The sequence below is a fragment of the Podarcis tiliguerta genome (genome assembly GCF_965153285.1).
Source record: "Podarcis tiliguerta genome assembly, chromosome: 10".
Lineage (NCBI taxonomy): Eukaryota > Metazoa > Chordata > Lepidosauria > Squamata > Lacertidae > Podarcis > Podarcis tiliguerta.
Window position 1 is genome coordinate 15,074,602 of NC_139543.1, and position 285,101 is coordinate 15,359,702.

Here is a 285,101-nt window from a genome sequence, read left to right on the forward strand (position 1 = left end):
CATGATACTGATAACACCAAGGTTACAAGTTTGATCCTTACATGGGACAGCTATGTATTCTTGCATCACAGGTACAGTGGTACCTCGGGTTACATATGCTTCAGGTTACATACGCTTCAGGTGACAGACTCCGCTAACCCAGAAATAGTGCTTCACGTTAAGAACTTTGCTTCAGGATGAGAGCAGAAATTGTGCTCCGGTGGCGCGGCAGCAGCAGGAGGCCCCATTAGCTAAAGTGGTGCTTCAGGTTAAGAACAGTTTCAGATTAAGTATGGACCTCCGGAACGAATTACAGTGGTGCCTCGCAAGACGAAAAGAATCCGTTCCGCGAGTCTCTTCGTCTAGCGGTTTTTTCGTCTTGCGAAGCAACCCTATTAGCGGATTAGCGCTATTAGCGGTTTAGTGGCTATTAGCGGCTATTAAAGGCTTAAGGGATTAGCGGATTAGCTGCTAAAAGGCTATTAGCAGCTTAGTGCCTTAGAAAAAGGGGGTGGGGAGCGGGGAAAAACCTCAAGAATCGCAAGACATTTTCGTCTTGCGAAGCAAGCTCATAGAGAAATTCGTCCTGCGAAGCACCTCTGAAAACAGGAAACCCTTTCGTCTAGCGGGTTTTCCGTCTTGCGAGGCATTCGTCTTGCGGGGCACCACTGTACCAGTAAGTACTTAACCCGAGGTACCACTGTAGTTCACTAGATGATCATCAGGTTCCCTTCCAACTTATGATTCTATGATACTGTTTTTCACAACATTCCCACCCCCTTAGAAAGAGTTGTTTTTATAGCATTTGAGCATGCTGTGTAGTGAAACTGCTGTCAAACCGGATTTTCACCAGGCCAGAGGCACCCTGGGGAAACAAATGGCAGGTACAACTGGAACTGTACTGGGAAAAGGTAAAATATACTGAACTGTGCTCTGAACCCTCTGCAGAAAGGCTGTTTTTAAGAGAAAGCACTTACTTGCTTTTAGAGAAAGGTGAAATTCAAGATGCACGTCTGTGTTTTACTTGAACTGTATTTACTTGATCCAACTAGCAAATTAACACTTCCTTCTGCCATCTGTACTATACAGCTCACTGGTAATGTACAGATCTTTAGCAGCAATACTCTAAAGTTCAGTCTGGACAAATAATGAGGCCTGGATGGTGATGGGGGGAAATCAAATAACACTAAAGCAATAAGTCTGGGTGACATACATAAATTATTCAGGAGGATGAGTCATTGCAAGTATTAATGACTCAGTCTAGGCTGTGTATTTGCAATCAGATTTAATTCAGTCATTAGCTTTAGCAGAATCAGAAATGTTCTGTCGCTCTAGAACAGAGATGGCGGCCTATTGCCAACCAGCGTGACAAATAGGGATGATGAGAGTTGTAGTACAGCAATATCTGGAAAACTAAAGAATTCCCATCCTTTCTCTATAATATAACAAGAAGCTCAATTGTCTTGAGTTTTGCATAGTTCTTACCGTACGTTTCTGTGCCTTTTGCATTTGCTTACAAGTGTACTGTGTTCTTTTATATTTGCTTACATAATATTCCACACAGGCAGGTGGAGTCCGGGGTGAAGTAGCAAAGGCTATATATTGATACTACCATGTGAGACATACCATGGCATACAGACCATGGCCACCAACAAGCTTATGGTTTCTTTGGAGTGAGACAAAGCATGAGATCAAGGACTCAGCTATACTGGCAAAGAAAAAGTGCTTTATATGTGTTGTACTGTATATGCATTATAACCCTGTGACACCAGATGGCGCTGTGGGGTTCCATTTTTGCCAACCTGATTTCTCATACAAAGTTTACAACGCGTTTAGCTGAAACACTTCTTTGAGTCTAGATCCAGACCAGGTTTGGAAGTAATGCTAAGCCAACTGTTGCTTTGTTTTGGATAGCATGGCAGCAAGACAACTAGAGGGAGGAGTGAAGCAGCTGCCATTTTTTTCGAGGTCCCACCTGCGCTATGCTAGGGTTGTTGAGCTTTTTTTAACAAAGTTGTTGAGCTTTTTCAGTTTTGTCCAAAGTTGTATAGTTAGGAAGTCCTCACTGAGATACAATTCCAGAGTTCCCAAGGAAGAGGGGTGGATTGTTAAACCACTCCGGGAATTGTAGCTCTGAGAGTACACTCAGTTGTTCACACTTAGCTGTCGTTTGACTTACCATGTGAGCCCAAACCATTGTGTTGGGCTTGGCCCAGGATAATTGTTCAAATCCTGCTCAGCCATGATATTAGTCACTCTCTGCCTAAGCTTCCTCATGGAATTGAAATCAGGATGCACAGATAAACTTCCTCGTGGAATATGAATACAATAAAGATAGGAGCAGTAACCCGACACAGAATATTAAAGGCTGTATACTGTACTTAAAAAACAACAAATTCTGAAACAAGAATTCATTGTGCAAATCTAATTGTTTGCATAAATATATTCAGTCTGTTTATTTAGTGCAGAGTGTGATAGACTGCTTCTTGGGAGAAAGGCGATGACAAACCTAGACAACATCTTAAAAAGCAGAAGCATCACCTTGCCAACAAAGGTCCATATAGTTAAAGCCATGGTTTTCCCAGTAGTGATGTATGGAAGTGAGAGCTGGACCATAAAGAAGGCTGATCGCCAAAGAATTGATGCTTTTGAATTATGGTGCTGGAGGAGACTCTTGAGAGTCCCATGGACTGCAAGAAGATCAAACCTATCCATTCTGAAGGAAATCAGCCCCGAGTGCTCACTGGAAGGGCAGATTGTGAAGCTGAGGCTCCAGTACTTTGGCCACCTCATGAGAAGAGAAGACTCCCTGGAAAAGACCCTGATGTTGGGAAAGATGGAGGGCACAAGGAGAAGGGGACGACAGAGGATGAGATGGTTGGATAGTGTCTTCGAAGCTACAAACATGAGTCTGACCAAACTGCGGGAGGCAGTGGAAGACAGAAGTGCCTGGCGTGCTCTGGTCCATGGGGTCACGAAGAGTGGGACACGACTAAACGACTAAACAACAACAACAACTTATAACAACAACCACCCAGGGCTGCAGTCCCTATGCGCTCTCGCGTGTCACGGGAGTGCAAACACCTACTGAACTCCGCAGGATTTTTTTGTGGGTAAACATGCAGAGGACGTGGCTGCACTAATGCCATTGCAGAAGAAGAGCTAGGTGTCGAGAGGGGGGGGGGAGAGGATGGGGCGACTAGCAAGCGAAATAAATCCCCTTCTGCATTTGCATTTGCGGCGCTTCAGCGCTCGCCGCCGGGTTCCTTTGGTTGCCTCCGCAATGAGGCCCAGAGGCGGCTTTCCTGGCCACCCTTTTCTCCTCCGTCGCTTCTAACCAGGCTGCCAGTCTCAAAAGCAGCCGGAGATGCCGCCGAGCCATTCCCAGGCAGCGGCAGGAGAAGCTGTCTGTCGCCACTTCGAGGCGCAACGTGTTGCACTGGGTGACTCGGCAGCTACTGAGCCGATAATGCCTGCAGCCTATGCCTCCTCGCGGCCACCCTTCTCTCCTGGAGCAAAGCCCCCGCTCCTGCCGCTGCTGGCAGCTCCACCAATTCCAGATGTTTAAACGGAGACCTTAAACGACCTCTGGGCGGCGTTCAACCCATTGCATTCCGCTGGGGGGCTTCCTTCGCCGCTGCAAAGCGCCTTCTCCAACAGCTCGTTGCGGCGGCTACCGCGGAGGACGCTTCCTTTCGCGCAACTGCCCTTTGCAAATCGCCCCTCTCTTCTTCGGAGAGCGGGTGGGTGAGATCCTGCACTAGACTTGGAGACCAAGAGGAAGTACTATGTGAAGGCCGGAGTCTTGCCAGCCTGCCGCAGCCGGATTTTTATTTTTTTTCCCTTTAGCATCTCTGATTTTGCCGAGTCACCCTTGCGCTCCTCTCTCGGCTTTGGAGCAGGAGAGGCGCGGGGATTTAAAAAAAAAAAGGACTTCCATCAAGGTAACCGGAAAAGGACCATTCTAGTTCTGCAACAAGCTTTCTGGTACATACATCTCTCTGTGTGTGTCTTTGTGTGTGTGTATAATATGTTCTAGATAGAAATTATATATAACCAGCTTCTAATGGGCTTTTATTGCGCAGCAGAGCCCCAATAAACCTGTGGTGGTTTTTATTATTCTTACCCACGCCGGGGTTGTTTTTTTACTCCCGCGGCGCTTTCCCTGCCCGCTGGTTTTTGCGCGCTGGCTGCAACCACCCAGCTTGGCGCAATCCGGGTCGCGCCTTTCCAGGGCTGCCCGCCGGCACCTCGTCCTCGGCGGTATTGCATGGCGCTTAATCTCCGCCGCCGCCGCCTGAGGAAGGGAGGCCTGGGGAGAGGGGGATGGCGGGCACGGAGATCCGCGGCTGCGGGAGCCAAGGGCACCCCCCGATCGCCGTTGCCGCAGTCTCGCTAGGGACGCGGCCGTTGCGCAAAAAGGGAGATGGTGCCTCGTCGCCTTCCTTGGTCTCCACGTGCGCCCTCTCTTTTTCTCATCGCTCTCCGGTGTCGCTCCTCCTCCCCGCAGGCCGGGACCACCTTCCTCGGCTCGGGATCCGCTGGATCTTCTCCTGGATTTCGTGGATCTCCCCCGGCCAGGCGGCGACGGCGACGCTTCCCCTGCTGCAGGCAGGAGCGCCCGGGTGAGGAGCGCCGCTTATGCAACACATCATCGAGAACCACCCGGACATGGCCACGGCGCTGCTGGCGGGCGAGAAACTCAAGGAGCTGATCCTGCCCGGTGCGCAGGACGACAAGGCGGGCTCGCTGGCGGCGCTGCTGCTGCAGCTCAAACTTGAGCTGCCCTTCGACCGCGTCGTCACCATCGGCACCGTCCTCATCCCCATCGTCCTCGTCACGCTGGTTTTCACCAAGAACTTTGCCGGTAAGGTGGGCCTTCAGGGCAGCAGCGTGGAAAGCATGGAATGGGATAACTGGGAGGGGAGCCTAAGGCTCAATCCAGTCCAACCGATTTGCTATACAGCAGGGGTGGCCAACTCCCAAGAGACTGCCATCTACTCACAGAGTTAAAAACTGGCAATGATCTACCCCTTTGGGGGTTCTGGTCAAAGTTGTTGAGTTTTTTTCAGGGAGGAGGTAAAATGTTGAAGAAGAGGAGTTTGGATTTGATATCCCGCTTTATCACTCCCTGAAGGAGTCTCAAAGCGGCTAACATTCTCCTTTCCCTTCCTCCCCCACAACAAACACTCTGTGAGGTGAGTGAGGCTGAGAGACTTCAGAGAAGTGTGACTGGCCCAAGGTCACCCAGCAGCTGCATGTGGAGGAGCGGAGACGCGAACCCGGTTCACCAGATTACGAGTCCACCGCTCTTAACCGCTACACCACACTGGCTCTCTTGACCTGTTGAGCTTTCTTTAGGGGAGCCACATTTGTTCAGCTTCTTTGGGGGGAGCCAGTGATCTACCACAGACATCCAGTGATCTACCGGTAGATCACGATCTACCTGTTGGACATGCCTGCAATACAGGGATCTCAAGGCATCCAGTTTGAAATCATGCCTAAGCTTTGCAAATGTGCTGGCAGTTTTGCTGCTGCGCTGCTAGGAGGAACCGGACACCCAGCCGGTGAAGCCTTTCCTCACTCCTATTGCTGCACCTTGGAAATGGGGGACAGCTTCCCCTGTTGAAAGTCCACCTGTCTGGCAGCCGTAGAAGAAGCTTTGCTGAGGAGGGGAGAGGTGGGGAGGTAGCAGTGGTTGCGACACACACACACATAACTCCCTTCCATTCTCAAGTAGTTAGACGAATGAGGGGAGGCGCAGGGCTGTAACTAGGGGGAGCGCTAGTTGGGTTATTGCCCCGATGAAGCCTCCAGAGGGGTGCCATTGAGGCTCCCAGCCTGTGGGTGGATGTATGCAATTGTTCATGGGGGCGCCAAACTGGGTCTTTGACCTGTGTGAAATACAGCCTACTTTCGCTCCAGGGGAGTCATCCTCCTGGCAAATAATCATTATAGTTCAGTTGGTAGGGCATGAGATTCTTAATCTCAGGGTTGTGGGTTTGAGTCCCATGTTGGGCGAAAGATTCTTGCATTGCAGAGGGTTGAATTAGATGACCCTCACGGTCCCTTCCGGTTATATTTATTTATTTGCTGAGTTTATACAGTGGAACCTCGGCTTGCGAATGTGATCCGTGTGAGAGGCACATTCGCAACGCACAGCACCGTGTCTGCGCGCGGGTCGCGATTCCGCACTTCTGCATATGCACAAAGCACGATTTAGCGCTTCTGCACATGAGCGAGCGCCGAAACCTGGAAGTACAGTGGTACCTCTGGTTAAGTACTTAATTCATTCCGGAGGTCCGTTCTTAACCTGAAACTGTTCTTAACCTGAAGCACCACTTTAGCTAATGGGGCTTCCCGCTGCTGCCACGCAATTTCTGTTCTCATCCTGAAGCAAAGTTCTTAACCCGAGGTACTATTTCTGGGTTAGCGGAGTCTGTAACCTGAAGCGTATGTAACCTGAAGCATATGTAACCTGAGGTACCACTGTAACCCATTCCGGTACTTCCGAGTTTGGCGCGGTGCGCAACCCGAAATCGCGTAACCTGAAGTGTCTGTAACCCGAGGTACCGCTGTATACCGCCCTATACTTGGAGGTCTCAGGGCGGTTCACAGAAAAGATCACAACATATATAATCAGAATGAAAAGAACAACCCAATCATACTCCCCCAGAAAAGAGCCACATTTTAAAAGGGTACAGGATGTCAAACAGATCAACCAAAGACCTGGTTAAAAAGGAACATTTTTGCCTGGCGCCTAAAGGTGTGTGATGAAGGCGCCAGACAAACAGTTCTATGATTCTATGAAAGCAGGCATTTATTAGGATTCTGATAAAAGCAATCCTGCATGACAGGGAAGGGGTGCCATGTGATGGAAACCCCCCAGAGAAGAGAAACTTGGCAATGTGCAATGGGAAAGGCCAAGGGCTTAGTAGTGGGGCTAGACTTGACGCACTGTGGAGGCTCAGCTTCGAATCAGAAAAACACACAAGCCTGATTGAATCTCATCTCTGCCATGAACTCTGGGTGCCCTTAGACCAGGAGTGGGGAACCTCTGGCCCTCCAGATGTTGCCAGACTTGAACCCCCCACCTTTGGGGAGCTGGAGACCATCAACATCTGGAGGACCTCGGGTTTCGGTATCCCTGCCTTAGATGAACCATGCCATACACTTAGACCACATTTTCTCCACTCTCCCAAAGTGTAGGTAGATCTCTTCTAAAGTTTTGGTGCATTGTGCAGCAACAGTCTTGATCCTGTGCGATCGCACCGCTCTACTTTACCGGGTTCTTGTTGCAAGGATGACAACAAAATGTAGTATTTTAGCATGAGGCGTTCTTTGAAGACTCTCAATTACTGTATCAGTTATTGCTTATTTATTATAATCTGCAAGCGTCTGCATAGCACCAGGATGTGATTGGGGTGGGTAGGGGAGGAGTGGCCAGAAACACTGTGGAAGGCGGAATGGTAAACTGGAAAAGTTTGAGAGGAAAATGTACTATCCAACTTAATCCTCCGTGAAAAATTCATTGAAAGTGGAGTCCGTGGCCTCAGTGGATCCACCACCCAGAGGGTTTTGGAGTGGGGGGGCATAATGAACAGAAAGCGGCTAGGATTTTGCTCCCCAGAACTACAATTACAAACATGCTCGAAATTTTATTTCGAGATCTCTTCCCCTCAAAAAACAACAGGACGCACAATGTCCAGCTGCTTCCAGAGACTTTGCCTCCTCCATTCTGGAAGCGCATGGTTGTATTTTCTCTGCAGCTGCCCAGGGTGTGCAACAGGGCAAGAGACTCCCATTTTCCCTAGAGATGCTGCGCTGCCTTTGCAAATAAGCTGCCCTTGCCTTTTGTTCTTCACGGAGCACTGCTTGCTTGCGATCCCTCCTGTTCCTCTGTGTGTCGTTTACCCTCCTAAAAGTGTGACATCATACCGGGTTCATATGGAAAGGGTTAGATAATTGTAAAATGACTAACCAATGGGAACCCAAGGGGCAGAGTTAACTGTGTATAAGGTTTAAGCACAGAGGGGGCTTTTTTTGGAGGAGTTAGAGTTAGGGTGGTTGAGAAGACAGTCTGGAGTTAGAAGAGACAGAGAAGATAAGTCTGTGGGTTGGGCTAGTCTGGTGTGAGAGAATTTGTTAAGAGGAGTCAGTCAAACAGTTGAGATAATCAGTCAGAAGGTATTAGGAAGGTATAGGCCGGTAAAGAAACTAAAGTTAAGATACTGACAGGAATATTATCTGAGAAACCATAAACTTGTTAATGTTTGTAAAATAAACTTGGGGGTTTTTTGGTTCACTTTTAACAACTGTCTGGACTCAGTGTTTTACCAGAGAGTAACGGGACGCGGGTGGCGCTGTGGGTAAAAGCCTCAGCACCTAGGGCTTGCCGATCGAAAGGTCGGCGGTTCGAATCCCCGCGGCGGGGTGCGCTCCCGTTGTTCGGTCCCAGCACCTGCCAACCTAGCAGTTCAAAAGCACTCCTGGGTGCAAGTAGATAAATAGGGACCGCTTACTAGCGGGAAGGTAAACGGCATTTCTGTGTGCGGCTCTGGCTCGCCAGAGCAGCAATGTCACGCTGGCCACGTGACCTGGAAGTGTCTCCGGACAGCGCTGGCCCCCGGCCTCTTGAGTGAGATGGGCGCACAACCCTAGAGTCTGTCAAGACTGGCCCGTACGGGCAGGGATACCTTTACCTTTACCTAAAGGGTTGGTGGCAGCGAGAAAGCGAGCACAGAGGTGGCACAGGGATCAATAGACCGTTAAACGTCCGGGGACCATGTGTGATCGCCATACTAGGTATCTCGGTTTTGCCTTCTGGGTTCCTAGCGCCGCCTTGCTCCCTTGACACCTACTTTTCTTAGCAGAGGGCGCTTTGGTACAGAGGAGCTTTCGGTCACACAGAGTCCAGCTCAGACACAGATTGATTGATTTACTTGTTGAATTTATATACTGCCCTATACCTGGAGGTTTCAGGGCAGTTCACAGAAAAGATCACAATATATAAAATTAAAATTAAAACAATAACCCAATAACACCCCCCCCCCAAAGAGCCACATTTTTAAAAAGTACAGGATGTCAATCAGGTCAACCAAAGGCCTGGTTAAAAAGGAACATTTTTGCCTGGTGCCTAAAGGTGTATAATGAAGGAGCCAGGTGAACTTCGCTGGGGAGAGCATTCCACAGACGGGGAGCCACTGCAGAGAAGGACCCGTTCTCATGTTGCCACCCTCCAGACCTCTCGAGGAGGGGCCACACGAAGGAGGGCCTCAGAAGATGATCTCAGGGTCAGGGTTGGTTCATACGGAAAGAGGCGGTCCTTGAGGTCTTGCGACCCTGAGCCGTTTAAGGCTTTATAGGTCAGAACCAGCACTTTGAATTGGGCTCGGAAACTAATTGGTAGCCAGTGGAGTCAGACCAGGATCAGTGTAATATGCTCAAACCATCTTGCTCCGGTGAGCAACCTAGCTGCTGAATTCTGCACCAGCTGAAGTTTCTGAACCATCTTCAGAGGCAGCCCTACATATGACGCATTGCAGTAATCTAACCTTGAGGTTACCGGAACATAGACAACAGTAGTTAGGCTATCCCTGTCCAGATAGGGGCGTAGCTGGGCCACCAGTCGAAGCTGATGCAAGGCACTTCGGCCCACTGAGGCCACCTGAGCCTTGAGCAACAGCAAATAATAGTAATAATAATAATAATAGCTGTTGTTGTTGTTGTTAATACCACAGCCACTCTGGGCGGCTTCCAACAAAATATTAAAATACAGTAATGCACCAAACATTAAAAGCTTCCCTAAACAGGGTTGCCTTCAGATGTCTTCTAAAAGTCTGGTAGTTGTTGTTCTCTTTGACATCTGGTGGGAGGGCATTCCACAGGGCGGGTGCCCCTACCGAGAAGGCCCTCTGCCTGCTTCCCTGTAACTTGGCTTCTCGCAGTGAGGGAACCGCCAGAAGGCCCTCGGCGCTGGACCTCAGTGTCCGGGCAGAACAATGGGGGTGGAGACGCTCCTTCAGATATACTGGACCGAGGCCGTTTAGGGCTTTAAAGGTCAGCACCAACACTTCAAATTGTGCTCAGAAACGTACTGGGAGCCAATGTAGGTCTTTCAAGATCCAGGAGTACCCCCAAGCCACAAACCTGCTCCTTTAGGGGAAGTGAAACCCCATCAAGAGCAGGCGACCTCCCACCCTTCCGGTCTAGGGAACCACCCACTAACAGTGCCTCAGTGTTATCTGGATTGAGCTTCAGTTTGTTGCCTCTCATCCAGTCCATTACCAGGCAAGGCAGTGGTCCAGCACTTCCACTGCCTCACCTACAAAGGAGAAGCAGAGCTGTGTGTCATCAGCATACTGCTGACAACGTACTCCGAACCTCCAGATTTCCTACCTCTGTGAAAACCAAGTCTTTGGGTGTTGGCCTTCTTTTGCCCTTTCTCTGCCCTGTTACTGGCACGCAGTCTCCTTGTGGTTTGGTGCCGTGGCCCTGAGTTCTTACAAGTGGTCCCCTTCGTCATGACTCTTTAAAATTAACATGTCCTTGCTTTTTATGCATCAGTCTCCGAAGTCCACCTGAAGGCTCTGGGGTTGGTTTTAGCTCGAAGGATATCATGGCAGGTGGATAAAGCACAGTAATCACTTGTCATCACTGGAACATAAGAAACTGGATTAAAACGAATCAGACCATTGGTTTATTTAGCTCAGTGCTGCCTACACTGATTGGCAGAGGTTGTCCAGGGTTCCAGACTGCAATCCAATGATTTTTTAAAAGAAAATCAAAAAACAGATTTTTGTTATTTAAATCGGATTTATAAAATAAAATGCTTTTGGAGGAAAAATCTTTCTAAAGATAGTTTTCTATTTAAGTTACATCTTCATAAATAGGGAAATAAGGATTTGTTTTAAGTTTTTCATATGTGCTAGAACTCAAAGTTTTTTTCTAATTGTTTAACCACATCAGTTAACAAACATGGATATGTATGCTATAATGTTATTGTTTTGGTTACATAGATTGTTTAAATTGTTGTTAAGGAAATTATTATTTTTCTCTTTCCAATAAAGCACAGCAGAAAAGTTGTCCAAATATAAACAGTTAACTTCATGAACCTCACAATAATTTCATAATTATCTGTAAATGTATTTCTAATAGTATAACCAAATTAGTAATTTTTGATATAACTTTAAAAACTACTCTGAAACCTTCATCTGGTTGTAAATATTAAGATTATACCAGTAGGAATGAGTCTTTCCATAAAAAAATGATTTGAATCAAGTCTTACTGACTAGTGATTTAAATCAATTTGATTTAAATCAAATCCACCCTTCCTGGAAATGTCAGGGATTGAACCTAGGACCTTCTGAGTTCAAGACAGATGCTCCACCACCAAGCTATAGCCCTGCCCTTATTGATTTCCTCCATATCTGTGTAGACCTTCAGGAATTCTGAAGGATTCCAGGTTCCCCCTTCCCACCTTTTGCTGGAGGATATAGAAATGCAACAGGCTGCAAACTATAAAAGGGTCTCTTTTCTCTTCTCTCTTTTTAAGTGGCAATTTCCAGAGGGATAACTGTGCAGCTAAAGCAACCCAAAGTCTTGTGGTAACCTTGAAGATTTAACACATGTATTGCGTGTCGAGACCCTGAGACCACCCCCTCACTGATGAATAAGACACAAGGACATAGATATTAGGTTAATGTTATTAGGCAAATTTAGGCCACAACTTTATTGGTTACAGAATGTGAGCGGTATTGGCTTAGGCACTGGAATTGACCCGACTATATCTGACTCCTGCCTGCCATGCAGGGAGTCCTGTAAGGGTCAACCACCAATAGGGGGAGCCCCATCGATGCGAACCAACTTGAGCTCCCTCTGGGTTCCCGACGAGGTCGTGGATGTTAGTTTCTGTGTGTTGCCACTGTGCAGTGCTCTTGGAGTCACAGGACTCTGTTTACATTCCTGGGATTCCAGACCGTTGGAAGTCTCACGGAAGACAGGAGACGGATGTGATGTCACTGGTTTCCTGTTCCTTTGTTTTTCGGTTGCTCTCTGCTCTCACAGAGAGAGGGTGTATTTCTTTTCTGTCTAAGGGAGCTGGGCATGTTTAGCCTGGAGAAGAGGAGGTTAAGGGGTGATATGATAGCCATGTTCAAATATATAAAAGGATGTCACATAGAGGAGGGAGAAAGGTTGTTTTCTCCTGCTCCAGAGAAGCGGACACGGAGCAATGGATCCAAACTACAAGAAAGAAGATTCCACCTAAACATTAGGAAGAACTTCCTGACAGTAAGAGCTGTTTGACAGTGGAATTTGCTGCCAAGGAGTGTGGTGGAGTCTCCTTCTTTGGAGGTCTTTAAGCAGAGGCTTGACAACCATATGTCAGGAGTGCTCTGATGGTGTTTCCTGCTTGGCAGGGGGTTGGACTCGATGGCCCTTGTGGTCTCTTCCAGCTCTATGATTCTATGATTCTATGCATAGCTTAGTAATAAAACCGTTTAGCCATGTAGCTCAAACTTCTCATCCTTCCCTGTGCTGGATACTCTGAGTAATGGGGAATGTGCCTGGAGCCTTTTCAGAGGCTCAGGTCGTTAATCACGTCAGAGGCAATTCCAGAAGAGTTGTTCGGTCGAGTGCAGCTTCGACAGTGTCATGGCCCTAGCCCAACCCCAGACTTCAGACAAGATCCACACCCCAGATTCCTTTAACGGAATACCCTTAAGCTTGGAGGGGCAGGTGATGGCCACACCTCCCCTCCCCCATCACAAGATCAACCAATGCCTAACCGCCAAACCTTACAAAGTTGTGACGATTGCTAGGAGGTAGGTGAAAACCAAATGGCCCTTGCCAATTTGCCAAGTGGAAAAATTCCTACCAGGCCCCTCAATGGCGACCAACCGAGGTCTATAGCAAGGCCAAATTCGAAACCTGAAAATAGGGAGGGAAGGCGGGAGATTGAGGAAGTGAGCCAAGAGGAAGCACTCCGGCTCACACCTCAGTTTAAATGGGGCCCGGCCACGCCCCCCAGCCAGCGGATTGGCTGGCAGGCGAATGACATGGCTGGGAACCTCCGGGGGATGCGGGACTTCATCCCCCGCCCCCAGAGGGGAGTGGGTGGCCACATGGTCCACCGCAACTCCTCCCCACTGGGAAGTAGAGCGGATTTGAGGTGTAAGTGGGGTTTCATTTTTGTCTCAACGCCGCTTTGAAACTTGTTTTGCTGTGCACTCGCTAGGTCACCAATGTAGGAATAGTCATCCTGGTCTCCTTTCAAGGCTGTTGTAGGGATTACAAGATAATGTACAGAAAATGCAAAGTGTCCTTATATCCCTCTAACTTTCTGAAGCTATTGTATCCATTGCAAACAAGGTAGTAGCATTTTGAACATGCAATATTAAATTGCTATCAGAGTAACTTCTTATTTCTAAAAAAAAAATCATATGAACATGAAATACAAATGTATTTGCGGATATAAGTCTATATTTAGAAGAGCTAAGTTTCCATGTGACCGTTTAGTACCGTGGAATAGGGTTGGCTGGAAACAGCAATGGGATATGATACGGAAATTATTGTCTCTTTGTGAATAGCTATTAATGTTGTGTGAATCTGCATTGAGGCATTTAAAAGCAATACGTTTTCAGCTTGAATGACCATAGCACACACACCCCAGAGCTTTTAGAAAGTGAATCATACAGCCCACTGAAAATTACACATCCAACAAATTGTTTGGGCTTGTAGTGAAACGTTTTAGGTGCTCACATTAAGCCCTTGGTTGGTTTTTGTGGGGCAGCGGCGAAGATGGCAAAAAAGTAGCAAGAGTTAAGTTGTGGGGCCTTCCGTTAAACCATTTTCCGTCGATGTAAGAACATGCGAGCTTCTGAACTGAAGAAAAAAAGGAATCACTAAAAGATACACAGCTTTCTGGCAGCAGACTGAGTTCTGTTTTTATTTAGGATGTGCTCACATTACCGCCTTTGAGCGCAATGTGCTTGTTTTATTCATGGGGAATTTCACAGCTCTTTCCTTCCGGCTGCTCACATCAGCACGGCTTCATTTGGGTCAGATTTGTTTCTGCTTGTACACACACTAAGGGGGCATTGGTGGGGCAAGGATGTCTTTACCCCCCACCCCAGGCATGTCCAAAGTCTGTTTCGGGGGCCTAATCTGGCCTGCCCATCGGTTTAATCCAGCCCCTGTGGCAGTTTATTTCCTGGGGTAAAATCCTAAAAAAAACCACCTCAACAACTTCAATCCTAAAAAAAGGTTAACAACTTCACGGTCCTTCACTTCATCAAATCTGGTGTCAAAAGTTTGGACACCACTGCTGGCCTAGGCAAAGGTGTTTGCACCTTGGCTAGAGATGAATTAGGAATGGCTCGCTGTGGAAGCTGCTTTGAGAAACGTCTCAAACTGTAGCATACAGTCGTACCTTGGATCCCGAACACCCTGCGAGTCGAACGTTTTGGCTCCTGAATGCCGCAAACCCGGAAGTGAGTGTTCCGATTTGCGAACGTTCTTGGAACCCAAACATCCGACGCGGCTTCCGATTGGCTGCAGGAGCTTCCTGCAGCCAGTCGGAAGCCACACTTTGGTTTTCGAACATTTTGGAAGTCGAAAGACTTCCAGAACGGATTCCATTCGACTTCTGAGGTACGACTGTATAGTATAACCCCAAGACTTATCCATTGTGATACTGAAAGACTGAAAGACTCCAGCTGGTACAAAATGCTGTAACTATCGCCAGTATATAAGTTTCTTCAAAACTTTTCAAAAGCTGCACTAAGATGTCCCAACTCATTGTTTTCCCCTGGAAATATTAAAAGGGACTCTTTAAAAAAAGAGTGTAAAATAGCTGTAGATTACAGTACAGTGGTACCTCTGGTTAAGAACTTAATTCGTTCCGGAGGTCCGTTCTTAACCTGAAACTGTTCTTAACCTGAGGTACCACTTCAGCTAATGGGGCCTCCTGCTGCCGCCACGCAATTTCTGTTCTCATCCTGAAGCAAAGTTCTTAACCCGAAGTACTATTTCTGGGTTAGCGAAGTCTGTAACCTGAAGCGCCTGTAACCCGAGGTATCACTGTATTGGGTTATGAAGCAACTTTCAATAGCTGGAATGCTTGGCCTTCAAAATTAGTAGAGGAATTAGAAGCTCCAAGCAGAAAATTATTGCCTCTAGCTTTTTGTTTCTTTGTTGAGTGTTGGAAGGTCCTGCAGAGACTATTGAGTGTGGCATCCTTCAGGTAGCCCATCAAAATGTGTGACTCTGGCATGGTCGCCGGAACAAATTGACTGACCATTTTCAGTTCCCGGGGACAAAGTGTTACAAGCAAATAAATAATATTCCGGGCACAGAGCAGCTTCAGAATAGGAGCAGCTGGCGCAAACATTCCCAAAGGTAAAGATGAAGTGAACATTTTGTTTTCCTGTGTGCCAGGACAAGCAATTGAATTTGAGAGGGCAAAGGTTTGAAAACAATTAATTGCCTAAGTGGGCATGGTCCAGTTTTCATGCACAATTAATGCCGGCAAATTGTTGGGCTTGGCTCTGAACTGTAGCAACATTTTAGATTTGGTGTAGAGACATTAAGAGGGAAGTGAGCTTATTTCAGGAGCAACATCATGCTTTTAAAAAGATACTGCTTAATTATCCAGGGGCTATCTTCTGTACTGTCTTCAGTACAGTGGTACCTCGGGTTAAGTACTTAATTCGTTCCGGAGGTCCGTTCTTAACCTGAAACTGTTCTTAACCTGAAGCACCACTTTAGCTAATGGGGCCTCCTGCTGCCGCCAGGCTGCCGGAGCACAATTTCTGTTCTCATCCTGAAGCAAAGTTCTTAACCCGAGGTAATATTTCTGGGTTAGCGGAGTCTGTAACCTGAAGCGTATGTAACCTGAAGCATATGTAACCCGAGGTACCACTGTATTTTTATCCAGCTCCTTATTGCATCTCCATTGTTAATCACCCTTCTATATCTATGGCGCCATTGAGGAATATGACTACTATCTGTGAACTGCCCTGTGATTTTCGGATGGAGGGTGGTGTCATCATCATCATCATCAAATTATATGCCGCCCTATACCGGGAGGTCTCAGTTGGTTCACAGAAAAGATCACAATATATAAAAATAAAAACAATAACCCAATAACCCCCCCCCCCAAAAAAGAGCCACATTTTAAAAGGGTATAGCACAGGCTTCCTCAACCTTGGCCCTCCAGATGTTTTTGGCCTACAACTCCCATGATCCCTAGCTAGCAGGACTAGTGGTCAGGGATGATGTGAATTGTAGTCTCAAAACATCTGGAGGGCCGAGGTTGAGGAAGCCTGGTATAGTATGTCAATCAGGTCAACCAAAGGCCAGGAAAGGTTTTGCCTGGCATCTAAAGATGTATAATGAAGGCGCCAGGCGAACTTCCCTGGGGAGAGCATTCCATAGATGGGGAGCCACTGCAGAAAAGGCCCCGTTCTCGTGTTGCTACCCTCCGGACCTCTCGAGGAGGAGGCACACGAAGGAGGGCCTCAGAAGATGATCTCAGGGTCCGGCTAGGTTCATATGGAAAGAGGCAGTCCTTGAGGTATTGTGGTCCTGAGCCATTTAAGGCTTTATAGGTCAAAACTGGCACTTTGAATTGGGCCCGGAAACTAATTGGTAACCAGTGCAGTCGGACCAGGATTGGTGTAATATGCTCAAAGCGTCTTGCTCCGGTGAGCAACCTGGCCGCTGAATTCTGCACTTGCTGAAGTTTCTGAACTGTCTTCAGAGGCAGCCCTACATATAACGTATCATAATAATAATAATAATAATAATAATAATAATAATAGTTAGACATTTCACTGCCAGGAAAGCCTGACTTTGTGATTGCCCATATAGCTGGAATATGCCAGGAATAGCTGCCAGGAATAGCTGACTTTGTGATTGCCCATATTCCCCAGTTTTCCAAATTCACTGGGTTGCCCCTCACATAAATCCCTGTGGGTGCTATCCAGTGCTATCCAGACTTACATTCTGACCCTGCAGATTTGTGATGGGTAGCAGTAGAGTGGGAAATTCAGGTGTACCTTCATAATAGTCACAGCCACACACTCCTTCTAAGATTATACAATAAACTTCCAATTATACATTGTAATTAGGTAATCATTGCAATGACCAATGTATATCTCCATGTGTGTCGCCTTTCCGTTAGCTCTGTTCTATGTGCGTACATGAGTAAATGGTTTGGGGTATTTCAGTATCTTCTTTTGGAATGACTTCAGTTGTATTTTCCTTGAAGTACTGTTGTACATTACAAAAAAATTGCACACCATTCTCTTGAAATCTAATTCCACGCAGGTCCTGCTATCTGCACTCTCACTATCCAAAAATTCACTTACCCACACGGAAATAATGATGGCCAAAACTTGCTATGCACTCCGCAGATTCACTTATCCAAACAACCAGTTTCCTTACTTCCTTGTTCGTTGTGCTTTGCTGGTCGGCGACAGTCATTTTGGGGCAGAAGCCATGGAGAGACAGTGGGGAGTGACACTGGACAAATCAGTTTTCTACTTTTTCTGGTTGGCTGCAGCCATTTCAGGAAGAAAACACGGAGGGGGTAGAAGGAAAGCAAACAAATCCCGCATTAGAAATATTTCCATAGGAAATAATGGAAATCGTGGACTCGTTATATGAACACTTGCCTAATGAAAGGTTTCCACGGAATGCATTGTGTTTGGTAAACCGGACCTGTGTGTGCTTGTGTTTTCATTGTTCCTAAATGGTTAGCTCTGGAGCATACAGAAAAACTGTGTGCTTTCTCCAGAGTAACCCTAAGAGCCAATCCTGAGTGCCTGGTACTTTTTAGGATGCTGGAGGCAGGAACCATGCTGGGACCAGGCTACAGAAATAGTAATGGATCTTGGACCCCCTGCAACCCAGGACCACTACACTTCTGTTGACATCTGTGTTTTAGGACACACTTTCAAGTTGCACAGTGCAACAGTGAGGGCCAGTTACCTGCCGTATACTTTCCACGCACTGTAGAGCAACGGTCTTCCAACTTGGTGGGTTGGAAGCCTCTGTTGGGTCACAGTTTGGTCTGAGGTGGGTCACAACTGCAGCACTATTAACATGCAAGTATACGATGATAAATTAAGAAGTGGCTCCCAGATGGGCACTTGGTTCTTGGGTTTGAAAAGGAAGAAGACTACCGCTATAAAGCTTCCTAAAACTTGCCCCAGAATTGTATACAACGCACGGGGGGCGGAGGGCTTAAAGCAGACCAGTCATGGTGGGAAGGATTCCCTCCAACGTTGAAAGTTTGAAAAACAGGACTTTCAAGCCAATAGTTTCAATATCCAGGATTAGAGGATCTCTTGTTTCCAAATAATGGGACGCGGGTGGCGCTGTGGGTTAAACCACAGAGCCTAGGACTTGCCGATCAGAAGGTCGGCGGTTCAAATCCCCGCGACAGGGTGAGCTCCCATTGCTCGGTCCCAGCTCCTGCCAACCTAGCAGTTCAAAAGCACGTCAAAGTGCAAGTAATAGGTACCGCTACAGCGGGAAGGTAAACGGCGTTTCCGTGTGCTGCTCTGGTTCACCAGAAGCGGCTTAGTCATGCTGGCCACATGACCCGGAAGCTGTACGACGGCTCCCTCGGCCTATAAAGTGAGATGAGTGCCGCAACCCCAGAGTTGGTTATGACTGGACCTAATAGTCAGGGTCCCTTACGTTTCCAAATAGTGTTGAGATTTGACTTGCTTCCAGATCTCCTCATCACCTGATACACATTTGCTGTCTTGCTTTCCCCCCATGGCAAAAGCAGCAAGGAAATAGCTAGGAACAGTTTAATGGTGCAATCCCGTGCATGTCTACTTGGAATAAATTCAGTGGGATTTCCTCTCAGGTAAGGGTACATGGGATTGTAATCTAAGAATTCCCATAGCCTAGTATGAAGACTCAGTGCATCATGGAATATATTGCCAGTTAGGGATTGGAATGGGTTCTTTGATTGTTTATGGCCAAACTTGGCCCTCCAGCTGTTTTGGGACTACAACTCCCATCATCCCTAGCTAACAGGACCAGTGGTCTGGGATGATGGGAATTGTAGTCCCAAAACAACTGGAGGGCCAAGTTTGACCATGCCTGGCTTATGGGGTTCTTGCTCCAGTTTTTTCAATCTGTTGCATCTTTCTGTGGACTGCTGTGACTGTGGTTTCTGAATGTGGAAGTTGCTCGCTTGTGTCTGGGTTCACGGGGCTTGCAAAAGGAATGATTCATCATCGGATCATGGGACGGTTTCATTTCGCAGCAGCCCTGGCATCTGAATGAAAGGAGGAGGGGTTGTTAACCTCCACCGCTGGTTACTCATCTGGAATTACAGCATCTCTCAGATGCCCTTTAAGAAGCTTAAGGATAGATCCTTTTCAAAGGGCAGCTTATATAATATTGAGTTGTATATTTCAAAAGTGATAACAGTATCTGACTTCCAGCAAAGATTGCACTTTTCTTCTTCTTCTATAGATCCTCTTCTCTTCCCCAAATATTCCAGTTGGGGTTTTTTTATTTTTAAGGCAGCAGAAAAGCCAGGTGGCAGTGTACAGATTAATCCCTAGCCCTCTCTTTGGCTTTCTCATGACATCCGCTCAAAATGGCTTGATTACACCCAAATAAGCTCATGAATACTGTATTTTTCTGTCTCTTAGCAGTTCCCCACTGCAGCCCTCCACCACTCTCCTGCTAAAGAAGTAATGGAGGAGACAGTAAGTTATATGACTGATGAGTCATTTTCGGTCTTTTGTTTAATCCCCAATATGTAATCTCTCCTGCTTAACTTCTACTTTTCAATGTGTTAAGTTTAGTACATCTGTTTGAATGGGGCACCTTGACCAACCCTTGGGTGGGAGGGTCACATATTGGCAGTGGACATCCCATAGTCTCACATGTACACACACACACAGGAAAACAGCCTGCCCCTCCTCATCTGAACTGTGTTTCAAAATTGTAGACTCAACCCCCAAGCTGGGGGTTAGCCCCCCCGGAATTAAAATATAGTATTAAGGATTTCATTGATGCTGTAGTATATCTGAACCTCAGACATTCCTATTCACTCTCGTTCAGACTGTTCCTATGCATATTTTATCAGCAGTCATTCACGACTGTCTCAATGGGGCCGGCCTACTCCTAAGTAAGTGTTTGATATAGAACGGCTCCTTCAGTGGGCTGATCTTTTAGAAGACAATTGATGAGAAAAGCTCAAGATCTTTCCAAAACAATTTCAGTGTGGCTCTGGTTACCTTTCTGGTTGCCACACTACTGCTCTTGAATCCCAGAGATCTGCAGTTAGACATTGGGTTAGTGTTTGACTTAATCACACTCAGAATAGATGCATTGAATTCAGCGGACTTAGGTCAGAATACAACCCAATGTGTTACTGCTTATACACATCCAAGGCAGCCCCAACAACAACAACATCATAGTAGTAGTAGTAGTAGTAATAATAATAATAATAATAATAATAATAATTATTATTATTATTATTATTATTATTATTATTATTATTATTATTTACTACTTATACCCTGCCCATCTGACCGGGCCTCCCCAGCCACTCTGGGCAGCTACCAATAGAATACAGTCGTACCTTTGTTCTCGAATGGTATCTGTTCCAGAAGTCTGTTTGACTTCCAAAAACGTTCAAAAACCAAGGCACGGCTTCCGATTGGCTGCAGGAGCTTCCTGCACTCAGTTGGAAGCCCCGTCAGATGTTTGGCTTCCCAAAAAGGTTCGCAAACTGGAACACTCACTTCCGGGTTTGCGGCTTTTGGGAGCCAAAACGTTCGACTCACAAGGCGTTCGAAAACCAAACACCAAACATTAAAAACTTCCCTAAACAGGGCTGCCTTCAGATGTCTTCTAAAAGTCAGCTAGTTGTTTATTTCCTTGACATCTGATGGGAGGGCGTTCCACAGGGTGGGCGCCACTACCGAGAAGGCCCTCTGCCTGGTTCCCTGTAACTCCACTTCTTGTAGTGAGGAAACTGCAGAAGGCCCTCGGAACTGGACCTCAGTAAACATCACTAAAACGTGTTAAGATGTCATGCAACCTTCTCCATCAAACCTACACAAAAGAAAATTGGCTAAGTGAGATGAAGATTTTGATTTGTGGCGCAAAATATCCACAGATTTTGAAATAATGATTTCCAGATCTGTGAAAGGACTGTGATGTAATCAAACAAGTTAGAGTTGGGGCTCCGCCATACCCAAATGATAGCTGTAGCTTTGATGTGTGCTAAAATTAGACTTTGGATCTCTACAACTGCTGATTTTCGTTAAAGAGCAGGAAGTGAGCCCTATCCAGTCTCCCTTTCCCCATAAAGAAAAGGTCAGGAAGAATCTCAGATAATTTGAATGTACCATGGGGGTTTTTAATTCCTGTGTTCCTTCATCTCTCTCCTTTTTCTTTAATGCTGCAGTGACATTGAGAAAATGAGATCAAAAGAGTTTTCAGACTTTTATGTTTGACGTGTTCCATAAGGTCAGCAAGAGAATAAAGCCACATTGGTTTATATACAAAGTCGGTACGACCACTTCGCAGAAGTAGCACGTGTACAGTTTTATTCTCTTTATGTAAGCCAGGATGTAGAGAACCACACAGATATTGCTGCACACCTGTTTAGGAACTTGAACACTTCCAGAATTTTGAAGGACCAGGTTGGCTTTAGACGTATTGGTCCTTTTCATCACCAAAGGGCTGGCCATTCTCAATGTGTCTAGGAGATTGACTTATTTCGTTCCATTTATGAATTGCTGCCTTGTAAAACACGTGGAAGCGATTTAGCAATAAAGCATTGAAAACGATTTCATATACACCACCACAATAATTTCAAATCAGATACGGGGTAGAATAAAGACGTGCGTAATCTGTTCTTTCAACAGAGGGCACTTGGAAGCCTAGTTAAGATTTGTTGCGTTCGCAAAGTAAAGGAAGGATTGAACTCTGATTAATAAGAATACACATAGAGGCTTGAACCAGCATGACTCTGGGAAGGGTGCATATAATCGCGTCTCTCTGTGCTTGTCCGTGTCTGCAGCCCCCTGGCCCAGGCCGTTTTTTATTCACAAAAGAACTTTTTACAGAGTGTTCATAAGGACCAATCAGATTTCTTCTGAGCATTTCCACAAACCCGCGTGGGGAGAAAGTTAAACCACTAAAACTAATTAAGCACAAATATTTCTGGGGTAAATAAGTTGAGAACTACAAAGAAGAGTATCTGGCAATCCAGGAGGTAATAAACAAGCAATACACATATGATAAGGAGGATGGCCAGGAGGACAGCGACCGTTATCACCTTAATGTGAGATCTGCTTCCTGGCCCTAAGATTAAGATCCTACATCAAATAAACTTGCCCACTGTCTTTGATGACCCAGGATGCCTGCCTGTCTAAGTGTGTACGTGATTCGTGAAGAGCAGGGAGAAATGGGCAGCAGAGGCAAAAGGGCATGAATGTAGAATCTTACGGGATTTAATCAGAAACTATCGTCAATATATCAAACCCAGTCAACACAATGTCTTCATCGTGGACACGATGGCTTGATGTATATTCTATAATTCCTCATGGTAATCCCATCTCACCCCTACAAGATTGAAGGGGTAGCAAAGAGCATATAGTGCCTTTGTGCACCTTCCTCAAACCCCACCCCAGGGTCTCGCGTTGTCTTCAGGGCTCTGGCAACTGCCCCACCTCGAGGCCCTCCAAAGAAAGTTACATTGAAACAGTAACAACAGGGTCGGCTCTTTTGATATTTGAATGAGTTTCACTTGCCCCCAACTAAACTGGAAAAGTCTGAACCTGTAAACCCGGTCATTTATTTCAGAGGAACTCTCGCCCGTGAGCTGTGTTCTGAATCATGGCCTAGAGAGAGGTCTGTTTTTAACTGTGCATGTTGTGGGAGAATGTTTTCTCAAGAAAGCTGTATTTGCCGCTGAGATACTTCTCTTAACAAGAGGTACTATAATTATATTTCTATTAAATGGGGGGAATACTTAGAATGAATATCACCACCACTTCGTAGTTGAGATTTCATCCCAAACTGTTTTTATGATGTATTTTGTATATATATGTATGTATGTATATATATATGTGTATATATATGTGCGTGTGTGTGTACATTTTATGTTGTAAGCCACCCTGAGATCGCCGGACGAAGAGTGGTATACAAATCTAATTAATAATAATAATAACACAGTGGTACCTTGGTTCCTGAACGGCTTAGTTATCGAACAAATCGCCTCCCAAACGCTGCAAACCCGGAAGTGAGTGTTCCGGTTTGCAAACATTTTTCGAAAGCCAAATGTCCGATGCAGCTTCCACTTGACTGGAGGAAGCTCCTGCAGCCAATCGTAAGCCGTGCCTTGGTTTTCAAACGGCTTCAAGAATCGAACGGACTTCCAGAATGGATTAAGTTTGAGAGCCAAGGTACCACTGTGCATGAAAAAACATAAAGTTGGCGCACAGTTGTAGTAAATAAAACAATTGCGCACCCCCTTTATGTTTTTTTCACCTATAATATTTTACGTTATTTTAACTTAAGTTCATTAATTAATTGAATTTGTATACCGCCCTTCGTCCGTAGATCTCGGAGCAGTTCACAACATAAAATTACAATATAAGAAACACAAATTATGTAACAAAAACAAACCGATAATCACCTCTCCTAGAACACATTTAAAAGGACATTGGGTGTCAGTCATAGCTGTCAACTGTTCCCTTTTCTTGCGAGGAATCCTATTCGGAATAAACAAATTTCCCTTAAAAAATGGGAAACGTTGACAGCTATGGTGTCAGCTAGCCAAAGGAACTTTTTTGCCTGGCACCAAAAGGTGTATAATGTAAGCACTTGTGACGCGAGCAACCAAATCGCCTGATTATTTGAATCAGCGTTGGTCTATCTTGGAGACCATTGGTCATAGGCAGCATTGGGATCAGACCTCAGTGGTGATTGAGCCCAGACAAATGTCTTGGAGAAACTGGTCAGCAGAGATGCATCAGTACCGTAGGATAGCAGCTCAGAGGTTTAAACCAGAGGTGATCACAGTTCAGATCAGAATCAATAGCTATGAGATGCATCCAGAATGTTGGAAGATTGATCTGGATCTGTGGCAGCCTTGAGTTTTAGCAGTTCACCTGGTATTCATAGACAACAAGGAAATCCATGCCTATGAGGAAACAGGATAGTGGCTTCCTTGCTGGCGACAGAGAAAAGGAAGCCCACTTCTTAGCTCTCCCTTCTCCACCAACCCTCTCGGTAGAAGACAATTTTTCAATTAGCTTTCTAAGTAGAACACGTTTCTGTGCTGGCTGTTGGGGGAGAGGGTTCCCTCCATGACTGGCATGGAAACAGAGGATATGAGCCTCTGGGCAGATTCCACAAGAGTATTGAGGGGTTAGGCCAAGGATAAGAAAGTCATGGCCCCTCCGCTGCTTTTGGACTCCAACTCCCACCAATGGTCAATGGTGAGGGACAGGAGTTATAGTCTAACAACACCTTGAGGAGCAGAGGTTCTTCACTTCTGGATTAGGCTAGAAGGGCTATCGGGACGCGGGTGGCGCTGTGGTTTAAACCACAGAGCCTAGGACTTGCCGATTGGAAGGTTGGCAGTTCGAATCCCCATGATGGGGTGAGCTCCCGTTGCTCGGTCCCTGCTCCTGCCCACCTAGCAGTTCGAAAGCACATCAAGTGCAAGTAGATAAGTAGGTACCGCTCCAGCGGGAAGGTAAACGGCCTTTCCGCGCGCTGCTCTGGTTCGCCAGAAGCGGCTTAGTCGTGCTGGCCACATGACCCGGAAGCTGTCTGTGGACAAACGCCGGCTCCCTCGGCCTATAGAGCGGGATGAACGCGCAACCCCAGAGTTGTCCGCGACTGGACCTAATGGTCAGGGGTACCTTTACCTTTACCTAGAAGGGATATCGGGCAATGGAAGGGAGCTCACCCAGACGACTCTCAGGAACCAATCACCTGCTTTGGCCCCGGCCATCTTCTCAGAAAGCACAGCCTGCAGAAACCACGACTCTTGCCTATGAGTGGCTTAGAAAGGAGTGGTTGCCAAACATGGCGCCAGAGTCCTCGATTCACCACTTCATGGTGCATTTCATTTGATGATACATTCAGTGGCAGCCGTTGTTTTTGTAACAATTTGTGGATTTGCATTTTTAAAAATCACCTGGCCCAAGTGAGAAAAGCTGACACGTTTACTTGCAGGCAAACAAAATATAACAAGTTTCATTTAAACTATTTTAACCGATTTATCATTTCTTTTCCAGAAAGAAGAGGTTCCGGGGACATGGTTGTTCTTTTAAGCTGATTCACAGGAACGATGCTATGCCTGCTTTTCACTCAATTAAAGAAATCAAGGAATTCACATGTTGTGTTGTATTTTTGTTCAGCTTAGAAGAGCGCTAGGAGATTTCCTTTCTGGGCAAATTTGCATAACATTATGGTACAATATGGGCACGGTCTAACAGGTGTGTGCTCTTGTGCAGCTCTCATTTCAGCCGAGTTTGCACATGCAAAGCTTTGGGTGGATTGGAAACGATGTGCATCATTACATTCTTTTGTCCTATGTGGAGCCTGTTATTCGTGCACAATAGCTCTCTCCATTAGCTGAACCCGCTGTGCTTTCTCTCTTTGTTTTTCACACTGAGGTCTGTTGTTGCAAAGGTCAAAGAGCCCGACTTTCAGTATTACCTAATGCCAGAGAATACGCTCAAATCCAAACGATGAATGCCTGCTTATTAGGAAGCTGCATTTATCGGAAAACAAGCACTTTCAGGTAGCATGATCTCAGCTGTGTGTCAAGGGCCAAACTATGTAATGGTTTCTGAGGACTGATTTTGCTGCTGCTGCTGTTGTTTTCAAAAGATGTTATCACTTATTCTGGCCTCCTTGTTTAGCTGTTTCCAGAGGGCCAGCCGTGTCAGTCTGCTGCACAAAAAAAACAGTGTCTTGTTTCTTCACATTTATTAATGCATAATATTTATTACGACATCTAAAGGCAACCCTATTTTGGGAATTTTTTCATGTCTAATGTTTTACAATTTTTGATGTGTTTTGAGCCACCCAGTATGGTTGGGGAAACACAGCCAGATGGGCATGGTATAAATAATAATAAAAATATTATTATTATTATTTATAAGTTTTTGAGATCTAGAATCGCTACATCAAGTGTGCTGAATATTATCCTCAGCAGGAATATGGAGGGGGGGGGTGTATGTGTAAAAAGTGCGGTCAGGAGGAAATTAAAATGCAGAGTTTTCAGTCTGTGACAATTAAAGCTTACATGTATGCAAAATAAGCAGCCTAGTGGCCAGAAGCAATTGATGAGATCACAAGCTTTCCAGCCTTGCTAAGGCACTTAGCTTGCCATATATTTTCTTGCTTGATCTTATTGATTTGAATGAAATCCTGAACAAGGTGGATTAGCAGTACAGTGGTGCCTCGCAAGACGAAAAGAATCCGTTCCGTGAGTCTCTTCGTCTTGCGGTTTTTTTCGTCTTGCGAAGCAAGCCCATTAGCGGATTAGCGCTATTAGCGGTTTAGCGGCTATTAGCGGCTATTAAAGGCTTAAGGGATTAGCGGATTAGCTGCTAAAAGGCTATTAGCGGCTATTAAAGGCTTAAGGGATTAACGGATTAGCTGCTAAAAGGCTATTAGCGGCTTAGATCAGCTGATAAGCGGCTTAGATCAGCTGTTAAGCGGCTTAGCGATCAGCTGTTAAGCGGCTTAGCGATCAGCTGTTAAGCGGCTTAGCGAACAGCTGTTAAGTGGCTTAGGGGCTTGGGGAAAAGGGGGGGGGGAACCCCAGGAATCGCAAGACATTTTCGTCTTGCGAAGCAAGCCCATAGCAAATTCGTTTTGCGAAGCACCTCCAAAACGGAAAACCCTTTCGTCTAGCGGGTTTTCCGTCTTGCGAGGCATTCGTCTTGCGGGGCACCACTGTACTATAGACATGGTTCATACCTACATGTTCAAAACAGGGTACCGGGTGTTTAGGATTAGAGATTCCCTTCTCCTAAATCAGGGGTCAGCAAACTTTTTCAGCAGGGGGCTGGTCCACTGTCCCTCAGACCTAGTGGGGGACTGGATTATATTTTGAAGGGGGGGGGAAATGAACGAATTCCTATGCTCCACAAATAACCCAGAGATGCATTTTAAATAAAAGCACACATTCTACTTATGTAGAAACATGCTGATTCCCGGACCATCCGCCAGCCGGATTAAGAAGGCGATTGGGCCGGATCCAGCCCCCGGGCCTTAGTTTGCCTACCCATGTCCTAGATGGGCAACATTCCCAGTTGATGAGCCCTATCTGCCCCTACAGCACCTTCTTGACTGTTGGGCCCATTATTGGTCTCATCAACTCAATCCTCCAGAGCCTGTTTTGTACAGAGAATTAAAAGAATTCTGCTTAACAACCTGCTTCATGGCCATAGTCACTGAATCAGATTTCCATGCAGATGAGTGAGTGGGATCTGCAAGTCTCCTTGGTTTCCATGCTGACTGCAGAGAGGAAGAGAAACCAATTCTTTGTCTCTCCTGCACCAGCCCATTGGGTCACCCATCCACAGAGGCATACCAGCCCATGCCAACCCACTGCTCTCAGCTTGCCCCTTTCTAATCAGGAGGTGAACTTGGAACAGCAGCTCACGCAGAAACACATTAGGAATGGGCTCACCTTCTTACTCTTCCATTCTATAAAATATTTATTTTCTATAAAATGCCTTGTCGGTGTTAGTTGGGAGATTATTTTCATTCAGGGGAGAAAGACAGGTAACCAGCTTCGTGTGAAAAGGATAGATAGCCATGCAGGTCCAATACAGTGGTACCTCTGGATGCGAACGGGATCCGTTCCAGAGCCCCGTTCGCAGCCTGAAGCGAACGCAACCCGCGTCTGCCCGGGTCGCGATTCGCCGCTTCCGCGCATGCACGTGACGTCATTTTGTGCGTCTGCGCATGTGCGAGTGGCAAAACCTGGAAGCAACGCGTTCCGTTACTTCTGGGTTGCCGCGGAGCGTAACCTGAAAACGCTCAACCGGAAGCATATTTAACTGGAGGTATGACTGTAATCCAAAATTGGCAGCGAGATAATAACTCCATTTTAAACACGTGACTATGCACAGTGAGAAGTTGTACTGGGATTGTGTGGTTTAAGCAGGCGAGGTGTAACGCTACAAATGAGTTGTTTATTTCTTTATACTAGCAGGGTTCTCCATACGTTGGTCTCCAGCTGCTTTTGGACTACAATTCCTATCATCCCTGACCACAGATCCTGCTAGCTAGGGATGATGGGAGTTGTAGTCCCTTTCTTTCTTTCTTCCTTTACTTTTTTGCAAGTGATTGCCTTCACTTGATGTTGAATGATGTTGAATAGCTTGTGCTATGATGAGACCTACTACCAAGGTATTTCAGGAACTGCTTGCCGTAATATTGCCAGGAAGTGTATGGGATGTGGCGGTCATTCACACAACACATCTCTTCACGTGCCCCATGACGGGAGTCACTCTGTTTCCAGAAATCATACAATATGAATCAGCTTGAGGCAGCTTCTTACAGAAGGCTAGCCTTGATATGACTTTGTCCTATATGGTAGCCTGAGTCACGGTTGTGTGATCACAATCCACTGAAATGTGACAGTCTTTGTACTTTCAGTATACATCTTCCAAAGCTAGATGTTAATTGCATTATTTTAAGAGCTCCTTGCCAGGGCACTGTGAATAATTTAGCCCATTTCCTGCATTTAGTAAAGGAGCATCTGTGAGCTGTTACGAGTACTGAATATGGTGTTCGAATCCAGCATGCTTTGAGGGGGCTTCCATACTGCTAAATTCACAATGGGCTGCCCACTGCTTTGGAATATGATGCGTTGGGGTATGGATTCTGTACCCTTTCCCAATGGGCTGTGATTTCAAGACAGGCCAGATTAACTGTCGTAGAAATATATCATGGGATAGTCTGGCATTTCTGGTAGTATCGTTGTCTGAGAACATTGCTGTATAGAGATTGGGCCTCTCCTTCTGGACTTATTTTTACAAGCTCCAAAATTTAGAACACAGCAGCTGTTCCTTTAGCACATGAGAGGTAAACAACCGCCATGGTCCTAGACGCCTTGATCATTTTAAACTACCTTTCTCTGTCTGAGTACATGCAGAGAATGAATTATACAGATCTCACGGAGAAGAATCTGGACACAGCAAAGAGAATGTAGGACTTACAAATGTTGCTCAGCATTTGAGCAGCCAAGTTCTTTGAATATATTGTTGCTGTATAGTCAAAGCTTCTGTGCCATTAAGTCAGGAGTGTGGAACCTCCAGTCTGCAGGTCAAACTAGGGTTCATTTTTGGCCCATGAGGCCATTTCCCCCCCAAACCACTCCTACCTGCCCTACAGCTTTTGTCATATATGACATCAGGTGTGGCACAGGTAGAGATGTGGCTTCCAATGCACAATTGGCAACCTTAAAGTGCACACCTGCTGGGGCAATAGCAAGGAGAAGCTGACTTCAGCTCCGCTTGCTCATCAGTTGGTGAGTGGCAGAGCCAAAGTCTGTTAGATTCGCTGTGCAAGCCATGCCTGCAGCAAGCCTTGCATGGGTCTTTGAAGTCCTGGCTTTGGAACATCAAAGCACCCGGTCACCTGATAACATGCGAGGTCAGGTGGTTGACAGGCACGGAGTCCCTCCCGCCTGCCAAGTTTGGCTTGTGACGCTAGAAAAATGCAACCTGTGCTGTAGTTCGACTCATGCAACACGTTGGCGACTAATATACACACAAGAATTACCAAAATAATTATACATTCTTTATCAATCTTCTGAGAGAAGTATGCAAAACCTTATGCAAAGCCACAGAGACTCGCGAACTACCCAACCTAAGGTGAACTTATAATGTCTGGTTTTTTCAAATGCTTAACTCAGACTTTTGTTTTCTTTATCTTTTTAGGTAAGTTCATGAAGATACCAACATATCTTAACATTCATTAACATCCACCTACAACTTCACTAGCATTTCTCGGTATTGTGAACAACACTGAACTTACCTTTTGTTGGTATCTTCATGAACTTACCTAAAAAGATAAAGAAAACAAAAGACAGAGTTAATCCATTGAAACCAGACATTATAAGTTCATCTTAGGTTGGAAATTAGGCTTGTGAGGCTAGGATTTGATAAGGAACTGACCTTCAGGACCAGAAGGTTCCACCAAACCTGCTTTCAGGATTTCAAGGAGGTGGGAATGTTCTCTGGCTTTTTACTTGCTGCACCTCCTGGATTTTGAGCTGCTTCAAATGGGTTTTTAAAGAAATAATAATAATATAGTAAACCTGCTTAGTCACGAGTTCTTAAAGAAATGTATCTAGTCTTTGAAATAGTAAGACTGTACCTGTTCAAGAAGAAACGCAGGTGGCGCTGTGGGTTAAACCACAGAGCCTAGGACTTGCCGATCAGAAGGTCGGCGGTTCGAATCCCCGCGACGGGGTGAACTCCCGTTGTTCGGTCCCAGCTCCTGCCAACCTAGCAGTTTGAAAGCCCGTCAAAGTGCAAGTAGATAAATAGGTACCGCTCTTGCGGGAAGGTAAATGGCATTTCCGTGCGCTGCTCTGGTTTGCCAGAAGCGGCTTAGTCATGCAGGCCACATGACCCGGAAGCTGTACGCCGGCTCCCTCGGCCAATAAAGCAAGATGAGCGCCGCAACCCCAGAGTTGGTCACGACTGGACCAAATGGTCAGGGGTCCCTTTACCTTACCCTCGCTAATTGTATTGCTGTGGCATCCTGTTCATTTGCTTTCCAGAGCACATTATGGTTTACATTGGAAATCCCCCCCAAGACAACTGCTGCAAGTGTTAAGTGATATTCCTAGCTCCAGTTCATCCTAGAGTTTTCAGGTTTACAGATTCCTCTGTAAACTGCCTAAGTTTAAGAGCTATGATCTCTATGCAGATCTATGGAACGTAAAGATTTCTCTCATGACTAGGAAGACCGAGTTGGCCATGGCAATTAGAATGGTGCCGTTTTATGCACATTGATGCTATTTTAAATATGCAGTAGACGAAAATTGATATAGTTTATGAAATATTTATTTTGCAGAGCTTCTTTTTGTAGGTTAAATGCACAGCAGTGACTTTTCTCTCTGTTATACAGAGGAACCCATATACTGTTACACACCACACAACTTCACCCGTGACCAAGCCTTGTATGCCAGAGGATACTGTTGGACAGAACTAAGGGATGCCTTGCCAGGAGTAAATGCCAGCCGCTGGCCCTCCTTGTTTGAGCATAAGTTCCTTCCATATGCCCTGCTGGCTTTTGCTGGCATTATGTACATTCCAGCACTTGGCTGGGAATTTCTGGCCTCCACCAGGCTGACTTCTGAACTTAACTTTTTGCTCCAGGAGATAGATAACTGCTACCACCGAGCAGCCGAAGGCCGTGCGCCAAAAATCGAAAAGCAAATCCAGTCCAAAGGCCCTGGGATTACAGAGCGAGAGAAAAGAGAAATAATTGAGAACGCGGAGAAGGAAAAGAGCCCGGAGCAAAACTTATTTGAGAAATACCTGGAGCGGAGGGGACGCAGCAATTTCTTAGCCAAACTTTACCTTGCGCGGCACCTGTTCATCATATTTTTAAGTATCATCCCGATCACGTACTTGTCCACCTATTACGCCACGCAGAAGCAAAACGAGTTTACGTGCGCTCTGGGGGAGCCTCCCGACAAAACGAGCAGTTCAAAGTTGCTCATCCGGGTGAACTGCAAACTGCCGTCAGTTCAGCTCCAGCGCATCATTGCCGCGGTAGACATTGTCCTCCTCTGTTTCATGAACCTGATTATCCTCATCAATTTGATCCACCTCTTTATAGTCCGCAAATCCAACTTCATCTTCGACAAGCTGAACAAGGTCGGCATCAAGACGAAAAAGCAGTGGCAGAAGTCCCAGTTCTGCGACATCAATATCTTGGCTTTGTTTTGCAACGAGAACCGGGACCACATCAAGTCGCTGAATCGCTTGGATTTCATCACCAACGAGAGCGATCTGATGTACGACAACGTGGTGCGCCAACTGCTTGCGGCGCTCGCTCAGTCTAATCACGATGTCACCCCAACCGTGCGCGATTCCGGGATACAAACCATCGACCCCAGCATTGATCCTGCGGACATCGACCCCAGCGAACCTCTGGTCATTAAGCGACCCCGGAAGAAAATGAAGTGGATCCCAAGTTCCAATCCTCTTCCTCAGCCCTTCAAAGAGCAGTTGGCCATTATGAAGGTTGAAAACAACAAGCCTGAGAAGCCCAAGCCCGTGCGTCGGAAAACGGCCACGGACAGTTTGGTTGCCCCTTTGCTGGAGGCCAACTCGAAAAACTCTCAGCCGTCTTCAACCCACAAAAATGAATCTGCTGCCCTCTCTGGCGCAGGCAATGAGAAGAAACATACACGACACTTCTCCTTAGACGTTCATCCGTATCTACTGAGCAGTAAGAAACCCAAGCCAGAGATTCAACCTATTACCTCCATGGCAACATCCAAAAGCCAAGGGAGTGGATTTTTAAGCCAAGAAGAGAAAGTCATCGTGCATGTCGCTTCCTCTCTCAAAGGTACAGTGAATGTTGTGGCTAATTGTCCCATGGGGTCCAAGTCAGATGCAAAAGCTGCTTGCAAATTTGCTTCCGATCTTGGGCGTTTCGCTCCACAATTTCTTTGAAGTTCCCCGACAGGGTTGCTGCTTTCCACATGGTTGGAATCTCACACCACACCAATACAGTAGCTTCTGTATTGGAATCTATATGTGTCAGATGGGAGGAGGTAGGATGGGAAGGTGCGACTGCAGAGTCATGGGATTCTGAGCATGCAGATACAGAAACCAGACCCCAGGGATGTAAGCTAAACCTGAGACTTGCCGATAGGAATTTCCCCCTTCTTGCATATTCTCTTGTTAACCCAGAGGCTGGCCGCCCACATCTGCAGCTTATTTTAAAATGTTAACTCACTAATGTAACAGTTAAAAGAAAATAGTCTTGTTGTCCGTTCAGATGCTCTGGTAGTTCAGTCTTCTAAACTCTTGCAAAATCATGCTTTTTATTACTCTTGCGCTTGTTCACTTTGAATGACTTGAGCCTCAGAATTGGAGCAGAGGCAGAACAAATGCAGAATGCGGGTCGTATTAGTCATGTAAATTGCACCCCAGTTTCCCAAGTGGTGGGGTTTCGAGAGTTCCAGTGTTTACCTTGGGTTTTGGTATCCTTTGCATGAGGTCATTAGGGACGTTTTCATGTTTTGTTCCATCTAGCTTCTTTACACAGCTGTATAGCTTGGACACCCCAGCAGGTGTCCCAGAGCTCTTCTTGAGGGAGCCAAACTCTGCTCTGAGTCTCTTCCCGCTTGGCCTGCCTCAAACACAACTGCAAAGTTGCAGACCGATTGTTCTCCTTAATATAGGTACCTGCTTTTCCCCATCCCTGACTGTTGGAGAGGGAGGGGGATAATAATAGTCACCTCCGCCATCTTGGGCCTTTCTAGAGACAGGTCAGCTGAATGTCCCTGGCTGTCCATCATATTTTTTTTTGTTAGACCTTAGGATGTCTCGCCTCAGAGGGATGCACACAAATAGCTCTGCTTGCAGAAAACACACACAGCTGAAGGGAATCCAGACCAGTGTTTCCCAAAGTTGGGTCCCAAAGCTGGTTTTAGACTACAACTCCCATCATCCCTAGCTAGCAGGACTAGTGCTCAGGGATGATGGGAGTTGTAGTCCAAAACCAGCTGGAGACCCAACTTTGGGAAACACTAATCTAGACCAATGATCAAAAATCACACTAGGGACTTAAAGAGCGGGTCGTTCTGGAAAACGTTCTGGAATAACTCAGGTTTTCCATTCTCTTGGTGCAAATGCTGGAATATTTGGAGTTAAATTGTTTTGTAGAATTTGCTTTTCCGGGGGGGGGGATTAAGTGTGCAAATTACTGCTCTTTCTATGTCACTCAGGAGTATTTCTAGACTAGGAAAATTTATATGAGTTTTGTACTAATCGGTCATGGCTTCCTTCAAAGGAATTCTGGGAGTTATAGTTGAGGATACTGAGAATTCTTAACTTCCCAGCCACCCCCTCGCAGTACTACAGTTAACTGAAGAAAATAACTCTTAAACCTATTTAAGTGTAGCATTAATATGCTCTGAAAGCTTTCCTAGACCGTTTATACCCATCATCAATTTACTTAGTCCTGAGCAATCCCATTAGTTTTAATACAGCTACTTTGATATAAGCTGTTGAGGTTTGTTTGCTTTTTTACTTAATATATATTCTGGCTACAGCTCTTCTATGAATAATGCTACATCATATTTTTATTGCTTTGGCCTTTACGTGTTTACGTCAGCTGCTTAAAATATCCTGCTTTCCTGTGTGTTGAAATATTTAAGGTGTTTATTTTTAAGAATTTATCCTCCAGCTTCCATATTCCAGCTTCCGCACTTCAAGAAAGCTATTTAAAAGAAGAAGGCAGAAACAATAAAACCATGCAGCAGTTAATAAAAACAATAGGAATAATGAACCGATAAATAAAATTTAAAGCAATCACCCAATTAAAAAGAAGGCCGGATATTCTAAAATGACATGAAAACGCTGAGAGAATAATGTAGACTTTGGCATCTAAAAAATATCTAGGGAGATATTCACAATTCAAGGGTCACTGCAGAAAAGACTCTCTTCAGTAGATGCCCACTTTGGAAGATAGGGCTGTATAAAAAACAGCCTCTGATGAACATCCTAATTGAATATTCTGGTTTTCATGTGGGAGAAGACAGCCAGTGAATATCTTCGCATATCCCCTCTGGATCCCTCCTCAAAGAATTCTGTGTATGTTTCTCTGAGAGACCTTTTGCGTTAAGAATTATTTAGAATCTGGAGCAATGTTCTCACCACCAGAGTCTAAAATAGCTTTCTAGGCAGCTAGGCTTTCTGCACTTGCTGATGGTCTCTCAGGATCTGTTCACGCATTAGCCTCTTAAGGAAGCATCCTGTGCATCTGTATGCTTCTGGCGGCCTCTCCAGGTGCCCAAGGCATCACCATGCGCTCACTACAGTAGCATCCTTGCCTTTTCTGACTGCGGAGAAAGAGAGTCACCGCCCCTGTTGTTGTTCTTCTTCCTTGTTCTCTCAGATGCCAGCTGGTTTTCCTTGCTCTGTCTCCTCCCAGCTGAAATCAAGAGCAGCAAATAGTAGAAAGAACAAGGAAGGAAAACAGGTAACTTCCTTTTTACCTTCAGGAAGTAAAAAAAAAAAAGTGAGTTAGGTGAGGATGAGTGAGTATTGCTTGCTGTCCTTCTGAGGGTTGGAAGAAGGCTCTCCAGATCAGGTACCTGTAGTGGCTGTTGAAACCAGTGGCCACTACAGGGACAAAGAGGCTTTGGTAGGCGAATGTGTCAACTAGCACAGAGAAGCCTAAGATGATACAGGATCCAAGTATAGATACTCTGTCCAACTGTAGATCCATGGAGAATGTAGCCTTTGCCAATTGCTTGTTTTCATGGAGACGAACCCACAAAACATGAATGCCAGAACTGATACTGTTGGGTGTATGAAAAGCGAGCAATGATTAAAAAATGTGTTTTGTTTCTCTTTTAGGATCTTCCGTTCCGGGGAAAGATACCCTTTACTGTCACAACACATGCAGGACTGTGCCTGCCGCCGGGACTTTTCTCACCTGCAATCGCAACCACATAGCAACTTCCGGTCCTGCGAAAAAGGTCACTTTGCCCCACATAAGCCCAGCAGAGCCAGTGCCTGCCTTAAACTGTAACACCGCTCACCCTCTTCTGCATATCAATACATTGTATGAAAACCATGAAGAAGAAGTAGTGTCAAACCTTATAGACGAGTCTTTAGACAATAGTATTCACTCGCCCACGGAGGCAGGAGACATCATCTCCAGACCTTCCACGAAGCAAGTCATGTTGGCAACGTTTGATGAGCCCCTGGCAATGGTGAACTCTGTAGAGTATTGACGGTCCAGAGCTGACGCTGATCACAGCTGGATGGCCCACCTCCCAGTGCCACTTTCACGTGAACCATGCTGCCCTGCCAATGCCATCCACTGCATGAGCATGGAGTGCTGAAATGCAGACCATTGGTTTCACCAATACTCCAAATCGGTCGTTCAGGGTAGTGTCGTCGTGTCTTATCGATAGCTTGCAAAATGTAATAACAATAACCACCGTAATAACGACAACCAAATTATATACTATGCTTGGAACACCGAGAAACAAAGCACAAAGACGTTAGCTGTAGCTTCATGAGTTCTGTGTGGATTACTACAACTATCCAAATATTTAAAGTGCTTGAGCGCATGCCACACAGTGTTTCTTAAACAAAGCACTTATAGCCTTGGTACTTGAGCTCACTCTCTGTAAAGCGGGGGTGGGGGGAGACCTGGAGCCCCTCAGATGATGCTGGACCACAACTCCCATAATCCCTCACTGTTGGCCACCTGGGCCAGGACTGATGGAGTCTTAACAGCATTTTGAGAGTCACAGGGCCCCCGTCTCCTGCGGTAAAGTAATGAAGCACATAACATGTATTATATTTATTCTTCCATTTTAAAAGGCAGGAGTAACAACGTGTTTTGTCTCTTAAGGTACAAAGAAACAAACAAACAAAAAAAACAACACAGCCAGGTGTGTGTGTTCTTAATGACATGGTTGTAAGCAAGCTGTATTTTGGTCCACGGGTATTGGGCAACCAGGGCTGGCCCTAAAAAATTTGCCGACTGAGGCAGAGGAGGAGAGTGCTCGCCACACACATGCATTCCGCATACTGCAACAACAGGCCAGTATCCTCCACCATATTGTGAGGGCAGCAGGCTAGTTTAGCAGGTGCAAGCCGGGCTACATGGCATACAGAGCTGCATCCGTCCCACTCTACCAAATAGTTGGGCCGGCCCTGCCAGCGACTTAAGTGGCAACTGGTCTTCCACCAGCATCAGTGTAAAGAGAACTGAAACTGGCCAGCCTGCTGCACTTACGAATGAGGAGACGAAGAGCTATGCCCTGCCCTTTAGTACGTTCATATGTGTTGCGAGAGGTGACGAAAACGAAGAGTTTATTTTTTTAACGTCTATTTTATTGTGAATGAGGGTGAATGTTGAGTCAGATGTTCTACTCTAGCAGAGCGGAGAGTTGTCCTATAGCTGCTTATTTTTGTCCATAGAATGACGTCTGCAAAACCAGGTCTGAAACTTTCTAAGGTGCTTCACTGATGTGAAGGATATTCCAGTGCTGCTAAAAAAAAATATCCAGTAAGAGCTAATTTCTCCAATGGTGTGGTGTTTCAGCAGATGGTTACTTGAGTCTTTTTAAAGGACTTGTCTATGCTACAGCTTACCACAGGTCAAGAAAATATTGACTCGTCCAGCTTGTAATGGTTTTGCGTCTGAACGTTTTGCTTCTTGAAACATGGCTGAATAAGGGCAGATTCAAAAGTGCAGGAAATATCATGTGGTACAGACCTTCCACGACTGTATCACTTCAAATTGTAGGTTCAGGATTGCAAGTTGGAACGATTCTCCATGCTTTTAAAAATTGCCCGTGTATGGAAAGCTTGCATGCATGGGAGAGGAATGTCCGCACTGCTTTCTTTCAGAAGGGCTTCTTTTCCACATGGCAGCGGGTGTGACTCAAACATTAAAATTCTTGTCTGCAGCGGCACGGGTCAGAAAGGAAGGATTGCTCAGCACACAGTATTTTTTGTACAATTGAGTCAGTTTTTAGAAACGTCAAAAGGATTTGCAGTCAAGGACAGTTAAAAGTTTCACACAGCTGAAGCGTGCCACCTAGGACCATGTTCTGATCTTAGCCTCTCACGCCACCATTTGTTAGTTTGGTGTGCCCAGAGAGACTGATTTAACACAGGGAAGAAAGCTGCTTCTTTCTATTGAATGCTCTCCATTCACAATCCCTCTTGAGGAGAAGGAAATTAATAGCAGACTCAAATCAGCAAATGTTGGTTGAGAATACCCAAAGCATTCATGGATATCTGCTACTGCTACCCACTGCTTGTAGTTTAGTGTCTTCAGAAGTAGCCTTGAGCTGCTTCCTTCCATCATTTTCACAGGATCTGCTTTCCCCTTAGAATGGAAACAGATGACACCAAAGGATATGGGATTTTTTGGAGGTGGAGAGAAAGAGAAGAGGCCAGAATCTCTGGAATGTGGCACTGTGTGACAGCAGAAAATCCTCATGCACAGCCATGACAAGGAAATAAATCGGCCTATAGAAGAGCTCTTAGGCAACACGTTTTGGCTTTTGTGTGGAAGATAATACAGGCCAAAAGCGGTGTCTGAATAGGGTTAAGTGTGAGCCAGCAAGGTGGGACAAGAGGACAAACTAGCTCTGATGGCAAAGTATGAGGTTCTGTCCCGTTACACCAGGTCTGGGGTGGGAAATATGGTTTAACAACATTGTCATATTTAGCAAATGACATAAGCTTGGGTTTGCCAACCTGTGGCCCCCTATCGAGATGCTGTGAGTTATAGTACAACATCTGGACTAGGTGAAATTCAGCGCTGCCGTTCCATTTATGAAATGGCTTTTCTTCCTGTCAGTACCCCTTCTAATATAGGGGGTGGGTGAGGGGAAATAATGTTCTGTAATTCCCCCGATCCAGCTTCCATGCTGTTCTGGAGGGCCCTGCAATCCTCTGGGGTGTATTTTCAGAGCTCGCCAAGGGCTGCAAGGGGGAAACACTGGCAAGTATCACCTTTCTTCCTTCTGAGTTAGCAAACCGATTGCCCAGATTCTTTTATTCAGGACAGATGCTGCAGGTCAGCTTCTGGCTAAGCCACTCCCATGTTCAATATTCACCTGTGGTAAACCAGTAGCGTAGAAAAGGCCGGTGTAGCAGAGCACTCAAGTAGCTTTAAATGTCGGTGCAGCTTCGTTGAAATCGTTGCACCTTTGAAGATAACACGGCGTGCCTGTAAGCACATTGCTATTCCAGGCCATCTGTTAACGAGGGTAATGAACAAGCAGTAATAAACATACTGTCATTCTTGAGCAATCTTTACCTTGCTTTTGGCCCAAAGTGCGTCCTCATGGCCTCGTTCTTCCTATAACTTTGATGTGCAAGTTTCTTAGAAATATATCTAGCGTAGTTTTCAAAAGGCACACAGGAAAAACGTAGCACGCAATAACTGACAAATTTCTAAGGAGAGAAGTTTTTATTAAAGCAATGTTAAGCCAATATCGAGGATTTTGACAATTCTGTATAGCGGTAGAAAACACTGCACAAATTATGGGTCTACACTGAGTGTTATTTCATTTGTTTTACCTCAGATAATCAATATGGCACCCTTATTTATTGAAAAATAGCACTGAAAGCAAATAAATATTCTCAACACGGTTTGTGTCTACTGTCTTATCATTAGAACACTGCTCTGTTATCCTAAGAGTGTTTATTGGGAAAATGAGTACTCATATCTAAAGTGCTTGGTTTGATAACTGCTGGGTGCTGCATCTTAGCAACCAAAAGCAAACCGGATCAAATGAATGCTGAGCCGTTCCAGAGCATCACTGTTGCCCACTTCCCATGTTTTTCACATGCATGTTTTCTAGAAACAACAAGCAGTTTTTTAAAGGGAAATTCGGAACATTTATTATTGCACAGTCTCTGCACAAGGCCAGCAATTCATCTTATTAAACAAAGTGAAATTTCATGTGAGCCTGACAATTCATAGCGAGAAAGAAATGTAGTTTGTGGTTGTGTTAAAACTCAAATAGCCTCAGACATGAATGTGTTGTGCCAGTAGTGTTAATGGAGAAATATGAGGGTTCCCTTGGACAAAAAAAACAAGGACACCAGCCAGGAATACCAGAGCAAAACAGCAGCCAGTAGGCTTGGTCTTTATTGAAGACTGTCGCAACAGGACTCCCACCTGCCACAAGGTGGAACAAGATGGAAGCCCTGAACAAAAGAAGACCCCAACTTTCATTAGCTACTAATCCCCCATGCTACACCCCCAAGACTACATCATAACTACATCACGACTACATCATTGACACATCACAAAGAGGGGGGGTGAGGGAGGAGTTATGGTGGTAACCTGAGTGTCTTGTCACCTGGCCGGTTCCACCTTTCCCCCTCCCCATGAGTACTTTCCAGAGGACAAAAGGGAGTTTGCAGTTTCCTGTCCCCAGAAGGAAGAGCTGATCACTGTCCATGCTGAATCCATTCCCATATGCAGGTCCTTTGTGAGTATGATGGTCTTCTGTCTAGGACCATCAAGGTTGGCATGCCAACTGGGCAGGTTTCCTGCGGACGTGTTGGTACGCTCAAGAGATTATGGCTGCCCTATATCAAACCTTCCCCATTTTGTAGTCCTTCCTTCATGGAGTAAAATAAAAGTGGAACGGTGCAGATCTGATGTATGGTTGATTTTCTATGAATTTAAAACAGAAGTGTCGTGTGTGATTGTGTTTGTGTGTGTCGGGTTTGTACAAACTGAATGATTGGGGTGAGGGGTTCCTGCGACAGTAGCTATAGAAGAAGCACAAAAAATGAACATACCTTTCACTACAGGTGACACCGACATCGGAGGATGTAAAAAAGATTCCTAATTGCTGAAAAATGTTACTTTAAGATTGGAAAAAGAAGAAACTAAGAGAACTGAAGTGGGCAGATCCATTCCTACCTTTGAGTAAGTCCCATTGACTTAAATGGGGTTCCCTCCCAGGTGAATGGACTTAGGAGAGCAGCCTTAGTTATAACTACCTTTTAGCGTTGCTGCTATTCTGTTGCTTTACAAAAAAAGAAATCAGCTTTTCGCATGAGACTGACAGCACATGAATTTTCAGGTTGACTATACAGCTTATTTTACTGATATTTTTTTTTTTAATGTTCCCCATGTTTCCACATAACTTTGGTACAGCAACAATTGTCATAGAATTGACTTCTGGTCTATTTTTAGTTCCTCTTCCCAGAAAGAACTACAAAAGGGGAATGTCTGAAGCGCTAAAGCTTTCACACAAATGATTCTATGTATGTCTGGCCTTGATGTTTGCACAAAAGCACACATCTCAACGCGCCAGTATAAAAGAATTGGGTAAGTCATCTACAGGACTATTTGCCTCAACACACTCGCACGTTCTGGACAATTCTGTGACCAGATTGCATCAGGGTCATGTGATTGATGCAAGCATTCAGCCTCTCTGTTATGCAAAATAAGTTGGCAGAATTCATGATGTTTTCCCCACATGAAAACTGATATAAGAGGGAGAAAGGTTTAGCAGAGACCTCCCCACTAGGTACCAATTTACTACATGCCGAAACTTTATTATATAGGGGGAAATTCAGAAACATGACTTCCCACACACATTCGGTACAGTTCATCGTTCATCCTACCCACTGTGCGGAATGGCTGTTAGCTGCAGAGCTCCTTTTTCCCCTTCCAAAAAGCAATATATGCTATCAATACTCTTGTTTTTGTGCATTCATTGATCTACAGCTTGTGCTCCAATGCGGGATTACTGGCTAGCGTGCCAGATTAGGAGTAAGTAGACCTGGTTCCCAAACTCCCCACCCTGCACTCGTATGAAGGGTGCTGGGTGCTGAAAATCTCTAGCGGCCAATGTACCTTGCAGATTGTTATGGAGATGGGGGGGGGGAAGCTGTGTACGTCACTCTGAATTCCTTGAGAAGGGATTAAAACTCAGATTTTGGTTTCAAAGCTCTTACTTCCCTAGATCGTCCAGGTCTACAGGAACAAAACCCGCACTGCATGTTGTACATCGTTTCGATAGCAATCCAGGAGGCAATATTTTCCCCTAAATACAGTCATACCTCGGGTTACGCTTCAAGTTGTGTGTTTTCGGGTTGCGCACCGCGCCGAACCCGGAAGTACCGGAACGGGTTACTTCTGGATTTCGGCACTCGAGCATGTGTAGAAACACTAACTCATGCTTTGCACATGTGCAGAAGCACCGAATTGCGGCCCGCATGTGTGCAGATGCGGCACTGCAGGTTGCAAACGTGCCTCCCGCATAGATCACGTTCACAACCTGAGCGTCCACTGTAAAGAGGTCGCCATTCCAGCTGGTAAGACTCCGTGCAGCATAAGTGTAGACTTCCAGGTGTTTGAGAAGCATTTTACCAGGCAGCAAATAAACTACCACATGGATCATGACACCCTTAAGGGATTCCCCTGTCACATGTGAAGTTCCTGCCCCTCCTCTCACTGCTTCTTTGGTCCTTGGGTTGGAGTTAACCCTTCTCTCCCTTGAAAAGCACATAGAGCTGAGAGAGGAAGTGGGTTAGTGGAGTCTGTAACCTGAAGCGTATGTAACCTGAGGTACCACTGTATTAAATTACAAGCCACTTTTTCAGATCGGGAGGAAGTGTTTTATATAAAAGCTCCAGATGGGCCAAAATGAAGTTTAATTGCATTCAACGGCCCGTCAAGCTCTGTTTAATAACAGCTTCCACAAATAGTTACCTTTAATGAGTTTTTATCTGTTGATTTACACCGTCGCACAATAAAGGAAGAAGCATATGGCTCTCAAGGCACATTGATAAGACTAGTTTGGCGTGGATGGTGAGGAGGGGATGGTTTCATGGCATCAAAGTAGCTTTAATCAAAAGCAAATGCGAGATTTTACATCTTTGGCTCTTCCATATGAGTAAATGTTAATTAAGCAGGAGCCGGGTGAAAATTATAGTAATTTCCAGGAAAATGTTGATGGCAGCTGAACTAGTAAATGTATATAGACTTATAGATGCACATACATAAACACATGTGTGGAAAAGGGAAAATCCCATGTTCCATTAGCTAACTGCTTTGGTGTCTGCATCTCAGACTTCCCAAATTTTCTTTGACACACACTAAACTAGCTAGATCAATTACATTTGCAAACCTCTGCTGAAGAAATGGAAATGAATCAATTCCCATCCAAGGTAGCTCCAAACTTTGGACCATTAGAGCCGCAGCATTTATCAATCTGATTAAATTAACAAGGGTCAATTAGATCCCCAATTAATCACCATGCCTCCTTTTTTCAATCCTAAAGTTCCTTAGCCCCCAAGCCAACCCGTGTATTTATTTATGTACCTGCTTTGAATATTTATAAGCTATGCTACTGCAAAGTGGCTTACAATAAAACAACAATTATAAAACATTGATTAAAAAAAAACTAGAGTGGAACAATAAAATAAGAAAAAATGCCAGCCTCATGGACTACTTAAAATGGTTGAGCAAATATAAAGATGTTCACCTGGCACCAAACATGACAAAGATGTGTGCCTCCTTTTGTGTGCCAATTTCTTGAGCGGTCCGGAGGGTGGCAACATGAGAACGGGGCCTTCTCTACAGTGGCTCCCCATCTGTGGAACGCTCTCCCCAGGGAAGTCCGCCTGGCACCTTCATTACACGCCTTTAGGCTAAGGTTACGAGATGTTCCCGTTTCCCGGGGACAGTCCCCGGATTTACAAATCAGTCCCCATACAAAAATCTATTGCTGTTGAAAAGTGTCCTGGGATTCATTTAAAAAAATCTGGTAACCTTACTTTAGGCGCCAGGCAAAAATATTCCTTTTTTAACCAGGTCTTTGGTTGATCAGATTTACATCCTTTGTCCTTTTAAAATGTGGGTTGTTGTTTTTTGTTTTGTGGTGGGGAGAGCTATTGGGTTATTGTTTTTATTTTTATTAGGTATTTTGTGATTTTATATCATGATTTCATTCTGTGAACCACCCTGAGACCCCCGGGTATAGGGTGGGATATAAGTAATAATAATAATAATAATAAAGATGTGTACTTTGTTGTTGTTGTTTAGTCGTTTAGTCGTGTCCGACTCTTCGTGACCCCATGGACCAGAGTACGCCAGGCACTCCTGTCTTCCACTGCCTCCCGCAGTTTGGTCAAACTCATGTTTGTAGCTTCGAGAACACTGTCCAACCATCTTGTCCTCTGCCGTCCCCTTCTCCTTGTGCCCTCCATCTTTCCCAACATCAGGGTCTTTTCCAGGGAGTCTTCTCTTCTCATGATGTGGCCAAAGTATTGTAGCCTCAGCTTCAGGATCTGTCCTTCCAGTAAAGACTCAGGGCTGATTTCCTTCAGAATGGATAGGTTTGATCTTCTTGCAGTCCATTGGGCTCTCAAGAGTCTCCTCCAGCACCATAATTCAAAAGCATCAATTCTTCAGCAATCAGCCTTCCTTATGGTCCAGCTCTCACTTCCATACATCACTACTGGGAAAACCATAGCTTTTACTATATGGACCTTTGTCGGCAAGGTGATGTCTCTGCTTTTTAAGATGCTGTCTAGGTTTGTCACTGCTTTTCTCCCAAGAAGCAGGCGTCTTTTAATTTCGTTGCTGCTGTCACCATCTGCAGTGTTCATGGAGCCCAAGAAAGTAAAATCTCTCACTGCCTCCATTTCTTCCCCTTCTATTTGCCAGGAGGTGATGGGACCAGTGGCCACGATCTTCGTTTTTTTGATGTTGAGCTTCAGACCATATTTTGCGCTCTCCTCTTTCACCCTCATTAAAAGGTTCTTTAATTCCTCCTCACTTTCTGCCATCAAGGTTGTGTCATCTGCATATCTGAGGTTGTTGATATTTCTTAGGAGTGTACTTAGGAACGCTTAATTCCAGAGATGAGGTGCTGCAACAGACAAGGCCCTGTTTCTCGTCACCATCCCACCTTGGGAGCCAGTGTGGTGTAGTGGTTAAGAGCGGTAGTCTCGTAATCTGGGGAACCGGGTTCGATTCCCCGCTCCTCCACATGCAGCTGCTGGGTGACCTTGGGCCAGTCACACTTCTTTGAAGTCTCTCAGCCCCACTCACCTTACAGAGTGTTTGTTGTGGGGGAGGAAGGGAAAGGAGAATGTTAGCCGCTTTGAGACTCCTGAAGGGGAGTGAAAGGCGGGGTATCAAATCCAAACTCTTCTTCTTCTTCTTCTTCTTCTTCTTCTTCTTCTCGGAAGGTGGGGTGGTGGGACCTGGAACATGGCCCCATTTTAACATCCTGGCAGGTTCATACCATAAGATGCACTTTTTCCTCCTAAAAAGTAAGGGGAAATGTCTGTGCATCTTATCGAGCAAATGTGTGGTCAATCGCTGGCTCCCTTTCTTGTCCTGCCTCCTTGCCCAGGCCTCCATTTTGGATTGTTCTGCAGATGGAGCCTGTTTGTTTCCCCAGCGACATGTGACTGGCTGATTGGATTATCTGTCTGGAAACTGTTGAAACACCTCCCTTTGCTTTCCTAAAGAAGCTGCAGAACTACATGTCAGGGAACTGCCATCGGAGCTGGAGGTGGAGAGAAGGCTCCAGAGGGATGCCGGAGAGGGTCCCAGTAGGGAGAGAGGCAGCCCATCCGCTGGGGAAGAAAATCAGCGTAACACCAGTGGAGAAGGGGGGCAGATGGGGGAATCAGAGAGGTGGCTCCAGGACTCCTCGCCGGAGACCAGCGGAGAGAGTACGGGTACTCCGCTGCCCACACCCTCCCTGCGCAGAAGACTTCCGCGCAGGGAGAGTAGGAGAAGACTGGGCGTCAAACAGCTTTTATGCTGGAAAAGGTTCAAGAAACACCCACTGACGGATTCTGCCAGCGACTGAGGCAGCCACGAAACTTGAGGCTGTCCGGACAGAAAGGGTTCAACCAGGTAACCTAGCCAGGAGTGGCGGCAACTTACGCACGAGCAACCCCTAGAACCATTACACTACATAAGTTGAACTCCATAAAAACCGGATTTTTTTACCTTTGCAAAGCAAGCTCAACAACTTTGAGCTGATCCTCAAAAAAGGGGCTTTTCCCCTTTGCAAAAGAAGTTGCACAACTGTGAGCTGATCCCCCCAAAACTTTCCTCCTTTCCTCCTCTAAAAACTAGGTGTGTATTATGGTCAGGTGCGTCTTATGGAGCGAAAAATACGGTAACTTGGTCTCATCCTCTTTGGAAGGGACCTTTTGGGGCCTGAGAGCCACATTCCCTTGTGGGCAGTAGTGCGGGGAACCAGAGACAAAAGTGGGAGGGCAATGAATGTGACTTTTACCTTTGTAAAGCAGGTTATACTACAGTCCTGCAAAGGTTTGAGGTTGGGTAGGATGCGTTCTGCTCCCCTCCACCCCTTAGAATAGTGAAGCCTGACCCCTTCTGGTTACAAAACAAAAAAAGAACCATTAGGCAACATAATCTGACATTCTGCTGATGGACGCTGCAACCCACAAGTAATATAACTATCCCTAAAGCTGATTATTTTCACAGGGTTCAATCCCTGTACAGTCGTACCTCGGCTCCTGACCGTCGCAAACCTGGAAGTGATTGTTCTGGTTTGTGAACGTTTTTTGGAACCCGAATGTCCGATGGGGCTTCCGTGGCTTTCAATTGGCTGCAGGAGCTTCCTGTAGATGATGATGATGATGATGATGATGAAGATGATGATGATGATGATGATTTATTGTTTATACCCCGCCCATCTGTCTGGGTTTCCCCTGCCACTCTGGGAGGCTTCCAACAAAAGATTAAAACTACATTAAAACATCACTCATTAAAACTTCCCTAAACAGGGCTGCCTTATGAAGATGATGGAGTTTATGGAGCTGGCTGATCTCACCGGGAGAATCCGCGACCAGAAAGAAGAGGAATACCAAGAAGATTGGAAAAAATTTAAAGACTATTTGAATAAATATTGTAATATTAAACATATGTAATCACTTGAAAGAACTAATTAGGCCTAGGATTAAATTAGGATTAAATAAATAATAAAGAAAATATACGATAAGAAAAGTTAGGAAATTTGATCATGACCGGAATATTGTTATATGAAATAATGATATTGGAAACAGCTACATTTAATTACAAGGAAATTCAGATGGAAGAGATCAGAGGAAGTCAAGTAATGTGTTTATGAAGATGGATTTTAATTAATTAATTAAGTTTTAGCATATGTGGTAGTATATGGGACGTGGGAAGTATTTTATGTTTTTGATTTTTTCTTTCCTCCCCTTTTTTATTATTATTGTTTATTCTCTTTTTTGTTATGTTATCCTTTTGTATGAAAACTAATAAACATTATTGTGGGGGGGGGATAAACAGGGCTGCCTTCAGATGTCTTCTAAATGTCAGAAGCCACGCTTTGGTTTCCAAACGTTTTGGAAGCCAAACGGACTTCCAGAACGGATTCCGTTCGACTTCCAAGGTACCACTGTTCCATTGACACTCAATACAAATCTTCCATTCACTTGAATGGTTAACGTAAAAAGATAAAGATTGCCTTGCGAGACCAAAGATAATCAAGAACCTGCAATAGCATCAAAATTTGGCTTTGCTGCTGCAGCCACTGGAAACCGAAGCAGCTGGCAACAAGAGTACCCTTCTGGACCGATGTATAATATTGAAAATGAAACAATACTATCCCTTTTATTTTCTCATTTGTTCCAGTTGAATAGGAAGCATTTTCAGGGAGAAACTGCCAAGAGGTTGTAAATGATTTCCTGGCAGTAATAAAGCTTTCCTGACATTAATATCATTTTTGCCTTCACTCTAGAGGCTTTTGTGATTCATGCATGCGGCGCCTCTGTCTCGAGCCGTTTGCTGGCCCTGAGTTGGCTAGTAAAAATAATAACATGGGGGGGTGGCGGCTGCGTTGCTAAAACTCTTAATAACACAGGCTTCTCGGGTGTTGAGATTGTGTTGCAGCACAATACAAGCAACATATCCCCACTGATGCATCTCGTGCCTTGATCTCAGACTTCAAGTTTAAGGATGTGTAACTGCGGGTGGCGCTGTGGGTAAAACCTCAGCGCCTAGGACTTGCCGATCGCATGGTCGGCGGTTCGAATCCCCGCGGCGGGGTGCGCTCCCGTTGCTCGGTCCCAGCGCCTGCCAACCTAGCAGTTCGAAAGCACCCTCGGGTGCAAGTAGATAAACAGGGACCGCTTACTAGCGGGAAGGTAAACGGCGTTCCGTGTGCTGCGCTGGCTCGCCAGATGCAGCTTGTCACGCTGGCCACGTGACCCAGAAGTGTCTGCGGACAGCGCTGGCTCCCGGCCTCTAGAGTGAGATGAGCGCACAACCCTAGAGTCTGTCAAGACTGGCCTGTATGGGCAGGGGTACCTTTACCTTTACCTTTAACTGCATTTATAGACATTGTATTCATCTCTTAATGGGATGTGGGTGGCACTGTGGGTTAAACCACAGAGCCTAGGGCTTGCCGATCAGAAGGTCGGCGGTTCACCCATGATGGGGTGAGCTCCCTTTGCTCGGTCCCTGCTCCTGCCAACCTAGCAGTTGGAAAGCACATCAAAGTGCAAGTAGATAAATAGGTACCACTCCAGCGGGAAGGTAAACGGTGTTTCCGTGCACTGCTCTGGTTTGCCAGAAGCAGCTTAGTCATGCTGGCCACATGACCCAGAAGCTGTACGCCGGCCCCCTCAGCCAATAAAGCAAGATGAGCACCGCAACGCCAGAGTCGGTCACGACTGGACCTAATGGTCAGGGGTCCCTTTACCTTTATTCATCTCTTGCTTGTGCTCCCCCTTCCAATTTCACGCTTCCAATATGGTTACCAGATTTTTTTCAATGAATCTGGGGACACTGTTATTGTGTTGGTTTTTTTGGAAGCTGAATAGCAACAGGGAGTCAGTAGTGGGGATGGTGAGGCAAAAGACCCTGGGCCCAAGCACACATGCATATTGTATAAAGATGCAAAGCCCTTCTTTCACATCCTGTGAAACATAAATGCACAGAGTTTTTTAAAAAACTGGGTAACGGCCAGCCACCTGTGACTCCCGGGCCTCCCCAATCAGTCAAAACAAAGGGGGAAGGGGGCAGGAGATCGCACAAGACACATCATATGCACACAAGACACATCATATGGGGACTTCCGGCAAGGAAAAATGGCAGGCGCCACGGCAGCAAGCAGCTCCTGAAACCAGAAAGAGCCAACTGCGCTACCAGGCTGGCTCCAGGCTGCCACGTTTCCTGGGGACAGATGTGCAAATCTGGGCACTGTCCCCGGGAACTAGGGACATCTGGTAACCCTACCTTACAACAACCCTGTGAGACAGGTTAGGCTAAGAGATCAGGATGACTTTGTTGTTGTTGTTTAGTCGTGTCTGACTCTTCGTGACCCCATGGACCAGAGCACGCCAGGCACTCCTGTCTTCCAACTGCCTCCCGCAGCCTGATCAAACTCATGCTGGTAGCTTCGAGGACACTGTCCAACCATCTCGTCCTCTGTCGTCCCCTTCTCCTTGTGCCCTCCATCTTTCCCAACATCAGGGTGTTTTCCAGGGAGTCTTCTCTTCTCATGAGGTGGCCAAAGTATTGGAGCCTCAACTTCAGGATCTGTCCTTCCAGTGAGCACTCAGGGCTGATTTCCTTCAGAATGGATAGGTTTGATCTTCTTGCAGTCCATGGGACTCTCAAGAGTCTCCTCCAGCACCATAATTCAAAAGCATCAATTCTTCGGCATTCAGCCTTCTTTATGGTCCAGCTCTCACAGGATGGTCCAACTCTCAGGATGACTAGCTCAGCATAATCCGGTGAGCTTCATGGATGGGTAGGGATTTGAACCCGAGTCTTTCATAGTTGGAGACTCTAACTGCATAGGGTCTCTTCCCCTTTCTTTTCTTCCCCGTTTTCCTCAATTTTGATTTTAAATTTTAAGCTCCTTGGGGAGGGATCTGCTTTATTTTATTTTATTTTTTGCTTGTCAAACTCTGTAGCATGTCATATACACTGATAATGATGATGATGTTCCCTAAATTAGTATAAATACAATGTGGACTGAGGTTGTCACCAATATTCTTATAAGACCAAGTTCTGTATATCTTTTTCATCAAATCTAAGCTGATGCAGTTGGGTGTTCTGAATGCGGTCTGAGAAGAAGAAGAAGAAGAAGAAGAAGAAGAAGAAGAAGAAGAAGAAGAATATTTATTTATACCCTGCCCTCCCCAGCCAAGGCCAGGCTCAGGGCGGCTAGTAATGGACCAGATCATAGAATCATGGAGTTGTAGACTCTACAAATCTTTTATTCTATGAATTGTTTGGGGGGCAGCAGATTCCAGAAATAAGACCTTCCTGCTGTCAACTTTCCTCTCCGCCCATATCCCAGTTGCTTGAGCTTTTGCACAATGCAAACATCTACCCAAGAGCCCGTGTAATGAAAGCATGCATGTATTTATCAGAATTAAAATGATTAGGAGGAGACGAGAGAACAACAGGCTGTCTTTCGTATCAGATTTACATTGCTGGTGGTTTTTGAAAACAAGAAGACATTTCAAGATCAGTAATTATATAATTTTCAGTGTACGCGATTGCAAAAAGGATGGACACGGTACATAAAGAACAATGGAACAGGGGAGCATTACATAAGGACATTAAGAAGAGAGCATGAAGTTTAGCATTTATGAGTTATGTCAGAGGCTGGAGATATTTGTCTTGTAACCTATGCTTTTGAGATACATCCTACCTACTTGGCCAGACACATTATTTGTTCCAGTAATCTTGGAATAAGAACTCTTCTGAACATTTTTTTCCCCTTGGCAAAACATGATAAATCTGGAGAAGCTTGGGTGGTTTCTGATTTCCAGAGGCCAGATAATCTGTTCCACTTTCAGAGAAGACACTGCTTGGCTGAAAGTGGGAACTGAACAGTGAAGTGAATTCCATGGAGGCACAAGTTACAGCAACAGCTAAGCAACATTTTTCCATCTTCACCACATTAAGCAGTTGGTCCCTTACCTTTCCTGCCCCGATCTGGCCACAGTGATCCATGCGACGGTCAACTCCAGGCTTGACTACTGTAATTCGCTCTACGTGGGGCTGCCCTTGAAACTGTCCCACAAACTCCAGTGGGTGCAGAATGCTGCAGCGAGGCTCCTCATGGGGTCCCTGCCATGGGAGCATATTCACCCAGTGTTTTACCAGTTGCACTGGCTCCCGGTGGAGTATAGGGTCAGGTTCAAGGTGCTGGTCTTGACCTTTAAAGTCCTTTGTGGCTTAGGGCCCTCGTATCTATGGGACTGCCTCTCCTGGTATGCCCCACAGAGGACCTTAAGGTCCATGAATAACCATAGTTTAGAGGTCCCGGGCCCTAAGGAAGTCAGACTATCCTCCATCAGGGCCAGGGCCTTTTCAGTGATGGCTCCGACCTGGTGGAATGCTCTGTCCCATGAGACTAGGGCCCTTCAGGATTTAACCTCCTTCCGTCGGGCCTGTAAGACAGAGCTTTTAATTTGAATTCAGCCTGATCTTTTATTTCTCTTCCCTCCCCCTCCCCTTTTATGAAGATCACCCGCTCTGAGACCCCACAGCTAATTCTCCCCTGGCTTCCTCGCTGGCCCAAGTAGGATCAATTCAGCCAGGTGGCCCTGGGGATTATCTAATTGATTTTTGATTTTTGAATTTTATTGTTATTCATGTTTTTATACTGTATTTTATGCTGCTTTTATCATTAAGTGTTTTAAAGTGTTTTAAATTTGTTGTTAGCCAACTCTCCTGGAACCTGCCAAATCTCTGAGAATTTATTTTGAAATGTTGGCCGTGAATTTTGGGAGGGTGTATTATTTCACATAAGTCTGTAAGCTGATTTCTGACATCATCCACCCCCCATATTTTCTTCTCCCAAAACTCATGTGGACCGTGGAGTCCAGCACCGACTGCTTTCAGTAGTGTCAACCAATGGAGGTCTTCCTCCCATCTCACACAGATGGCTATGTCCTCCTAGGACCTACAGACTTAGGTGCCTTCACAAATCTGCAGGCACCCTGTCGGAAAACAGTTGCCAGCATTGGTGACATCAAATGAGAAGGGTGATAGAGGCATGCACACTGTTATGTACTGAGTTGAATAGGATCTAAAATGCAGCAGTCTGATTGGTCCTAGAACAATAGGATTCAGCATGCAGCAGTCTGATTGGTCCTAGAACAATAGGATTCAGCATGCAGCAGTCGGATTGGTCCACAGGAGCCACCTAATCCAGCCCCAGGTGGAAGTGAATCCGCAACCTGATTGGCCTACAGGTGAATCCCGGAATTAGCCAATCACGTGGGGCCCATTGTGTAAATAATGTATATAAAGTGTTGTAAATAAAAATATGCCCTTTTCCCTTATGGGGTATCCAAGAGCCAATACAGAGTCCTTACAAAGGTTCCCTATTGGTAGGAGAAAATAACAGAGGCCAACCAGAGCATATTGAGAAGCAAAGCAGCTAGTAAGCTTGATCTTTATTGATCTGTTGCAACAGGGTACTCCCCTCACACGCAGGAGAGGAAGAGGACCCCCAAAATTGCTGTGCAAGGGCTTATAAAGACTTTTGAAATTCCCATTCTCTAGATCAAGACCACCCCCAGAATATTATGCATACATCAGAGAAGGGGTGTAACCTAAGGCCACCCCTCAGATACATCCCACTTACATCATAAAAATTTAAATGTTGTTTTTCTCCTCTCACAGTTTATCTCCTGTCTGGCAAGTTACTTGATTGGATTGCCTGGGGTGCCTGGCCATTCTTTTGTAGTGGTAAAATACTTATTTCCTGGGCCAGGTCACAGGCTCACACCTTATTCAAACAGACATATCCTTGAGACAGGATTTGTGAGGAAAGAGACAATGGGGAGGCTTTTCCAGTTTAACCTTGCAGAGAAAGGATTTGGTCAGTTTAAGAATCAAAATGGTTCCAGGTTGGTCTTCCTGTGTTGATCTATCTATGTGCAGTTATGAACATTACCATATATCTAATACCATAAAATTCCTATCACACAAGCCTCTTCACATTTAGTGTTTCAGTTTTGCTGTCGCATCTGTTTCGGAATGGGGTCTCAATCTGACAACAGGCTTCAGAAGAAGAAACAACGGGAAAAGATGAATCTGCCAGCATATATCTTCATGAATCTGCAAGCATACATCCAACACCCCATTCTCTTTGTGCTTCTAAAAGTCCTTAGTTTCAAAAGCCACCAGCACGACAGTCAGCATTTTCCAGCTCAGAACACCAACTTCCTGACTAGGAAAAACATTTGGACTCCTGGAGGATAAAGCGGTTCACAGCACGGGCTAATCTCATAGAAAAAGCACATTGTTTAATGAGGACGGCGATATGACCTTTAAAGCTCTGGGCAGCAGCTTATCGCAAAGAACAAAAGCAAACACTCGTTTCATTCATGTGTGAAGGGGAGAGCTTATAATAATCATTTTCACAACAGGACGGGTTGGTATTTGTGATGTTTTTGTCACCAGCGCTCCAACATCCACCAAACAGTTTAACAGATCTGCTTAAAAAGACTTCTTATTGCACAGAATGGAGGCCAAGTCCTAAGGAAGCTAAAGAAATTACAGCAAAGGAAGCACAGTTGTGTTGAGTGTTGTCATTTTTAAATTTATTTTTACAACCCCTGAAGTGAAGTGCAGGTAACCTTTTTGAGACGGAGGTGTGTTTTTTTTCCCCAATTTTTTTTTATTCATTTTATAACACAAATAAACAACACAAACAGGAAAAAAAACAATACAAAAAAAATTGTCTTAGACTTATTTTTTCTAAACATTGTTAGGTGGGCTTCCCCAAGTCCCCCTTATCTGATTTTCATTTAACCTCATCTTTAGCAGTTTACATATATCATAATTTCTAACCATTTTTTTAAATCACGCTTACTTTTACCATTAAAATGTTCACATTTTATCACTTACAGATTATACTATTTTAAAATACACTATTTTTTACTTCTAACCCTACAGCCTATATCCACTTCCAAAGCTATTCTAAGATTTAAATATTAACATATTTTTTCAGATATTCTTTAAACTTCTTCCAATCTTCTTCCACCGTCTCTTCTCTCTGGTCTCGGAGTCTCCCAGTCAGTTCAGCAAGTTCCATATAGTCCATCATCTTCATCTGCCATTCTTCGATAGTTGGTAAATCTTGTTTCTTCCAATTCTTCACTAGTAATATTCTTGCAGCTGTTGTGGCATACAGAAAAAAAGTAACATCCTTTTGGGGGATTTCTCCCCCCACTATACCAAGTAAAAAGGCTTTTGGTTTCTTAATAAATATGTTTTTCAACACTTTTTTCAGTTCATTATAAATCCTTTCCCAGAAGTCTTTTACCTTGGGGCACGTCCACCACATGTGGTAAAAGGTGTTGTTTTTAGGGAAATACAGAGGGGAGGATGCTGTGATCTGGACCAAGGTAGGCAGTGTGGTGAAATGAGGGCTAAAGAAGGTGAAGGAAGACGGGGAAAGAATGGAAGGTTTCAGTGGTGAGTGGAAAGATTTGCCCGAACGCCAGGTCCACCAACAGACATGCAGGGAGCTTGCCCATTGAGAAGCAATGGAGGGGTCTATCTGGAACAAAATCAGAGGCCAAGTCTACTAAGGCCTCGCCAACACACAGTCACCAGATCTACCAGAAATGGTATACCTGTTCTCTGATACTAGTTGCGGATGTATGTACATAAAATTCAATTTGCCTGCACCCAGGGGAAATTCCTGTGGATGCCCTTGTATGGGGATAATGGATTGCATTCTCATTGTATGTCTGCCTGATCAGCATATAAATAAACATGTGTCATGGCTGTCTCATGTCTCAAATGTACACAACTCAGTTTAACTGTGGCATACGTTTTCAAGTTGGATGGAAGCAGGTGTGAATGAAAAAACACCATAAAGCAGTGTTTCTCAAGAAATTACCTGTGGTTTGTGGCTCGCATCATGTAAACGGCATTTCTGTGCACTCTGGTTGTTCCGTTGTGCCAGAAGCAGTTTAGCTGTCTGTGGACAAATGTCGGCTCCCTTGGGCTTGCCAAACAGAAAGTTGGCGGTTCAAATCTGCACAACGGGGTGAGCTCCCGTTGCTCTGTCCCAGCTCCTGCCTACCCAGCAGTTCAAAATCACACCAGTGCAAGTAGATAAATAGGTACCGCTGTGGCGAGAAGGTAAAGGGCATTCCCTTGAGTTCTGGTTTATGTCATGGTGTCCCTTTGTGCCAGAAGTGGTTTAGTCCTGCTGGCCACATGACCCGGAAAGCTGTCTGCGGACAAGCGCCGGCTCCCTTGGCCTGAAAGCGAGATGAGCGCCGCAACCCCATAGTCACCTTTGACCGGATTTAACCGTCCAGGGGTCCTTTACCTTTTCACCTTTTTCACCTACATCGTGTGTACTCCAAACACCAGTGATGAAAGTGCATTGATGCCTGAGATTGCATGCGCAAGCCTGAGAACTTGGATTTTATGCGACTTGAGTAGCCCGTTGTCAGCAGTCAGCTTTGCGGCTATGGGAGGATTTGAACCTGAGCTTCAATAATTACACCACACAAGCTCTCACGTTAAACCTTTAGCAAAATTGATTTGAAATTAAAAGAGGGTTTGTGATTCCTAGAACAGAACAGCTCAAGGCAGGGCAGCAAAACTATGAAGGCATGTCCGTAAGCGTCAGGTACAAATGATCCGTAAGGCAAGAGAAGCAGGAAAGAAAGTAATGCAATAGCTTCATGAATGATGAACAACACGCCGGCTGGCTGTATTTTGCCAGTTCTGCAATCTTATAATTAAAAGTGCAGGGAAAGCAGCGTGATGGTAATAAAATTTAAGATAAGTTGCAAGCAAGGCAGTCGTCATCTGAAAATAAATAAATAGGCACGTTCGTCAGCAGAGCAGTTTGCATGATAAAATGAAGCTGCTGCTGTTAAGATTGATGAAAAACATTGAAATCTAAAATGAGGAGCAAGTGAAACATTGCAAAGAACAAGGGAAAGCAAAGCCGTTTTCCCAAGAGGGGAATTTGCTGGAAAGGTTTAGAGAAACAACAGTTTAAGGAAACAAAGACCAGCGTTTTACCTTCACTGGTTTTAGCTATATGCGGGTGGCCACAGAGCCTAGGACTTGCCAATCAGAAGGTTGGCGGTTCGAATCCCCATGACGGGGTGAGCTCCCGTTGTTTGGTCCCAGCTCCTGCCCACCTAGCAGTTCGAAAGCACATCAAGTAGATAAATAGGTACCGCTCTGGCGGGAAGGTAAACTGTTTCTGTGTACTCCTCTGGTTCTCCTGAAGCGGCTTAGTCATGCTGGCCACATGACGTGGAAGCTGTCTGCGGACAAACGCCAACTCCCTTGGCCTATAGAGCGAGATGAGCGTGCAACCCCAGAGTCGTCTGCGACTGGACCTAACAGTCAGGGGTACCTTTTTTAAAAAAGGAAAGGAAAGAAAGAGCATGATATGGTGGTCGTGTATTGTGGTGCTTAATGGGAAGTTACATTGTCTGATGGGAAAAGCACCTGCTCTTGTTGGGAACACAGAGAAGCTGCAGGGTCTCTGGTCTCCTTGAGTGGTGGAAGCCCAAGAATTATTCTGTAAGGGCCTTTCTGCACTTACCTTAAAGCGGTATAGTTACTGTATTTTTCCAGATTTTTTGCGCATGCTTCCACACAATGCCATCCATATTCCGTTGTTATTCCAGAATAACAAGCCTTTTCTTCAACCATACACACACAAAAACAGACATCTGTGAAAGACCCAGAATGGGCCTTTAGTATTTTATTTGGTGTGAAATGTGTTAGCGCATCATCCTACTGTTCTGCGTGGAGGGTGTGAGGGTGGATGGGTGTCTCTGTCACACACCACTTCCTTCGGACCAATGAGAGTTTTCAGCGTGTGCTGGGCGCTATTCTGAGAAATATTCTTCAGCCTTTATATTCTGGGGGCAGACCAGAGTGAAGGCTGCTCCACACCTGTCCACTTCCAAGCCCCGCCCACAGTTGGATTGGCCCGGGATTCAAATCTTCCAAGGGCAGGAAAGTCCGCCAATCAGAGTGGCCGGTCAGGGAATTCCCAGTTGATGGGCGCCTGGCCCCAGCACTGCTCCCGGGAGATCCAAGCAGCCATTTTCAGTTTAGAATGGGCGCTATTCTGAGAAAACAGCAGAGAGCAATGGGAGTTCAAGGTGCAGAGGTGGATTTTAAGGCAGCACAACCGGTTCTATCACACTGGGCGCTGAGCCTAGGGGGTGCCGCAGAATGGAAGACGAGAGGTGGTGGGTGCCAACTTTGGGGCCCTGAAATTTGAAAGACCAAAGTCCCACCTGCATGGCGGCACATGTCTCTCTTCTCATGACTCCTCTTCTAATCTTCTATACGCCCACAAGGTTAGAATTCTTTTTTAAAAACAAAAACGGTGAAAGATCTTATGTCTGCATGCTCTTAACTCCACTGTTTCCTGGCTGGAGGACCATGAAAGGTGCATAAGAGGATATTGATAAGAATGACCAGAAACTGTTTTTATACACAACAGTGGCGAGGTTACTGCTGGCCCAGGTGTGGAAACAGCAACAATTGCCTACAGTAGAAAAGTGGCAGTACAAGGTTATGGAGTACTCAGAAACAGCCAAATTAACTGCAAAAATTCGAGATCAGGGAGGTGAAACATATCAAAACATATCAGAGTGAGCCAGTGTGGTGTAGTGGTTAAGAGCGGTAGTCTCGTAATCTGGTGAACATTTTAAATATAGATGTGTGTGATGTTGACAGTCAGAAGTTATATTTGAACTTTTGTTGCATAATCATATGTAATATAGATCCAAACCACAAAAAAAACCTCAGCTTCTTCAGGATAACTATGTAATTTACCGTATATATAGTTGGCAATGCTGGCCTGGAGTAAATGAGAGATGTACATAGTCCAACAATTTTTAGAGGGCACTGGTTTGAGGAAGTCTGTTCCTTCAGAGAACACCTGGTTGCCACAAAAATGCTTCACGAGAGCCAGTGTGGTGTAGTGGTTAGGAGCGATAGACTTGTAATCAGGTGAACCAGGTTCGCTTCCCTGCTCCTCCACATGCAGCTGCTGGGTGACCTTGGGCCAGTCACGCTTCTTTGAAGTCTCTCAGCCCCACTCACCTCACAGAGTGTTTGCTGTGCGGGAGGAAGGGAAAAGGAGAATGTTAGCCGCTTTGAGACTCCTTAAAGGGAATGAAAGGCGGGATATCAAATCCAAACTCTTCTTCTTCATCATCAAAAAGAATGGGGGAAATTTATGTTATACATAGAGAAGATGATGTGAAATAGGGAAACCAGCAGAAATGAACCTCATAACAGGAAAATACAAAGAAATTTATCAGACAATAATATCAAACTGAACTAAAAATGTATATTATGACCATTGTTGAACAGTATTTGTAAATGAATATAGACAGACAACAAGAACTGTACATATAGAAAGATTTATTTTTTTACAGACATTTCATGGACAAAAATTGAAGAACAATCATATATAAAATGGATAAAGACAATGCGAAAAGTTAAAGACGACATAAAAAAGCCAGAAGAAGGAAGGAAGGAGGGAAGTCAGCTCAGGAGATCAAGAACAAATGTAAAATACAATGTAATATGTGTGTGTATAGTATGTAATTTAAAAAATCAATAAAGATCATCAGAAAGAAAGAAAGAAAGAAAGAAAGAAATGTGATCTTAGCCACAGACGTTTTCTTAATTTGGACACAACTCACCATTAGTGTGGAAGGGGAGAACCACACTCACGCTCCTATAACAGCAACATGTCCAAAGGTGCGGACAGTCAGCTCCAAAATCACTCCCTGTGCATTTAAAGCAGTATCGTACCATCTGCCTATCAGCAGCTGCGTTTATATGGATTGGGGACGACCCAATCTCCTTCCCCCTGTGCTCACTATATGGGAGTCTGTCATTGGGAAAGGGCCAAACTGGGCATCTGTTGCTTTCTAACAATTAGTTCTTCCTTTGTTGGTGTTCCTGCAGAGTAAAACAAACTTAATTGCTCGATGTGGTTGAAGATGATTTTATGTAATGGATTTAAATAGTTTTGAAACAGGTGGCTTCGGATAGTCAGATGTTAATATAGGTTCGACTTTATTTGTGGTTGTTGGGTTTTTTATATGTAAAAAAGGTAAACATGGATTTCTTCTAGAAATAAACTGGAAGTTGGGACAGGATTGGCTCCTTCTGTTTGTCAGCAAACATTTTTCATGCATGCATGGTTACTAGAATTAAGGATTCTTTTAAGATGAAGGCTCTGCGAGTGAATTAACTTCTGCTTCTACTCTGGACTCAGCTACACAGCTGCAAATGAAACATTTAAAATGTGTTGTGAAGTGCAATATGCAAATGTGACAGTAGATGGCGACAGCGAGCTATGCAAAATTCAATGTATTTTTCAAAACTTTTTTTAAAAGCATTTTCACAGCGTTTTTTTTAATTTGTGTGTAGATTCCGCCTCTGTTAGCAAATCACCTAAAGGCTTCAGGTATAGCTGTACTCAAAAGTCTCAAAATCAGTTAACCCAAGAGGGCATCTGGAAATTTTTATTTAAAAGGAAATAACTGTACATCAGCTAAATTGGACGTTATTTTTATTTTGCTAAATAATGTACTTTATTTAACTAATATTTGCACTACAGGTCAACACATTTTGGTTACCTACTCTTGATTCTGATGTTCCTGTTACGGTGTCTAACATGGCCAATGCAAGACTTTGCCATGGTTTTAAAAGCCTTCTAACAGCTAATTTTCGTCACTGTCCAACAGATCTCCCTCCCTTACCATTCCCGCTTTCCCTCCCTTGTGCTTCAACCACAATCCGGTTGTGGTGTGTTAACTGGGAAATTATAATTTTAGCATTTTCTGCAAACAACATCTGGAGGGCCGCTTAAATTCTTGTGCAGAAATGAAGGGGGTCATTAGGCAGCAGAAAGTAATTCTGACAGACTGGTAATGAATTAAGCCTCCATTTAATTTACAGATCATTATTCAATATGTTGCCTGGCCTGACTTTACTTTCCAAGTTAGATATATGGACCTGAACACTTGTCAGCATAGCAAGAAGGGCGACGCCGGGACTGTGAACTTTTGCAAGCATTGTGCTGGCCGAATCGACAGTTTGACAGACTGCCTTAGAAAGGTCATGAGGCAGACAGAGAATCGCCACTGGGAAACAAAGAGTTTATAGCTGTGTCTGTTTATTTGTCTGAATATCCATTAGCAAGTGGGGAGAGATTCTAAAGCAGGGGTAGGCAACCTAAGGCCAGGGGGCCGGATCCAGCCCAATCGCCTTCTCTATCCGGCCCGCAGACGGTCCGGGAATCAGCGTGTTTTTTACATGAGTAGAATGTGTCATTTTATTTAAAATGCATCTCTGGGTTATTTGTGGGGCACAGGAATTCGTTCATATTTTTTTTCCAAAATATAGTCTGGCTCACCACATGGCTTGAGGGACGGTGGACCGGCCCATGGCTGAAAAAGTTTGCTGACCCCTGCTCTAAAGGGTCTTTAATCTTAGCAGGCAAAAGTATCACAAGAGACTGTGGCTGGGAATGTATACCGGATTTAAATTCGGGTGGGAAACCCAAGCATGACATTTTAAGTCCTGAGGTGTGCCTAACTGGCGCAACACTTCTCATCTTCAAGTCGAAGAACCATCTGCACTGAGCAGAGTGGATAAAATCAATGATTAAAAAATAAATAAATCCAAAAACTCAGATTTTTTTTATTTAAATCAGTTTTTTTAAAAAAAAAAATTAAATTGGATTTTTTAAATAAAATGCTTTCGGAGGAAAAATCTTTCTAAAGATAGTTTTCTATTTAAGTGACATTATAGTCCAAAGGCTATTCATCAGGAAATAAGGATTTGTTTTAAGTTTTTCATGTGTGCTGAAGTTTTTTTGTTTGTTTTTTAACCGTTTAACCACATCAGTTAACAAACATGCTATAATGTTATTGTTTTAGTTAAATAAATTGTTTAAACTGTTATTAAGGAAATGATTATTTTTCTCCTTCCAATAAAGTACAGCAGAAAAGTTGTCCAAATATAAAGAGTTAACTTATTAAACCTCACAATAATTTCATAATTATCTGTCTGTGTATTTCTAATATTATAACCAAATCAGTAATTTTTGATATAACTGTAAATACAACTCTGAAAATGTATTATTCCTAAAATGAAACCTTCATCTGGTTGTAATGATTAAGATTATACCAGCAAGAATGAGTCTTTCTGTAAAAAAATAAAAATGACTTAAATCAATTCTTACTAGCGATTTAAATCAAGTCTTACTGACTAGTGATTTAAATCGTGATTTAAATTGATTTGATTTAAATCAAATCCACCCTGGCACTAAGGGACCGTCACATGCTGAGGGGAAGCAAGAGTCAAAGAGGAATGATGTACACTAAGAACAGGAAGATGCTGAACTGCCCAAGAAAGATGTAAAGGTTTTTTTGTATGCCACAACTGCTGCACGAATTTTAATAGCTAAAAAATTGAAAACACAAGAATTACCAACTGTGGAAGAATGGCAGATGAAGATGATGGACTTTATAGAGCTGGCTGATCTCACTGGGAGAATCCGCGACCAGAAAGAAGAGGAATACCAAGAAGATTGGAAGAAATTTAAAGACTATTTGAATAAATATTGTAATATTAAAGAGTAGTAGTTACTTGAAAGTACTAAATAGGCCTAGGATTAAATTAGGATTTAAATAATTAAGGGAGACATAGAATGTTAAGAAAAGTTAAGAAATTTGATTATAGTAGGAATATTTTTTATTTTTTTTTAATAATGATATTGGAAACTGCTACATTTAGTTACAAGGAAATTCAGATGGAAGAGATTAGAGGAAGTCAAGCAATATGTTTAGAAGGTGGAAGTTTAACTAATTAATTAACGTTTATTGTCTATGTGTATGTGGTTATATTTTTGGTTATTATTTGCCATATTTGTTTTAATTCTTTTTTCTTTTTCTTTTCTTTCTGTTTCATTGGTTTTATAGTATGTGTTGTATTTGTACGAAACTTAATAAGTATTATTGAGGGGGGGGGAGAGAACAGGAAGATCCAGGACAAGTGGCAGGGAAGTTGGAACTCCCTGGGACTTGACACTGGGCCACTCCCATCTCAACGCTGCACTAAATGCCAACAGTGGCACTTGGGGCCGTCTGCAGTCAAAGCCACCCCTCATCCATATTCCTTCTCACAGAGAAGTGGCTGAGGAAAAAGGCAACATCTCTCCTCTTCTCAGTCCTCCTCACCCTATGGCTGCTCTCCCGCAGTTCTGCTAGGTGTGCGGTTGGAAAGAAAACAAGATTCAGTTCTGGCACGGATGAAATACAATAAAATCCTGTGTAGATGGTCTTTCTCCCCATTAACATAAAAACATATTTATAGTAATACCAGCTGCAAAGTGGCAGAGAGGCTCTGAGGCGTTAGGAACATTTTACCATATGCTTTGGATGAAAATGTTTTCAGAATGTAGTAAAATAATTGGCAAGCATTTGTGTTGCGTTCCTCCTATTTGCCTTCCTGCCTTTCTTTGCTGAAATGAAATGTTGTATAAGGAATTGTTCGTATTCACGACGATGGCAGCAGCCAGGGAAAAAATCATACAGAAAAACTGGGGGTTTCGTACTTAGCTGTCATCGTTTCCCTTCTTTAAAGGGAAATTCCCTTATTCCAAATAGGATTCCTCGCAAGAAAAGGGAAAAGTTGACAGCTGTGGTTTCGTATCGAACAGGGCCAGCCCAAGACATTTTGGCGCCTGAGGCGAACCACAAAATGGCGCCCACCCCGCCAGGGAAAAAGCGGGAAAATAAAGATCTACATCACAAAGAAGCGGGGAATAAAGATCTACATGTTGGGATACTGCCAGGGAGACAAAGTCCATCATAACTCCATGTCGTCTCCGGACGTCCATCGATCTCCCATAGACACGCAGTATCAGCAATTAGTGACACGAGCTCCAGAAATAGCTTGCCACATTCCAGAGCCGTGCACGCTCTATCAGCAGATAAAGCACACAGCGAAAGATGCACTCAGGAGAGCATTATTTACAAGTTTATTTCTGCGTTGATCAGAACAAAGAAAAACATGACTGCCTGCTTCAATGTCTCTGGCAGAGAGAGAGAGAAACGAAAGCAAAGACACAACATAAACATCCTGTGAAAACAGGAAATACGCAGACTCTGTGACTCAAAGCCTGCTCCCTTTTAAGGTGGAACGGAAATATCCTAACACTACATTGGGAATAAAGGGGGGGAATCAAATGGACCTTTCCTGTCAGTTGAAGTGGGAATCTCAGGTTGTCTTGGGAGGGAAACAGGCCTGGTCTCAACCCCAGGGGACCCCAGAGGGCAGCCCTTGCCACTGACTTCCTAGGGGTAGCACGAGGCCAGCAGGGCTTCTTATTCGCTAAGACACCACTGTAGAGGCGGCATTTGTGGGGGGCTGCTGAGGAGGCGGCAGATCTGGCCTCCAAGGGGTATGCCACAGTATACTTGCCGCAGTGGCAACAGCGGCAGATGGAAGAAGAAGAAGAGTTTGGATTTGATATCCCGCTTTATCACTACCCTAAGGTGTCTCAAAGCGGCTCACAATCCCCCTTTCCCTTCCTCCCCCACAACAAACACTCTGTGAGGTGAGTGGGGCTGAGAGACTTCAGAGAAGTGTGACTGGCCCAAGGTCACCCAGCAGCTGCATGTGGAGGAGCGGAGACGCGAACCTGGTTCACCAGATTACGAGTCCACCACTCCGAACCACTACACCACACTGGCTCTCACACTGGTACATTCTTTGGAGGCCAGATCTGTGCCTCTGTGGATCTTGCCACCCGAAGCGGTCACTTCACCTTGCCTCGTGAGTCCCTGGTATCCAACAAAAAGGTACAAGGTAAAGGACCCCTGGATGGTTAAGTCCAGTCAAAGGTGACTCTAGGGTTGCTGCACTCATCTCGCTTTCAGGCCGAGGGAGCCAGCGTTGGTCCACAGATACTTTTCCGGGTCAGAAAGTTTTCTACTTCTGACGCATGGAGGACCGTGACGAGTGCCAGAGCGCACGGAAACACTGTTTACCTTCCACTGCAGTGGTACCTATTTATCTACTTGTGCTGGCGTGCTTTCAAACTGCTAGGTTGGCAGGAGCTGGGACAGAGCAACGGGCACTCACCCCGTTGCGGTGATTCGAACCGCCAACCTTCCAATCAGCCCAAGCCCCAAAGTAGTCCCATTTGTGCAAGGCGTTCCTGTGTGCCTTCGTCTCCCAGAACTGCTCCAGACATTTGAGGTTCCTCTGGATGTATTATCCTATTTTCCTCTTTGTGGAAGCTCTTGGTGTTCACGGTAACTTTTGCCAAGCAATACAAAGTCAAGTAAACTGGACAGATGACATTTGTGATTTCAAAGCTTTATTGGCTCATATATCAGGAAGACTGTGGCGACAAACTTAGCATACAAAGCTTCAAAATGTGTAGATATTTACTAGTTATCAATAAGAAATATTGCAATAGATATCACCCAAGCAACAGTTATGTGTGTACTCCATAGTGAAACATGTGATTAGTGCACAGTTCTGTATAAAGTTGTGGATGAACGTACAAGGCTCACCAATGCAATGTCTGGGAAGAACAAAATATTTGTGGCTCATTTAGTCATTTATAAATAGGCAGTGGAAAGTGGCCCTTAGCATGCATTTTCCATGCACAAAGACATCTTCACATGTTCAATGTATTTCCTTGATGCAGCCATTTATTTATTTAAGAATGTGCATTTGATTATTTGCTGCGTTTGAAGACAAAATCTCCAAAGACAGAGAGATAGAAATGTCAATGCAGTTTTCCTTTGAAAAGTAGTCATTCCACAGTCCTATATACCATCACTTTGACTCATGCCTATGTTACATACATTTTAAATATAGATATATATATGTGTGATGTTGACAGTCAGAAGTTATATTTGAACTTTTGTTGCATAATCATATGTAATATAGATCCAAACCACAAAAAAATAACTCAGCTTCTTCAGGATAACTATGTATTTTACCATATAATCTATAGTTGGCAATGCTGGCCTGGAGTAAATGAGAGATGTACATAGTCCAACAATTTTTAGAGGGCACTGGTTTGAGGAAGTCTGTTCCTTCAGAGAACACTTGGGTTTTTAAAATGTTGCAGCCTGTCTTGAGTGCTCGGGATAAAACAGGACACGAAATAAATTAAAATTAAAATACTGTACATAGATCTGCTTCTGTGTTCCTGTTGTACTCTGGGCTGCATTTTCCTCACCCTCTTTATCATACTTTGTAAATTAAAAAGTAAAAACATTATTATCTCAGTCATTTAAATCGTTATGATTTAAAAATAGTAATATTCCTCATATTCAACAGAGGTGCACTTAAATACATTCGTACATTACGGTCATAATGGCATTGCACGTTGTATCAGAATTTACAAATTGTCAGCTAATAGCTAGTTACCCTAAAACTATGAACGCAAACTAGTGATGTTTAGTTAACTAATAACCCTCTGATTAATGAGCAGAAGTACAGGGTGGTTCTTTGCTCTCTGAATATTGCACCGTTTGGAAAATTACACTAGAGTCAGGCACAGAATATCAGCTTTTCCAAGAAAATATTTCCAATTGACCACATCCTACAATTTTATAATATTTTAAGAAAAACAGTACAGTGGTGCCTCGCAAGACGAAATTAATTCGTTCTGCGAGTTTTTTCGTTCTACGAGTTTTTTCGTCTTGCGAAGCACCAATGTGTATTGACGGTTTCCCATAGGAATGCATTGGCGGTTTTAAAAAAAAGGCGCAAGACGTTTCGTCTTGCGAAGCAAGCCCATAGGGAAACCCGTCTTGCGAAGCAACTCAGAAAACGAAAAACTCTTTCGTCTTGCGAGTTTTTCGTCTTCCGAGGCATTCATCTTGCGAGGTACCACTGTACCTCTAAGTAATGAAATATGCACCAATGAAAAGCCCCCTCCTCCTTTTCCCTAAATATCAAGGTCTTATTCAGATGTTATGTTTTCAGCCAGGATATTCACCCTGTGACTTTTTCTCTGCAGATTACATGTTCTGCGATGCTGAGGACTTTCTCATGATCATCTCTGGAATGATCCCATAATCAGCTATGGAAAAGGAAAGACCAATCTTTGCAAATGGCTCCCTCCTGCACACAGGTTTATCTTTTGAGATTCAGCTACGGAGAATTTGTATACTTGAAGTCTTTGAGATGGCAGCCAATGACGTCAAATTGGCTCCTAGAGAGCTTCCATGAGACAAATTACTATAATGGGTACTTCATCACAGGGAGCATGGAGGACAGCAAAAGTGTTTTTGGGCTCTGATGGGCTCAGAAGACATAATAGGGAACACTCTGAGAACTGAAAACTGACGGGAAGACAGATCTTTTTATTCTAGTACAGTAAGTGGACTTTTAAATCCTAAATTTGTCTATGGAAACTGTGATAATGTCTGCTCCTGTCTGGCGTACTAATAGATAAAATATTAGATGTCACACAAGAAAGAATAGGGACAAATTATTTGCAAAGTGCATACACATGTGAATCACATTTTGAAATAATGTACGGTATGTAAGAGCCATAGGAATTTGAAGAAGGAATAGTTGCTGCATTAGTGCTAATAATTCAATAATTTTTCAGGTTCAACTGGCGTATAGGGCTTGCTCAGGTTGTAATCCTGTGTGCACTTATCTGGAAATAAGTCCCATAAACTCTGGGCTTACTCCAGAGACAGCATGCATAAGACTGCATTGTCAGAAAAACATTTACGTTATAACCTGAGATATAATTTAGGTAGAAAATGGGCATTTTATGGAGAGAAAGCAATTGAAATGACTTCTTTGGTCTATTTCTAGAGTAATGTGATTCCCCTACAAGTTCCTTAGCAAAGCATTATTTGGGAATGATGACATATCTCACGTATCATATTATAGAGTTGTATCTGACTATGTCATACTCAGAGTAAACCCAATAAATAAAGTCAGCCATGACTAACTTTAAGACCATTGATGTCAGTGAGTCTATTGGGTGTGCCTTAGCCAGACACAACACATAATCATTTATGTGTAGGGATTTATCATTTTTTTTAAAAGGGCGTTTAATCATTCAGTCAGAACTGTCTCCGAAAATATTTCTTCTCCAGGGCAAGGTGAGGGTCCATTGCTATGAGTTTCATCGTACAGTTTCAAAGTGAAACTGGTGAAGCAGATACATCAATTTATTCAAATTTCCCGTAGATGCATCAGTTTATTGAAATGACAATTTATTTAATCGTCAGTTATCAAAACCGACAAATGGCATTATTCAAATTTCCCATAGATGCATCAATTTATTCAAAGAACAGCTTACTCAATTGTCAGTTATCAAAGCTGGCAATTGGCATTAGACAGTCTGAATTATTTTCCTGCTGCTTTTAAATTGCCCCAGGGAACTGAAATGCTACAGATCCCTATTCCTGATTGGCCTTAGCACATTTCATTCCAACAATGCACAAACTGCAGTATTCTGCGCACTACAATCCCGTACGTGCCTACTCAAAAAACCCTGGGACTTAGGCTGTATACATACCATACATTTGAAGTACATAGCTTTCCCCAAAGAATCCCGAGAACTGTAGTTTGCCCCTCGCTGAGCTCCAATTCCCAGCACCCTGAACAATCTGCACTTAAGCATGTTGCCTGAACCTTTATCAAATGCCATTGGCTTGTGTGGCTTGGCTCCTTTGCACAACTGGATATCTTTTTTCCCTTTCCTAAAGCTCTCCCTTCAAGCTCAAGTCGATTAACCTCTTGTCCAGGGGTCCCCAAACTAAGGCCCGTGGGCTGGATAAGGCCCGAGGGACTCGTTTATCCGGCCCGCGATGACCCCCACCACCCGCTGCCACCTCCCACTCTTACCGGCGCTGCACGGCTGCCCACTTCCAGGTCGGAGGAGCACCGGAAATAGCTTATGCACATGCACAAGTGTTATTTGCGCATGCACAAGCATTATTTCCGGTGCACATCCGGGTCGTAGGAGGCCCGTGCACATGCGCACAAACTATTTCTGGTGCTCCTCTGACCCAGAAGTGCGCCGGAAGTAGCGTGTGCGTACGCTTATGGGCATGCGCTCCTCCACCCTCCGGCCCGCCGTGTGATTGGCGCCAGTGGCATATCGTGGGGGGTGCAGGGGGGGGCTGGCCACAACATCTGGGGGGGGCGCGCTCGCACTCGCAGCTCTCTGGCCCTACCTGGCTCACTCACTCTCTCTCACTGCAGTGCTGGCTGTGCGAATCCGATCCGAGCCGCCGGGTCGCTGCCCACTGTGGAGGGGAGGGTGCCAGGCGTGTGGTGCGGTACGGAGAGAGAGCGAGGACTATCTGGGGGAGGGACAGTGCAGTGGGGGGGGGGGCGCAAATTACTTGCCTTGCCCCGGGTTAGGGGGCGCAAATTACTTGCCTTGCCCTGGGTGCTGACAACCCACGCTACGCCACTGATTGGTGCTGGAGACACCGGCCTGAGGCGCGGTAAGTTTGCTGACCCCTGCTCTTTTCAATCCAAGAGTAGTGGCTTGCTGAACAGGCAGAAAGGGTTTTGTTTTAGTTTACATGTGAAGAGTCTAAGACAGGGAAGTCTGTTTCAGGGGCCTAATTCGGGGGCGGCCCTGTTTATTCCCTGGGGTAAAATTCTTCAATCTTAAAAAAAGCTCAACAACTTCAATCCTAAAAAAAGGTTAACAACTTTGGTCAGCCCTCATGGCCCTTCACTTCATCAAATCTGGCCCTCTTTGAAAAAAGTTTGGACACCACTGGTCTAAGACTTGCCAGAGGGTTTTGACGCTTAAACCGTTTATCCAAGCATCCCATGGAAAACCTCTTCTCTGGTCCCCCAGGCTTATCAAATAGAAAGATGAGCATGCAGCTATTGACTCTCGTACACCATTTCAGCCAACCAAACTATAAATATGATAATAGCACCACTTCTTTCTTCCAGCCTGCAGATTTTATATGATAGCTCATCTGATGGAAAAGTGGCTGCGTAATAGTAGATTAAATGATAAGATGAACGGCGGGGGGGGGGGGGACATCCAAATCTCTCATGGTTAGAAATTCAGAAGTATCTTCTACGTAGCATTCCCATCTCCCAGCCAGACAACTTTAAAAATTCTTGTTTTATGGATTTGATTTACAAAAAGTCACTCTTCATCTTTTCCAGATTAAAATCAACAGCATTTTTCTCATTGGGCTGAAATAGAATCATAGAATCATCGAATCATAGAATCATAGAGTTGGAAGAGACCACAAGGGTCATCGAGTCCAACCCCCTGCCAAGCAGGAAACACCATCAGAGCACTCCTGACATATGGTTGTCAAGCCTCTGCTTAAAGACCTCCAAAGAAGGAGACTCCACCACACTCCTTGGCAGCAAATTCCACTGTCGAACAGCTCTTACTGTCAGGAAGTTCTTCCTAATGTTTAGGTGGAATCTTCTTTCTTGTAGTTTGGATCCATTGCTCCGTGTCCGCTTCTCTGGAGCAGCAGAAAACAACCTTTCTCCCTCCTCTATGTGACATCCTTTTATATATTTGAACATGGCTATCATATCACCCCTTAACCTCCTCTTCTCCAGGCTAAACATGCCCAGCTCCCTTAGCCGATCCTCATAAGGCATTGTTTCCAGGCCTTTGACCATTTTGGTTGCCCTCCTCTGTACACGTTCTAGTTTGTCAGTGTCCTTCTTGAACTGTGGTGCCCAGAACTGGACACAGTACTCCAGGTGAGGTCTGACCAGAGCAGAATACAGTGGCACTATAACTTCCCTTGATCTAGATGCTATACTCCTATTGATGCAGCCCAGAATTGCATTGGCTTTTTTAGCTGCCGCGTCACACTGTTGGCTCATGTTAAGTTTGTGGTCAACCAAGACTCCTAGATCCTTTTCACGTGTACTGCTCTCAAGCCAGGTGTCACCCATCTTGTATTTGTGCCTCTCATTTTTTTTGCCCAAGTGAAATACAATTCAACTCAAAACAATGTTTTGTTGCAAGTGGATGATTACCATTGGATGATTATCAAGCACACCTATGGAAAAAATTTGTTTTTTAAAAATCGGTATATCTGCAACTGTGTGTCATTCTGATGATGACTCTATGGTTTTCACTAGAACAACACAAAGATGCAGAACACTACAGGTGTGTGTGGAGTGGACATCATATACAAAAACAACACAACACACAGCGGCTCCAAAGGTTTAGAATGGTTTGCATTCAAGGCAAGTTTTCCTGGCTGCAGTTTGGAGAGGAACACAGCCCATTGGCCACCGGGATTGTCATGTATTTTGCCAGGAATTAACTTTTCTATCATATTAGGAGTACACAAAGGGCCCTTTGAGATGATATTTTCACCCTCTGAAAATTGAACTGGACTATTATTTTTCTAAGATAAGCCCCTTTCAGAAAACATCAACACCATTTTACATTGCAAAGAAATGCATCTCACCTCATCCGGTCTTGCATGATTAAATAACAGAGAGCTCAAAGTTCTGCCCTTTCCGCCTCTTCGTTCTCAAGAGTTTTCTTCCTTTCTGACCTTCAATTTTCCTTTGCCCTCCCAAAGGAAAGCAACAAAGGCCGTTCTCCTGCTTTCTTCCCATCAGTAACTGTTCAGATCTCTGTCTTCCCCTCAATGTTTGATCCATTCCCTCCCATTTTCCTTCCATGACTCAAAACACGGTGAAACTTTATGGCAAATGTCTTGGGACAAGGAAAATTTATGAGTTTGCTTTTCTTCCCACCATTGTATATAAAGAAGCACCAAAGCTGAGAGCAGGTTTGTAGGTGGAGGGGATGATTCACACACACACACACACACACACACACACACACCGCTGCTGTCAGTAAAGTGAGCAAAATAAAGTTGGGCAGAATGAAAGCAGTTGCTGCCATTCGTGTCTTCTGAAGGCATTGAAGGGGTTCAGTGTGGGTGGATGGAAAAATATTTCAGGAACAAAATTAGGAATTGGTCCACCTTGCAGAAAAAGAGAGAGATAAAAAGGGGGAGATTTAGCCAGGTTCCCTGGCACAGTGTCACTGATGGTAGGTAAAAGGAGAATTAGGAGGGGGTTACAGGGGGAACCAATTGCAAAGATAATGAGGTGCCATGCCAGAAAGATGGTTAATTTGTTTATGTATGCAACCACAGCAGCTAGGATCCTTTATGCTCAGAAATGGGAAAACAAAGAAGTTCCCACTAAAGAAGAATGGATAAGCAAAGTTAGGGACCACGTCGATCCAGCAAAGCTAACAGCTAAAATGAGAGAATTTAATGATGCTTGTCTTTTTTGAAGAATGGAAGCCCTTTTCGGATTATTTGAAGAAATGTGAAAATATGAAGAATCCGTGAGCAGGATTAAGATGATGAGCAACAGAAAGAATTAGAGACTCTTGTGTTATGATTATAAAAAGGGGGGGGGGAGAGGATGCAGCAAAGCAGGGGGGACAAGGAAAACATCATGGACAATGGGATGGGAAGTCAATAATATAGAAGTTGGGGTTTTTTAATGTACAGTCATACCTCATGTTACGTTTGCTTCATGATACGTTTTTTTCAGGTTGCATCCTGCGGCGACCCGGAAGTACTGGAAAGGGTTACTTCCGGGTTTTACCGCTCGCGCATGCGCAGAAGTGCTAAATCGGGCTGCGCACCTGCGCAGATGTGGCGCTTCGCAGCCAGAGGTACCACTGTATTGGAATTGTATGTGGGATTTCTGGAAATTTAATCAAATAAATTGGGGGGAGAAAGATCATTGAGGTGCCGTGGCAATGCATGCAGAGAGTGTGGTTGGAGGGTTTGTGGTGGGGCTACAGTACCTTCCACAGTCTCAGTGCTGCGTCCGAGTGAGCTTACGAGCCATATTCAGTGTGGGATGGTGCCTCCGGGTGGCTGAGTGTGGGGCGGGACCCGCGCAGCCAGCAGGCAAGCCAGGATGATGCCCACCACCTGCATGAGTGCCAGCCCAAGGGCCGCCGTGGCAATGTAGAACATGTTGCCACTGACGAAAATGTAGACCTTGCTGTAGCACCCGTCGCGGTAAATTCCCCGGGCGCCGAAGGGGAGAGGGCTGTGCAGGCACCTTTTGCGTGCCCTGCAGCAGCTGGCGGGCACAGAGCCGTTGGGTGGCTGTTGCTCCATAGACCACGGTGAGGAAAACCAGTCGCGGTAACTTTCCACCCCGCAGCAGTCCAAGGTGCGCTGGACGGAATCCAGAGCCTCGGCCTTCTCCTCGTCCTCTGCGTAGGAGTGTATGGCTTCGCGGAGGCCGTTCTGGAAACCTTCGGCGATATCCTTGCGGTAGAACAAGCTGGAGAGGCCCGCCGCTAAGCCGGCGACCAGCACCGCCAGCTGAAAGCTCCCGTAAGTGCGCAGAAGGCAGCGGTGTTCGGTGGCGGCGCTGAAGCAACCCAGGAAGCCCCACACGATGACAGCTGCGCCGGTCGCCAACAAAATGAAGGAGGTGTTTGGGTATTCGTTGGTGGATAGCAACAAGTAGGTGCCCAGGGAAATCTTGGCCCAAATGCCAAGGGTAATCATGGTGAGCCCCGCTGCCCAGAAGACAAAGCTGAAAGCCATGAGGAAAAGCTTGAGCACAGCCATGGTACCTTTCTGGCGACGGAAGGGGAAATCTCCTAGGGGCTTATAACCGGTATGGAGGAAGGAAGTGGCACTTGGTCCTGCTGACTGATGCTCCTTGAAGCTGACTGATGCTCTGTGATGCCACCTTTAGATGATATCTCCTTGAAGTTTTGGTTAATCTCCTCCACCTTGCAAGCTGGGCAACGGTGAACACCTTCACTTGGGACCCCAAGAATGAAATGCTGATGCACGCTTTTGCCAGACGATGGTACTGGGATGGTGTTGTTTTGGGGTTCGGCAGCTCCACAACCAGTACTGGGATGGTGTTCTTTGGGGTTCAGCAGCTTCACAACCAGTGGAGGTTGTTGCAGGGATCCTAGAGCAGCTCTCACAGAGAGGAATGTTCAGAAATCTCTGCCTCCTTCACCTGGTCAGAACTCAGGATACCCGTCTCTTTCTCCCTATTCCGCAGAATGCAAAGAAGATTGCACAGCACAAACCAGTTGGGCAGGCTCTCCAGTCAAATTGCTGTCCTGGTTGTAGTAAAAGCAGCTTTTGACACCCCAGAAGAGAGAAGGATTGCCTCCTGCCAGAACTGTCTCTCAATCACTCCAGACACTCCTGTCCTTGCCTCTCCAGTTGCACGCTCCGCCTTGGTATGTCAGCTGCTAATTTGTCCGTCATGGGCTCTGGTTCCCCAATTCACGCAAGCTTATGTAGCTCAGAGATTGCTTTTCATTCAGCTGCCACAGAGGAAAATCAGCCTCAGCAACGGGGAGCTCGTTTTCCTGCAAAGCGGGCAGGTAGCTCTTCAACTTTGATCCTTCCCCTCTCAAGAGATAACATATAAATGTTACATACCTCCTTTTTAGCCAAAGCTGAAGATCGCAAGATTTCCCGGAGTGGTGAAACACTCATGTTAACAGATTTCCCCATTCCTGAAAGGGGGAATGTTGCATCTTGCCATAGACTGTGCTGATAACTTTCAGACGTAGGTAAAGACTGCCAGAGTGAAATGTAAATAAAGAAGAAGGAAGAATATTGTACAGCTGTTTTGCTCCGTAATGTAAATTCCATGGAGCTACCGTATACTTACGGATACAGAACATCTGGTGACTCCTGTGCTGTATTATGGAGATGAATGAGAGTCTTGCAACCAGCCATTCCCAGAGTCTACACTATTTCACACACTGATCTAAGGGGGGGAATAGGTACGTCAGAAAATTCAGGTTACTGTACTGAGATAACAAGGATCCCTGATCTAAGCACCCACCTTTCTTTGCCGCTCTGCCACCATTCATGCATAGCAAGTAGTACGGCTTTCCAGAAGGGTGAAATAAATAGACTGTTTAGCTTTCCCTTTGATAGATTTATGGCGTGGTGAGTACAGGGCTGTATAACAGATCTATCACTTGCTCTTTTCTTGGGAGTTGCAAGCTATAAAATGAAAGGGTTTTGCAGCTGGCAGGGCAAGATTAGTCCTGGACACAAGATGTCGGCGTCCCAGATTGCATTCACCGAAACAGCAAATGTTTCCTGGTCACCATTTATGTATCAGCATATAGAGATGGGCACCGGGGAGTAATTTTAAGAACCTTCACAAAAAAAGGAATCTTTTATTTCATTCCACAGCTGTTATCCAATACCTGTTGAGTTTCCCTCCAGAAAATATACTCATGATTATACAGTTGCCCTGGAGCTCAAGGAAAAAACATGATTTGTTTTTATTTGTTTCTTCGGAGAGGCTGCAAAAAAAGGAAAAGGGGGAAAAAGCAGCATGCTAATTGGAACATAAGACCCAATAAAGAAAGACCGTATGAGACCACCACCTTGCTGAACCTCAGCAGGTCTGGTCAGTGCAGACCCTCTAAGTGTCCCTATTTTACAGGGACAGTCCCGGACTTACAGAAGCTGTCCCTGTTTCTGATTTGATCCTGGAAAGTCCTGCTTTTCCTTAGGACGGACCTATTTTCATCAGAGAAATATAGGAGGGTATGGAGTTATGCGGCCCCTGAGCCAAGGAGATTATTATTATTATTGAATAAAAGATAAAGGGACCCCTGACCATTAGGTCCAGTCGTGACCGACTCTGGGGTTGCGGCACTCATCTCGCTTTATTGGCCGAGGGAGCCGGCGTACAGCTTCCGTGTCATGTGGCCAGCATGACTAAGCCACTTCTGGCGAACCAGAGCAGCGCACGGAAATGCCGTTTACCTTCCCGCCGGAGCAGTACCTATTTACCCGTATTTTTCACTCTATAACACGCATCTGACCATAACACGCACATAGTTTTTAGAGGAGGAAAACAAGGGGGGGGGAAATCTGAATGAAACAGTGGATGTATCATTTTTGTGCTTTATGCTGTGGCCACAGACATGTGATTTGACAGTGCGTTTGGGGTAGCCCAGTGCAAAAATCCTGAGAATCCATGTGGATCTGTGCTTTGTAACCACGTTTTTGCACCATTGTGGCCCCAGGCAACAGTGGGTGCGTGATTTTTTTGGTGCAAGCTGTAGCCATGGACATGCTATGTGATCTGATGGTGAATTTGGGGTGACCCAATGCAAAGATCCTGAGGATCCATGTGGATCCATGCTTTGTAACCACGTTTTAAGTGGGGAGGGAAGGAAAAACACAGAAGGGACAAGGAGCAAGAGAGGGGTGTGCGGAGTAGCAGCTGGCTAACAATGCAGGAGAGGGGTTTAACGGGAGGGAGGAAAAGAAGGCAAAAGTTTCCCCCCACCCACCAAAGCCAGCCCCACCCCTCTCTCTCCCCCACCTGCATGTTTTCTGGCTGCCTGCGAGTCCCTAGAATGCTGAGCCGGGTGGGCTGGAGCCTGCGTGCAGTGTGACTAGGAAGGAATTAGAAGGAAGGACGCAATCCTTTCCTTTCCCCTCTGCTTGCCATGAGGGCAGGGGATTTCCCTGCTCTTTCTTGCGTTTGAGCAACACAGCAACCGAAAACAGAAGAGGGTGGGCAGTAAGACCCTGAGGCAGAATGCAGGAAAGCAGCAGCCTCCTCTCCTCCGTGACTCGCAATCTGATTTTTGCCTAATTTTTGCCCCTGCACTCGGGCCAGTCAGCTCCAGGGACCACACATTCGCTCAATAACACGCACAGACATTTCCCCTTACTTTTTAGGAGAAAAAATGTGAGTGTTATAGAGAGAAAAATACGGTATCTACTTGCACTTTGTGCTTTCAAACTGCTAGGCTGGCAGGAGCAGGGACCGAGCAACGGGAGCTCACCCCGTCGCAGGGATTTGAACTGCCGACCTTCTGATCAGCAAGCCCAAGGCTCTGTGGTTTAACCCAAAGCACCACCCGCGTCCTTTATTATTGAATAGGTTGTCCTTATTTTCATCGGAGAAATGTTGGAGGGTATGTCAGTGCCTTCAAGCACAGTCACCAGCAGACCACCTGCATGTTACCTTGGGTTCCATGCTGGACAAAAGGTGAAATATCCGTAAAATAATAGATCCATCTATTATAGTAAAGGTAAAGGGACCCCTGACCATTAGGACCAGTCGTGGCCGACTTTGGGGTTTGCGGCGCTCATCTATTATCCATTTATTATATCTGATCATAAATGTTACGTACTGAAGTCTTCATATGGCAACACTGCCATCATGGCATGGCTTTTCCCAGAAAGGAGAAGGCTCTTCCATCTTCATTTCAGTACAAAGTCCATGGGGCTAGCTCAGTGCTTTTTCCCTAATGTAGACTGCTCTGTGCTATTTGGCATCCCTATGTTCTGTCAGTGGGTGGCGCTGTGGGTAAAACCTCAGTGCCTAGGACTTGCCGATCGTATGGTCGGCGGTTCGAATCCCCGCGGCGGCGTGAGCTCCTGTCGTTCGGTCCCAGCTCCTGCCCACCTAGCAGTTCGAAAGCACCCCTAAGTGCAAGTAGATAAATAGGTACCGCTTACCTAGCGGGAAGGTAAACGGCATTTCCGTGTGCTGCACTGGTGCTGGCTCGCCAGAGCAGCTTCGTCACGCTGGCCATGTGACCCGGAAGTGTCTCCGGACAGCGCTGGCTCCCGGCCTCTTAAGAGAGATGAGCACGCAACCCCAGAGTCGGACACGACTGGCCCGTACGGGCAGGGGGACCCTTTACCTTTATGTTCTGTTTGCATTTTTCTGATAATAAAACAATCTCTGGTGCTCATGCAAACTACATCAGACCTTGTAATGCTACCTATGGAACACCACAGCTTGGAACCGGGGAGTACATTTTATTGGAGGGGGGGGTTTTAAAGCAACGATTACCTGTAAATCATTAAGCCACACACATTTCTTGCCTTCACTATAAATAGTACAAACTGCTGATCTCAAATACTGATTGCTGAGGTTTTTTCCAGGGAGCTTTGAAAAAAGTACAGGTATTTCTTTTTCTTTTTTTAGTACTACCAGTGGTGCGATGGGGGGGAATACAGATTATTGTACATTTAAAGACTGTTGGGGGAAAGGGCCACTGGATCTGATACTTGTTGGATTCCCCCTGGGAAATATTATAATATTCCAGTTAGCATGCAAATGGCACTCTATTATTACAGAAATGTGTGGTGCTGCAATCTGGGGTACCGTAGCTCTAGTAGAGATGAACTGGATCTAATCCAAAACAAATTCTCCTACTTGGGAGTCCTATGTAGTATACCAGACACATTACTTAGAATTGAAGTAGGTGTTGCTTTCTTCAAAACACACTTTAATAAATCCATGATTCCATACTGGGGAGGGCGGGAATCTGATGTCAGACAAACCATTATTTTTTTAGGCTTGCAGAATGGGGAAGGCTGGGCACAATGTTGTATTATCTACCTGCAGCGTACGTTGCTAAGGATGATATGGTTCTCTGGAGGCCTTGGTGAAGATAATAATGATATATGGAAGCATTTTAGGCTGCTAGCCCACAGGATTAAATGCATTCAGGTATGCTATGTCTGCGTAGCACTAAAAAGGAGATGTAAGCTCCCTCTAGTGACTCATTTAAGATAAACCATTTGCCTCTCAAAGCCAGCCCGCCCTTTCAGCGTGCCTGTCTATGAAATGGAAATAAGTAAATATAGTTTCTGTTTGGGTTTTGTGTCTCTCCTGTGAGGGGTTTTCCTGATACTGGATGCCAAATTTCAGGTTATTAAAGTTTTAAATGTAAAATCACAAGGACGTTAAAATGGTCTGCGTCACACCTGGAAAGGAGAAAACAGATGTGCTGTTTCATCTATGGAAAAGCTGAAATTAATCCACTAAACAATTAGAGACTCTTTAATTGCATTTTGGGCAGCTAGGCCTCTCCGTGTGGCTACTAGCAGAACCCTGGGGGAAATCTCTTCCCCCTTATTTATTTTTCAAAGTATTTATAACCCGGACTTTCATAAAAATATAACAAGGCAGAATACAGCATGCAAAGATTTGTATACTCCAAAAGCTCCCCAGTCTCCAACTGACTGTGATGCTATCCAGAAGATAGCATTAAAAAGAGTATGTCCTGCTTTAACGGCCAACTGGAATTTAAAAAAAACGGACAATTTTGGCCTTGCTGGACTACACAGAAGCCTTAAAAGCTCAGCCCAGAATTGTGATATTTCAAAAGTAAAAATACCAATCTCTTCAGAACTTCATGGGCTTTAATATGATATGGCAGTGTGGTGTAGTGGTTAAGAGCGATAGACTCATAATCTGGGGAACCGGGTTCGCGTCTCCGCTCCTCCATATGCAGCTGCTGGGTGACCTTGGGCCAGTCACACTTCTCTGAAGTCTCTCAGCCTCACTCACCTCACAGAGTGTTTGTTGTGGGGGAGGAAGGGAAAGGAGAATGTTAGCCGCTTTGAGACTCCTTAGGGTAATGATAAAGCGGGATATCAAATCCAAACTCTATGAAATATGAGGGACTTACCTTAAAATTTAAAGTTACAAATTTTTACATTTTAAAAAGCGATTTAAAAAGTCAATATGATTGAAAATCCCCCCCCCCAAAAAAAGTATTGATCAGTTCATATTTCTAAGAGCTTCCTGCAGAATTTCATCACATTCTTTTTTTAAAAAAAAGTATGTACATGTCTGCCTTATTGGGTGCTATTTAGGATAAATGGGTCTTCTTGGGAGTAAATCATGCCCTAGACAGCTTAGAGGACAGAGTTCTCCTGGATGAGTTAGGAGAGGCAGTACAGGTTCTGAACCAATGGATGTAGACCAATGAACTGAAGGCAAAACCAGATAAACGGAGGTTCTGTGGACAGTGAGTTTTCAAATCAGGAAATTGGTAGGACATCCTGTTCTCCATAGTGTTGCAATCTTGATAAGAGCAGGTTTGTTGTTCGGAGGTACTGCTGGTGTCAACATTGTCAGTGGAGGCTCAGTAGGATGTGAGTGGCACTGTAGTCTAAACCACTGAGTCTCTTGGGCTTGCCGATCGGAAGGTCAGTGGTTCGAATCCCCACAACGGAGTGAGCTCCTGTTGCTCTGTCCCAGCTCCTGCCAACCTAGCAGTTTGGAAGCATGCCAGTGCAAGTAGATAAATAGGTACCAGTGTGGTGGGAAGGTAATCGGTGTTTCAGTGCGCTCTGGTTTCCGTCACGGTGTTTCCGTTGCACCAGAAGTGGCTTAGTCCTGCTGGCCACATGACCCGGAAAGCTGTCTGGGGACAAACGCCAGCTCCTTCGGCCTGAAAGTGAGATGAGAGTCACACCCCATAGTTGACTTCACCATCCAGGGATCCTTTACCTTTTACCAACGTTGCCGATGAAGGCTCAGTGGTCAGTAGTTGTAGCTCATCAACTACAGCTGTTCCTGGATACTGCACCCACATTTTGGTAACTTGGACTATAGTAATGTACTCTACATGGGGCTACCCCTGAAAAGAGTTTGGAAATGACAACTGGTACAACAGCCAAGGTGTTAAGAAGAACTACAGGCTGATCTCCTGTAACATCAGTTTTGAAAGAATTGTACTAGTTGCCACTTGCCTTTCAAGTCCTATTCAAGGTGTTTCAGGTGACACAGAAAGCTCCAAATGATTTAGGGTCCAAATATTTGAAAGAATCTCCTTGTACTGTATCAACCTGAGCAAGTACAGTGGTGCCTCGCAAGATGAAAAGAATCCGTTCCGTGAGTCTCTTCGTCTAGCGGTTTTTTCGTCTTGCGAAGCAAGCCCATTAGCGGATTAGCGCTATTAGCGGTTTAGCGGCTATTAGCGGCTATTAAAGGTTTAAGGGATTAGCGGATTAGCTGCTAAAAGGCTATTAGCAGCTTAGTGCCTTAGAAAAAGGGGGTGAGGAACGAAAAAACAACCCCAGGAATCGCAAGACATTTTCGTCTTGCGAAGCAAGCCCATAGCAAATTCGTTTTGCGAAGCACCTCCAAAACGGAAAACCCTTTCGTCTAGCGGGTTTTCCGTCTTGCAAGGCATTCGTCTTGCGGGGCACCACTGTATTGAGATGAGCAAAGGACACCCTGCTTATAGTCTCAACACCAAGTGAGGTCCGGGGTGGAGTGTGAGAAGGGTCTTCTCTGTGGTGGCCCTACGCCTATGGAATGACTTCCCTCCTGAGGTTCATTGTGGACCAATGTTGCCATTCTGACAGGTAGCCTTAAAAACCATACCTATTTAAAGGCTGAAGCCTTAAATCACAAACACCCCTCGCCCTGCAACTTTCCCTCTCTTGCCATCTTGCTGCCTGCTGATTGAAAGCCTCAATCCAACCTGTGCTTACTCAGGAGCAAGCTCTGCTGGAATTACAGGACGCAAAGGATCAGACTGGAACAGGTTTGTGGGGCATTGGGAGAGCGTACAATTTTTGCAAATTTCTTCAGCGAGGGATGTTAAAAATATGTTTTTGGGTGTGAGGAATTCAAACCTGCTATTATTTTTAATGTTTAAAATTTAAAGTTTTTAAAGTTTTATTATGTTTTTGTATATTTTTGTATATGTTGGAAGCTGCCCAGAGGGGGCAATCCATTTAGATGGATGGGGTTACAAATAGTGGAATTATTCTTACTGCTATTAGTGACTGGACAACTTTTAGCTTTGTAAGTTTACGTTTGATCGAGAAGCACATAAACTGCTTTCGGAAAACCAATGGATTTTAATTTTACCTTCTGAAAATGTCAGAAAATGCTAAATAACAATAACAATAATAACTGCAAGTACTTGGCAATCATTTTTTAATGATTTCTATGCAGTCTTACACACATTTCACTTCCCAAGCAAAACTAAGTCCCATTAATTTAACCGAAGCACCTTTCAAGTGCCCAAGCCACGTGACAACTTTCCAGCACCCCTCGTTTTTGTTGCGATTCGGAAAGCTCTAGGGCAACTTTGCACAAACGGTTGTGGAAGCTCCCGGCTGAGTTTATAATCATCCTTACTCCTCTACTTATTTTTATTTATTTATTTATGTGAAATCATTTTTATTTGATTTCACAAATACAAATTTATTTATTCATTCATTTTTTGAAATCATTTTTATTTGATTTTACAGATACAAATTTATAATAATCCAAATGCATATCCGTACGTATAGAGGTCCCTCTGTATCTCGACACTCCTCCCCACCATCCCCTCCACGGGTCCTATTGTCAACCTTTACAACTGCGCATTATCCCATAATCTATATTTGGCATATTATCCATATAATCCATAATCGCAAGTGAGATTAAAATCCTGCCAATGTTTTCATCTGCTTACAGTGGCCATTCTTTCCCCATTCTTTTTAAAAAGTTTTTGCCCTCTTCGTTCCTGTACTTATTTGTTCGACAGGGGAAACAGAGGCACATCTATCTATCTATCTATCTATCTATCTATCTATCTAAAAAAGCACCCCGCCCCATTCACTCCAAGACAGGCAAGGCACGTGCGCTTCCCGCTGCGCACTTTGGGAGATGTAGTCGCCTCTCCTTCCCTCCGCCCTTGGCCTCCTCGGGGCCGGGGGCAGGAAGCGAGGCCGAACTACAGCTCCCAGAATGCACCGCGGAGGTGTCTCCACCCCCCCACTCCACTCCCTCCCTCTCCGCCTTCCTCCCCTCCCTCTATGAATGACTAATACCAACATGTTGTCAGGCTAATGTGGCCGCGAGTACCTGGAGGGCTCGCCTCCCTTTCGGGTCTCCTTGGAGCGAGTTGGGGTGCTCTCCAAGCGCCGACGCCAAGCTCGGGCTGGTAGCTTTCTCCCCCCCCACCACCACCGAAAGCACCCTGCACGGAGAGGGGGGGCTCGGCTTGCCAAGTAAGTCAGGGGGGCGAAGTGTGGGGTGAGGAGGGAGAGAGACCTTTGGCGTTTCCTACGCTGGGTGGGCGCGCGCAGGGAAGGAGACCCGGCTGCCTCGCCTCGCCTTGCGCGCCCAGGAGCGCGCGCCTCATTGTCGCTGTGCCACCGCGACACAAGTCCTGCTGCCAGGGGGGGTCAGGCGACAACAACAGCAGCGACAGCGACAACATTCCCCCTCTTTTTCTCCCCTTCCTTTCTTCAAAATGGCCAGGAATCAAGAGGGGAAGGGTAGAAGTTTGCAAGAGGAACTCCTACTTCTTGGGAGTTTCCTAGCAGATGGGATTTTGTGTTTGTGTGTGTTTGCATTTTTCATTTTGGGGTGGGTGCGTGGGAATAAGAGTTTGAAATGCTGTCCGTCTTTAAACTTTTTTTTCCTTTGCCCCACCCCACCCCCAGCTTAGCAAGTGTTGCCTCGTGAGGCTGTTTTGAAGGTGGCAGATTCGCCCCTAAGGTTTAAGTTTTCGCTGGCTTGGAAAGCGCGCAAACTTTCCTGGGTGGGCCTGCTTTTTGGTGCGAGCGAAGGCAGAAGCTGTAACAATGCTGCTTTGAAAAGTATGTGTCATACTTGTGGCGAGAGCAGAGAAAATGCGGCCTCATCTGATGGATATGTGTTTTCAACCACCACTTCCCTTCCTCCACCACCTCCGATTTTTTTAATTTTATTTTTAAATTATTTTTCCAGGGACTTAGGAGAGTGGTATGTCATGCCCCAGGAACTTAATTAACTGGGGACACAGCACTTCTGGACTTTTATTTTAGAACAATGTGCATAGTTTGATTAGATCGCAGGTCGTCCTGTACTAACTATTCTTCTAGCGAGCAAAGCATATTTCTCGGCCACGTGTGTTACTTGGTGATGACGCTGCCTTGCAAATGCAGTTGATTTTGAACAAAAACCGGAGAGATTGTTTCAGCCACTTGGATTGAAAACGTCAATTTCCCTTCGTGTTGTGTTGTGTTACAGAGAACATCTGGCCACATACAGGCAGTGTGGACAGCTTGTCTCGGAAATAAATTTATACTGGAATTGTGGAATAGCCCCGCCATTGTTATGATACAGCCTTGATTCATCTAAAACTACCTGGTTTATTGGAGGAATAGAATGGGGGAAATTGTGTGCGATCTCTTGGTGGGTTTTTTTGTAAGAGCAAACATTGAGGCATTTGTGAAATACGATAGTAGTACAGTGGTACCTTGGTTTACAAACTTAATCCGTTCCGGAAGTCCAGTGGCGTAGCGTGGGTTGTCAGCTCCCAGGGCAAGGCAAGTAATTTGCGCCCCCTAACCCGTGGATTTGCGCCCCCTAACCCTAACCCCCAGATGTTGCGCCCGGTGCGGCCAGCCCCCCCTGCACCCCCCACGCTACGCCACTGCGGAAATCCGTTCTTAAACCAAAGTGTTCTTAAACCAAGGTGTGCTTTCCCATAGCAGCGGGGGGGATTTAATTTACACTCAACAGGAAATGAAACATGTTCTGCTTCCAAGACAAAGTTCACAAACCAAAACACCTACTTCCGAGTTTGCAGCATTCTTAATCCAAGTTGTTCATAAATTAAGCTGTTCTTAAACCAAGCTACCACTGTATTATCTTAGCAGTAATGTAACTCAGAATTGTTGCAGAAACTTAAGCAAAACTCAAAATGGCTCACTGGATCAGTCTTCCTGACATGTTTTGGACCCCAACATCTGGGGGTCCAAACACCTGGGGCACCAGGTTGGGGAAGCCTATGTTGGATTGAAGGCTATTCCATGTATTCTTAAATTTTGACTTAGTTGTACTGTGTTATTCCTAAAAGCTTGCTTATACCTTGCAATCAGCAAAAGTTGTTACCATATGGTTAGGTGCAGAGTTTGGCTAACACGTCACTGCTTGAAGGGGTAGTCCCTGCTACATTGAAAGAGGCAGTTCTAAAGAAACCAGCTCTGGACCCTTTGAATCGGGACAACTATTGGCCAGTTATCAATACCCCGTTTGGGGAAGGCAGGGGAGAGGACCATGGTGGGGCAGCTACAGGCGTTCTTGGAGGACACAGATTATTTAGATCCATTCCAGGGTTCAGGCCTGTCCATGGAACTGAGTCACCCTTGGTCACCCTGATGGATGAGAGCAGGACAGAAGGAGTGCAACCTTGCTCCTGCTTCTTGACCTCTCGGCGGCGTTTGGGTACCATTGACCATGGCATCCTCTTGGACCAGCTGTGGGGAACTGAGGGCATTGTATTATAGTGGTTCCAATCCTACCTTCAGGACCGAGTCCAGAGAGTAGTGCTTTATCTTCAGTACTATTTAATATCTACATGAAACCGTCATTAGGAGTTTGAGGGCGAGGTGCTGTCAGTATACTGATGACACTCAGCTTGATTTCTCCATAACATCTGAATCGGGAGAGGCTGTACAATCGCTGGGCCATTGCCTGGACGCAGGGGGGAAATGGAGGAGAAAAACAAGCTGAGCTTCAGTCCTGGCAAGAAGGAGGCACTGTGGGTGAGTATCTCTCACTGGAGGCTCAGGTACCCTCAGTGGCTAGAAGTGCCTTTGACCAACTGTGACTGGTTCAACAGTAGCACAGGCATTGGTTGCTTCAAGACTGGATTACTGCAATGCACTCTGCATGGGGCATCCCTTGCGCTTGATGCGGAAGCTGCAGTTATTGCAGAATGCTGCAGCACAATTGCTGATAGGAGGGAGTCAGCATATAACACATGTGGTCAGAGTTTGCACTGGTTGCGAATTTGTTCCTGGGCCAAGTTCAAGGTGTTACTGTCAGTATATAAGGCCTTAGCAATTTGGGACCAGTTTACCTACAAGATTGATTTACCCTACGCATGCCAGTCTCTTAAGATTTGCAGAAATTGCGCTACTGCAGGTGCCACATAATACCCATCCCACATTTGTAAGAACTTGATTGTTTAGTGTGGACTACAACTGACTGGGGCTGATGGGAGTTGTAGTCCAAAACATTTGGAGAGTGCCAAAGGCTTGGCAAAGGCTTCAGGGTGCTTTCAGGTGACCATGCCAACTGTAGTGAAACTGACCTAGATGTCAGCCTTGGTGTGCTGAATAGTCTAGAATAGGGTTTCACAAACTTGGGTCTCCAGCTGTTTTTAGACTACAACTCCCATCATCCCTAGCTAGTGGTCAGGGATGATGGGAACTGTAGTCCAAATTGGGGGAACCCTTTTCTAGAAGCCGCTCTTTATCGCCTCACCCAAAGGCAAGGTGCAGGTCAGCCCAGTTTAGGAGACGGTTGAGCTTGCAAAAATTCAGCCTCCCAACATATGTAGCTTCTGAATAGTCAGTTGGGTTAGTCTGCCAGCTGAGACCTGGCAAGCTGTTGTGTTGAAACACGCCCAGCTGTTTCACCCCCCGGAGAATACTCAATGCCTCAAGTTCCAAGGAGCCAACATAAAGTTATTGGGTGAAAGGCATCTAAAGCGAATGCTTAAAATTCTTAAGGGTTGTGAAAAGTGTAAATTCTATTTTGTTCATTTTCCTAACCTTCCAGGAAGTGGTATTAGGCTCTGTGTGACATGCAGGCTACATGGAGGTCACTCATTATATACTGCAGTGAATTATCCGGGCCTTTTAACTAACATGTTGCATATGAGCAGCTACAGTACATGTAGAGTGGTACCTCTGGATGTGAATGGAATCTGTTCCGGAGCCCCGTTCGCATCCTGAGTAGAACGTAACATGTGACTGCACGGGTCGCGTTTCGCCGCTTCCGCGCATGCGCGAGCGGCGAAACCTGGAAGTAATGCGCGCCATTACTTCCGGGTCGCGCGGAGGGCAACCTGAAAATGCTTAACCTGAAGCTACTTCAACCCGAGGTATGACTGTACTCTATAATACTCAAGGCAGATGCATGAGGAAACACACCTTTATCTGCTGCTAGCACACACTGTACTCCAATGTCCTCAAGATGAGATAAATGCCAATATTCTCCTTGCACCATCATGCAGAACGCCAGACGTTTATCTGATGTGTGCGCTACAAATTAGCAGAGCAATTCAAAGCCTGGCAGGGCATGAAGGATCCCTAGCCCCATTGCTTGTTCCTTCAACTGCCATAGTGCTCAGGCCTTACGCCATTAAATAATGACAGTACACCATGTTCCATTTCAGGGCTTCCAAGTTCCTGCCAGCAATATTTCCACTCACCTGCAGTTTTGGTGGGTAGAACAGGGGAGCTTTGCACCAGCAGAGTGGTGGTACCATCAGACAGCTGTGGTGGAACTGTTCTGGACTGGGCCTTCAAATCCTCCCCCCCTGCGTGGTGGATCAGTGGCATGTATTTTATCCTTAAGTAGCTTTTGCTTCTCCTCCCCTTAAATATGACCTTGGTCTAGTTCAGCAGGTTTCACAAGGACTGGAAAGCACATGAAATGATAATCTTGAGCTGGGAAGGCAAGCTGGTTTGATGGGACACGAACTCGTCAGGATGATCGTTCCACTGTCTTAATTATGTCTTGGCTTGCATTAGTGAACGTCAAGTATTTTGAAGAACTTCCATTGGTTCAAAACCAGTGTGACTGGTCTGATGATGAAATCTCATTTCTTGCTCTGGTTGATTTAATGCTTGAGGAAAAAAATTATTTAGGAACCAAATATTCATTCTCAACAAAGTTGGAAAAGTACTTTTACTATTATCTATCCAATAGGTTCTGTATTAAGATAAAAGAAGAGGAGACACTGGTATTTCTCAGAAAACAACAAGACAAATGTGTAATCAGTTGCCCTACCCTGGTAGATTCCAGGGCTGCAAATTTTGTATAAGAGCAAAAAAATCAAGTTTCAGGGTTGGGTGGCAAGGCAGATTTAAAAATTTGTTTGCTGTAGAGATTTCTTTTATCTGTTATATTCAACCAGTTGATGTTGAATGTCTTTGAAACCTAAATGTAGCACAGTCTGCCATGGGTTTCAATAGTGGTAAGCTAGAGTGGATCCTTTTTCTGAAGTTATACTCAGGCATAAGACCAAGATCAGTGTGTGAATGGAAAGCAGGTGATGCCAGCTTCAAGTCTCCCTGGTGTTGTGCATGTTGTCTGGCACTCCTGGTGTCCACAGGTTTAGTGTGCAAAGGTGTGTGTACAACTGTACATACAAAGGCAGCTGTCCTGCACATCCATACAATCTCCAGTTGGTTACAACATGGTCTGGTTGCACTGAGGTTGCAGGTTCAACCCCTATAAGAGACAGCTGCATATTTGTGCATTACAAGGTATCAGACTAGATGATCCCTTCCTGTTCTATAATCTCATGGAAGAGTGCTGCTTCGGGGACAAACAGCTGGAGAGTTATAGCGCTTGCTGTGGCTGTAGAGACTGATATGGGAGAGACATGTTTTGTTGCAGCTGGGGCAGAAAAGGCGTCTGGTTTTGCTGTGGCAGATGCACCATGGCATTACTTCTCTTTGCTCTCCTCCCAGCAGCCATTCCTCCTTTCCTTACTGCTGTGGATACACACATGTCAGTTTAACTACAAGATAGGGCATAAGGAGAACCCAAAGCACATGGTCTGTAAAGAAGTCTTGCCTACAAAATATTAGGCATGGAACTGCGCGAAGGACATACTGTATTTATTGCTCTATAAGACTCACTTTTTCCCTCCTCAAAAGTAAGGGGAAATGTGTGTGCGTCTTATGGAGCGAATGCAGGCTGCGCAGCTATCCCAGAAGCCAGGACAGCAAGAGGGATTGCTGCTTTCACTGCGCAGCGATCCCTCTTGCTGTTCTGGCTTCTGAGATTCAGAATATTTTTTTCTTGTTTTCCTCCTCCGAAAACTAGGTGCGTCTTGTGGTCTGGTGCGTCTTATAGAGCGAAAAATACGGTAATTTATTTCAGAACAACTATATGCAGTGGTACCTCGGGTTACATATGCTTCAGGTTACAGACTCCGCCAACCCAGAAATAGTGCTTCAGGTTAAGAACTTTGCTTCAGGATGAGAACAGAAATCGTGCTCCGGCGGCACAGCAGCAGCAGCAGGAGGCCGCATTGGCTAAAGTGGTGCTTCAGGTTAAGAACAGTTTCAGGTTAAGTACGGACCTCCGGAACGAATTAAGTACTTAACCCGAGGTACCACTGTACCTGTATATTGATTTCGTTGCTTTCATTTGCTGCGTGTGTGTGGTTGTGTTTTTTTACTGTCCTTCTGCAAAGTGCTGCAGTCAGCAGAAATGGCCTACCCTTCCTCACCTTTTATCCCCTCTACAAGCGAGCCTGTGTGGCGTAATGGTTAGAGGGTTGGACTAGGACCTGGGAGAGCCGGGTTCGAATCCCCACTCAGCCATGAAGCTCATTGAATGTGGCTCCATCATTCCCATCAACTTGGTGTGATGTTTCAGCGCAATTCCTAATCTTGCTTGGTCCATTTCCAGCAAAGGAAGGGCTATGCTGCAGTTGTTCTGCTTCCGAGAAGCTTCCGCTGATTCACCCAGTACTCACCACCCCCTTGGCCAGATACCCCTCTGATGTAGCTCATTGCGGCAGCTCTTATCTTCATTATCTGTCTAGAGCTAGATGATCCTGATGTGTGCGTCCGGAAGAGACTGGTGCAGCAGGTGCTGCTATGCAAAGCCATAAGACCAAGGGCCAAGCTACACATTGCATTAAATACAGTGGTGCCTCGCAAGACAAAAAGAATCCGTTCCGTGAGTCTCTTCGTCTAGCGGTTTTTTCGTCTTGCAAAGCAAGCCCATTAGCGGATTAGCGCTATTAGCGGTTTAGCGGCTATTAAAGGCTTAAGGGATTAGCGGATTAGCTGCTAAAAGGCTATTAGCAGCTTAGTGCCTTAGAAAAAGGGGGTGGGGAGCGGAAAAAAAACCCCAGGATCGCAAGACATTTTCATCTTGCGAAGCAAGCCCATAGAGAAATTCGTCCTGCGAAGCACCTCCAAAACGGAAAACCCTTTCGTCTAGCGGGTTTTCCGTCTTGCGAGGCATTCGTCTTGCGGGGCACCACTGTACACCGTTTTCCTTTCCATTGTTTTCACTTAAGATAGCATCCTTCTGCATGGGAGTAGTAGCCGTAAGTGCTGACTACTGAAAGCTTCTGAGAATATCCCTGCCGTTCAGGAAAACCGAACCAAAACTTTGATTTCCTGCCTTTGCCACAGCTGAAAAATACATTAAAATCATGGGCACTGGATGTAGTTGACAAAGCATAGCTGTACATACGCGTATCTTCCTTGTGTACAAGTCTTAATTTCTATAGTTACAGTAAAGTGTTGCTTCTTAGAAGACATATCCTATCACACATCACTCCCAAAATCCCAACAGAATTAGTGATTTTTAGGACAGCGGTTCCCAACCTTTTTGGTATGATGATGAACAAGTCTGCATTTACCTGGTGTGGTGACCCATTGATTTGTTGTCACATAAATTTTGGACCTTAGGTTAGAATCGTAGAGTTGCAAGGGACTTCAAGGGTCTCCTAATCCAGCTGCCTGCATTGCACGGATCCTGCCCACAGCTGTTCCCGGGTAGACTTGGACCAGGTCTTCAGCAGCTGTTGGTTTCATGCATTTTAACTGCACGTTTGGCTGTTTTATAACCATTATCTGAGGCATCCTGAGCAGAGATGTATGTAATGCCCTGGTTCATGCGGAATTCATTGAAATATTAATGTTAGTTATACAAGTTATTCAGAGGGTGGCATTCAACTAGTGCAGTTTTGGGACCAGTGCAGACAGATTTCCCTCTTCTGCCCTCCCACTTCCCCAAATCTCCTCTGGAGGGGGAACCCAGAACTGATTGAGAGGAGTGCCAAGCCTGCCCTTCCCAGCTGAGAGAGCCCCAACCCCACTCCTGCTTGCACGAGAGTAGGAGTGGGGTCAGGGCTGCGGCCTTGCTTGGCTACTGTCCAGCGGCCTTCCTCTGGGAGGGTCTCTTACGCCTTTCCTCCCAGTGGAAGGCAGGCAAGTGGTGTAGGGGCTCTTCGATGCTGCTGCTGGCCCAGCGCTCTCCAGCAGCCCCTCTCCACAAGGTGTGGATGGGGTGATCTTTGCACCCCACGCCTTGCAGACTTCGCTTGGGAGGGTGGGCTGCGTCCTTCCTCCTGGGGTGAACGAGGAAAGAGACCTGCACAGGCGAAGGCAGTCAAACACACAGAGCCTGACAGGTTCTGTGCGCTTGGCTATTGCCGCTTGGTCCGTCTTTGGGGAGTGGGGGGCAAGCGGACAAGGTAGATCGCCCACCCCCCACGCCAGCGAAGGCAGAGGCAGCCTGGCCAAGGAGCCCTGAGACCCCTGCTGGTTGCACACAAGCGGCAGGGGCCTCAGGGCTCACTCAGCTGGGGACAGGAGCCTTTCTGCCCTCCAGCTGAGCAACAGGCTGGGACCAGCTGTATTGGCCGCAGCCCAAGAGGCACTATGGTGAAGGCACCTCAACTGCCTTCAGCAGTTTCACCTGGCTGGGGCCAGTGCAGTTTTTTTCAACATCTCAGCTTATTGCCAAGCGACAATGTTTGGCTGACGAAACACCGCCATGTTGAAAGCCCAACATCGCCCAGCCCTAAAGTGTACGGTTGCACAAGCCATGTAAGTTATAACAAACCACGAGTATTTTTCTTTTCATGTTAAAGGCCATTATGGCACATATCCATGGGATGGCTGAGCTTGCATATTGCAGGGTATGTCAAACGTAGTCTGGTTATTGATAACATAGCCTGCTTTTCTGTTTCACCTTCATAGTAGTCACTGCTGAAAAACCTGTCTTGCAAAGATATAGACTTCCCAAATGATCACAACACAGATTCGGCTTCGTTGGCAAGCTCAGGATACTCGGTGGTAACGGGAAACCAAAATTTGGATAACCTTGTTTTCGAAAAATTTACCTGTGAGGGCCCTACCAGACGGCGGTTCAATGAGTTGCTCTTTTTGTGCAAAGACAACTTTGCGACGTCGGCTGCAAATGGGTTTTGTGCTCATTCAAAGTTCTCTAGTAATGCGAAGACTTCAAATCACCCTGGGCTTAACTGCTGGTCACAGATTGCCACAAGGTACTCATACAGAGGGTTACTTTGAGTGACTATTACAGCTCGCCCCTGATGAGCGAGTGTGTGTGCAAAAAGAAGAGGTTAAAAATGGGTGTGCCGTTGTACTGTGAGCTAAGGTACATGGGCAGAACTTGGATGAACTTTTGCCTGCTGCCTACTGTGTCAGAGAACTAGGAGTAGAACTGCAAAGACAAGACAGGTAGGAATACAAGTCTTCTTGCTCCAGTCCAAGAATACTACACATTCGATGAATGGCACATGTGCCACAAGTTTACCATTAAGGCTGGGTGATAGCTCGTTTTCAGTATCGTGATATACCACCAGCTAAGCATTGTGATATACTGATATATCACTATACCTGAAGTAAAAATAGAGCTATACAGAGGCATTGGCTAGCTTCATGGTTTTTGCATAGCACACCCACCCACACCCCATGTTTGCAATATATTGCAAGGTCAAAAATTATGAAACTGATAGAACTGATATAATGAATTGGAAAAAAAATGTTTAAATTGACATTTGTTAAAAAAAACCTAGAAGCATTTTTGTTAGGGATTATAGGACATTATAGGATGATGGGATGCGGGTGGCTCTGTGGGTTAAACCACAGAGTCTAGGACTTGCCGATCTGAAGGTTGGCGGTTTGAATCCCCGCGACAGGGTGAGCTCCCGTTGCTCGGTCCCTGCTCCTGCCAACCTAGCAGTTCGAAAGCACGTCCAAGTGCAAGTAGATAAATAGGGACCGTTCCAGCGGGAAGGTAAACGGCGTTTCCGTGTGCTGCTCTAGTTCGCCAGAAGCGGCTTAGTCATCTTGGCCACATGACCCGGAAGCTGTACGCCAGCTCCCTTGGCCAGTAAAGTGAGATGAGCGCCGCAACCCCAGAGTCGGCCACGACTGGACCTAATGGTCAGGGGTCCCTTTACCTTTACTATAGGACAAGACCTGCCATGAAAAATAAAGAACTTCTTTATGTATGCAACAACAGTGGCAAGAATCTTGTTAGCACAAGGATGGAAGAATGAGGAAATCCCAACGAAAGAACAATGGCAAGAAAATTTGATGAGTTATGCAGAACTGGCCAAATTGACATATAAACTGCGTGAAAAGGACACCTGTGACTTCAAGGAAGAATGGGAACTTTTTACAAACTATCTAAAAAGACAACAAAATGAACTGGACTCTTTGGCAGGTTTTGAATAAGCATTCACAAATTTATTAGTTGAACATATGATAGATAAAGCAAGGACATGTACTGTACAGTTTTATAACATGCAGAAAACGAGATATGTAAAAAAATCAGGGAGGGGAGCTGAGGAAAGTCCCTTGTGGGGGGGGGGAGAGGGAGGGTTGAGGGGGGAATAAAGGGGGGGAAATAATGTAAATGATTATGAGGACTGACAAATTGTTATGTTGAAATTGGTTAATAAAAATATTTTCTAAAAAAATTATGAAACTGATATCATGATATGGACTTCAAACCGGTTTTAGATAATGTATTGATATATCGCCCAGCCCTACATACCACCCAGGCCACTGGTGAAAGTGTTGGCTTTAAAGAAGTTGTTCTGATGCGCCTTTTATATATATATATTAAAAACCAACAACTTTGAACTCTTGACAACTTTCAGAAAGCTTGCTGGCTGGGTTAGTCTGGTATTGCAGATGCATCAAATAGCCTTTCTAGCATCCTAATGACTAACACGTTTATTGCAGAATTATCTTTTTTTAACCAGATGGATGGTGTGCTTTGGCTTATGCTGTGGGGGTTTGTTGGTAGGAAATGGTTTATGAAACAATACTGAACCAGCTGAGCAGATGAGAGTGCTTTCTTTGTATTCTTGTGTTTTTGACATGGGGAAGATGGGTTCTGTTTCAGGAGGAGGAGGGAGAGGAAGTAACTGAAATGTGGCCTTTTAAGTATGTTTGACCAAGCTTCACGTTCCTGCTAATTGCCTCTGGACAGAATGTTCAACGTCAGGCTTCCCTATATATTTATCTTTCCACCTTTTTGAATGAATCAATAGGCACAAAAAGCCAGGTTGGCAACAGAGACAATCGTTAAAGTCGTGTATCACCACTTTTGCGTATTTCAATAACAACATTTGTGCAGATCTATACTGCCAAACACTAGCCAATCGTTAAATCTTTTTAAATGCATACTTCACACCTTGCTAATTATTACTCCTGAACTTCTCTACCCCTCTTTTAATGTTTTGCAGGTCTGATCTGGCTGGTGGAATTTAAAGAACATTCTCGCGATGGAGGGGGAACAGCAGCAGGAGGTAAATTTTAGGAACAGCAACATCCTGTTTACAGAGTGGAAAACGCTTCACTGGGCATTTTGGTTTAACAAAATTTCTGAGGGGCTGCTGTGCTTGAGCTGCAGAAGCAGAAAACCAAAGCACGCTGAGATCTTTGAGAGGGAAGCTTCTGTTACCGTGGCATTTATTTATTGTAGGCAGCAACTAACCCGATAAGAAGTTTAACGTATTGTGTTGCTTGCTCTGCAACCTTCTGCCTTATCCAGGGTAGAAAGGGCAAACCCGTGTCCCTGCAGATGTTAAATTCCAGCTCCCACCAGCCTCAGCCAGCATGCCCAATGGTCAGGGATGATGGGAGCCAGTCCTTCTTTTGGAGATAGATAAGCGACGCTGGTTCTCATATCTCTATAAAATACTGTGGTACCTCAGGTTACATACGCTTCAGGTTACAGACTCTGCTAACCCAGAAATAGTGCTTCAGGTTAAGAACTTTGCTTCAGGATGAGAACAGAAATTGTGCTCCGGCGGCGCGGCAGCCGCAGGAGGCCCCATTAGCTAAAGTGGTGCTTCAGGTTAAGAACAGTTTCAGGTTAAGTACAGACCTCCGGAACGAATTAAGTACTTAACCTGAGGTACCACTGTAACCCCTAGTGGGCCACAGGCTCCCGTTTCTGACTTATGTAATTTGTGAATCTATGGGTGTGTTGCATTATGGGGAATTTTATTTATTTTTATTTAAAAACCCAACATGTCTCATGGCTACTTTGTATCTGAAGGCAGTCCTGTTTAGGGAAGTTTTTAATGTTCGATGTTTTATCGTGCTTTTAATATTCTGTTGGGAGCTGCCCAGAGTGGCTGGGGAAACCCAGTCTGATGGGGGGCGGGTACAAATAATAAAATTATTATTATTATTATTATTATTATTATTATTATTATTATGAACACCACTAATACACCTCAGTGAGCAAATATGTGCACTCACCCATTGTCTTCTATGGAGAAAGCAGTATGGGTTTAATTTCTGCCCAGCAAGATAGCAGAGATAGTGTGCTTGTTTTGCTGAGCCCTCACACAAACCTCACAGATGTATCTTGAGCTGCTTGTGACTTGAAATCACAGCCACATCATTCTAGCACAGATCTCCACAAAGTGAAGTAATTGTGCTACAAGATGCAAAGCAAACTTGCCTTGTATCCCAGACTGTTTATCAGCTTCTAGCATTTGTTATAATTGTTGATTTATCCCTGCACAGAACATGCTTTATTCAAGCTCTTCGCACCATTCACCCCTTTTTTTAATCCAACACAGATGGCTGCAGAACCAGCGCCTTCACCTGAGGCACAAGGAGATGGGCCGAAAGAAGCTGCGGGCATTGCGTCAAATATTTGTATGTAATAGTTGTGGATAGCAAAGCCATTTTGCCTCCCACATCTTGCCTTGGTTTAAAGCAGTTAATGGCTAGAGTTTGGGATGGGGGAGGGTTAAGTCTGGTCTACCTATGCAGTGGCAGAGCTTGGTAGAATGGAATGTACCACTTTAGAATGGACTGCACCATTCCAGTATGTGGAGTGATGATAGTCGTGTTTTGAGCGCTTGTCTCTAGAGGACCAGGGGCAACCCGGAAAGTGGACAGCTGGGACCTTTTCCCTTGATGTTTTTGTTTTTACTTGTCAGGGAGGCATTCAGAAATGAACCTTCAGTGGTACAATCCAGGCTGCCATCTTGTTGTAATGCATGTGAGGGCGAGATCCTAAGGCACATTGGAAAACTTAACTAGCAGGGGCACAAGGTCTAAGCCTGAAATCCTAAACACACTTTCTAGGTAGTAAAAAAGGTAAAGGACCCCTGGGCGGTTAAGTCCAGTCAAAGGCGACTATGGGGTTGTGGCGTTCATATCGCTTTCAGGCCAAGGGAGCTGGCGTTTGTCCACAGACAGCTTTCCAGGTCATGTGGCCAGCATGACTTCTGATGCAATGGGACACCGTGACGGAAACCAAAGCGTACAGAAATGCCATTTACCTTTTTGCCGCAGTGGTACCTATTTATCTACTTGCACTGGCATGCTTTCGGACTGCTAGGTTGGCAGGAGCTGGGACAGAGCCATGGGAGCTCACCCCGTTGCAGGGATTCAAACTGCCAACCTTCTGATCGGCAAGCCCAAGAGGCTCAGTGGTTTAGACCACAGCACCAGCTGCATAAGCCCCATTGAGCACCCTGGAAATTGCTTTGGAGAAAGCATGCATAGGATTGTGCTTTAAGTTAATGAGGAGGCGGGGGAATGTGGGCACCACATCTTCTCTGGGTATTATAACCAGCAATGTGTCTGGACCCTGTTTTAATTAGATGACTAGCTGAAATATTTTTGCCCTGCCTTTCGATACAGAATTTCATGGTGTACTTAAAACAGTTGAGCAGAATTCTGTAAAGCAATATTTTCAGCACCAATGGAATCATCAAGCTGCTTATGGAGAACCCAGTATGCTGGGAAGAGAATTACTCTCTTGATGGGATGTTGCTGATTCTGGGCACTTAGGTACCAAGGATGCTAACCGCCTGATTTGGGGCCAGCCAGCATTTCTGAGCTAGATTTATTTCACAGGGTTGTTGTGAGGACAAAATAGGTCTTTGGAGGGAAGGCAGTTATAAATTAATGTGATAAAACAGCTACATAAAGTTGATCCATATATTTATTTCAGACATTTGTGTTCTGCCTTTTAGGGCCGTACAGTCCTCTGAAGGCAGTTTACATTCCCCTACCCCCCCAAAAAAAATAAAAGTATAATGCCATATTTATAATAGCATTAATGTTATCCTGTGTAGAGATCTTGTAAGAAAACAGACTGTTCCTAAAACAAAGGTTAATGCTGTATAACATATGAATTATAAACTGTGTCGGCGCCAAAGCAGGAAGTATTTTGTGAAAGAATTGCCTCTTCAAAGTTCAACTCCACCCCCTATACCATCCCCAGTTTGATGATGGGGAACAGGCTGAGAATTATCTTGACAATGCCTGTCTATTCAGAGTCATGGAAGCAAGCCTCGTCGTCCCTCTGGTATGGCTTGGTGACTTCATGCAGCCAGATCTGATTAGCACTGTGACGGTATTGCTTATATGAGAAGCTCCTGCTGTGTTTTTGTTTTTAATTGGCACCAGCTCTGGATTGGGGCCAGGCAGGGGGGAACGTTGCTGCAAATATGAAGTGAGCAAGGCACAAAAAGGGCAAGGAAAGTGGTGGTTTGGGGATATTTTTCAAACGCACACACACTTATCCTGAAACCCTTCCATTTGCCACCAGAATGTTTATGGTCAAAACTTTGACCTGGCCCCATTTAAACATTGTACAGTCGTACCTTGGTTCTCAAATGCCTTGTGACTTGAACGTTTTGGCTCCATTTAAACATTATACAGTCGTACTTTGGTTCTCAAACACCTTGTGACTCCATTTAAACATCATACAGTCGTACTTTGGTTCTCAAACACCTTGTGACTCCATTTAAACATCATACAGTCGTACCTTGGTTCTCGAACGCCTTGTGACTCGGACGGTTTGGCTCCCGAACGCCGCAAACCCGGAAGTGAGTGTTCCGTTTTGCGAACGTTTTTTGGGAAGCCGAACGTCCGACTGCTGCTTCCACGGCTTCCAATTGAGTACGGGAAGCTCCTGCAGCCCATCGGAAGCCGCGCCTTGGTTTTCAAATGTTTTTGGAAGTCAGACAGGCTTCTGGAACGGATCTCGTTGGAGAACCCAAGGTACGACTGTGGTCGACTCATATCCTTTTCATAGGTATTGCGGCAAAGTGGGAGATGAATACGCAAACTAAACATGAGTTTGTTTATTCAAATTATATGCAGCTGATGCAGATGCTTTAAAAATACTTTTGGAGATGAAGATGAAGAGAAGAAAGCTAAAGCCCAGCCTCCCAAGCACCGTGACGGAACTGTCCACTGAGGACGGCTCCAAAGTATATGTTGTTGGCACTGCTCATTTCAGTGATAGCAGCAAAAGAGATGTAGTGAAGGTAAATCTTTTTTAAAAAAATTGGGGCCTTAAAAGCTTTTTTCCCTGCCTCTTGGGGCCGGAAGTGCACATTTGAAACCTTGACTATTTTTGTAACGTGGAAAAGGATTACATTTTGGGTTGGGAATGTAGCTGCAGTCATGGATAACTTTATATAGAACCAATTTGTGCAGAGGTTTATCATGTACACTGTAGTCTTCTCCCATATTATTCATCCTGATTATAAACCTGTGAGGAGATAATCTTATCATCCATGTTTCAAACAAAGCTGCAGAGGCCAGGAGTTGGGTAGAATTTATGCAGAGGTGGAGAAATTCTGGGGAACGAGGAGGTCAGTTTCCTGTTTTCTCTGCGGAGAGCTGATATGGGTAATTTGGCAGGAGGAGGGCACTGAAAAATCTCTTGAATTTGTTTGTTTTTACTGTTTGGCAATATTATTTATTTTTCCTGAAATATTTTAAAGTCCTTGAGCTGGTAACAGCAAAATACAAAAATGTGTAATTAATAAATAAACACATTCTTTCCTGAGAGTTTTTCTTTTTAGCTGAGAAACCTTATATTCTCCTCCAAAACATAAACGGAAAACAGTTTTATTTAAAAAATAGTTTGTGGATTGGGACTCTGCTACTATATGCTTGGGAGATTTCTCCCAGGAAAACATCAGTACTGCAAGCATGCAACTGAATCCGTATTTTTCAGACAATACAAGAAGTACAACCTGACGTGGTCGTGGTTGAGCTGTGCCAATACAGAGTTTCTATGTTAAAAATGGATGAAAAGACATTGCTAAAGGAAGCCAAAGAAATCAATCTGGAGAAACTTCAGCAAGCTATAAAACAGGTAGGAGTTCTTCAGTGACAAAATCATCTGTCCATTTGTATGCAAAATTAAAATACTGCTTTCCTAACTTTAATCTGGCGTAGTCAAGGCTTGTATGAACATGCAGTTAATTGCACAGCCATTCCCATTCAGGGCTTTGTTCTATATAGGGAGTGTTAAAAAAGCAGGAGTATGCAGGGACTAGGTTTTCAGTGGAGCAGAGCTCTACTGTACGTTTATGTAAAACCAAATAACAGGATTAAAGTCCAGTATTGATACCCATGCAAAAATTCCATGCAGGTAAACAGCTAGAGGGGGAGGCTAAAGGAGGATGGTGCAACAAAATATGGTCCTTTGCAACAGCAGAAAATCTTCTCTTAATCAAAAGTCAAATAAAGAGACTCTCCCCCGTGGCAAGAAATGCCTATACTTTTATTTGTTTTATACATTCTGAAAGCAAGACACTAGTCCAGCACGGTACACTGGTATCTGGAACTTCCTGCTGCCTCTTCAATAAGCTTTTCAAAGATGTAAAAATACATCCCTGAACTGCCACTAATTTCCTGTAGAAGATATGCAAATGGTAATATCACAATTGCCATTCTAGTTAGTCAATTTATATATTCTGTTGTTTTATTTCAGGTAATCTCTGTTTCTGTTAGAAAATTTGTTTATGTCTAATTTTGCTGCAGAATAACACTTTTCTTTTTAAAAAGTCATAACATAAAAAAACACTTCTTCTTATTTATTTCATTTCTATACCGCTTTAAATTTTTAAGAAAAATCTCAAAGCGGTTTACAGCATATGAAAACATCAATAAAGCAATTCAGAATCAAACATTTCTGAAGAAAGTCAAGTATAGAGTATACAGTCAAAGCAACATAATTAACAGAAAACTAAAATGTTAAAGATTTCAAAATAAAACATTACAAAGGAGGTCAACTTAGAAATAATAAAAAAAATAGGTGACTGGTTTAGTAAATGCTCCAGGAGATTTACCGTATTTTTCGCCCTATAGGACGCACTTTTTCCCCTCCAAAAATGAAGGGGAAATCTGGGTGCGTCCTATGGGGCAAATGCAGGCTTTTGCTGAAGCGTGGAGAGGGAGAGGGGTCGGTGCGCACCGACCCCTCTCGCTCTCCAGGCTTCAGGAAGACATCCGCAGCCTAGGCAGCCCTGCGGGAGGTCCCGCAGGGATGTCTAGGCTGCGGATAGCAGCCTGCTTCCCGGAGCCTCGGGGGCCCTGAAAGCAGAGCGCCCGGCGCTTCGGGAACACATCCGCACCCTAGGCAGTCCTGCGGGAGGTCCCCGCAGGGCTCCCCACGCTGCGGATAGCAGCCTGCCGCCCGGCGGGTGGGGCACCCTGAAGCAGAGCGCCCCTCGCGCCGGGCAGACACCCGCAGCGTGGGGAGCCCTCCAGGAGTTCCCCGCAGCGCTCCCCACGCTGCGGATGGCAGCCTGCTGCCTGGCGCGAGGGGCGCTCTGCTTCAGGGCGCCCCTCACGCCAGGCAGACACCCGCAGCGTCGGGAGCCCTCCAGGAGTTCCCCGCAGCGCTCCCCACGCTGCGGATAGCAGCCTGCTGCCTGGCGCGAGGGGCGCTCTGCTTCAGGGCGCCCCTCACGCCAGGCAGACACCCGCAGCGTCGGGAGCCCTCCAGGAGTTCCCCGCAGCGCTCCCCACGCTGCGGATAGCAGCCTGCTGCCTGGCGCGAGGGGCGCTCTGCTTCAGGGCGCCCCTCACGCCAGGCAGACACCCGCAGCGTCGGGAGCCCTCCAGGAGTTCCCTGCAGCGCTCCCCACGCTGCGGATAGCAGCCTGCTGCCTGGCGCGAGGGGCGCTCTGCTTCAGGGCGCCCCTCACGCCAGGCAGACACCCGCAGCGTCGGGAGCCCTCCAGGAGTTCCCTGCAGCGCTCCCCACGCTGCGGATAGCAGCCTGCTGCCTGGCGCGAGGGGCGCTCTGCTTCAGAGCGCCCCTCATGCCAGGCAGACACCCGCAGCGTCGGGAGCCCTCCAGGAGTTCCCTGCAGCGCTCCCCACGCTGCGGATAGCAGCCTGCTGCCTGGCGCGAGGGGCGCTCTGCTTCAGGGCGCCCCTCACGCCGGGCAGAAATTGGCCAGCCCCACAAGCTCGGGGGACAGCAGGGAGGCGCAGCGCCGCCACCCCGCTGTTCCTCGACCTGGTTCGGTTTCCCGGACCTGCTTTTGGGGGGGAAATAAAGGGGAAAAAAAATTCCTTTATTTCCCCCCCAAAAAACTAGGTGCGTCCTATGGGACGGAGCGTCCTATGGGACGAAAAATACGGTAGTTTGTAAAGGGTGCTGAGAGTTCTTGGGAGACACAGAGCTGCAATTCACAGAGTGGTTAACAATCCCTCTTCCCAGGGAACTCTGCATGCAACTGAGAGACATTTAGATGGCCAAAGCAAGCCATCACTTTGTTTTTAGCAAAGGGTTATGGCTTATGTACAGTAGATTTCAGAAACCAGATGGATTTGGACAGTCAGGAAACCAGATGGATTTGGACAGTCAGAAAATTACAACCGATGTGTGTTGCACATCTTCGACACGATGAAGTTTCCGCAGTGCCCTTGGCAAGCAAGACTTCACCTTGCAAATGTTTCTGTCTGTCCCGGGAACGTCCATTGCTTGAGAGCAGATCTGTTGGCATTTGTAAAGCTGTCCACCTAACAGAAAACTACTTCCTAAGTTGGAGCGAGGAGAATGGTTAGCCATTGACTTGTGACTCAGCACGAAAGCAACAGTTTCTCCTTCCTGGATCATTTTTCACAGCATTGCGACATAAACTCTGCCACACAAAAGAAAGCAGGAATGCAGGAGTTTCTAGTTTTTCTCCAGGGGTGAGCTAGAATTGTTTTCCAGCGTATTTCTCAGTGTGAACCTAAAAGATACTTTGTCCAATGCTTTTATCCAATACAGTCACGTGCTTAATATTCCAAAACACCCTCCACATTCCTTGTGTAAAGGTAGATAATAGATATCTGGCAAAAAGGTCATCTGTAAATATCAAACTGAAACCAAATGTACATTTTTGGCAACTAAGTAAGGAGGCTGGTTCCCAGTGATAATCTGCTTCTGAGGGAAGACACAGTGGGAAGGCTGTTTAGTTGCAGGAGTATCAAGAACTAACATGACATGAGATTTTCTTGTATCTACAGTGGTACCTCGGGTTACATACGCTTCAGGTTACATACGCTTCAGGTTACAGACTCCGCTAACCCAGAAATAGTACCTCAGGTTAAGAACTTTGCTTCAGGATAAGAACAGAAATTGGGCTCCGGCGGTGCGGCGGCAGCAGAAGGCCCCATTAGCTAACATGGTGCTTCAGGTTAAGAATGGACCTCCAGAACGAATTAAGTACTTAACCTGAGGTACCACTGTACTTAACCTGAGGTACCACTGTATATAGTTTCTCAACTAGCTGAGTTGACAGGTTTAAAAATAATTTTTAAAACCCTCATCTCTCAACTCTCAAACTATTACGTACATGCTCTAGGTATTTTCTACACTTTTATTGTAAAGCTTTGTTTGTACTGTGTGTGTGTGCTTCTAAATTGTTCAAATGTTGCAATTCCCCCCTTTTTATGCAATAGGTAAATAAGTCTATGCCAATCTGTTTTAATTGCAAACCTATGCAACGAATTACCCTTGCTATTTGCATACTTAAGTCACTTTCTTCTCTCGGGCAGAAATAAAAAATATTATGCTGCCAGACAGGTTAATTTAGTGCTATTTTCTACTCTGCTCCTCCACAAAGAAACAAATTAGCAGATGTCTAAAAGGCTTCTTAGCAATGATCCTGTATGTTGAAATAAAGGGGTTTGTGTTCAGCAATCAATCAGCTCCCAGAGCTTGGTGTTTTACTCCTTCGCCAGCTGTGTTTCATCACAGCTCTTAATGGCACCGTGCATCTTGTCTTTTCTAGTAATCTGTAAAAGGTTAACTCATTCTTTTTTAATGGTTCTTCTTATGATAGAATGGAGTCATGTCTGGGTTGATGCAAATGCTGCTACTGAAAGTCTCTGCACATATCACAGAACAGCTGGGAATGGCTCCCGGAGGAGAGTTCAGGGAGGCTTTCAAAGAGGTGAGACTTTCCTTCCTTTCTTCTTTTAAGTGTGTGATTTTGTGTGCGATTTCGCCCCTGAGCTAAAAAACGCTGAGTGAATTGTGGGAAGCTGGGAAAAAAGAATAATTACCGGTTCAAAGAGCACCTGGTTTTTAAAATCTGGGCCTCCCATCTACCGTTTTCTGTCTGATTGACTAACGCTGGCAAAACATAATGAAAGCTGTAATATGAATGGTATCCTTTGCGGCTGCCGAGGGAACTTTAAACGTATCAGAAAATTGAGTGTGTGATTCATTTTGTCCCATGTCTCGGGCTGCTAGGCTAATAGATTGTCAGATAGCAATTAAGCCAGATACATCTCTCTTTAAGAGCAAAAACAAAAAAAGGTGAGAGTGGATAAAGTTTATGTTTCCATAAGGGGAAAACTGGGGGAGGAATTCAACATTGCACTATTTTGATTGCTTCAGTCCCCCTCTCCTCTTCCTACAATGCTGTTCTGAACCTCCAGATTTGGGGGTGCAATGGGGGGGGGGGAGGAAGCCCCTTGAACTAACAGCTGCCCTTCCTCTGGCTTCCATCCTGGAGCCTTTAAATATTTTCAAGTTGGGTGAGCATCTGTGAACAATTCTGTTGTACATAACAAATTTTGTCTGATTCCCCCTGTCAATAATTGCGCAAATCATCTCATAAATTAGAATTTTTTTTGAGAGAGAGAGGTGTTAGAACTATTACCATAATCCTTGGCCAATATTAAAGCGTTTTTTCCTCACTGCATATTAAAACATTTTTCTCAATGGATATTGCAGTTGATAATTTTGTTTGTTGGCTCATCTTTATGGATTTATTGTTTATTGGTACTGCTTCTGCGGGTTTGTCATGGCCTTTAGCTAGAACAATAAACTTATATCGATTGACTGATTGAGTTTGATTTTTTTTCATGTGAATTGTCCATGCAAATTGCATTTGATTTGTGATGACAGCACTTGCACTTTCTTAGCCATGCTAGTCTGAGGAGTCTCTTGTATCCGATCTGCTTTGGTAACTTGTAATTATTCAATATAGCTGTAAATGCTGCCATGATAAGTTCCAACCCGTAACCACTTATTTATTATTATTACCACACTTTTTCATGTAAAATGCGGTTAATGACAGTTACATAGCAAAATGGGGACCAGTCAATAAAGTATAAGCAGTAATTAGTGCAAATGATAAGTAACGAGCAAAGAATCATCAAATTAGAGAAGATGAAAATTAGACAACAGCTGTTGACTAGTTAGACAGGTTGAGTGGCATTCAACTAAGTTTTACCCAGGGTAGACCCATTGAAATCCATTAGTTCGTTAATTTCGGTTCATCTGCTATTGAGGAAAACTTAGTAAGATACCACTCACCATGATTAAAATGCAAAACAAGACAAATCCACTCAGTAATCTGAACACCTCTTAAGATACAACGGTTTTACCTGCCAACATCAACAAAGTTTGGGTGCAGCCACTGAGAAGGCCCTGTCTTGAATTCTTGCCCAAACGCTCATCTTCCATTGGCGCAGAACAAGATCTCAACTGGGATTGCAGAGGAAAGGTAGTCTCCTTGAGGTAGCCTGCCCCCAAGCCTTCTAGGCTATAACCAGCACTTTGAATTGTGCCGAGAAATGGACAGTGAAACTGTTGCATCTCAGAGAGGTCTGAAGATTTTGCTACTGCTACTTGTGTCCCTTTTTTCTTCTGCTTTCAACAACTTCTCTAACAGAAACCAAATCATTTCTGAAAACCAGCTTAATAGCCTGATGTAAGCTATGAAACCCTGAAAGAATCTTTGTGCAAGAAGCCTGCATTGATCGATAGCTAAAATGAAAATGATTTATTTGTTTATTATTATTATTATTATTATTGTTAGTTACACACCTTGTGTAGTGCCTTAGCTTCCTGTTGTATGTAATACTGACTAAACTGAAAATGATTTGTTGTTGTTGTTGTTGTTGTTGTTGTTGTTATGTTACACACCCTGTGTAGTGCCTTAGCCTCCTGTTGTATGTAATGCTGACTAATCGCTAATGTGCATATTCATCTTGCAGGCTAGTAAAGTACCTTTCTGCAAATTTCATCTTGGGGACAGGCCAATCCCGGTGACCTTCAAGAGGGCCATTGCTGCACTTTCTTTCTGGCAAAAGGTCAAGCTTGCTTGGGGCCTCTGCTTCCTTTCTGACCCAATCAGGTAGGAATGAGTGTGGCAACTTGTGGTTGGGTGCTCAGACTTGAGGCAGCCCTGGGGTATATCTTCTGATGCTGCTGGCAAATATTTCTGGTGCCAGTAACAACAAAAGAAAGGGCAACCGTTGGAACAGTAGACTAGAGGCTCTCTGGGTATTGTTGGGATTCCAGCTCCTGTCAACACCAAACTCCCCGTCCAACCCCTTTACACCCAACTGAAGGGGCTGTGGTCTAAATCACTGAGCCTCTTGGGCTTGCCAAGGTTGGCGGTTTGAATCCCAGCTCCCGTTGCTCTGTCCCAGCTCCTGCCAACCTGGCAGTTTGAAAGCATGCCAGTGCAAGCAGATAAATATTTACCGCTGTGTCGGGAAGGTAAACGGCATTTCCGTACGCTCTGGCACTCATCACGGTGTTCTGTTGTGCCAGAAGCGGTTTAGTCATGCTGGCCACATGACCCGGAAAGCTGTCTGTAGACAAACACTGGCTCCCTTGGCCTGAAAGCGAGATGAGTGCCGTAACCCTATAGTCGCCTTTGACAGGACTTAACCATCCAGGGGTCCTTTACCTTTTTACCTTTTATTTTTACACCCAACTGGTCACTGTACCCTACCGGTGAGGGCCTCCTGACATACCTTATTTGGAGGTCTGTACTGTACAATGTAGGAATCTGGTTGATTGAGACCTTTCCCATTTGTATTGGATTTTTAAATTTAATCACCTGTTTTGCCACCCTGGGTTCCTTTGGGAACAAGGGTAGGATGTAAGTTTAATACATAAACATTCATCCCGTTGAAATGCAGGCAGCCCCCCTCCCATTTACATGTGTTCAGTATGTGCACAGCTGTGTATATCAATCACGCCGAATCTAGAAGTGACCCAGAAACATCACTAAAAAGGAGAAATGGGGACAGGGCGTCTGCAGGCTTTATCCATGGGTTTAAATTACAGTGGTACCTCGGTTACAAACACCTCGGGTTACAGACGCTTCAGGCTACAGACTCCGCTAACCCGGAAGTAGTACCTCGGGTTAAGAACTTTACCTCAGGATGAGAACAGAAATCACGCAGCGGCAGAGGGAGGCCCCATTAGCTAAAGTGGTACCTCATGTTAAGAACGGTTTCAGGTTAAGAACGGACCTCCGGAACGAATTAAGTTCATAACCCGAGGTACCACTGTATATGTAATTTCACCGACGCATGCAACGCCTCAGAATGTAAACCCCACCCCCCGTGCATAAACGGGGATGCCTGTTTAAAAACGCCTGATAAAAGGACAAGATCCTACAAGCTGCTCTTTATTTAAGTGCTCTTAAGGTAAAGGGACCCCTGATCATTAGGTCCAGTTGTGGCCGACTCTGGGGTTGCGGCACTCATCTCATTTTACTGGCCGAGGGAGCCGGCATACAGCTTCCGGATCATGTGGCCAGCATGACTAAGCCACTTCTGGCGAACCAGAGCAGCGCACGGAAATGCCGTTTACCTTCCCACCGAAGCGGTACCTATTTATCTACTTGCACTTTGACGTGCTTTCGAACTGCTAGGTTGGCAGGAGCAGGGACGGAGCAACGGGAGCTCACCCCGTCACAGGGATTCGAACCGCTGACTTCTGATCGGCAAGCCCTAGGCTCTGTGGTTTAACCACAGAGTGATCTTAAGCTATGACAAATAGCTCTTAGGGTCAGTGAGTGTTCGGTGCCCTCTGTAAAACATGCGTTTTACTCGCACATCAAGCAATTGTGTGGTGAAAGGGTGTGCACTTTGATCCCCACTCCTGATTCTTTCCTGTAATCGTTGTGCTGTTGTCTGTAAGAAGTTCACGTGTAAAGGATCAACACAATCAGGATGCCTGGTTGTGTGGATGCCCCAATTTCACAGAGCTCACACATGTGACTGAGCCGTAGCTATGGGGTCAGGCGGGGTATTGGTCAGGGTTTTTGTCTCAGGTGAACTTTCCAGAGGGGTGCCATTGAGGCTCCCAGCCTGTGTGTGTGTGTGTGCGTGTGTGTGTGTTTTGACCCAGGTGAATTAAAGCCTAGTTTTGCCCCTGCGTATGAGCAAGAGTTCATATGCTGAGTTGTCTTTACAGCTAGCTGTACATAATGCACAGTTTTAGGAAGTGAATGCAACTGGTGGGTCATCATGCCATCGCCCTACGAGGGAGTAGCATGTAACTAGGGCTTTGTTTACACTGTGTTGGTAGTCAGTGAATTATTTGATACATTCATGCATGGCTACAGAGCTTTTTCTAATACAAGTGCTTCTATCGTGGCAATTTTCAGGTTATTTTTATCCATCACAGCAGCAGCAGTGAGATGTTCTTTTACCATAAGCAGTTCTTTGCATGTTTACATTTCGGTGTGAGTCAGTGCCTCGCAGCGCTATTTTTCTGCTGCCGTGTATGAAAAATCGCATTATATGCAGTACTGGGTTTCTACCATTTGCAACCGTCGTACGCCCAAGAGGATCTCGTTGTCTGCAATAGAATGAGCAATGTGTTTGGTAAGAAGGGCCGTTTGAGAAATATCAGGCACTACAGAGCTGTGAAAAAAAGAAAGGAAAGAAAAGACAGAGAGAGAAAAGGAGCTGTAGCCGTGTTGCATATTTAAACTGTATGTATTAGCATCATTTATATGCAAGAATATTGCAAGGGTTCTCTAGCTCAGTACAGTGGTACCTCGGGTTACATATGCTGCAGGTTACATACGCTTCAGGTTACAGACTCCGCCAACCCAGAAATATTACCTCGGGTTAAGAACTTTGCTTCAGGATGAGAACAGAAATGGCGTGGTGGCGGTGCGACAGCAGCGGGAGGCCGCATTAGCTAAAGTGGTGCTTCAGGTTAAGAACAGTTTCAGGTTTAGAATGGACCTCCAGAACGAATTAAGTACATAACCAGAGGTACCACTGTATAAGGCAACTTCATATGTCTTGCAGATAGCAGAATACATCAGGTACACAAAATGGAGGAGAGAATCCTGGAATGGGTTTTTCTCCCACTAGGGAGGACTGTGCAAATTAAGTGGCTTTTACCCCAGTTCCTTCTCGCCTACCTTCCCCCCTGCGCAAATGGGGGCTGCCTTTGGTTTATGCTAGGAAAGCCCTTCAGTTGCTAGGTTGTGGCCCGCAGGGAGATTGATGGAGAGAATGCACTATTTCCACAATACAGTGGTACCCCGCAAGACGAATGCCTCGGAAGATGAAAAACTCACAAGACGAAAGGGTTTTTCGTTTTCTGAGGTGCTTCGCAAGACAGATTTTCCTAAGGGCTTGCTTCGCTAGACGAAACGGCCCTGCCTCTCATGTCATGGCGACGGTCACTGCACGCACGCGCGCTTCTCCGCTCCTCCGGCTCACTCCCACCTTCCGGCTGATGGCTCCTCCGGCTCCCTCCCACCTTCTGGCTGACGGTTCCTCCGGCTCCCTCCAACCTTCCGGCTGACGGCCGACCTTCCGGCTGCCTCACGCCGCTGCCCACCCCCCTCGCGCGCTCCCCTCAGAGAGCCGTTGCCGCCAGCAGCCAGCGTTGCAGCCAGAGTCGTGCTCCTGCGCCCCGCCGCCCTCCAGCAGCTGCGTTGCGCGGTGACCACAACGCACAGGTGAGTCTGAGGTACCAGCTGCGGCAGCTGTCCTGCTTCTCCCCCCCCCTCCCCGCCGTTGTTAGTGTTTAAATGCAGTGGTGCTTCGCAAGACGAAAAAACTCGCACAACGAAAAAACTCATGGAACAAATTAATTTCGTCTTGCGAGGCACCACTGTACAGTCATACCTCAGGTTGAAGTTGCTTCAGATTGAGTGCTTTCGGGTTGCGCTCTGCGGCGACCCGGAAGTAACGGAATGCGTTACTTCCGGGTTTCACTGCTCACGCATGCACAGGCGGTCAAAATGACATCACATGCATGCGCGGAAGCGGCGAATCGCGACACACACACAGACGCGGGTTATGTAAATTCAGGATGCGAACGGGGCTCCGGAATGGATCCCGTTCATATCCAGAGGTACCACTGTAGAGGCAGCGGCCGTTTTAACTGCATCCAATTGACACGCAGTTTCTGGCGCATGGGTCCTTTTGCACCCAGAAGAGAGCATAATGGGGCTGTGTATGTTTATACACACTCCGCCAACATGGGGGGGGTGGAGCCCCCACAAGAAATTGCCTCAGCTTGTAATATAGTTGCACTGCTTTTCCTCCCCTACATTTGAAGGCAATAGCGTACCTGTTTCAGGCTGTGGCTGGAGCAAACAAGGTAGCTTTGTGTCCTTCAGAAACGTTGCATTTAGAGAAAATAAACATCCAAAAAGGGACTGCAGTCCAAAAGATATTCCGTAAGGGCTTACCTGGAGCCTTATAAGAACAAAAGGAGTTGGAATACTCCCCAAGTGGGAGATACCGTAGCTGCTTCTGGAACTGCGTAGCTGTAAATTACTAACACAAGTCGTATTGTTTTACATCTACTAGGCAGTGAAGGCCAGGGTTGGTCAACTTGTGACCCGTTATTGTATGTTTTGACCTTCGTATACAGTTTCCAAGTGGCGCTGCACTTTAAGATACTTTGCATGGACAGATAATTTTCAGAAATACAGGTGGAGTCTGTGTCTTAACAGTTGGCCAGTTGATAGCAATGGGTAGTGGATGGGAATAAGCAATACTGCAGTTCTTTTATCTCTCAGTGGAGAGTAAACCCCACTGAACTCATTGGGACTTACGTCCGAGTAGACATGCCTAGGGTTGCATTGCAAAATATGTCATTTAAGTAAGCTAACCCAAAACTTGTGGTAACCTGTTATTGCTGAATACAAGGAGAGACTGCTTACATAATAAATAATCTTGACCACCACTGGGTTCGCCTGATTCTGCTCTGAACCTTGGAGCACAGAAGAATATTTAGAATAGGGTGCATGGTTGCCTTGCTATCTGCTGTGTGGGTAGCCCGAGTAATAACGTTACAGCTGTGTACCTTTGGATCTTATCCAAAAGCTTAAAAAAATCAAAATAGCAAGATCCCGCAGAAAATATTCCGCCTGTCTTGAACACAGAAAATGCATCATGGTGTGAATTTTGCTCGAAGAAGTGCAGAACAGAAGTTCTATCTCTGGCTGTTTTGTACACTTAGGGTCAATTCACACATTCATGTTCATCACCTAAGAGTGCAAGTGTCTGTCTCATTTATGGCTGCAGATTTAATTATTATTTATTGTACTGGTTACACCACCCACCCCACCGTAATTTTCCAGGATTGGGTTACACCTAGGAAAAGAGAATATGATAAAAAACCCACACGCCACAATACTATGCAATATGGATCAACTAAACCAGATGGGGTTTTTTTTGGGGGGGGGGGGACGGGACTAACAATAAAAGTTCAACTATCACAGGAGTAGAGGTGCATTTTTTAGACACGGTTTAGTGCTTTAAGACTTGGCTATTGTAAAATGTAATAAAGATCATGAGCTGCAAGTTCAGAAATAATCAAACTGGGAATATGCTTAGAAGCTATTCCCTAGTAGTAAGTTGGACCAGAATGTTACAGCTGATGCTGGAACAATTGTTATCAAGTGAAGCCTAATTGACAAGCTAAAAGGTGCTTTTTGTGCTCTTGCTGTTGTGTTTCGGCAGCATCAAGGCAGAAGCGCAACACAGTCATAACATCATAAGAAGGCAGAAGCGCAACACAGTCATAACATCAGAGCAGGGCTGAAGCGCTCTCTCTCTCTCTCTCTCTCTCCCCCCCTCCCTCCAAGGAATTAACATGTTATAATTAGAATGAGGTTTATATGCTTTTACACATCCATGCCTCCCACTCACTACTTGAGTGTGAAAGGGGTAACAACCGGTTTGATTTTTCTTTCCACTGCACTTGCAGCGCAGATGCCTGCCAATTTGTTTTTGTTGGTTTTTTCAGAAATGAAAATTGATTCCTTGGGAAGAAAGAGTTCTGTGCCAAATTCTAAACTGAATTTTTATGCAGTGCTTTTTAATTGTGTGTGTGTTGCTGCTGTTGCTGTTATCTCTTTGTGAGCTGTCTTTCAGCAAGGCTTTTCTGCAGAAAAAGCAATCTGCGAATTCCATTCTAATCTCTGACCCCATTATGAGGTTAAGCAGCACTTTCTTTCCTGCAACTTACACGTCCTGGTTCTGTTCCAAGCGTGCTTGTCGGTTCGTTGAGGGTGGGTTCAAGTAACCAACTTTGTACCCACACTCCCCAGTACCTTGAGAGTGGAAGTCACTTGGGAGTTTTCCATGGGAATCTAACATACCAATCAGCTCTGCAGTTATTTCACTTGCAATAAACCCGGGAAATCCAACTTGCTGAAAGGCTAGTAGCTATACCAGACTGTACCCTTACCTTCTACATTAGTACCTAGCCTCTTGCAACAGGCAGTAATAACAGGTTACACTTCCGGCTTCTTCTGTAAGAAATAGTAAGTTGAAAGAGTGGAGAAATCCCTCCATGTGCTTGCCTTCATCCATCCGGATTTTTTAAAAAACAAACCATTTTTGGCATTATTGAGGCTCGAAGGGCATCGGTTCGGTTTATTATTCTTTCTCCTTTTGCTTTCGTTCATCACTGAGAGCATAATGTAGACGATGAAACTGTTTGTTTCAGTAAAGATGATGTGGAGAAGTGTAAACAAAAGGATCTGCTGGAGCAAATGATGGCCGAGATGATTGGCGAGTTTCCTGATCTTCACCGGACAATCGTCTCAGAAAGAGATATTTACTTGACTTACATGCTGAAGCAAGCTGCAAAGCGAACAGAACTACCTCTTGCATCCGAAGGTGAGTTAACATTTATGACAAGGAATTTCACTCCTCCAGCGGTGTGGTTCTTCAACTATGCTGCCTCTCAGGAAATCTAGACACATATTTGTAGATTAATGTGCAACATAGGGATTAGTTCTGTTAGCCAACTAGCCAAGAGAGTGTTGCCACTCTGCCTGGTTGCTAAGTTTTTTCTTCACTGAGGTAGCAAATGCTCTACAGTGGTACCTCAGGTTACATACGCTTCAGGTTACAGACTTCGCTAACCCACAAATAGTACCTCAGGTTAAGAACTTTGCTTCAGGATGAGAACAGAAATTGTGGGGTGGCGGCGGGAGGCCCCATTAACTAAAGTGGTGCTTCAGGTTAAGAACAGTTTCAGGTTAAGAACGGACCTCCGGAACGAATTAAGTACGTAACCAGAGGTACCACTGTAATTGGCTGTGAAGATTTGAGGGGATTTTCCTCTGTATGCTTCATTTCCCTGCTATATTCAAGGCTTGAACTAAGACAAAAGCTCCCTGTTCCTTTCCCCTCAAATTATACACTGTTTTGTTCAGTTTCCTCAGCCAAGACTTTTCTCTCTGAACTCTGTCTTCATAATTTAAGTGACTTTGCCAACATAGCAAGACATGTGAATTGGCCCAATATTGCAGCCCATCTGCAAAATGGGAATTAAAAGTATTCTGATTTGCAGGATTATTGAAATGCGAGAGGTGACACTATCCATTTAGGAATTCTATGTACCTTTTATAAAGGGGTCATACGTTTTTAGATAATCTTCCTGTTAGAAGAACTGGCCAAATTAGTATTCAGCTTTTTTCAGATCCAAGCCCAAACATGGCATATGGGGACCCACTTCTGAATTTTGTACCACATGTTTGTATTATGATAGGGCTACAGTGGGACCTGTCAGTCAGAAGTGGGTTCCGACTTACCAGCTAACTGATGCATTAAACCAGGCATAGCCAAACTTGGCCCTCCAGATGTTTTGGGACTACAACTCCCATCATCCCTAGCTAACAGGACCCGTGGTCAGGGATGATGGGAATTGTAGTCCCAAAACATCTGGGGGGGCCAAGTTTGGCCATGCTTGCATTAAATTAATAATCAAACCACCATTGGCAATCACTTGTTGATTAGATAGTTGTTTTTACCTTGCAAGCGAGGGAGATGAAGAAATAACCCCTAGTTATGAGAACAACAGATTTTTATTTTCAAATGATTCCATTGAACTCTCAGGGAACCTCGCAACTTATCCTAAAGCAATATTATAATGTGGAAGAGCAGAGTGTGTTCTATGCATACAGAGCCTCTTTAGGTCAATTCTCAGCACCTCCAGTTAGGGCTAGAAATTATCCTTTTCAGAGAAGTCTCCGTTGGTGTAGGCCAGTGGCCTACCAGATATTGTTGGACCACAACTCCCATTCCCTATAGCAATTGGGAGTGCCAGCTGGGACTGATAGAAGCTGGAATCCAATAACATCTGGAGGGCAATATGTTCCCCATCCCTGGTGTAGACAAAAATGCTGGATGGACCAATGGTCTGACGCTGTATAAGGCAGCTTCCTGGTTTTTGTTTGGTTTTTTTTTCTCTTTAAAAAACTAACTTAGGCATTCAATAAACTGGGCTTTTCTCTCTCTTAATTCCTGAAGTAACTTCTTGAATAGCAAGTCACCTGGCAGGTTTCATTTTTAACCATTCTGGAATTGTAGGAATATGTTGAGTTATTTTATTTTATTCAGTGTGTAGCAATAATACATTCAAGCACTCTCTCAATTTGCTTATCCTCTGTAAATGCTTAGGTTATGTTTTTACACAGGCTTTAACAGCCTGCTGTGGTTTGGTTTGCAGTTCACTGTACCTTGGATCCCAAACGCCTCGCGAGTCAAAGGTTTTGGCTCCCGAATGCCGCAAACCCAGAAGTGAGTGTTCCAGTTTGCGAACGTTCTTTAGAACCCAAACGTCTGACGCGGCTTCCGATTGGCTGCAGGAGCTTCCTGCAGCCATGCCTTGGTTTCCGAACATTTTGGAAGTCGAACGGACTTCCGGAACGGATTCCGTTTGACTTCCGAGGTACCACTGTATCCCTTTGTTTCTGTTTGAGAGCTGTGGCTGAAGAGAATCCGAAAAATAGTGGTAGTAAATATAATAAACACATTGAACATGAACTTTTTGTTTATGTTTCTTCTACTGTCTCAGCTGAACCCAGAAGATGCGTCCCGTCCATTGTAGTTGGGGTGGTTGGAATGGGTCACGTGCCTGGGATCGAAAAGAACTGGAATACAGACTTGAACATCCAGGAAATAATGAGGTAATTCTCTCTCTGGTAGGTTTGGACATTTTCCTTATATGTTATGATTTCTGCAGTTAGCCTGGGGGCAGGAGGTAAATAAAAGACAGTGAATAGGTGTAGTGGCAGACTGCTAATGACACTAAAGGTGAAACAGGATGAACTCCCAGAGATGTTAAAATGCTAAAATGTCCTTGGTTGGGCAGGGAGTATCTCCTGAGAAATGAGTATTTGGGAGAAAGCTTGTTGTGCAGTTTTCCCTATGGAACAAATGACTGAAAACAAAGATTAAGTAGCTATGCATTTTGGGTTTCTGTTTTATCTACGCAGGACCGAGGCCTGAGATACAGATTGTTTCCTGTGATCTAAAGGTTGAGATTTGATGCTCTGTATAAATAAAACGGGAAAAGAGAGCACCCAGTTTTTTCCCCCAAAGGGTCTCTGGGGTGAATATTTCAATGAAAATAATTAAAAGTGCATCATAAAAATTAATGTTCCTGTTACAGAACTATAAACCTGGAAACTACCACAAGTAGATATAATGGTGGCATTCAGACATTATGCTGAGTCACCATTGAGAGTAATGGGAAGAAGCCAAACAAACCGCAAGCTGTAACCAAGATTACATCTTGACTTGTCACTTGTGGTTCATTTGGGGGAGACGAACAACAAGACTCAGTTCATATGTAACCATAAGCCAAACCACGGCTTAGCCACCAGTAGCGTAACAGGAGCAAAGCAGAGAAGTTTTTACTCTATGCACCAGCCTGCTTTCCCATTCATACTTCACCATTGTTTGGCTTGGAGTTACCATATTTTTTTGCTCTATAGGACGCACCCGACCATAGGACGCACTTTGTTTTAGAGGGGGAGAACAAGAAAAAAAAAATCTCCGCCTCTCTGCTCAGTGCCCCTTCAGCGAAGCCGCAGGAGAAACGAAGCCCCTTCCATTTCTCCTCCCGCTTGGCTGAAGGGGCGCTGCGCAGCTCTCCCTCTCTGCTGAAGCCGGGAGAGTCTTGCTCTCCCGGCTTCAGCAAAAAGAACCCAAAGCCTCCGAGCGCAGCAGGCCCTCCCGCAAGACTCTCCTGGCTTCAGCGAAAGGAACCTGAAGCCTCTGGAGTGCGGCGGGAACTTGCGCTGCGCTCCGAAGGTCTAGGCGGCTATCTCTGAAGCCTGGAGAGAGAGAGGGGTCGGTTCGCACCAACCCCTCTCGCTCTCCAGGCTTCAGCGAAAGGAATGCGAAGCCTCCGGAGCACAGAAGGAGCACTCCCTCTGCGCTTCGGAGGCTTCACGTTGCTATCACTGAAGACAAGGAGCCTGCATTCGATCCATAGGACGCACACACATTTCCCCTTAATTTTTGGAGGGGAAAAAGTGCGTCCTATAGAGCGAAAAATACGGTACATGTGAACGAGGCCATTTTGGCGTCAAATAAAGACTTCCACTTCCGTTTTTTCCTTAAATGCAGCTTGTCATATTATCGGAACCAGTAAACTGTCGCTTAACATTAGCCATGCTTGGTTTGAAACAAACCGACTTCAAGTCATGGATTATATTATAAGAGCATAATAAGATCAGCCAAAACAGTTGCCTGGCCCAGCACCCTGTCTGTCTTTCACTGTGGCCAACCAGGTGCCTCTAGGAAGCTTGCAATCTGAATATAAATGCAATAGCATACTCTTGCTCCTATTAACAAGTTGGGAATTAAGAGTTTGAATGGAAAGCTAAACTGTGGTTAATGGAAAGCAGAACTGAAAGCCTTCGAACCCGGTGTGTGTCAGCTGCCACACCTGAGAATGATGGGGGGGAATGCAGAGCCTGAAATTATCTGCAGCCTCATTCTCATCGTGATAAATACAGTTTTGACATGGCATGTGAATGTAGCCAATAAATGCCCATTTAGATGAAGGTAGCTGTGCAAGAAAAACCCATCTGTGATTTCCTCTCCAAGATGCATGAATCAATTAATTTTACGGAATCGTTTTTATATATTGCAAGAGTCATTGTAAAATGAAAAGAATTTCAAAAATCAAATCCATAATAGTATAAATAAATCGTAAGATGTATGTAACAAATGCTGCTGATGTGGAATGTTAGCTCATGGCCTGATCCATGAAAGATTATTTTCATTTAAAGCAATTGATAATGTTTGAACTGTATCGTGTATGCTGCTACCCAAAAGATAAGTGGTCAGAATAGGGCAAAATGGCCCTGTTCTGGTGGTGGTGGTTGTGTGTGTGAGTGTGTGTGTGTGTGTGTGTGTGTGTATGCTCATTAGCTATTACATTGGCACAATTAAACAATACACACATATTGCTGCATGATGCATACTGGATTCCCACCCAAGTAATAAAGGTAACGGCAGACATTTTAGTGTTATAGGCAAGCAGTGTTAAGTATTAAGTATTTGAACATAAGTGAAATGGTAAGTCTCTCCTCCCCCCTTCTCCTTTTTCCAGTGTGCCGCCTCCATCAACCTCAAGTAAAATCCTCAAGTTTGCTCTAAAGGCCACAGTATTTGGACTAGTGGGCTACGGCTGCTATAGGATGGGGCAAAGGACAGTTCGGTTTATTCTCTCCATGCCCGTTGCACAGAACTATCTTCAGAAACTGGCAGATGTCAAGCCTCAGCACTGAATTGGAAGAAGATTCTGCAAGTAGCTGGGGCGAGATCTAACATACGTAAAACTAGGTTGGAAAGGAGTGACTTGTCAAATTTAACCAAATTCTGTCCAGAGGTCTCATTTGATGCTGAGCTGGAGCATAACCAGTGGATCAGTACTAAACGCCACACCAGCTGCGACCTAAGCATTTGCCCACAAACCTGGTGAAATGGGCAGCATAAAATGACATGCCAGTATAGAGTACCTAAAGTATGTACACATATATATCATACTATGATGTGTATATAGTGCATTTATAAAGATGGTGATATAATGGATCAACAACATAGAATCTAATATCCTTGGACACAATTCACTGGAAACTTCCGTTATGCAAGCACCTTTGGAACGAATGAGACTGTACAAAGATGCAGCTGTCCATTTAACTGAAGCTGGCACTGCAGAACTTGCTGGTGCATTGTGTCCCGCGATCTGTTTTCTCCTCCAGAGGAACAGAACAAACCATAGGCTAGTTGTGTTCCTATTAGAAAGCACAGTGGCCCATTAAGTATGTGTGCGTTCGGTACAGGTAAATAAATCCCAGGCTATCCTTCCTGGTGCCAAGCACCTATAAGATGACTTAGAAGGACCTCTTCTTACTGGAAAACTTTTATACTTTAGTGGCTTTTTTAAAAAGAAGACAAACTGCTAAAAGCTTTTGAAATATCAGAAACGTGCTGGCTGCTATTGATGAAACCTCTACATATCTTTTACAAGCCTTACTTTTTTTAAAAGAAAAAGTTGCCTTCAGCATTGTATCCCGCCAAAATGGATCACTTTAAAACCCCAACTCTTTTTATTAATGGAAAGCTCACAAGTTCCATTCAAGACTCCTTATGTTTGGTTAGCCCAACCTGACACCCTCAAGATGTCTTTAAATTCAGAATCATCTGGGGAAAGTTGGGGAAGGACATGCAAAATCGTGCTTTGTCGTTTGGGGGCTTTCCCGAGGTTTTCTCTGCCTCAAATGAAAGATTGCAATATGTCTGCTTTTCTCTCTCTCCTTAAGTTGTTGTTGGGTAACTTCCTATGTTTACAGGACACACAGTTCCTCCTAGGTTAGATTAATGTCACTGATAATTAGTAAACCAAATCCTTGTCAGGATAAATTTCAGTACTGCAAAATTATTGGGACTCTTATCCCTCCTACTAATGCCGTTTCACTTCTCCTTTTGGGGGAAAACAAATCTGGAACTGTTGTGTATGTCGTATTTACCTTTCCTCGGATGCCATGTAAGCTATTTATCACAATTCCAGTGGAATGTAATAAAATGCTGATTTAAAAGAAAAAATCAGTGGAATGTTGTTTTAACAGATTTCAATCAGTATTTTTTGAAACTGCCTAGGTTTTGTTTGTGTAGCTTTTATGGGTCCTTTTCAACAATTCTACTTTTTTAACATGCACATTTTTTTAAAGAAACATTTTGTCATGTACGTTTTGTAGACATTTATATGCCCTTAAGATTGCCTTGGAGTGCATATTGCTTGTTGCCATCTCAACAGAATATTAATCGTAAAAATGCGGTTGTTAATCTATCCCGTGGAAAGCCTTTTGCCTTTTATGCAATTGTCCATTGGCTGGAGTAAAGACAATTTCTGACTTTAGTCTTCCCTGCTCCCTCTTCTTTAGAGAAGGTGGCATTTGAGGAGCAGAAACTAAACGCTGACATAGTCCACAACCTGACTGCATATTTAGCAAAGCAAACCTTTCCAGATTAATACCATTACAGCCTGTCTTTCAAAATGCTCTTTTGCAAGTTTCCATTCACTGGACATAATGCAGCACAGATAACGGCACTTAGGTCCAGTTGTGGTGAAGGGGAGATAAACAGGAAATATGCACAATTAGCTGGGCAATGATTGTGCCTGGGTTTAGTTCTTGGTTCTTACCAAAAGGAGGCTATAGTCTTCTTCTTTGGTATTTTTGCTGATGATAAGATGCTGGTGGGGAATTCTACATCTTTTGATGGGACTTATGATGGATTCCAAAGTTTTATTTAACTAAATTCAAGTGATAGATTTACAGGGCCTAACAGATTGTATTCCCCAACATCAATGAAAACAAATATCCCTAAATGAAATTTGATGCTGCTTTTTCTGTCTTTGCATCATGTATTGCAATTATATCTTGCAAAAAAATAAAAATGGTGGTGCTTGCCTGTTAATAGCACTTGAGACAACTTGCTCTGGAACCGCAACAGTTAAGTATATTGATAAATGAATTGGTTTGAGTTGGGATACTCTTCCACACACCCTCCATAGGCTCTTGAATACCTTATACGGAAGAAAATGGAAATTCGTTAAATGGTGGGAGAAAGGTTGATTTTTACAGGTACAGCTCAACACAAAATGCAAGAGAGAAAGGTTTGTGTCATTGGTCTTTGCCACTTATACTGCTTTCCTGACAACTGTTTGGGAGAAAAAGGAGTGAGCTGGAAAGTACCATGTTATAAGCAACGTTTCAACAATTGGAATGATTATTTTTATTTTGATGGTTTCTCCTTTACCTTTTAAAAGGTTTCCAATGATTTTTTTGTTTGTTAGTTATCATACCTCTTGGGAATATGTTAGATAATCAGCTGAATGAGCTATTAAATTACCTTTTACATCTTACCAAATATGTTGGATCTCATTATTGTGTTCCTCCAGTCCCATTTTGTAGGTTAACTGTATTATGCTTACTTTAAAGTATTCATACTCAGGTAAATTTCACACAAAAAAAGATGAATGGCAAGAGTCGGCCTTAAGCTTGAATGGACTAATGTTAAATGATGGACTTGAGGCATGCTGTATTCTATGTATTTCCATATGCCAAAAAGAGAGAAATAGAATAAAAGGTCTACCCAACAGCTAACATTTCATATTTACCAATTCAGTGTGTGTGTGTGTGTGTGTGTGTGTGTGCTTTCAAGAGTGTATGATAAGAGAATATGCTATTCCATGTCCCAAAGACTTCTGCACATTGCAGTTGAATGGGGCTACCAGTATTTGATATATATTGAATGCCTCTTAGTGCTTGACCTAACTGAAATTGCCTGATTTAAATATGCCCCATGGATGCTGAATAAAGATGATTCGTAGAATTTTTTTACTTCCTGAAAAATGCAAAACCAACTTGTAATAAAAAGTGAATTATCAAGTCCCTTGTTTTTTACTGTGGTGATACAGCATATTCTATAAGCCTATTTCAAACATAGCTATAGTGTAATGCAGGGGTTGTCAACTTTTTTGGGCTAGTGTGCACATTTTGAATTTTGAGAGTGCTGAGCGTGCCCATCACAAAATAGTTGCGCTGTGGGGTGTGGTATAACAAAAGTTAGAGAGGCACCTGCCTACAGCAACCTTACACTTTACCATGAGAAGTCAGTGATGTGCTGCTGCTAAAGATCACAATATTTATTTTACAGACACCGAGATGCTGTTGCCGTCCAATAGCAAAAGGGGGCATTCATCATGTATGAAGTGGCCACATCATACTCATTTCACAGAAATTGCACAGAAGGATCTTGGACTTTGCACCGTAATTCTCTTTCTAGGAAGGCTAGGAAGGTGATTTTAAAAAATGAAAATTTGGAGTCTGGGACACCTGCCGAGGGACACCAGTGAGAGACTTTGTAGATAACGGGTAACCAACTCCTAGGTTAATGCTATCAGACTAGAGGAAAGCAAACCCTTCACTTTCTTAGGATTAGCCTTAACCAGTATGGCATCCCAGGCAAAAGACTGAAAATGTTGTTCTTCTGCATTGGCACCTGAAGTTTTACAGGCTTATCAACATTGTTCCCAAGTAAATGTGGGAACTGGTTTTGTTTAGAGACATCCAGTTATTGACATAGCTGCCCATCTTCTTTTATACAAGTTGGGTTTAGGCCAGGCATAGGCAAACTTGGCCCTCCAGATGTTTTGGGACTACAACTCCCATCATTCCTAGCTAACAGGACCAGTGGTCAGGGATGATGGGAGTTGTAGTCCCAAAACATCTGGAGGGCCGTTTGCCTATGCCTGGTTTAGGTCCATCTATAGCTTACTAGCCCTGCATGACTTGCAGATCAAAACGGAATCCATTGAAAAAAGCACTGCATCATTTCCATCATGATCACAGTAAGTCCCTCCTAATCATAACTTTTGGGAGGCAAGACTTACACTGATTTCAGGCAACTACAGTACTGTAAACAAATATATATTTGCATATTTGAAGTCTGTTCTTGTGTTGAAATTGGTGTGAGATTCACTTGAGGAAACATGGGCTTCTGCAGACATTCCCTCCATCATTCATGACATGACAGCTGCCCAACCCAAATTCTGGTTTTATAAAAATGGAGGGTCTTATTGTAGCTGTGACCAGGCTGGTGTCCTCCTAATCTACCAAAGTATCACCAAATCTAGTTAAGATTTCCTATTTTATTTCGGGTCCTGCCTCATGTGAAAGAGAAGTAAATCCCATTCAGTTCAAAGGGGTTTACTACCAAGTAAGTGGGAGCCCAACTGCAGCATTAGGTATTTTGGTGGTTTTTAAGCATTAAAACAAAAGGTATGAAAAGGCAATGCTACTGAAAGGTGTATTCTGTGCCATGTTTTTTACTGGGGGTGGGGTGGGGTTGAAAATCATAAACTGCACTCTCCCACATTTAAGCTGCTGGAACGTGTGCAGAGGGGGGCAACAAAGGTGATCGAGGGTCTGGAAACCAAGCCTTATGAAAAACAGTTGAAGGAACTGGGTATGTTTAGCCTGGAAAAGAGGAGATATGACAGCCATCTTCAAATATCTCCAGGGCTGTCCCATGGAAGAGGGGAACAAGCTTGTTTTCTCCTGCTCTGGAGGGTAGGACTCCAGCCAATGGCTTCTAGTTACAAGAAAGGAGATTCAGACTAAACATCAGGAAGAAGTTTCTGACGGTAAGAACGCATCTTCGACAGTGGAATGGGAGGTTGTGGACTCTCCTTCCTCGGAGGTTTTGAAGCAGAAGTTGGATGGCCATCTGTCATGGATGTCTGTAGTTGACCTCCTTTGTAATGTTTTATTTTGAAATCTTTTAAGGTAATATTTTAGTTTTCTGTTATGTTGCTTTGACTGTATACTCTATATTTGACTTTATTCAGATTGTTTTATTGATTTAATATGCTGTAAACCGCTTTGAGATTTTTATTAAAAAATATAAAGTATAGAAATTAAAATAAATAAATAAATAAATGCTTCAGCTGAGATTTCTGCATTGCAGAGGTTTGGACTAGATGACCCTAGGGGTCCCTCCCAATTCCATGAAATTAAAATATACAGGGACTGGCAGACCTATCATAAGCCACACGATATTATGGATCGATATTAGCAGAGTGATTCCCGCCCCCCCCCCCCATTAGAAATACTTCTGTTCAAATAACGGTTCCCACGGTGCTGAGGCAGCTGCGCCTGCGCAACGGCGTCACTCCCAAGCGGTGGCGAAAGGCGGTTAATATCTCTCCCCCTCGTCCCATTGGCCAGTTCCTTGGAGCCCCGTCTCTGATTGGTGGAAATCAGGAGGCTCACGCCCAGGGGCGAGCTGGGATAGGCTAGAGAGAGGGTGGGCGGGACTCGGAAGGCGGTTATGGACGGGACCGACGTGGCGAACGGTGGCCGAGAAGGCCGGAGAAAAGCGAATGGCAACGGCGCTGCTGCGTAGTAACAGTCGGCGCCTCAGCCGTTTGTTGCCGGTGCCTGTTTCTCGCCCTTTCGGCAGCATGGAGGCCGCTGCTGCTGCTGCTTCTCCCTCAGGCCCGGCCGCCGAGGCTGGTCTGTGGCTGGGGGCGCTTCGCTTCGACAACCGGGCGCTGCGGGCCCTGCCTCTGGACCCGAGCGAGGAGAACGTGCCGCGGCCCGTGTCGGGCGCCTGCTTCTCGCGGGTGCGGCCTACCCCGGTGCGCGGCCCTCGCCTGGTAGCCGCGTCCGCGCCGGCGCTGGAGCTGCTGGGCCTGAGGGAGCCTCGCGCGGCCGACGAGGAAGCCGAGGCGGCGCTCTACTTCAGCGGGAACCGGCTGCCCCCCGGCGCGGAGCCCGCCGCCCACTGCTACTGCGGCCACCAGTTCGGCAGCTTCGCTGGGCAGCTGGGCGACGGCGCGGCCGTCTACCTGGGCGAGGTGCTGAACCTGCGCGGCGAGCGCTGGGAAATCCAGCTCAAGGGAGCCGGCCTCACCCCTTTCTCCCGGTAAACCGCGAAGGCGCACGCCCAGCGACACACGCGTTGTTTTCGGGAGAGGGGAGTGGCAGAGGCTCCCTTTTCTTAATCCAGGAAGGGCCGGATTTACGTAAACGCTAAACAAGCTATAGTTTAGGGCCCCCGCTCTCTTGCCCCCCCCCCCAATTTAAAAGTATTTCACTATTAATATACTTCTTCAAAATTGTATTTCAGTTCAACAATAACTTTGATAAAATACATACAGTGGTACCTCGGGTTACATACGCTTCAGGTTACAGACTCCTCTAACCCAGAAATCGTGCTTCAGGTTAAGAACTTTGCTTCAGGATGAGAACAGAAATTGCATGATGGTGGCGCGGCAGCAGCAGGAGGCCCCATTAGCTAAAGTGGTCCTTCAGGTTAAGAACAGACCTCCGGAACAAATTAAGTCCTTAATCCGCGGTACCACTGTATATGGTTATATGCAAATGGCTTTAGATACCTGGTAAAGGTAAAGGGACCCCTGACCATTAGGTCCAGTTGTGACCGACTCTGGGGTTGCGGCGCTCATCTCGCTTTATTGGCCGAGGGAGCCGGCGTACAGCTTTCGAGTTATGTGGCCAGCATGACTAAGCCACTTCTGAACTGTGCTTTTGAACTGCTAGGTTGGCAGGAGCAGGGACCGAGCAACAGGAGGTCACCCCGTCGCGGGGATTTGAACTGCCAACCTTCTGATCAGCGAGTCCTAGGCTCTGTGGTTTAACCCACAGTGTCACCCGCATCCCTTTAGATACCTGTTAGGTTATAGCATATATTCAACACAAAAAACCAGCGATAAATTGTTGTTGACAAAGGATAGTTGGACATATAAAGGGCCCCAGTACCTTCAGTAGCCAACCTAGCAGTTCGAAAGCATGTTAAAGTGCAAGTAGACAAATAGGTACCGCTCTGGCAGGAAGGTAAACAGCGTTTCCGTGTGCTGCTCTTGTTCGCCAGAAGCGGCTTAGTCATGCTGGCCACATGACCCGGAAGCTGTACGCTGGCTCCCTCGGCCAATAAAGCGAGATAGAATCATAGAACTGTAGAGTTGGAAGGGACCCTGAGGATCATCTAGTCCAACCCCCTGCAATGCAGGAATATGCAGCTGGTCCATACAGGGATCAAACCTGCAACCTTGGTGTTATCAGCACCATGGTCTAACCAACTGAGCTATCCAGGATGAGCGCCGCAACCCCAGAGTCGGTCACGACTGGACCTAATGGTCAGGGTCCCTTTACCTTTACCCTTAGTAGCTTAGGGCCTCATCAAACCTAAATCCGGCCCTAAGAAGGCCATAGCGCACCATACAGTCTGCAGGTCTTTGTATTGGGCCGTGTGATTAAAAAATACAAAAAACCCAGTTTGGTTTAGTCAGGCTTACTCTTGAGTCAATGTGTATTGGGTCGGTCCTGTTAATGTTCTTGGACATGGGTGGAGGTGGGGGCAGCCCCCCCCCCCAATCAAGTAAATAAATAGAAATATTCTAGTTGGAATTGTCCAGGCTGCTCATGGAAGCCAGAGATTACAGTGCTGGTTCCAGAATTTTGTGCAACTAAGATAAAATGATAAATAAATAAAACTACTCAAAAGTAAAAAATGTAGAAAGGTTTTTTTCTGAGCACTTGGGGTCAAAAGAAAGTAATTTAAAAGAAACTTCTTGTCAAGAAATTTCATTCCAGATCTGCTTGACAAAGCCAGACGGGATGATGGCAGGTGGGTGCCCTGCCCCACCTAACATAAATGCTGGCTACCTGCCGCTCCTAACGTAAATCCTGCCTATGCCCATGTCACTGGCTCATGCAGCCTTTCATTTTCTCCCTTCCTTGACAACTTGAATCAAGGTACAGATTCATATCTCATCTTTATTAAAATCACACAATTGTCGGAGTAGGAAGAGACCCCGAGGATCATCTAGTCCACCCCCCTGCAATGCAGGAATCTTTTGCACAACGTGACCTTGAGATTAAGATTCTCATGCTCTACTAACTGAGCTGTTAGTTAGCTATTGTCAAGGATGCATAGCATACCATGAATAACAAAGTATGAGCAGAATTCATGCCTCATCCCCAGTTGCTAAAGGCTGGGTCATGTATATCCACTTGGTGCTGCATCATTTAGTGGCCTGCAGAAGAACATATGAAAAGTTTCCCCTAAACAAAGTACAGTTAGTCCGCAACATACACACATTTAACTTGTACCCATTCAGCTTTATGGGCATTGGAAAAAAAATGTTTAAAAAAGTGGGACAGAGTTTTGCGTGGGAAGACTGGCAATCTCTCATGCCATTGCACCCAATGTGTTTTGGCTATACATTCTGTGATTTTGGCTTTAGGTGTGATCCCCTGAGGACTTACTTGAGCTGTCATAAAACACCTATATTGAGATGATAACATATTTATTATGTGCAGACACACTAAGGCAGGGTTTCCCAAACTTGGATCTCCAACTGTTTGGGGACTACAATTCCCTTCATCCCTGACCACTGGTTAGGGATGATGGGAGTTGTAGTCCAAAAACAGCTGGAGACCAGGTTTGGGAAACTCTGCACTAAGGCTATAATCTTATACACACTTCACTGAGAATAAGTAATTGGGACTTTTGAGTAGACATGTCTAGAATTGAGCTATAAAGTGAGCAGAAGTAGTTTATGCCCTGCTTCATTTTTTACTACAGAGCAAGTATACTTCTTTGTTCTGAAATAAAATGCTGTTTAAAGGCCTATGGTAATTCTTGATACTGAATGAATTTGACCATTCTCATCTGTAAATTATGCTTTCAAAATATTTTTAAATATTTTTTTTAAAAAAAACTTATTCTAGTATCTTATTAATTTAATTTCAGACAAGCAGATGGTCGTAAAGTTCTGCGATCAAGCATAAGAGAATTCCTGTGCAGCGAAGCAATGTTTCACTTAGGAATACCTACAACCAGAGCTGGAACATGCGTAACATCTGATTCAGAAGTTATTCGGGACATTTTTTACGATGGGAATCCAAAAAAAGAAAGGTGCACAATTGTCCTGAGAATAGCACCCACGTTTATTAGGTAAGTATCCTGCTTTGGGTTTTATATTAAAACAGGTATTATATACAGTTTGGATGTGTTCTAGATAAACTGTCTGTAATATAGACATTTCAGGTACCTGTGACTTTTGCCTACTAAAATTGTAAATATTGATTGCTGATATTTGGTTCTGAAGACTAAAATATTGGTCTTAAACAAGTGATTAGGCACCCAATACTGAGTTGCAATTGCAGCCCTAGTTATTATGTAAAAAAAAAATTAAGAAGTACTTCTCCAAATGCTTGTTTGGGGTAGAGGTGAGCTTCATATCTCATAAAATTGTAGAAATAAATTGGAAGGGATCCCAAGTCTAGCCCAGCCCCCTGCAATGGCAATTCCATCATTGAAACACAATTCAGTCACTTGTCTCTAATAGCCAAGAAAGCTATGAGGTTTCAAAATACTTATAAAGCACATCTTTCAGAATTGGGGCTTACTAATTAAATATTCTGTTTCTCTAGTAAAACTATACCATCGCATTTCCTGTTGCTGCAGTACATGGAACTAAATGGCAATATTTTTTACTTTTTGTTATTTTAAAATATATATAAACAAACTATACTGGGGGGGGGGGTACCCTCAATGAAATATATTTATATCCTGGTGATATAGCTCAATAATTGACAATCCTTTTATTTAGGTTTGGATCATTTGAAATTTTTAAAGCTACTGATGAATATACAGGACGTAAAGGCCCCAGTGTTGATAGAAATGATATTCGAATACAAATACTTGATTATGTAATCAGCACTTTCTACCCAGAGATTCTACAAGCACACTCAGACAATAATGTCCAGAGGAATGCTGCTTTCTTTCGGGAGGTAATAATTAATTCTTACTATTTTTATAAAAAATATGTTTGCATTCCACTCCTTGGAATGCTAATCTTTTCCGAATTATATGGTCTGCAGTGGGCTGATTTTTCACCCTTTGATACTCATTGACATCCTGTTAACATAGACAAGACAATTTTCATTCACACAGGGTTGGCAAATATTAGTCTTTTATTCTCCATAGGAATTCTTAAGGATCTGTGGATAATGGCATACATGGATGGAAAATGTTCAACACACATTTGCAACTGCCTATTTTTTAAATGTTACTCTATGCAGTGTGTATGCAAGCATAAAGTTCATAGATGAAAAGTGACTGAAAATCAGATTGTATTTTTAAGGTAACAAGGCGGACAGCAAGGATGGTTGCCGAATGGCAGTGTGTTGGATTTTGTCATGGTGTGCTCAATACGGATAATATGAGTATTGTTGGACTTACAATTGACTATGGACCCTTTGGATTTATGGACAGGTCAGTGTATCTCAGTAACTTCAAAACATAGATTTGTTATATTGACTGGATCAAATGGCACCAGGATCTCTTTTTATTGCTTTAATTTTTGAAAAATTATTTCTAGTGAACTCTGGAAGAAATTTAAATGTATGATAATATGTTTTCAGATGAACTGGCAAAACCCTTGTACTCACTCATACTTGTTAGTGTTAATGGAATTAATCCAGGATAATTTTGCTGTATATTGCAGCAACAGTGTGATAACCCTTGTTAGATCTATAGCTGTTGAAGGTTTATATTGGCTACCTTGTAGTTTATCCCTGTTCAGCAATTCACTAAGTAACTTGAGTAAGATTAAACTAGGGAAGAGGGACGCAAAGTATTTGTTTGACATGGTGATACACAATAATTCTTAAAGATGTAGAGTTATATCCAATTGGTGTGCACTGACAGAAGGCTGTTTGATTTAGCAGAGCTTCCCACCAGCAAAATGGGGATTGAGGCTCTTTTCAGCAATTGCCTGTCCCCCTGAGGCTTCCCACAACCCCCTCTCTCCCCCCAAAAAACTGCTCTAGCGGGCTGAGGGGGAACCCTTTGGGAAATGCTGTGGGAGACTACAAGGGGAAGAGGAAACAGTCTGCATTGTATTTGTACATTATCTAGTTACTACAATATTGCTATTCATTCATATAAACTAAATATTAAACCAAATACTACTGTTTTGCAGATACGATCCTGAACATATTTGCAATGGTTCTGATAACGCAGGGCGCTATGCTTATAATAAGCAACCAGAGATTTGTAAGTGGAACCTAGGCAAGCTTGCTGAAGCCTTAGTCCCAGAGCTTCCATTGGAAATCAGTATACCCATCCTGGAAGAAGAATATGAAGCAGAATTTGAGAGGCATTATTTGCAAACAATGAGAAAAAAGCTAGGATTAATTCAGCTCCAGTTGGATGATGATAATAAATTGGTTTCTGATTTATTGGAAACTATGCGGGTCACAGGTTAGTGTGCATTGTATATTAATATTTAAAATAACAAATTATAATTCATGTGATGTTCCGCATAAAATAATTCAAATCATCTACATTAATACTCTGAAATTAAAGACATAATGCCAATACATGATAAAACAGTTTGAACTGAATTATATAAACAGCTGAATAAAATTCCCATTAAATCTGTTTCGTAGGTGCAGATTTTACAAATACTTTCCGCTTGCTGAGCTCTTTCCCAGCAGATTCTGATCCTTTAAAACTGGAAGAGTTCTTAGATAAGATTTCAAAGCAGTGTGCATCCTTAGAAGAACTGAAAGTTGCATACAAGCCTCAAATGGACCCCAGGTATACTGAGCTGTGATATTGTGCAAAGTTCCTGTGTGTTTTAGGATTAGAGGAAATAATAGATTGGCAGGTTATATGTTTGACAGATTGCATGTGGACAGTAACATATTTATTTTTTATTTTCTGCAAGTTTCTAGTTCCAGATTAATGTGCTAGTTCTAATCTGGAAAACTGGAGATTTGTATTTTAACTTCTGGATACATTTCTTAGTTAAGTGACAGACATGCTTTTAATATGTTTTGGGTATGTTTAGTTCTATGCCATAGTGTACTTCATTCTAAAAACTAAAAAACAACAGGATGAAAGAATGCTTTTGAGAATCAGACTGCAGCCAATTAAATGCTGGAAATTGATTGTATTTGTTGGGTATCATCCTATTATATTACATTTGAGATCTAGGAATACAGCACTGATGTGTAGCTGCAATATTTGGATCTAAAATGGCCACTAATTTAGCTTTTGTCATGTTCCTGTTTTCTTTTTCTTTTTTAATGAATATTTCCATAACATTAAATAATATTTTAAAATACAGCAATACAATACCAAGCACTCATGTAGTTCTTTTCAATCTGTTGCATATTTCATTGTTCATTTTCCTGTTTTCAGACACAGGCAACTTTTTACATTTTGAGTTTAAGAGAAATGGTTTCTCTTTCCCTGTTCTCATTATGGTTTTTGCTCATGGTTCTTCGGTCAAGAACTAACATAAATAATGGGTGCTTTAGTAATATGCACATATGGAAGTTTATGTGGCATGCAAAACATTCCATGTAGAATTAGATTTTTAAAAACTTACTTTACAAACAGAATATAGGAACCTATCAATAGTTTTAAAGTGTTCAGTACACACAATCTGCCTGAACAAAGCTGTTCGTGATATTGTTACTATGAAACAATTTAGCAGTAGCAAGTTTGTGCTAGGAGACAGATCTATTGAAACAAAATCTCTGAAGTCCATGTTGTTTGTACCATGGGATGTGTTCACTCCCCATTATAGTGCACTCACAATGTTTCTAGGCTGGGTTTTCAATGTTCATCGAACATTACCCAAATTGCACAAGAATCCTATACTTTGTTATAAAATACTGTTGTTTGATGCATGATTTCCCAAGCCAGCTTCACACCAGTTGGAGAGTTGAAGCGTTTCCTAATTCTTATACAGGCAAGGTATTTCACTGTTTTCTACGAACGATATCATGACACTGGTATTATGAGGAGTTCCAGTAGTGCAGGGGTGCCCAAACTTTTTTCAAAGAGGGCCAGATTTGATGAAGTGAATATGCGTGAGGGCCAACCAAAATTGTTGAGCTTTTTTTAGGATTTAGGATTTCCCCCCAGGACATATAGTGCCACGGGGGCCAGATTAAATCGACCAGCGAGCCATATTGGGCCCCTGAGACAGACTTTGGAGATGCCTGCAGTAGTACATGGTGATTTACTGATTACATAGTGGAGGGCAATTCTGGTGTTGTCATCTTCATGCATTTCCATGAGTTTCTCTGATTCTTTTTCCAAATAGGCTGACTCAACATAGAGAAGCCACCAGTTCCTAAACAATTAAGTCAAAGTTGTAATCTGACAAAACCTGCTTTATTAGCTGCATTTTTAAATGTATTTATATTTTGCCAGTAATGAGAGAGATGTTTTTCAACACTCTTCAGAAAAGTGAAGAATTTTTCGTGGTTTTTTTTCATTCATTATATTTGTATACCGCTTTTCTATCTCTCCCCCCCCCCCCAATGGTGCTCAAAGCAGCTTCCAACAAAGAAACAGGGATGCATTTCAAACAAACACTGCAAATACAATTTCATAAAAACATGGCAACAATTTCATCAGAATATAGCAAAACGAAAACATAATAACATACAAAAATAACACATTTCAGTACTATATATATATAAAATACAAGATTATATAAACAACATAACAGCAGCATCCAGTAGCAAAAATAACAAGGGAGTTTCACAGTTTCACCATAGTCCTAAAAACCCCCTCACATGATGTTGCTCTCCTGCAGCAGCTCTCCTCCTCCTTCCAAGGCCAAAGGGTAGGGTAGCTGGAAACAGCCTTCCCATGAAGCACTCCAAAGGCACTCTGCACATGTTGTTGTTCAGTCTGATATTTATGCATCTAGCAAGTCTCCCAAGGTTGCTACTGCTTCATTGTTGCTTCTGAGTTGCATTGTATTGGTGCCTGTTCACCATTAATTAAGGTTACGTTGGTGCCAAGTAGAAATAAGGGACAATCAACATTTCAAATTGGTGTGTCTAGAGTTGGGCTTTGTGTCCTGAATTCTGTTCATTTTTACTAGGACAATGGTGTGTTGCATCACTGAGTTCCACCTGTTAGCCAGTTAAGAATGTTACTGTCCTTTTAACTGCAGACAATGATCTGAATGTCAAGGCATTGTTTGCCATTGTGTCACAGAACCCGATGCTATCGTTGTTCGTTCTTTTTGCGAAGCCTTGTTTTGACAAAGACATTTAATGGTTATTGCCTTAAAATCTTAGTACGCAGAAGTGAGTTCAGAACAACTAACATGACTAAAAGCTTGTTTCCATTTGTCCTGCGGAGTAGCTGGAGTGAAATCGGAGACTCTTGCTGTAGGTCCCACCTTCTCATAGTTAGTGGTGGTGATGCCAATGATACTAGCTGTTTTGCCAACAGCATTTCAACCATATTTGACTGCCAGGATCCAATTTACACTGAGACTTCTTGACAAGAAAATTACCCTTTCTGATGTCCTCTTTAATTTCATCCAGTACCTGGCAAATGTCACAGGTGTATGGTTCTCCAGCATGCATAAGTAATATGATAAAATAATAAGTAATAATAAATGATGCATAAGTAATATGATAAAAAGAGGGGTGACATTGCTTGGAAAGAACTGAGACATTAAGCCCCTCCTTGTGTTTGTTCATATATGCCCACTAAAATTAAAAAGATATTGTCCATTATGAAAGAATATATTGTCTGGATTGCTAGCTAGATATGAGATTAAACTGTTCACATCACCACATGCAACTATATTAGCCTTTAATCTGTGTGGTTTTTTTTAAAAAAATTAAAATTCAGTAAAATGACTACATACAAATTCAATGCAGCAGACAATACAGCACAAAGCAATACATAGTGAAACTTTTAGTCTTTAATTGTCAAGTTAAATGAAGTTCCATAACTAGAACATTACTGTCAGCATATTTTGGAATGTGTACTTGTTCACCCTCACACCTCCGGCATACCATTTGCCTAATACCACCTGTTTTGCAGAACTAATACCCAACGTATCACCTGGTTCCTTACAAGCATCAATATCCCTGAAGACTTGAGTGTGTTGACCCAATACCTTTCACAGGGTTATTGTCATACATAGTTCACCCAGCCAAGCTGTCAATAAGTCTTGGCATTTGAGAGCAGCTCACTTATTATTAAATTTGCACTACAGTGAGAACCAAATAAACTAGCCATCAAAAATAGCATTGAGCTGAAAGTGAAAGGATAATATTTGGGGGAGTTCATGTTTTAAAGAACATTTTCTATTGCTTTCTACTACTAAGCTTTCAATTGATTTCCAGCATTGATCTCTTTGTTGACTGCTTTACTGTTTCATTTTTAGTGGAAACATGCTGCCCTTGTGCATGTTTAGCGATTTCAGGCTGTAAAGACAGAAATATACCCTGGCATTCAGCAGAGTTGCACAGCTGAAATGTATGACAAAACATGTCTGCTAACTTTTTTTTCAAAATTCCCCTTAGAAGTCAAATATTTTGCCTGTACCCTTATAATTCATAATTTAAGGAATTGTATGTTTTTTAAGCATAACTTAACACACAACTCACAGTAACTGATTTCTAATAGTATTCCATTTCCCCCCTTCCCCTTTTTTCTAGACAGCTTTCAATGATGCTGATGTTAGCCCAGTCTAACCCACAACTTTTTGCCTTAATTGGGACAAAATCTAACATAAATAAAGAACTGGAACGCATAGAGCAATTCTCTAAGCTACAGCAGTTAACAGCATCTGAACTGGTTAGTAGAAATAAAGGACACTGGAAAGATTGGCTTCAGAACTACAGGTGAGACTCATGGTTATGTACTGTGAAATGCAAATATATTTCTATTTCTATATATTTCTATATGCTATTGATACATATGTGCATAAATGTTTGTTGTAAAGCATTTGGCTATGAGTTCATGGAAGCACCCTAAGGCTTTCATATTGCAGCATTTGCTATCAGAATATATTCCAAATAAGATCTTTAAAATTGTCTTCTTGAAATTAATTGTTTGTATTGGCTGTGTAGCATACAATGCTCAAATAAGTTTTCAGGATGAACTTGCAGCATTGTGCTCTGGGTGTCCTATCAGAGTGCCTTTTTAGACCTGTCCTCTTAAATGATTCTTCGTTGTATGTTCCTGAGTCTCAGGATTGTGACAGAAGCAGTGTGTGTGTTTGTTAGTTTGTTTAAAACTCACCCATTATGCGAAGCTTTCTGTGTCCTTTCAGAGTTCGGCTGGAAAAAGAAATGGAGCAATTTGGCAATTCTGATAACTGGAGTGCTGAGCATGTGAAAATTATGAACTCAAATAACCCAAAATACATCTTGAGAAATTACATTGCTCAAAATGCTATAGAAGCAGCAGAAAATGGAGACTTCATGGAGGTAAGCAGTATTGCTAAATTAGGCATCCCCAAACTCGGCCCTCCAGATGTTTTTGGGACTACAACTCCCTTCATCCCTGGCTAACAGGACCATTGGTCAGGGATGATGGGAGTTGTAGTCCCAAAACATCTGGAGGGACGAGTTTGGGGATGCCTGAGCTAAACGTTGCAAAATAAATATTGAGAGGTGTTCACCAGATATGGAATCCCCAAACTTTGGCTTTCCCCTGGGGACAAAAATAATAAAAATACAGTTGAGGTTTGGCGGTAATAATTGTACTCCTCCTTTTCCAGGTAAGGAAAGTTTTGAGGCTCCTAGAAAAGCCATATGAAGAAGACTTGGAATGCTACAATGAGGCAACTGAGGATCCTGAAGTAGAAGAAGTTGGGGCTGCCGCTGCTGAGTGCAGTTCAGCATCCAGGAGAAGAGTTCCCTATAGCAGTAAACCTCCACTCTGGGCTTCAGAGCTCTGTGTTACATGATCTTCCTAACTGCCTTGTTTGTATTTTCCACAAAGGGATACTGATCTTCCCGAGTGGAGAGTGTAGCAAGGTGTATGTACAGAAGTGCTATTAAGTCTCCAACAGATGGGTCGGATGTCTTCACAGTCTCACTTGAGCCATATTCATTTTACAACTTGTAACCATCACAGTTGTCCACGCACACTGTTGAAAGGCAGACCAAAGTTTTATCTTTTATTCATCGCAAAGTGCAGTTATATTTTTTCCGCACTGATCTGTGAACATCCAAGTGAAATCTGTGTTTGTGAAGACAAAAATAGCAATCCAGATGCTGGAATTATTTTTGTCTGAAAATGAACTAATAGTACTTCCTGGCAATATATTTGTAACATTTTTTATTATTATGCAGGGATATCTCTCAATGGGGAGTGGGTTTAAGCTCATCATTGCTTATTCTAAGCTATGTTTCATTTAATTGCGTAGTTCATTTATTGTGAACCTTTGTGTTTAAATCAGGTTTTTACAGAAATTATTTTTGGGTCGTAGGGAAAAGACGATGGTGTATATTTTAAAAAATGGAATGAAGAAGAAAACTAGTTTCAGTGTAAATGATTTACATATAGTGGCCTGATTTCAGTTAGGGTCATAACCATACTAAAGCATATGGTTCAAGACTCTATTCTGGGTCTGTGCGTGCAGTTTGAGTTACTGGATCAGGAATAGTTAATGCAATCCCACAAAAAGAGGCTCCATGCTGACAGCACCAATTGTTGGAATAGTGGGGAAATGACTCCCCTCTGCCTCCTGTAGGTGTTCAGCATTGACAGTAGAGAGCATGAGTCAACAGGTTAATTTTTGCCAAAATGTATAATGTATAAATTGCTTTGTATTTGAACAATGCCTTCAAATGACGTATGCTTTCACTCTTGCATCTCAGATAACCTATTTATTTCCTATGTAAACAACTTTGCTACCTCATGGAAAGTCTTCCGTTCTCGCGCTTTTTGCCTTTTGTGGCAATTGAGTTATAGTTTAACTTTAGCTTATTTCAGCTTAAGCAAAACAGCTGCATGAAAACATGGCTGTTCTTCAGAGGTGTGTTAAAAGAGGTGTTGCTCCAATACATCCTGATGGCTGTGACTGTAGTCCTAAGGACTGTTCTTTATAGTCAGTATCCCTTTAAAATCAGTAGGAATGTACTGGAGTGTCAATGCACCTCTCACATATCGTGTTCTTTCTGCCTTATAATGTAAACATAGAGTAGCAGTTGGAAAATAAAAATACGTTGATGTGAGTTATTGACAAATGGCAGGAACAGGAATTTTTGCAAACAACTGCTAAACTTTTCTTGCTTTTAATTTAGAGTTCTGTGCACACGAATGAATAGGGCTATTATTAATTGGTCTTGCTGTTAGCAGATCTTAACTGTGGCTTCTGAGGGTCTTATGTAGAGTATTAAATTAAAAAACAGTGCTCAGGTCAGCTGCTGTGAATGGAATACCTATTGCCCACCATCAAAATTACTTAGTTTTATGCAGTTTTAGCAATAAAAACATGCCACATGAATGTTTTTATGATACTTTTAAGTATTGCACTCTATACCTTTTGAAGGATGTTGTGGGCATTTCCTCGTTCTGCAAATAATAGCAAAAATCTGAAATCTATTATCCTGAGCTGTGTTCATTGAAAATAAATTATTTTGACCATGCTTATATTAAAAGTTTGTACTGTGTTATTTTTAGACTAATTAAGAAATCTGAGAAATGATTTAAATGTTCACTACTCGCAGGTATGTCCATTGTTGTGATATTTCTGAGAAATCCAATGCTGAAGTTTCTGGATCTTTGTTAATTACTTATTTACTGTATTTCACCCCACTTTTCAGAGGATTGTCTCCCAAAAAAGGCTTGTGTCATTTTTTTAAAGAGAGAAAGATAGGCACTGACAATCCCAGATGCAATGAAATACAATCAGATATCAGCATTAAAATATCACTAATTATTTACACATTTGTACCTTTGCCTTTCAACAGATTGTCCCGCCCTGCCCCAACCTTCTTAAAGAGACATTGATAAGAAATTGCACATAAGTAGAAACTTAGTATTTTCCAATTAGCCATGTTTCCTTTCATTCTAGCCATATATTGCCATAAATACATTGTGTGTGAAGAGCAATCGTTGCATTTTGGGTCTCCTTTGCACACATCTGTACCATATCTAGGAGCTGCTTGTCTCAAAAAGAGATCTATTGTCATCTCCTGGGGGAAAATAACAACAGAGATTTGTGGAACTACCTGGAAGACTGTTTGGATCCAGATTTTGGCACTTAGTAGACCCATTGAAATCAATGGGATTGAAGTTAGTTCTAACTATTCGGCTCTATTAATTCCAGTACGTTTACTCTAAGCTTGACTAAGTTTGGGTCCAAGTTTAATGATTTACTTAAGGCATTTGCTTTTGTACAGATATGTTGCTAGGCTAAACTGGTAGGTCTATATGGATGCTTTGGAAGAGAGGTAGAGGTTTTAACAATGAGATTAGCGGAAACCAGAAAAAGTACACCCTGTGACAATTGTCACAGTCTGTACTTTTTGTGTTTACCTATAACCTCACTTTTTGTGTTTGCCTATAACCTCACTATAACCTCAATTCCGTCTCTGCTCCTCCCCCCCTACTGCCCACCCCAGCCAATTTACCTGCTAATTTAGGATAATGCATCTGCTGAAGTGGGCTCTGGTCCACAAAAGCTTATGCCATAATACATTTGTTAGTCTTTAAGTTGCCGTTAGACATTCTGTTGGGTTTGTAGCAGCAAAGTAACACAGCCTCCGCCTTCTGAAAATCCTACTGGAAAGGTGATCAAGTGTGCTTGGGTGTGGACCCGAGACAAAGGTTTCACTAACGAGGTTGTGTGTGTGTTTTTTGGGGGGTGGGGGATTGTTCAAAAATCTTGATCTGCTAATGTGAATCTGGAGGGATTTTATGCATAGTGGAGAGTATTTGCTGTCTGTTGTTTTTCCTGTTTAATAACCATTCTTGGTCTTAGCATTGGGGAGAAGGAACTTCATAGCACCATCCTGTACATACCTACTCTGAAGTAAGTCCCATTGTGTTCAGTCTAGTTTACTTCCAGGTAAGTGGGAAGTGGATTATATGTTTGCAGAGAAATACAATAGATCTGATCTCTTATTTCATCCTCTCTCCATTTAGTCCTTGACGCAGTGTAACTCGTATTGTCTGTGCCAAATTGATGACCAGACAGGCATACGCAGACACTCATTTATCACACCAGCAAATTTATAACTAAAATGTTATAAGAGCAGTCATGACTGTTATTTGCCTCTGTTGTTGCTGGATGATCTATGACCAGTCTTAACATTTCAGAGACAAAATGAGGTTAACGCTTCTGTATGATCCTAGATGTGATAGTTGTAGCATCCCTCTGATTCTTTTTATAAACATGTAATTCTTGCAATTAATGGAGATGTCCTACCCCTCTTTATTCACTTGCCGTTAATGTCCCCTAGTGACTCCTTCTGTTTCCTTGACAGAATTCTTCCTTGTGGATACAGTATTGTGAATCTGGGGTTTTTACCATATGGTTAATTTAAATGTGATGTGAGAGTTTGTGAGCAGCATGTGCCACATTTAAAATGTACCGTCAGGCCCTGGACTGCCCTCCATGCTCGCTGCTGAATTCACCTGAATTGGAAGGATTGTAAGAGAGCTTCCTGTTCTACCTGAGCTTTGCTTGAGCAGCAAGGTCTCTGGCTTGCTCCTTAACTCCATTTCCAGGTTTATCCTCTGCCTCTGACTTCAGTCTAGGCTTGCTCCTTGACTCTTGCCACCTAGCTTCCCTACAATTATGATTCTCCTTGGTGGCTTGCTGGCCTGATGGCTCCTGGTTCCTAGCTGTTGGCTCGCCTTAGACCCACCTGGCACTGTTGTTGTTGTTTAGTCATTTAGTTGTGTCCGACTCTTCGTGACCCCATGGACCAGAGCACGCCAGGCACTCCTGTCTTCCACTGCCTCCCGCAGTTTGGTCAAACTCATGCTGGTAGCTTCGAGAACACTGTCCAACCATCTCGTCCTCTGTCGTCCCCTTCTCCTTGTGCCCTCAATCTTTCCCAACATCAGAGTCTTTTCCAGGGAGTCTTCTCTTCTCATGAGGTGGCCAAATTATTGGATCCTCAGCTTCAGGATCTGTCCTTCCAGTGAGCACTCAGGGCTGATTTCCTTCAGAATGAATAGGTTTGATCTTCTTGCAGTCCATGGGACTCTCAAGAGTCTCCTCCAGCACCATCATTCAAAAGCATCCATTCTTCGGCAATCAGCCTTCTTTATGGTCCAGCTCTCACTGGACCAGCTCTCCAGCCTGGCACTAGGAAAGCGAAATTAGAGCTCCCCCCAATGTCGTCCCCATCCCCCAGATTAAAATTGTGTATGTTTGCCATAAGAAACAAGACATTCAGGTACCCGTGTTTTGATAACCAAGTTTCCTCTGACAACTGCCAACCCTGTTCTTAGGAAACTGCCATAGTAAATTCACCAAAAGCTACCATAGAGATAGCAACATTTTCAAAGGTAGGGGGTCCATGGCTTGGCTTTTGAAAAACAAAGGGCCTGCAGTACTTAGCTAGCTGTAGTATGTGCTGTAGTGATTCTGTGGTTTCTAAAATATAAGCTGAACTTTGCTATGGAAAGCAATAGCTAAACTGTATTATTATTATTATTATTATTTTAATTATTATTATTATTTATTTCAGTTATGAGAATGAACCTGTGTTTCCAGATCAAGAGCATTGCGGGGTTTTTATTAATTCTGGATTTTCAGCAAGCCGGGACAAAGGTAGCAAACAAATATATTGCCACTTTCATTGAAGCCCAAGGGCAGGGAATTTTTTTGTCCATTTGAGGGTCACCTTGTTGTGGGGGACCTTCTGGGACTGGAGCCAGATTCAAAAGCAGGTAGAGCGACGGACGTGGCTCTTAGCCAGGTAAGCAAGAGGCATAATCATGGTTCAGGGACACATTCCAGCAAGGTGGAGGCACTTGAGGAGGGTGTGGAGCAGGCCTGGGGAGGGGAGTGGTCTGGGAAGAAGGGGTGTGTCTTAGGGAGGGTGAGAGAGAGAGAGAGAGAATGGGATAGAGAGGCCTGGAGGACCACTGAACCCTGATCCAGAAATTCCCCACCCCAGGTTGAAGCAGAAAAAGCCAGGTATTGATGCTTTACTTCTTTACTTCTTTTACTGTCTGGCTGCAATGCCTCTGGCAGTATGGAAACAGCAGAGAATGGATGAGAGGAAATGTGGCAGAAGGGGTTTATTCTGAATGCCAGTCTTCGCTAAAGAGGACTGCCTCACAAGTTACCTAACTGGAGAGAGGAAATAACATCCTTTCATCTGGAAATACCCCTTTAAAAACTCAGTTTGCAAGCTGTCCTCCAGGTGAAACTACTAGAGCAACAATACTTAGCCTGATCTCCTCCAGATGTTGGGACTGCAGCTTCCTGGCCATTGGCTGTGCTGCTGAAAATTGGGAGTCCAACATCACCTGGAGGGCCACAGATTGGGGAAGGCTGAGCTGAGAGGAGAGCAGTCCTGTGGCAAAAAGGTGCAAGGGAGTTGCAGATTTTCACCTTTTTGCAAAATGAAAGACAGCACTGGTGTAAGGTCTGCTTATCTCAAATATAAACTTTTGTACAGCAGTGATTTGGGGGGGGGTGTTTTTGCATGAAGACACAGGAATGGTTTTTAACTTTGTACGCAAGTAAAATTAGAAAATTTCGTTTTTACAACAGTAGTGTTTCCAGCGGTCTAATATAAACATAATTTGATCTCTGCAGGCACAACCACGGCAGGCAGTTCAAGGTAGGTGTTTTGTTGTTGTTGTTCATATTTTAATGATCATTAACCTTATTTTCATACAAAGTGGGGGCACATCTCCGTTTGATAAGCGTGTGACTGGGGCCTTGATTCACAATAGCTTATAATAATAATAATAATAAATAATGATAACAATAAATAACAACAACAACAACAAATAATTTATTATTTATACCCCGGCCATCTGGCTGAATTTCCCCAGCCACTCTGGTCATCTTCCAATCGAGTGTTAAAAACAATACAGCATTAAATATTCAAAACTTCCCTAAACAGGGCTGCCTTCAGATGTCTTATGAAAGAAACTGAATGGAGAGTCATATAATTGTTTGTAGAGTTGGGAAGGGACCCCAGGGGTCATCTAGCCTAACCCCTGCAATGCAGAGCCTCTTTACTTCCTGTAACCAGTTTTAAGAGAAAGCAAAGTGGTGGAAACACAGGAGAGGTTGGTCATTGCAAAAAACAGGGCAAGATGTGACATAGTGGGGGGCGGGATTGTTTTTTAATTAAGTGTTATATAGTGTTTTGGTGGTTCTGATGGCCTTTGCAAGCATTGGCGGCTAGAGATCTTATTCCTCGCATTGATGTACACTTCAGTCAGAAAAGCGGCTGATAGCAGAGGTAATAAGGAAGGGAAAAGAGCTGGAGAATGACTTCTAATTCTTCTCTGCATGTACTGCTGCAGATGAGTGGCATTTCATTAACAGCACTTAATGGAAGCTGTTCCTATGTGCTGCATTACTCTGAAATTAAGTACCGCTGTTTGATCCTTCAAGGATCAGGGAGGAAACACACCCTGACACAACCTGTGTGAAGGACAAAATATGGCCAATTCGCAAAATTCCTGGCTCAGGTTTTTCCTTAAGTATTATCGGCCTTAAGAAAACAAGATGGATCACTTGGGCCTGTGATCTTATCCGAGCTAGAAACAGTTACAGCTGAAAAACCAGGAGCAAGAGGAGGCTACGAAACTGGTCTTTCACACTTTAAACCTTATTTGGGTGTTCATTGGAAAACCCATGGAGGAAGAATTGGGCCCACACATGCTATCTCAGCCTCCAGTGTCTCCATCTCTGCCAGCTTCATCCCCAAACTTTGCATCTTTAATGGGAAGGTCTGGCAGCAGATTCTGCACACATTGGCTGAATATATTTCTAACTGAGAAACCTACACTATTGGGGAAGAGTCTTTGGAAGTTCAGTTGAATGCACGGATTCCCAAGTTTCTGAAACAAATCATGCTTGGCTCATAATACCCCATATGCATACCAGAATAGGTAATTATATATTTGGATGCAATTAGTAATTACTTTTTGCCATTTGCTTCACCCCACTTCCCTCAAGCACAGCTAGGGATGTGGAAGAATTTATCTTCAGTTCACATATAAAGGTGAACCACAATTTCTAAAACAATAGAGGAACTGAAACACATCCAGCCTTTGAAAATTGCACTCTATGAATTTTGCAGTGCCTAGTAATTTGTGCAAAAATGCATACACTAAGGTTCAGTGTGCATAAAAGCATGTATTAGCAAAATAGCATGCAATTATAGGTTATATTTGGGGAAATTGTTTGACTAAAATGTATGTACAGTGGTGCCTCGCAAGACGAAAAGAATCCGTTCCGCGAGTCTCTTCGTCTTGCGGTTTTTTCGTCTTGCGAAGCAAGCCCATTAGCGGATTAGCGCTATTAGCGCTATTAGCAGTTTAAGGGCTATTAACGGCTATTAAAGGCTTAAGGGATTAGCGGATTAGCTGCTAAAAGGCTATTAGCAGCTTAGTGCTTTAGAAAAAAGGGTTGGGGAGCGGGGGAAAAACTCAAGAATCGCAAGACATTTTCGTCTTGCGAAGCAAGCCCATAGAGAAATTCGTCCTGCAAAGCACCTCTGAAAATGGAAAACCCTTTCGTCTTGCGGGTTTTCCGTCTTGCGAGGCATTCGTCTTGCGGGGCACCACTGTATTAGGCAAAACAGCATATCAGTGTGTATACTGGGAAAAATTAACACTTAACGCCGATGCATTTTCATAAGGATTTTTTAAAAAGAAATTTTGTTAGTTGATATAAAAATGTAGAGAACTGAACTCAAGATGGGAAGAAACCCAGAGAAACTGAAACTGACAGATTTACACATCCCTAAGCCCAGCCACCCACTTCCCTTGACTCTCATCAGGTACCACTGAGCTCTGCCCTTATTCCATCGGCTTCTGCCGTTAATTCCAGGGCTCCATTTCGCTGTTCACACATTCTGAGCCGCAGGAGTCTCATCAACCTTACTCATTCTTTCCATTACAGGACCTGATTGCACAGCAATATTTGCTGCCAATGCATCTCTCCCCAGCGGAGTTTACAGGATCAAACCAGAGAATTTTCATAACTCTTTTGAGGTAAGGTATGGTTCTGCAATTACATTCTGAGCCGCAGGTTCCATTTATGATGAAGTGTTATTGAGAGCACCTGTTTTTACAAACGCCTTGTCTTCTGAACACCTGCATGATCCGGAGGTCTGGGCCTGTATACTGATGGCACACAGCTCTACCTCTTACTTCCATAACCTGATCCTGGAGAGGCAGGGGGGGAGGAGAACTTAATTCAGTCAATTGAGAATGCTGGCAGGTGATGTACAACCTGCCTCCAAACTTCCTCTGAAAGGTCAAGTGTGCAGCTTAGGTGCACATCTGGAGCCACCATTGTCCTTGAATTTTCAAGTTGTGGCCATATTTTATAAGTTTCATCTGGTTTGCCAGGTCTGGCCATACCTGGTGAAGGCAATTCTGACTCGTACCCTAATTGCATCCAAGTTGGTTACAATGTTCTCTCCATAGGGGTGTCTTTAAAGACATTTTGGAAACTCCATTTGGTTCAAAATACAGTCATAAGATTGTTGGTTAGTGAGGGCCTTCTTGGTAGTGTCGCCCGGTTGTGGAACACCCTCCCTTCAGATGTGAAGGAAATAAGCAGCTATCTTATCTTTAAAAGACATCTGAAGGCAGCCCTGTTTAGGGACGTTCTTAATATTTAATGCTGTATTGTTTTTAACACTCGATTGGGAGCTGCCCAGAGTGGCTGGGGGAACTCAGCCGGATGGACGGGGTATAAATAATAAATTATTATTATTTATTATTGTATTACACCGACCCAACACTAGGTTCATTGCTTACCTATGGGATTCTGGCTTCAGATTAAAGTGCTGAAACGAACCTGAAAAGTCCTAAACAGCCTCAGGTTACCTTAAGGCCTGACTTTGTGCCTACAGGTGAGCCCTAGACTCCTGTTGTCTCTGGTCAGACTTTGCAGGAGTTTTGATGGGCGAGTGCCAGGATGGTGGTGCCACAGCTCACGCACTCCTAAGGAAAGCCATTTGGCTCCTTTTGCCCACTTTTGATAGTCAATTGTGTTTAGGATCCTATAATTCAGATCGGTTACCTACCAACGTAAATTTCTAGGTATTCTGTGAAAAGAGATACGATGGTGGATGGACTATTATCCAGCGACGCAATGGACAAGGGGAGTATGGTGTGCCTGAGAACTTTCGGAGGTGGATGTCTGAATATGAAAAAGGATTTGGCCATGTTGGTTGTAAGTCAATTATTCCCCTCAACTAAAATCTTTTGATCTGTGGACTTACCTTTAGACATCACACTGTGTGCACAAATGGATCTTATTGATTGACTTCAACAACCAACCTACATGTGCAGCATTTCTCAAAGGTCTTTTGCCCCATCCCATTTTGCCACCTAATTATTTTCAAGAGGTGGCAAGGATTGAACCTGGGACCTTCCACATTCAAAAGCCTCTGCTATGATCCTTTCCCATGTACGCACAAGTAGAAAGTAAAGGTAAAGGTACCCCTGACCGTTAGGTCCAGTTGCAGATGACTCTGGGGTTGGAGCACTCATCTTGCTTTATTGGCCGGGGGAGCCGGTGTACAGCTTCCGGGTCATGATGCCAGCATGACTAAGCCGCTTCTGCCGAAGCAGAGCAGCGCACGGAAACGCCGTTTACCTTCCTGCTGGAGTGGTACCTATTTATCTACTTTCACTTTGACGTGCTTTGGAACTGCTAGGTGGGCAGGAGCTGGGACTGAACAACGGGAGCTCACCCCGTCGTGGGGATTCGAACTGCCGACCTTCTGATCGGCAAGCCCAAGAGGCTCAGTGGTGCGCCACCCACATCCCTAAGTAGGAAGCTGAAAACTGTTGTGGGTCTCAAAACTGCAGGCGTTTATTTCCTTGCATTCAAGATGATGTACAGTTGGCGATGGATACATGAAAACACAATGTTATATTTTCCAGTTGAACATTGGCTAGGGCTTGTCTACATTCATGCTCTGACCCACCAGAGAGACAAAAAATGCGAGCTCCGAGTGGACATGAGAAACTGCAAAGGGAAGAAAGGCTATGCTGTATACAAGACCTTCGAAATTGGCAACGAAGATGAAAAATACCGCCTTTCTTTGGGGAAATACAGAGGGAATGTGGGTAAGAGATTCAGTGATGTTGTGTTTAATGACTCCCATGTTTACCAGTTTAGCATCTCTCAAAATTGGGTCCAGAACCAAGTAAGCTGGAAAACAAAGACATTATTGGTAGGTTGCACCCCTGGAATAAAATTCTGATTTTCCTGAAGCAGCTTCTCAGGCAGGATTAACCTTCCAGAGCCATTGTAGCCACTTTGAGTCACTCTGGCCTGGTAGCAATGCATTCATGGTTTTAAATAAATACAGCTGCCTTTAGATAGGTGTGTAGTGGCTGGATATACAGTGGTGCCTCGCAAGACGAAAAGAATCCGTTCCGTGAGTCTCTTCGTCTTGCGGTTTTTTTCGTCTTGCGAAGCAAGCCCATTAGCGGATTAGCGCTATTAGCGGTTTAAGGGCTATTAGCAGCTATTAAGGGATTAGCGGCTATTAAGGGATTAGCGGCTATTAAGGGATTAGCGGATTAGCTGCTAAAAGGCTATTAGCGGCTTTGTGGATCAGCTGATAAGCGGCTTAGATCAGCTGTTAGGCGGCTTAGATCAGCCGTGAAGCGGCTTAGCAACAGCTGTGAAGCGGCTTAGGGGCTGGGGGAAAAGGGGGGGAGGGAAAAAACCCCCGCAGAACTCGCAAGACATTTTCGTCTTGCGAAGCAAGCCCATAGCAAATGCGTTTTGCGAAGCACCTCCAAAACGGAAAACCCTTTCGTCTAGCGGGTTTTCCGTCTTGCGAGGCATTAGTCTTGCAGGGCACCACCGTAAGCATAATTTTAGCAATAAGTCGAAAGACGTATCGGTACATTTTGCAATTGAAAATAATTTTAATACAAAGGAAAGGAAAGGGGAAATGTACACACAACTCATATATTGTCCTTACCCAACTGCACTTTCAGAATTGATTTTGATCCAGGGGATGCCTCTTCTAATGGGAGAGGTAATTTTTGCTGATTCTCCCTCCCCCTAATACCCCCTAGAAAAACAGCTTTCATGATCTTGGGAACCCCCTCCCCAGGACGCAGTGGAAAATGGAGAGGGTCTGCAGGGCAAAAAGGGAAATTCCTCTGAAAATCATCTTCTAGATCAAAATACTTAAATGAGTGCAGTGGTCCCAGTTGGGTTCTATCTGTTCATAGATTTTAGATTTGGTAAAAAATAAGAATTATACAATGATTTTGAAGGGGGGAGAACAAAGAGTGTGGATATACAGTATCGTGAAGGTGACTGTTCCAGTTGCTTCCATTTAGATGCTACACAGGTTCTGGCAGTTGATAAGGGACATCTTGCCACTTCTACGCCTTCAGTTCATGTGCAGGAAGCTTTTGGCCCTTTAAATGTTGCTTCCCTATCTCTCTCATCAACCTTTAATAACGATGCTTGCTTGACCTAATGCGCCTTGTAGTTCAGTAACTTCTGAAGGACTGAAGGCTCCCCACACTTGCTTCAGCCCATACTACTCTTGTTGCTTTTCTTTAGACAACCAAACAATACAAATTTAGGGCTACGTTGGGATGCGGGTGGTGCTGTGGGTTAAACCACAGAGCCTAGGACTTGCCAATCAGAAGGTCGGCGGTTCGAATCCCCGCAACGGGGTGAGCTCCCGTTGTTCGGTCCCTGCTCCTGCCAACCTAGCAGTTCAAAAGCATGTCAAAGTGCAAGTAGATAAATAGGTATCGCTCCAGCGGGAAGGTAAACGGTGTTTCCGTGCACTGCTCTGCTTCGCCAGAAGCGGCTTAGTCATGCTGGCCACATGACCTGGAAGCTGTTCGCCGACTCCCTCGGCCAATAAAGCGAGATGAGTGTCGCAACCCCAGAGTCGGTCATGACTGGACCTAATGGCCAGGGGTCCCTTTACCTTGAAGCAAACACCTGGTAATTTGATTCATACTATATTTTGCAAGGGCATTTTAGTTACCATAAGGCAGTTTCAGAGCCAAGTGGAGAATGCCAGCTGCTCTAGACTGACACCTCCTAATCACAGCATGGTTAAGATTGTAAAAAAGGTGTGTTAAATCACCAAGGAGTTCAATAGTTTGTAAAAGCTCTAAGAACAGCCTGCTGTTCTTTGAAAAACGTGTCTATTTGTTTTGGTGTGTTGTCATGTTGACATCCCCAGGGTTATGGCAGTTAGAATTATTTTATTTTACCAAAAATATAAAAGCAGAAGTACTGTGGACAGTGCTTGAAGAAACACAAATTATACCAGTAAGCCAATAAGAATTTGCCTCTGTTTGCCCCAAATGCCCTGATGCAGGCAATTAACGAGTCTAAAACTTAGGTTTTTTTTTCTTGGTTTAGGAGATGCATTCAGAGGGCATGAACCCTCTGAGAATCAAGATGGCAATTTCTTCAGTGCGGTCGATAGTGACAACGACGACTGTGGCCCATGTTTTGTGGGCGATGAAGCATTCGACAGCTGTGCTGGCGAGCTGTACGGTTCTGGGTGGTGGTTCAGTAACTGCGGCATGGCGGATCTCAACGGGATGTGGCATCCTAAAGACAGCTGTAGAGGTTGGGTATCTGGTGTGTACTGGAAAACATGGAGTAATATAGATTCACTGCTATTTAGTGAACTCAAGATAAAATGTACTTAGCTGTGACAATGTCAGACTGTCCAGGCTGAGATGGCTTGCCTTTCTGCAGCAATTTTGGTACTAAACCACCCTGTGTTACTATGAATGTCAACCGCTTACTAGCAAATCGCTGCGTATGCAACATATAATCAAGTAGCAAGTCTGACTGATCTAAGAAATGAAGTTTCTGCTAATTGATTGTTGAAGTCTTTCTAGTTTTTCAGTAGATGTAGTCCCCCCTTCTTGCCAAAACCATTTCAGGAATAAGGAACATCTATTTTAGTGCAGTCGTAATCAGTGGCGTAGCGTGGGGGGTGCAGGGGGGGCCAGCCGCACCGGGTGCAACATCTGGGGGGGGGGCGCGCTTGCACTCGCAGCTCTCTGCCCCTACCTGGCTCACTCACTCTCTCTCACTGCAGTGCTGGCTGTGCGAATCCGATCCGAGCCGCCGGTCGCCGCCCACTGTGGAGGGGAGGGTGTCAGGCGTGCGGTGTGGTGCGGAGAGAGAGCGAGGGACTATCTGGGGGAGGGACAGTGCAGCGGGGGCGGGGGGGGCGCAAATTACCTGCCTTGCCCCGGGTTAGGGGGCGCAAATTACTTGCCTTGCCCTGGGTGCTGACAACCCACGCTACGCCACTGGTCGTAATCCCAGACGTACTTCTACTGTCCCCTGTAGAACAAATTAGATAGGAACCCACCCATATTTCCATCAAACCCCAATGCAAAGAGGATGAAAAGGGGGTAAGTAAAATTAAAGACCTTGCTTAGTAACTGGCAAGACAGTAGAGATGTGGCATCTGTGCCTTAGCAGTGCAACAGCTCCCCACCAGTTAATTTCTCTCTTTGATTATTCCCCAAATAGTTGCACCAAATTTCAAAGTTTATGGAATTTCCCCTCCTGGCAAAAACGAGCCATTTTGTGTGCTGCTTGGATGAACATCTTGCTATCCCACCATTTTCTTCCTGGGCAAAAGAACAGCAGGCTTCTTTGCTGCTAGGACTGCACACAAGAACCAAGTTAGTTTTTTGTGTGCTTTGTAAGTGGGTAGGGGTGTTTATTACTGTTGCTTGATATCTGCTCAGCTTTGTATGCTTTGCCCAGCTGAAGGGAGGCCGTAAAATCCTCACCTACAGTCCTAGATAGAATAAAAGTGTGTTGTTACCAAAGCTAGGAGAATTTAGAATTTGGGTTTTACAACTAAATGGGCTGGAGGAATTTAGGAGACAATGTCATTAACTCTGATTGCTGTTGTCAATGCAATGATTAGTGCATTCCATTAAACCATGAATTGGTTTATGCAATGCAATTTATATCACATTCCTTTGTTGCTTTATTTCCTTCAATTTTCAGAATATGATATTTGCTTTTCTTTAGATTTCATAAGGCCGTTAAGCTTTGTACACCAATAAACCGATTGATTGATTCATTCCAGTTATAACCTTGAGTCTGTGGCCATCACTAGTTGTGCTTTAACTTCCTGTTCCACTGGGTTGCTGCTCTTATTCGCAATCTGCTTCCTGAGCGTGATGTTAGTAATACACACTGCTGACGACCAAGTGGTATGTTTCTGCTTGGCTTTTTATTTCTTACACATTTACATGAGAAGATTTCACAATGCTACTAGGAAAAATATACACATTAACAAATTTACACTAATGCACATATTGCTGTATCGGCACTTGGCAGCATGCTTTGCAGCACAGAGGAGAATAAAAACTTCTACCATGCTAAGCAGGGCGGAATGACGTTATCTTCCTAGTTATGATGATATTTTCCATGGATCCCGTTCTATCCTTCAGTTGACTTTGATAAACATGCTTTTCTTTACAGAAGCGTCTTGGCACTGGCAGCTTTCAATGTGCCAGTTAATGAAAACACGTTGCTGAGTCTGTGTTATATCACTAGTTTGCGATGTATTTTAAGAAAGCTCAGTTATCTTTGTAGTAGTTATTAAAGTTGATTCGCAACAGGAAATCTTCCAGGTGAGGCTGGTACCCCCTGTTTACAAGCTTAGTTACTACTGTAAGAAGAGAAAATAAGACAACACTTGTTTAATATGGCAAGGGATATACAGATTGGTCAGCTTCAAATCTCTATCCCTGTGATATTCCTCTCTTAACAGTGTGCACAAGCTCAATGAGGTACGCAAGCTGCTGCCCTCTTTTATTTGTCCTAGCAGAGGTTTCATTTCAGTTGAGCCTATTCGTTTTTACAGGTTCCAACCAAGAACACTTTAGGCATCTGCTCTCTCTTTTATCGTAAATATTATTTCGCTTGCCCACGCTAACAAACTCGATTAAGCACAGCGCTCTACAGATTTCGCTTACAACTGCTGCAAGGTCTGTTGAGCACACCAGATTCTGAGCAAACATACATAGGACTGAAAGCAGAACGCCAAGTGGAAGGACTAAAGCAGAGCACATCTTCTACATGCCAACAGGCCAAGGTTCAGTCTCTGGCATCCAGGAAGCTAGCGATGTTAAAGAGCTGTGTCTGCAATTCTGGAGAGTACTGCCAGCCAGAGGAGACAAACACTGGGCAAGACGGACAAGTAGCCTGACCCCAATGTAAGGTAACCTATGTTATCTTCTATAGGTGCTGCTCTTCCTGTCGAAGATCAAGCAAGCTTTACACAATGGCCTGGTTCAGACATGACATTGATCCTGCTGGCCAGAGCTGACAGGAACTGCAGTCAAACAACATCTGAAGCATATTGGGTTGGGGAGGGCTGGTTTAAAATAGGAACACAGTCACGACTAGGACCAGGCGTGAAATATCACCAGTTAACCATATAGTGATGTATCACGATGTCTGAAATAACACTGGAAAAGGCTGAGAAAGTGGCTGGGCTGTGGAGGGAGAAGCGACCAGGAGAAAGGGAAGGAAGCTGCCTACTTGCTTGGGCAAAGGAGCTCCTGCCCACTCCCCACCTCCCTCTGCAGCCCAGCCCCAGCAGAGGAAACATGAGAAGTTGTTCCTTTTGCACGTTTGTCTTTGCCAGTGCAAGTGCCTCTCTCCTCCTGGGCCCACCCTGCTTGCTTGGGCAAAGGCAAGCATGCAGGCAGGTAATTTAAGCTGGCAAGACATTGCAGCTCGCCAGCCGCCAGCACAGCGCAGGAATGTGCTGTGCTGGTGGTGGCCAGGGAGCCGCAATGTATTGCCAGCTCAGAAAGTGCGAAACCAGTATTTTGATCTGAACTTCATACTGGTTTCAGATGATGAACTGAAACATCACCCGGCTCATGTCCTGTTGCCCCATCCCTAGACCTTGAAAACTCAGAAAAGCAGAAGAAAGCTTTTCCTGAGTGTCTGCACTAAGCAAACTTGCCAAGAAACACTAAGACTTCCCAGCTGTCCTGTGCAGAGGATGTTTTTATTTCCAAACTGAGTATAAACACATCTTTGCAATACCTCAAAATTGGGGAAACTGTGCCCCTCTGCCAGAAGTTGCTAGACTACAACTTCCATCATCCATCACCATCGGCCATGCCATCAGAGGCTGATGGGGAGTTGGGGACAGCCCCCAGGTTCCCATCCTTGCAACAACAGAAGTCTTACCGTTGAATAAGAAATGGGAGTAGTACTTGAACGTGTTATAAGACTGCTGCATTAAGCCAAAGTTGGGATGAACAGCCATTTGTTTGCTGGTATCGAAACTCCACGACTGAGAGATTAACTGGCTACGGAACTTCAAAATGAGGCTGAAGATGCTGTGAATAATGTTCATTACAGGGGCTGCCTTTTCAGTCAACAATCCTCTGTCAAAAGAGATGGTTTTGATATCAAGTTAGCAAGCAGCAATACTTTTCATCTGCAGCAATGTTTAGGAGCATCTTAAAGAACATGCCTGCTGAGGTGTGATTGCAGATTCAATTTTTGAATTGTTTCGGATAGGAAAGACAACATGCCAGTAATATAGTGAATTTGTGTCCTTTGTATCTTCTTAACTTTCGGTACTAGGATACAGTTATCCGAAATAACATTTTGATGGACTAGATGCAGCCAGGTACTATATAGCATTTACTAAGGCTTAGCTTGTTTCAGATTGCTACTGTAAGTCAGAGATGCATTTGCCCAGGGGGTGGGCCTGGCCTATATATCGCCTACGACCGGTATTAGGGGAAGATTGCGATGACAGATTCACTCAGTAGTATATCGCTGGTGAAACTGCTGCCTCCTGAGTCCCTCTGCTACCAGCGCCCAGTGCATTGAGGGGAAAACAAGTGGCAGCTGGGTGCTGGGACTCATGAGTGGTGGACGTTTCCCCAGCAATATACTGTTGAGTGAAACCGCCATCGCAGTCTGCCCTGATACCACTGCAGAGGGAGAAACAAGCTGCGATACAGCTTGTTCTTCCCTCTGCTTCAACAAGCCCCCTGTCACTCTGGCTCGCATTTATCGCCCAGCCCTGCTAATTGGGGGTGTGGCATTCCATCTACAGCAAATGCACAAGGACACACACAGACACCCTCCATAAATGATCCATGCAGACCAGCTGTGGGTGTCTTCTTCCTATTATTATTATTATTATTATTAATACCCAGCCCATTTGGCTGGGCTTCCCCAGCCACTCTGGGCGGCTTCCAACAAAATATTAAAATACAATAGTCTATTAAACATTAAAAGCTTCCCTATCACCCTCTCCTCAAACGATTAGTCTGATAATTGGGGAGGGACAATATGCATCCACGCCAAGGGGCTGGGCTTAGAGGTTTAGGCCTTTCTGCTCACTTCTGTGCTATAATTTCCCTGCTTTGGCACCGCTTCCGGAGACATTTCTGTCTCCATCTTCCTGCTTCTTCCCACTTCACTTTTCCCTTCCTCAGTCCATAAGCTGGCTGAGGGGAGAGGCATTGTGCAGTCTGCAAGAGAAATGGTCTGGTTCTCTTTCTCAGATGCTGCAAATATGTTGAAAGCAAAGTGCAATTCTCCTTAGGCGCTGCAAATGTGGGAACTTGGACGAAGGGCTAAGTGGTGAGGCCTGCTAGTTCCTCCCGCTGTCCATGTCACAATGGCAGCAGAACTGGTGGCAGAAGCCTACGTAAAGAAAAGACTCGTCCACCCAACTTTCTAGTTACATGAGAATTGTCCATCTCTACATGCAGACAAGGGAAGGCAAATGTGCAACGCTTTGTTGAGGAATCTTCTTACCGGAAGATGGCTTTGTTGAGGTAGTCAGCATGTGTTCTGTAGATTTCCTCCAAGTTCCCTACAGAAGACAGTTTATTTCCAAATTCACACCACGTCACGTGCAGGATTTGATTGGCAATGTAGCCTTGAATAACTTTCACAAAGTGCTGCATTTCGTGCTTATAAAGCTGGAGCTGTCGAAACTGAACTGAGTTGGATGCATGCTTCACCAGAGCTGAAAAACCAAAACGACAAGGATGGCTCGCAGTGCCTGAAAAGGGACTGCCGCTCTTGGGCCCCATGCCAAAGCAGAAGCAGCCAAGGTGCAAAGCGGGCACAGTCAGTTTTTACTAACAAATTTTGTGAAGAGCCACAAAAATATGTTGGGATCACAGGAGCAGGTGGCCTATGGGGGCAGTCAGTAAAAAAGCAATGTTTTAAGTTACTTTTTCTTAAAATAGAAAAATCTCTGAGGCATCTTGCAAGGGCACAAAACACTTAGCATGGCATCACAGTAGGTGACCCACAGGAGCTGTCAGATTTTTTAGCATGGGGGTCATAGTATGTAGCCCACAGATTCACCATCCTGGTTTAATATGACTAGGACAGAGGTTTTCAATCATTTCTGAGTCCACGGCTCCCTTGACCAACTACATTCTTTCTGCGGCAACCTTGTGGGGCTCAGGAGCCCAGTTACGTCACCCCTTGCCTGCAGAGCAAGTACCCTCCCTTGTGGAGTGTTCCTCAGCCTCCTCGCAAGTCCTCTGGGCAGCTGCAGCCCTAGGTCTCTGAGTCCTCCCCCCCTCGCCACAAAGGGGCCTAGGAAGGACCCCCCTGGCCAGCTCCGGAGGTAATATATGCCTGGCGAGCTTGTAGCCAGGGCCACTGCAACAAACAACTGTGGGAATCTTTGGGAGGCAGAGATGCGAGGAGGGACAGAGGCCAGTGTTGCCCGCAGCACCCCTGATTATCATTCAAGGCACCCCAGGGTGTCGCAGCACACTGGTTGAAAACCACTGTACTACGAGACCAGATAAGAAATCAGATAGATCTTCCTTGAAACAGGCTTTCATAAACTCACCCTCAATCAATATATATCCATTTGTCTTTTTGTGCTTGGTTATGCAGGTCAGGGTGAAAGCATTTGTATGTGTAACTAATGTTTTTCCCCTCTACTGCGGTATTTCAAATAGGTTATTGTGTAATGCCTACAATGTACTAGCCGGAGTTATCCTTGGAAGACAATTGGCCTTTCCTTTATTCCATTTGAATGAGAATCCAAAACCTCTTCTGTTGTATCAGAGCAAACCGCTTTCACCTTCAGTTATATGGGTTTGCGGTTGAATAATCAAACTCTCATGGAATATACTGTATTTACTCAAGTCTAAGGCACCATCGAATCTAATGTGCACCTCAATTTTCAGAGTCTTGAAACCAAATAAAGTATTTGCTGGCGAATGTGAAATTGAATCTAATGCGCACCTCAATTTTCACAACATAATTGGGCCAAAAAAGGTGAGCATTAGATTCGAGTAAATATGGTAGAAATAGGAAACACAGTGACTTTAGATTTAACTCGCTTATCTGAATCTTCTGAACAGGTTTCAGGTTAAATAAAAGTAGTCAGATTTTATCTTACCAGTTCGCTTTAAGTGGAACCAAACATCCTTAAGAGTCCACACCATATGCTTCAATTGCAGTAGAAAGGAGAAAATCTTGTTATATTTATTCATGCAGTTCTCAGTAATGACAATGTTCATGGGCCAGTCAACCTATAAAAAACCCAATAAAACTATTATGACTGTATGTCTCCTGAGGCATCAGAATATTCCACTGCCTGTTTAAGATGAGGATTATGTCACAGTTAGCAGAACAGAATGCATTTCTAAGTAGCATCAGAGAACAAGCAGGATCAATGAATTGCAATGCATATAGGGGAATCTTAAAATCTGGCTCACTTCTCAACTCTTTGTGTATCTTCTCACCTTATAGCGTAGTTCTAAGCAGTTTAGGGCATCAGGCGCATTGGGCTTGAACATCTCTGGAAGGTACTTCAGTGCAAAGGAGAGATTGGAAGCCAAGTGGGTGTCCCCATGGAGACTATATTGCAGAGCCTTATTTAAAATGGAATTGAGGACCAGTGGGTTCAAAAGTTCACCAGGTGTCTGTCCTGATCCAAGCTGAAATTAGAAAACACATTAGATACTGAGAATTTGTTTGTCAGAATAACCTTTCCAAAGTAGATAATGGGATTTTTCTAAATGTTCCTACAAACACAGTTCAAGCCAGAAAGTCCCTTATATTTAAAACTTCCAAGAGAGGTTGTTCAGGTTGTGATCATTGAAACTACTACCAAAGGATACACAATCCCTATATTTAGTAGGACATACACATGCAATATGATTTCCTCACATGCCGGCAACTAGATATATAGTCAAGAATCAGGTATTTAAGGAACAGCCTATGCAAATACCTTTTCAAAAAGTAGATCGCTGAGTGACTGAGCAAACTCTCCATCTTCCATCAACAAAAAATGCCTTAGTGCTCCAAAATGCTTCTCAATATTTAGTTCCACAAAATAGTAGTCAACAATGGCTTTGTTCACAAGTGAAACACTAGGAACAAATGAAAACACACCAGTTACTTTTTTAAAAAAGCAAATAAAAAGGTAAAACTGCATTTTAGCTTCATGGATAGGGTAAATTAAAAATCGCCAACGTTTTGATCCTCTACCCGCAATCAAATTATAGGCTCCCTCCAAGTAATCTACTTCTATTGGGCCGGTACATTTTGGCAGTCACTTGCAAAAAACACAGGATGCAGCAAGGATGTCAAGAAAACGCCCTTTGAAAGAAATCCCAGTTGCCCATTGTCACCTCTGTTCATTACACTTGCATATAATTCTTTCTGCACTGTTCAAAATCTGTAACAGCTGCTATGTTCTAACTAGAAGCTTTACGGTTTCTCATTCTAGAGCAGAACACCAAACCTTCACTATTAGGCCCCGTTCAATACTTCACTGGTGGTAGGTAGTGTTTGCACTGTGCATGGGGAGGAAGCGTGCAAAACCAAGCAGAGGCCGTCAAGGCTCTGAAATGGACAAGAGAAGTTTAAACCTCTACCACCTAGCGCTTTGACACAGATGGAAATTGCTCCCTTCCCTGCTCCATCAAGTGAATGATCTGCATCCCCATTAAGGCACAAGGCTAGGCTAAGCAGAGAAGTTCAGACCTTTTAGTGTCCTGAAGGGCATGGAAATTCTGATGAGGAAGAAAGGGAGCACAAGACTCCCTATCCAGTCCAGCACCTTATATTCAGACTGCTCTGTACCTTCTTGGCTCTGCATGCTTTTCACCACACTCTCTGAAATCTGACTTTAATTGCCACATTTTTTTTTAATGGGACCAATCCATACTGAGATCTCCCACCTGAAGAGCCATCAGTTTCAATGAAGGAAGCAAATCTCTATTCAGGTTCTTTGTGTGTATGACCCTGATTCTCCACTGAAAGAAATAGGATTATACATGGGGATCTTCATAATGGGTGAATGGCAGCAACGAGTTTGTAGTTTTTACTGTGTCAGTGTGTGTATGTGGAGTTTTGGCCGGCCCTAGAGGGTTGGTGAAGGGTCCATGAAGACGTCAGGTTGAAAAACATCCCCCCCCCAAACATTCTGAAGTGAATGGACAGTGGATGAGAACTCTTGAGGCACATCCAGCCTGAAAAAGAGAAGACTGCGGAAGAAATATGATTTGGAGTTTATAGATCCACTAAAGAATGCCATCCAGTAATAGATAGCTGAACTATATACTGCTGAATCAGTTCACATTTCTTGTTGCAACAGTCACAGAATTGCTTACCTTACTAACCAAATAAAAGGAAAGAAGGTCAATGTATGTACTGGTGTGTTTCCCAATTAAGGAAAGAATACAAGCTATATTATTACTACAATGTTGATCGATCACTTCTAAATTTAACTTACTGAGAAACCAAAGGGGCAGTGATTGACCGTTTCATCAGTACTGGGAGTGATAAGAGCTCGCTCAGTTGTACAGCTGTTTCGTCTGTTGCTGACTGCGCTGATGGATCCACAGGGAAGGTGTAGGATCTTGGTATCACATGATGCAGAAGATGGGAAACTGGAAGTTCTGCTGTGTTAGAGCATAGGTAAAAACAATGATTACTGTTTCCAAAGCACTTTCAAAACAAAATGCTATACAGCAAATAAAAATGAGAGGCAACCATTACGGCCAGTGAGCCCATTTCAAATTTCAAGGAAGTGTGGTGGGTAACAGTCACGGAGCGTGGGGGGGGGGGACATGGCAAAACACAAAAATAGAGAGTGTGTGGTCAGGGCTGCTCCACGTTTCCCAAGATAACCTCATGATTGGAAGTCACCCATGTCCTGCTGGTCCTGATTGTGGAGATCGAACAATACTGATCTCCCTGACACACAATGCTGTTGCTGTTTAATAAGAGGGAGCATTCCTTCCTCCAGTGCAAGATAAAATACACAAGGTGGCCACAGTTTCTCTCGTACACAGCACACACTTCACATACGCACACCCCCATATACATGCCTCCCTCTCTCACCACACTTCCTCACACACAGAGCCACACGTACATCTCCCCTCCCCCCACTCTGCCTAAATATATCCGTCTCAATCACACACACCACACACATTCAGAAAAGCCTCTCAATTGGCGAAGGAAGTGCCTGCCATTAAAAATAATAATCCAAAGCAGGGTGAACAAAAATATATTTAAATGATGTTCCAAAAGAAAAGTGAGAGGGGCGTTCTAATATCCAGAGGCACAGCATTTCAGAAGTAATTAATAAAAGGGTACGAGTGAATGCAATTTAGAGTTTAACCAAATGAGGTCTACAGAATCCTGCACAAACTTGTGCTGCAACACTGCTGCAGTCTGGGGCTACTTATTTGGACTTGTGAGAATCCGCGAAGGACTGACACAATCTCTATGTGCCTTAATGATACCAAGTGTGCAATGTCAGCGTGATGGCACAATAAAAAACCTTTCTGTCTAGAAGAACAGGTATAGGGCAGTATATAAATTCAATAAATAAATAATAATAATGATTAGGTGGTGGCCTGCTGTGTGGATCCCCATCATGGAATTGACATCCTCAAGAGACCCCAACCTACGTGGCTGGATCATTTAAATGTGACCCAAGTTGACTGCGGGAAAGAGACTCCCCAGAAATGTTTTTAGTGAATGACGCTCTAGACTACAAAATTCTACAAGCACTACTCTCCTTGAGGGATAATGGCATATCAAGTGATTCCATTCTCTTAAGGCACCTCATGTTAGGAGTACTCACACATCAAATCGTAGCTGTCCTGGTATTTTTCAAGGCAATACTGATCAGATAAGGCTTTCACATAATCTTCCTCTTTCTTCCACTTGGCAATAGCGGTGCTTACGCCTTCTGAACTTTCAGATGTGCTGACTTCAGAGAGAGAAATCTGCTGAGTCATAAGAACCAATTCGGTCGATTTTTCAGGTTCCTCTACCTGATGAAAAAAAGTGGAATGGACATTGGAGAAAAGGAGGCTCATTTTTGATCCAGAAGGCTTTGCACTCTTGCTTAAGTACACTTATCGTTGCATCTTGGGTTTTCCTGAACCTTCAAGATTCTTGTCATTTAAGCAGACCTCCATAGTGTTATTGCTTGTAATATGTATGTTAAAGGATATATGAGAAAATGGGCTAGAGTTATCCTCATCTTAAGCTTAATTTTTTTCTCTCTGCCCTTTTCACTTTGATTTTAGCTAAGCGATCTGTCAAGTCGGTATCAGAATTTTTGCAAATTCCTAAAGTCAGAGGGCCCTGGGAGAATAAAACAGGGTTCAGACAAGGAATTCAGAGGGCACTTAGCTAATCAGCAAGTAAAGACAATAATACTTTCTGGTAATATTTTCTGTTTAGGATATAAATGAGTGAAGATAGGGAATAACACTGGGGAGAATTAAAGTAATTCATATTTGGGAGAATTAAAATAATTCAAAGGAACATCGTGCCCACTACTTCAGTAATTTTACTTGAGCGTCACAATAAGATTCATCTACTTAAGATTAGGGGGCTAGTAATTTGAAACTTATGTTGCTGTTTCCTCACCTGTACATCCTGAGAAGGCGCTGTGGAGAGATCTTTGGCATCATCCATTATGATTGCTATATTAACCAAAAAAGAGGGGACTTGTTACTGGAAGGAACTGAGAAACATGACAAATATTGTCTAGCCTTAATGAATATAAAGGCAGTGTGAAATGTATAGAGCCTCACAAGAAACACAAGCATTTCAAATACATTTTTTAGTCTCCCACACATGTTACCCAACACCAATATAGTAATAATAAAAAACTATCAGGCTTTTCTTCTGTTTCATAATACAGTAGAATTTTGTCTGTTAATGGCAATGGTCTCTTGCATTTATGTGGATCTAGGTTTCCTTTGTAGAGAAAGCAATATTTAGGAAACATGCACAGTTAATTCATTTCTGTTTTAAGTGCCCATTAAAATATAGTTAAAATAAAGTTTTTATTCAGTACAGTCATAACTTGGTTGTCGAACGCCTTGTGACTCAACCATTTTGGCTTCCAAACGCCATAATCCCGGAAGTGAGATTACAGCATTTAATGCTGTATTGTTTTTAACACTCTATTGGAAGCCGCTCAGAGTGGCTGGGGAAACTCAGCCAGATGGGCGGGGTATAAATAATAAATTATTATTAAGTGAGTGTTCTGGTTTGCAAACATTTTTTGGAACCCAAACATCCAACGCGGCTTCCAATCGAGTACAGGAAGCTCCTGCAGCCAATTGGAAGCTGCGCCTTGGTTTTCAAACATTTTCAGATATCGAACAAACTTCAGGAACCGATTCCGTTTGAAAACCAAGGTAGGCCTGTATAACCTGACCACAAACCCACTAAGGCACCTGCCCAGATGTAAGCCCACTGACTTCCACTGAAGACAAAGGATCCTAACTGGTTTGTCTCGGCCTGAATAGACTTCTATTTTAGGGCTCTTAATAGTGATGGGGAGAGGGGAAGTCTACCAAGTAATTTGTTCACTGATTGCCACTTACCCCCCTGTTCTTCTAGGCTTCTTTGTGGATTTTCATTTACGTTATCGCTCAGCACACAACCAGAAGGCATCGACTCTTGTCCTGTATCATGCTCTTTGATTGTAGGGAATTCTCCGTTATACAGGAATGTCTGAACTGTAGAGTCAGATGCGGGGCCAGAGACGGCTTTAAGATGAGGTATCGGATCGCTGAAAGTTGAAGGAGTCCACTCTCCTATTTGAATACTCGACTGCGAGGCATGGCCAAAGACACTCCATCGAGGCACGGAAACCTCCGAATCAGAAACCATGTCTCCAATTTTAATGTGCGACTGAGAGGCGTGCCCGTGAATATTCCAGCGAGGTCGCGAGGACACAACATCAGACGTATTTTCCCCAACTCTGATATTAGCGTCCGACGAGTGGCCATGGATGTTCCAGCGAGGTCTAGCCGGCTCTATATTGGACACATACTCGCCAATCTTAATATTGGCATCCGAAGCATGGCCGTGGATATTCCACCTTGGCCTTGACGGCTCGAACTCAGAGGCATATTCACCAATCTGAATATGAGCTGCAGAGACATGCCCATGGATATTCCAGCGTGGGCGGCTAGGTTCGACTTCGGAAGCATACTGTCCAATTTTGATGTGTGCATCGGAGGAGTGGCCATGAGGGTTTGAATGCGGATGGGAGAGTTCAGCGTCAGGTACATATTCCCCAATTTTAATATTTGCATCAGACGCATGGCCGTGAATGTTCCAGCGAGGGACCCTCTCCTCAACATCAAAGACGTTTTCTCCAGCTGCAACATGGCTGTGCGAGACTGAAGGCCTGAGAACAGTATTAAAGTCATACCCGTCGTATTCGGAGACTTGGGTACCGGTTTCCCCTTCTGCCGCACCTTTCGGCGCAGAACTACTTTCATCTGTCTGACCGTGCAGGGAAAGATCTGAACTGATATTCTGCAGGGCTTCATCCAACAAGTTGGTCTCTTGGGCACTGGGGACAACAAATGTTTCTTCCTGAGGCTTTGGTAAAAAATCTTCAAAATCCAGACCAAGTTCAGATACACTCTTTGGCAGAGTTACTGCTTGCTCCGTATGGAGTACCTGAGATGCAGTTTCTGTTTCTTGGGACTCTGAATAGTCATTAGACTGTATATTGGTTGCCTGCAGTAAGCCTGGGGATATCACCAGTTGAGATTCTGGGTCTCTGCCGATGTCCACACCATCAGGACACTCGGGCTCTGCAGAGGTTAACTGAAATGGAAAAAAGAAAGAAAATTAATTACTAGAACAGATATGCAACTCACTTATACAGCTGGAATATCTTCACCTTCATTGTTTCATCCATAGTTTCTGAAACTAACTTTTAATAGTTTTATATCACTGTTTATTTTTTAAGCAGTTTAGGGTTATCATCATCTTCACCGAGCTTTTCAAATGCTCCAGTAGCTACTTCAATCACTATGGAAACAGTTGATATTTGCTTGCATAACCAGCTGTATTATTCGGATATCGGGTGAAAACAAAGACCTCTGTCTGAAACACTGGTTTCTACATTTTTTTTAAAATTGCACAATCCATAACCCAACAGTGTAACACTTGCTCAAGAAAAAGAAGATAGGCATAGAGAACAAATGGCAGGCTATTCTATACCTACTATTCACACTAACATGCAATACGGCCCCAAAAGCTCCCAATTTAAAACCAGAATAACAGGCCACTTTATAAACTCCCCTCCTTACAGGTATGATGGCAGTTCTACTGGGCTCTAAAACAGGCATCCCCAAACTCAGCCCTCCAGATGTTTTGGGACTACAATTCCCATCATCCCTTACCACCGGTCCTATTAGCTAGGGATGATGGGAGTTGTAGTCCCAAAACATCTGGAGGGCCGAGTTTGGGGGTGCCTGCTCTAAAATGTGGGTCTTACTGTGCAAACTGTGACATGCAGACAACATTACAAAGAACAGATCACAAAAAAGGAGGAAAGCAAAAAGAAAGGGAAGCTCTAGGAGTGCCCAGAAATGACTAAATGGTGATCTAATCATCAATAAATCTGACACATATAGTACAAAATGCCAGAAGAACAGGGGGTGGTGAACCAGCAGTTTGAGGTGTTGCTGGACTACAACTCCCATCGTCCCTCATCACTGGCTATGCAGGATGTTGCTGATGAGAATTGGAGTCCAACAACATCTGGAGGGTCACATTAGCCACTTTTACTATAAAATACTATGTTTTACTCAGCCAAATCTTAAAGGAACAACTCTACCTTTTACTCTAACCCAAAAGATTTGTACCCTTGAATGGATCTAATTTTGGTATCCCTGGAAATATTAAGAGCCATGAAGAAAAGTGGAAAATAGACGAAGGATATATGCAGACAATAGTCCCCTATATCTGGAGTAGGAAGGAAATAGGATTAAAGCTTGAGGAATAAACCTCAAAGAGTACGGGACATAAAATATCTCTTTACCGAAAGACCCAGAAATAGTGCAAAAAAAGTTACAGACTTAAAAGCTGTTTTTGAGATAAATAATACCGCAGATGTCTCAAAAATGTTAATAATGGAATACAAGTAAAATCATTTTATGAGAGCAATTTATATCAGCCTGTCTGAACAAAGAAAGAATTAAGAAAAGCATATATGAAAGAAATAGGAGTTAGAAAAGAAACATTAAAAAAGAAAACAAGATTAAAAGATGACATTTTTAAATAAATAAATAAAGGTAACAAATACAGAGAAGAGAGCTGAAGAGTTTATTACATAATATATTACCTTATTTAAATAATAAAACCTGAAAAAATGGGATGCTTATGAATGAACGGATGAATGGGAAAGTAGTCCTTGCCACAGGTGAATCAAGAAGATGATGGTGTTTATGGAACAGGAGTTTTCTTAAAGGAACACCAACCTGAATGCTGGAATCACTGACTGGCACAACTGCGGCAGAAGTCTGCTGACACCACCCTTCCCCAATGTCTGCTTTCCTCCTATACTTTCCACCTGGAAGTTTCTCAAGCATGTCCTACACATCAAATGGAAAAGATCAAAGATTTATACATACCAATGCATACATAAATAACCACTGTCAATGTGCTTTCTAAAAAAAAGCAGCAGCAGCATTTAAGCTACCTCGGTACGCTTTTGATCTTCCATCAAAAATTTGAGACGGGCCGCTTCCAATTTGTGCCTCTGAATTTTCCAAAGGGCTCTTCTCTCTCTACGGGCTGCCTCTTCGGAGAGTTTGCTGTAATGGTCAATCAACTCTTGCCTAAGTGAAAAGAAAGGTAGAATAGCTTCACCATGTAGTTTTACAGGATATATACCATGATAGAGCAGAGTACAACAGGAAGGTGTTTAGATTACTTAGGCTACCATCCCTCCAGAGTAAGAATGTAGCTCACAAGCTCAAGATTTAGTGAGCTAGCAAGTCGGATAATTTATCAATGCATTATATAACATGTTGAAGTTCCTAAGCAACCAATGCTCACTGAAAAATAAATAAATCTAAACCTAATTATAAATTTTGGGGATGCAGGTAGCGCTGTGGGTTAAACCACAGAGCCTAGGACTTGCCGATCAGAAGGTCAGCGGCTCGAATCCCTGAGACGGGGTGAGCTCCCGTTGCTCTGTCCCTGCTCCTGCCAACCTAGCAGTTCAAAAGCACGTCAAAGTGCAAGTAGATAAATAGGTACTGCTCCAGCGGGAAGGTAAATGGCGTTTCTGTGTGCTGCTCTGGTTCGCCAGAAGTGGCTTAGTCATGCTGGCCACATGGAAGCTGTATGCTGGCTCCCTCGGCCAATAAAGCGAGATGAGCGCCGCAACCCCAGAGTCGGTCACGACTGGACCTAATGGTCAGGGGTCCCTTTACCTTTACCTATAAATTAAGCAGGTGAAAATTTGGGAGCTTTGTGTCTGTTGTGTTTTCAAATGATACACACACTTTGCTGTGTAGTCAGATATTTGTGCAAGCTTAATGCTGTTCTGTCACAGATCAAACACAAGAAAAGCACCTTAAAGGTGTATAGTTTTGGCTGTTCACTAAATACCAATGGCTATAACGTACTCAAAGTTATACCAATTTTCATTCACAACTAGCAGCACACAGGTGAGTCAATAACAGGGCTGAGCTTAGACTAGCAGGGCGGCAGATCTCAGCTGACTTCCACATTGCTGCTGCAAATCGGGGTGAGGTTGGCATGGTGCAGGCACATCAGCAGAGCCGATAAAACTACACTCGCAACCGCCTTATTGCTCCAACTCTTGATATGCAGCAGCTGGGCTGCCAAGACAAAGACAATGTAAAGACTCCTGGTACGACATACACAGCAGCTAGGCTGGCAGGGCATAAGGGGGAGTTTGTAGCTTATTAGCAAAACCTTCTTCCATTCTGAAAGATGAGAAATTGGAGTATCCATTTTCCAGCTTGGAAGCTATTTTTGTAAACATACAACTGCTTGGTACAAAAATTTGAATGTGCAATTTTAACAGCCTTCCTTCCACACTTTTACCTTGCCCTTTTCTCCAATTCCTCTTCCAAAGCCTTCAGTCTTCTTTCCCTCTCTCTCAGTTCCCGAGCATAACTGAAATCATCATCAGTCTCCTCCTGTTTCAGAGCACGTCGGCGCTACATAAACATTTAAGAAAGCTTTAGAAACTGCATTCCAAAAGCACACATTGTGCTCTGCATGTTTTTATCCAAGCAAGTTCTATATAAAGATTCTCTGTCTCTGAACGTTGCTAGAAGAAAATGCGTGTTGCAAATACCTCTTTATCTTTTTCAAACTGTTCTTTCAATTTTTGAAACTGCTCACGCTTCTTTGCATCCAGCACCATTTTCTCTGATATTTGTTGATCTGAAACAAATTTAAGATGCAGCAATGTTAAAAAGAAATCAAGAAAACAGTCGCTGAGAAAAACCAACTGGACTGCAAAGACACCTGTAACTTACCAGTGAAGGCTTTTAGAGCTTTGGTAGCTGTTTCTCGAGCGTGGAAAATTAGCTCCTGTTTTTCAATTTCCATACGCAAGTCCTAGGAAGCAATTTCACAGGATTTAATGTGGTTTTCAAGAATAACTTGGTTCAGTTCAACTAACCCTCAAACATTTGGATTTCATACAGTGGGGAGAAATAAACACAAAAGTACGGAAAGGTCAATTTTCAGTACTATTTATCTAGTGGAACCTCGGGTTAAGAACTTAATTCCTTCTGGAGGTCTGTTCTTAACCTGAAACTGTTCTTAACTGAAGCACCACTTTAGCTAATGAGGCCTCCCACTGCCGCTGCGCTGCCACTGCACGATTTCTGTTCTCATCCTGAAGCAAAGTTCTTAACCCGAGGTAATTTTTCTGGGTTAGCAGAATCTGTAGCCTGAAGCGTATGTAACCCGGGGTACCACTGTATACACAAAATAGCACAAGATTTTTTAAAAACCTAGCATCCATTATGTAAAAATTGCTTACAAGCCTGTATAGCTGGGACACAAATTACAACTAAGTCATTTATCTGATGGTTCAGCACCCACTAAAGGCTCGCAACCCAATCAATGGTGGGATGCAAAAGTATCATTTCTGCTATACAAACATAAGATTAAAAACTGAGAAGCAGGTTCTCAAATGCATGTTTTGTTAAATGAAGGATCTAGGTCATAAAAGATTGAAGACTATAGGTGTAAAGAGGCTGTATGCCATTCTGAGAAGGGTGTGATCAAAGAACAAACAAGTCTGGTTCTGTCACCTCTATTAAAAAATACACAACTCTTTACTGACACACAGAGACATACAAGATTTGCATATGGAGTGCCATTAAGTCTTCATCCAAAACAGCTGACGGGAGAACATTGAAATGAATGAATATAAAGGCTGTCCTGTATTTGGGGACAAAACAAAAACTCAAAGCATGTATTCAGGTGTGCAATTTCATAAAGGAAGAACAAGTTATCAGGCAAACAAAGAAACTATTTTACCAATAAATGGGGGGTCTTAACTGAAACAATTACAGTATTGTAATTGAGTATTGTATTGAGTCCCATGGACTGCAAGAAGATCAAACCTATCCATTCTGAAGGAAATCAGCCCTGAGTGCTCACTGGAAGGACAGATCCTGAAGCCAATACTTTAGCCAGCTCATGAGAAGACTCACTGGAAAAGACCCTGATGTTGGGAAAGATGGAGGGCACAAGGAGAAGGGGACGACAGAGGACGAGATGGTTGGACAGTGTTCTCGAAGCTACTAACATGAGTTTGACCAAACTGCGGGAGGCAGTGGAAGACAGGAGTGCCTGGCATGCTCTGGTCCATGGGGTCACAAAGAGTCAGACGCGACTAAACAACTAAACAACAACAACAATTTGATGGGTAAAATAAAGCTTGGCTTTTCATTTGTCTGGGCCTAAGATCTGCTGCACCAGTAGCACCCTAATGCCTATGCCAAGGCAGCATGCTTTCTCACTTGTCCCGGTGAAATTATTTTCAACACACATGCGCAAGGACCACACTGTTGTTTTCGATGAACCATACAAAGGCAGAGTCCATGTTCTGGGCAATGGTACTTTCCTGATACAAAAATATATTTATTTGGTTGAGTCAGTTTACCTTTTCCTCCTTGCTGATGGTACTATAGCGTGCGATTCTTTCCATTCGGCCCACGTACACTGCACAATCTCTCTCAATCTCTCTCAGTTCGTCGAGGGAGAAGATGACTGAAATCCGAGGAACGGGGATGTCAGACCAGCAGATGTAGTGCTGCAAAATGTTTTAATGTTGTATTTTAATCTTGATTTTAAGTTGTATTTCAATCAATTTGTTTTTATATTGGGTGTTAGCCGCCCTGAGCCCAGTCTTGGCTGGGTAGGGCGGGGTATAAATAAAATAAATTACAGTGGTGCCCCGCAAGACGAATGCCTCGCAAGACGGAAAACCCGCTAGACGAAAGGGTTTTCCGTTTTGGAGGTGCTTTGCAGGACGAATTTGCTATGGGCTTGCTTCGCAAGACGAAAATGTCTTGCGATTCCTGGGGGTTTTTTTCCGCTCCCCACCCCCTTTTTCTAAGGCACTAAGCTGCTAATAGCCTTTTAGCAGCTAATCCGCTAATCCCTTAAACCTTTAATAGCCGCTAATAGCCGCTAAACCGCTAATAGCGCTAATCCGCTAATGGGCTTGCTTCGCAAGACGAAAAAACCGCTAGACGAAGAGACTCACGGAACGGATTTGTCTTGCGAGGCACCACTGTATTATTATTATCATTATTAAAGAGCAGCAGTAAACATCTGAAGAATGCAATCCAAGCTTTCATGCACTTTAGAACTGGAAACCTATTGGTAGGGTCTCGTTCAGTCTTAAGTCTGTTGTGGACTGGGGGTGGGAATCCTCATGACCTGGGCCTGGAACAAATGTGGCCCCCAAGGCCTCCCTAAATGGCCCTCAGGGTTCTCCTCAAGCCACACCCCTCCCTGTCTAGGCTACACTCTCTCCTCTAGTTCTGCTGCCTGACCAGAGAGATGTACTGTATGTGTAGAAATGAATGTGCGGCTGGCCCTAGTCAAATATAAGTGTAACATGACTTGTTCCATGTGCCACTGACACGGGTTCCCTGGAAGGGATTGTGGCCTTTGGGCTTAAAAAAGTTATCTGCTCTTGTGACAGTATTTATTATATTATTCCATTAACTGCTGGGCTGTGGGACTACAGTGACTGTTTCTGATGTTCTTTGTGGAACGTTTTGTCGTGAACACCTCCATGGGCTATGCTTTGTCGTTTCTTTCAGATTGTTTCATTGTTGAAAGGTTCGTCTGGTTAGGTTAGATCAAACATTATGCAGCCAATTATGAAGTGAGAATTTTAAACTTACGTTCCACGATAACGTGATACGAAGACAAGCAACATATTCATGATATGACAGAGAGCAAGCACAGAATGATTTGTGGTAAAAAAAATATCAAATCATAATTAAGCCTATGAAGAGATGCTCTACTTGGAAGTCTATCTTTGCATGAAAAATGAGGGGGAAGCAAAGAATTCAGCTTTTTATTTAAATTAGCTGTCATTTAGTCTTCAATTTAAGAAACATTTTAAACGAAAAGATTCCAGTAAATTGCGGGAGGGGGGTGTAATTGGGTTATTGTTTTTATTTTGTATATATATATTGCGGTTTTTATGTTGATCTTTTCTATGGACCGCCCTGAGACCTCCTGGTATAGGGCAGTATATAAATTAAATTAAATTAATAATAATAATAATAATAATAATAATAATAATGGCTTGATCTTGGCCAATAACAGAATAATCTCGGTAGAAAGGTCCTATAATACATTTGGATGGGGCAGTGGCTTATAGTCCAGGAGCAAGGAATTTCTATGTAAGAAATTAACCAAAATATGGACGGGCTGCATGAATGTCATAGTTAGGGAAGGTGTTCTCAGCCAATCTGAGAGACTGCAAGGGGAGTCATAGTCTCTTCAGCTAAAACTGACTTTCCAAGGGTATATGACTTCAAATGTACTTGAAAACAATGCTTACTCCATGATTTTCAAGAGCAAGGGGTACTTACCCTGGGACAACACAACTTTAGCAAGTTTATGGTTTTCCCACAAATGTAGACATCATTAGCAATATGTTTCAAAAACACAGGCACACAGTCTTCTACTTCCTTGGAAATTAAAACGTACCCATGGGTCCAGTAGTGTTTGTCTAGAGATCCAAAAGGAGAGAGAGGTCAGAAAGTGAGGCATATAAAGAGTACTTTGGTGTATTAAGTTTTTAATGCAATAAAAGTGAAACTATTATCTATTTGTTGAACAGAACCCAATGATTTACTTTGCAATCACTCTATTTCATTTCAAGCAAAATCCACAACTTCATCCAGATGATGCACCTTGTGACTGGCATCAGGAATATGGTAACGCTAATGTCATTGATGTCTAGTGGCTAGTGTCTTGTGATATTGTTAGCTGTATGACCTCTGAGAATACAGTGGTAGCTTGGTTTAAGAACAGCTTAGTTTATGAACAACTTGGATTCAGAACGCTGCAAACCCAGAAGTAGGTGTTTTGGTTTGTGAACTTTGCCTTGGAAGCAGAACATGTTCCACTTCCTGTTGAGTGTGTTCCATTTGTAAATTGAGTCCCCTGCTGCTATGGGAAAGTCTTTACTTTAATGCTTTACTTTAAGAACAGACTTCCAGAACAGATTAAGTTCGTAAACCAAGGTACCACTGTATTTACTTAGCACTAGTTCTAAAAAGGTTTTCTTTGTTTCTCTTTGTTCTTAAGTCTACAAGCCAAGTCCACAAAACAAGAGTGCATGTGGTGAAAAGAGAAATAGGCACAATATACATACGTGTTTTGAACAACACACACAGAAACAGCTAAATTCACAAAGAAAAGAAAAGAAAAGAAAAGAAACATGGTGTGTAAAAGAAAGTTAATGCCATCTCCCAGGGAAACAGTAATGGAATAAATCAACCATAACTTTTCCAGTTGTCCGGCAAAGGCCCTTAAGTCACCAGCCAGAGGAGAAAGCAAGGAAGCCACAGTGATCATGCCTGGATTCAAGGAAGGCAGGAAGTGAGCTAGAGCATCACTGGAGATGCCAGCTTCCAAAGCTTTCATTCCTGCCATTCCCTGCTAGCCAAAGGGTAATTTCAAAAGAAAACAATTCATTTGTAACATACCTCTAAAGCCAAGATAATCCTCATTCACCTGAATCATGAATTCGCCATACACATCTCTGAATACACCGCTATAAACCCAATCGTGTATAAACCTAAAGGCAAAAGGTTGAATGTTGGAAAAGGTGTTTTATAAAAAGGTAAAGGACTCCTGACAGTTAAGTCCAGTCGCGAACGACTCTGGGGTTGCAGTGCTCATTTCGCTTTACTGGCTGAGGGAGCCGACGTTTGTCCGCAGACAGTTTTTCCGGTCATGTGGCCAGCAAGACTGAGCTGCTTCTGGTGAAACCAGAGCAGTGCACGGAAATGCCATTTACCTTCCCGCCAGAGCGGTACCTATTTATCTACTTGCACTTTGACATGCTTTTGAACTGCTAGGTGGGCAGAAGCTGGGACCGAGCAATGGGAGCTCACCCCGTTGCGGGGATTCGAACTGCTGACCTTCCGATCGGCAAGCCCAAGGCTCAGTGGCTTAGACCACAGCGCCACCCACGTCCCTGTACAGTGGTACCTCAGGTTAAGTACTTAATTCATTCCAGAGGTCCGTACTTAACCTGAAACTGTTCTTAACCTGAAGCACCACTTTAGCTAATGGGGCCTCTTGCTGCCGCCGGAGCAAGATTTCTGTTCTCATCCTGAAGCAAAGTTCTTAACCTGAAGCACTATTTCTGGGTTAGCAGAGTCTGTAACCTGAAGCGTATGTAACTTGAAACGTATGTAACCCGAGGTACCACTGTATTTTATAAACACCCTCTTAAATATGGGTATGCTGTCCAAACAGAAAATAGACCTGATAAAAATACTACCACTAAAATAACTATTCAGGTTAGATAGCAACTGTAAAGACCTATGGCTCAGGTTCAAAACTTTCCCCAAAGAAGATACCTGAATGCTGTAACATCTCAGTTTTTCACTGGTACTGAAAGAGATAGATTAACTATCATGTCAAGCAGAGTCTCATATTAATTGGGATTTCTGCTTTGATACTTGAGGTTTCCAGAAGGGTCTCTCAGTGTCTTGATCGTTGTATAAGCATTTAAATAATAATAATATGCCACTCTGAAATACACAGAGAATTATTTTAATGGTCAGAAAGAAAAAACTTTAAAAAGTCCCAGAACATATTTCAGTAAGCATAGACCATTTTAAGATTTTTGCTACAATCCTATACCCAGTGACCAAGGAGTAAGGTCAACTGAAATCAATAGGACCTGAGAATATGCAAATAGGAGTGAATTGCTAGCTTTATTTCAGTACACTAAAGTAAGGCTACCACCATTCAGAAATTCCAGCTCCTTTTAAGAACTCACAGGAACGCCATCTATAGGAAATGCATTAGATCATCTTTGTAACAGCAGTTCCACAGTGCACAATTTTAAACTGAAATACTTACCGTGTATATGGTTCACAGCTTGTTTTTAGTAGGGAGAGAAGAACTGGGTAATGTTCATTGCTGCAGTTATTAAGAGCTTCTTGGTATAGATAGGAAAGTAGTTTCACACCCTGAAATAAATGCATAAGCCACTCATTGAAAGGAAAACAATAAACACGTATAGGTACTTCTGATGATGCTTAGCTTCATTGGATAGTTTTATTGCATTGGCAGGACTCAGCTGGAAGTGCTGGTTTGGCTGGAAAAATCCTTAAAGCCTTTTGTTGACTTTTGGAGATACCTTTTTATTAATGCTGAATGAAAGCAGAAATGTGCTCCTCCTAACTATATTTCTTTTAAAACCAATACATTCCGACACGTCTATACAATCTGACATGGTTTTTTTAAAATACCGATGAGCAGACACATTACAAGCTGATCCAGTGGTGGAAATCACTTTTCTTAGAAATGGAAGCATACAGAATGGAAACAGCACCCAAAGCGTTCTGAAATTGCTTGCTTACGTTTGAATCACACCTAGTTGTTTCATGCTTAAAAATGTACACCACTCGGTTGGCTGCGACTGCAAAGAGAAGCTCAATCATACTCACTGTTGGAAATGAAGTAGCAGCAGCAGTTCCCTGCGCAGTCACTCCTATGCCGCAGAGTTCAGCTATATACCTTCACAAAACACAACAGCAGCAAATTACACTTGCGTAGTACCTTTAAGAGCATGGGGTGGGAGGAAGACCTGTGGGCCCCCAGATTACAATTTCCATCACTCCTGGCTATTGGCCATGCTGGCTGGAGCTGATAGAAGGTGGAATCTAAGACCCAGAGAGCCACAGCTTCCCGTTTAAGAGCCTAAGAACCAGTTTACTGGACCTTCCAGGCTCAAATTCTGTCTCCCCCAATGGATAACTAAATGCTTCTGCGAAGTTCACAAACTATCTGTTTTTCAGTGTTTGGCCCCTGCAGCTGGTGCTGTGATGTATAGCAAGGTAAAAAGATAAAGGACCCTTAGATGGTTAAGTCCAGTCACAGGCGACTACGGGGTTGTGGTGCTCATCTCGCTTTCAGGCCGAGGGAGCCGGCGTTTGTCCAAAGACAGCTTTCCGGGTCATGTGGCCAGCATGACTAAACCGCTTCTGACACAATGGAACACTGTGATGGAAACCAGAGCGCACAGAAACTGTGTTTACCTTCCTGTCGCAGCGGTACCTATTTATCTACTTGCACTGGCATGCTTTTGAACTGCTAGGCTGGCAGGAGCTGGAACAGAGCAACGGGAGCTTACTCCATCGCAGGGATTCAAACTGCCAACCTTCTGATCGGCAAGCCCAAGAGGCTCAGTGATTTAGACCACAGCGCCACCCACGTCCCTACAGGTGTATAGCAACTCTGTTGGTGAAGGTTCCATTTAGCTATCAAGCCTAACAGCTGCCAATAGACCTACATACTGTTGCCTAATCTCTTTTTTTTAAAAGCTACGTAAGCAAGTAGGCAACACCATATCAACACTAACTCTTACCGCACCATCCAAACTGTTCTTAAAAACGTCTTCAATTTCAGCCTCACTGTCTAATTAACGGCCTTGTTTTCAACTCCATCAACTGATTGTTCCGATTTGTGAATGTTCTTTGGAACCTGAACGTCTGTTGTGGCTTCCAATTGGCTGCAGGAGCATCCTGCAGCCAATCGGTAGCTGCACCTTGGTTCCCTAACATTTTGGAAGTTGAACGGACTTCCAGAACGGATTCCGTTCAACTTCTGAGGTACGACTGTGTACCAATGCTCCAAACTTGGGAAGCTGTTATGGCCACACTACAGCAACTTTATCGTTATTTTTATTCGAAAGTTACAACACAGTTACAATGCAATACATTTTCTAGCAATATCTCAGCTTTCCAACACGTGTCAATTTGCCTAGTAAAATACACTTCTGGAACAGTAGCCAGCTCCCCACATATATATGCAGTACCAGGAAATAAAGAAATAATCCAAGTTAAACAGCAAAAACAGCCCCCAAAAGTGTGAAAACTGGGGGGGGGGGGGGGCTGTGAAAAGAGCAGGGAAATCAGCCAAAAGTCCCATGAGCCTTTGCACCGACCACTGAGGCCTGTGGAGGGTTGGTATTTGAGAAAGGAGACAATGAGGAAGACTGAGAACCACCAGTGCTGCCATTCATGCCAATCTGGCATGTGCTACTTACTAGTTATCAGGAGTTTAGAGGGTGTTTATAGGCTTTCTCCCCACTATACACAATTTCACGTATCCAAGGGCTACCCGGGAACAAAAGCCCCACGTAAGTGGAGAGTTGCCTGTACAGAAGCTGGAAACCCTGGTTCTAGTGTAAGTAATACAGGTTACTGAGGAAGGGAATAATATATATAAAGCGGTAGGGCATCTGCCTCGCATGCGAAAGGTCGTAGGTTCAATTCCCATCATCTCCAGGTAGAAATAGGAAATCTTCTGCCTGAAAGCCTAGTGAGCCACTGCCAATCAGTGCAGACAATACTGAACTGAGATGGACCAATGGCATGACTCGGTATAAGGCAGCTTCCTATGCCTCTATGGTTACTTAAAATGTCTCATCTATGAACCCACTGTCTAAATTAACTCACTAAAAATATTATGCTACCACTATGCTGCATAAGCAGACGGTATAACAGTGAAGGAGACAGAGAACTGATCATCAGATTACAGACGATAGGAGAAGCAGTACAATGCTAGCTAATCTAGTCTGAAATTGCTTTACCAATTAGGACTAAACTACAGCAATGCTATCAGCAGTTCAAGGGGCACGTCTCTCGATTTCTTTGTGGTTTGGATCAAGCATGGAAGATGTCAAGGCTTCCTTTCCATTAACTTTTAATGCCGTGGTATTACCTTAGCTGGCGTCCTAGTTTTCTAAAGAGGAAGCTGATGGTTAGAAGCGTCAGAGTGGAAGGAGTCGACAAAACGCACGCTCGGTAGTACTGCAGGTATTTTCTCAGCCCGCTTGTAAATGCCTGACAGGAGACAAGTGAAAAGAAGATCTGCTATGAAAATTGTTTGTGCACGGAATACATTCAGTGTATGCTTTATAGGAAAGTGGCAACTGGGTGTCCTATTCTTGTTGAGCCTCCTTCAGATGCTTAGGATCTGTGCAAGCCCAATTTACACCCTGTGAGCAGAAGCTCGTTTTTAACTTTTTTTTCTAACTTTCTTTTCACTTGCATTCCATGGCTTTTATCTTTTTAATGCTGTAAACCGCTTTGATTTTTTGTATGATTTAGTGGTAAATAAACCAACCCCTAAATAAAAAGCTCAACAACTTCAATCCTAAAAAAAAAGGTTAACAACTAAACAACTATGGTTGCCCCTTTGGTCAGCGCTCACGGCCCTTCACTTCATCAAATCTGGCACTCTTTGAAAAAAGTTTGGACACCACTGTGGTCTTGTGAGGTAATTAGAAAGTTTTGGGAATCTATTTACAATGAACTTAAAAAAATATTTAAATATACCTTCACAAAAAAAACCGAGGCCTTCCTTCTGGGGATAATTGGAGAAGAAATTAAAAAGGAAGACCAAACACTTTTCCAATATGCAACAGTGGCTGCTAGAACATTAATAGCGCAAAACTGGAAAACATCAAAAATCCCAACTATTAATGAGTGGCAATCTAAACTATTTGATTATATAGAATTGGCAAAAATGACACAGAAAATAAGAAACCAAAAAGGTACAAAGTTTAATAATGAATGGAATAAATTTATGACATACATTGAAACAGATGTAAAAAATTTAAAATTCACAGTAGGCTCGATATAACACTTGCGACGTAAAGAGTTTTAAGAAAATGAAACTGCAGATAGGAAATCTTTTGTAACACATTCCGAAACCGAGATGAAGGGAAGTCAATTATTGTTGTGTGATTTAGTTATTTGTTACTGTAAGTTTAATTTGTTGGTGTTTTATGTTATGTAATGTTTTTCTTTCTTTCTTTCTTTTGGTGCTTTGTTTGTCTTTTTTGTTGTTTTAATGTTTGATGTTGTATAATGAATTGAAACTAATAAAAATCATAGGGAAAAAAAAGAAAAGAAAAAAGTTTGGACACCACTGAAAGAGTTTGGGTACTCTCCAGAGATCCCTGGGTTCTACTAATAGAAAAGGGTGCTCTGTTCTTCTTTCCCCTTTGCTTCTCCCAAAACTCTGCTCAGGAGTGTTGGGGACCCTACAGTACAGCTTGGGAAGTGAAGCTGTAGGATCCTAGCTGCTTTCATGAACAAGAGGGCGCAATTGGATCTAACCAATAGACATCAGATAAAGTCAGAAATATAGCAGGACATCAAGCTGCATTAGTGATAGCAAAACTGCCAGCATACTACCTGAAAAACAAGTCCTTTTCTGTACGAAGAGTCCAAAACTGGTTGGACAGAGAAGCGGCTCAGTCGTGTGTAATAAGTTCCATATTCAGCAACTTCTGACAGGAGACTGCTCATGCTTTCAGGGGACGTTCCAGATACATGTAGACCCTGCTTGGCCACAAACAGCACAGCTGCCTACAGGGTTGTAAAAGAGAGGAAGTCATCAATAAAAATGTACAGCACACAAAGTAGTTACAAAATTGATACACAAGTCCTCATCATCATAAGTTAGGGCTACTAAATAGGTGCACTGTTTGTTTTTTAAAATCTTTTTTTGGGGGGAAGGCCTACTATGCAAAAAACCACTAAGTGATAATTAATAGCTTATCAGCAGATACAATATTATGGCATAAGGTAAAACAATAAAAATACACACATGGTAAAATTGTAAAGAAAATTAAATCCATAAAATGAATTCACATGGAAACCCTTGTTTTCTAGGGAATAGTTCCCAAAACATTCCTTTCTGTGCAATGCAAATTGCATTTTATTGCCAGATCTACCATGCCTGGATTGTATGCTTGGGTCCATACTAGCAATTAATGTCAGTCTCTTCTTAAGCTGGATTTACTGTTATTATTATACAAGTACTGGTTTTACTGCATATTTTGTACTATAAACCAGTTTGTGATTTGTGTGTGTGTGTGTGTTTTTAATGAATACTCTTATGATGGATACAATCCGTATTAGTTTTTTCTGTCTACTTAGTAACTCTTCATAAGGATACGGGTATATAAGTGATACTTGCAGAGCATCTTAAGTCTTGTTTTCATATGCTTTGCAAAATTCAGTAACATGCATCCTCTCTGTGAAGTTATGTATGTTACTATAATATTATTTCTGCTGACATAAAATACAAGTGTGCATGCTGGGTCTTAAAAGCAAAGGTTAGAGCTCCTCAGCAGCTATTTACATACTTCTGTATACCTGATTAAATGAGAATGAAGTAGATACCACCCCAATAAGGACATTCAAAACATCTTTAACAAGTTCTGATTCTTTTATTAAAACACGTTGTGGAAGCTGAAGTTTGGTACTGCTGAAAAACTGCAATTCCCCTTCTCGAAGTCTGCAAAACTTGTCAAAGGCTTCTCTGCCAGCTTCAGAAAGGTACGGCTCCTCTTTTTTCCCAGGAGGACTGTGTTTGGGGGGAAAAAACAAATAACAATCAAATGTATAAAGTGCCACTCTGAAAAACTTAGGCCTGTAGAAGAGAGATGTTCTGAATGGCTTTCATCCAATCCACCATAAAGCCTAGAGATTTCATGGCCTCTATCAATTCAGATGTTACAGCAAAAAATGTTCATGCAATTCTAGGCTGTATCAACAGAAGTCTAGTGTCCAGATCTACTCTATTCTGCCTTGGCCAGACACCACCTGGGGTCCTGTGCAGCACAATTTAAGAAGGATATCAACAAGTCAGTGTGCAGAGGAAGGTGACCAAGATGATAAAGGGTCTGGAAACCAAGCCTAAGAGGATCGGTTGATGGAGTTGGGTATGTTTAGCCTGGATAACGGGAGACTGAGAGGCATCTCCAAATATATGAAGGGCCGTTACATGGAAGACGGAACAATTTTGTTTTCTGCTGCTCGGTGGGTTGGAGAGACCCAAACCAATGGATTCAAAAGACAAGAAAGGAGAATCATTAGGAAGAGTTTTCTGATGGGAAGAGCTGTTTGACAGTGAAACAGTCTCCCCCGAAAGGTGGTGGACTCTAAATCCTTAAAGGTTTTTAAGCAGAGGTTGGACAGCTATCTCTCAAGGTTTCTTTAGCTGTGATTCCTGCACTGCAGGGGGTTGGACTAGATGACCCTCAGGGTCCCTTCCAACTCTACTGTTCTAAGATGATCTCCTTGAATTCACAAAGAAAAAATGAAAGCCTGGGATCCAAAGGCTCACTGCAGTCGATTTTTCATAATGGTAGACCATGGTTCAGAATTACATGCGAAGTCTCCCAATTGTTAGGATCTAAGCAGATCCATGGGAATGCCTAGAGCACATTGGGGGTTTGCCAGATTCCCCTCAGTTAATAGTACAATGGATGCCACTCTAGAGATTCCCCATCTGCCAGGCTCTGTAACTGTTTAGACAATACAACAGGAAGGCCTGAGAAGCTTATGTGGGTATGGCCTTTTGGATCCCAGTTTCCATTCAGCTGCCATTCTCAAGTCCCAGTTTTATTGGGAATGTTAGAAGGGTGGTATTCAACTAAGTTTTAATCAGAAAAGACACAGGGAAATTAATGTACAAGTTAGGTCTATTCATTTTAATAGGTCTACACTGAGTAAAAACTTAGTTGAATACCACCCTAGGCCTTCAATTTTGCTATTTCAAAAATAATTTTGGAAACTTGTTCACTGATACTAATCACGGCAGCTTCCAACAAAAACAGCTCAACATTCTGAATCTTAAAGACAAATACGTACCATCCAATCCTTTCCCAACATCTCCGCTTACTAGGTCCATAGGTGAGCACTGCTTCCCAGAGATCAATATCTGGTGTGACACTGGGTTCTGACTGAGAGTCAGGGGTGAGATTGGATGCAGACTGGAATCCCTCATCTTCTGAAGGATCTATACTTTGGGGGACCTATAAAAACATGTACCCAGTCGATTATCTTTCCGCACAGTGATTTTCCATAATTGTGACCAAATGAGTTAACTTCTTAGCCTGCCTCCCTAGTTCCTCAGATCGTTCCTGTTGCATCTCCTCATTAAAAATCATTCCTAGTACAGTGGTACCCCGCAAGACGAATGCCTCGCAAGACGGAAAACCCACTAGACGAAAGGGTTTTCCGTTTTTCGATGCGCTTCGCAGGACGAATTTCCCTATGGGCTTGCTTCGCAAGACGAAAATGTCTTGCAAGTCTTGAGATTTTTTTTCGCTCCCCACCCCCTTTTTCTAAGCCGCTAAACCGCTAATAGCCTTTTAGCAGCTAATCTGCTAATCCCTTAAGCCTTTAATAGCCGCTAAACCGCTAATAGAGCTAATCCGCTAAACCGCTAATAGGGTTGCTTCGCAAGATGAAAAAACCGCTAGACGAAGAGACTCGCAGAAGGAATTAATTTCGTCTTGCGAGGCACCACTGTACAGTGCTGCATATTCTATCTACACCCTGGTGGACCAAGATTAATAGGTTTTTATTTACTCTGAAATAAGTGTGTCAAAGCATGTATTGCCCAACTGCAAGGAGTAACTTGATAAATTAATTCTTACATTTGAGATGGTACTGCCTCTTTTACTAGGCAGAAGAACTAAAGGGCATAAAGGGCATAGTGAGAAACAATACTGACCATGAATGTGGGTTCAAATCCTTGTTTAGCCCCCTCTTTAAAATGAGAACACTAATGAGCTATCTTACAAAGCTGTTGCAATATATAGATCATGATCAAATCAAGATACATCATTTGGTAGGATTCAGGAGAGAAATACATGAAGCATTTCCTTAAAAGAAAAATATTGCCTTCTCCCTCCCCCTGCTCCTTAAATTTCAAAAGTTGTTTACAATGGTGTATACTGTTGTATACAAGGTGTTGGAGGAAAAGCAAGTGAAAAAGACAACAAAAGCCCTGCTGCACATATAAATCCGACACACAAGATGGTGGCTACAGATTGTACCACTTTGGATTTCAAAAATAACGTGACATGTGGAAACTACTATTTGCAAGAGAGCTGAATGGGTCAAAATGATGCAAGTGCTCTCAGATCCACAAGCAAGAGAGAAAGAGAAACACCAGGTAGACAATAAAAGGAAGACGCAAGGAAATTATTAACAAAGAATTTTGCTCATGAGCGTCTAACTGAAAACAACAGCATTGATGAAGAAGATGCCACAATTTATTACAACTTGCATGCTCAAACAAATATCTATGCTAAATATAAATAAAATAAGGGTCACCCAAAATACTCCATACCTTGATTGCAAGTCCAGACAAATCAGCACTGTCAGGCACTGGTGGAAAATCCAACTTGATATCCATGTCATATGTACGACTGTGAATAAGAGCCCCAAAGAGCGAGACACGGGTTTCTCTCTCAAACTTGTCGCCGACCGAGCAGCTTTGTGAAAATAATTCCACAGTAGGAAGACCTGTGCCAGGTGCTGCCTCCATGATCTGCAGTGTCTTTTGAACTGTATCACTAAACTGATGTTCCTCATTTGCAATTAATGCCTGCATATCGGCTTCAAACACACTAACATCATAATAATCGTAACCTTGGTATTTTACATTTCTTCCAACATATTTGTTGTTTGCAAAGTAGTCTTTCTTGGGTGGTAAGCACTGAGGTGGTCCTGTTCCTGCAAGCTGAACCAGAAGATCCAGAACAGAAGTAATTTCAGTAAATGGTAAACAGGTAGACCTTTCCAAATCATCTACAAGCTCCTCCAGCCGGTCAGCTTCCTTCCCCATTCCAGCAACTCTCAAGTTGAAAGATAGCATTAGAATTCTGTTTTTCACTGGAAGTCTAGAAACATTTGACTGTGCCTTCTGGGTCTCATCCACAAAAAGGGTGGAAAACAAAGCATTATACGCAATTTTCTTGAGGCTTTTACTGGATCCTTTTTTGCTGTTCTTTTCCCTGCCCAAATGGACCTTCTTTGACAAACCTGCTATGTGGGCCTCACACAAATCACCAAACAGCTTTGTAATACTCTCCATGGCAGCAGCAGTTAACTGGATATCCTCTTTAAGTCAAGATCGTGTATAACCAGTACTAAGAATCTGCTGGGGATCCATTACGCTGTTTGGAAAAGCAAAAGGAGAATAATTAATGATCTTCTCCCTACTGAAATAGAGTTTCAATTACTTTATTAATGCAACATCCTTATGAACTGTGTATTAAAGGTCTAGATCCCAATTAGCTAAGTATTGTGGGACCCCTGTTCTTCAAAAACCAAGCCATGGACCCTCTACATTTCAAAATTTTGGTATCTCTACGATATTTTTGATATTTGAATGGAGCCACGAACCCCCAACAACCATGCCTATATCTATACCCTGATAACCATACCTACATTTATATGGGCACCTACGGAGATAATCCATTTCAAAAGCAACGGTACCCAAATGAATTGTCATGAAAGAAATGGGTGGGGGAGAAGTTTGTCCTCCTCGCTCACAGTACCTTATTATTATTATTATTATTATTATTATTACCATTTCTATACTGCTTTATATTTTTAAGAAAAACCTCAAAGCAGTTTACAGCACATTAAAACATCAATAAAAACAATCCAGAATTAAACATTACTGAAGAAAGTAAAAAATACAGCAATACCTAACACAGCGGAATGGCAAATCCTAATGGTAGATTACCTGCAGCTAGCAAAGTATTTAAAGAATACTTTAAAAATTATGGTATAAAAGCAAACTTCTTAGCAGAATTAGACTGAACCTTGCCTTGTATAAATATAAGTTTGTAGGGACGTTAACAGAAGCTATGTAAGAAATATGTAACTGTGCGGTATAAAATAATCAACAGATAAAGTCCAGCGAGAGTAATTGGAAGTCATTTTTAATTTCTTGTTTCACAATCGTTCACATCAGTGGGAGTACAAATGATGTTAGTTATAAGAATTGTGTTGTTTCATATATTGCTGTTTGTCAATTTATAGTTTGTTTGTTTGTTTGTTTGTTTGACTGTATGTTTGCTGGTTGGTTGGTTTGCTTTCCTGGCATAAATGTATCTATTTTAAAAGAACACACACACACACACACACACACACACACATATATATATATGTGTCAAATATAAAGTATACAGTCAAAGCAACATAGGGGCTCCTTGTGTGTGTGTGTCCCCGAAAAAAGCTGCCTCCTTTTGGTCTCCATCCTTCATATTACCAAAGTGAGCCCCTGCCCCCCCCAACAGACCCTACTTTTTTTAAAAAAAGAAGGGGGGACAGTTAATGGCGCTTAAAAGGAGCCAGGGCTCACTAGGATGTAACACCAGGGCTCCCATTCAGCATGTGCTGAGTGCCAACCCTGCACCACCCTGAGAGGCCCCCATACCACCTAGAACGAAGAAGGCGGGAAGAGCTTCTAGGGTCGAGACTCGGGCGCTTCACACTCCATAACGCCTGGCGCACCCGCTCCCCCCCTTCACTGTATCCATGGCAACGCCCCATACCGAACAGGCCTCACGTCGCTCCGGGGTGTTTCACGGCGACGCGAACCGCCCGCCCGCCCAGTATTTGCCTCTCTTCAGCCCATCCCCGCTGAAGGGCGGCGCGAAAAACGGGCGCCCGGCGGAGCTCCCCGAGCTCTCTGCGCTGCCGCCGCCGCCGCCGTGATGGGAAATCGCGCTCTTCTGCGAGTCGCGGCCTTGTGACATCACAAGGGAGCGACGAAGGCGGGAATGCGGGGTTTTTAGAACGCTGAGGCCTCGCCGCCTGAGGGGAAAGGAAAGGGGGCGGTGCTAAGCAAGAGCCATGGAAACGCAGCGGCGGGGGGGGGGGTTGTTGTGTTTGTGGAGAAGATGCAGTGCGCATGCTCAGGGCCTTAGTGCTTCCAGACCACGGGAAGTAACTTCCAGGGCTGCTGGAGCTGAAAGAGGCGCGCGCCCTAAGCAAATGCCCAGAAGGCATTAAACTCCTTTCCTAAGGTAGCCCTTTCTAGCACGCAGGAAAGGTGTCATCCAGCTGTTGTTGGACTACAACTCCCATCATCCCTAGCTAGCAGGACCAGTAGTCAGGGATGATGGGAACTGTAGTCCCAAAACAGCTGGAAGGAAGATACATTATAATTCAGGGAACAATGGCAGGGGAAGAATACACTATACAGTGGTGCCCCACAAGACGAAATTAATTCGTTCTGCAAGTTTTTTCGTTCTACGAGTTTTTTCGTCTTGCAAAGCACCAATGTGTATTGACGGTTTCCCATAGGAATGCATTGGCGGTTTTTTTTAAAAAAAGGCGGAAGACGTTTCGTCTTGCGAAGCAAGCCCATAGGGAAATCCGTCTTGCGAAGCAACTCAGAAAACGAAAAACTCTTTCGTCTTGCGAGTTTTTCGTCTTCCGAGGCATTCGTCTTGCGGGGCACCACTGTAATTAATATTTATGCTCCTAATGAAAATCAGGTGAATTTTTTTGATAAAGCATTTAACGAAAAGGAGGATATTCAAAAGGAGGTTTCAATATGGTATTAGATAAACGATTGGATAAGTCAAATCCTACGCCAGAGGAAATACGTAGTAACATTCCAGGATTAGCTAAAATTATGAAAAGGAAAGAGATGGAAGATGTTTGGAGAGTGATGAGGGGAGGAGAAAAGAAATTTTGGTTCTCACCAGTGCATAAGCCCTACTCAAGGATCGATTACATCTTCGTTTCAAAAAACTTAGTATCTAAAATAATAAATACGGAAATTGGAATAATAAAGGTAACCGACGATGTATTGGGAGTCGCGGGTGGTCAGCGTGCCGAATGTCACCCCTTTCAGAGTGTGTGTGCATGCAGCCGTGCTCAAAGCTCATGAGGCAAGGCAAAGTCTCCCCAAGGGCAGGACATGGACTGGACGGGCAGGGAGAGCCTGGCTGATCGCTGGGAAGGGGACGCGTCGCAATGCAACTCAACCCTGCTAGGTTCCACAGGCTGGGACTTAGGCAGGATCCTAGGCCTATTCACATGACCCAGCAGCTCAGTGTAACTCAAGCACGATAAGTCAAGCAGTGTAACTCAAGCAGTGGAGGCGATAGATGCACTTCCCCCTGTTTATTTGTTTGTTTTGTAGCACAATAAAGTATATTTTTATGCTGCTTTTCATTTGCATGAATCGCAAAGCGGCTTACAAACAATAAATAACAATGACATAGCAGAACATCACAAATGCAACATGAAGCAGACAACATACTGTAAATCTTATGTACAGAATTAGTCTCCACGTGGATGAGCCTCATTGCTGGGAGCACTGCTTAGTTTTGTTTCACTTTCAAAGCATCTCTACTTATCACTACATTCCAAGCAGAGATCTTTGTTTAAAAACAAATTCTTAGTGGTTTCATAATAAATTGGCTTATAACCGTGACTCATGAAGCTGGTTCCTCCGCTGAGAAGATATGTGCTAAAAGTGGGGATAAAAGACAGGGTAGGACCACAATCAGCAACTGGAATACCTGAAGATGCTGTTTTCAACAAGAAAAAAGGAAAGGAGCAGAAGTGAAAACCAGACCTGAAATCATATCCTCTGATCTGAAAACCCAGGTCCTTAGTTCCAGATGGTAGGAGTAGGTGGGCTCATTACTGGGGGTTTTCCTGTATAGAATTTGTTAAAAATACATTTCATTGCCAATGTGTTTAGCACTGCAACATGTAAGCAGATTTGAAGGCTCAGCCCTAGCAAGCTACCGTATTTTTTGCCCTATAGGACACACTTTTCCCCCTCCAAAAATGAAGGGGAAATCTGTGTGCGTCCTATGGGGCGAATGCAGGCTTTCGCTGAAGCTTGGAGAGTGAGAGGGGTCGGTGCGCACTGACCCCTCTCGCTCTCCAGGCTTCAGGAAGCTATCAGCAAGCCTGGGGAGCCCGCGGAAGTTCCTGCAGGGCTCCCTAGGCTGCGGATAGCAGCCTGCTTCCTGGAGCGCGGGGCGCGCTGAAAGCAGAGCGCCCGGCGCTTTGGCAAGACACCCGCAGCCTGGGGAGCCAGACATCGGGCAGCCCCACAAGCTCGGAGGACAGCGGGGAGGCACAGCGCCGCCATCCCGCTGTTCCTCGACCTGGCTTGGAGGCTGGTGCTGGGGAAAAGCGCACTTCTCCCCAGTGCCAGCCCCACAAGCTCGGGGGACAGCGGGGGGGCGCAGCGCCGCCATCCCGCTGTTCCCCGACCTGGTTTGGATTCCCCGACCTGGTTTTGGGGGGAAAATAAATGAATTCCCCCCCTTTATTTCCCCCCAAAAAACTAGGTGCGTCCTATGGGCCGGTGCGTCCTATGGGACGAAAAATACGGTAATCCTGACAAAAATTTGGGAGTGTTGCAGAGTCTTTTGGTCTGAGTACTGATCCTGCTGATGGAATAACTCACTGCCATTTGTTTATTTAAAATACTCAAAATCTTTCCACAACTGCTCAAGATAGCTCACAGCATCTATTTAAGACAATTACATTCAGCACAGACAAACCTAAAGCTGAAAGCATTTTTTTTTAAAAATGAAAATCTTTAAAATAACATACAGTCGTACCTTGGATCTCAAATGCCTTGTGACTTGAACGTTTTGGCTCCCAAACGCCGCAACCCCGGAAGTGAGTGTTCCAGTTTGAGAACGTTCTTTGGAAGCCGAACATCCAACCCGGCTTCCGATTGAGTGCAGGAAGCTCCTGCAGCCAATCGGAAGCCGTGCTTTGGCCCCCTCCCTTCTGGAACCCGCCACTCTCAACCAACTCTCAACTGCCTCCCCCCCCCCATTCAAGCTCTCTTTCAAAGCCGCCTCCAATCGTCACTCTCCACCAGAATTCTGGAATCCAACTGGCTGCCCTGCTGTGGAGGACAAGTCCCTCTTGAAAGGACTCAGCTGTACACTTTCTGAAAGCTAGAACAATCTCTGCCATGTCTCAGTTCTCCAAAGGTGAGAGCCTGGAACCCCATGGGCTCTTGCCACCACTTGGCAGAGAGAGGGGAGGCACCCAACTTTTGGAAGAATATTTTATCCACCCTGCTCTGTGAAGTCATCCTGTTAGAAGCACTTGAGCTGCAGGCTCTCCTCCCTGCTCCAAAAAGCAGGCGTCTTCCCCCAAATGATCATAGGAATTGTAGTTTTAACGATAACGATAACGATAACGATATCTTTATTGTCATTGTCCCGTGCGGAACAATGAAATTGAAAAACTACATAAAACTACATAAAAACTGTTGGGTTGAATAAACGACAGACGAGTAGTGGGTGTCATCTGGGAGGCATCTCCCCGACCAAGTGTCGGAGAGTCCCTTTTATTGTATATTACACCAATTGCCTCATATGTGCTTGGTGCTGATTGGTAACGCATGGTGTGCGTTACAAGTTATAGTGTTGCATATACATACAAGGAGTGGACGCGAGTGGCACTGTGGGTTAAAGCCTCAGTACCTAGGACTTGCCGATCGTATGGTCGGCGGTTCGAATCCCCGTGGCGGGGTGAGCTCCTGTCGTTCGGTCCCAGCTCCTGCCCACCTAGCAGTTCGAAAGCACTCTTAAGTGCAAGTAGATAAATAGGGACCGCTTACTGGCGGGAAGGTAAACGGCGTTCCGTGTGCGGCTCTGGCTCGCCAGAGCAGCTTTGCCACGCTGGCCACGTGACCCAGAAGTGTCTGAGGACAGCGCTGGCCCCCGGCCTCTTAAGCGAGATGGGCGCGCAACCCCAGAGTCGGTCACGACTGGCCCATACAGGCAAGGGTACCTTTACCTTTAACTTTTTATACATACAAGGGGTTGGGTGTAAGACATTAAGCATCATTAGATAGAGGGAACACAGGAACACAGTAATCTATGATTGATAGGGTGGTACTCAGAGATTGTACAGAGTGCACTTAACATTCTTCCAGTCTACGGTGATAAGGAGAGGATGTATACAGTTAGATAGGAAGGTCAGGACATCACTTAAACATTCCGAGCTAGCGGTGCCAGGGTAGCTTAGAAGGGAATGTACAGAAATACAGCCTACGCAGTATCTCAAGGAATGCAATACTCTACATCTCCCCCTTTCTTTTCTTATATACGAGGTTTTTATTATACTAATGGAGGTAGGATAAAGAAGACAAAAATATTTTGGGATACGTGGTGTGCCAGCGCATGCCCAAAATAAGCTCGCCCCCATTTACCCCCAAGATTTACTGCTGGTGTTGCCACTTAGTGAAATGGGCGGCAATAATTTTTTTGGGAGGTTGAGGGGGAGAGAAGAGCTGAGCCCATAGACATATGAGACCAGGAATGCATTGGATGAAGCAGCATAACAAAATTAATACACATATTATGACAATAGCATATTGGAAAAGATTGGGAAGCCAATCCAGATTTGGCAACCAGCCGGTGAGCCACTGGGTGAATGAGTCTCAGAAGCTAGAGAGTCCAACGTTCTGTTTAATGTGGTGAGTAAGATTTTGCAGATGAGAGATTTGCTGTCTAATGGCTTTAGAATTGTCAGAAATATTGAAACAGCACATCTCATCCACTTGGAGCATTGGCAACCGTTTGGCACCATTCTTGAGTGAATTGCCAAAAGTAAGATTTTTGATGAAATAGTGACCCCGGGGCTTGCGAATTTTTCAAAAAAATCTTTTTCTGCCGGTTAAGTTGTCGAGGGCAGATTTCTTGTCCTGTGATAAAAAGCCTTCTGTTTCGACCGCCAAACCTCTCAGAGGATCATTTGCAACCGTTTGGCACCATTTTTGAGTGAATTGGAGAACGTCAGCCTTTTGATGAAATTGTGACCCCGGGGCTTAGGGATTTTTTCAAAAAAATCTTTCTCTCCCGGTTAAGTTGTCGAGGGATGATTTCTTGTCCTGTGATTAAAAGCCTTCTGTTTCGACCGCCAAACCTCTCAGGGGAGCATTTGCAACCGTTTGGCACCATTTTTGAGTGAATTGGAGAACGTCAGCCTTTTGATGAAAATGTGACCCCGGGGCTTACGGATTTTTTCAAAAAAATCTTTTTCTGCCGGTTCAGTTGTCGAGGGCAGATTTCTTGTCCTGTGAAAAAAAGCCTTCTGTTTCGACCGCCAAACCTCTCAGGGGAGCATTTGCAACCGTTTGGCACCATTTTTGAGTGAATTGGAGAACGTCACAGTTTTGATGAAATTGTGACCCCGGGGCTTAGGGATTTTTTCAAAAGAATCTTTTTCTGCCGGTTAAGTTGTCGAGGGCTGATTTCTTGTCCTGTGATAAAAAGCCTTCTGTTTCGACCGCCAAACCTCCCAGGGGAGCATTTGCAACTGTTTGGCACCATTTTTGAGTGAATTGCCGAAAGTCAGATTTTTGATGAAATTGTGACCCCGGGGCTTAGGGATTTTTTCAAAAAAATATTTTTCTGCCGCTTAAGTTGTCGAGGGCTGATTTCTTGTCCTGTGATAAAAAGCCTTCTGTTTCGACCACCAAACCTCCCAGGGGAGCATTTGCAACTGTTTGGCACCATTTTTGAGTGAATTGCCGAAAGTCAGATTTTTGATGAAATTGTGACCCCGGGGCTTAGGGATTTTTTCAAAAAAATATTTTTCTGCCGGTTAAGTTGTTGAAGCCTGAGTTCTTTTCCCGTGATAAAAAGCCTTCTGTTTCGACCACCAAACGTCTCAGAGGAGCATTTGCAAGCGTTTGGCACCATTTTTGAGTGAATTGCCGAAAGTCAGATTTTTGATTTTTTGTGACCCCGGGGCTTAGGGATTTTTTCAAAAAAATATTTTTCTGCCGGTTAAGTTGTTGAAGGCTGAGTTCTTTTCCCGTGATAAAAAGCCTTCTGTTTCGGCCTCCAAACCTCTCAGGGGAGCATTTGCAACCGTTTGGCACCATTTTTGAGTAAATTGGAGAACGTCAGACTTTTGATGAAATTGTGACCCCGGGGCTTAGGGATTTTTTCAAAAAAATATTTTTCTGCCGGTTAAGTTGTTGAAGGCTGAGTTCTTTTCCCATGATAAAAAGCCTTCTGTTTCGACCGCCAAACCTCTCAGGGGAGCATTTGCAACCGTTTGGCACCATTTTTGAGTGAATTGGAGAACGTCAGACTTTTGATGAAATTGTGACCCCGGGGCTTAGGGATTTTTTCAAAAAAATCTTTTTCTGCCGGTTAAGTTGGCGAGGGCAGATTTCTTGTCCTGTGATAAAAAGCCTTCTGTTTCGATCACCAAACCTCCCAGGGGAGCATTTGCAACTGTTTGGCACAATTTTTGAGTGAATTGCCGAAAGTCAGATTTTTGATTTTTTGTGACCCCAGGGCTTAGGGATTTTTTCAAAAAAATATTTTTCTGCCGGTTAAGTTGTTGAAGCCTGAGTTCTTTTCCCATGATAAAAAGCCTTCTGTTTCGACCTCCAAACCTCTCAGGGGAGCATTTGCAACCGTTTGGCAACATTTTTGAGTGAATTGGAGAACGTCAGACTTTTGATGAAATTGTGACCCCGGGGCTTAGGGATTTTTTCAAAAAAATCTTTTTCTGCCGGTTAAGTTGTCGAGGGCAGATTTCTTGTCCTGTGATTAAAAGCCTTCTGTTTCGACCGCCAAACCTCTCAGGGGAGCATTTGCAACCGTTTGGCACCATTTTTGAGTGAATTGCCGAAAGTCAGATTTTTGATGAAATTGTGACCCCGGGGCTTAGGGATTTTTTCAAAAAAATCTTTTTCTGCCGGTTAAGTTGTCGAGGGCTGATTTCTTGTCCTGTGATAAAAAGCCTTCTGTTTCGACCGCCAAACCTCTCAGGGGAGCATTTGCAACCGTTTGGCACCATTTTTGAGTGAATTGCCGAAAGTCAGATTTTTGATGAAATTGTGACCCCGGAGCTTAGGGATTTTTTCAGAAAAATATTTTTCTGCTGGTTAAGTTGTCGAGGGCTGATTTCTTGTCCTGTTTTAAAAAGGCTTCTGTTTCGACCGGCAAACCTCTCAGGGGAGCATTTGCAACCGTTTGGCACCATTTTTGAGTGAAATGGAGAACGTCAGACTTTTGATGAAATTGTGACCCCGGGGCTTAGGAATTTTTATCAAAAGAATCTTTTTCTGCCGCTTAAGTTGTCGAGGGCTGATTTCTTGTCCTGTGATAAAAAGCCTTCTGTTTCGACCACCAAACCTCCCAGGGGAGCATTTGCAACTGTTTGGCACCATTTTTGAGTGAATTGCCGAAAGTCAGATTTTTGATGAAATTGTGACCCCGGGGCTTAGGGATTTTTTCAAAAAAATATTTTTCTGCCGGTTAAGTTGTTGAAGCCTGAGTTCTTTTCCCGTGATAAAAAGCCTTCTGTTTCGACCACCAAACGTCTCAGGGGAGCATTTGCAAGCGTTTGGCACCATTTTTGAGTGAATTGCCGAAAATCAGATTTTTGATTTTTTGTGACCCCGGGGCTTAGGGATTTTTTCAAAAAAATATTTTTCTGCCGGTTAAGTTGTTGAAGGCTGAGTTCTTGTCCTGTGATAAAGAGCCTTCTGTTTCGGCCTCCAAACCTCTCAGGGGAGCATTTGCAACCGTTTGGCACCATTTTTGAGTAAATTGGAGAACGTCAGACTTTTGATGAAATTGTGACCCTGGGGCTTAGGGATTTTTTCAAAAAAATATTTTTCTGCCGTTTAAGTTGTTGAAGGCTGAGTTCTTTTCCCATGATAAAAAGCCTTCTGTTTCGACCGCCAAACCTCTCAGGGGAGCATTTGCAACCGTTTGGCACCATTTTTGAGTGAATTGCCGAAAGTCAGATTTTTGATGTTATTGTGACCCCGGGGCTTAGGGATTTTTTCAAATAAATATTTTTCTGCCGGTTAAGTTGTTGAAGGCTGAGTTCTTTTCCCATGATAAAAAGCCTTCTGTTTCGACCGCCAAACCTCTCAGGGGAGCATTTGCAACCGTTTGGCACCATTTTTGAGTGAATTGCCGAAAGTCAGATTTTTGATGTTATTGTGACCCCGGGGCTTAGGGATTTTTTCAAATAAATATTTTTCTGCCGGTTAAGTTGTTGAAGGCTGAGTTCTTTTCCCATGATAAAAAGCCTTCTGTTTCGACCACCAAACGTCTCAGAGGAGCATTTGCAAGCGTTTGGCACCATTTTTGAGTGAATTGGAGAACGTCAGACTTTTGATGAAATTGTGACCCCGGGGCTTAGGGATTTTTTCAAAAAAATCTTTTTCTGCCGGTTAAGTTGGCGAGGGCAGATTTCTTGTCCTGTGATAAAAAGCCTTCTGTTTCGATCACCAAACCTCTCAGGGGAGCATTTGCAACCGTTTGGCACCATTTTTGAGTGAATTGCCGAAAGTCAGATTTTTGATGAAATTGTGACCCCGGGGCTTAGGGATTTTTTCAAAAAAATCTTTTTCTGCCGGTTAAGTTGTCGAGGGCTGATTTCTTGTCCTGTTTTAAAAAGGCTTCTGTTTCGACCGGCAAACCTCTCAGGGGAGCATTTGCAACCGTTTGGCACCATTTTTGAGTGAAATGGAGAACGTCAGACTTTTGATGAAATTGTGACCCCGGGGCTTAGGAATTTTTATCAAAAGAATCTTTTTCTGCCGCTTAAGTTGTCGAGGGCTGATTTCTTGTCCTGTGATAAAAAGCCTTCTGTTTCGACCACCAAACCTCCCAGGGGAGCATTTGCAACTGTTTGGCACCATTTTTGAGTGAATTGCCGAAAGTCAGATTTTTGATGAAATTGTGACCCCGGGGCTTAGGGATTTTTTCAAAAAAATATTTTTCTGCCGGTTAAGTTGTTGAAGCCTGAGTTCTTTTCCGATGATAAAAAGCCTTCTGTTTCGACCGCCAAACCTCTCAGGGGAGCATTTGCAACCGTTTGGCACCATTTTTGAGTGAATTTCCGAAAGCCAGATTTTTGATGAAATTGTGACCCCGGGGCTTAGGGATTTTTTCAAAAAAATCTTTTTCTGCCGGTTAAGTTGTCGAGGGCTGATTTCTTGTCCTGTGATGAAAAGCCTTCTGTTTTGACCGCCAAACCTCTCAGGGGAGCATATGCAACCGTTTGGCACCATTTTTGAGTGAATTGCCGAAAGTCAGATTTTTGATGTTATTGTGACCCCGGGGCTTAGGGATTTTTTCAAAAAAATATTTTTCTGCCGGTTAAGTTGTTGAAGGCTGAGTTCTTTTCCCATGATAAAAAGCCTTCTGTTTCGACCACCAAACGTCTCAGAGGAGCATTTGCAAGCGTTTGGCACGATTTTTGAGTGAATTGCCGAAAGTCAGATTTTTGATTTTTTGTGACCCCGGGGCTTAGGGATTTTTTCAAAAAAATATTTTTCTGCCGGTTAAGTTGTTGAAGGCTGAGTTCTTGTCCTGTGATAAAAAGCCTTCTGTTTCGGCCTCTAAACCTCTCAGGGGAGCATTTGCAACCGTTTGGCACCATTTTTGAGTAAATTGGAGAACGTCAGACTTTTGATGAAATTGTGACCCCGGGGCTTAGGGATTTTTTTCAAAAAAATCTTTTTCTGCCGGTTAAGTTGTCGAGGGCTGATTTCTTATCCTGTGATAAAAAGCCTTCTGTTTCGACCGCCAAACCTCTCAGGGGAGCATTTGCAACCGTTTGGCACCATTTTTGAGTGAATTTCCAAAAGTCAGATTTTTGACGAAATTGTGACCTAGATTTTTGACGAAAATTGTGACCTAGATTTTTGACGAAAATTGTGACCTAGATTTTTGACGAAATTGTGGGCTTAGGGATTTTTTCAAAAAATATTTTTCTGCCGGTTAAGTTGTTGAAGGCTGAGTTCTTTTCCCATGCTAAAAAGCCTTCTGTTTCGGCCTCCAAATCTCTCAGGGGAGCATTTGCGACCGTTTGGCACCATTTTTGAGTGAATTGCCGAAAGTCAGATTTTTGATGTTATTGTGACCCCGGGGCTTAGGGATTTTTTCAAAAAAATCTTTTTCTGCCGGTTAAGTTGTCGAGGGCTGATTTATTGTCCTATGATAAAAACCCTTCTGTTTCAACCGCCAAACTTCTCAGGGGAGCATTTATAACCGTTTGGCACCATTTTTGAGTGAATTGCCAAAAGTCAGATTTTTGACGAAATTATGACCCCGCGGCTTAGGGATTTTTTCAAAAAAATCTTTTTCTGCCGGTTAAGTTGTTGAGCGCAGATTTCTTGTCCTGTGATAAAAAGCCTTCTGTTTCGACCGCCAAACCTCTCAGGGGAGCATTTGCAACCGTTTGGCACCATTTTTGAGTGAATTGGAGAACGTCAGACTTTTGATGAAATTGTGACCCCGGGGCTTAGGGATTTTTTCAAAAAAATCTTTTTCTGCCGGTTAAGTTGGCGAGGGCAGATTTCTTGTCCTGTGATAAAAAGCCTTCTGTTTCGATCACCAAACCTCCCAGGGGAGCATTTGCAACTGTTTGGCACAATTTTTGAGTGAATTGCCGAAAGTCAGATTTTTGATTTTTTGTGACCCCAGGGCTTAGGGATTTTTTCAAAAAAATATTTTTCTGCCGGTTAAGTTGTTGAAGCCTGAGTTCTTTTCCCATGATAAAAAGCATTCTGTTTCGACCTCCAAACCTCTCAGGGGAGCATTTGCAACCGTTTGGCAACATTTTTGAGTGAATTGGAGAACGTCAGACTTTTGATGAAATTGTGACCCCGGGGCTTAGGGATTTTTTCAAAAAAATCTTTTTCTGCCGGTTAAGTTGTCGAGGGCAGATTTCTTGTCCTGTGATTAAAAGCCTTCTGTTTCGACCGCCAAACCTCTCAGGGGAGCATTTGCAACCGTTTGGCACCATTTTTGAGTGAATTGCCGAAAGTCAGATTTTTGATGAAATTGTGACCCCGGGGCTTAGGGATTTTTTCAAAAAAATCTTTTTCTGCCGGTTAAGTTGTCGAGGGCTGATTTCTTGTCCTGTGATAAAAAGCCTTCTGTTTCGACCGCCAAACCTCTCAGGGGAGCATTTGCAACCGTTTGGCACCATTTTTGAGTGAATTGCCGAAAGTCAGATTTTTGATGAAATTGTGACCCCGGAGCTTAGGGATTTTTTCAAAAAAGTATTTTTTTTGCCGGTTAAGTTGTTGAAGGCTGAGTTCTTTTCCCATGATAAAAAGCCTTCTGTTTCGACCGCCAAACCTCTCAGGGGAGCATTTGCAACCGTTTGGCACCATTTTTGAGTGAAATGGAGAACGTCAGACTTTTGATGAAATTGTGACCCCGGGGCTTAGGGATTTTTTCAGAAAAATATTTTTCTGCTGGTTAAGTTGTCGAGGGCTGATTTCTTGTCCTGTTTTAAAAAGGCTTCTGTTTCGACCGGCAAACCTCTCAGGGGAGCATTTGCAACCGTTTGGCACCATTTTTGAGTGAAATGGAGAACGTCAGACTTTTGATGAAATTGTGACCCCGGGGCTTAGGAATTTTTATCAAAAGAATCTTTTTCTGCCGCTTAAGTTGTCGAGGGCTGATTTCTTGTCCTGTGATAAAAAGCCTTCTGTTTCGACCACCAAACCTCCCAGGGGAGCATTTGCAACTGTTTGGCACCATTTTTGAGTGAATTGCCGAAAGTCAGATTTTTGATGAAATTGTGACCCCGGGGCTTAGGGATTTTTTCAAAAAAATATTTTTCTGCCGGTTAAGTTGTTGAAGCCTGAGTTCTTTTCCCGTGATAAAAAGCCTTCTGTTTCGACCACCAAACGTCTCAGGGGAGCATTTGCAAGCGTTTGGCACCATTTTTGAGTGAATTGCCGAAAATCAGATTTTTGATTTTTTGTGACCCCGGGGCTTAGGGATTTTTTCAAAAAAATATTTTTCTGCCGGTTAAGTTGTTGAAGGCTGAGTTCTTGTCCTGTGATAAAGAGCCTTCTGTTTCGGCCTCCAAACCTCTCAGGGGAGCATTTGCAACCGTTTGGCACCATTTTTGAGTAAATTGGAGAACGTCAGACTTTTGATGAAATTGTGACCCTGGGGCTTAGGGATTTTTTCAAAAAAATATTTTTCTGCCGTTTAAGTTGTTGAAGGCTGAGTTCTTTTCCCATGATAAAAAGCCTTCTGTTTCGACCGCCAAACCTCTCAGGGGAGCATTTGCAACCGTTTGGCACCATTTTTGAGTGAATTGCCGAAAGTCAGATTTTTGATGTTATTGTGACCCCGGGGCTTAGGGATTTTTTCAAATAAATATTTTTCTGCCGGTTAAGTTGTTGAAGGCTGAGTTCTTTTCCCATGATAAAAAGCCTTCTGTTTCGACCGCCAAACCTCTCAGGGGAGCATTTGCAACCGTTTGGCACCATTTTTGAGTGAATTGCCGAAAGTCAGATTTTTGATGTTATTGTGACCCCGGGGCTTAGGGATTTTTTCAAATAAATATTTTTCTGCCGGTTAAGTTGTTGAAGGCTGAGTTCTTTCCCCATGATAAAAAGCCTTCTGTTTCGACCACCAAACGTCTCAGAGGAGCATTTGCAAGCGTTTGGCACCATTTTTGAGTGAATTGGAGAACGTCAGACTTTTGATGAAATTGTGACCCCGGGGCTTAGGGATTTTTTCAAAAAAATCTTTTTCTGCCGGTTAAGTTGGCGAGGGCAGATTTCTTGTCCTGTGATAAAAAGCCTTCTGTTTCGATCACCAAACCTCTCAGGGGAGCATTTGCAACCGTTTGGCACCATTTTTGAGTGAATTGCCGAAAGTCAGATTTTTGATGAAATTGTGACCCCGGGGCTTAGGGATTTTTTCAAAAAAATCTTTTTCTGCCGGTTAAGTTGTCGAGGGCTGATTTCTTGTCCTGTTTTAAAAAGGCTTCTGTTTCGACCGGCAAACCTCTCAGGGGAGCATTTGCAACCGTTTGGCACCATTTTTGAGTGAAATGGAGAACGTCAGACTTTTGATGAAATTGTGACCCCGGGGCTTAGGAATTTTTATCAAAAGAATCTTTTTCTGCCGCTTAAGTTGTCGAGGGCTGATTTCTTGTCCTGTGATAAAAAGCCTTCTGTTTCGACCACCAAACCTCCCAGGGGAGCATTTGCAACTGTTTGGCACCATTTTTGAGTGAATTGCCGAAAGTCAGATTTTTGATGAAATTGTGACCCCGGGGCTTAGGGATTTTTTCAAAAAAATATTTTTCTGCCGGTTAAGTTGTTGAAGCCTGAGTTCTTTTCCGATGATAAAAAGCCTTCTGTTTTGACCGCCAAACCTCTCAGGGGAGCATATGCAACCGTTTGGCACCATTTTTGAGTGAATTGCCGAAAGTCAGATTTTTGATGTTATTGTGACCCCGGGGCTTAGGGATTTTTTCAAAAAAATATTTTTCTGCCGGTTAAGTTGTTGAAGGCTGAGTTCTTTTCCCATGATAAAAAGCCTTCTGTTTCGACCACCAAACGTCTCAGAGGAGCATTTGCAAGCGTTTGGCACCATTTTTGAGTGAATTGCCGAAAGTCAGATTTTTGATTTTTTGTGACCCCGGGGCTTAGGGATTTTTTCAAAAAAATATTTTTCTGCCGGTTAAGTTGTTGAAGGCTGAGTTCTTGTCCTGTGATAAAAAGCCTTCTGTTTCGGCCTCTAAACCTCTCAGGGGAGCATTTGCAACCGTTTGGCACCATTTTTGAGTAAATTGGAGAACGTCAGACTTTTGATGAAATTGTGACCCCGGGGCTTAGGGATTTTTTTCAAAAAAATCTTTTTCTGCCGGTTAAGTTGTCGAGGGCTGATTTCTTATCCTGTGATAAAAAGCCTTCTGTTTCGACCGCCAAACCTCTCAGGGGAGCATTTGCAACCGTTTGGCACCATTTTTGAGTGAATTTCCAAAAGTCAGATTTTTGACGAAATTGTGACCCCGGGGCTTAGGGATTTTTTCAAAAAAATATTTTTCTGCCGGTTAAGTTGTTGAAGGCTGAGTTCTTTTCCCATGCTAAAAAGCCTTCTGTTTCGGCCTCCAAATCTCTCAGGGGAGCATTTGCGACCGTTTGGCACCATTTTTGAGTGAATTGCCGAAAGTCAGATTTTTGATGTTATTGTGACCCAGGGGCTTACGGATTTTTTCAAAAAAATATTTTTCTGCCGGTTAATTTGTCGAGGGCTGATTTCTTGTCCTGTGATTAAAAGCCTTCTGTTTCGACCGCCAAATCTCTCAGGGGAGCATTTGCGACCGTTTGGCACCATTTTTGAGTGAATTGCCGAAAGTCAGATTTTTGATGTTATTGTGACCCCGGGGCTTAGGGATTTTTTCAAAAAAATCTTTTTCTGCCGGTTAAGTTGTCGAGGGCTGATTTATTGTCCTATGATAAAAACCCTTCTGTTTCAACCGCCAAACCTCTCAGGGGAGCATTTATAACCGTTTGGCACCATTTTTGAGTGAATTGCCAAAAGTCAGATTTTTGACGAAATTATGACCCCGCGGCTTAGGGATTTTTTCAAAAAAATCTTTTTCTGCCGGTTAAGTTGTTGAGCGCAGATTTCTTGTCCTGTGATAAAAAGCCTTCTGTTTCGACCGCCAAACCTCTCAGGGGAGCATTTGCAACCGTTTGGCACCATTTTTGAGTGAATTGGAGAACGTCAGACTTTTGACGAAATTGTGACCCCGGGGCTTAGGAATTTTTATCAAAAGAATCTTTTTCTGCCGCTTAAGTTGTCGAGGGCTGATTTCTTGTCCTGTGATAAAAAGCCTTCTGTTTCGACCACCAAACCTCCCAGGGGAGCATTTGCAACTGTTTGGCACCATTTTTGAGTGAATTGCCGAAAGTCAGATTTTTGATGAAATTGTGACCCCGGGGCTTAGGGATTTTTTCAAAAAAATATTTTTCTGCCGGTTAAGTTGTTGAAGCCTGAGTTCTTTTCCCGTGATAAAAAGCCTTCTGTTTCGACCACCAAACGTCTCAGGGGAGCATTTGCAAGCGTTTGGCACCATTTTTGAGTGAATTGCCGAAAATCAGATTTTTGATTTTTTGTGACCCCGAGGCTTAGGGATTTTTTCAAAAAAATCTTTTTCTGCCGGTTAAGTTGGCGAGGGCAGATTTCTTGTCCTGTGATAAAAAGCCTTCTGTTTCGATCACCAAACCTCTCAGGGGAGCATTTGCAACCGTTTGGCACCATTTTTGAGTGAATTGCCGAAAGTCAGATTTTTGATGAAATTGTGACCCCGGGGCTTAGGGATTTTTTCAAAAAAATCTTTTTCTGCCGGTTAAGTTGTCGAGGGCTGATTTCTTGTCCTGTGATAAAAAGCCTTCTGTTTCGACCGCCAAACCTCTCAGGGGAGCATTTGCAACCGTTTGGCACCATTTTTGAGTGAATTGCCGAAAGTCAGATTTTTGATGAAATTGTGACCCCGGGGCTTAGGGATTTTTTCAAAAAAATCTTTTTCTGCCGGTTAAGTTGTCGAGGGCTGATTTCTTGTCCTGTGATAAAAAGCCTTCTGTTTCGACCGCCAAACCTCTCAGGGGAGCATTTGCAACCGTTTGGCACCATTTTTGAGTGAATTGCCGAAAGTCAGATTTTTGATGAAATTGTGACCCCGGAGCTTAGGGATTTTTTCAAAAAAATATTTTTTTTGCCGGTTAAGTTGTTGAAGGCTGAGTTCTTTTCCCATGATAAAAAGCCTTCTGTTTCGACCGCCAAACCTCTCAGGGGAGCATTTGCAACCGTTTGGCACCATTTTTGAGTGAAATGGAGAACGTCAGACTTTTGATGAAATTGTGACCCCGGGGCTTAGGGATTTTTTCAGAAAAATATTTTTCTGCTGGTTAAGTTGTCGAGGGCTGATTTCTTGTCCTGTTTTAAAAAGGCTTCTGTTTCGACCGGCAAACCTCTCAGGGGAGCATTTGCAACCGTTTGGCACCATTTTTGAGTGAAATGGAGAACGTCAGACTTTTGATGAAATTGTGACCCCGGGGCTTAGGAATTTTTATCAAAAGAATCTTTTTCTGCCGCTTAAGTTGTCGAGGGCTGATTTCTTGTCCTGTGATAAAAAGCCTTCTGTTTCGACCACCAAACCTCCCAGGGGAGCATTTGCAACTGTTTGGCACCATTTTTGAGTGAATTGCCGAAAGTCAGATTTTTGATGAAATTGTGACCCCGGGGCTTAGGGATTTTTTCAAAAAAATATTTTTCTGCCGGTTAAGTTGTTGAAGCCTGAGTTCTTTTCCCGTGATAAAAAGCCTTCTGTTTCGACCACCAAACGTCTCAGAGGAGCATTTGCAAGCGTTTGGCACCATTTTTGAGTGAATTGCCGAAAGTCAGATTTTTGATTTTTTGTGACCCCGGGGTTTAGGGATTTTTTCAAAAAAATGTTTTTCTGCCGGTTAAGTTGTTGAAGGCTGAGTTCTTGTCCTGTGATAAAGAGCCTTCTGTTTCGGCCTCCAAACCTCTCAGGGGAGCATTTGCAACCGTTTGGCACCATTTTTGAGTAAATTGGAGAACGTCAGACTTTTGATGAAATTGTGACCCTGGGGCTTAGGGATTTTTTCAAAAAAATATTTTTCTGCCGGTTAAGTTGTTGAAGCCTGAGTTCTTTTCCGATGATAAAAAGCCTTCTGTTTCGACCGCCAAACCTCTCAGGGGAGCATTTGCAACCGTTTGGCACCATTTTTGAGTGAATTTCCGAAAGCCAGATTTTTGATGAAATTGTGACCCCGGGGCTTAGGGATTTTTTCAAAAAAATCTTTTTCTGCCGGTTAAGTTGTCGAGGGCTGATTTCTTGTCCTGTGATGAAAAGCCTTCTGTTTTGACCGCCAAACCTCTCAGGGGAGCATATGCAACCGTTTGGCACCATTTTTGAGTGAATTGCCGAAAGTCAGATTTTTGATGTTATTGTGACCCCGGGGCTTAGGGATTTTTTCAAAAAAATATTTTTCTGCCGGTTAAGTTGTTGAAGGCTGAGTTCTTTTCCCATGATAAAAAGCCTTCTGTTTCGACCACCAAACGTCTCAGAGGAGCATTTGCAAGCGTTTGGCACCATTTTTGAGTGAATTGCCGAAAGTCAGATTTTTGATTTTTTGTGACCCCGGGGCTTAGGGATTTTTTCAAAAAAATATTTTTCTGCCGGTTAAGTTGTTGAAGGCTGAGTTCTTGTCCTGTGATAAAAAGCCTTCTGTTTCGGCCTCTAAACCTCTCAGGGGAGCATTTGCAACCGTTTGGCACCATTTTTGAGTAAATTGGAGAACGTCAGACTTTTGATGAAATTGTGACCCCGGGGCTTAGGGATTTTTTTCAAAAAAATCTTTTTCTGCCGGTTAAGTTGTCGAGGGCTGATTTCTTATCCTGTGATAAAAAGCCTTCTGTTTCGACCGCCAAACCTCTCAGGGGAGCATTTGCAACCGTTTGGCACCATTTTTGAGTGAATTTCCAAAAGTCAGATTTTTGACGAAATTGTGACCCTGGGGCTTAGGGATTTTTTCAAAAAAATATTTTTCTGCCGGTTAAGTTGTTGAAGGCTGAGTTCTTTTCCCATGCTAAAAAGCCTTCTGTTTCGGCCTCCAAATCTCTCAGGGGAGCATTTGCGACCGTTTGGCACCATTTTTGAGTGAATTGCCGAAAGTCAGATTTTTGATGTTATTGTGACCCCGGGGCTTAGGGATTTTTTCAAAAAAATCTTTTTCTGCCGGTTAAGTTGTCGAGGGCTGATTTATTGTCCTATGATAAAAACCCTTCTGTTTCGACCGCCAAACCTCTCAGGGGAGCATTTATAACCGTTTGGCACCATTTTTGAGTGAATTGCCAAAAGTCAGATTTTTGACGAAATTATGACCCCGCGGCTTAGGGATTTTTTCAAAAAAATCTTTTTCTGCCGGTTAAGTTGTTGAGCGCAGATTTCTTGTCCTGTGATAAAAAGCCTTCTGTTTCGACCGCCAAACCTCTCAGGGGAGCATTTGCAACCGTTTGGCACCATTTTTGAGTGAATTGGAGAACGTCAGACTTTTGACGAAATTGTGACCCCGGGGCTTAGGAATTTTTATCAAAAGAATCTTTTTCTGCCGCTTAAGTTGTCGAGGGCTGATTTCTTGTCCTGTGATAAAAAGCCTTCTGTTTCGACCACCAAACCTCCCAGGGGAGCATTTGCAACTGTTTGGCACCATTTTTGAGTGAATTGCCGAAAGTCAGATTTTTGATGAAATTGTGACCCCGGGGCTTAGGGATTTTTTCAAAAAAATATTTTTCTGCCGGTTAAGTTGTTGAAGCCTGAGTTCTTTTCCCGTGATAAAAAGCCTTCTGTTTCGACCACCAAACGTCTCAGGGGAGCATTTGCAAGCGTTTGGCACCATTTTTGAGTGAATTGCCGAAAATCAGATTTTTGATTTTTTGTGACCCCGGGGCTTAGGGATTTTTTCAAAAAAATATTTTTCTGCCGGTTAAGTTGTTGAAGGCTGAGTTCTTGTCCTGTGATAAAGAGCCTTCTGTTTCGGCCTCCAAACCTCTCAGGGGAGCATTTGCAACCGTTTGGCACCATTTTTGAGTAAATTGGAGAACGTCAGACTTTTGATGAAATTGTGACCCTGGGGCTTAGGGATTTTTTCAAAAAAATATTTTTCTGCCGTTTAAGTTGTTGAGCGCAGATTTCTTGTCCTGTGATAAAAAGCCTTCTGTTTCGACCGCCAAACCTCTCAGGGGAGCATTTGCAACCGTTTGGCACCATTTTTGAGTGAATTGGAGAACGTCAGACTTTTGACGAAATTGTGACCCCGGGGCTTAGGAATTTTTATCAAAAGAATCTTTTTCTGCCGCTTAAGTTGTCGAGGGCTGATTTCTTGTCCTGTGATAAAAAGCCTTCTGTTTCGACCACCAAACCTCCCAGGGGAGCATTTGCAACTGTTTGGCACCATTTTTGAGTGAATTGCCGAAAGTCAGATTTTTGATGAAATTGTGACCCCGGGGCTTAGGGATTTTTTCAAAAAAATATTTTTCTGCCGGTTAAGTTGTTGAAGCCTGAGTTCTTTTCCCGTGATAAAAAGCCTTCTGTTTCGACCACCAAACGTCTCAGGGGAGCATTTGCAAGCGTTTGGCACCATTTTTGAGTGAATTGCCGAAAATCAGATTTTTGATTTTTTGTGACCCCGGGGCTTAGGGATTTTTTCAAAAAAATATTTTTCTGCCGGTTAAGTTGTTGAAGGCTGAGTTCTTGTCCTGTGATAAAGAGCCTTCTGTTTCGGCCTCCAAACCTCTCAGGGGAGCATTTGCAACCGTTTGGCACCATTTTTGAGTAAATTGGAGAACGTCAGACTTTTGATGAAATTGTGACCCTGGGGCTTAGGGATTTTTTCAAAAAAATATTTTTCTGCCGTTTAAGTTGTTGAAGGCTGAGTTCTTTTCCCATGATAAAAAGCCTTCTGTTTCGACCGCCAAACCTCTCAGAGGAGCATTTGCAAGCGTTTGGCATCATTTTTGAGTGAATTGGAGAACGTCAGACTTTTGATGAAATTTTGACCCCGGGGCTTAGGGATTTTTTCAAAAAAATCTTTTTCTGCCGGTTAAGTTGTCGAGGGCTGATTTCTTGTCCTGTGATGAAAAGCCTTCTGTTTTGACCGCCAAACCTCTCAGGGGAGCATTTATAACCGTTTGGCACCATTTTTGAGTGAATTGCCAAAAGTCAGATTTTTGACGAAATTATGACCCCGCGGCTTAGGGATTTTTTCAAAAAAATCTTTTTCTGCCGGTTAAGTTGTTGAGCGCAGATTTCTTGTCCTGTGATAAAAAGCCTTCTGTTTCGACCGCCAAACCTCTCAGGGGAGCATTTGCAACCGTTTGGCACCATTTTTGAGTGAATTGGAGAACGTCAGACTTTTGACGAAATTGTGACCCCGGGGCTTAGGAATTTTTATCAAAAGAATCTTTTTCTGCCGCTTAAGTTGTCGAGGGCTGATTTCTTGTCCTGTGATAAAAAGCCTTCTGTTTCGACCACCAAATCTCCCAGGGGAGCATTTGCAACCCTTTGGCACCATTTTTGAGTGAATTGCCGAAAGTCAGATTTTTGATGTTATTGTGACCCCGGGGCTTAGGGATTTTTTTTCAAAAAAATATTTTTCTGCCGGTTAAGTTGTTGAAGCCTGAGTTCTTTTCCCGTGATAAAAAGCCTTCTGTTTCGACCACCAAACGTCTCAGGGGAGCATTTGCAAGCGTTTGGCACCATTTTTGAGTGAATTGCCGAAAATCAGATTTTTGATTTTTTGTGACCCCGGGGCTTAGGGATTTTTTCAAAAAAATATTTTTCTGCCGGTTAAGTTGTTGAAGGCTGAGTTCTTGTCCTGTGATAAAGAGCCTTCTGTTTCGGCCTCCAAACCTCTCAGGGGAGCATTTGCAACCGTTTGGCACCATTTTTGAGTAAATTGGAGAACGTCAGACTTTTGATGAAATTGTGACCCTGGGGCTTAGGGATTTTTTCCAAAAAATATTTTTCTGCCGTTTAAGTTATTGAAGGCTGAGTTCTTTTCCCATGATAAAAAGCCTTCTGTTTCGACCGCCAAACCTCTCAGGGGAGCATTTGCAACCGTTTGGCACCATTTTTGAGTGAATTGCCGCAAGTCAGATTTTTGATGTTATTGTGACCCCGGGGCTTAGGGATTTTTTCAAATAAATATTTTTCTGCCGGTTAAGTTGTTGAAGGCTGAGTTCTTTTCCCATGATAAAAAGCCTTCTGTTTCGACCACCAAACGTCTCAGAGGAGCATTTGCAAGCGTTTGGCATCATTTTTGAGTGAATTGGAGAACGTCAGACTTTTGATGAAATTTTGACCCCGGGGCTTAGGGATTTTTTCAAAAAAATCTTTTTCTGCCGGTTAAGTTGTCGAGGGCTGATTTCTTGTCCTGTGATAAAAAGCCTTCTGTTTCGACCGCCAAACCTCTCAGGGGAGCATATGCAACCGTTTGGCACCATTTTTGAGTGAATTGCCGAAAGTCAGATTTTTGATGTTATTGTGACCGCGGGGCTTAGGGATTTTTTCAAAAAAATATTTTTCTGCCGGTTAAGTTGTTGAAGGCTGAGTTCTTTTCCCATGATAAAAAGCCTTCTGTTTCGACCACCAAACGTCTCAGAGGAGCATTTGCAAGCGTTTGGCACCATTTTTGAGTGAATTGCCGAAAGTCAGATTTTTGATTTTTTCTGACCCCGGGGCTTAGGGATTTTTTCAAAAAAATATTTTTCTGCCGGTTAAGTTGTTGAAGGCTGAGTTCTTGTCCTGTGATAAAAAGCCTTCTGTTTCGGCCTCTAAACCTCTCAGGGGAGCATTTGCAACCGTTTGGCACCATTTTTGAGTAAATTGGAGAACGTCAGACTTTTGATGAAATTGTGACCCCGGGGCTTAGGGATTTTTTTCAAAAAAATCTTTTTCTGCCGGTTAAGTTGTCGAGGGCTGATTTCTTATCCTGTGATAAAAAGCCTTCTGTTTCGACCGCCAAACCTCTCAGGGGAGCATTTGCAACCGTTTGGCACCATTTTTGAGTGAATTTCCAAAAGTCAGATTTTTGACGAAATTGTGACCCCGGGGCTTAGGGATTTTTTCAAAAAAATATTTTTCTGCCGGTTAAGTTGTTGAAGGCTGAGTTCTTTTCCCATGCTAAAAAGCCTTCTGTTTCGGCCTCCAAATCTCTCAGGGGAGCATTTGCGACCGTTTGGCACCATTTTTGAGTGAATTGCCGAAAGTCAGATTTTTGATGTTATTGTGACCCAGGGGCTTAGGGATTTTTTCAAAAAAATTTTTTTCTGCCGGTTAATTTGTCGAGGGCTGATTTCTTGTCCTGTGATTAAAAGCCTTCTGTTTCGACCGCCAAATCTCTCAGGGGAGCATTTGCGACCGTTTGGCACCATTTTTGAGTGAATTGCCGAAAGTCAGATTTTTGATGTTATTGTGACCCCGGGGCTTAGGGATTTTTTCAAAAAAATCTTTTTCTGCCGGTTAAGTTGTCGAGGGCTGATTTATTGTCCTATGATAAAAACCCTTCTGTTTCAACCGCCAAACCTCTCAGGGGAGCATTTATAACCCTTTGGCACCATTTTTGAGTGAATTGCCAAAAGTCAGATTTTTGACGAAATTATGACCACGCGGCTTAGGGATTTTTTAAAAAAAATCTTTTTCTGCCGGTTAAGTTGTTGAGCGCAGATTTCTTGTCCTGTGATAAAAAGCCTTCTGTTTCGACCGCCAAACCTCTCAGGGGAGCATTTGCAACCGTTTGGCACCATTTTTGAGTGAATTGGAGAACGTCAGACTTTTGACGAAATTGTGACCCCGGGGCTTAGGAATTTTTATCAAAAGAATCTTTTTCTGCCGCTTAAGTTGTCGAGGGCTGATTTCTTGTCCTGTGATAAAAAGCCTTCTGTTTCGACCACCAAACCTCCCAGGGGAGCATTTGCAACTGTTTGGCACCATTTTTGAGTGAATTGCCGAAAGTCAGATTTTTGATGAAATTGTGACCCCGGGGCTTAGGGATTTTTTCAAAAAAATATTTTTCTGCCGGTTAAGTTGTTGAAGCCTGAGTTCTTTTCCCGTGATAAAAAGCCTTCTGTTTCGACCACCAAACGTCTCAGGGGAGCATTTGCAAGCGTTTGGCACCATTTTTGAGTGAATTGCCGAAAATCAGATTTTTGATTTTTTGTGACCCCGGGGCTTAGGGATTTTTTCAAAAAAATATTTTTCTGCCGGTTAAGTTGTTGAAGGCTGAGTTCTTGTCCTGTGATAAAGAGCCTTCTGTTTCGGCCTCCAAACCTCTCAGGGGAGCATTTGCAACCGTTTGGCACCATTTTTGAGTAAATTGGAGAACGTCAGACTTTTGATGAAATTGTGACCCTGGGGCTTAGGGATTTTTTCAAAAAAATATTTTTCTGCCGTTTAAGTTGTTGAAGGCTGAGTTCTTTTCCCATGATAAAAAGCCTTCTGTTTCGACCGCCAAACCTCTCAGGGGAGCATTTGCAACCGTTTGGCACCATTTTTGAGTGAATTGCCGAAAGTCAGATTTTTGATGTTATTGTGACCCCGGGGCTTAGGGATTTTTTCAAATAAATATTTTTCTGCCGGTTAAGTTGTTGAAGGCTGAGTTCTTTTCCCATGATAAAAAGCCTTCTGTTTCGACCACCAAACGTCTCAGAGGAGCATTTGCAAGCGTTTGGCATCATTTTTGAGTGAATTGGAGAACGTCAGACTTTTGATGAAATTTTGACCCCGGGGCTTAGGGATTTTTTCAAAAAAATCTTTTTCTGCCGGTTAAGTTGTCGAGGGCTGATTTCTTGTCCTGTGATGAAAAGCCTTCTGTTTTGACCGCCAAACCTCTCAGGGGAGCATTTATAACCGTTTGGCACCATTTTTGAGTGAATTGCCAAAAGTCAGATTTTTGACGAAATTATGACCCCGCGGCTTAGGGATTTTTTCAAAAAAATCTTTTTCTGCCGGTTAAGTTGTTGAGCGCAGATTTCTTGTCCTGTGATAAAAAGCCTTCTGTTTCGACCGCCAAACCTCTCAGGGGAGCATTTGCAACCGTTTGGCACCATTTTTGAGTGAATTGGAGAACGTCAGACTTTTGACGAAATTGTGACCCCGGGGCTTAGGAATTTTTATCAAAAGAATCTTTTTCTGCCGCTTAAGTTGTCGAGGGCTGATTTCTTGTCCTGTGATAAAAAGCCTTCTGTTTCGACCACCAAACCTCCCAGGGGAGCATTTGCAACCCTTTGGCACCATTTTTGAGTGAATTGCCGAAAGTCAGATTTTTGATGAAATTGTGACCCCGGGGCTTAGGGATTTTTTTTCAAAAAAATATTTTTCTGCCGGTTAAGTTGTTGAAGCCTGAGTTCTTTTCCCATGATAAAAAGCCTTCTGTTTCGACCACCAAACGTCTCAGGGGAGCATTTGCAAGCGTTTGGCACCATTTTTGAGTGAATTGCCGAAAATCAGATTTTTGATTTTTTGTGACCCCGGGGCTTAGGGATTTTTTCAAAAAAATATTTTTCTGCCGGTTAAGTTGTTGAAGGCTGAGTTCTTGTCCTGTGATAAAGAGCCTTCTGTTTCGGCCTCCAAACCTCTCAGGGGAGCATTTGCAACCGTTTGGCACCATTTTTGAGTAAATTGGAGAACGTCAGACTTTTGATGAAATTGTGACCCTGGGGCTTAGGGATTTTTTCCAAAAAATATTTTTCTGCCGTTTAAGTTGTTGAAGGCTGAGTTCTTTTCCCATGACAAAAAGCCTTCTGTTTCGACCGCCAAACCTCTCAGGGGAGCATTTGCAACCGTTTGGCACCATTTTTGAGTGAATTGCCGCAAGTCAGATTTTTGATGTTATTGTGACCCCGGGGCTTAGGGATTTTTTCAAAAAAATCTTTTTCTGCCGGTTAAGTTGTCGAGGGCTGATTTCTTGTCCTGTGATAAAAAGCCTTCTGTTTCGACCGCCAAACCTCTCAGGGGAGCATATGCAACCGTTTGGCACCATTTTTGAGTGAATTGCCGAAAGTCAGATTTTTGATGTTATTGTGACCGCGGGGCTTAGGGATTTTTTCAAAAAAATATTTTTCTGCCGGTTAAGTTGTTGAAGGCTGAGTTCTTTTCCCATGATAAAAAGCCTTCTGTTTCGACCACCAAACGTCTCAGAGGAGCATTTGCAAGCGTTTGGCACCATTTTTGAGTGAATTGCCGAAAGTCAGATTTTTGATTTTTTCTGACCCCGGGGCTTAGGGATTTTTTCAAAAAAATATTTTTCTGCCGGTTAAGTTGTTGAAGGCTGAGTTCTTGTCCTGTGATAAAAAGCCTTCTGTTTCGGCCTCTAAACCTCTCAGGGGAGCATTTGCAACCGTTTGGCACCATTTTTGAGTAAATTGGAGAACGTCAGACTTTTGATGAAATTGTGACCCCGGGGCTTAGGGATTTTTTTCAAAAAAATCTTTTTCTGCCGGTTAAGTTGTCGAGGGCTGATTTCTTATCCTGTGATAAAAAGCCTTCTGTTTCGACCGCCAAACCTCTCAGGGGAGCATTTGCAACCGTTTGGCACCATTTTTGAGTGAATTTCCAAAAGTCAGATTTTTGACGAAATTGTGACCCCGGGGCTTAGGGATTTTTTCAAAAAAATATTTTTCTGCCGGTTAAGTTGTTGAAGGCTGAGTTCTTTTCCCATGCTAAAAAGCCTTCTGTTTCGGCCTCCAAATCTCTCAGGGGAGCATTTGCGACCGTTTGGCACCATTTTTGAGTGAATTGCCGAAAGTCAGATTTTTGATGTTATTGTGACCCAGGGGCTTAGGGATTTTTTCAAAAAAAATTTTTTCTGCCGGTTAATTTGTCGAGGGCTGATTTCTTGTCCTGTGATTAAAAGCCTTCTGTTTCGACCGCCAAATCTCTCAGGGGAGCATTTGCGACCGTTTGGCACCATTTTTGAGTGAATTGCCGAAAGTCAGATTTTTGATGTTATTGTGACCCCGGGGCTTAGGGATTTTTTCAAAAAAATCTTTTTCTGCCGGTTAAGTTGTCGAGGGCTGATTTATTGTCCTATGATAAAAACCCTTCTGTTTCAACCGCCAAACCTCTCAGGGGAGCATTTATAACCCTTTGGCACCATTTTTGAGTGAATTGCCAAAAGTCAGATTTTTGACGAAATTATGACCACGCGGCTTAGGGATTTTTTAAAAAAAATCTTTTTCTGCCGGTTAAGTTGTTGAGCGCAGATTTCTTGTCCTGTGATAAAAAGCCTTCTGTTTCGACCGCCAAACCTCTCAGGGGAGCATTTGCAACCGTTTGGCACCATTTTTGAGTGAATTGGAGAACGTCAGACTTTTGACGAAATTGTGACCCCGGGGCTTAGGAATTTTTATCAAAAGAATCTTTTTCTGCCGCTTAAGTTGTCGAGGGCTGATTTCTTGTCCTGTGATAAAAAGCCTTCTGTTTCGACCACCAAACCTCCCAGGGGAGCATTTGCAACTGTTTGGCACCATTTTTGAGTGAATTGCCGAAAGTCAGATTTTTGATGAAATTGTGACCCCGGGGCTTAGGGATTTTTTCAAAAAAATATTTTTCTGCCGGTTAAGTTGTTGAAGCCTGAGTTCTTTTCCCGTGATAAAAAGCCTTCTGTTTCGACCACCAAACGTCTCAGGGGAGCATTTGCAAGCGTTTGGCACCATTTTTGAGTGAATTGCCGAAAATCAGATTTTTGATTTTTTGTGACCCCGGGGCTTAGGGATTTTTTCAAAAAAATATTTTTCTGCCGGTTAAGTTGTTGAAGGCTGAGTTCTTGTCCTGTGATAAAGAGCCTTCTGTTTCGGCCTCCAAACCTCTCAGGGGAGCATTTGCAACCGTTTGGCACCATTTTTGAGTAAATTGGAGAACGTCAGACTTTTGATGAAATTGTGACCCTGGGGCTTAGGGATTTTTTCAAAAAAATATTTTTCTGCCGTTTAAGTTGTTGAAGGCTGAGTTCTTTTCCCATGATAAAAAGCCTTCTGTTTCGACCGCCAAACCTCTCAGGGGAGCATTTGCAACCGTTTGGCACCATTTTTGAGTGAATTGCCGAAAGTCAGATTTTTGATGTTATTGTGACCCCGGGGCTTAGGGATTTTTTCAAATAAATATTTTTCTGCCGGTTAAGTTGTTGAAGGCTGAGTTCTTTTCCCATGATAAAAAGCCTTCTGTTTCGACCACCAAACGTCTCAGAGGAGCATTTGCAAGCGTTTGGCATCATTTTTGAGTGAATTGGAGAACGTCAGACTTTTGATGAAATTTTGACCCCGGGGCTTAGGGATTTTTTCAAAAAAATCTTTTTCTGCCGGTTAAGTTGTCGAGGGCTGATTTCTTGTCCTGTGATGAAAAGCCTTCTGTTTTGACCGCCAAACCTCTCAGGGGAGCATTTATAACCGTTTGGCACCATTTTTGAGTGAATTGCCAAAAGTCAGATTTTTGACGAAATTATGACCCCGCGGCTTAGGGATTTTTTCAAAAAAATCTTTTTCTGCCGGTTAAGTTGTTGAGCGCAGATTTCTTGTCCTGTGATAAAAAGCCTTCTGTTTCGACCGCCAAACCTCTCAGGGGAGCATTTGCAACCGTTTGGCACCATTTTTGAGTGAATTGGAGAACGTCAGACTTTTGACGAAATTGTGACCCCGGGGCTTAGGAATTTTTATCAAAAGAATCTTTTTCTGCCGCTTAAGTTGTCGAGGGCTGATTTCTTGTCCTGTGATAAAAAGCCTTCTGTTTCGACCACCAAACCTCCCAGGGGAGCATTTGCAACCCTTTGGCACCATTTTTGAGTGAATTGCCGAAAGTCAGATTTTTGATGAAATTGTGACCCCGGGGCTTAGGGATTTTTTTTCAAAAAAATATTTTTCTGCCGGTTAAGTTGTTGAAGCCTGAGTTCTTTTCCCATGATAAAAAGCCTTCTGTTTCGACCACCAAACGTCTCAGGGGAGCATTTGCAAGCGTTTGGCACCATTTTTGAGTGAATTGCCGAAAATCAGATTTTTGATTTTTTGTGACCCCGGGGCTTAGGGATTTTTTCAAAAAAATATTTTTCTGCCGGTTAAGTTGTTGAAGGCTGAGTTCTTGTCCTGTGATAAAGAGCCTTCTGTTTCGGCCTCCAAACCTCTCAGGGGAGCATTTGCAACCGTTTGGCACCATTTTTGAGTAAATTGGAGAACGTCAGACTTTTGATGAAATTGTGACCCTGGGGCTTAGGGATTTTTTCCAAAAAATATTTTTCTGCCGTTTAAGTTGTTGAAGGCTGAGTTCTTTTCCCATGACAAAAAGCCTTCTGTTTCGACCGCCAAACCTCTCAGGGGAGCATTTGCAACCGTTTGGCACCATTTTTGAGTGAATTGCCGCAAGTCAGATTTTTGATGTTATTGTGACCCCGGGGCTTAGGGATTTTTTCAAATAAATATTTTTCTGCCGGTTAAGTTGTTGAAGGCTGAGTTCTTTTCCCATGATAAAAAGCCTTCTGTTTCGACCACCAAACGTCTCAGAGGAGCATTTGCAAGCGTTTGGCATCATTTTTGAGTGAATTGGAGAACGTCAGACTTTTGATGAAATTTTGACCCCGGGGCTTAGGGATTTTTTCAAAAAAATCTTTTTCTGCCGGTTAAGTTGTCGAGGGCTGATTTCTTGTCCTGTGATGAAAAGCCTTCTGTTTTGACCGCCAAACCTCTCAGGGGAGCATATGCAACCGTTTGGCACCATTTTTGAGTGAATTGCCGAAAGTCAGATTTTTGATGTTATTGTGACCCCGGGGCTTAGGGATTTTTTCAAAAAAATATTTTTCTGCCGGTTAAGTTGTTGAAGGCTGAGTTCTTTTCCCATGATAAAAAGCCTTCTGTTTCGACCACCAAACGTCTCAGAGGAGCATTTGCAAGCGTTTGGCACCATTTTTGAGTGAATTGCCGAAAGTCAGATTTTTTATTTTTTCTGACCCCGGGGCTTAGGGATTTTTTCAAAAAAATATTTTTCTGCCGGTTAAGTTGTTGAAGGCTGAGTTCTTGTCCTGTGATAAAAAGCCTTCTGTTTCGGCCTCTAAATCTCTCAGGGGAGCATTTGCAACCGTTTGGCACCATTTTTGAGTAAATTGGAGAACGTCAGACTTTTGATGAAATTGTGACCCCGGGGCTTAGGGATTTTTTTCAAAAAAATCTTTTTCTGCCGGTTAAGTTGTCGAGGGCTGATTTCTTATCCTGTGATAAAAAGCCTTCTGTTTCGACCGCCAAACCTCTCAGGGGAGCATTTGCAACCGTTTGGCACCATTTTTGAGTGAATTTCCAAAAGTCAGATTTTTGACGAAATTGTGACCCCGGGGCTTAGGGATTTTTTCAAAAAAATATTTTTCTGCCGGTTAAGTTGTTGAAGGCTGAGTTCTTTTCCCATGCTAAGAAGCCTTCTGTTTCGGCCTCCAAATCTCTCAGGGGAGCATTTGCGACCGTTTGGCACCATTTTTGAGTGAATTGCCGAAAGTCAGATTTTTGATGTTATTGTGACCCAGGGGCTTAGGGATTTTTTCAAAAAAAAAAATTTCTGCCGGTTAATTTGTCGAGGGCTGATTTCTTGTCCTGTGATTAAAAGCCTTCTGTTTCGACCGCCAAATCTCTCAGGGGAGCATTTGCGACCGTTTGGCACCATTTTTGAGTGAATTGCCGAAAGTCAGATTTTTGATGTTATTGTGACCCCGGGGCTTAGGGATTTTTTCAAAAAAATCTTTTTCTGCCGGTTAAGTTGTCGAGGGCTGATTTATTGTCCTATGATAAAAACCCTTCTGTTTCAACCGCCAAACCTCTCAGGGGAGCATTTATAACCCTTTGGCACCATTTTTGAGTGAATTGCCAAAAGTCAGATTTTTGACGAAATTATGACCACGCGGCTTAGGGATTTTTTAAAAAAAATCTTTTTCTGCCGGTTAAGTTGTTGAGCGCAGATTTCTTGTCCTGTGATAAAAAGCCTTCTGTTTCGACCGCCAAACCTCTCAGGGGAGCATTTGCAACCGTTTGGCACCATTTTTGAGTGAATTGGAGAACGTCAGACTTTTGATGAAATTGTGACCCAGGGGCTTAGGGATTTTTTCAAAAAAATATTTTTCTGCCGGTTAATTTGTCGAGGGCTGATTTCTTGTCCTGTGATTAAAAGCCTTCTGTTTCGACTGCCAAATCTCTCAGGGGAGCATTTGCAACCGTTTGGCACCATTTTTGAGTGAATTGCCGAAAGTCAGATTATTGATGTTATTGTGACCCCGGGGCTTAGGGATTTTTTCAAAAAAATCTTTTTCTGCCGGTTAAGTTGTCGAGGGCTGATTTATTGTCCTATGATAAAAACCCTTCTGTTTCGACCGCCAAACCTCTCAGGGGAGCATTTGCAACCGTTTGGCACCATTTTTGACTGAATCTCCAAAAGTCAGATTTTTGATGTTATTGTGACCCCCGGGCTTAGGGATTTTTTCAAAAAAATATTTTTCTGCCGGTTAAGTTGTTGAAGCCTGAGTTTTTTTCCCATGCTAAAAAGCCTTCTGTTTCGGCCTCCAAATCTCTCAGGGGAGCATTTGCGACCGTTTGGCACCATTTTTGAGTGAATTGCCGAAAGTCAGATTTTTGATGTTATTGTGACCCCGGGGCTTAGGGATTTTTTCAAAAAAATATTTTTCTGCCGGTTAAGTTGTGGAGGTCTAATTTCTTGTCCTGTGATAAAAAGCCTTCTGTTTCGACCGCCAAACCTCTCAGGGGAGTATTTGCAACCGTTTGGCACCATTTTTGAGTGAATTGCCGAAAGTTAGATTTTTGATGTTATTCTGACCCCGGGGCTTAGGGATTTTTGCAAAAAAATATTTTTCTGCCTGTTAAGTTGTTGAAGGCTGAGTTCTTTTCCCATGATAAAAAGCCTTCTGTTTCGACCGCCAAACCTCTCAGGGGAGCATTTGCAACCGTTTGGCACCATTTTTGAGTGAATTGGAGAACGTCAGACTTTTGATGAAATTGTGACCCCGGGGCTTAGGGATTTTTTCAAAAAAATCTTTTTCTGCCGGTTAAGTTGTTGAAGGCTGAGTTCTTTTCCCATGATAAAAAGCCTTCTGTTTCGACCGCCAAACCTCTCAGGGGAGCATTTGCAACCGTTTGGCACCATTTTTGAGTGAATTGGAGAACGTCAGACTTTTGATGAAATTGTGACCCCGGGGCTTAGGGATTTTTTTCAAAAAAATCTTTTTCTGCCGGTTAAGTTGGCGAGGGCAGATTTCTTGTCCTGTGATAAAAAGCCTTCTGTTTCGACCGCCAAACCTCTCAGGGGAGCATTTGCAACCGTTTGGCACCATTTTTGAGTGAATTGCTGAAAGTCAGATTTTTGATGAAATTGTGACCCCGGGGTTTAGGGTTTTTTTTCAAAAAAATCTTTTTCTGCCGGTTAAGTTGTCGAGGGCTGATTTCTTGTCCTGTGATGAAAAGCCTTCTGTTTCGACCGCCAAACATCTCAGGGGAGCATATGCAACCGTTTGGCACCATTTTTGAGTGAATTGCCGAAAGTCAGATTTTTGATGAAATTGTGACCCCGGAGCTTAGGGATTTTTTCAAAAAAATATTTTTTTTGCCGGTTAAGTTGTTGAAGGCTGAGTTCTTTTCCCATGATAAAAAGCCTTCTGTTTCGACCGCCAAACCTCTCAGGGGAGCATTTGCAACCGTTTGGCACCATTTTTGAGTGAAATGGAGAACGTCAGACTTTTGATGAAATTGTGACCCCGGGGCTTAGGGATTTTTTCAGAAAAATATTTTTCTGCCGGTTAAGTTGTCGAGGGCTGATTTCTTGTCCTGTGACAAAAAGCCTTCTGTTTCGACCGCCAAACCTCTCAGGGGAGCATTTGCAACAGTTTGGCACCATTTTTGAGTGAATTGCCGAAAGTCAGATTTTTGATGAAATTGTGACCCAAGGGCTTAGGGATTTTTTCAAAAAAATATTTTTCTGCCGGTTAAGATGTTGAAGGCAGAGTTCTTTTCCCATGATAAAAAGCCTTCTGTTTCGACCTCCAAACCTTTCAGGGGAGCATTTGCCACCGTTTGGCACCATTTTTGAGTGAATTTCCGAAAGCCAGATTTTTGATGAAATTGTGACCCTGGGGCTTAGGGTTTTTTTCAAAAAAATCTTTTTCTGCCGGTTAAGTTGTCGAGGGCTGATTTCTTGTCCTGTGATAAAAAGCCTTCTGTTTCGACCGCCAAACCTCTCAGGGGAGCATTTGCAACCGTTTGGCACCATTTTTGAGTGAATTGGAGAACGTCAGACTTTTGACGAAATTGTGACCAAGGGGCTTAGGGATTTTTTCAAAAAAATCTTTTTCTGCCGGTTAAGTTGGCGAGGGCAGATTTCTTGTCCTGTGATAAAAAGCCTTCTGTTTCGACCGCCAAACCTCTCAGGGGAGCATATGCAACCGTTTGGCACCATTTTTGAGTGAATTGCCGAAAGTCAGATTTTTGACGAAATTATGACCCCGCGGCTTAGGGATTTTTTCAAAAAAATCTTTTTCTGCCGGTTAAGTTGTCGAGCGCAGATTTCTTGTCCTGTGATAAAAAGCCTTCTGTTTCGACCGCCAAACCTCTCAGGGGAGCATTTGCAACCGTTTGGCACTATTTTTGAGTGAATTGGAGAACGTCCGACTTTTGACGAAATTGTGACCAAGGGGCTTAGGGATTTTTTCAAAAAAATCTTTTTCTGCCGGTTAAGTTGGCGAGGGCAGATTTCTTGTCCTGTGATAAAAAGCCTTCTATTTCGACCGCCAAACCTCTCAGGGGAGCATTTGCAACCGTTTGGCACCATTTTTGAGTGAATTGCTGAAAGTCAGATTTTTGATGAAATTGTGACCCCGGGGCTTAGGGTTTTTTTCAAAAACATCTTTTTCTGCCGGTTAAGTTGTCGAGGGCTGATTTCTTGTCCTGTGATGAAAAGCCTTCTGTTTCGACCGCCAAACCTCTCAGGGGAGCATATGCAACCGTTTGGCACCATTTTTGAGTGAATTAACGAAAGTCAGATTTTTGATGTTATTGTGACCCCGGGGCTTAGGGATTTTTTCAAAAAAATATTTTTCTGCCGGTTAAGTTGTTGAAGGCTGAGTGCTTGTCCTGTGATAAACAGCCTTCTGTTTCGGCCTCCAAACCTCTCAGGGGAGCATTTGCAACCGTTTGGCACCATTTTTGAGTAAATTGCCGACAGTCAGATTTTTGATGAAATTGTGACCCCGGGGCTTAGGGATTTTTTCAAAAAAATATTTTTCTGCCGGTTAAGTTGTTGAAGGCTGAGTTCTTTTCCCATGATAAAAAGCCTTCTGTTTCGACCGCCAAACCTCTCAGGGGAGCATTTGCAACCGTTTGGCACCATTTTTGAGTGAATTGGAGAACGTCAGACTTTTGATGAAATTGTGACCCCGGGGCTTAGGGATTTTTTCAAAAAAATCTTTTTCTGCCGGTTAAGTTGGCGAGGGCAGATTTCTTGTCCTGTGATAAAAAGCCTTCTGTTTCGACCGCCAAACCTCTCAGGGGAGCATTTGCAACCGTTTGGCACCATTTTTGAGTGAATTGCTGAAAGTCAGATTTTTGATGAAATTGTGACCCCGGGGCTTAGGGTTTTTTTCAAAAAAATCTTTTTCTGCCGGTTAAGTTGTCGAGGGCTGATTTCTTGTCCTGTGATGAAAAGCCTTCTGTTTCGACCGCCAAACCTCTCAGGGGAGCATATGCAACCGTTTGGCACCATTTTTGAGTGAATTGCCGAAAGTCAGATTTTTGATCTTATTGTGACCCCGGGGTTAGGGATTTTTTCAAAAAAATATTTTTCTGCCGGTTAAGTTGTTGAAGGCTGAGTTCTTGTCCTGTGATAAACAGCCTTCTGTTTCGGCCTCCAAACCTCTCAGGGGAGCATTTGCAACCGTTTGGCACCATTTTTGAGTGAATTGCCAAAAGTCAGATTTTTGACGAAATTATGACCCCGGGGCTTAGGGATTTTTTCAAAAAAATCTTTTTCTGCCGGTTATCGAGCGCAGATTTCTTGTCCTGTGATAAAAAGCCTTCTGTTTCGACCGCCAAACCTCTCAGGGGAGCATTTGCAACCGTTTGGCACCATTTTTGAGTGAATTGCCGAAAGTCACACTTTTGATGAAATTGTGACCCCGGGGCTTAGGGATTTTTTCAAAAAAATCTTTTTCTGCCGGTTAAGTTGTCGAGGGCTGATTTATTGTCCTATGATAAAAACCCTTCTGTTTCAACCGCCAAACCTCTCAGGGGGGTATTTACAATCGTTTGGCACCATTTTTGAGTGAATTGCCAAAAGTCAGATTTTTGACGAAATTATGACCCCGGGGCTTAGGGATTTTTTCAAAAAAATCTTTTTCTGCCGGTTAAGTTGTCGAGCGCAGATTTCTTGTCCTGTGATAAAAAGCCTTCTGTTTCGACCGCCAAACCTCTCAGGGGAGCATTTGCCACCGTTTGGCACCATTTTTGAGTGAATTGCCGAAAGTCACACTTTTGATGAAATTGTGACCCCGGGGCTTAGGGATTTTTTCAAAAAAATCTTTTCCTGCCGGTTAAGTTGTCGAGGGCTGATTTCTTGTCCTGTGATAAAAAGCCTTCTGTTTCGACTGCCAAACCTCGCAGGGGAGCATTTGCAACCGTTTGGCACCATTTTTGAGTGAATTTCCAAAAGTCAGATTTTTGATGTTATTGTGACCCCGGGGCTTAGGGATTTTTTCAAAAAAATATTTTTCTGCCGGTTAAGTTTTTGAAGGCTGAGTTCTTTTCCCATTCTAAAAAGCCTTCTGCTTCGGCCTCCAAATCTCTCAGGGGAGCATTTGCAACCGTTTGGCACCATTTTTGAGTGAATTGCCGAAAGTCAGATTTTTGATGTTATTGTGACCCCGGGGCTTAGGGATTTTTTTTCAAAAAAATATTTTTCTGCCGGTTAAGTTGTTGAAGGCTGAGTTCTTTTCCCATGCTAAAAAGCTTTCTGTTTCGACCGCCAAACCTCTCAGTGGAGCATTTGCAACCGTTTGGCACCATTTTTGAGTGAATTGCCGAAAGTCAGATTTTTGATGTTATTGTGACCCCGGGGCTTAAGGATTTTTTCAAAAAAATATTTTTCTGCCGGTTAAGTTGTTGAAGGCTGAGTTCTTTTCCCATGCTAAAAAGCTTTCTGTTTCGACCGCCAAACCTCTCAGTGGAGCATTTGCAACCGTTTGGCACCATTTTTGAGTGAATTTCCAAAAGTCAGATTTTTGATTTTTTGTGACCCCGGGGCTTAGGGATTTTTTCAAAAAAATATTTTTCTGCCGGTTAAGTTGTTGAAGGCTGAGTTCTTGTCCTGTGATAAAAAGCCTTCTGTTTCGGCCTCTAAACCTCTCAGGGGAGCATTTGCAACCGTTTGGCACCATTTTTGAGTGAATTGCCGAAAGTCACACTTTTGATGAAATTGTGACCCCGGGGCTTAGGGATTTTTTCAAAAAAATATTTTTCTGCCGGTTAATTTGTCGAGGGCTGATTTCTTGTCCTGTGATTAAAAGCCTTCTGTTTCGACCGCCAAATCTCTCAGGGGAGCATTTGCAACCGTTTGGCACCATTTTTGAGTGAATTGCCGAAAGTCAGATTATTGATGTTATTGTGACCCCGGGGCTTAGGGATTTTTTCAAAAAAATCTTTTTCTGCCGGTTAAGTTGTCGAGGGCTGATTTATTGTCCTATGATAAAAACCCTTCTGTTTCAACCGCCAAACCTCTCAGGGGGGCATTCACAATCGTTTGGCACCATTTTTGAGTGAATTGCCAAAAGTCAGATTTTTGACGAAATTATGACCCCGGGGCTTAGGGATTTTTTCAAAAAAATCTTTTTCTGCCGGTTAAGTTGTCGAGCGCAGATTTCTTGTCCTGTGATAAAAAGCCTTCTGTTTCGACCGCCAAACCTCTCCGGGGAGCATTTGCAACCGTTTGGCACCATTTTTGAGTGAATTGCCGAAAGTCACACTTTTGATGTTATTGTGACCCCGGGGCTTAGGGATTTTTTCAAAAAAATATTTTTTTGCCGGTTAAGTTGTTGAAGGCTGAGTTCTTTTCCCATGCTAATAAGCCTTCTGTTTCGACTGCCAAACCTCGCAGGGGAGCATTTGCGACCGTTTGGCACCATTTTTGAGTGAATTGCCGAAAGTCAGATTTTTGATGTTATTGTGACCCCGGGGCTTAGGGATTTTTTCAAAAAAATATTTTTCTGCCGGTTAAGTTGTGGAGGTCTAATTTCTTGTCCTGTGATAAAAAGCCTTCTGTTTCGACCGCCAAACCTCTTAGGGGAGCATTTGCAACCGTTTGGCACCATTTTTGAGTGAATTGCTGAAAGTCAGATTTTTGATGAAATTGTGACCCCGGGGTTTAGGGTTTTTTTCCAAAAAATCTTTTTCTGCCGGTTAAGTTGTCGAGGGCTGATTTCTTGTCCTGTGATGAAAAGCCTTCTGTTTCGACCGCCAAACCTCTCAGGGGAGCATATGCAACCGTTTGGCACCATTTTTGAGTGAATTGCCGAAAGTCAGATTTTTGATGAAATTGTGACCCCGGAGCTTAGGGATTTTTTCAAAAAAATATTTTTTTTGCCGGTTAAGTTGTTGAAGGCTGAGTTCTTTTCCCATGATAAAAAGCCTTCTGTTTCGACCGCCAAACCTCTCAGGGGAGCATTTGCAACCGTTTGGCACCATTTTTGAGTGAAATGGAGAACGTCAGACTTTTGATGAAATTGTGACCCCGGGGCTTAGGGATTTTTTCAGAAAAATCTTTTTCTGCTGGTTAAGTTGTCGAGGGCTGATTTCTTGTCCTGTGATAAAAAGGCTTCTGTTTCGACCGGCAAACCTCTCAGGGGAGCATTTGCAACCGTTTGGCACCATTTTTGAGTGAAATGGAGAACGTCAGACTTTTGATGAAATTGTGACCCCGGGGCTTAGGGATTTTTTCAGAAAAATATTTTTCTGCCCGTTAAGTTGTCGAGGGCTGATTTCTTGTCCTGTGATAAAAAGCCTTCTGTTTCGACCGCCAAACCTCTCAGGGGAGCATTTGCAACCGTTTGGCACCATTTTTGAGTGAATTGCCGAAAGTCAGATTTTTGATGAAATTGTGACCCAGGGGCTTAGGGATTTTTTCAAAAAAATCTTTTTCTGCCGGTTAAGTTGTCGAGCGCAGATTTCTTGTCCTGTGATAAAAAGCCTTCTGTTTCGACCGCCAAACCTCTCAGGGGAGCATTTGCAACCGTTTGGCACCATTTTTGAGTGAATTGGAGAACGTCAGATTTTTGATGAAATTGTGACCCAGGGGCTTAGGGATTTTTTCAAAAAAATATTTTTCTGCCGGTTAAGTTGTTGAAGGCAGAGTTCTTTTCCCATGATAAAAAGTCTTCTGTTTCGACCGCCAAACCTCTCAGGGGAGCATTTGCAACCGTTTGGCACCATTTTTGAGTGAATTGGAGAACGTCAGACTTTTGACGAAATTGTGACCCCGGGGCTTAGGGATTTTTTCAAAAGAATCTTTTTCTGTCGGTTAAGTTGTCGAGGGCTGATTTCTTGTCCTGTGATAAAAAGCCTTCTGTTTCGACCGCCAAACCTCCCAGGGGAGCACATGCAACCGTTTGGCACCATTTTTGAGTGAATTTCCAAAAGTCAGATTTTTGACGAAATTGTGACCCCGGGGCTTAGGGATTTTTTCAAAAAAATATTTTTCTGCCGGTTAAGTTGTTGAAGGCTGAGTTCTTTTCCCATGATAAAAAGCCTCCTGTTTCGACCGCCAAACCTCTCAGGGGAGCATTTGCAACCGTTTGGCACCATTTTTGAGTGAATTGGAGAACGTCAGACTTTTGATGAAATTGTGACCCCGGGGCTTAGGGATTTTTTCAAAAAAATCTTTTTCTGCCGGTTAATTTGTCGAGGGCAGATTTCTTGTCCTGTGATTAAAAGCCTTCTGTTTCGACCGCCAAACCTCTCAGGGGAGCATTTGCAACCGTTTGGCACCATTTTTGAGTGAATTGCCGAAAGTCAGATTTTTGATGAAATTGTGACCCAGGGGCTTAGGGATTTTTTCAAAAAAATCTTTTTCTGCCGGTTAAGTTGTTGAAGGCAGAGTTCTTTTCCCATGATAAAAAGCCTTCTGTTTCGACCTCCAAACCTTTCAGGGGAGCATTTGCCACCGTTTGGCACCATTTTTGAGTGAATTGGAGAACGTCAGACTTTTGACGAAATTGTGACCCCGGGGCTTAGGGATTTTTTCAAAAGAATCTTTTTCTGTCGGTTAAGTTGTCGAGGGCTGATTTCTTGTCCTGTGATAAAAAGCCTTCTGTTTCGACCGCCAAACCTCCCAGGGGAGCATATGCAACCGTTTGGCACCATTTTTGAGTGAATTTCCAAAAGTCAGATTTTTGACGAAATTGTGACCCCGGGGCTTAGGGATTTTTTCAAAAAAATATTTTTCTGCCGGTTAAGTTGTTGAAGGCTGAGTTCTTTTCCCATGATAAAAAGCCTTCTGTTTCGACCGCCAAACCTCTCAGGGGAGCATTTGCAACCGTTTGGCACCATTTTTGAGTGAATTGGAGAACGTCAGACTTTTGATGAAATTGTGACCCCGGGGCTTAGGGATTTTTTCAAAAAAATATTTTTCTGCCGGTTAATTTGTCGAGGGCTGATTTCTTGTCCTGTGATTAAAAGCCTTCTGTTTCGACCGCCAAACCTCTCAGGGGAGCATTTGCAACCGTTTGGCACCATTTTTGAGTGAATTGCCGAAAGTCAGATTTTTGATGAAATTGTGACCCAGGGGCTTAGGGATTTTTTCAAAAAAATCTTTTTCTGCCAGTTAAGTTGTTGAAGGCAGAGTTCTTTTCCCATGATAAAAAGCCTTCTGTTTCGACCTCCAAACCTTTCAGGGGAGCATTTGCCACCGTTTGGCACCATTTTTGAGTGAATTTCCGAAAGCCAGATTTTTGATGAAATTGTGACCCCGGGGCTTAGGGATTTTTTCAAAAAAATATTTTTCTGCCGGTTAAGTTGTTGAAGGCTGAGTTCTTTTCCCATGATAAAAAGCCTTCTGTTTCCACCGCCAAACCTCTCAGGGGAGCATTTGCAACCGTTTGGCACCATTTTTGAGTGAATTGCCGAAAGTCAGACTTTTGATGAAATTGTGACCCAGGGGCTTAGGGATTTTTTCAAAAAAATCTTTTTCTGCCGGTTAAGTTGTTGAAGGCAGAGTTCTTTTCCCATGATAAAAAGCCTTCTGTTTCGACCTCCAAACCTTTCAGGGGAGCATTTGCCACCGTTTGGAACCATTTTTGAGTGAATTTCCGAAAGCCAGATTTTTGATGAAATTGTGACCCCGGGGCTTAGGGATTTTTTCAAAAAAATCTTTTTCTGCTGCTTAAGTTGTCGAGGGCTGATTTCTTGTCCTGTGATAAAGAGCTTTCTGTTACGACCTCCAAACCTCTCTGGGGAGCATTTGCAACCGTTTGGCACCATTTTTGAGTGAATTGGAGAACGTCAGACTTTTGACGAAATTGTGACCCCGGGGCTTAGGGATTTTTTCAAAAGAATCTTTTTCTGTCGGTTAAGTTGTCGAGGGCTGATTTCTTGTCCTGTGATAAAAAGCCTTCTGTTTAGACCGCCAAACCTCCCAGGGGAGCACATGCAACCGTTTGGCACCATTTTTGAGTGAATTTCCAAAAGTCAGATTTTTGACGAAATTGTGACCCCGGGGCTTAGGGTTTTTTTCAAAAAAATCTTTTTCTGCCGGTTAAGTTGTCGAGGGCTGATTTCTTGTCCTGTGATGAAAAGCCTTCTGTTTCGACCGCCAAACCTCTCAGGGGAGCATATGCAACCGTTTGGCACCATTTTTGAGTGAATTGCCGAAAGTCAGATTTTTGACGAAATTATGACCCCGCGGCTTAGGGATTTTTTCAAAAAAATCTTTTTCTGCCGGTTAAGTTGTCGAGCGCAGATTTCTTGTCCTGTGATAAAAAGCCTTCTGTTTCGACCGCCAAACCTCTCAGGGGAGCATTTGCAACCGTTTGGCACCATTTTTGAGTGAATTGGAGAACGTCAGACTTTTGACGAAATTGTGACCCCGGGGCTTAGGGATTTTTTCAAAAAAATCTTTTTCTGCCGGTTAAGTTGGCGAGGGCAGATTTCTTGTCCTGTGATAAAAAGCCTTCTGTTTCGACCGCCAAACCTCCCAGGGGAGCATATGCAACTGTTTGGCACCATTTTTGAGTGAATTTCCAAAAGTCAGATTTTTGACGAAATTGTGACCCCGGGGCTTAGGGATTTTTTCAAAAAAATATTTTTCTGCCGCTTAAGTTGTTGAAGGCTGAGTTCTTTTCCCATGATAAAAAGCCTTCTGTTTCGACCGCCAAACCTCTCAGGGGAGCATTTGCAACCGTTTGGCACCATTTTTGAGTGAATTGGAGAACGTCAGACTTTTGATGAAATTGTGACCCCGGGGCTTAGGGATTTTTTCAAAAAAATATTTTTCTGCCGGTTAATTTGTCGAGGGCTGATTTCTTGTCCTGTGATTAAAAGCCTTCTGTTTCGACCGCCAAACCTCTCAGGGGAGCATTTGCAACCGTTTGGCACCATTTTTGAGTGAATTGCCGAAAGTCAAATTTTTGATGAAATTGTGACCCCGGGGCTTAGGGTTTTTTTCAAAAAAATCTTTTTCTGCCGGTTAAGTTGTCAAGGGCTGATTTCTTGTCCTGTGATGAAAAGCCTTCTGTTTCGACCGCCAAACCTCTCAGGGGAGCATATGCAACCGTTTGGCACCATTTTTGAGTGAATTGCCGAAAGTCAGATTTTTGACGAAATTATGACTTCGCGGCTTAGGGATTTTTTCAAAAAAATCTTTTTCTGCCGGTTAAGTTGTCGAGCGCAGATTTCTTGTCCTGTGATAAAAAGCCTTCTGTTTCGACCGCCAAACCTCTCAGGGGAGCATTTGCAACCGTTTGGCACCATTTTTGAGTGAATTGGAGAACGTCAGACTTTTGACGAAATTGTGACCCCGGGGCTTAGGGATTTTTTCAAAAAAATCTTTTTCTGCCGGTTAAGTTGGCGAGGGCAGATTTCTTGTCCTGTGATAAAAAGCCTTCTGTTTGGACCGCCAAACCTCTCAGGGGAGCATTTACAACCGTTTGGCACCATTTTTGAGTGAATTGCTGAAAGTCAGATTTTTGATGAAATTGTGACCCCGGGGCTTAGGGTTTTTTTCAAAAAAATCTTTTTCTGCCGGTTAAGTTGTCGAGGGCTGATTTCTTGTCCTGTGATGAAAAGCCTTGTGTTTCGACCGCAAAACCTCTCAGGGGAGCATTTGCAACCGTTTGGCACCATTTTTGAGTGAATTGGAGAACGTCAGACTTTTGATGAAATTGTGACCCCGGGGCTTAGGGATTTTTTCAAAAAAATATTTTTCTGCCGGTTAAGTTGTTGAAGGCTGAGTTCTTTTCCCATGATAAAAAGCCTTCTGTTTCGACCGCCAAACCTCTCAGGGGAGCATTTGCAACCGTTTGGCACCATTTTTGAGTGAATTGCCGAAAGTCAGATTTTTGATGAAATTGTGACCCCAGGGCTTAGGGTTTTTTTCAAAAAAATATTTTTCTGCCGGTTAAGTTGTCTAGGGCTGATTTATTGTCCTATGATAAAAACCCTTCTGTTTCAACCGCTAAACCTCTCAGGGGGGCATTTACAACCGTTTGGCACCATTTTTGAGTGAATTGCCAAAAGTCAGATTTTTGACGAAATTATGACCCCGGGGCTTAGGGATTTTTTCAAAAAAATATTTTTTCTGCCGGTTAAGTTGTCGAGGGCTGATTTCTTGTCCTGTGATAAAAAGCCTTCTGTTTCGACCGCCAAACCTCTCAGGCGAGCATTTGCAACCCTTTGGCACCATTTTTGAGTGAATTGCCGAAAGTCAGATTTTTGATGTTATTGTGACCCCGGGGCTTAGGGATTTTTTTTCAAAAAAATATTTTTCTGCCGGTTAAGTTGTTGAAGGTTGAGTTCTTTTCCCATGCTTAAAAGCTTTCTGTTTCGACCGCCAAACCTCTCAGGGGAGCATTTGCGACCGTTTGGCACCATTTTTGAGTGAATTGCCGAAAGTCAGATTTTTGATGTTATTGTGACCCAGGGGCTTAGGGATTTTTTCAAAAAAATATTTTTCTTCCGGTTAATTTGTCAAGGGCTGATTTCTTGTCCTGTAATAAAAAGATTTCTGTTTCGACCGCCAAACCTCTCAGGGGAGCATGTGCAACCGTTTGGCACCATTTTTGAGTGAATTAGAGAACATCAGACTTTTGATGTTACTGTGACCGGGGCTTAGGGATTTTTTCAAAAAAATAGTTTTCTGCCAGTTAAGTTGTCGAGGGCTGATTTCTTGTCCTGTGATAAAAAGCCTTCTGTTTCGACCGCCAAACGTCTCAGGGGAGCATTTGCAAGGGTTTGGCACCATTTTTGAGTGAATTGCCGAAAGTCAGATTTTTGACGAAATTATGACCCCGGGGCTTAGGGATTTTTTCAAAAAAATATTTTTCTGCCGGTTAACTTGTCTAGGGCTGATTTACTGTCTTGTGATAAAAAGCCTTCTGTATCGACCGCCAAACCTCTCAGGCGAGCATTTGCAACCGTTTGGCACCATTTTTGAGTGAATTGGAGAACGTCAGACTTTTGATGAAATTGTGACCCCGGGGCTTAGGGATTTTTTCAAAAAAATCTTTTTCTGCCGGTTAAGTTATCGAGGGCTGATTTCTTGTCTTGTGATAAAAAGCCTTCTGTTTCGACCGCCAAACCTCTCAGGGGAGCATTTGCAACCGTTTGGCACCATTTTTGAGTGAATTGGAGAACGTCAGACTTTTGACGAAATTGTGACCCCGGGGCTTAGGGATTTTTTTTCAATAAAATATTTTTCTGCCGGTTAAGTTGTTGAAGGCTGAGTTCTTTTCCCATGCTAAAAAGCTTTCTGTTTCGACCGCGAAACCTCTCAGGGGAGCATTTGCGACCGTTTGGCACCATTTTTGAGTGAATTGCCGAAAGTCAGATATTTGATGTTATTGTGACCCAGGGGCTTAGGGATTTTTTCAAAAAAATATTTTTCTTCCGGTTAAGTTGTTGAAGGTTGAGTTCTTTTCCCATGATAAAAAGCCTTCTGTTTCGACCGCCAAACCTCTCAGGGGAGCATTTGCGACCGTTTGGCACCATTTTTGAGTGAATTGCCGAAAGTCACACTTTTGATGAAATTGTGACCCCGGGGCTTAGGGATTTTTTCAAAAAAATCTTTTTCATCCGGTTAATTTGTCGAGAGCTGATTTCTTGTCCTGTGATAAAAGGCCTTCTGTTTCGACCGCCAAACCTCTCAGGGGAGCATTTGCAACCGTTTGGCACCATTTTTGAGTGAATTGCCGAAAGTCAGATTTTTGATGTTATTGTGACCCCGGGGCTTAGGGATTTTTTCAAAAAAATATTTTTCTGCCGCTTAAGTTGTCGAGGGCTGATTTCTTGTCCTGTGATAAAAAGCCTTCTGTTTCGACCGCCAAACGTCTCAGGGGAGCATTTGCAAGGGTTTGGCACCATTTTTGAGTGAATTGCCGAAAGTCAGATTTTTGATGTTATTGTGACCCAGGGGTTTAGGGATTTTTTCAAAAAAATATTTTTCTTCCGGTTAATTTGTCGAGGGCTGATTTCTTGTCCTGTAATAAAAAGATTTCTGTTTCGACCGCCAAACCTCTCAGGGGAGCATGTGCAACCGTTTGGCACCATTTTTGAGTGAATTAGAGAACATCAGACTTTTGATGTTATTGTGACCGGGGCTTAGGGATTTTTTCAAAAAAATATTTTTCTGCCAGTTAAGTTGTCGAGGGCTGATTTCTTGTCCTCTGATAAAAAGCCTTCTGTTTCGACCGCCAAACGTCTCAGGGGAGCATTTGCAACCGTTTTGCACCATTTTTGAGTGAATTGCCGAAAGTCAGATTTTTGATGTTATTGTGACCCAGGGGCTTAGGGATTTTTTCAAAAAAATATTTTTCTGCCAGTTAATTTGTCAAGGGCTGATTTCTTGTCCTGTAATAAAAAGATTTCTGTTTCGACCGCCAAACGTCTCAGGGGAGCATTTGCAAGGGTTTGGCACCATTTTTGAGTGAATTGCCGAAAGTCAGATTTTTGATGTTATTGTGACCCCGGGGCTTAGGGATTTTTTTCAAAAAAATTTTTTTCTGCCGGTTAAGTTATTGAAGGCTGAGTTCTTTTCCCATGATAAAAAGCCTTCTGTTTCGACCGCCAAACCTCTCAGGGGAGCATTTGCAACCGTTTTGCACCATTTTTGAGTGAATTGGAGAACGTCAGACTTTTGATGAAATTGTGACCACGGGGCTTAGGGATTTTTTCAAAAAAATCTTTTTCTGCCGGTTAAGTTGTCGAGGGCTGATTTCTTGTCCTGTGATAAAATGCCTTCTGTTTCAACCACCAAACGTCTCAGGGGAGCATTTGCAAGCGTTTGGCACCATTTTTGAGTGAATTGCCGAAAGTCAGATTTTTGATTTTTTGTGACCCCTGGGCTTAGGGATTTTTTCAAAAAAATATTTTTCTGCCGGTTAAGTTGTTGAAGGCTGAGTTCTTGTCCTGTGATAAGCAGCCTTCTGTTTCGGCCTCCAAACCTCTCAGGGGAGCATTTGCAACCGTTTGGCACCATTTTTGAGTAAATTGGACAACGTCAGACTTTTGATGAAATTGTGACCCCGGGCTTAGGGATTTTTTCAAAAAAATATTTTTCTGCCGGTTAAGTTGTTGAAGGTTGAGTTCTTTTCCCATGATGAAAAGCCTTCTGTTTCGACCGCCAAACCTCTCAGGGGAGCATTTGCAACCGTTTGGCACCATTTTTGAGTGAATTGGAGAACGTCAGACTTTTGATGAAATTGTGACCCCGGGGCTTAGGGATTTTTTCAAAAAAATCTTTTTCTGCCGGTTAAGTTGTCGAGGGCTGATTTCTTGTCCTGTGATAAAAAGCCTTCTGTTTCGACCGCCAAACCTCTCAGGGGAGCATTTGCAACTGTTTGGCACCATTTTTGAGTGAATTGCTGAAAGTCAGATTTTTGATGAAATTGTGACCCCGAGGCTTAGGGTTTTTTTCAAAAAAATATTTTTCTGCCGGTTAAGTTGTTGAAGGCTGAGTTCTTTTCCCGTGAAAAAAAGCCTTCTGTCTCGACCACCAAACGTCTCAGGGGAGCATTTGCAACCGTTTGGCACCATTTTTGAGTGAATTGCCGAAAGTCAGATTTTCGGTTTTTTGTGACCCCGGGGCTTAGGGATTTTTTCAAAAAAATATTTTTCTGCCGGTTAATTTGTCGAGGGCTGATTTCTTGTCCTGTGATTAAAAGCCTTCTGTTTCGACCGCCAAACCTCTCAGGGGAGCATTTGCAACCGTTTGGCACCATTTTTGAGTGAATTGCCGAAAGTCAGATTTTTGATGAAATTGTGACCCCGGGGCTTAGGCTTTTTTTCAAAAAAATCTTTTTCTGCCGGTTAAGTTGTCAAGGGCTGATTTCTTGTCCTGTGATGAAAAGCCTTCTGTTTCGACCGCCAAACCTCTCAGGGGAGCATATGCAACCGTTTGGCACCATTTTTGAGTGAATTGCCGAAAGTCAGATTTTTGACGAAATTATGACTTCGCGGCTTAGGGATTTTTTCAAAAAAATCTTTTTCTGCCGGTTAAGTTGTCGAGCGCAGATTTCTTGTCCTGTGATAAAAAGCCTTCTGTTTCGACCGCCAAACCTCTCAGGGGAGCATTTGCAACCGTTTGGCACCATTTTTGAGTGAATTGGAGAACGTCAGACTTTTGACGAAATTGTGACCCCGGGGCTTAGGGATTTTTTCAAAAAAATCTTTTTCTGCCGGTTAAGTTGGCGAGGGCAGATTTCTTGTCCTGTGATAAAAAGCCTTCTGTTTCGACCGCCAAACCTCCCAGGGGAGCATATGCAACTGTTTGGCACCATTTTTGAGTGAATTTCCAAAAGTCAGATTTTTGACGAAATTGTGACCCCGGGGCTTAGGGATTTTTTCAAAAAAATATTTTTCTGCCGCTTAAGTTGTTGAAGGCTGAGTTCTTTTCCCATGATAAAAAGCCTTCTGTTTCGACCGCCAAACCTCTCAGGGGAGCATTTGCAACCGTTTGGCACCATTTTTGAGTGAATTGGAGAACGTCAGACTTTTGATGAAATTGTGACCCCGGGGCTTAGGGATTTTTTCAAAAAAATATTTTTCTGCCGGTTAATTTGTCGAGGGCTGATTTCTTGTCCTGTGATTAAAAGCCTTCTGTTTCGACCGCCAAACCTCTCAGGGGAGCATTTGCAACCGTTTGGCACCATTTTTGAGTGAATTGCCGAAAGTCAAATTTTTGATGAAATTGTGACCCCGGGGCTTAGGGTTTTTTTCAAAAAAATCTTTTTCTGCCGGTTAAGTTGTCAAGGGCTGATTTCTTGTCCTGTGATGAAAAGCCTTCTGTTTCGACCGCCAAACCTCTCAGGGGAGCATATGCAACCGTTTGGCACCATTTTTGAGTGAATTGCCGAAAGTCAGATTTTTGACGAAATTATGACTTCGCGGCTTAGGGATTTTTTCAAAAAAATCTTTTTCTGCCGGTTAAGTTGTCGAGCGCAGATTTCTTGTCCTGTGATAAAAAGCCTTCTGTTTCGACCGCCAAACCTCTCAGGGGAGCATTTGCAACCGTTTGGCACCATTTTTGAGTGAATTGGAGAACGTCAGACTTTTGACGAAATTGTGACCCCGGGGCTTAGGGATTTTTTCAAAAAAATCTTTTTCTGCCGGTTAAGTTGGCGAGGGCAGATTTCTTGTCCTGTGATAAAAAGCCTTCTGTTTCGACCGCCAAACCTCCCAGGGGAGCATATGCAACTGTTTGGCACCATTTTTGAGTGAATTTCCAAAAGTCAGATTTTTGACGAAATTGTGACCCCGGGGCTTAGGGATTTTTTCAAAAAAATATTTTTCTGCCGCTTAAGTTGTTGAAGGCTGAGTTCTTTTCCCATGATAAAAAGCCTTCTGTTTCGACCGCCAAACCTCTCAGGGGAGCATTTGCAACCGTTTGGCACCATTTTTGAGTGAATTGGAGAACGTCAGACTTTTGATGAAATTGTGACCCCGGGGCTTAGGGATTTTTTCAAAAAAATATTTTTCTGCCGGTTAATTTGTCGAGGGCTGATTTCTTGTCCTGTGATTAAAAGCCTTCTGTTTCGACCGCCAAACCTCTCAGGGGAGCATTTGCAACCGTTTGGCACCATTTTTGAGTGAATTGCCGAAAGTCAAATTTTTGATGAAATTGTGACCCCGGGGCTTAGGGTTTTTTTCAAAAAAATCTTTTTCTGCCGGTTAAGTTGTCAAGGGCTGATTTCTTGTCCTGTGATGAAAAGCCTTCTGTTTCGACCGCCAAACCTCTCAGGGGAGCATATGCAACCGTTTGGCACCATTTTTGAGTGAATTGCCGAAAGTCAGATTTTTGACGAAATTATGACTTCGCGGCTTAGGGATTTTTTCAAAAAAATCTTTTTCTGCCGGTTAAGTTGTCGAGCGCAGATTTCTTGTCCTGTGATAAAAAGCCTTCTGTTTCGACCGCCAAACCTCTCAGGGGAGCATTTGCAACCGTTTGGCACCATTTTTGAGTGAATTGGAGAACGTCAGACTTTTGACGAAATTGTGACCCCGGGGCTTAGGGATTTTTTCAAAAAAATCTTTTTCTGCCGGTTAAGTTGGCGAGGGCAGATTTCTTGTCCTGTGATAAAAAGCCTTCTGTTTGGACCGCCAAACCTCTCAGGGGAGCATTTACAACCGTTTGGCACCATTTTTGAGTGAATTGCTGAAAGTCAGATTTTTGATGAAATTGTGACCCCGGGGCTTAGGGTTTTTTTCAAAAAAATCTTTTTCTGCCGGTTAAGTTGTCGAGGGCTGATTTCTTGTCCTGTGATGAAAAGCCTTGTGTTTCGACCGCAAAACCTCTCAGGGGAGCATTTGCAACCGTTTGGCACCATTTTTGAGTGAATTGGAGAACGTCAGACTTTTGATGAAATTGTGACCCCGGGGCTTAGGGATTTTTTCAAAAAAATATTTTTCTGCCGGTTAAGTTGTTGAAGGCTGAGTTCTTTTCCCATGATAAAAAGCCTTCTGTTTCGACCGCCAAACCTCTCAGGGGAGCATTTGCAACCGTTTGGCACCATTTTTGAGTGAATTGCCGAAAGTCAGATTTTTGATGAAATTGTGACCCCAGGGCTTAGGGTTTTTTTCAAAAAAATATTTTTCTGCCGGTTAAGTTGTCTAGGGCTGATTTATTGTCCTATGATAAAAACCCTTCTGTTTCAACCGCTAAACCTCTCAGGGGGGCATTTACAACCGTTTGGCACCATTTTTGAGTGAATTGCCAAAAGTCAGATTTTTGACGAAATTATGACCCCGGGGCTTAGGGATTTTTTCAAAAAAATATTTTTTCTGCCGGTTAAGTTGTCGAGGGCTGATTTCTTGTCCTGTGATAAAAAGCCTTCTGTTTCGACCGCCAAACCTCTCAGGCGAGCATTTGCAACCCTTTGGCACCATTTTTGAGTGAATTGCCGAAAGTCAGATTTTTGATGTTATTGTGACCCCGGGGCTTAGGGATTTTTTTTCAAAAAAATATTTTTCTGCCGGTTAAGTTGTTGAAGGTTGAGTTCTTTTCCCATGCTTAAAAGCTTTCTGTTTCGACCGCCAAACCTCTCAGGGGAGCATTTGCGACCGTTTGGCACCATTTTTGAGTGAATTGCCGAAAGTCAGATTTTTGATGTTATTGTGACCCAGGGGCTTAGGGATTTTTTCAAAAAAATATTTTTCTTCCGGTTAATTTGTCAAGGGCTGATTTCTTGTCCTGTAATAAAAAGATTTCTGTTTCGACCGCCAAACCTCTCAGGGGAGCATGTGCAACCGTTTGGCACCATTTTTGAGTGAATTAGAGAACATCAGACTTTTGATGTTACTGTGACCGGGGCTTAGGGATTTTTTCAAAAAAATAGTTTTCTGCCAGTTAAGTTGTCGAGGGCTGATTTCTTGTCCTGTGATAAAAAGCCTTCTGTTTCGACCGCCAAACGTCTCAGGGGAGCATTTGCAAGGGTTTGGCACCATTTTTGAGTGAATTGCCGAAAGTCAGATTTTTGACGAAATTATGACCCCGGGGCTTAGGGATTTTTTCAAAAAAATATTTTTCTGCCGGTTAACTTGTCTAGGGCTGATTTACTGTCTTGTGATAAAAAGCCTTCTGTATCGACCGCCAAAACTCTCAGGCGAGCATTTGCAACCGTTTGGCACCATTTTTGAGTGAATTGGAGAACGTCAGACTTTTGATGAAATTGTGACCCCGGGGCTTAGGGATTTTTTCAAAAAAATCTTTTTCTGCCGGTTAAGTTATCGAGGGCTGATTTCTTGTCTTGTGATAAAAAGCCTTCTGTTTCGACCGCCAAACCTCTCAGGGGAGCATTTGCAACCGTTTGGCACCATTTTTGAGTGAATTGGAGAACGTCAGACTTTTGACGAAATTGTGACCCCGGGGCTTAGGGATTTTTTTTCAATAAAATATTTTTCTGCCGGTTAAGTTGTTGAAGGCTGAGTTCTTTTCCCATGCTAAAAAGCTTTCTGTTTCGACCGCGAAACCTCTCAGGGGAGCATTTGCGACCGTTTGGCACCATTTTTGAGTGAATTGCCGAAAGTCAGATATTTGATGTTATTGTGACCCAGGGGCTTAGGGATTTTTTCAAAAAAATATTTTTCTTCCGGTTAAGTTGTTGAAGGTTGAGTTCTTTTCCCATGATAAAAAGCCTTCTGTTTCGACCGCCAAACCTCTCAGGGGAGCATTTGCGACCGTTTGGCACCATTTTTGAGTGAATTGCCGAAAGTCACACTTTTGATGAAATTGTGACCCCGGGGCTTAGGGATTTTTTCAAAAAAATCTTTTTCATCCGGTTAATTTGTCGAGAGCTGATTTCTTGTCCTGTGATAAAAGGCCTTCTGTTTCGACCGCCAAACCTCTCAGGGGAGCATTTGCAACCGTTTGGCACCATTTTTGAGTGAATTGCCGAAAGTCAGATTTTTGATGTTATTGTGACCCCGGGGCTTAGGGATTTTTTCAAAAAAATATTTTTCTGCCGCTTAAGTTGTCGAGGGCTGATTTCTTGTCCTGTGATAAAAAGCCTTCTGTTTCGACCGCCAAACGTCTCAGGGGAGCATTTGCAAGGGTTTGGCACCATTTTTGAGTGAATTGCCGAAAGTCAGATTTTTGATGTTATTGTGACCCAGGGGTTTAGGGATTTTTTCAAAAAAATATTTTTCTTCCGGTTAATTTGTCGAGGGCTGATTTCTTGTCCTGTAATAAAAAGATTTCTGTTTCGACCGCCAAACCTCTCAGGGGAGCATGTGCAACCGTTTGGCACCATTTTTGAGTGAATTAGAGAACATCAGACTTTTGATGTTATTGTGACCGGGGCTTAGGGATTTTTTCAAAAAAATATTTTTCTGCCAGTTAAGTTGTCGAGGGCTGATTTCTTGTCCTCTGATAAAAAGCCTTCTGTTTCGACCGCCAAACGTCTCAGGGGAGCATTTGCAACCGTTTTGCACCATTTTTGAGTGAATTGCCGAAAGTCAGATTTTTGATGTTATTGTGACCCAGGGGCTTAGGGATTTTTTCAAAAAAATATTTTTCTGCCAGTTAATTTGTCAAGGGCTGATTTCTTGTCCTGTAATAAAAAGATTTCTGTTTCGACCGCCAAACGTCTCAGGGGAGCATTTGCAAGGGTTTGGCACCATTTTTGAGTGAATTGCCGAAAGTCAGATTTTTGATGTTATTGTGACCCCGGGGCTTAGGGATTTTTTTCAAAAAATTTTTTTTCTGCCGGTTAAGTTATTGAAGGCTGAGTTCTTTTCCCATGATAAAAAGCCTTCTGTTTCGACCGCCAAACCTCTCAGGGGAGCATTTGCAACCGTTTTGCACCATTTTTGAGTGAATTGGAGAACGTCAGACTTTTGATGAAATTGTGACCACGGGGCTTAGGGATTTTTTCAAAAAAATCTTTTTCTGCCGGTTAAGTTGTCGAGGGCTGATTTCTTGTCCTGTGATAAAATGCCTTCTGTTTCAACCACCAAACGTCTCAGGGGAGCATTTGCAAGCGTTTGGCACCATTTTTGAGTGAATTGCCGAAAGTCAGATTTTTGATTTTTTGTGACCCCTGGGCTTAGGGATTTTTTCAAAAAAATATTTTTCTGCCGGTTAAGTTGTTGAAGGCTGAGTTCTTGTCCTGTGATAAGCAGCCTTCTGTTTCGGCCTCCAAACCTCTCAGGGGAGCATTTGCAACCGTTTGGCACCATTTTTGAGTAAATTGGACAACGTCAGACTTTTGATGAAATTGTGACCCCGGGCTTAGGGATTTTTTCAAAAAAATATTTTTCTGCCGGTTAAGTTGTTGAAGGTTGAGTTCTTTTCCCATGATGAAAAGCCTTCTGTTTCGACCGCCAAACCTCTCAGGGGAGCATTTGCAACCGTTTGGCACCATTTTTGAGTGAATTGGAGAACGTCAGACTTTTGATGAAATTGTGACCCCGGGGCTTAGGGATTTTTTCAAAAAAATCTTTTTCTGCCGGTTAAGTTGTCGAGGGCTGATTTCTTGTCCTGTGATAAAAAGCCTTCTGTTTCGACCGCCAAACCTCTCAGGGGAGCATTTGCAACTGTTTGGCACCATTTTTGAGTGAATTGCTGAAAGTCAGATTTTTGATGAAATTGTGACCCCGAGGCTTAGGGTTTTTTTCAAAAAAATATTTTTCTGCCGGTTAAGTTGTTGAAGGCTGAGTTCTTTTCCCGTGAAAAAAAGCCTTCTGTCTCGACCACCAAACGTCTCAGGGGAGCATTTGCAACCGTTTGGCACCATTTTTGAGTGAATTGCCGAAAGTCAGATTTTCGGTTTTTTGTGACCCCGGGGCTTAGGGATTTTTTCAAAAAAATATTTTTCTGCCGGTTAATTTGTCGAGGGCTGATTTCTTGTCCTGTGATTAAAAGCCTTCTGTTTCGACCGCCAAACCTCTCAGGGGAGCATTTGCAACCGTTTGGCACCATTTTTGAGTGAATTGCCGAAAGTCAGATTTTTGATGAAATTGTGACCCCGGGGCTTAGGCTTTTTTTCAAAAAAATCTTTTTCTGCCGGTTAAGTTGTCAAGGGCTGATTTCTTGTCCTGTGATGAAAAGCCTTCTGTTTCGACCGCCAAACCTCTCAGGGGAGCATATGCAACCGTTTGGCACCATTTTTGAGTGAATTGCCGAAAGTCAGATTTTTGACGAAATTATGACTTCGCGGCTTAGGGATTTTTTCAAAAAAATCTTTTTCTGCCGGTTAAGTTGTCGAGCGCAGATTTCTTGTCCTGTGATAAAAAGCCTTCTGTTTCGACCGCCAAACCTCTCAGGGGAGCATTTGCAACCGTTTGGCACCATTTTTGAGTGAATTGGAGAACGTCAGACTTTTGACGAAATTGTGACCCCGGGGCTTAGGGATTTTTTCAAAAAAATCTTTTTCTGCCGGTTAAGTTGGCGAGGGCAGATTTCTTGTCCTGTGATAAAAAGCCTTCTGTTTCGACCGCCAAACCTCCCAGGGGAGCATATGCAACTGTTTGGCACCATTTTTGAGTGAATTTCCAAAAGTCAGATTTTTGACGAAATTGTGACCCCGGGGCTTAGGGATTTTTTCAAAAAAATATTTTTCTGCCGCTTAAGTTGTTGAAGGCTGAGTTCTTTTCCCATGATAAAAAGCCTTCTGTTTCGACCGCCAAACCTCTCAGGGGAGCATTTGCAACCGTTTGGCACCATTTTTGAGTGAATTGGAGAACGTCAGACTTTTGATGAAATTGTGACCCCGGGGCTTAGGGATTTTTTCAAAAAAATATTTTTCTGCCGGTTAATTTGTCGAGGGCTGATTTCTTGTCCTGTGATTAAAAGCCTTCTGTTTCGACCGCCAAACCTCTCAGGGGAGCATTTGCAACCGTTTGGCACCATTTTTGAGTGAATTGCCGAAAGTCAAATTTTTGATGAAATTGTGACCCCGGGGCTTAGGGTTTTTTTCAAAAAAATATTTTTCTGCCGGTTAAGTTGTCAAGGGCTGATTTCTTGTCCTGTGATGAAAAGCCTTCTGTTTCGACCGCCAAACCTCTCAGGGGAGCATATGCAACCGTTTGGCACCATTTTTGAGTGAATTGCCGAAAGTCAGATTTTTGACGAAATTATGACTTCGCGGCTTAGGGATTTTTTCAAAAAAATCTTTTTCTGCCGGTTAAGTTGTCGAGGGCTGATTTCTTGTCCTGTGATAAAAAGCCTTCTGTTTCGACCGCCAAACCTCTCAGGGGAGCATTTGCAACCGTTTGGCACCATTTTTGAGTGAATTGGAGAACGTCAGACTTTTGATGAAATTGTGACCCCGGGGCTTAGGGATTTTTTCAAAAAAATCCTTTTCTGCCGGTTAAGTTGTTGAAGGCTGAGTTCTTTTCCCATGATAAAAAGCCTTCTGTTTCGACCGCCAAACCTCTCAGGGGAGCATTTGCAACCGTTTGGCACCATTTTTGAGTGAATTGCCGAAAGTCAGATTTTTGATGAAATTGTGACCCCAGGGCTTAGGGTTTTTTTCAAAAAAATATTTTTCTGCCGGTTAAGTTGTCTAGGGCTGATTTATTGTCCTATGATAAAAACCCTTCTGTTTCAACCGCTAAACCTCTCAGGGGGGCATTTACAACCGTTTGGCACCATTTTTGAGTGAATTGCCAAAAGTCAGATTTTTGACGAAATTATGACCCCGGGGCTTAGGGATTTTTTCAAAAAAATATTTTTTCTGCCGGTTAAGTTGTCGAGGGCTGATTTCTTGTCCTGTGATAAAAAGCCTTCTGTTTCGACCGCCAAACCTCTCAGGCGAGCATTTGCAACCCTTTGGCACCATTTTTGAGTGAATTGCCGAAAGTCAGATTTTTGATGTTATTGTGACCCCGGGGCTTAGGGATTTTTTTTCAAAAAAATATTTTTCTGCCGGTTAAGTTGTTGAAGGTTGAGTTCTTTTCCCATGCTTAAAAGCTTTCTGTTTCGACCGCCAAACCTCTCAGGGGAGCATTTGCGACCGTTTGGCACCATTTTTGAGTGAATTGCCGAAAGTCAGATTTTTGATGTTATTGTGACCCAGGGGCTTAGGGATTTTTTCAAAAAAATATTTTTCTTCCGGTTAATTTGTCAAGGGCTGATTTCTTGTCCTGTAATAAAAAGATTTCTGTTTCGACCGCCAAACCTCTCAGGGGAGCATGTGCAACCGTTTGGCACCATTTTTGAGTGAATTAGAGAACATCAGACTTTTGATGTTACTGTGACCGGGGCTTAGGGATTTTTTCAAAAAAATAGTTTTCTGCCAGTTAAGTTGTCGAGGGCTGATTTCTTGTCCTGTGATAAAAAGCCTTCTGTTTCGACCGCCAAACGTCTCAGGGGAGCATTTGCAAGGGTTTGGCACCATTTTTGAGTGAATTGCCGAAAGTCAGATTTTTGACGAAATTATGACCCCGGGGCTTAGGGATTTTTTCAAAAAAATATTTTTCTGCCGGTTAACTTGTCTAGGGCTGATTTATTGTCTTGTGATAAAAAGCCTTCTGTATCGACCGCCAAACCTCTCAGGCGAGCATTTGCAACCGTTTGGCACCATTTTTGAGTGAATTGGAGAACGTCAGACTTTTGATGAAATTGTGACCCCGGGGCTTAGGGATTTTTTCAAAAAAATCTTTTTCTGCCGGTTAAGTTATCGAGGGCTGATTTCTTGTCTTGTGATAAAAAGCCTTCTGTTTCGACCGCCAAACCTCTCAGGGGAGCATTTGCAACCGTTTGGCACCATTTTTGAGTGAATTGGAGAACGTCAGACTTTTGACGAAATTGTGACCCCGGGGCTTAGGGATTTTTTTTCAATAAAATATTTTTCTGCCGGTTAAGTTGTTGAAGGCTGAGTTCTTTTCCCATGCTAAAAAGCTTTCTGTTTCGACCGCGAAACCTCTCAGGGGAGCATTTGCGACCGTTTGGCACCATTTTTGAGTGAATTGCCGAAAGTCAGATATTTGATGTTATTGTGACCCAGGGGCTTAGGGATTTTTTCAAAAAAATATTTTTCTTCCGGTTAAGTTGTTGAAGGTTGAGTTCTTTTCCCATGATAAAAAGCCTTCTGTTTCGACCGCCAAACCTCTCAGGGGAGCATTTGCGACCGTTTGGCACCATTTTTGAGTGAATTGCCGAAAGTCACACTTTTGATGAAATTGTGACCCCGGGGCTTAGGGATTTTTTCAAAAAAATCTTTTTCATCCGGTTAATTTGTCGAGAGCTGATTTCTTGTCCTGTGATAAAAGGCCTTCTGTTTCGACCGCCAAACCTCTCAGGGGAGCATTTGCAACCGTTTGGCACCATTTTTGAGTGAATTGCCGAAAGTCAGATTTTTGATGTTATTGTGACCCCGGGGCTTAGGGATTTTTTCAAAAAAAATTTTTTCTGCCGCTTAAGTTGTCGAGGGCTGATTTCTTGTCCTGTGATAAAAAGCCTTCTGTTTCGACCGCCAAACGTCTCAGGGGAGCATTTGCAAGGGTTTGGCACCATTTTTGAGTGAATTGCCGAAAGTCAGATTTTTGATGTTATTGTGACCCAGGGGTTTAGGGATTTTTTCAAAAAAATATTTTTCTTCCGGTTAATTTGTCGAGGGCTGATTTCTTGTCCTGTAATAAAAAGATTTCTGTTTCGACCGCCAAACCTCTCAGGGGAGCATGTGCAACCGTTTGGCACCATTTTTGAGTGAATTAGAGAACATCAGACTTTTGATGTTATTGTGACCGGGGCTTAGGGATTTTTTCAAAAAAATATTTTTCTGCCAGTTAAGTTGTCGAGGGCTGATTTCTTGTCCTCTGATAAAAAGCCTTCTGTTTCGACCGCCAAACGTCTCAGGGGAGCATTTGCAACCGTTTTGCACCATTTTTGAGTGAATTGCCGAAAGTCAGATTTTTGATGTTATTGTGACCCAGGGGCTTAGGGATTTTTTCAAAAAAATATTTTTCTGCCAGTTAATTTGTCAAGGGCTGATTTCTTGTCCTGTAATAAAAAGATTTCTGTTTCGACCGCCAAACGTCTCAGGGGAGCATTTGCAAGGGTTTGGCACCATTTTTGAGTGAATTGCCGAAAGTCAGATTTTTGATGTTATTGTGACCCCGGGGCTTAGGGATTTTTTTCAAAAAAATATTTTTCTGCCGGTTAAGTTATTGAAGGCTGAGTTCTTTTCCCATGATAAAAAGCCTTCTGTTTCGACCGCCAAACCTCTCAGGGGAGCATTTGCAACCGTTTTGCACCATTTTTGAGTGAATTGGAGAACGTCAGACTTTTGATGAAATTGTGACCCCGGGGCTTAGGGATTTTTTCAAAAAAATCTTTTTCTGCCGGTTAAGTTGTCGAGGGCTGATTTCTTGTCCTGTGATAAAATGCCTTCTGTTTCAACCACCAAACGTCTCAGGGGAGCATTTGCAAGCGTTTGGCACCATTTTTGAGTGAATTGCCGAAAGTCAGATTTTTGATTTTTTGTGACCCCTGGGCTTAGGGATTTTTTCAAAAAAATATTTTTCTGCCGGTTAAGTTGTTGAAGGCTGAGTTCTTGTCCTGTGATAAGCAGCCTTCTGTTTCGGCCTCCAAACCTCTCAGGGGAGCATTTGCAACCGTTTGGCACCATTTTTGAGTAAATTGGACAACGTCAGACTTTTGATGAAATTGTGACCCCGGGCTTAGGGATTTTTTCAAAAAAATATTTTTCTGCCGGTTAAGTTGTTGAAGGTTGAGTTCTTTTCCCATGATGAAAAGCCTTCTGTTTCGACCGCCAAACCTCTCAGGGGAGCATTTGCAACCGTTTGGCACCATTTTTGAGTGAATTGGAGAACGTCAGACTTTTGATGAAATTGTGACCCCGGGGCTTAGGGATTTTTTCAAAAAAATCTTTTTCTGCCGGTTAAGTTGTCGAGGGCTGATTTCTTGTCCTGTGATAAAAAGCCTTCTGTTTCGACCGCCAAACCTCTCAGGGGAGCATTTGCAACTGTTTGGCACCATTTTTGAGTGAATTGCTGAAAGTCAGATTTTTGATGAAATTGTGACCCCGAGGCTTAGGGATTTTTTCAAAAAAATATTTTTCTGCCGGTTAAGTTGTTGAAGGCTGAGTTCTTTTCCCGTGAAAAAAAGCCTTCTGTCTCGACCACCAAACGTCTCAGGGGAGCATTTGCAACCGTTTGGCACCATTTTTGAGTGAATTGCCGAAAGTCAGATTTTCGGTTTTTTGTGACCCCGGGGCTTAGGGATTTTTTCAAAAAAATATTTTTCTGCCGGTTAATTTGTCGAGGGCTGATTTCTTGTCCTGTGATTAAAAGCCTTCTGTTTCGACCGCCAAACCTCTCAGGGGAGCATTTGCAACCGTTTGGCACCATTTTTGAGTGAATTGCCGAAAGTCAGATTTTTCATGAAATTGTGACCCCGGGGCTTAGGCTTTTTTTCAAAAAAATCTTTTTCTGCCGGTTAAGTTGTCAAGGGCTGATTTCTTGTCCTGTGATGAAAAGCCTTCTGTTTCGACCGCCAAACCTCTCAGGGGAGCATATGCAACCGTTTGGCACCATTTTTGAGTGAATTGCCGAAAGTCAGATTTTTGACGAAATTATGACTTCGCGGCTTAGGGATTTTTTCAAAAAAATCTTTTTCTGCCGGTTAAGTTGTCGAGCGCAGATTTCTTGTCCTGTGATAAAAAGCCTTCTGTTTCGACCGCCAAACCTCTCAGGGGAGCATTTGCAACCGTTTGGCACCATTTTTGAGTGAATTGGAGAACGTCAGACTTTTGACGAAATTGTGACCCCGGGGCTTAGGGATTTTTTCAAAAAAATCTTTTTCTGCCGGTTAAGTTGGCGAGGGCAGATTTCTTGTCCTGTGATAAAAAGCCTTCTGTTTGGACCGCCAAACCTCTCAGGGGAGCATTTACAACCGTTTGGCACCATTTTTGAGTGAATTGCTGAAAGTCAGATTTTTGATGAAATTGTGACCCCGGGGCTTAGGGTTTTTTTCAAAAAAATCTTTTTCTGCCGGTTAAGTTGTCGAGGGCTGATTTCTTGTCCTGTGATGAAAAGCCTTGTGTTTCGACCGCCAAACCTCTCAGGGGAGCATTTGCAACCGTTTGGCACCATTTTTGAGTGAATTGGAGAACGTCAGACTTTTGACGAAATTATGACCCCGGGGCTTAGGGATTTTTTCAAAAAAATATTTTTTCTGCCGGTTAAGTTGTCGAGGGCTGATTTCTTGTCCTGTGATAAAAAGCCTTCTGTTTCGACCGCCAAACCTCTCAGGCGAGCATTTGCAACCCTTTGGCACCATTTTTGAGTGAATTGCCGAAAGTCAGATTTTTGATGTTATTGTGACCCAGGGGCTTAGGGATTTTTTCAAAAAAATATTTTTCTTCCGGTTAATTTGTCAAGGGCTGATTTCTTGTCCTGTAATAAAAAGATTTCTGTTTCGACCGCCAAACCTCTCAGGGGAGCATGTGCAACCGTTTGGCACCATTTTTGAGTGAATTAGAGAACATCAGACTTTTGATGTTACTGTGACCGGGGCTTAGGGATTTTTTCAAAAAAATAGTTTTCTGCCAGTTAAGTTGTCGAGGGCTGATTTCTTGTCCTGTGATAAGAAGCCTTCTGTTTCGACCGCCAAACGTCTCAGGGGAGCATTTGCAAGGGTTTGGCACCATTTTTGAGTGAATTGCCGAAAGTCAGATTTTTGATGTTATTGTGACCCCGGGGCTTAGGGATTTTTTCAAAAAAATATTTTTCTGCCGGTTAACTTGTCTAGGGCTGATTTATTGTCCTATGATAAAAACCCTTCTGTTTCAACCGCTAAACCTCTCAGGGGGGCATTTACAACCGTTTGGCACCATTTTTGCGTGAATTGCCAAAAGTCAGATTTTTGACGAAATTATGACCCCGGGGCTTAGGGATTTTTTCAAAAAAATATTTTTCTGCCGGTTAAGTTGTCGAGGGCTGATTTCTTGTCCTGTGATAAAAAGCCTTCTGTATCGACCGCCAAACCTCTCAGGCGAGCATTTGCAACCGTTTGGCACCATTTTTGAGTGAATTGGAGAACGTCAGACTTTTGATGAAATTGTGACCCCGGGGCTTAGGGATTTTTTCAAAAAAATCTTTTTCTGCCGGTTAAGTTATCGAGGGCTGATTTCTTGTCTTGTGATAAAAAGCCTTCTGTTTCGACCGCCAAACCTCTCAGGGGAGCATTTGCAACCGTTTGGCACCATTTTTGAGTGAATTGGAGAACGTCAGACTTTTGACGAAATTGTGACCCCGGGGCTTAGGGATTTTTTTTCAATAAAATATTTTTCTGCCGGTTAAGTTGTTGAAGGCTGAGTTCTTTTCCCATGCTAAAAAGCTTTCTGTTTCGACCGCGAAACCTCTCAGGGGAGCATTTGCGACCGTTTGGCACCATTTTTGAGTGAATTGCCGAAAGTCAGATATTTGATGTTATTGTGACCCAGGGGCTTAGGGATTTTTTCAAAAAAATATTTTTCTTCCGGTTAAGTTGTTGAAGGTTGAGTTCTTTTCCCATGATAAAAAGCCTTCTGTTTCGACCGCCAAACCTCTCAGGGGAGCATTTGCGACCGTTTGGCACCATTTTTGAGTGAATTGCCGAAAGTCACACTTTTGATGAAATTGTGACCCCGGGGCTTAGGGATTTTTTCAAAAAAATCTTTTTCATCCGGTTAATTTGTCGAGAGCTGATTTCTTGTCCTGTGATAAAAGGCCTTCTGTTTCGACCGCCAAACCTCTCAGGGGAGCATTTGCAACCGTTTGGCACCATTTTTGAGTGAATTGCCGAAAGTCAGATTTTTGATGTTATTGTGACCCCGGGGCTTAGGGATTTTTTCAAAAAAATATTTTTCTGCCGCTTAAGTTGTCGAGGGCTGATTTCTTGTCCTGTGATAAAAAGCCTTCTGTTTTGACCGCCAAACGTCTCAGGGGAGCATTTGCAAGGGTTTGGCACCATTTTTGAGTGAATTGCCGAAAGTCAGATTTTTGATGTTATTGTGACCCAGGGGTTTAGGGATTTTTTCAAAAAAATATTTTTCTTCCGGTTAATTTGTCGAGGGCTGATTTCTTGTCCTGTAATAAAAAGATTTCTGTTTCGACCGCCAAACCTCTCAGGGGAGCATGTGCAACCGTTTGGCACCATTTTTGAGTGAATTAGAGAACATCAGACTTTTGATGTTATTGTGACCGGGGCTTAGGGATTTTTTCAAAAAAATATTTTTCTGCCAGTTAAGTTGTCGAGGGCTGATTTCTTGTCCTCTGATAAAAAGCCTTCTGTTTCGACCGCCAAACGTCTCAGGGGAGCATTTGCAACCGTTTTGCACCATTTTTGAGTGAATTGCCGAAAGTCAGATTTTTGATGTTATTGTGACCCAGGGGCTTAGGGATTTTTTCAAAAAAATATTTTTCTGCCAGTTAATTTGTCAAGGGCTGATTTCTTGTCCTGTAATAAAAAGATTTCTGTTTCGACCGCCAAACGTCTCAGGGGAGCATTTGCAAGGGTTTGGCACCATTTTTGAGTGAATTGCCGAAAGTCAGATTTTTGATGTTATTGTGACCCCGGGGCTTAGGGATTTTTTTCAAAAAAATATTTTTCTGCCGGTTAAGTTATTGAAGGCTGAGTTCTTTTCCCATGATAAAAAGCCTTCTGTTTCGACCGCCAAACCTCTCAGGGGAGCATTTGCAACCGTTTTGCACCATTTTTGAGTGAATTGGAGAACGTCAGACTTTTGATGAAATTGTGACCACGGGGCTTAGGGATTTTTTCAAAAAAATCTTTTTCTGCCGGTTAAGTTGTCGAGGGCTGATTTCTTGTCCTGTGATAAAATGCCTTCTGTTTCGACCACCAAACGTCTCAGGGGAGCATTTGCAAGCGTTTGGCACCATTTTTGAGTGAATTGCCGAAAGTCAGATTTTTGATTTTTTGTGACCCCTGGGCTTAGGGATTTTTTCAAAAAAATATTTTTCTGCCGGTTAAGTTGTTGAAGGCTGAGTTCTTGTCCTGTGATAAGCAGCCTTCTGTTTCGGCCTCCAAACCTCTCAGGGGAGCATTTGCAACCGTTTGGCACCATTTTTGAGTAAATTGGACAACGTCAGACTTTTGATGAAATTGTGACCCCGGGCTTAGGGATTTTTTCAAAAAAATATTTTTCTGCCGGTTAAGTTGTTGAAGGTTGAGTTCTTTTCCCATGATGAAAAGCCTTCTGTTTCGACCGCCAAACCTCTCAGGGGAGCATTTGCAACCGTTTGGCACCATTTTTGAGTGAATTGGAGAACGTCAGACTTTTGATGAAATTGTGACCCCGGGGCTTAGGGATTTTTTCAAAAAAATCTTTTTCTGCCGGTTAAGTTGTCGAGGGCTGATTTCTTGTCCTGTGATAAAAAGCCTTCTGTTTCGACCGCCGAACCTCTCAGGGGAGCATTTGCAACTGTTTGGCACCATTTTTGAGTGAATTGCTGAAAGTCAGATTTTTGATGAAATTGTGACCCCGAGGCTTAGGGATTTTTTCAAAAAAATATTTTTCTGCCGGTTAAGTTGTTGAAGGCTGAGTTCTTTTCCCGTGAAAAAAAGCCTTCTGTCTCGACCACCAAACGTCTCAGGGGAGCATTTGCAACCGTTTGGCACCATTTTTGAGTGAATTGCCGAAAGTCAGATTTTTGGTTTTTTGTGACCCCGGGGCTTAGGGATTTTTTCAAAAAAATATTTTTCTGCCGGTTAAGTTGTTGAAGGCTGAGTTCTTGTCCTGTGATAAACAGCCTTCTGTTTCGGCATCCAAACCTCTCAGGGGAGCTTTTGCAACCGTTTGGCACCATTTTTGAGTAAACTGGAGAACGTCAGACTTTTGATGAAATTGTGACCCCGGGGCTTAGGGATTTTTTCAAAAAAATATTTTTCTGCCGGTTAAGTTGTTGAAGGCTGAGTTCTTTTCCCATGATAAAATGCCTTCTGTTTCGACCGCCAAACCTCTCAGGGGAGCATTTGCAACCGTTTGGCACCATTTTTGAGTGAATTGCCGAAAGTCAGATTTTTGATGAAATTGTGACCCCGGGGCTTAGGGATTTTTTCAAAAAAATATTTTTCTGCCGGTTAAGTTCTCGAGGGCTGATTTCTTGTCCTGTGATAAAAAGCCTTCTGTTTCAACCGCCAAACCTCTCGGGAGCATTTGCAACCGTTTGGCACCATTTTTGAGTGAATTTTCAAAAGTCAGATTTTTGATGAAATTGTGACCCCGGGGCTTAGGGATTTTTTCAAAAAAATATTTTTCTGCCGCTTAAGTTGTTGAAGGCTGAGTTCTTTTCCCATGATAAAAAGCCTTCTGTTTCGACCACCAAACGTCTCAGGGGAGCTTTTGCAAGCGTTTGGCACCATTTTTGAGTGAATTGCCGAAAGTCAGATTTTTAATTTTTTGTGACCCCGGGGCTTAGGGATTTTTTCAAAAAAATATTTTTCTGCCGGTTAAGTTGTTGAAGGCTGAGTTCTTGTCATGTGATAAAAAGCCTTCTGTTTCGGCCTCCAAACCTCTCAGGGGAGCATTTGCAACCGTTTGGCACCATTTTTGAATAAATTGGAGAATGTCAGACTTTTGATGAAATTGTGACCCGGGGGCTTAGGGATTTTTTCAAAAAAATATTTTTCTGCCGGTTAAGTTGTCCAGGGATGATTTCTAGTCCTGTGATAAAAAGCCTTCTGTTTCGACCGCCAAACCTCTCAGGGGAGCATTTGCAACCGTTTGGCACGATTTTTGAGTGAATTGCCAAAAGTCAGATTTTTGATGAAATTGTGACCCCGGGGCTTAGGGATTTTTTCAAAAAAATCTTTTTCTGCTGGTTAAGTTGTCGAGGGCTGATTTCTTGTTCTGTGATAAAAAGCCTTCTGTTTCGACCGCCAAACCTCTCAGGGGAGCATTTGCAACTGTTTGGCACCATTTTTGAGTGAATTGCTGAAAGTCAGATTTTTGATGAAATTGTGACCCCGGGGCTTAGGGATTTTTTCAAAAAAATATTTTCCCGCCGGTTAAGTTGTTGAAGGCTGAGTTCTTGTCCTGTGATAAACAGCCTCCTGTTTCGGCCTCCAAACCTCTCAGCGGAGCATTTGGAACCGTTTGGCACCATTTTTGAGTAAATTAGAGAACGTCAGACTTTTGATGAAATTGTGACCCCGGGGCTTAGGGATTTTTTCAAAAAATATTTTTCTGCCGGTTAAGTTGTTGAAGGCTGAGTTCTTTTCCCATGATAAAAAGCCTTCTGTTTCGACCGCCAAACCTCTCAGGGGAGCATTTGCAACCGTTTGGCACCATTTTTGAGTGAATTGCCGAAAGTCAGATTTTTGATGAAATTGTGACCCCGGGGCTTAGGGATTTTTTCAAAAAAATATTTTTCTGCCGGTTAAGTTGTTGAAGGCTGAGTTCTTGTCCTGTGATAAAAAGCCTTCTGTTTCGGCCTCCAAACCTCTCAGGGGAGCATTTGCAACCGTTTGGCACCATTTTTGAGTAAATTGGAGAACGTCAGACTTTTGATGAAATTGTGACCCCGGGGCTTAGGGATTTTTTCAAAAAAATATTTTTCTGTCGGTTAAGTTGTTGAAGGCTGATTTCTTTTCCCATGATAACAAGCCTTCTGTTTCGACCGCCAAACCTCTCAGGGGAGCATTTGCAACCGTTTGGCACCATTTTTGAGTGAATTGGAGAACGTCAGACTTTTGATGAAATTGTGACCCCGGGGCTTAGGGATTTTTTCAAAAAAATCTTTTTCTGCCGGTTAAGTTGTCGAGGGCTGATTTCTTGTCCTGTGATAAAAAGCCTTCTGTTTCGACCGCCAAACCTCTCAGGGGAGCATTTGCAACCGTTTGGCACCATTTTTGAGTGAATTGCCGAAAGTCAGATTTTTGATGAAATTGTGACCCCGGGGCTTAGGGATTTTTTCAAAAAAATCTTTTTCTGCCGCTTAAGTTGTTGAAGGCTGAGTTCTTTTCCCATGATAAAAAGCCTTCTGTTTCGAGCACCAAACGTCTCAGGGGAGCATTTGGAAGCGTTTGGCACCATTTTTGAGTGAATTGCCGAAAGTCAGATTTTTGATTTTTTGTGACCTCGGGGCTTAGGGATTTTTTCAAAAAAATATTTTTCTGCCGCTTAAGTTGTTGAAGGCTGAGTTCTTTTCCCTTGATAACAAGCCTTCTGTTTCGAGCGCCAAACCTCTCAGGGGAGCATTTGCAACCGTTTGGCACCATTTTTGAGTGAATTGCCGAAAGTCAGATTTTTGATGAAATTGTGACCCCGGGGCTTAGGGATTTTTTCAAAAAAATATTTTTCTGCCGCTTAAGTTGTTGAAGGCTGAGTTCTTTTCCCATAATAAAAAGCCTTCTGTTTCAGCCTCCAAACCTCTCAGGGGAGCATTTGCAACCGTTTGGCACCATTTTTGAGTAAATTGGAGAATGTCAAACTTTTGATGAAATTGTGACCTCGGGGCTTAGGGACTTTTTCAAAAAAATCTTTTTCTGCCGGTTATGTTGTCGAGGGATGATTTCTAGTCCTGTGATAAAAAGCCTTCTGTTTCGACCGCCAAACCTCTCAGGGGAGCATTTGCAACCGTTTGGCACCATTTTTGAGTGAATTGCCGAAAGTCAGATTTTTATTTTTTTGTGGGATTTTTAGGGATTTTTAGGATTTTGGCACCATTTTTGAGTAAATTGGAGAACGTCAGACTTTTGATGAAATTGTGACCCCGGGGCTTAGGGATTTTTTTTAAAAAAATATTTTTCTGCCGGTTAAGTTGTTGAAGGCTGAGTTCTTTTCCCATGATGAAAAGCCTTCTGTTTCGACCGCCAAACCTCTCAGTGGAGCATTTGCAACCGTTTGGCACCATTTTTGAGTGAATTGCCGAAAGTCAGATTTTTGATGAAATTGTGACCCCGGGGCTTAGGGATTTTTTCAAAAAAATCTTTTTCTGCCGGTTAAGTTGTCGAGGGCTGATTTCTAGTCCTGTGATAAAAAGCCTTCTGTTTCGACCACCAAACCTCTCAGGGGAGCATTTGCAACCGTTTGGCACCATTTTTGAGTGAATTGCCGAAAGTCAGACTTTTGATGAAATTGTGACCCCGGGGCTTAGGGATTTTTTCAAAAAAATCTTTTTCTGCCGGTTAAGTTGTCGAGGGCTGATTTCTTGTCCTGTGATAAAAAGCCTTCTGTTTCGACCGCCAAACCTCTCAGGGGAGCATTTGCAACCGTTTGGCACCATTTTTGAGTGAGTTGCCGAAAGTCAGATTTTTGATGAAATTGTGACCCCGGGGCTTAGGGATTTTTTCAAAAAAATATTTTTCTGCCGGTTCAGTTGTCGAGGGCTGATTTCTTGTCCTGTGATAAAAAGCCTTCTGTTTAGACCGCCAAACCTCTCAGGGGAGCATTTGCAACCGTTTGGCACCATTTTTGAGTGAATTGCCGAAAGTCAGATTTTTGATGAAATTGTGACCCCGGGGCTTAGGGATTTTTTCAAAAAAATATTTTTCTGCCGGTTAACTTGTCTAGGGTTGATTTCTTGTCCTGTGATAAAAAGCCTTCTGTTTCGACCGCCAAACCTCTCAGGGGAGCATTTGCAACCGTTTGGCACCATTTTTGAGTGAATTGCCGAAAGTCAGATTTTTGATGAAATTGTGACCCCGGGGCTTAGGGATTTTTTCAAAAAAATATTTTTCTGCCGGTTAAGTTGTCGAGGGCTGATTTCTTGTCCTGTGATAAAAAGCCTTCTGTTTCGACCGCCAAACCTCTCAGGGGAGCATTTGCAACCGTTTGGCACCATTTTTGAGTGAATTGCCGAAAGTCAGATTTTTGATGAAATTGTGACCCCGGGGCTTAGGGATTTTTTCAAAAAAATATTTTTCTGCCGCTTAAGTTGTTGAAGGCTGAGTTCTTTCCCCATGATAAAAAGCCTTCTGTTTCGACCACCAAACGTCTCAGGGGAGCATTTGGAAGCGTTTGGCACCATTTTTGAGTGAATTGCCGAAAGTCAGATTTTTGATTTTTTGTGACCCCGGGGCTTAGGGATTTTTTCAAAAAAATATTTTTCTGTCGGTTAAGTTGATGAAGGCTGAGTTCTTTTCCCATGATAACAAGCCTTCTGTTTCGAGCGCCAAACCTCTCAGGGGAGCATTTGCAACCGTTTGGCACCATTTTTGAGTGAATTGCCGAAAGTCAGATTTTTGATGAAATTGTGACCCCGGGGCTTAGGGATTTTTTCAAAAAAATCTTTTTCTGCCGGTTAAGTTGTCGAGGGCTGATTTCTTGTCCTGTGATAAAAAGCCTTCTGTTTCGACCGCCAAACCTCTCAGGGGAGCATTTGCAACCGTTTGGCACCATTTTTGAGTGAATTGCCGAAAGTCAGATTTTTGATGTTATTGTGACCCCGGGGCTTAGGGATTTTTTCAAAAAAATATTTTTCTTCCGGTTAATTTGTCGAGGGCTGATTTCTTGTCCTCTAATAAAAAGATTTCTGTTTCGACCGCCAAACCTCTCAGGGGAGCATGTGCAACCGTTTGGCACCATTTTTGAGTGAATTAGAGAACGTCAGACTTTTGATGAAATTGTGACCCCGGGGCTTAGGGATTTTTTCAAAAAAATATTTTTCTGCCAGGTAAGTTGTCGAGGGCTGATTTCTTGTCCTGTGATAAAAAGCCTTCTGTTTCGACCGCCAAACGTCTCAGGGGAGCATTTGCAAGGGTTTGGCACCATTTTTGAGTGAATTGCCGAAAGTCAGATTTTTGATGTTATTGTGACCCCGGGGCTTAGGGATTCTTTTCAAAAAAATATTTTTCTGCCGGTTAAGTTATTGAAGGCTGAGTTCTTTTCCCATGATAAAAAGCCTTCTGTTTCGACCGCCAAACCTCTCAGGGGAGCATTTGCAACCGTTTTGCACCATTTTTGAGTGAATTGGAGAACGTCAGACTTTTGATGAAATTGTGACCCCGGGGCTTAGGGATTTTTTCAAAAAAATCTTTTTCTGCCGGTGAAGTTGTCGAGGGCTGATTTCTTGTCCTGTGATAAAATGCCTTCTGTTTCGACCGCCAAACCTCCCAGGGGAGCATTTTCAACTGTTTGGCACCATTTTTGAGTGAATTGCCGAAAGTCAAATTTTTGATGAAATTGTGACCCCAGGGCTTAGGGATTTTTTCAAAAAAATATTTTTCTGCCGGTTAAGTTGTTGAAGGCTGGGTTCTTTTCCCGTGATAAAAAGCCTTCTGTTTCGACCACCAAACGTCTCAGGGGAGCATTTGCAAGCGTTTGGCACCATTTTTGAGTGAATTGCCGAAAGTCAGATTTTTGATTTTTTGTGACCCCGGGGCTTAGGGATTTTTTCAAAAAAATATTTTTCTGCCGGTTAAGTTGTTGAAGGCTGAGTTCTTGTCCTGTGATAAACAGCCTTCTGTTTCGGCCTCCAAACCTCTCAGGGGAGCATTTGCAACCGTTTGGCACCATTTTTGAGTAAATTGGAGAACGTCAGACTTTTGATGAAATTGTGACCCCGGGCTTAGGGATTTTTTCAAAAAAATATTTTTCTGCCGGTTAAGTTGTCGAGGGCTGATTTCTTGTCCTGTGATAAAAAGCCTTCTGTTTCGACCGCCAAACCTCTTAGGGGAGCATTTGCAACCGTTTGGCACCATTTTTGAGTAAATTGGAGAACGTCAGACTTTTGATGAAATTGTGACCCCGGGGCTTAGGGATTTTTTCAAAAAAATATTTTTCTGCCGGTTAAGTTGTTGAAGGCTGAGTTCTTTTCCCATGATAAAAAGCCTTCTGTTTCGACCGCCAAACCTCTTAGGGGAGCATTTGCAACCGTTTGGCACCATTTTTGAGTGAATTGCCGAAAGTCAGATTTCTGATGAAATTGTGACCCCAGGGCTTAGGGATTTTTTCAAAAAAATATTTTTCTGTCGGTTAAGTTGTTGAAGGCTGAGTTCTTTTCCCATGATAACAAGCCTTCTGTTTCGACCGCCAAACCTCTCAGGGGAGCATTTGCAACCGTTTGGCACCATTTTTGAGTGAATTGCCGAAAGTCAGATTTTTGATGAAATTGTGACCCCAGGGCTTAGGGATTTTTTCAAAAAAATATTTTTCTGTCGGTTAAGTTGTTGAAGGCTGAGTTCTTTTCCCATGATAACAAGCCTTCTGTTTCGACCGCCAAACCTCTCAGGGGAGCATTTGCAACCGTTTGGCACCATTTTTGAGTGAATTGGAGAACGTCAGACTTTTGATGAAATTGTGACCCCGGGGCTTAGGGATTTTTTCAAAAAAGTCTTTTTCTGCCGGTTAAGTTGTCGAGGGCTGATTTCTTGTCCTGTGAGAAAAAGCCTTCTGTTTCGACCGCCAAACCTCTCAGGGGAGCATTTGCAACCGTTTGGCACCATTTTTGAGTGAATTGCCGAAAGTCAGATTTTTGATGAAATTGTGACCCCGGGGCTTAGGGATTTTTTCAAAAAAATATTTTTCTGCCGCTTAAGTTGTTGAAGGCTGAGTTCTTTTCCCATGATAAAAAGCCTTCTGTTTCGAGCACCAAACGTCTCAGGGGAGCATTTGCAAGCGTTTGGCACCATTTTTGAGTTAATTGCCGAAAGTCAGATTTTTGATTTTTTGTGACCCCGGGGCTTAGGGATTTTTTCAAAAAAATATTTTTCTGCCGCTTAAGTTGTTGAAGGCTGAGTTCTTTTCCCATGATAAAAAGCCTTCTGTTTCGACCGCCAAACCTCTCAGGGGAGCATTTGCAACCGTTTGGCACCATTTTTGAGTGAATTGCCGAAAGTCAGATTTTTATTTTTTTGTGGGATTTTTAGGGATTTTTAGGATTTCGGCACCATTTTTGAGTGAATTGGAGAACGTCAGACTTTTGATGAAATTGTGACCCCGGGGCTTAGGGATTTTTTCAAAAAAATATTTTTCTGCCGGTTAAGTTGTCGAGGGCTGATTTCTTGTCCTGTGATAAAAAGCCTTCTGTTTCGACCGCCAAACCTCTCAGGGGAGCATTTGCAACCGTTTGGCACCATTTTTGACTGCGTTGCCGAAAGTCAGATTTTTGATGAAATTGTGACCCCGGGGCTTAGGGATTTTTTCAAAAAAATATTTTTCTGCCGCTTAAGTTGTTGAAGGCTGAGTTCTTTTCCCATGATAAAAAGCCTTCTGTTTCGGCCTCCAAACCTCTCAGGGGAGCATTTGCAACCGTTTGGCACCATTTTTGAGTGAATTGCCGAAAGTCAGATTTTTGATGAAATTGTGACCCCGGGGCTTAGGGATTTTTTCAAAAAAATATTTTTCTGCCGCTTAAGTTGTCGAGGGATGATTTCTAGTCCTGTGATAAAAAGCCTTCTGTTTCGACCACCAAAACTCTCAGGGGAGCATTTGCAACCGTTTGGCACCATTTTTGAGTGAATTGCCGAAAGTCAGATTTTTGATGAAATTGTGACCCCGGGGCTTAGGGATTATTTCAAAAAAATATTTTTCTGCCGGTTAAGTTGTCGAGGGCTGATTTCTTGTCCTGTGATAAAAAGCCTTCTGTTTCGACCGCCAAACCTCTCAGGGGAGCATTTGCAACCGTTTGGCACCATTTTTGAGTGAATTGCCGAAAGTCAGATTTTTGATGAAATTATGACCCCGGGGCTTAGGGATTTTTTCAAAAAAATATTTTTCTGCCGCTTAAGTTGTTGAAGGCTGAGTTCTTTCCCCATGATAAAAAGCCTTCTGTTTCGACCACCAAACGTCTCAGGGGAGCATTTGGAAGCGTTTGGCACCATTTTTGAGTGAATTGCCGAAAGTCAGATTTTTGATTTTTTGTGACGCCGGGGCTTAGGGATTTTTTCAAAAAAATATTTTTCTGCCGGTTAAGTTGTTGAAGGCTGAGTTCTTGTCCTGTGATAAAAAGCCTTCTGTTTCGGCCTCCAAACCTCTCAGGGGAGCATTTGCAACCGTTTGGCACCATTTTTGAGTAAATTGGAGAATGTCAGACTTTTGATGAAATTGTGACCCCGGGGCTTAGGGATTTTTTCAAAAAAATCTTTTTCTGCCGGTTAAGTTGTCGAGGGATGATTTCTAGTCCTGTGATAAAAAGCCTTCTGTTTCGACCACCAAACCTCTCAGGGGAGCATTTGCAACCGTTTGGCACCATTTTTGAGTGAATTTCCAAAAGTCAGATTTTTGACGAAATTGTGACCCCGGGGCTTAGGGATTTTTTCAAAAAAATATTTTTCTGTCGGTTAAGTTGTTGAAGGCTGAGTTCTTTTCCCATGATAACAAACCTTCTGTTTCGACCGCCAAACCTCTCAGGGGAGCATTTGCAACCGTTTGGCACCATTTTTGAGTGAATTTCCAAAAGTCAGATTTTTGACGAAATTGTGACCCCGGGGCTTAGGGATTTTTTCAAAAAAAACTTTTTCTGCCGGTTAAGTTGTCGAGGCATGATTTCTAGTCCTGTGATAAAAAGCCTTCTGTTTCGACCGCCAAACCTTTCAGGGGAGCATTTGCAACCGTTTGGCACCATTTTTGAGTGAATTGCCGAAAGTCAGATTTTTGATGTTATTGTGACCCCGGGGCTTAGGGATTTTTTCAAAAAAATATTTTTCTTCCGGTTAATTTGTCGAGGGCTGATTTCTTGTCCTGTAATAAAAAGATTTCTGTTTCGACCGTCAAACCTCTCAGGGGAGCATGTGCAACCGTTTGGCACCATTTTTGAGTGAATTAGAGAACGTCAGACTTTTGATGAAATTGTGACCCCGGGGCTTAGGGATTTTTTCAAAAAAATATTTTTCTGCCAGTTAAGTTGTCGAGGGCTGATTTCTTGTCCTGTGATAAAAAGCCTTCTGTTTCAACCGCCAAACGTCTGAGGGGAGCATTTGCAACCGTTTGGCACCATTTTTGAGTGAATTGCCGAAAGTCAGATTTTTGATGTTATTGTGACCCCGGGGCTTAGGGATTCTTTTCAAAAAAATATTTTTCTGCCGGTTAAGTTATTGAAGGCTGAGTTCTTTTCCCATGATAAAAAGCCTTCTGTTTCGACCGCCAAACCTCTCAGGGGAGCATTTGCAACCGTTTTGCACCATTTTTGAGTGAATTGGAGAACGTCAGACTTTTGATGAAATTGTGACCCCGGGGCTTAGGGATTTTTTCAAAAAAATCTTTTTCTGCCGGTGAAGTTGTCGAGGGCTGATTTCTTGTCCTGTGATAAAATGCCTTCTGTTTCGACCGCCAAACCTCCCAGGGGAGCATTTTCAACTGTTTGGCCCCATTTTTGAGTGAATTGCCGAAAGTCAAATTTTTGATGAAATTGTGACCCCAGGGCTTAGGGATTTTTTTCAAAAAAATATTTTTCTGCCGGTTAAGTTGTTGAAGGCTGGGTTCTTTTCCCGTGATAAAAAGCCTTCTGTTTCGACCACCAAACGTCTCAGGGGAGCATTTGCAAGCGTTTGGCACCATTTTTAAGTGAATTGCCGAAAGTCAGATTTTTGATTTTTTGTGACCCCGGGGCTTAGGGATTTTTTCAAAAAAATATTTTTCTGCCGGTTAAGTTGTTGAAGGCTGAGTTCTTGTCCTGTGATAAACAGCCTTCTGTTTCGGCCTCCAAACCTCTCAGGGGAGCATTTGCAACCGTTTGGCACCATTTTTGAGTAAATTGGAGAACGTCAGACTTTTGATGAAATTGTGACCCCGGGCTTAGGGATTTTTTCAAAAAAATATTTTTCTGCCGGTTAAGTTGTCGAGGGCTGATTTCTTGTCCTGTGATAAAAAGCCTTCTGATTCGACCGCCAAACCTCTTAGGGGAGCATTTGCAACCGTTTGGCACCATTTTTGAGTAAATTGGAGAACGTCAGACTTTTGATGAAATTGTGACCCCGGGGCTTAGGGATTTTTTCAAAAAAATATTTTTCTGCCGGTTAAGTTGTTGAAGGCTGAGTTCTTTTCCCATGATAAAAAGCCTTCTGTTTCGACCGCCAAACCTCTTAGGGGAGCATTTGCAACCGTATGGCACCATTTTTGAGTGAATTGCCGAAAGTCAGATTTTTGATGAAATTGTGACCCCAGGGCTTAGGGATTTTTTCAAAAAAATCTTTTTCTGCCGGTTAAGTTGTCGAGGGCTGATTTCTTGTCCTGTGATAAAAAGCCTTCTGTTTCGACCACCAAACGTCTCAGGGGAGCATTTGCAAGCGTTTGGCACCATTTTTGAGTGAATTGCCGAAAGTCAGATTTTTGATTTTTTGTGACCCCGGGGCTTAGGGATTTTTTCAAAAAAATCTTTTTCTGCCGGTTAAGTTGTCGAGGGATGATTTCTAGTCCTGTGATAAAAAGCCTTCTGTTTCGACCACCAAACCTCTCAGGGGAGCATTTGCAACCGTTTGGCACCATTTTTGAGTGAATTTCCAAAAGTCAGATTTTTGACGAAATTGTGACCCCGGGGCTTAGGGATTTTTTCAAAAAAATATTTTTCTGTCGGTTAAGTTGTTGAAGGCTGAGTTCTTTTCCCATGATAACAAACCTTCTGTTTCGACCGCCAAACCTCTCGGGGGAGCATTTGCAACCGTTTGGCACCATTTTTGAGTGAATTTCCAAAAGTCAGATTTTTGACGAAATTGTCACCCCGGGGCTTAGGGATTTTTTCAAAAAAAACTTTTTCTGCCGGTTAAGTTGTCGAGGCATGATTTCTAGTCCTGTGATAAAAAGCCTTCTGTTTCGACCGCCAAACCTTTCAGGGGAGCATTTGCAACCTTTTGGCACCATTTTTGAGTGAATTGCCGAAAGTCAGATTTTTGATGTTATTGTGACCCCGGGGCTTAGGGATTTTTTCAAAAAAATATTTTTCTTCCGGTTAATTTGTCGAGGGCTGATTTCTTGTCCTGTAATAAAAAGATTTCTGTTTCGACTGCCAAACCTCTCAGGGGAGCATGTGCAACCGTTTGGCACCATTTTTGAGTGAATTAGAGAACGTCAGACTTTTGATGAAATTGTGACCCCAGGGCTTAGGGATTTTTTCAAAAAAATATTTTTCTGCCAGTTAAGTTGTCGAGGGCTGATTTCTTGTCCTGTGATAAAAAGCCATCTGTTTCGATCGCCAAACGTCTGAGGGGAGCATTTGCAAGGGTTTGGCACCATTCTTGAGTGAATTGCCGAAAGTCAGATTTTTGATGTTATTGTGACCCCGGGGCTTAGGGATTCTTTTCAAAAAAATATTTTTCTGCCGGTTAAGTTATTGAAGGCAGAGTTCTTTTCCCATGATAAAAAGCCTTCTGTTTCGACCGCCAAACCTCTCAGGGGGGCATTTGCAACCGTTTTGCACCATTTTTGAGTGAATTGGAGAACGTCAGACTTTTGATGAAATTGTGACCCCGGGGCTTAGGGATTTTTTCAAAAAAATCTTTTTCTGCCTGTGAAGTTGTCGAGGGCTGATTTCTTGTCCTGTGATAAAATGCCTTCTGTTTCGACCGCCAAACCTCCCAGGGGAGCATTTTCAACTGTTTGGCACCATTTTTGAGTGAATTGCCGAAAGTCAAATTTTTGATGAAATTGTGACCCCAGGGCTTAGGGATTTTTTCCAAAAAATATTTTTCTGCCGGTTAAGTTGTTGAAGGCTGGGTTCTTTTCCCGTGATAAAAAGCCTTCTGTTTCGACCACCAAACGTCTCAGGGGAGCATTTGCAAGCGTTTGGCACCATTTTTGAGTGAATTGCCGAAAGTCAGATTTTTGATTTTTTGTGACCCCGGGGCTTAGGGATTTTTTCAAAAAAATATTTTTCTGCCGGTTAAGTTGTTGAAGGCTGAGTTCTTGTCCTGTGATAAACAGCCTTCTGTTTCTGCCTCCAAACCTCTCAGGGGAGCATTTGCAACCATTTGGCACCATTTTTGAGTAAATTGGAGAACGTCAGACTTTTGATGAAATTGTGACCCCGGGCTTAGGGATTTTTTCAAAAAAATATTTTTCTGCCGGTTAAGTTGTCGAGGGCTGATTTCTTGTCCTGTGATAAAAAGCCTTCTGTTTCGAGCACCAAACGTCTCAGGGGAGCATTTGCAAGCGTTTGGCACCATTTTTGAGTGAATTGCCGAAAGTCAGATTTTTGATTTTTTGTGACCCCGGGGCTTAGGGATTTTTTCAAAAAAATCTTTTTCTCCCGGTTAAGTTGTCGAGGGATGATTTCTAGTCCTGTGATAAAAAGCCTTCTGTTTCGACCACCAAACCTCTCAGGGGAGCATTTGCAACCGTTTGGCACCATTTTTGAGTGAATTTCCAAAAGTCAGATTTTTGACGAAATTGTGACCCCGGGGCTTAGGGATTTTTTCAAAAAAATATTTTTCTGTCGGTTAAGTTGTTGAAGGCTGAGTTCTTTTCCCATGATAACAAACCTTCTGTTTCGACCGCCAAACCTCTCGGGGGAGCATTTGCAACCGTTTGGCACCATTTTTGAGTGAATTTCCAAAAGTCAGATTTTTGACGAAATTGTCACCCCGGCGCATAGGGATTTTTTCAAAAAAATATTTTTCTGCCGGTTAAGTTGTTGAAGGTTGAGTTCTTTTCCCATGATGAAAAGCCTTCTGTTTCGACCGCCAAACCTCTCAGGGGAGCATTTGCAACCGTTTGGCACCATTTTTGAGTGAATTGGAGAACGTCAGACTTTTGATGAAATTGTGACCCCGGGGCTTAGGGATTTTTTCAAAAAAATCTTTTTCTGCCGGTTAAGTTGTCGAGGCATGATTTCTAGTCCTGTGATAAAAAGCCTTCTGTTTCGACCGCCAAACCTTTCAGGGGAGCATTTGCAACCGTTTGGCACCATTTTTGAGTGAATTGCCGAAAGTCAGATTTTTGATGTTATTGTGACCCCGGGGCTTAGGGATTTTTTCAAAAAAATATTTTTCTTCCGGTTAATTTGTCGAGGGCTGATTTCTTGTCCTGTAATAAAAAGATTTCTGTTTCGACCGCTAAACCTCTCAGGGGAGCATGTGCAACCGTTTGGCACCATTTTTGAGTGAATTAGAGAACGTCAGACTTTTGATGAAATTGTGACCCCGGGGCTTAGGGATTTTTTCAAAAAAATATTTTTCTGCCAGTTAAGTTGTCGAGGGCTGATTTCTTGTCCTGTGATAAAAAGCCTTCTGTTTCGACCGCCAAACGTCTGAGGGGAGCATTTGCAACCGTTTGGCACCATTTTTGAGTGAATTGCCGAAAGTCAGATTTTTGATGTTATTGTGACCCCGGGGCTTAGGGATTTTTTCAAAAAAATATTTTTCTGCCGGTTATGTTGTTGAAGGCTGAGTTCTTGTCCTGTGATAAACAGCCTTCTGTTTCTGCCTCCAAACCTCTCAGGGGAGCATTTGCAACCATTTGGCACCATTTTTGAGTAAATTGGAGAACGTCAGACTTTTGATGAAATTGTGACCCCGGGCTTAGGGATTTTTTCAAAAAAATATTTTTCTGCCGGTTAAGTTGTCGAGGGCTGATTTCTTGTCCTGTGATAAAAAGCCTTCTGTTTCGACCGCCAAACCTCTTAGGGGAGCATTTGCAACCGTTTGGCACCATTTTTGAGTGAATTGGAGAACGTCAGACTTTTGATGAAATTTTGACCCCGGGGCTTAGGGATTTTTTCAAAAAAATATTTTTCTGCCGCTTAAGTTGTTGAAGGCTGAGTTCTTTTCCCATGATAAAAAGCCTTCTTTTTCGACCGCCAAACCTCTCAGGGGAGCATTTGCAACCGTTTGGCACCATTTTTGAGTGAATTTCCAAAAGTCAGATTTTTGACGAAATTGTGACCCCGGGGCTTAGGGATTTTTTCAAAAAAATATTTTTCTGTCGGTTAAGTTGTTGAAGGCTGAGTTCTTTTCCCATGATAACAAACCTTCTGTTTCGACCGCCAAACCTCTCGGGGGAGCATTTGCAACCGTTTGGCACCATTTTTGAGTGAATTTCCAAAAGTCAGATTTTTGACGAAATTGTTACCCCGGGGCTTAGGGATTTTTTCAAAAAAAACTTTTTCTGCCGGTTAAGTTGTCGAGGCATGATTTCTAGTCCTGTGATAAAAAGCCTTCTGTTTCGACCGCCAAACCTTTCAGGGGAGCATTTGCAACCGTTTGGCACCATTTTTGAGTGAATTGCCGAAAGTCAGATTTTTGATGTTATTGTGACCCCGGGGCTTAGGGATTTTTTCAAAAAAATATTTTTCTTCCGGTTAATTTGTCGAGGGCTGATTTCTTGTCCTGTAATAAAAAGATTTCTGTTTCGACCGCCAAACCTCTCAGGGGAGCATGTTCAACCGTTTGGCACCATTTTTGAGTGAATTAGAGAACGTCAGACTTTTGATGAAATTGTGACCCCGGGGCTTAGGGATTTTTTCAAAAAAATATTTTTCTGCCAGTTAAGTTGTCGAGGGCTGATTTCTTGTCCTGTGATAAAAAGCCTTCTGTTTCGACCGCCAAACGTCTGAGGGGAGCATTTGCAAGGGTTTGGCACCATTTTTGAGTGAATTGCCGAAAGTCAGATTTTTGATGTTATTGTGACCCCGGGGCTTAGGGATTCTTTTCAAAAAAATATTTTTCTGCCGGTTAAGTTATTGAAGGCAGAGTTCTTTTCCCATGATAAAAAGCGTTCTGTTTCGACCGCCAAACCTCTTAGGGGAGCATTTGCAACCGTTTGGCACCATTTTTGAGTGAATTGCCGAAAGTCAGATTTTTGATGAAATTGTGACCCCAGGGCTTAGGGATTTTTTCAAAAAAATCTTTTTCTGCCGGTTAAGTTGTCGAGGGATGATTTCTTGTCCTGTGATAAAAAGCCTTCTGTTTCGAACGCCAAACCTCTCAGGGGAGCATTTGCAACCGTTTGGCACCATTTTTGAGTGAATTGCCGAAAGTCAAATTTTTGATGAAATTGTGACCCCAGGGCTTAGGGATTTTTTCAAAAAAATATTTTTCTGCCGGTTAAGTTGTTGAAGGCTGAGTTCTTGTCCTGCGATAAACAGCCTTCTGTTTCTGCCTCCAAACCTCTCAGGGGAGCATTTGCAACCATTTGGCACCATTTTTGAGTAAATTGGAGAACGTCAGACTTTTGATGAAATTGTGACCCCGGGCTTAGGGATTTTTTCAAAAAAATATTTTTCTGCCGGTTAAGTTGTCGACGGCTGATTTCTTGTCCTGTGATAAAAAGCCTTCTGTTTCGACCGCCAAACCTCTTAGGGGAGCATTTGCAACCGTTTGGCACCATTTTTGAGTAAATTGGAGAACGTCAGACTTTTGATGAAATTGTGACCCCGGGCTTAGGGATTTTTTCAAAAAAATCTTTTTCTGCCGGTTAAGTTGTCGAGGGCTGATTTCTTGTCCTGTGATAAAAAGCCTTCTGTTTCGACCGCCAAACCTCTTAGGGGAGCATTTGCAACCGTTTGGCACCATTTTTGAGTGAATTGGAGAACGTCAGACTTTTGATGAAATTTTGACCCCGGGGCTTAGGGATTTTTTCAAAAAAATATTTTTCTGCCGCTTAAGTTGTTGAAGGCTGAGTTCTTTTCCCATGATAAAAAGCCTTCTTTTTCGACCGCCAAACCTCTCAGGGGAGCATTTGCAACCGTTTGGCACCATTTTTGAGTGAATTTCCAAAAGTCAGATTTTTGACGAAATTGTGACCCCGGGGCTTAGGGATTTTTTCAAAAAAATATTTTTCTGTCGGTTAAGTTGTTGAAGGCTGAGTTCTTTTCCCATGATAACAAACCTTCTGTTTCGACCGCCAAACCTCTCGGGGGAGCATTTGCAACCGTTTGGCACCATTTTTGAGTGAATTTCCAAAAGTCAGATTTTTGACGAAATTGTTACCCCGGGGCTTAGGGATTTTTTCAAAAAAAACTTTTTCTGCCGGTTAAGTTGTCGAGGCATGATTTCTAGTCCTGTGATAAAAAGCCTTCTGTTTCGACCGCCAAACCTTTCAGGGGAGCATTTGCAACCGTTTGGCACCATTTTTGAGTGAATTGCCGAAAGTCAGATTTTTGATGTTATTGTGACCCCGGGGCTTAGGGATTTTTTCAAAAAAATATTTTTCTTCCGGTTAATTTGTCGAGGGCTGATTTCTTGTCCTGTAATAAAAAGATTTCTGTTTCGACCGCCAAACCTCTCAGGGGAGCATTTGCAACCGTTTGGCACCATTTTTGAGTGAATTAGAGAACGTCAGACTTTTGATGAAATTGTGACCCCGGGGCTTAGGGATTTTTTCAAAAAAATATTTTTCTGCCAGTTAAGTTGTCGAGGGCTGATTTCTTGTCCTGTGATAAAAAGCCTTCTGTTTCGACCGCCAAACGTCTGAGGGGAGCATTTGCAAGGGTTTGGCACCATTTTTGAGTGAATTGCCGAAAGTCAGATTTTTGATGTTATTGTGACCCCGGGGCTTAGGGATTCTTTTCAAAAAAATATTTTTCTGCCGGTTAAGTTGTTGAAGGCTGAGTTCTTGTCCTGTGATAAAAAGCCTTCTGTTTCGGCCTCCAAACCTCTCAGGGGAGCATTTGCAACCGTTTGGCACCATTTTTGAGTGAATTGGAGAACGTCAGACTTTTGATGAAATTGTGACCCCGGGGCTTAGGGATTTTTTCAAAAAAATCATTTTCTGCCGGTTAAGTTGTCGAGGGATGATTTCTAGTCCTGTGATAAAAAGCCTTCTGTTTCGACCACCAAACCTCTCAGGGGAGCATTTGCAACCGTTTGGCACCATTTTTGAGTGAATTTTCAAAAGTCAGATTTTTGATGAAATTGTGACCCCGGGGCTTAGGGATTTTTTCAAAAAAATCTTTTTCTGCCGGTTAAGTTGTTGAAGGCTGAGTTCTTTTCCCATGATAAAAAGCCTTCTGTTTCGACCGCCAAACCTCTCAGGGGAGCATTTGCAACCGTTTGGCACCATTTTTGAGTGAATTGCCGAAAGTCAGATTTTTGATGAAATTGTGACCCCAGGGCTTAGGGATTTTTTCAAAAAAATCTTTTTCTGCCGGTTAAGTTGTCGAGGGATGATTTCTTGTCCTGTGATAAAAAGCCTTCTGTTTCGAACGCCAAACCTCTCAGGGGAGCATTTGCAACCGTTTGGCACCATTTTTGAGTGAATTGCCGAAAGTCAAATTTTTGATGAAATTGTGACCCCAGGGCTTAGGGATTTTTTCAAAAAAATATTTTTCTGCCGGTTAAGTTGTTGAAGGCTGAGTTCTTGTCCTGTGATAAACAGCCTTCTGTTTCTGCCTCCAAACCTCTCAGGGGAGCATTTGCAACCATTTGGCACCATTTTTGAGTAAATTGGAGAACGTCAGACTTTTGATGAAATTGTGACCCCGGGCTTAGGGATTTTTTCAAAAAAATATTTTTCTGCCGGTTAAGTTGTCGACGGCTGATTTCTTGTCCTGTGATAAAAAGCCTTCTGTTTCGACCGCCAAACCTCTTAGGGGAGCATTTGCAACCGTTTGGCACCATTTTTGAGTAAATTGGAGAACGTCAGACTTTTGATGAAATTTTGACCCCGGGGCTTAGGGATTTTTTCAAAAAAATATTTTTCTGCCGCTTAAGTTGTTGAAGGCTGAGTTCTTTTCCCATGATAAAAAGCCTTCTGTTTCGACCGCCAAACCTCTTAGGGGAGCATTTGCAACCGTTTGGCACCATTTTTGAGTGAATTGCCGAAAGTCAGATTTTTGATGAAATTGTGACCCCAGGGCTTAGGGATTTTTTCAAAAAAATCTTTTTCTGCCGGTTAAGTTGTCGAGGGATGATTTCTTGTCCTGTGATAAAAAGCCTTCTGTTTCGAACGCCAAACCTCTCAGGGGAGCATTTGCAACCGTTTGGCACCATTTTTGAGTGAATTGCCGAAAGTCAGATTTTTGATGAAATTGTGACCCCGGGGCTTAGGGATTTTTTCAAAAAAATATTTTTCTGCCGCTTAAGTTGTTGAAGGCTGAGTTCTTTTCCCATGATAAAAAGCCTTCTGTTTCGAGCACCAAACGTCTCAGGGGAGCATTTGCAAGCGTTTGGCACCATTTTTGAGTGAATTTCCAAGAGTCAGATTTTTGATGTTATTGTGACCCCGGGGCTTAGGGATTTTTTCAAAAAAATATTTTTCTGCCGGTTAAGTTGTCGAGGGCTGAGTTCTTTTCCCATGTTAAAAAGCCTTCTGTTTCGACCACCAAACGTCTCAGTGGAGCATTTGCAAGCGTTTGGCACCATTTTTGAGTGAATTGCTGAAAGTCAGATTTTTGATTTTTTGTGACCCCGGGGCTTAGGGATTTTTTCAAAAAAATATTTTTCTGCCGGTTAAGTTGTTGAAGGCTGAGTTCTTGTCCTGTGATAAAAAGCCTTCTCTTTCGGCCTCCAAACCTCTCAGGGGAGCATTTGCAACCGTTTGGCACCATTTTTGAGTAAATTGGAGAATGTCAGACTTTTGATGAAATTGTGACCCGGGGGCTTAGGGATTTTTTCAAAAAAATCTTTTTCTGCCGGTTAAGTTGTCCAGGGATGATTTCTAGTCCTGTGATAAAAAGCCTTCTGTTTCGACCGCCAAACCTCTCAGGGGAGCATTTGCAACCGTTTGGCACCATTTTTGAGTGAATTGGAGAACGTCAGACTTTTGATGAAATTGTGACCCCGGGGCTTAGGGATTTTTTCAAAAAAATCTTTTTCTGCCGGTTAAATTGGCGAGGGCAGATTTATTGTCCTGTGATAAAAAGCCTTCTGTTTCGCCCGCCAAACCTCTCAGGGGAGCATTTGCAACCGTTTGGCACCATTTTTGAGTGAATTGCCGAAAGTCAGATTTTTGACGAAATTGTGACCCCGGGGCTTAGGGATTTTTTCAAAAAAATCTTTTTCTGCCGGTTAAGTTGTCGAGGGCTGATTTCTTGTCCTGTGATAAAAAGCCTTCTGTTTCAACCGCCAAACCTCTCAGGGGAGCATTTGCAGCCGTTTGGCACCATTTTTGAGTGAATTGCCGAAAGTCAGATTTTTGATGAAATTGTGACCCCGGGGCTTAGGGATTTTTTCAAAAAAATCTTTTTCTGCCGGTTAAGTTGTCGAGGGCTGATTTCTTGTCCTGTGATAAAAAGCCTTATGTTTCGACCGCCAAACCTCTCAGGGGAGCATTTGCAACCGTTTGGCACCATTTTTGAGTGAATTGCCGAAAGTCAGATTTTTGATGAAATTGTGACCCCGGGGCTTAGGGATTTTTTCAAAAAAATATTTTTCTGCCGGTTAAGTTGTTGAAGGCTGAGTTCTTGTCCTGTGATAAAAAGCCTTCTGTTTCGGCCTCCAAACCTCTCAGGGGAGCATTTGCAACCGTTTGGCACCATTTTTGAGTGAATTGGAGAACGTCAGACTTTTGATGAAATTGTGACCCCGGGGCTTAGGGATTTTTTCAAAAAAATCATTTTCTGCCGGTTAAGTTGTCGAGGGATGATTTCTTGTCCTGTGATAAAAAGCCTTATGTTTCGACCGCCAAACCTCTCAGGGGAGCAGTTGCAACCGTTTGGCACCATTTTTGAGTGAATTGCCGAAAGTCAGATTTTTGATAAAATTGTGACCCCGGGGCTTAGGGATTTTTTCAAAAAAATATTTTTCTGCCGGTTAAGTTGTTGAAGGCTGAGTTCTTGTCCTGTGATAAAAAGCCTTCTGTTTCGGCCTCCAAACCTCTCAGGGGAGCATTTGCAACCGTTTGGCACCATTTTTGAGTGAATTGGAGAACGTCAGACTTTTGATGAAATTGTGACCCCGGGGCTTAGGGATTTTTTCAAAAAAATCATTTTCTGCCGGTTAAGTTGTCGAGGGATGATTTCTAGTCCTGTGATAAAAAGCCTTCTGTTTCGACCACCAAACCTCTCAGGGGAGCATTTGCAACCGTTTGGCACCATTTTTGAGTGAATTGGAGAACGTCAGATTTTTGATGAAATTGTGACCCCGGGGCTTAGGGATTTTTTCAAAAAAATATTTTTCTGTCGGTTAAGTTGTTGAAGGCTGAGTTCTTTTCCCATGATAACAAGCCTTCTGTTTCGACCGCCAAACCTCTGAGGGGAGCATTTGCAACCGTTTGGCACCATTTTTGAGTGAATTGGAGAACGTCAGACTTTTGATGAAATTGTGACCCCGGGGCTTAGGGATTTTTTCAAAAAAATCTTTTTCTGCCGGTTAAGTTGTTGAAGGCTGAGTTCTTTTCCCATGATAAAAAGCCTTCTGTTTCGACCGCCAAACCTCTCAGGGGAGCATTTGCAACCGTTTGGCACCATTTTTGAGTGAATTGCCGAAAGTCAGATTTTTGATGAAATTGTGACCCCGGGGCTTAGGGATTTTTTCAAAAAAATCATTTTCTGCCGGTTAAGTTGTCGAGGGATGATTTCTTGTCCTGTGATAAAAAGCCTTATGTTTCGACCGCCAAACCTCTCAGGGGAGCATTTGCAACCGTTTGGCACCATTTTTGAGTGAATTGCCGAAAGTCAGATTTTTGATGAAATTGTGACCCCGGGGCTTAGGGATTTTTTCAAAAAAATATTTTTCTGCCGGTTAAGTTGTTGAAGGCTGAGTTCTTGTCCTGTGATAAAAAGCCTTCTCTTTCGGCCTCCAAACCTCTCAGGGGAGCATTTGCAACCGTTTGGCACCATTTTTGAGTGAATTGGAGAACGTCAGACTTTTGATGAAATTGTGACCCGGGGGCTTAGGGATTTTTTCAAAAAAATATTTTTCTGCCGGTTAAGTTGTCCAGGGATGATTTCTAGTCCTGTGATAAAAAGCCTTCTGTTTCGACCGCCAAACCTCTCAGGGGAGCATTTGCAACCGTTTGGCACCATTTTTGAGTGAATTGGAGAACGTCAGACTTTTGATGAAATTGTGACCCCGGGGCTTAGGGATTTTTTCAAAAAAATCTTTTTCTGCCGGTTAAATTGGCGAGGGCAGATTTCTTGTCCTGTGATAAAAAGCCTTCTGTTTCGCCCGCCAAACCTCTCAGGGGAGGATTTGCAACCGTTTGGCACCATTTTTGAGTGAATTGCCGAAAGTCAGATTTTTGACGAAATTGTGACCCCGGGGCTTAGGGATTTTTTCAAAAAAATCTTTTTCTGCCGGTTAAGTTGTCGAGGGCTGATTTCTTGTCCTGTGATAAAAAGCCTTCTGTTTCAACCGCCAAACCTCTCAGGGGAGCATTTGCAACCGTTTGGCACCATTTTTGAGTGAATTGCCGAAAGTCAGATTTTTGATGAAATTGTGACCCCGGGGCTTAGGGATTTTTTCAAAAAAATATTTTTCTGCCGGTTAAGTTGTTGAAGGCTGAGTTCTTGTCCTGTGATAAAAAGCCTTCTGTTTCGGCCTCCAAACCTCTCAGGGGAGCATTTGCAACCGTTTAGCACCATTTTTGAGTGAATTGGAGAACGTCAGACTTTTGATGAAATTGTGACCCCGGGGCTTAGGGATTTTTTCAAAAAAATCATTTTCTGCCGGTTAAGTTGTCGAGGGATGATTTCTTGTCCTGTGATAAAAAGCCTTATGTTTCGACCGCCAAACCTCTCAGGGGAGCATTTGCAACCGTTTGGCACCATTTTTGAGTGAATTGCCGAAAGTCAGATTTTTGATGAAATTGTGACCCCGGGGCTTAGGGATTTTTTCAAAAAAATATTTTTCTGCCGGTTAAGTTGTTGAAGGCTGAGTTCTTGTCCTGTGATAAAAAGCCTTCTGTTTCGGCCTCCAAACCTCTCAGGGGAGCATTTGCAACCGTTTGGCACCATTTTTGAGTGAATTGGAGAACGTCAGACTTTTGATGAAATTGTGACCCCGGGGCTTAGGGATTTTTTCAAAAAAATCATTTTCTGCCGGTTAAGTTGTCGAGGGATGATTTCTAGTCCTGTGATAAAAAGCCTTCTGTTTCGACCACCAAACCTCTCAGGGGAGCATTTGCAACCGTTTGGCACCATTTTTGAGTGAATTTTCAAAAGTCAGATTTTTGATGAAATTGTGACCCCGGGGCTTAGGGATTTTTTCAAAAAAATCTTTTTCTGCCGGTTAAGTTGTTGAAGGCTGAGTTCTTTTCCCATGATAAAAAGCCTTCTGTTTCGACCGCCAAACCTCTCAGGGGAGCATTTGCAACCGTTTGGCACCATTTTTGAGTGAATTGCCGAAAGTCAGATTTTTGATGAAATTGTGACCCCGGGGGCTTAGGGATTTTTTCAAAAAAATCTTTTTCTGCCGGTTAAGTTGTCGAGGGCTGATTTCTTGTCCTGTGATAAAAAGCCTTCTGTTTCGACCGCCAAACCTCTCAGGGGAGGATTTGCAACCGTTTGGCACCATTTTTGAGTGAATTGCCGAAAGTCAGATTTTTGATGAAATTGTGACCCCGGGGCTTAGGGATTTTTTCAAAAAAATATTTTTCTGCTGCTTAAGTTGTTGAAGGCTGAGTTCTTGTCCTGTGATAAAAAGCCTTTTGTTTCGGCCTCCAAACCTCTGAGGGGAGCATTTGCAACCGTTTGGCACCATTTTTGAGTGAATTGCCGAAAGTCAGATTTTTGATGAAATTGTGACCCCGGGGCTTAGGGATTTTTTCAAAAAAATATTTTTCTGCCGGTTAAGTTGTCGAGGGCTGATTTCTTGTCCTGTGATAAAAAGCCTTCTGTTTCGACCGCCAAACCTCTCAGGGGAGCATTTGCAACCGTTTGGCACCATTTTTGAGTGAGTTGCCGAAAGTCAGATTTTTGATGAAATTGTGACCCCGGGGCTTAGGGATTTTTTCAAAAAAATATTTTTCTGCCGCTTAAGTTATTGAAGGCTGAGTTCTTTTCCCATGATAAAAAGCCTTCTGTTTCGACCGCCAAACCTCTCAGGGGAGCATTTGCAACCGTTTGGCACCATTTTTGAGTGAATTGCCGAAAGTCAGATTTTTGATGAAATTGTGACCCCGGGGCTTAGGGATTTTTTCAAAAAAATATTTTTCTGCCGGTTTAGTTGTTGAAGGCTGAGTTCTTGTCCTGTGATAAACAGCCTTCTGTTTCGGCATCCAAACCTCTCAGGGGACCTTTTTCAACCGTTTGGCGCCATTTTTGAGTAAATTGGAGAACGTCAGACTTTTGATGAAATTGTGACCCCGGGGCTTAGGGATTTTTTCAAAAAAAATTTTTTCTGCCGGTTAAGTTGTCGAGGGATGATTTCTAGTCCTGTGATAAAAAGCCTTCTGTTTCGACCACCAAACCTCTCAGGGGAGCATTTGCAACCGTTTGGCACCATTTTTGAGTGAATTTCCAAAAGTCAGATTTTTGATGAAATTGTGACCCCGGGGCTTAGGGATTTTTTCAAAAAAATATTTTTCTGCCGCTTAAGTTGTTGAAGGCTGAGTTCTTTTCCCATGATAAAAAGCCTTCTGTTTCGACCGCCAAACCTCTCAGGGGAGCATTTGCAACCGTTTGGCACCATTTTTGAGTGAATTGCCGAAAGTCAGATTTTTGATGAAATTGTGACCCCGGGGCTTAGGGATTTTTTCAAAAAAATCTTTTTCTGCCGGTTAAGTTGTCGAGGGCTGATTTCTTGTCCTGTGATAAAAAGCCTTCTGTTTTGACCGCCAAACCTCTCAGGGGAGCATTTGCAACCGTTTGGCACCATTTTTGAGTGAATTGGAGAACGTCAGACTTTTGATGAAATTGTGACCCCGGGGCTTAGGTATTTTTTCAAAAAAATCTTTTTCTGCCGGTTAAGTTGTTGAAGGCTGAGTTCTTTTCCCATGATAAAAAGCCTTCTGTTTCGACCGCCAAACCTCTCAGGGGAGCATTTGCAACCGTTTGGCACCATTTTTGAGTGAATTGCCGAAAGTCAGATTTTTGATGAAATTGTGACCCCGGGGCTTAGGGATTTTTTCAAAAAAATGTTTTTCTGCTGCTTAAGTTGTTGAAGGCTGAGTTCTTGTCCTGTGATAAAAAGCCTTCTGTTTCGGCCTCCAAACCTCTGAGGGGAGCATTTGCAACCGTTTGGCACGATTTTTGAGTGAGTTGCCGAAAGTCAGATTTTTGATGAAATTGTGACCCCGGGGCTTAGGGATTTTTTCAAAAAAATATTTTTCTGCCGCTTAAGTTGTTGAAGGCTGAGTTCTTTTCCCATGATAAAAAGCCTTCTGTTTCGACCGCCAAACCTCTCAGGGGAGCATTTGCAACCGTTTGGCACCATTTTTGAGTGAATTGCCGAAAGTCAGATTTTTGATGAAATTGTGACCCCGGGGCTTAGGGATTTTTTCAAAAAAATATTTTTCTGCCGGTTTAGTTGTTGAAGGCTGAGTTCTTGTCCTGTGATAAACAGCCTTCTGTTTCGGCATCCAAACCTCTCAGGGGACCTTTTTCAACCGTTTGGCGCCATTTTTGAGTAAATTGGAGAACGTCAGACTTTTGATGAAATTGTGACCCCGGGGCTTAGGGATTTTTTCAAAAAAATTTTTTTCTGCCGGTTAAGTTGTCGAGGGATGATTTCTAGTCCTGTGATAAAAAGCCTTCTGTTTCGACCACCAAACCTCTCAGGGGAGCATTTGCAACCGTTTGGCACCATTTTTGAGTGAATTTCCAAAAGTCAGATTTTTGATGAAATTGTGACCCCGGGGCTTAGGGATTTTTTCAAAAAAATATTTTTCTGCCGCTTAAGTTGTTGAAGGCTGAGTTCTTTTCCCATGATAAAAAGCCTTCTGTTTCGACCGCCAAACCTCTCAGGGGAGCATTTGCAACCGTTTGGCACCATTTTTGAGTGAATTGGAGAACGTCAGACTTTTGATGAAATTGTGACCCCGGGGCTTAGGTATTTTTTCAAAAAAATCTTTTTCTGCCGGTTAAGTTGTTGAAGGCTGAGTTCTTTTCCCATGATAAAAAGCCTTCTGTTTCGACCGCCAAACCTCTCAGGGGAGCATTTGCAACCGTTTGGCACCATTTTTGAGTGAATTGCCGAAAGTCAGATTTTTGATGAAATTGTGACCCCGGGGCTTAGGGATTTTTTCAAAAAAATCTTTTTCTGCCGGTTAAGTTGTCGAGGGCTGATTTCTTGTCCTGTGATAAAAAGCCTTCTGTTTTGACCGCCAAACCTCTCAGGGGAGCATTTGCAACCGTTTGGCACCATTTTTGAGTAAATTGGAGAATGTCAGACTTTTGATGAAATTGTGACCCCGGGGCTTAGGGACTTTTTCAAAAAAATCTTTTTCTGCCGGTTATGTTGTCGAGGGATGATTTCTAGTCCTGTGATAAAAAGCCTTCTGTTTCGACCGCCAAACCTCTCAGGGGAGCATTTGCAACCGTTTGGCACCATTTTTGAGTGAATTGCTGAAAGTCAGATTTTTGATGAAATTGTGATCCCGGGGCTTAGGGATTTTTTCAAAAAAATATTTTTCTGCCGGTTATGTTGTCGAGGGATGATTTCTAGTCCTGTGATAAAAAGCCTTCTGTTTCGACCGCCAAACCTCTCAGGGGAGGATTTGCAACCGTTTGGCACCATTTTTGAGTGAATTGCCGAAAGTCAGATTTTTGATGAAATTGTGACCCCGGGGCTTAGGGATTTTTTCAAAAAAATATTTTTCTGCTGCTTAAGTTGTTGAAGGCTGAGTTCTTGTCCTGTGATAAAAAGCCTTCTGTTTCGGCCTCCAAACCTCTGAGGGGAGCATTTGCAACCGTTTGGCACCATTTTTGAGTGAATTGCCGAAAGTCAGATTTTTGATGAAATTGTGACCCCGGGGCTTAGGGATTTTTTCAAAAAAATCTTTTTCTGCCGGTTAAGTTGTCGAGGGCTGATTTCTTGTCCTGTGATAAAAAGCCTTCTGTTTCGACCGCCAAACCTCTCAGGGGAGCATTTGCAACCGTTTGGCACCATTTTTGAGTGAGTTGCCGAAAGTCAGATTTTTGATGAAATTGTGACCCCGGGGCTTAGGGATTTTTTCAAAAAAATATTTTTCTGCCGGTTAAGTTGTCGAGGGCTGATTTCTTGTCCTGTGATAAAAAGCCTTCTGTTTCGACCGCCAAACCTCTCAGGGGAGCATTTGCAACCGTTTGGCACCATTTTTAAGTGAGTTGCCGAAAGTCAGATTTTTGATGAAATTGTGACCCCGGGGCTTAGGGATTTTTTCAAAAAAATCTTTTTCTGCCGGTTAAGTTGTTGAAGGCTGAGTTCTTTTCCCATGATAAAAAGCCTTCTGTTTCGACCGCCAAACCTCTCAGGGGAGCATTTGCAACCGTTTGGCACCATTTTTGAGTGAATTGCCGAAAGTCAGATTTTTGATGAAATTGTGACCCCGGGGCTTAGGGATTTTTTCAAAAAAATATTTTTCTGCCGGTTTAGTTGTTGAAGGCTGAGTTCTTGTCCTGTGATAAACAGCCGTCTGTTTCGGCATCCAAACCACTCAGGGGACCTTTTTCAACCGTTTGGCGCCATTTTTGAGTAAATTGGAGAACGTCAGACTTTTGATGAAATTGTGACCCCGGGGCTTAGGGATTTTTTCAAAAAAATATTTTTCTGCCGGTTAAGTTGTTGAAAGCTGAGTTCTTTTCCCATGATAAAAAGCCCTCTGTTTCGACCGCCAAACCTTTCAGGGGAGCATTTGCAACCGTGTGGCACCATTTTTGAGTGAATTGCCGAGAGTCAGATTTTTGATGAAATTGTGACCCCGGCGCTTAGGGATTTTTTCAAAAAAATCTTTTTCTGCCGGTTCAGTTGTCGAGGGCTGAATTCTTGTCCTGTGATAAAAAGCCTTCTGTTTCGACCGCCAAACCTCTCAGGGGAGCATTTGCAACCGTTTGGCACCATTTTTGAGTGAATTGCCGAAAGTCAGATTTTTGATGAAATTGTGACCCCGGGGCTTAGGGATTTTTTCAAAAAAATATTTTTCTGCCGGTTAAGTTGTTGAAGGCTGAGTTCTTGTCCTGTGATAAAAAGCCTTCTGTTTCGGCCTCCAAACCTCTCAGGGGAGCATTTGCAACCGTTTGGCACCATTTTTGAGTAAATTGGAGAACGTCAGACTTTTGATGAAATTGTGACCCTGGGGCTTAGGGATTTTTTCAAAAAAATTTTTTTCTGCCGGTTAAGTTGTCGAGGGATGATTTCTAGTCCTGTGATAAAAAGCCTTCTGTTTCGACCACCAAACCTCTCAGGGGAGCATTTGCAACCGTTTGGCACCATTTTTGAGTGAATTTCCAAAAGTCAGATTTTTGATGAAATTGTGACCCCGGGGCTTAGGGATTTTTTCAAAAAAATATTTTTCTGCCGCTTAAGTTGTTGAAGGCTGAGTTCTTTTCCCATGATAAAAAGCCTTCTGTTTCGACCGCCAAACCTCTCAGGGGAGCATTTGCAACCGTTTGGCACCATTTTTGAGTGAATTGGAGAACGTCAGACTTTTGATGAAATTGTGACCCCGGGGCTTAGGTATTTTTTCAAAAAAATCTTTTTCTGCCGGTTAAGTTGTTGAAGGCTGAGTTCTTTTCCCATGATAACAAGCCTTCTGCTTCGACCGCCAAACCTCTCAGGGGAGCATTTGCAACGGTTTGGCACCATTTTTGAGTGAATTGCCGAAAGTCAGATTTTTGATGAAATTGTGACCCCGGGGCTTAGGGATTTTTTCAAAAAAATCTTTTTCTGCCGGTTAAGTTGTCGAGGGATGATTTCTTGTCCTGTGATAAAAAGCCTTCTGTTTCGACCGCCAAACCTCTCAGGGGAGCATTTGCAACCGTTTGGCGCCATTTTTGAGTAAATTGGAGAACGTCAGACTTTTGATGAAATTGTGACCCCGGGGCTTAGGGATTTTTTCAAAAAAATATTTTTCTGCCGGTTAAGTTGTTGAAAGCTGAGTTCTTTTCCCATGATAAAAAGCCCTCTGTTTCGACCGCCAAACCTTTCAGGGGAGCATTTGCAACCGTGTGGCACCATTTTTGAGTGAATTGCCGAGAGTCAGATTTTTGATGAAATTGTGACCCCGGCGCTTAGGGATTTTTTCAAAAAAATCTTTTTCTGCCGGTTCAGTTGTCGAGGGCTGAATTCTTGTCCTGTGATAAAAAGCCTTCTGTTTCGACCGCCAAACCTCTCAGGGGAGCATTTGCAACCGTTTGGCACCATTTTTGAGTGAATTGCCGAAAGTCAGATTTTTGATGAAATTGTGACCCCGGGGCTTAGGGATTTTTTCAAAAAAATATTTTTCTGCCGGTTAAGTTGTTGAAGGCTGAGTTCTTGTCCTGTGATAAAAAGCCTTCTGTTTCGGCCTCCAAACCTCTCAGGGGAGCATTTGCAACCGTTTGGCACCATTTTTGAGTAAATTGGAGAACGTCAGACTTTTGATGAAATTGTGACCCTGGGGCTTAGGGATTTTTTCAAAAAAAATTTTTTCTGCCGGTTAAGTTGTCGAGGGATGATTTCTAGTCCTGTGATAAAAAGCCTTCTGTTTCGACCACCAAACCTCTCAGGGGAGCATTTGCAACCGTTTGGCACCATTTTTGAGTGAATTTCCAAAAGTCAGATTTTTGATGAAATTGTGACCCCGGGGCTTAGGGATTTTTTCAAAAAAATATTTTTCTGCCGCTTAAGTTGTTGAAGGCTGAGTTCTTTTCCCATGATAAAAAGCCTTCTGTTTCGACCGCCAAACCTCTCAGGGGAGCATTTGCAACCGTTTGGCACCATTTTTGAGTGAATTGGAGAACGTCAGACTTTTGATGAAATTGTGACCCCGGGGCTTAGGTATTTTTTCAAAAAAATCTTTTTCTGCCGGTTAAGTTGTTGAAGGCTGAGTTCTTTTCCCATGATAACAAGCCTTCTGCTTCGACCGCCAAACCTCTCAGGGGAGCATTTGCAACGGTTTGGCACCATTTTTGAGTGAATTGCCGAAAGTCAGATTTTTGATGAAATTGTGACCCCGGGGCTTAGGGATTTTTTCAAAAAAATCTTTTTCTGCCGGTTAAGTTGTCGAGGGATGATTTCTTGTCCTGTGATAAAAAGCCTTCTGTTTCGACCGCCAAACCTCTCAGGGGAGCATTTGCAACCGTTTGGCACCATTTTTGAGTAAATTGGAGAATGTCAGACTTTTGATGAAATTGTGACCCCGGGGCTTAGGGACTTATTCAAAAAAATGTTTTTCTGCCGGTTATGTTGTCGAGGGATGATTTCTAGTCCTGTGATAAAAAGCCTTCTGTTTCGACCGCCAAACCTCTCAGGGGAGCATTTGCAACCGTTTGGCACCATTTTTGAGTGAATTGCTGAAAGTCAGATTTTTGATGAAATTGTGATCCCGGGGCTTAGGGATTTTTTCAAAAAAATATTTTTCTGCCGGTTAAGTTGTTGAAGGCTGAGTTCTTGTCCTGTGATAAACAGCCTTCTGTTTCGGCATCCAAACCTCTCAGGGGAGCTTTTGCAACCGTTTGGCACCATTTTTGAGTAAATTGGAGAACGTCAGACTTTTGATGAAGTTGTGACCCCGGGGCTTAGGGATTTTTTCAAAAAAATATTTTTCTGCCGGTTAAGTTGTTGAAGGCTGAGTTCTTTTCCCATGATGAAAAGCCTTCTGTTTCGACCGCCAAACCTCTCAGTGGAGCATTTGCAACCGTTTGGCACCATTTTTGAGTGAATTGCCGAAAGTCAGATTTTTGATGAAATTGTGACCCCGGGGCTTAGGGATTTTTTCAAAAAAATATTTTTCTGCCGGTTAAGTTGTCGAGGGCTGATTTCTTGTCCTGTGATAAAAAGCCTTCTGTTTCGACCGCCAAACCTCTCAGGGGAGCATTTGCAACCGTTTGGCACCATTTTTGAGTGAGTTGCCGAAAGTCAGATTTTTGATGAAATTGTGACCCCGGGGCTTAGGGATTTTTTCAAAAAAATATTTTTCTGCCGCTTAAGTTGTTGAAGGCTGAGTTCTTTTCCCATGATAAAAAGCCTTCTGTTTCGACCGCCAAACCTCTCAGGGGAGCATTTGCAACCATTTGGCACCATTTTTGAGTGAATTGCCGAAAGTCAGATTTTTGATTTTTTGTGACCCCGGGGCTTAGGGATTTTTTCAAAAAAATATTTTTCTGCCGGTTAAGTTGTTGAAGGCTGAGTTCTTGTCCTGTGATAAAAAGCCTTCTGTTTCGGCCTCCAAACCTCTCAGGGGAGCATTTGCAACCGTTTGGCACCATTTTTGAGTGATTTGCCGAAAGTCAGACTTTTGATGAAATTGTGACCCCGGGGCTTAGGGATTTTTTCAAAAAAAACTTTTTCTGCCGGTTAAGTTGTCGAGGGATGATTTCTAGTCCTGTGATAAAAAGCCTTCTGTTTCGACCGCCAAACCTCTCAGGGGAGCATTTGGAAGCGTTTGGCACCATTTTTGAGTGAATTGCCGAAAGTCAGATTTTTGACGAAATTGTGACTCCGGGGCTTAGGGATTTTTTCAAAAAAATATTTTTCTGTCGGTTAAGTTGTTGAAGGCTGAGTTCTTGTCCTGTGATAAAAAGCCTTCTGTTTCGGCCTCCAAACCTCTCAGGGGAGCATTTGCAACCGTTTGGCACCATTTTTGAGTGAATTGGAGAACGTCAGACTTTTGATGAAATTCTAACCCCGGGGCTTAGGGATTTTTTCAAAAAAATATTTTTCTGCCGGTTAAGTTGTCGAGGGCTGATTTCTTGTCCTGTGATAAAAAGCCTTCTGTTTCGACCGCCAAACCTCTCAGGGGAGCATTTGCAACCGTTTGGCACCATTTTTGAGTGAATTGCCGAAAGTCAGACTTTTGATGAAATTGTGACCCCGGGGCTTAGGGATTTTTTCAAAAAAAACTTTTTCTGCCGGTTAAGTTGTTGAAGGCTGAGTTCTTTTCCCATGATAAAAAGCCTTCTGTTTCGACCACCAAACGTCTCAGGGGAGCATTTGCAAGCGTTTGGCACCATTTTTGAGTGAATTGCCGAAAGTCAGACTTTTGATTTTTTGTGACCCCGGGGCTTAGGGATTTTTTCAAAAAAATATTTTTCTGCCGGTTAAGTTGTTGAAGGCTGAGTTCTTGTCCTGTGATAAAAAGCCTTCTGTTTCGGCCTCCAAACCTCTCAGGGGAGCATTTGCAACCGTTTGGCACCATTTTTGAGTAAATTGGAGAATGTCAGACTTTTGATGAAATTGTGACCCCGGGGCTTAGGGATTTTTTCAAAAAAATCTTTTTCTGCCGGTTAAGTTGTCAAGGGATGATTTCAAGTCCTGTGATAAAAAGCCTTCTGTTTCGACCACCAAACCTCTCAGGGGAGCATTTGCAACCGTTTAGCACCATTTTTGAGTGAATTTCCAAAAGTCAGATTTTTGACGAAATTGTGACCCCGGGGCTTAGGGATTTTTTCAAAAAAATATTTTTCTGTCGGTTAAGTTGTTGAAGGCTGAGTTCTTTTCCCATGATAACAAGCCTTCTGTTTCGACCGCCAAACCTCTAAGGGGAGCATTTGCAACCGTTTGGCACCATTTTTGAGTTTATTTCCAAAAGTCAGATTTTTGACGAAATTGTGACCCCGGGGCTTAGGGATTTTTTCAAAAAAATCTTTTTCTGCCGGTTAAGTTGTCGAGGGATGATTTCTAGTCCTGTGATAAAAAGCCTTCTGTTTCGACCGCCAAACCTCTCAGGGGAGCATTTCCAACCGTTTGGCACCATTTTTGAGTGAATTGCTGAAAGTCAGATTTTTGATGAAATTGTGACCCCGGGGCTTAGGGATTTTTTCAAAAAAATATTTTTCTGCCGGTTAAGTTGTTGAAGGCTGAGTTCTTTTCCCGTAATAAAAAGCCTTCTGTTTCGACCACCAAGAGTCTCAGGGGAGCATTTGCAACCGTTTGGCACCATTTTTGAGTAAATTGCCGAAAGTCAGATTTTTGATGAAATTGTGACCCCGGGGCTTAGGGATTTTTTCAAAAAAATATTTTTCTGCCGCTTAAGTTGTTGAAGGGTGAGTTCTTTTCCCATGATAACAAGCCTTCTGTTTCGACCGCCAAACCTCTAAGGGGAGCATTTGCAACCGTTTGGCACCATTTTTGAGTAAATTGCCAAAAGTCAGATTTTTGACGAAATTGTGACCCCGGGGCTTAGGGATTTTTTCAAAAAATTTTTTTTCTGTCGGTTAAGTTGTTGAAGGCTGAGTTCTTTTCCCATGATAACAAGCCTTCTGTTTCGACCGCCAAACCTCTAAGGGGAGCATTTGCAACCGTTTGGCACCATTTTTGAGTTAATTTCCAAAAGTCAGATTTTTGACGAAATTGTGACCCCGGGGCTTAGGGATTTTTTCAAAAAAATCTTTTTCTGCCGGTTAAGTTGTCGAGGGATGATTTCTAGTCCTGTGATAAAAAGCCTTCTGTTTCGACCGCCAAACCTCTCAGGGGAGCATTTCCAACCGTTTGGCACCATTTTTGAGTGAATTGCTGAAAGTCAGATTTTTGATGAAATTGTGACCCCGGGGCTTAGGGATTTTTTCAAAAAAATATTTTTCTGCCGGTTAAGTTGTTGAAGGCTGAGTTCTTTTCCCGTAATAAAAAGCCTTCTGTTTCGACCACCAAGAGTCTCAGGGGAGCATTTGCAACCGTTTGGCACCATTTTTGAGTAAATTGCCGAAAGTCAGATTTTTGATGAAATTGTGACCCCGGGGCTTAGGGATTTTTTCAAAAAAATATTTTTCTGCCGCTTAAGTTGTTGAAGGGTGAGTTCTTTTCCCATGATAACAAGCCTTCTGTTTCGACCGCCAAACCTCTAAGGGGAGCATTTGCAACCGTTTGGCACCATTTTTGAGTAAATTGCCAAAAGTCAGATTTTTGACGAAATTGTGACCCCGGGGCTTAGGGATTTTTTCAAAAAATTTTTTTTCTGTCGGTTAAGTTGTTGAAGGCTGAGTTCTTTTCCCATGATAACAAGCCTTCTGTTTCGACCGCCAAACCTCTAAGGGGAGCATTTGCAACCGTTTGGCACCATTTTTGAGTTAATTTCCAAAAGTCAGATTTTTGACGAAATTGTGACCCCGGGGCTTAGGGATTTTTTCAAAAAAATCTTTTTCTGCCGGTTAAGTTGTCGAGGGATGATTTCTAGTCCTGTGATAAAAAGCCTTCTGTTTCGACCGCCAAACCTCTCAGGGGAGCATTTCCAACCGTTTGGCACCATTTTTGAGTGAATTGCTGAAAGTCAGATTTTTGATGAAATTGTGACCCCGGGGCTTAGGGATTTTTTCAAAAAAATATTTTTCTGCCGGTTAAGTTGTTGAAGGCTGAGTTCTTTTCCCGTAATAAAAAGCTTCTGTTTCGACCACCAAGCGTCTCAGGGGAGCATTTGCAACCGTTTGGCACCATTTTTGAGTAAATTGCCGAAAGTCAGATTTTTGATGAAATTGTGACCCCGGGGCTTAGGGATTTTTTCAAAAAAATATTTTTCTGCCGCTTAAGTTGTTGAAGGGTGAGTTCCTTTCCCATGATAAAAAGCCTTCTGTTTCGACCGCCAAACCTCTCAGGGGAGCATTTGCAACCGTTTGGCACCATTTTTGAGTGAATTGGAGAACGTCAGACTGTTGATGAAATTGTGACCCTGGGGCTTAGGGATTTTTTCAAAAAACACTTTTTCTGCCGGTTAAGTTGTCGAGGGCTAATTTCTTGTCCTGTGATAAAAAGCCTTCTTTTTCGACCGCCAAATCCCTCAGGGGAGCATTTGCAACCGTTTGGCACCATTTTTGAGTGAATTGGAGAACGTCAGACTTTTGATGAAATTGTGACCCCGGGGCTTAGGGATTTTTTCAAAAAAACCTTTTTTTGCCGGTTAAGTTGTCAAGGGCTGATTTCTTGTCCTGTGATAAAAAGCCTTCTGTTTCGACCGCCAAACCTCTCAGGGGAGCATTTGCAACCGTTTGGCACCATTTTTGAGTGAATTGGAGAACGTCAGACTTTTGATGAAATTGTGACCCCGGGGCTTAGGGATTTTTTCAAAAAAAACTTTTTCTGCCGGTTAAGTTGTCAAGGGCTGATTTCTTGTCCTGTGATAAAAAGCCTTCTGTTTCGACCGCCAAATCTCTCAGGGGAGCATTTGCAACCATTTGGCACCATTTTTGAGTGAATTGCCGAAAGTCACACTTTTGATGAAATGGTGACCCCGGGGCTTAGGGATTTTTTCAAAAAAATATTTTTCTGCCGGTTAAGTTGTTGAAGGCTGAGTTCTTTTCCCATGATAAAAAGCCTTCTGTTTCGACCACCAAGAGTCTCAGGGGAGCATTTGCAACCGTTTGGCACCATTTTTGAGTAAATTGCCGAAAGTCAGATTTTTGATGAAATTGTGACCCCGGGGCTTAGGGATTTTTTCAAAAAAATATTTTTCTGCCGGTTAAGTTGTTGAAGGCTGAGTTCTTTTCCCGTAATAAAAAGCCTTCTGTTTCGACCACCAAGAGTCTCAGGGGAGCATTTGCAACCGTTTGGCACCATTTTTGAGTAAATTGCCGAAAGTCAGATTTTTGATGAAATTGTGACCCCGGGGCTTAGGGATTTTTTCAAAAAAATATTTTTCTGCCGCTTAAGCTGTTGAAGGGTGAGTTCTTTTCCCATGATAACAAGCCTTCTGTTTCGACCGCCAAACCTCTAAGGGGAGCATTTGCAACCGTTTGGCACCATTTTTGAGTAAATTGCCAAAAGTCAGATTTTTGACGAAATTGTGACCCCGGGGCTTAGGGATTTTTTCAAAAAAAATTTTTTCTGTCGGTTAAGTTGTTGAAGGCTGAGTTCTTTTCCCATGATAACAAGCCTTCTGTTTCGACCGCCAAACCTCTAAGGGGAGCATTTGCAACCGTTTGGCACCATTTTTGAGTTAATTTCCAAAAGTCAGATTTTTGACGAAATTGTGACCCCGGGGCTTAGGGATTTTTTCAAAAAAATCTTTTTCTGCCGGTTAAGTTGTCGAGGGATGATTTCTAGTCCTGTGATAAAAAGCCTTCTGTTTCGACCGCCAAACCTCTCAGGGGAGCATTTCCAACCGTTTGGCACCATTTTTGAGTGAATTGCTGAAAGTCAGATTTTTGATGAAATTGTGACCCCGGGGCTTAGGGATTTTTTCAAAAAAATATTTTTCTGCCGGTTAAGTTGTTGAAGGCTGAGTTCTTTTCCCGTAATAAAAAGCCTTCTGTTTCGACCACCAAGCGTCTCAAGGGAGCATTTGCAACCGTTTGGCACCATTTTTGAGTAAATTGCCGAAAGTCAGATTTTTGATGAAATTGTGACCCCGGGGCTTAGGGATTTTTTCAAAAAAATATTTTTCTGCCGCTTAAGTTGTTGAAGGGTGAGTTCCTTTCCCATGATAAAAAGCCTTCTGTTTCGACCGCCAAACCTCTCAGGGGAGCATTTGCAACCGTTGGCACCATTTTTGAGTGAATTGGAGAACGTCAGACTGTTGATGAAATTGTGACCCTGGGGCTTAGGGATTTTTTCAAAAAACACTTTTTCTGCCGGTTAAGTTGTCGAGGGCTAATTTCTTGTCCTGTGATAAAAAGCCTTCTTTTTCGACCGCCAAATCCCTCAGGGGAGCATTTGCAACCGTTTGGCACCATTTTTGAGTGAATTGGAGAACGTCAGACTTTTGATGAAATTGTGACCCCGGGGCTTAGGGATTTTTTCAAAAAAACCTTTTTTTGCCGGTTAAGTTGTCAAGGGCTGATTTCTTGTCCTGTGATAAAAAGCCTTCTGTTTCGACCGCCAAACCTCTCAGGGGAGCATTTGCAACCGTTTGGCACCATTTTTGAGTGAATTGGAGAACGTCAGACTTTTGATGAAATTGTGACCCCGGGGCTTAGGGATTTTTTCAAAAAAAACTTTTTCTGCCGGTTAAGTTGTCAAGGGCTGATTTCTTGTCCTGTGATAAAAAGCCTTCTGTTTCGACCGCCAAATCTCTCAGGGGAGCATTTGCAACCATTTGGCACCATTTTTGAGTGAATTGCCGAAAGTCACACTTTTGATGAAATGGTGACCCCGGGGCTTAGGGATTTTTTCAAAAAAATATTTTTCTGCCGGTTAAGTTGTTGAAGGCTGAGTTCTTTTCCCATGATAAAAAGCCTTCTGTTTCGACCGCCAAACCTCTCAGGGGAGCATTTGCAACCGTTTGGCACCATTTTTGAGTGAATTGCCGAAAGTCAGATTTTTGATGAAATTGTGACCCCGGGGCTTAGGGATTTTTTTGAAAAAAATATTTTTCTGCCGGTTAAGTTGTCGAGGGCTGAGTTCTTGTCCTGTGATAAAAAGCCTTCTGTTTCGGCCTCCAAACCTCTCAGGGGAGCATTTGCAACCGTTTGGCACCATTTTTGAGTAAATTGGAGAATGTCAGACTTTTGATGATATTGTGACCCCGGGGCTTAGGGTTTTTTTCAAAAAAATATTTTTCTGTCGGTTAAGTTGTTGAAGGCTGAGTTCTTTTCCCATGATAACAAGCCTTCTGTTTCGACCGCCAAACCTCTAAGGGGAGCATTTGCAACCGTTTGGCACCATTTTTGAGTGAATTTCCAAAAGTCAGATTTTTGACGAAATTGTGACCCCGGGGCTTAGGGATTTTTTCAAAAAAATCTTTTTCTGCCGGTTCAGTTGTCGAGGGCTGATTTCTTGTCCTGTGATAAAAAGCCTTCTGTTTCGACCGCCAAACCTCTCAGGGGAGCATTTGCAACCGTTTGGCACCATTTTTGAGTGAATTGCCGAAAGTCAGATTTTTGATGAAATAGTGACCCCGGGGCTTAGGGATTTTTTCAAAAAAATATTTTTCTGCCGCTTAAGTTGTTGAAGGCTGAGTTCTTTTCCCATGATAAAAAGCCTTCTGTTTCGACCACCAAACGTCTCAGGGGAGCATTTGCAAGCGTTTGGGACCATTTTTGAGTGAATTGCCGAAAGTCAGATTTTTGATTTTTTGTGACCCCGGGGCTTAGGGATTTTTTCAAAAAAATATTTTTCTGCCGGTTAAGTTGTCGAGGGCTGAGTTCTTGTCCTGTGATAAAAAGCCTTCTGTTTCGGCCTCCAAACCTCTCAGGGGAGCATTTGCAACCGTTTGGCACCATTTTTGAGTAAATTGGAGAATGTCAGACTTTTGATGAAATTGTGACCCCGGGGCTTAGGGATTTTTTCAAAAAAATCTTTTTCTGCCGGTTAAGTTGTCGAGGGATGATTTCTAGTCCTGTGATAAAAAGCCTTCTGTTTCGACCACCAAACCTCTCAGGGGAGCATTTGCAACCGTTTAGCACCATTTTTGAGTGAATTTCCAAAAGTCAGATTTTTGACGAAATTGTGACCCCGGGGCTTAGGGATTTTTTCAAAAAAATATTTTTCTGTCAGTTAAGTTGTTGAAGGCTGAGTTCTTTTCCCATGATAACAAGCCTTCTGTTTCGACCGCCAAACCTCTAAGGGGAGCATTTGCAACCGTTTGGCACCATTTTTGAGTGAATTTCCAAGAGTCAGATTTTTGACGAAATTGTGACCCCGGGGCTTAGGGATTTTTTCCAAAAAATATTTTTCTGCCGGTTAAGTTGTTGAAGGCTGAGTTCTTTTCCCATGATAACAAGCCTTCTGTTTCGACCGCCAAACCTCTAAGGGGAGCATTTGCAACCGTTTGGCACCATATTTGAGTGAATTTCCAAAAGTCAGATTTTTGACGAAATTGTGACCCCGGGGCTTAGGGATTTTTTCAAAAAAATCTTTTTCTGCCGGTTAAGTTGTCGAGGGATGATTTCTAGTCCTGTGATAAAAAGCCTTCTGTTTCGACCGCCAAACCTCTCAGGGGAGCATTTGCAACCGTTTGGCACCATTTTTGAGTGAATTGCCGAAAGTCAGATTTTTGACGAAATTGTGACTCCGGGGCTTAGGGATTTTTTCAAAAAAATATTTTTCTGTCGGTTAAGTTGTTGAAGGCTGAGTTCTTTTCCCATGATAACAAGCCTTCTGTTTCGACCGCCAAACCTCTCAGGGGAGCATTTGCAAGCGTTTGGCACCATTTTTGCGTGAATTGCCGAAAGTCAGATTTTTGATTTTTTGTGACCCCGGGGCTTAGGGATTTTTTCAAAAAAATATTTTTCTGCCGGTTAAGTTGTTGAAGGCTGAGTTCTTGTCCTGTGATAAACAGCCTTCTGTTTCGGCATCCAAACCTCTCAGGGGACCTTTTTCAACCGTTTGTCGCCATTTTTGAGTAAATTGGAGAACGTCAGACTTTTGATGAAATTGTGACCCCGGGGCTTAGGGATTTTTTCCAAAAAATATTTTTCTGCCGGTTAAGTTGTTGAAAGCTGAGTTCTTTTCCCATGATAAAAAGCCCTCTGTTTCGACCGCCAAACCTCTCAGGGGAGCATTTGCAACCGTTTGGCACCATTTTTGAGTGAATTGCCGAAAGTCAGATTTTTGACGAAATTGTGACTCCGGGGCTTAGGGATTTTTTCAAAAAAATATTTTTCTGTCGGTTAAGTTGGTGAAGGCTGAGTTCTTTTCCCATGATAACAAGCCTTCTGTTTCGACCGCCAAACCTCTCAGGGGAGCATTTGCAACCGTTTGGCACCATTTTTGAGTGAATTGCTGAAAGTCAGATTTTTGATGAAATTGTGACCCCGGGGCTTAGGGATTTTTTCAAAAAAATATTTTTCTGCCGGTTAAGTTGTTGAAGGCTGAGTTCTTTTCCCATGATAACAAGCCTTCTGTTTCGACCACCAAACGTCTCAGGGGAGCATTTGCAAGCGTTTGGCACCATTTTTGAGTGAATTGCCGAAAGTCAGATTTTTGATTTTTTGTGACCCCGGGGCTTAGGGATTTTTTCAAAAAAATATTTTTCTGCCGGTTAAGTTGTTGAAGGCTGAGTTCTTGTCCTGTGATAAACAGCCTTCTGTTTCGGCATCCAAACCTCTCAGGGGACCTTTTTCAACCGTTTGGCGCCATTTTTGAGTAAATTGGAGAACGTCAGACTTTTGATGAAATTGTGACCCCGGGGCTTAGGGATTTTTTTTAAAAAATATTTTTCTGCCGGTTAAGTTGTTGAAAGCTGAGTTCTTTTCCCATGATAAAAAGCCCTCTGTTTCGACCGCCAAACCTCTCAGGGGAGCATTTGCAACCGTTTGGCACCATTTTTGAGTGAATTGCCGAAAGTCAGATTTTTGATGAAATAGTGACCCCGGGGCTTAGGGATTTTTTCAAAAAAATATTTTTCTGCCGCTTAAGTTGTTGAAGGCTGAGTTCTTTTCCCATGATAAAAAGCCTTCTGTTTCGACCACCAAACGTCTCAGGGGAGCATTTGCAAGCGTTTGGCACCATTTTTGAGTGAATTGCCGAAAGTCAGATTTTTGATTTTTTGTGACCCCAGGGCTTAGGGATTTTTTCAAAAAAATATTTTTCTGCCGGTTAAGTTGTTGAAGGCTGAGTTCTTGTCCTGTGATAAAAAGCCTTCTGTTTCGGCCTCCAAACCTCTCAGGGGAGCATTTGCAAGCGTTTGGCACCATTTTTGAGTAAATTGGAGAATTTCAGACTTTTGATGAAATTGTGACCCCGGGGCTTAGGGATTTTTTCAAAAAAAATCTTTTTCTGCCGGTTAAGTTGTCGAGGGATGATTTCTAGTCCTGTGATAAAAAGCCTTCTGTTTCGACCACCAAACCTCTCAGGGGAGCATTTGCAACCGTTTGGCACCATTTTTGAGTGAATTTCCAAAAGTCAGATTTTTGACGAAATTGTGACCCCGGGGCTTAGGGATTTTTTCAAAAAAATATTTTTCTGTCGGTTAAGTTGTTGAAGGCTGAGTTCTTTTCCCATGATAACAAGCCTTCTGTTTCGACCGCCAAACCTCTAAGGGGAGCATTTGCAACCGTTTGGCACCATTTTTGAGTGAATTTCCAAAAGTCAGATTTTTGACGAAATTGTGACCCCGGGGCTTAGGGATTTTTTCAAAAAAATCTTTTTCTGCTGGCTAAGTTGTCGAGGGATGATTTCTAGTCCTGTGATAAGAAGCCTTCTGTTTCGACCGCCAAACCTCTCAGGGGAGCATTTGCAACCGTTTGGCACCATTTTTGAGTGAATTGCCGAAAGTCAGATTTTTGACGAAATTGTGACTCCGGGGCTTAGGGATTTTTTCAAAAAAATATTTTTCTGTCGGTTAAGTTGTTGAAGGCTGAGTTCTTTTCCCATGATAACAAGCCTTCTGTTTCGACCGCCAAACCTCTCAGGGGAGCATTTGCAACCGTTTGGCACCATTTTTGAGTGAATTGCTGAAAGTCAGATTTTTGATGAAATTGTGACCCCGGGGCTTAGGGATTTTTTCAAAAAAATATTTTTCTGCCGGTTAAGTTGTTGAAGGCTGAGTTCTTTTCCCGTGATAAAAAGCCTTCTGTTTCGACCACCAAACGTCTCAGGGGAGCATTTGCAAGAGTTTGGCACCATTTTTGAGTGAATTGCCGAAAGTCAGATTTTTGATTTTTTGTGACCACGGGGCTTAGGGATTTTTTCAAAAAAATATTTTTCTGCCGGTTAAGTTGTTGAAGGCTGAGTTCTTGTCCTGTGATAAACAGCCTTCTGTTTCGGCATCCAAACCTCTCAGGGGACCTTTTTCAACCGTTTGGCGCCATTTTTGAGTAAATTGGAGAACGTCAGACTTTTGATGAAATTGTGACCCCGGGGCTTAGGGATTTTTTCCAAAAAATATTTTTCTGCCGGTTAAGTTGTTGAAAGCTGAGTTCTTTTCCCATAATAAAAAGCCCTTTGTTTCGACCGCCAAACCTCTCAGGGGAGCATTTGCAACCGTTTGGCACCATTTTTGAGTGAATTGGAGAACGTCAGACTTTTGATGAAATTGTGACCCCGGGGCTTAGGGATTTTTTCAAAAAAATCTTTTTCTGCCGGTTAAGTTGGCGAGGGCAGATTTCTTGTCTTGTGATAAAAAGCCTTCTGTTTCGACCGCCAAACCTCTCAGGGGAGCATTTGCAACCGTTTGGCACCATTTTTGAGTGAATTGCCGAAAGTCAGATTTTTGATGAAATTGTGACCCCGGCGCTTAGAGATTTTTTCAAAAAAATCTTTTTCTGCCGGTTAAGTTGTCGAGGGCTGATTTCTTGTCCTGTGATAAAAAGCCTTCTGTTTCGACCGCCAAACCTCTCAGGGGAGCATTTGCAACCGTTTGGCACCATTTTTGAGTGAATTGCTGAAAGTCAGATTTTTGATGAAATTGTGACCCCGGGGCTTAGGGATTTTTTCAAAAAAATCTTTTTCTGCCGGTTCAGTTGTCGAGGGCTGATTTCTTGTCCTGTGATAAAAAGCCTTCTGTTTCGACCGCCAAACCTCTCAGGGGAGCATTTGCAACCGTTTGGCACCATTTTTGAGTGAATTGCCGAAAGTCAGATTTTTGATGAAATTGTGACCCCGGGGCTTAGGGATTTTTTTCAAAAAAATCTTTTTCTGCCGGTTAAGTTGTCGAGGGCTGATTTCTTGTCCAGTGATAAAAAGCCTTCTGTTTCGACCGCCAAACCTCTCAGGGGAGCATTTGCAACCGTTTGGCACCATTTTTGAGTGAATTGCCAAAAGTCAGATTTTTGATGTTATTGTGACCCCGGGGCTTAGGAATTTTTTCAAAAAAATCTTTTTCTGCCGGTTAAGTTGTCGAGGGCTGATTTCTTGTCCTGTGATAAAAAGCCTTCTGTTTCGACCGCCAAACCTCTCAGGGGACCATTTGCAACCGTTTGGCACCATTTTTGAGTGAATTGCCGAAAGTCAGATGTTTGATGAAATTGTGACCCCGGGGCTTAGGGATTTTTTCAAAAAAATATTTTTCTGCCGGTTAAGTTGTCGAGGGCTGATTTCTTGTCCTGTGATAAAAAGCCTTCTTTTTCGACCGCCAAATCTCTCAGGGGAGCATTTGCAACCGTTTGGCACCATTTTTGAGTGAATTGGAGAACGTCAGATTTTTGATGATATTCTGACCCCGGGGCTTAGGGATTTTTTCAAAAAAAACTTTTTCTGCCGTTTAAGTTATCGAGGGCTGATTTCTTGTCCTGTGATAAAAAGCCTTCTGTTTCGACCGCCAAACCTCTCAGGGGAGCATTTGCAACCGTTTGGCACCATTTTTGAGTGAATTTCCAAAAGTCAGATTTTTGACGAAATTGTGACCCCGGGGCTTAGGGATTTTTTCAAAAAAATATTTTTCTGCCGGTTAAGTTGTCGAGGGCTGATTTCTTGTCCTGTGATAAAAAGCCTTCTTTTTCGACCGCCAAATCTCTCAGGGGAGCATTTGCAACCGTTTGGCACCATTTTTGAGTGAATTGCCGAAAGTCAGATTTTTGATGAAATTGTGACCCCGGCGCTTAGGGATTTTTTCAAAAAAATCTTTTTCTGCCGGTTAAGTTGTCGAGGGCTGATTTCTTGTCCTGTGATAAAAAGCCTTCTGTTTCGACCGCCAAACCTCTCAGGGGAGCATTTGCAACCGTTTGGCACCATTTTTGAGTGAATTGCTGAAAGTCAGATTTTTGATGAAATTGTGACCCCGGGGCTTAGGGATTTTTTCAAAAAATCTTTTTCTGCCGGTTCAGTTGTCGAGGGCTGATTTCTTGTCCTGTGATAAAAAGCCTTCTGTTTCGACCGCCAAACCTCTCAGGGGAGCATTTGCAACCGTTTGGCACCATTTTTGAGTGAATTGCCGAAAGTCAGATTTTTGATGAAATTGTGACCCCGGGGCTTAGGGATTTTTTCAAAAAAATCTTTTTCTGCCGGTTAAGTTGTCGAGGGCTGATTTCTTGTCCAGTGATAAAAAGCCTTCTGTTTCGACCGCCAAACCTCTCAGGGGAGCATTTGCAACCGTTTGGCACCATTTTTGAGTGAATTGCCAAAAGTCAGATTTTTGATGTTATTGTGACCCCCGGGGCTTAGGAATTTTTTCAAAAAAATCTTTTTCTGCCGGTTAAGTTGTCGAGGGCTGATTTCTTGTCCTGTGATAAAAAGCCTTCTGTTTCGACCGCCAAACCTCTCAGGGGACCATTTGCAACCGTTTGGCACCATTTTTGAGTGAATTGCCGAAAGTCAGATGTTTGATGAAATTGTGACCCCGGGGCTTAGGGATTTTTTCAAAAAAATATTTTTCTGCCGGTTAAGTTGTTGATGGGTGAGTTCCTTTCCCATGATAAAAAGCCTTCTGTTTCAACCGCCAAACCTCTCAGGGGAGCATTTGCAACCGTTTGGCACCATTTTTGAGTGAATTGGAGAACGTCAGACTTTTGATGAAATTGTGACCCCGGGGCTTAGGGATTTTTTCAAAAAAACTTTTTCTGCCGGTTAAGTTGTCGAGGGCTGATTTCGTGTCCTGTGATAAAAAGCCTTCTGTTTCGACCGCCAAACCTCTCAGGGGAGCATTTGCAACCGTTTGGCACCATTTTTGAGTGAATTGCCGAAAGTCAGATTTTTGATGAAATAGTGACCCCGGGGCTTAGGGATTTTTTCAAAAAAATATTTTTCTGCCGCTTAAGTTGTTGAAGGCTGAGTTCTTTTCCCATGATAAAAAGCCTTCTGTTTCGACCACCAAACGTCTCAGGGGAGCATTTGCAAGCGTTTGGGACCATTTTTGAGTGAATTGCCGAAAGTCAGATTTTTGATTTTTTGTGACCCCGGGGCTTAGGGATTTTTTCAAAAAAATATTTTTCTGCCGGTTAAGTTGTC

At 43.4% G+C, this 285,101-nt stretch overlaps 6 protein-coding genes across 17 annotated transcripts; 4 read left to right on the plus strand and 2 right to left on the minus strand.

Annotated features, from left to right (window-relative positions):
* The first annotated feature begins 2,538 nt into the window (after window positions 1-2,538).
* PANX2 (pannexin 2) lies at window positions 2,539-39,395 on the plus strand. 10 transcript variants are annotated; one of them, XM_083399697.1, is made up of 6 exons: window positions 4,801-4,846; window positions 19,662-19,718; window positions 22,834-22,965; window positions 25,281-25,481; window positions 31,150-32,601; window positions 35,625-39,395. In XM_083399697.1, exons 4-6 carry the CDS (start codon window positions 25,454-25,456, stop codon window positions 36,002-36,004), a joined length of 1,860 nt encoding a protein of 619 aa, XP_083255823.1. In that variant the 5' UTR covers window positions 4,801-4,846; window positions 19,662-19,718; window positions 22,834-22,965; window positions 25,281-25,453; the 3' UTR covers window positions 36,005-39,395. The 10 variants fall into 10 exon arrangements, with proteins under 10 accessions (XP_083255819.1, XP_083255820.1, XP_083255817.1 ...); XM_083399699.1 differs by having other exon boundaries at window positions 22,834-22,881; XM_083399698.1 differs by having other exon boundaries at window positions 4,813-4,846; window positions 19,665-19,718.
* A 32,054-nt stretch (window positions 39,396-71,449) lies between these two features.
* LOC310658872 (tetraspanin-7-like) lies at window positions 71,450-74,215 on the minus strand. Its single transcript, XM_083401261.1, has one exon. The coding sequence runs from the start codon at window positions 72,426-72,428 to the stop codon at window positions 71,691-71,693; it is 738 nt and encodes a 245-aa protein (XP_083257387.1). The 5' UTR covers window positions 72,429-74,215; the 3' UTR covers window positions 71,450-71,690.
* Window positions 74,216-81,273: 7,058 nt separating this feature from the next.
* Window positions 81,274-118,647, plus strand: TRABD (TraB domain containing). Of its 2 annotated transcripts, none has more exons than XM_083400000.1 (10): window positions 81,274-81,629; window positions 92,885-92,947; window positions 94,235-94,313; window positions 96,780-96,946; window positions 97,645-97,785; window positions 101,759-101,869; window positions 103,926-104,065; window positions 110,665-110,837; window positions 113,023-113,134; window positions 115,573-118,647. In XM_083400000.1, the coding sequence occupies exons 2-10, from the start codon at window positions 92,924-92,926 to the stop codon at window positions 115,748-115,750; spliced, it is 1,125 nt and encodes a 374-aa protein (XP_083256126.1). In that variant the 5' UTR covers window positions 81,274-81,629; window positions 92,885-92,923; the 3' UTR covers window positions 115,751-118,647. The 2 variants fall into 2 exon arrangements, with proteins under 2 accessions (XP_083256126.1, XP_083256127.1); XM_083400001.1 differs by having other exon boundaries at window positions 81,364-81,629; window positions 113,023-113,149.
* A 2,689-nt stretch (window positions 118,648-121,336) lies between these two features.
* Window positions 121,337-134,506, plus strand: SELENOO (selenoprotein O). Of its 2 annotated transcripts, XR_014502102.1 has the most exons (10): window positions 121,337-121,955; window positions 124,806-125,009; window positions 125,668-125,848; window positions 126,202-126,332; window positions 127,042-127,322; window positions 127,511-127,661; window positions 131,552-131,737; window positions 132,169-132,325; window positions 132,619-133,484; window positions 133,548-134,506. XR_014502102.1 is itself a non-coding variant. In XM_083399706.1 (9 exons), exons 1-9 carry the CDS (start codon window positions 121,411-121,413, stop codon window positions 132,805-132,807), a joined length of 2,025 nt encoding a protein of 674 aa, XP_083255832.1. In that variant the 5' UTR covers window positions 121,337-121,410; the 3' UTR covers window positions 132,808-134,506. The 2 variants fall into 2 exon arrangements, 1 of the variants encoding a protein (XP_083255832.1); XM_083399706.1 differs by having other exon boundaries at window positions 132,619-134,506.
* A 90-nt stretch (window positions 134,507-134,596) lies between these two features.
* On the plus strand, window positions 134,597-147,139 carry LOC310658204 (angiopoietin-related protein 5-like). Its single transcript, XM_083400066.1, has 8 exons — window positions 134,597-135,176; window positions 137,552-137,634; window positions 138,631-138,655; window positions 140,959-141,050; window positions 142,110-142,242; window positions 142,959-143,144; window positions 145,432-145,644; window positions 147,082-147,139. Exons 2-8 carry the CDS (start codon window positions 137,554-137,556, stop codon window positions 147,114-147,116), a joined length of 765 nt encoding a protein of 254 aa, XP_083256192.1. The 5' UTR covers window positions 134,597-135,176; window positions 137,552-137,553; the 3' UTR covers window positions 147,117-147,139.
* Window positions 147,140-147,270: 131 nt separating this feature from the next.
* On the minus strand, window positions 147,271-179,796 carry TUBGCP6 (tubulin gamma complex component 6). The gene is made up of 26 exons (XM_083399288.1): window positions 179,516-179,796; window positions 177,298-178,126; window positions 175,809-175,972; window positions 174,309-174,519; window positions 173,343-173,516; window positions 171,862-171,983; window positions 169,584-169,653; window positions 168,994-169,103; window positions 167,604-167,695; window positions 166,482-166,621; window positions 164,528-164,677; window positions 162,885-162,966; window positions 162,701-162,789; window positions 162,445-162,560; window positions 161,066-161,204; window positions 160,845-160,958; window positions 157,944-159,183; window positions 156,976-157,031; window positions 156,179-156,371; window positions 154,820-154,988; window positions 153,311-153,452; window positions 152,823-153,017; window positions 152,477-152,609; window positions 150,859-151,072; window positions 149,266-149,465; window positions 147,271-147,727 (listed from the first exon to the last, which is right to left on the minus strand). Exons 2-26 carry the CDS (start codon window positions 178,042-178,044, stop codon window positions 147,636-147,638), a joined length of 5,154 nt encoding a protein of 1,717 aa, XP_083255414.1. The 5' UTR covers window positions 178,045-178,126; window positions 179,516-179,796; the 3' UTR covers window positions 147,271-147,635.
* Window positions 179,797-285,101: the final 105,305 nt, after the last annotated feature.

What these genes read in the sequence shown, in the direction of transcription:
- TUBGCP6 (XM_083399288.1), bottom strand. Translation starts at nt 178,044, where the DNA reads ATGGAGAGTATTACAAAGCTGTTTGGTGATTTGTGTGAGGCCCACATA. An exon ending in AGCTGTGAACCATATACACG is followed by an intron (nt 167,696 to 168,993) that starts GTAAGTATTTCA and finishes TTTTGCCTTTAG; the next exon opens with GTTTATACACGATTGGGTTT. An exon ending in GAATTGGAGAAAAGGGCAAG is followed by an intron (nt 161,205 to 162,444) that starts GTAAAAGTGTGG and finishes CTTTTCACTTAG; the next exon opens with GCAAGAGTTGATTGACCATT.
- PANX2 (XM_083399693.1), top strand. Translation starts at nt 4,621, where the DNA reads ATGCAACACATCATCGAGAACCACCCGGACATGGCCACGGCGCTGCTG. An exon ending in TTTCACCAAGAACTTTGCCG is followed by an intron (nt 4,847 to 31,149) that starts GTAAGGTGGGCC and finishes TCTGTTATACAG; the next exon opens with AGGAACCCATATACTGTTAC. An exon ending in TGTCGCTTCCTCTCTCAAAG is followed by an intron (nt 32,602 to 35,624) that starts GTACAGTGAATG and finishes TTTCTCTTTTAG; the next exon opens with GATCTTCCGTTCCGGGGAAA.
- LOC310658872 (XM_083401261.1), bottom strand. Translation starts at nt 72,428, where the DNA reads ATGGCTGTGCTCAAGCTTTTCCTCATGGCTTTCAGCTTTGTCTTCTGG.
- LOC310658204 (XM_083400066.1), top strand. Translation starts at nt 137,554, where the DNA reads ATGAGAATGAACCTGTGTTTCCAGATCAAGAGCATTGCGGGGTTTTTA. An exon ending in ACCACGGCAGGCAGTTCAAG is followed by an intron (nt 138,656 to 140,958) that starts GTAGGTGTTTTG and finishes TTTCCATTACAG; the next exon opens with GACCTGATTGCACAGCAATA. An exon ending in GAAATACAGAGGGAATGTGG is followed by an intron (nt 143,145 to 145,431) that starts GTAAGAGATTCA and finishes TTCTTGGTTTAG; the next exon opens with GAGATGCATTCAGAGGGCAT.
- SELENOO (XM_083399706.1), top strand. Translation starts at nt 121,411, where the DNA reads ATGGCAACGGCGCTGCTGCGTAGTAACAGTCGGCGCCTCAGCCGTTTG. An exon ending in GGCCTCACCCCTTTCTCCCG is followed by an intron (nt 121,956 to 124,805) that starts GTAAACCGCGAA and finishes ATTTAATTTCAG; the next exon opens with ACAAGCAGATGGTCGTAAAG. An exon ending in AAAATGGAGACTTCATGGAG is followed by an intron (nt 132,326 to 132,618) that starts GTAAGCAGTATT and finishes CTCCTTTTCCAG; the next exon opens with GTAAGGAAAGTTTTGAGGCT.
- TRABD (XM_083400000.1), top strand. Translation starts at nt 92,924, where the DNA reads ATGGAGGGGGAACAGCAGCAGGAG. An exon ending in GCAAAAGAGATGTAGTGAAG is followed by an intron (nt 96,947 to 97,644) that starts GTAAATCTTTTT and finishes CGTATTTTTCAG; the next exon opens with ACAATACAAGAAGTACAACC. An exon ending in TTCAGCAAGCTATAAAACAG is followed by an intron (nt 97,786 to 101,758) that starts GTAGGAGTTCTT and finishes TTCTTATGATAG; the next exon opens with AATGGAGTCATGTCTGGGTT.